The sequence below is a fragment of the Malaya genurostris genome, chromosome 1 (assembly GCF_030247185.1).
Source record: "Malaya genurostris strain Urasoe2022 chromosome 1, Malgen_1.1, whole genome shotgun sequence".
Lineage (NCBI taxonomy): Eukaryota > Metazoa > Arthropoda > Insecta > Diptera > Culicidae > Malaya > Malaya genurostris.
Window position 1 is genome coordinate 88,663,571 of NC_080570.1, and position 244,883 is coordinate 88,908,453.

At 37.1% G+C, this 244,883-nt stretch overlaps 2 protein-coding genes across 6 annotated transcripts in view; one reads left to right on the forward strand and one right to left on the reverse strand.

The window, feature by feature from the left end:
• LOC131440669 (syntaxin-binding protein 5) overlaps nt 1–45,803 on the forward strand; it is a 444,075-nt gene extending 398,272 nt beyond the window's left edge. For all 4 annotated transcript variants that reach the window (XM_058612147.1, XM_058612149.1, XM_058612148.1 and 1 more), the window contains 3 exons: nt 3,879–4,003; nt 20,384–20,697; nt 45,254–45,803. In XM_058612147.1, the coding sequence (XP_058468130.1) occupies nt 3,879–4,003; nt 20,384–20,646 (388 nt within the window). In that variant the 3' untranslated portion in view covers nt 20,647–20,697; nt 45,254–45,803. The remainder of the gene's footprint in view (nt 1–3,878; nt 4,004–20,383; nt 20,698–45,253) is intronic.
• A 4,709-nt stretch (nt 45,804–50,512) lies between these two features.
• On the reverse strand, nt 50,513–211,459 carry LOC131440673 (protein 60A-like). Of its 2 annotated transcripts, none has more exons than XM_058612157.1 (8): nt 210,999–211,459; nt 141,382–141,551; nt 111,412–111,598; nt 102,259–102,413; nt 68,519–68,613; nt 68,276–68,443; nt 50,791–50,925; nt 50,513–50,736 (listed from the first exon to the last, which is right to left on the reverse strand). In XM_058612157.1, the coding sequence occupies exons 1-8, from the start codon at nt 211,211–211,213 to the stop codon at nt 50,611–50,613; spliced, it is 1,251 nt and encodes a 416-aa protein (XP_058468140.1). In that variant the 5' UTR covers nt 211,214–211,459; the 3' UTR covers nt 50,513–50,610. The 2 variants fall into 2 exon arrangements, with proteins under 2 accessions (XP_058468140.1, XP_058468141.1); XM_058612158.1 differs by lacking the exon at nt 210,999–211,459 and adding an exon at nt 141,782–141,855.
• Between the last annotated feature and the right edge of the window lie 33,424 nt (nt 211,460–244,883).

Below are 244,883 nucleotides of genomic sequence, written 5' to 3' on the forward strand. Positions count from 1 at the left end.
ATCTACAAAAAGGACGATAAGCTGGATTGCTGCAATTACCGCGCGATAACTCTGCTGAACGCCGCCTACAAGGTACTCTCCCAAATCTTATGCCGACTTTCACCGATCGCAAACGAATTCGTGGGACAATATCAGGCAGGATTTATGGGCGAACGCGCTACCACGGACCAAGTGTTCGCCATCCGCCAGGTGTTGCAAAAGTGCCGCGAATACAATGTGCCCTCACATCACTTATTCATCGATTTCAAATCAGCCTACGACACAATCGATCGAGAACAGCTATGGAAAATCATGCACGACTACGGATTCCCGGACAAACTGATACGATTGGTCAAGGCTACGATGGATCGAGTTATGTGCGTTGTTCGAGTATCGGGGATAAACTCGAGTCCCTTCGAGACTCGCAGAGGGATACGGCAAGGTGATTTTCACGATGGCACGATTTTCAGAAAGTCCGTCCTGTTACTTGGTTTCGCTGATGATATTGATATTATAGCACGCAACTTTGAGAAGATGGAAGATACGTACATCGGACTAAAAGCTGAGGCCAAGCGGATCGAACTAGACATCAATGTGTCAAAGACAAAGTACATGAAAGGGAGGAGCTCGAGAGAAGATAACGTCAGCCACCCATTACGAGTTCTGATTGGTAGTGATGGGCTCACTGGTGACTGCCGATAATGACACCAGCAGAGAAATTCAGAGACGCATACTTTCAGGAAATCGTGCTTACTTCGGACTGCGCAAGACGCTTCGGTCGAGCAAAATTCGCCGTCGTACGAAGTTAACTATTTATAAAACGCTGATTAGACCGGTTATCCTCTACGGGCACGAGTCTTGGACAATGCTTGCGGAGGATCAACGCGCACTAGGTGGTTTTGAACGGAAGGTGTTGCTAACCATCTTCGGCGGAGTGCGGATGGAAGACGGCGTACCTGTTTTTTGTTTTAAATTCGAAGAAATAAATGCCTTAAAATTGTTTTTTTCTGACAGGAAATTTCAAATAATTGGATTAATGATTTCCATCGCAATTTGTACATGAAAATTTATCAGTGGTTTCATTCATTAGACAAATGTCTTTCGAATGCGATTTACCACAATTCAAACACCGTATATCCATATGACAATTTTTGATTCCATGGCAACGACATCTATAACAACAAGACAATCGGCCACGTTAAGCAAATGAGCGAAATATTTTTTTTTTAAACGTTCACTGCTCACATGCGACGAAACCCGATGCGGAGAAAGAATCATTTTTTACGCAGCAGGAACGAACCTACAACAACTGTCCACGGCGAAATGTGAAACTCGTCATCCGCTACATGAACGCTCAGATAGACTGGAAGGCAATGTACGGGCCTACAATCGGGCTAAAGCACCTGCATACGGCCTTCTTCCCCCCACAAAGCCACCTGAAGATCACCTGATCAGCATACGGAAAACCAAATTTATCACGTTATCATCGATGGCCGATTCTTCTCCAACGTTATAAATGTCTGCATCTACCGCAGTGCAAACATTCATTCGGTTTATTATCAACGGTGTGTATGAGCGATCGTTTTGCCGAAGAATACGCGCATAAGCTGGAATTAATGCTACCAGCGGAAGAGTTACTTGACGCGGCGACTCTTGAAGATGAGGAATAAAAAATCGAGGAAATGATTGGTTCGACGACGAACGCCACCAGTTGGTTGAGAGAAGGATGGAGAAAAGGCGAGGGTGGTACAACACCGCACGAGAGTGAACGAGGAGCGATACAGACAGAACACGGAAGATCTATGAGAAGCTGAATCGTAAAGGTCACATGTTACAAGTCGAAATGTGCACAGACACCAGTGGTGGAAGCAGCACTACGACGAGCATCTTATTGGCGACACACAAGATGCAGAAAAAGATACAGAAATCAATCTGGGTGCATGCCCAGCCGACGACAGATTCCCAATACCTTATCTGTCGGAGATAATCGAGGAGATTGGAAAGCTGAAGAACAGCAAAGCCGCAGACAATTATCAATTGTCAGACAAACTGCTCAAACGAGGAGGAGAGGCACTGGCTAGAGCGCTGCACTGAGGAGTAGATTCTACCGCAGTAATGGATGGAAATGGTACATAATCTACAAAAAGGGTAATAAGCTTGACTGTTGTAACTACCGAGCAATCACATTGTTGAACTCCGCCCACAACCCCTTTGCCGTCGTCTATCACCAGTAACTGAGGAATTCCCTCGGCTGTATCACGGGGAATGTAGTGTCGTCTGCGCCACTGCAGATCACAAATTCTGCTATAGCAGATTATGCACGAATATTTTCCAGATAAACTGATTCGATTTATCGGATAAACGATGGATAGAGTGATGTGTTACGCTCGAGTATCTAGGACGCTCTCGAGTCCCTTCGAGTCTCAAGAGGGCTACGGCAAGGTGATGAAATATAATGTCCCTTGTTTAATAATGCTCGTAAAGATGTAATTCGAAGAGGTTCGACACGAGTGGTGAAGTTCAGAAGTGCGTTTTTTGGCTTCGCTGACGACGTTGATATTGTGACACATAATCTTGAGAAGATGATGAAAACATACATCGGACTGAAAGCTTAAGCTAGGTGTACCGGACTGGTTAGAAATGCATCAGAAACAAAATATATGATAGGAAAATGCTCTAAAGAAGAAACACTACACCTCCCACCACGAATATTGATAGACGGTAAGGACATCGAGGTGACTGTTCGTGTAATTGGGCTCGCTGGTGACCACTTAGAGTCGTATTTTAGCAAGAAATCGTGCGTATTTTGGTTTCAGAGAAATCCTTCGATCGAGTAATGTACGCCAAGGCACGAAATTGACCATCTACAAAACGCACATTAGACCCGTTATTCTCTATGCCCAAGAGACCTGGACTATGTTAGCAGAGGACATACGCACCCTTAGTGTTTTCGAAAGAAAGGTGCTGCGGACCATCTATGGCGGAGTGGAAGACGGAGACGGCTCAAGAATCACGAATTTAAAAAGATGCTAGGAAAATCACCCATCATAAGGACAGCTATAATTGGACAACCACGATGGTCTGGGCATGTGTTCAGGATGCCGGACGGCAACCCAGTGGAAAAAAAATCTTGTGAAAATTTTTTTTTCACAACGGTAGGAATAACTTGAGTAAATTCTTAGTTGTAATGGATGTTTCTCTTCATTTTCAAAAATGACCGGTGTAGTACCGGTCTCCCCTGTATTATGGAAACTATTTTCTTCATATATTGAGGTCAATTATAGAATAGATGATTTCCAACAATCGATATTGCATCCAAAAATTTTTCAAATAATAACATACACATTTCAAGACATTATGTAAAATTTATAAACATGTTTTTAACCCCCGTTGAAAAATTTGTCTGGGTATGCACCTGTATCAGAGATTCGAATCAATGATGAGATAAGTTCGACACCTCTTAGAGAACGTAAAAATTTAGCATTCTGCATTATTAAATGATCCTTGTCACGCCTCACTTATCTGCACTTCATCTTCAATCATTGCTCTTCCTCTTATAATTTCTATTTAGTTTGATATCGTTAAAAACCCGAAATAAAAATATTGATTAATATGTGAACGTTAAAAATGATTATTTTCTCATTTAATTGGTCGTAACTTGTACTCACCCCTATAACGATCAAAAAGAATCTATGAAAAGTTTTAACTCAAATTTACTAATTTTTTTTACAAACACTGTATTCCGAAAGAAGAATACAAATTGTAAATTTAAAATTTCTGTGAATGTATTACAAATCAGTAGAAACGAATGAAAGCTCTGGAGCTAATATCTTCACTATATTGCGGCTAACCAAAATATTTCTTGAGTGATCTTCAATAACTGATTTATTTTTCTTTAGCAATCACTACAATGAAATGCTTGGAGAACTGTACATAGAGCAAGAAATGCCAGAGGCACCGAAAGAGAGTTTTTTCAAAGGACTTTTTGGAGGTGGCATGAGAAACCTGGACCGTGAAGAACTTTGTGAGTATAATTTAAATCGAATTGTTATTTTTTATCAGTCATGCCGACGCTGTAATTAGATAGTTGATATTAGATATTTTACTTATCCGTTGTTCCTGAAGACGTTCTACTCGTAAATACCCGTGAACCCGTAACACCTGATAAAAAACTACCAAACCTCTGACTCTCTGAAACATATTTCTTTCCTTGTTGATTTTTCTGTGATTTCGAGGCTAGGTTTTTACGGATCGTGGCAATTGAACCTGTAAGTTTAGAAGCCAATGTCGTGCATAATTAACTCAAATCAAAATATTAATATTTAAACACAAAATTAAAATTCATTCGTATCCGAGTGTTCGATTAGCACACACGCGTTTTATAATCGACATCGGCAAAGGTGCTTATATCAGCTAGGGCTGAAGTATAAGAACTCGAATATAACAACGAGGATTGTGGCTTTAACAAAGCAAGTTTTGTGCAGACACGTCGCGTCGGAAGCAGCCACTCAAAAAGGAACGAAGGATCAAACCATCCAACATTTCTTTTTACTATTTTCTATTCTGTCTTTTTTTTCACCGTTAAAAGTGTGGAAGATTCTACTGCTCCCACAGAAAAATTATGACTACCAATGCACTATGGTCCGAAACGGGAAGTTAGCGTGACAAAAATATTTTGACTGTTAAATATTAGTTTTTTGTTGTTGGTTGTTCGTCACAAAAGTTGTTTGTAATCAAATGGCGCTCCTTTTGATTAAAAAAGTTACTAGGGTGGTCCTCATTTAGACTGAAATCTGAAATCTAACTTTCTTAATTGAACTCAAAAATAATTTTGTTGTACAATAAAGTTGGAAATTTTATTTTGAGCAACTTTGTTGAAAAAAGCACCTCTCTATATCTTAATTTGATCGAGTTACATCAATTTTCCCGAGTAAAAGTAAGGTGGCTCCTGAAAAATCACTGTTGTTGTTCTAACTTTTTTGTGAAACGTTCTACGGGAAAGTTGTTCTCAGAAGAGTTGTTGAACTAATCATTGCGCACAATTTTGCCCAACAAAGCTTTTTCATATGAGCTACCAGTAAAAAGTTGTGATTGCTTTTTCATCGAAAACTAGTTGTTCGTAAACGAAGAAGAAACTAGCGCCTTCTAGATGTCATCGTTGCTTCGACTCGCGAATAAACGAGTCTTTCATCGATCCAGTTTCGTCGATACGCAATTTTGGATTGAATGTTGTTTCCGGGACTATTGTTGTTTCCTGATTATGACTTCTCTGCAGTACCATTGAACCGCTTACGCCAGTGGCAGCAGACACAAAAAATACTGCAAGATATCTGGAAACGATGGCACATTGAATATCTTTCAACCCTTCAAGCAAGAACCAAGTGGTGTAAACCACCAGTGCAGCTTTCGGAAAACCAGTTAGTGGTCATCAAAGAAGACAATTTAGCTCCCATGCGATGGCCTACTGCAAGGATAATTGAACTGCATCCTGGTCCTGATGGTATAACAAGAGTGGTCACTCTTCAAACGCCACAAGGAAAATTCACCCGGCCAGTAGCAAAACTTTGTTTACTCCCTGTCGTGTCATCGGATGACTTTACCGCAGCCGAGAACGTACCTGAAATTAACATACAACGCCCTGTTAAATAGGGACACGGTGAGCACCTGTCCAATACTTCTAAATTTCTTTGAACCCGCTACCGGGTCTTTTTTATTTGCCAGATATTGTCACGATTATCACCAGCAGCAACAATCGGATTCCCAGCAGCCATTGACAGTCTAATGTAAACATCACAACGTCAGATGATCATCGATATCAAACCGAGGGACAAACCAGCTGTTTAGTCGACTATCAGTACGATGAGGTTCGGAATGTTCAAAATGTGATTTCTGAAGGGGTCAGGATGTTCGTAAACGAAGAAGAAACTAACGCCTTCTAGATGTCATCGTTGCTTCGACTCGCGAATAAACGAGTCTTTTATCGATCCAGTTTCGTCGATACGCAATTTTGGATTGAATGTTGTTTCCGGGACTACTTGTTTCCAATTGAGCAACTATAAAAGGGACTGTGCAGCAAAAGAGACAGGTTTTTTCTTAGTCCGACTGTGTTGCTAGACGTCAGTGTCAGTTATATATTTTATTATGTAAATGTTTAGAAAGGTTAAGATTAAAGTAGAGTAAAAGTGTTGTGAATTGAAACCAGTACAAAATTTCACGGCGCCGAAATCCACCACGTACATCCCGTACGTCACGAAGTCCGCTCCAGCTGTTCCTGTTATCGCTGCTCTCACTGATCGTCGTCACTAGTCAAGTTTCAAATATCAATATTCATTAGATGCCAGATCGATAAAAATGTAGCCAATGCGGTTCCTGAAAGGTTATGATATAAGTAAAAATTTAAGAGAAAATTGGTGCTATTTTTTTTAACTTATTTAAGTTAGTTTTAGAAATACCTTCAAAAAACTCATAAACATTGCATAACTCATAAACGCCTCAACGTATCAACATACTTCCTTCGGTAAAATAATAGTATCAAATTAGTTCTACAAATGTTCCATACATTGTCCTTTCGAGAAATGAAACACACAAAAACTACAGCCGAAAATAGATTTTTTGTAAGTCAAAGCACTTCCTGAAACCCAAGAAAATCATTAGTTTGTTAAAATGAGTAGAATGTATTTATTCGAACCAAAACTCATTGTGCGTCGTTTTCAGGTTTTTATAGGCTATTCGGTACACAAGTGGATGAGATATAAGGGCCAGTGTCATAGGCGTCTTGGCACGATGTGGATAAAAATATTTGCATTTTACTAACTTGCACCAGCTTGTGAATGGTTGTCGAGATCATGGAAATTTCTGTTCATAGATTTATCATAGCCAACTAGTTCGAAATAACCATATTACACAGCATCTCTAATCCTCAGTTGCTCAAACTCAATTGAAGTAGTTATTTTGGTAATAAATTAATTAAAATTGTTCTACAATCTGTTTTCGGCTGTAATTTTTATGTGTCTCATTTCTCGAAAGGACAATGTATGGTACACCTGTAGAACGAGGCGTTTAAGAGTTAACAATATTTTTGAAGGTATTTTTAAGACTATTTTAAATAAGTTAAAAAAATAGCACCCTTCAAATTTTCTCTTAAATTTTTACTTATATTATGACCTTTCAGGAACCGCATAGGATACATTTTTATCGATCTGGCATCTAATGAATATTGATATTCGAAGCTTGACTAGTTTTTGATGAAAAAACAATCATAACTTTTTACTAGTATATCATATGAAAAAGCTTTGTTGAGCAAAATTATGCGCAATGATTAGTTCAAAAACTCTTTTAAAGACAACTTTTCCTTAGAAAGTTTCACAAAAAAGTTAGAACAAAAAAAGTTATTTTTCAGGAGTCACCCAACTTTTACTCGGGAAAATTGAGGTAACTCGATCAAATTAAAAGTTAGAGAGGTGCTTTTTTCAACAAAGTTGCTCAAAATAAAATTACCTACAACTTTATTGTACAACAAAATCAGTTTTGAGTTCAATTAAGAAAGTTAGATTTCAGATTTCAATCTAAATGAGGACCACCCTAGTAACTTTTTTCATCAAAAGGAGCGCCATTTTATTACAAAGAACTTTTGCGAAGGCACCAACTACAAAAAACTAATATTTAATAGTGAAAATATTTTTGTCACGTTAATTTCCCGTTTCGGACCACTGTGTAATGGCGATGGAGGTGACCCGAAAGAGGATTCCTCGTATGTGGGTGAAGAAGTAGAGCATTTAGATACGAACTCTGACTACGAGATTCCGCCATAGGATGATTCCGCTTCCTCCTCTGAAAAACCAACCCAAACCGATGGCTCGGGGGGTCCGTTGGTGGTATACTTCCGGCCCATATTAGAATCACTTCGAGTTAGGAATATTGCCCGGGATTTGACAAAGCATAACTCGGCAATAAAATCTATGGACAAAGTGCCGCCAAACAAGTTGCGCGTCGTCATGTCCGACCTGAAACGAGCAAATCAGATTGCTACTAGTTAGTTTTTTACGAGGGAGGACCGCGTGTACATCCCGTCTCGTGTTGTGGTGATCGATGATATGGTCCGTGACGAGAGCCCGAAAATCGAAGATCTGAAGGACGGTGTAGGTCGTTTCAAAAACTCCGACCTTCAGCCTGTGAAAATAGAATACAAGTGCAAGCAATTGCACTCCAAATCGATAAACGGTAAATTCTATTCACAAGACTCATTTCCCTTGACATTTGCCGGATCTGCGCTCCCGAATTATTTGGTAGTGTGAGGGGTTCGTCTACCTGTACGTATTGTCTTCGTCGCAGAATAATCAAAAAGAATCCAGCACTTCCACGGGCATCATAACACTCAAATAACCCCAAATCACAGCAAGAAAATCAGACAAAATCTGGATTGCTGAGATTTTCTGGTATCAGAACAAATTGGCTCAAATGGCACGTAAAGTTATTGCTTTTTGCAACACACTTGTAATAATCACCGAAGTGCTAAGTCTTTCCTGACGTGCCGAACAAAAACAAGTTTCGGCTAATACTGACCGATTCAGATGGTCATTTGGGAGTTAACCTTATTTTGTGCTGGGGCACACAACCAATTTTACTAAATAAAAGATAGTAAACTTATGAATGAAGATTTCTTCGCGGTAAAGTATGGACAACGTGAATCAACATCACAATCAGCAATAGTAGCAGCAGCAGTAAGAACCGGACATACGAAGCAGTGGTCGTCTAGATCAAATTTTGCTACAAAGACTAAAAATCGATATCTTCCATACTCTCAAACAAGATCAAGTAACAATCAGCGATTTGGCCAATCTACGGGATGGCGTGCGAATAGCGTTGAAACATACGAAAGAAAGTCAAAAGATTGGAGCGACCATCATAAATCCAGCAGATGTTGGAAATGCTTCAGCTTCTTTCATTTTCCTTCGGATTGTGGGGCAGCAAATCTCGTATGTCGAAAATGCGGTCGATTGGGCAACATTTAGAGAGCCTGTCAGGCTTCAATTCCAGGAAATTCAAAGCACGTGGCAGGCAAAGTAATTTCGGAAGTTGAACCGAAAATTTTCAAAAACGAGATGACCGAGGAAAAAGAAGAAATTTCAAGATCAGAGGATCTAGTGAGTGATCAATTTGAAAATTAATATTCTAATACAATATCTGAGTAGAGTAGATAATCTTTGAAAACTAGTAAAAATAATGTAGGCCTTATTTCAATGGGTGTTAGTAATGTAGAAGTACTTCAATAAAAACAAATAGTCATGATCAGCGTAAATTTATTTAATAGGTAAAGAAATCCTAATGGCATAAATACAATCAAGATCAATATATTATATCTACTGTCCAACCCAATGCGGAATGCACCATAATCGCTACTGTCATGCGAATTTCTTGTCGACTCCGGAGCACAGGTGAATACTCTAATTGAAAGTTTACTGGACACTGAAAAATTATAACAGGTACAGAAATAGTCTGTACAACATCAGAGAAGGCTCAGATGAACCCCTTAAAGCGTACGCTTCGAAGGACGAATTGAAAGTACTCGCAAGGTTTGAAGCACATCTGTATATCTCTTATGATCGTCCACAACATCTTGAAAAAATTTATGTTACCAAGAAGGCCAATCGTTCTTTATTAGGTAGATCCACAGCCGTAGGGTATGGCGTATTAATGGTAGGAGTCGCCGTCCCCATCCAATTGCGAACTTCTCATTCAAATACGAATAGTATTCAAAGTAAAACTATTTCGTCAATCGAAGTTAGAGAGCCATTCCCGAAGTTCAACATACCTCCAGTTAAAATCAGTTACGATACGTCCAAATTTCCATGCAGAAACATATTTTCAAACATTCCTGAAGCAGTCAAGCTCGAAGAGTTGGTCAAATCGTATATAATCGAACCCGTTCGTGATGGTATGAATCTATCATTTTGCTCATCTATGCTAGCGATTCCAAAAGGGAAACAAGACATTCGTCTCGTTATCGATCTTAGAGGTCCAAATCAATTTACATAGAATACATTTGCTATGCCAACACTAGAATCTATATTGGCAAAGTTAAACGGCACTACATGGTTTTCTACAATTGATTTTACCAACGAATTTTTCCACATTGTGCTAGATAAAGAATCACGGCACCTTACGAATTTTTATACAGAATTTGAAGTATTCAGATGCGTACGATTACCCTTTGGATTGTGTAATGTATCCGATTTCAAGAAGTGATGTAGCAAATTATATTAAGGAATTGTTCTGGAGTAGTCAACTATCTTGATGATATCCTCGTTTTTGGCGAAACCAAGGAAAAACATGATGAAAATCTAGCCGCTGTGTTAAGTTGTCTTAAACAACATAATGTAAAATTACGAATTACGAATTACGATAAATGCATCTTCGGTAGCCAAAAGGTTGAATTTGTCGGTTTCACATTGACCCCAAAGGATGGAGTGTAACTGATGAAATGAGGAGTGCCATAATAAGTTTTAGAACACCAACGTCATGCGCAGAAGTAAAAAGTTTTCTGGGTTTAGTTACCATTGCTGACAGATTCATCCAACACAGAACAGATTTGACAAAACAACTTCGAGCTCTCGGAAATTCCGATAAATTCTACTGGACGAACAAGGAAGAAAAGGGGTTCAACTTCTTACAAGATAACGCAATAAAAAACATACAAACTCTTGGATATTACAGTCCAACAGATGTCACTGAGTTATATGTTGATGCAAGTCCAATTGGATTGGGTGCTGTTCTTGTGCAGTATAATACTGACAATGTGCCACGTTTAATATCGTGTGCATCCAAAGCACTCACTCCCACGGAACAGAAATATCCCCAAACACAGAAATAAGCTCTAGCTGTCGTTTGGGGAGTAGAGCGTTTTACTTTCTATCTACTCGGTAGAACCTTCACTGTGCGAACAGACGCTGAAGCAAATCAATTTATTTTCGGTACAACCCACCGGATTAAATTACAGAAGGGAATTTATGATACTCACGGTAGTGGTCACTTGCCGATCATGGTTTATCCCCAGTGGTCTAAGACCATCGGAGACAATCAATGTGTCGTATGATCTCACACGAAGCATTGATTGCAAAAGCTACGTGAGCTTGATATCTGAGAAACTAGAAATATCAAAGGAGCTTCCTCCGGAGGAAGAATATACATTTTTGGCTGGTTTGATTCTCGACACCGCAATTCAAGCGCAGATCCGTGCTCCCAACCCGTGGTGGGACAAATAGAGCTCAGAGCTTAAAAGAGGAAAAATCATCAGCTTTCATCGCGTTTAGAAACAATGAAATATTTGCAAATTACCAGAAATACGCAGCGTTGGAACTCAAGTATGATTAATACCAAGAAACGCGATTATTGGCGACGGTTTGTTGACGGATTAACGAGAGAAACAGCAATGAGCACTCCTTGGTATACGGCCCAACGCATGCACAATCGTAATCACGCGGAAATGAGGAATATTCAAATCTCTGGAAATACGAATTCGCCAAGAAGGTGTGACCTGACTCTGTCCCGCAACAGAAGGTATACCAAGTCCCGACATCGAGCTCGAACGAAACACCGTTTTCAATTTGGAGTTTTCACTTGCGCTTTTATCATGTCACAATAAAGCTCTAGGGTTAGACAGAATTAAATTCAACTTGTTGAAAAATCTGCTTGATTATGTTGAAAGACGCTTATTGAATTTATTCAACATGTTTCTTGAGGATAACATTCTTTTCTCCACTCAACTTTTCGGTCATCAGTATACCGTTTTTCGTACCGATCGATCCTCGGCTAAGAGTCGTAAAACTCGCGGATGTAATATCTTAATAGCTGTGTCTAAAACATAAATTGTTTCATCGATCCCTCACGTATCTCCGACAACCGACTCCGACAAGCTTTGAATTATCCTTAAGCTGCCACATATTGCTGTTAGTTTTGGTGTGATTTACCTGCCATCAGATAGGAAAAAACATTATATGAGCATATGTGCACATTAGACTCACTGTGCTCGATTTCGTCACGTTTCGATCATCACACTGCTGCACTTCTTTTGGGCGACTACAACCAATCCGGTATTCAGTGGCATTTTTTCCACGAAAGGCTTACCGTACATTGATCTATTGCATTGCCTGCAGTGCTCTTTTTGACGGGTTTAATCTAAACGGTTTCTACCAAATCAATGATCTGCTGATCTTGTTGGATTTTGTTCTCGTCAACGCTACCGCCACAACAAACACCACCGTTTCTTCGCCGATCGGACCTCTTACGGACCTCGACGCTGATCATCCCGCCATCGAAGTTTCACTCAGAATACCCACACCTGTTGTCTACAAAGAGTCTGCTGTATTGCATTATCCTGATTTAGGTCGAGCAGATTACAATGCTTTGAACGATTTACTCTCCCGGAATATAAATTTTTCCAAATCGGTCGAGCCGTCTCCGAGAAAACCTATTGAGATTATTTGACACATACACACACACAGACATTGCTCAGCTCGATGAACTGAGAATGGTATATGACACTTGGCCCTCCGGGCCAATTTTCACTAGTTGGTTTTTCAAGTGATTGCATAACCTTTCTATATGTGGTAAAAGTTGGTCCCATATTCTATGATCGTTATCCACATATTGTCTAAGATATGGTTTCAATTCTTTATTGGATCTTTCGACGACGTTTGCCCGCGGATGATATGTACTAGAAGTACTTTTCTTAATTGTCAAAATTTTACAGATATTTTTCACTAATAAAATTGGATCTATTATCCGTTACTAATTCAGCGGATGTCCCAAATCTTTACATATATATATATATATATATATATATATATATATATATATATATATATATATATATATATATATATATATATATATATATATATATATATATATATATATATATATATATATATATATATATATACAATATCTAAAAAGTTTGAGCAACCGTGGAACTCTCTCGATTTTCCATCGGTGCTACAACTAAATATCTAGTCAGATCGTCCTGCATAACAAGGCCGTATTTGTTACCCCAGTCAGACTCTGAGAGTACTACTATATCCATGTACAGTTTCTCGAATAATTCCAAGGATGTCGTAGTAATTTTCATTGGAGTTTTGTTTGAACCGCCAATTATATTCTTCTGACAAGAATGACATTGTCTTACATAATTTTCGGTATCTTTGCGCATATTAGTCCATTGGAATAGTGGACTCATACGCTCTGCCATCCGTTTGTCACCAACATGTCCACCTAGAGGAGCATCGTGGAATTCATTCAATATAGTTTCGCGATCTTTTCCGGCACCCACATTTGATCCCTTTCAGGTGCATATAACGTGAAAATTTTATCAAATTTATCTGCAATAATTACGTTCTGGAATTGCAAATATTCTTCCATTCAAATAGTCTTTCAAACCGTGTGGTAGGTCTACTAGTTCGGTTAATTCTTTATACGCTGATCTACTGTTTACTATTACGAAAGTACCACCAAAATTGCTTTCGTTAGTTTTATGTTTTGAAAATTGCAGCAGATCAAATTTAATATCATTATTATCTATGCTTATTTCATATTCGTCCAAATAAGAAAGTGTTCCTAAATCTTCTTTTTCGTCCCATCCAAAATCTATGTTTTCTAATCCGTCCATGTGTGGATTTAACTCTGTCTTCTGTTTATTTTTGAATAACGTAAACCGGTCTGATTTATCTATAATTGGTTTCAAGGGAATTGTTTCATTTTCTGTGTCTTTCCGCTTTGCAAATTCATTGTTCTCCGCTTGCTGCTGTTGATGATTTTGTTGTCTAGTGACCACTACACTACCCATACTTGCATATCAGTCCCATATGGAAAATCGACAAGTCGAGAAAAAGACGATTAAAATATTATTTCCGAATTTTTTGATATATTGTGCTACCTAATGCTAAATCATGGTATTATTACATGAAATATCGGTAATACACCTTTACTATTCCAACATTTCAGCAAATAAAATTATTGAAATTTGCACTGAATGGGACTGATATGCGGGTATTTTGCATATGGGACAGACATGAGTTGATATTTTTGTCACATTTTGCCAAACAAACCCTCAACTTTTATTGCAATTTCTGAGAGTATATTGAGAACAGATTTCATTCCTCAAGCTAACTCAAAAATGTTCGAATGATGCTTTTTGTCATGCAAAACATTTGAATTTTTTGATAGTATCTGTCACAATTGACCTTGAAAACAGAATATTTTAGATTCCGCACGGTAATACCTATCCAACAAGCCATAGATTGTTGAAATCTGTCCATTTTTAACGGAGATATCGAAATTTGTGTGTAAGCGACTTTTTCCCCTATCCCATCAGTAGAAGTTTTGAGCGCTGTCTGGCACACAAATGCTTGGGAGCAACATAAAACACGATTTTTTATACTGTTTACATACATTTGTTTCTAAGTACCCAAAAGACTGTGTACAGCATGATATTTTACCACGGACCGATTTTAGTACGGTTCCTTTTTGGCAACATAATCGTTCGAATATAACATATGTAAACCAGATAATGGCAGAATTTCCGAGAAATTCCATAATTATATTGATTGAAACTACTTACAGCAATAAATGCAGGAAGAACATAACACGCATATACCATTCGAATCATTTCAATATTGACTTTGTCTTTATTTGCAGCACTCGTTCCTTAATTCTCAACTCTGTTTAAATTTTGTTCCGATATTGGAATATATTCTGTTTCAATGTACTCGTTTGGTACCCTTAGGCATAACAGTTCGGCTGAAAAGTTCGTATCGTTTAATAGAAACACACATTTTTTTGCCAAAATTCGTTTTTATTATTCAACATAATTGCCATCAGAGGCGATACAGCGATTATAGCGATCTTCCAACTTTTCGATACCATTTTTGTAGTACGATTTGTCCTTCGCCTCAAAATTGGCCTCAGTTTCAGCGATTACCTCTTCATTGCTTCTAAATTTTTTACCAGCGAGTATTCTCTTGAGGTCTGAGCACAGGAAAAGTCACTGTGGGCCAAATCTGGAGAATACGGTGGATGAGGGAGCAATTCGAAGCCCAATTCGTTCAATTTCAGCATGGTTTTCATCGACTTGTGACACGGTGCATTGTCTTGATGAAACAAAACTTTTTTCTTCTTCAAATGAGGCCGTTTTTTTAAATTTCGTCCTTCAAACGCTCTAATAACGCTATATAATAGTCACTGTTGATGGTTTTTCCCTTTTCAAGGTAGTCGATGAAAATTATACCATGCGAATCCCAAAATACAGACGCCATAACCTTACCGGCCGATTGTTGAGTCTTTCCACGCTTTGGGTTCGGTTCATCGCGTGCAGTCCACTCAGCTGACTGTCAATTGGACTCCGGAGTGAAGTGATGGAGCCATGTTTTGTCCATTGTTATATATCGACGAAAAAAAATCTTTTTTATTTCGATATAACTGCTCCAAACACTGCTCAAAATCATCAATTCGTTGTTGTTTTTGATCGATTGTGAGCTCACGCGGCACCCATTTTGCACAAAGCTTTCTCATATCCAAATATTCGTGAATAATATGTTCAACATATTCCTTTGATATCTTTAGGTTGTCAGCTATCTCGATCAACTTCACTTTACGGTCATTGAAAATCATTTTGTGGATTTTTTTCTCGTTTTCATCGGTAACAGCCTCTTTTGGACTTCCACTGCGTTCATCGTCTTCGGTGCTCATATGACCAGTACGAAATTTTTCAAACCACTTACAAATTGTTGCTTCGCCCGGTGCAGAGTCTGGATAACACTCATCAAGCCATTTTTTGGTATCGGCGGCACTTTTTTTCATCAAAAAGTAGTGTTTCATCAACACACGAAATTCCTTTTTTCCATTTTTTTCACAATAACAAAAGTAGCTTCACTCAAAATGCAATATCTCACAAACTAATAATCAGACAGCTGTCAAATTTATACACGTATCTTTTGAAGGTTGGTACTAACTGAAAATGGTATGGATTTAATTCTAGTAGCGCCCTCTCAAAGAAACGATATGAACTTTTCAGCCGATCTGTTATGTACTCGAAATTCGAGTGACATAAATTGCATATATCTTTAAAAACTCTTCTCCAATGATTCCAGGAACACATAAATCTTTTACTATGTAAAACCTAATATAACTCTGTACTGAGTTTTTCCAATAATCAACGTAATTTTCACTGACCCAATAGTCTGTGATTGAGTTCCATCGAAGCCGGCAATGTATAAATTATCTTTATCGTTTATTTCCTCTGCTCCTCTTTTCGCGACAGTATCCCATCTCATCATGCAATAAAATGCTCCAGTATCGAGAATATATTTAATTTTTTCATTCACTCTAATTGCTGAAGAAATTCTCACTAACAATTGATTGTTTTTAGTACAATTTCTTTTCAACAATTCATGTGATTGCAATTACCCCGTGTAATCTTTTGTCGTTACTGTACACTGTCTCCCTTGTGGACTAAGCTTTGTTTGATCTTCCACTAGATCTTGACATTATTACCTGCCTCGTATTTAGAGACTCTGTTCTCCTGTTTCTGATGAGTTTCATACGATTCCGTTTTTGGTTCGAATGTGAGAGGTATTTTCCGTAAGCATATCCACTCTCGGTCATTCTGCATACTAATTCATAACTCTCATTCCCAAAATGCCAGCTGGAGTCAAATTCTCACTACGTCGAGCTTCGTTCGGAAAATTCTTTCTGCGATGATGAAATTTAGTTCTACGGTACCTAAATTTTACTAACAGTACCTGTTATCCCAGAATATTATACGACTTAGTTTCCATTAATTGTGTATGCTCCCATGTACACTACGTTTCGTCTACTTATCATGTTGCCACTTGCTCCTGTGTATACTAGGAAACTCATTTCGTTATTTAGTCCGGTTACCGGTCTCAATAACATCATAAATTCATCATAAATTCGTAGTCTTTTGTCTTATGTAGTTTGACCCATATCCCTTCTGGACGTTTTTCCTTGAAATTATTTGCGTTCGAATATCTAGATGCTCCATATCTCCTTTGATCAGGCACATTTCTGGTCCTGGTATTATGATCGTATCTTCGCAATATGTTTCTATTACTGTATGTAATGCAGTTTAGCCACAATTGTTTTGCATTATTTTTGAAGTGTTTACTATCAAAATTGCTATCTTCGATTAAGCACCTGTCGTTACGTTAAAATTTGTTGTGTAAGTTTCGGTTGTATTTATAGGAATTTTCCATTTGTCCCTCTGGATAACATTTATATTTGTTGTTTGGAAAGAGTTTTGGTTTATCAATTGCACGGTAGAATAGCAGTCGATTTTCAATATTAGTTAATATATAGCTGATTTTCGCTTCCTCTTTTAGGAATATTATTATTTCTTGAAACTTAAGCTGCCTGTGAATTTTGCTATTTGTTTTAAGTTTTTATTCGACAATCCGGCTATAAAATGAATAGTTAATGCTCTTTCTGCAAAAGATTTATGTTCTTTCTCCGTGCCTTGATTCTCTTTCTGAGTGTCAATACATTCTATTATTCATCACGCTCTTTCAGCGTACTCTTCGAAAGATTCTCCATATTGTTGTTCGAGAGTTTCGATCCTGATAAGAATCTCTTCTGTGACATTTAATGCAAATTGATCTTTAAAATTTTGGAACACATCATTTATTGTGTTGGTTCTTATTCTATTCATGTAGGATGCGGCATTTCCTTTCAATTTCTCCAGTTCATTAACATTCCAGTTCATTAACTGAACCATGAAATTCTGGTATGCATTGTATTGCATCCAGCACCGGAAATCAGTAGGCACCACCGCATTCAATATTATTTTCGTTTGCCATTGTCAGTGTGATTTTAATTCGCTATGCCGATTTTTTTTAACTTTTAAATCTTCTTTTTTTTCAAAATAACGTTTATTTCATAGGCAATATACATAAGTTTTTCTTCGCCGTAGAATCCACAATACATAGTATTTTAAACCTTATACATTTCGAATATCACATTAGTATGTTGGTATTCATTAGTTATTCTAAACACTGTTTTTATCAAGCGAGTTGCTATTATAAATTACATTAAATAAAAAACATTTATTTCGTACATGATCTTTTAACTGTTTCAGGTTAGTTTGTATCAGTTCATCATTTTTATTCAATATCATATAGTTGGCTATTGGTTGAACTTTAATGAAGTTTCATGTATGGAAGGTCACGACAAGCAAGAATGTCACGAACTGGTACATTGGATAGTCTACCTTGGGTACGCAAGGAATTTATTAGTTGAGATCTGACATCACGATACTCCACGCATGTCCAAACGACATGATCAAAATCGCGATAACCCTCGCCACAAGCACAATGATTAGTTTCGGAAAGTCCAATTCGAAGGAGATGTGCATCTAACGTGTAGTGATTAGACATGAGTCTAGACATCACACGAATGAAGTCCAGTCCCCTGAACCATGCCTTCGTCGATATTTTAGGAATAATTGAGTGCATCCACCGACCCAGATCATCTTTATCCCAAGAAGCTAGTCAGCTGGAAAGTGTTCTTTGGCGAGACACGCTATAGAATTCGTTGAAAGCAATCGGTCTCTCATATATTTTACCCTCAATAGCAACACGTTTGGCTAAAATATCGGCATCTTTCATTGCCTGGAATGGAGCAATGAGCCGGGACCCAAACTATTGTGATTTGATAATAATTTTTCAATATGTCGTTCAGACACTGTTTTATTTAGCCCAAGGAAACCGGTTCATTTTTGCCAGCAGCGTTTCAGCGAATGGCTTCAATTGCACTCAGACTATCTGTTAAGAGAAAATAATGGTTTGGAGATAATGTGACGATTACACTCGAACTGTAATGAACTACTGCTAACTCTGCTATATAAACAAAAGCAGGTTCTTGAAGCCTAAATGAAGCCGAAACATTATTGTTGAATATACCAAACCCAGTAGCCTGTTCAATTCGTGATCCGTCCGTGTAAAATATTTTCTCAGGGTCAATATGCCTGAACTTATTTGAAAATATTTTCAGGATTTCCATCGAGCGTAGGCGTTCCGGGATTCGACGCACTCCGCGCTGCATGGATGTGTCGAAAAATAACGCTGAGTCAGGGACATTTAGGAGGCTGCCACGGATAGGAATATATCTTGAAGGGTCGATTTCCTGTGACAAAAAACATATATTGTCATGAATCTTGTTCGAGATTGAAGCTCAACTAGCTTTTCAAAGTTTTTAATAACCAGGGGATTCAGTACCTCAGTACCTTATTAGCAGTCGCGATAAAAGCTACCAAAAGCGATCTTTCAATGGAAGAACTCCCGCCAGAACTTCAAGACTCATTGTATGTGTCGAATGCATGCAGCCTAAGGCAATTCGCAAACAACGATACTAAATTTGCTCCAGTTTGATAATATGAGAGTTTGCAGCGGAACGGAAGGAAACACATCCATATTCAATTACTGAAAGTATCGTTGTCTGATACAATTTCATTTGATCTTCCGGGTGAGCACCCCACCAGGATCCTGTTATTGTTCGAAGAAAATTTACTCTTTGTTGGCATTTTGTTATCAGAACCTAATGTAGCCTCCCCACGTGCACCTGGAATCAAACCACACCCCGAGGTATTCAAAAGTCAAATCCTCCACGATCATTCTTCCCATCATATGAAGCTGAAGCAGCGCGGGATCATGCTTTCTTGAAAAGACGACTGAGAAAGGCAAAAAGGAAAGATTTTCATTTAATGTATGAAATTAATATCACTAAAGCTAATGTTGGAGAAAGGGGTGTTTTATTGATGTTCATTTCGATTCAGCAAACAAAAAAGCGCAATCACGAAAAGAATTTCATTATTTCGAACTCGAGAATCTTTTTAAGTGTATAAAAACAACAACAGTTTTTTGAGTAAGTAAATGAATCTTTAATGTGAAGAAATGGATGCTGATATTCTCAATTTATAGTTACATTTACCTAGTATATTATTTGGTTTGCCCAAACATTTAGCTTGAGATTAAGGCTATGTCAACGCTTCCGATGTGTTCGAGAATTGCTTAGATATCTTTTAATTAGAAATACTGAATAATACGTGCGCCTGGTTTTGATATGATTCTTAAGCACACGTTTTTTTATTCAACGATGTATTTGATAAGGGTCACTGTATGGTTGAGTTTCCAACAAGGTGTTATAAAACTCATTTTCAAATTATTAATATATTCTTCAGACTACTAATAGCATCGTTGATTTGTTCGTTTGTAGTTTTGTTCGTAATCCATATTCCGTTCCAATATATTATTCAATTCATAATAAAAAATGATTATTTTCTTTCAAGATTATACCTTGTAGTAGCTTATCTGTTATCAATCCTTCAATGACATTTCAGTTGGTGAATCGAGCGGAAAAGCGAATAAATCTATAGCCAGACATATTCCAGGCCCTAACGTTAATATACAGGAATTAAACATGAGGGCAACGTCTGCGTCATCAGAAGTTAGCAGAGCTCACCAACTAATGTTAGAACGAGGTGATAAGTTGAGCCAATTGGAGGAACGAACCGAAAGGATGGCTAGTGAAGCACAGCAGTTTTCAAATTCAGCTAACCTATTAGCGAATAAATACAAGGATAAAAAGTGGTATCAACTATAATACTTTAGTAGACAGAGTAACAAAAATCGGCAAGTTGACTCAATCCAAAAGGTACGTAATCTATATCTCATGAACTTATTATAATACTATTGAGAAATACATTCAGGTATCCTTCATCGCGCAATTGTTAGGTAGGCAACCTTCCACACCTTTGTGACGGTGAATGAGACTTTTCCGCAATTCCACGTTAGTCCCTCAGAAGAATTTCATTATTACATTTCATTTCGACACAATGTAGCTCAATTGTAAACGTCTTCTCGAGAATACTTTGTATGGAAACCAGCCATACATCGTAGCACATTCAGTCTTATGATTTGATGCATCGGCACTCTACAAATCATAAACTTTAAATATTATAATATTATGAGTTGGACTGATATGACCGAACTTGAATTGCTTACAGCGCACAAGCAAAGTAACGCATATAGAAATATAAACACTTTAAACCATGCGCGCCGCTGGCGTGGATTTTCCGCCTCGCGCGAAGGAAAATGAATAACTTCAATTGTTCTTGCCATTGCTGCGGGTCAAGCGATGTTTAATAAACATTAGCCTTCTCCAAAAAATTATTACCAAAACCTTTTCGATACATGTAATTATCAAGTTTCAAGACTTCTCGTTGAATTTACACGTACACAGATAAAAATTGTCGCAGAACGACTCCGTTTCATTTATACACGAAAGAACCTGCCACATGGCAGACCGTGACACTGTTCACCGCGCGATAAGCTAAGTCCCAGTTAAGAAGGGACTTAGCTCAAAATAATGAACACATAAAAACTGAAAGAATATCGAAATAAATGAAACCAAAACAGTGATTTGTCATCATATATGAAAATTATACACTTGAAAATGAACGTAAATAGATATTATCACCTTTTACCTCGTTCAAAGTGAAAGTGCAACGAGAAAATCGAAACGGAAGAACAACCAAGTGCAACAAATATGTGCGTTACTTTCCGAACTGAAAGAATATCGAAATAAATGAAAGCAAAACGAATCAAAACTAGAAAGTGCTAAACCAATTATAACAATACAATATTAGACACCAAAAAAACCAACATGGGATGGTTTTCATCTGAAGAGTCGACGGCGACGTATATCCTATACGTAGGAAACGACGAGCAAACTTGGGCGGCGGTGATTTTGGCAGCTATCGCAGAGGCCTATATCGTAGGCAAAGATCTCTATAAGCTCAACAGACTAGTCACCGAACGTGCAGCAGAGTGCGCGGCCAAAAGAGTAATAGCAACGGTTTAAAAGATAAGTAAAAAATTAATTTCTTAAAATTTAATTAATTTGACAAATATATCAATCCTCACTAAATGAAAAGAAAGGACATTTTTAGACGAGGTCCTAAATTTGCATAAAAAACTACAAGGATCAGCCCCTGGGGTTGTTCGAGCCATTGATGTGGAACAAGGCAACCAAAATTTCTAATGATCGATATTTTCAATTAATCGTCACACTTTTGAATCCTCAAATGCACGAGAGTCACTTCACTGTTTCAAATCAGAAACAAACAAACTAAATTAATGATTTCGAAAACGATATGAATATTTTTACAGATCATAGTGAGCTGGAGTGCTTCTAAATGAAACTGTATTATTCAGTGCAAAACATTTAACGCTTATGTTGATAATTTCTGAAATGTCATTCGACGCTTTGACATCTCGTCTCTCAGATTTCGTAACAGACGATCACACAAAAAAATTAAAACAGTGTTCTATTCGTGTTTCAAATATTCATTAATTTAAAACAATTTCGTCGAGCAGTTTTAAATCTGTTTTAAATTTGTACTCGAAAAATAGAACTAAATCTCAGCGTAGTGATTGACATGTTTCAGTTGTAGATCTAAAGTATATCAGTCCATATGAAATAAAACAGCGTTGCGAACAACCTAATAGTCGTGATTTGTATTTGTTTTGTAGCCGACGAAATTACATCAATAGCCCAAATGTATGCAATTATATGTTTGTACAAGCTTGCGATACGGATATCGATATTTAAGCTTCTCTTCGCCAAGCTTGTGTTCAAGTTTTATACGCAAGCAGTTATTTTTATAGCGTTTCTCTACCATTACTATCCTTCTTCTATTTTGGTTGAAGCGATAAACTGTATCTCATCATCAATCGAGTTCGTCTTATATAAATTAGAAATTAATCTTATGCACTCAAAATTTACCCTGGGGTAGTTGTCATTTTCTCAGGCGAAACGACATAACATGGAATTTCATCCGATCTTGCATGACACAAGATCAAAGCATACCAGTTAAAGCTTCAAATCGTTTTAAGGCACTTTTTGTCTTGCTGCCTAGCAACAACCTACCTCTAGCATACTACGCGTAGGACTGAAACGTTAGCTATAATTTTGCTTCTATTTATAGATTCGCGTGCTTCCAACAGCTTCGCTTTTAGATCGGTTGACCAATCAGAGCGATGCTTTCCCTTTGATATATCGCTTAGGGCATATTCAGGAGTGTTCTAGTTCTAGATGCATAATTTATGTCAGTTTTAAAATTTAAATCTAGAAATTATAACAAAATAAACTGGCAGCCCCAGCAGTGTTTTATCTGTGTTTCAAATATAGAAAAAATAGAACGGCAATGTATACCAGTTTTAAATTTGACAGTAGAACTGGTCGAATAAATAAAACTAAAACGGATTGCTGGGGATACGTTTGTTTCAGTTTCATTTACATTATAGACCACCCATATGAATCTTGCAGCTGCTGAATTTGCTCTTACTCCTTCAAAACCGTCGACTATGGCAGGGAAATCCGGTATGCCGGCGATTTTTGGCAGACAACATAGGACACTGCTAGCTATTAATCAACATTTCAATGATATACAATTAAAAATACATGGCTATGTACATTCAAATCAAAACGTAGAAATATTTCCAATCAAATGGTGACATAATATTAATAATTGATACAAAATTGACTGAGCTGTAATTGTTCAAAACCTGACCACATTTCTACGTGTTTTTTTCTTGAGTTTCTAGTTTGCACCCGTATATAGAAAACAAAAATGTGTTACACAATAAAAAATTATATATATATATTTTAAAGTACACAGTTAAAAATGGAGGATATCAATGATTTTTTTTTTAAATAGAGCAGCCGCCGATTATTTTAATAATATCGACCGGCAAGCGGTAAAAATTTTTAAAACTAAGGAAATCATACAAGCCTTTGCCGAAGCAGAAAACCACACCGTAATATTAGAAATTAAAATATTTCCTGAGCAGCTAGAGAAAACCGAAGTAATTAAAGTAGAAGTATCGCAAGCGACGTACTTTGACTAAAAAGAAGCAACTAGGAAAAACAAGGCATATTTCGCACGAAAAGGAATTTACCGTGATCCTGCACTATACAATCTCTAAAGTAAAAAAATTAAACCCATATTATATACCAATGATGTAAATTCTACGGTTTTGCTAACAACAACCTAACTGATGAATGTGAATGGACGACATTGAAGAAAGCCTGAATACATTAAAGGCAATTGAAAGTAATTTTAGAAAAGCTCCTAACAGAACTGTGGTGAATAGGACGTTACAAAAATGAATAAATAATAATTTAAAAAAAAAACTGAACAGTTGAAATATTAAAATATTTTATAAATGTTTTGCAACAACTAAAGTGACTGTTTATGTTGATGAAACTGGTAACACTGATAATCAAACGGAGCGTAACCGTGGAAACCCTCTCAGCAGGCCGTTCAATTTTGTTGATTTTTGAGCGCTTGTTGAACGATATATTGCACGAAATATTCGTTCAATTTGCTGGAACGGTTTGTTGTTGTTTTTTCTCTTGCAAAAATAGTGTGAAAATTAAGTGTTACCTTTCCATAGAAAGAAAATTTGTGGTTATTCTACGTGAAGTAGAAGTATTGTGCAGGTATGTATTGTTAGTTTAAACAAATACGTGGAAAAAACTTCAGAAATTCTGCAGTAAAACTAGTCCAACGGGGCTCCAACTCCTCATGTTAAAAATGGCTCAACAATGGACCTCTGTCTGCCGGGTTTGTTGAACGAAAAAAATGGCATTCGGTTCAACGGTCTGTTTCAAAATCGGCAAACGAAGGTCCCGTGTTGGCCTCCCGTTGAACGATTGATTGGACTTTCATTGGTCCAATGATCCAACGTATTGGACCAATGAAGGACCACCGTTGAACGTTTTTTTCTAAGTGGGAACTGATAAAGAATTGCGCTTCGTTGATATGGTTACTAACATGTTGAGGATTTGTTGATACGATGAAAATAATAATTCTATTCATTCTACGAACGAAGCTTACTTCGAACAGACGTGTCTTCTCTGGATATTTAGGTTGGGTTACGACAAGAACCTATTAGCCAAATTTCACAATTGAAAAGAAGCGTTTCGCTCAAAATATAATTAAAGAAAAACTTGCCGAGCTAGAAAATAATCTAGACTCAGACCTTTTCAATTTAATCAACCGAGAAGCAAAATTGCTCTCGGGAAAAATTTACAATATCATAGACACAACTAAACTCCCATACGCCAAACCGTCGCTATTGCCTAAATTTAAACGGGCAACAAAACAATTGATTAAACTAAATCGTGAAGCAAAAACCAAAATGAAAGAAATAAGCAATTAAACACATGGCCAAAGGCCTAAAAATGAAAAAAACCTCTATTATTATACGAGCAGGAACATACACGGACCTAGCTTCAGCAATAAATAAAGTGCTGGAAGTGAATCAGGCCTGCGAAGAAAAAGTATTGCTCGCAAGAATGCAAACAAACAAAACCAACACTCAGCAAAGAAATAACGGCGAGGGGCGGCAATTTAAACAACAAATGCCGTTTTTCAAACGTGAATCAGAATGTAGGTCACCTCGAGGCTCGGCCAATGTACCAAGCGAACCAGCAATGAAAATATTCAATTGCGATTTAAATTATACAAACTTCGTAATTCTAAAACTAGATGTTTGCGACAAACCAGTCACATTAATTGTAGACACAGGTGCAGACATTTCTATATTAAAAGAAATCGCATTAAAACCTAACATGCTTATTCACATGAATGAGAACTGTTAATGATAAGTTACCTATTTTTACAGACGGAATTCTAGGTAGAGATTTCCTAATAAACTACGAATGCAACATATGCCTAAAAACATGGCTAATTACTTTCGAAATAAATAATGAAATTTTCGAAATACCTATTAGAGATAAATTCAATGAAAAATTCATTATACCACCACGATGCCAAGTAATTAAGGAAATTAAATTAAGAAATATGAGTCGGTGTTGAACAGTCGTTCGCACCGCACGCGTATAGCTCTTGGCTCCTGGAATTTTTTTCTGGCTACCTAGAGTTTCATTGATTCAAGGCTTCAGTCTTTTTCAAGGCTACCTGAATCACTAACTTAGTGACTAAGTGATACAAAGAGTGATATTAGAGTGACTAAGTGATACAAAGAGTGATATTAGAGTGACTAAGAAATTAATCAGCCTTTTTTAAGGCTAGCTAGGAGTCTAATCGAAGACTAATTTAGCCTAGTTAATTTAATTTAAAATTTCATTAATTTCAAAAATGCCTGCGTCCAACCGGAAAGGCAACAAGCCTAAGGCTAAAAATAATTCAATACGGAATAAATCACAATCCGTTATTCAACATTTTTCTAATAACATTCACGATCTTATAGAATCTGAATGTAAAAATAAAAGACAACGGACGGATTTCCCTTCCGTTGATTCTATGCCGTCTAACAATATTTACGAGATTCTTCCTGAATCCGATTGTAGCGACATAGAAGAAAATTCTTCAAAAATTCCTAAAATGGACGCTTGTCGTTCTGGGAAGAAACATCAATCTATGCCACCAGTGACGGTGATGATTTCCGACTTCAAAGCATTCCGTACTGAGCTTTCTACTTTTCTCCCGGAAGTAAAAGTCTCATTTCAAATCGGACGAAGAGGAGAATGTCGAGTCTTGGTGGATGGATTGGAAGATTACGAACGTCTTATTCGATATTTGTCCGAGAAACTTCATAAATTTTATTCATATGATATAAAATCAGACAGACCCTTCAAGGCTGTCTTGAAAGGATTATCAAATGATCAAAGTATTGATGAAATTAAAAATGAACTAAAAGAATTGCTTGGTTTTGCCCCTTCCCAAGTAATACTTATGAAAAAAAGAGCGAATGGTACTTCTAAACCACGCTCTGGAATTTCCCATGAACTTTACCTAATACACTTCAATCGAAGTGATGTAAACAATTTGAAAACTTTAGAAAAGGTACGTTTCATTTCCCACATTAAAATTCATTGGGAACATTATAAACAGCATAATCGTATTGCAAACTTAACGCAATGTCGTCGTTGCCAAGGCTTCGGTCATGGAACCAAAAATTGTCATATGGATATACGGTGTTTGAATTGTGGTAAATCGCATTCGAAAGACGATTGTCCAACGAATGAAACCACTGATAAATTTTCATGTTCAAATTGCAATGGAAATCATAAATCCAATTATTTGAAATGTCCTGTCAGGGAAAAAATTTTAAACGCTCGTTCGCTTCGACAACAAGTCAAATCAACGACCTTAAATTTACAGAACATACCTGAAAATCAGAAAACCGTTACAAATGCCACGCCTAATTCGGCACTGATTTCTTCGAAACAAAAAACAGGTACGTCTGCCAATTCGTCTTCTAACGAAAACAATTTATTGACAGGTAGATCGACCTCGTCATCATCTTCTTCTAATGTCAGTTATGCTGGTATATTAGGTAGAAATCTATCACCTATTTCTTCTAATGTAAATAATCAAAACACAGGACCGCCTTGCAGTTCTTCTTCTAACGAAAACAATTTATTAATAGGTAGGCCGGCCAAATCATCTTCTAATGGCAGTCTACCTACAAATATTCCTTCAATGCCATTCGCCTATTTAAATGAAGTCGATTTAGGCGATATAACTGAAAATAAAATGATCTACCTACAAGATCAACTTTTTCAAATGATCATCCAAATGAATTCAACTTCATCACTTTTTGAAGCATTTCAAATCGGATGGAAATTTGCAAATAATATTATAATGAATTTAAAATTTAACAGTGATGTTAAATAATTATTTGAATATTTTAAATTGGAATGCTCGATCTTTGAAATCGAGTGAAGATGAATTTTATAATTTTCTCAAAGTTCACAAAATTCATATTGCCATTGTGACAGAAACTTTTCTTAAACCAAATGTAAAATTGAAAAGTAATCCACATTATGTGGTTCATCGATTTGACAGGTTTACTGGAATGGGTGGTGGAGTTGCCATTTTTGTCCAACGGCAAATTAAACATCGAATTTTACCTTCTTTCAATACTAAAGTTATTGAAAGCTTGGGAATCGAAGTTGAAACCATTCATGGAATTTATTTCATCGCTGGAGCATATTTGCCATTCCAATGCACCGGCGAACAATTAAATTTCTTTAAAGGCGATTTGCAAAAACTTACAAGATATCGATCGAAATTTTTCGTAATAGGGGACTTAAATGCTAAGCATGTCCAGTGGAATTGTAGGCAAAATAACAGTAATGGTAAAATACTTCATAATCAACTCTCAGCTGGTTACTTCACAGTTCTTCATCCCAGTAATCCTACTTGTTTCTCTTCCATGAAAAACCCGTCTACAATTGATCTGGTTCTAACAGATCAAAGTCACATTTGTAGTGAACCGATTACTCATGCTGACTTTGACTCAGATCATCTTCCAGTAACATTCAGACTTTCCAACGAAGCTATAATTAATCCAATTAGTTCTATTTTCAACTATCATAGAGCTAATTGGTTGGATTACAGATCTCACATTGAAAATCATGTGGATCATGAAACTATTTTAGAAAATTCTGCGGACATCGACACAGCAATTGACAATTTGAATCATTATATTATCGAAGCTAGAAATCTTTCAGTTCCCAAAGCTCAAACTAAATTAAATTCTCCTATCATCGATGACAATCTTCAACTGCTCATTCGGTTGAAGAATGTTCGTCGACGACAATATCAACGTTCTCGTGATCCTGCTATGAAAAACATAGTTAAGGATTTACAAAAAGAAATTAAACATAGATTTACTCTTTTGCGAAATGAAAATTTCGCTAAAGAAGTTGAACAAATTAAACCATATTCTAAACCTTTCTGGAAACTTTCTAAGGTTCTTAAGAAACCTCAGAAACCAATTCCTGCTCTCAAGGAAGGAAATCAAATACTTCTTACAAATGGTGAAAAAGCTCAAAAACTTGCTCAGCAGTTCGAGAGTGTTCACAATTTTAATTTAAACGTTGTGAGTCCTATTGAAAATGAAGTCTCACTGAAATATGATCATATTTCAACCCAAGTGTTATCACACGATGACATTATTGAGACGAATTTTGATGAAATTAAATCAATTATTAGGAAACTCAAAAACATGAAGGCTCCTGGTAATGATGGAATTTTTAATATTCTTATTAAAAATCTTCCCGATGTTGCCTTGAGACTCCTGGTTAAAATTTTCAACAAGTGTTTTTCATTAGCTTACTTCCCAAAAAGATGGAAAAACGCTAAAGTAATTCCTATCCTAAAACCTGATAAAAACCCAGCAGAAACATCAAGTTATCGCCCAATTAGCTTACTTTCTTCTATCAGTAAACTTTTTGAAAAAATTATCTTGTTGAGAATGATGACTCATATAAATGAGAATTCAATTTTTTTACCAGAGCAGTTTGGATTTCGTCATGAACATTCAACTACTCATCAGCTTGTCAGAGTAACGAACATGCTAAAATCAAATAAATCTTCTGGGTTATCCACTGGAGTTGCTCTTCTAGACATAGAAAAAGCATTCGACAGTGTTTGGCACAAAGGTTTAATAGCAAAAATGTCCAATTTCCAGTTTCCTATTTATTTGATCAAAATGATTCAAAATTATTTAACTGATCGTACTCTTCAGGTTAGCTATCAGAACTGTAAATCTGAATTGCTACCCGTACGAGCCGGTGTTCCGCAGGGTTCGAGCGTAGCTCCAATCTTGTATAATATTTTCACTTCTGATCTTCCAAATCTACCCGTTGGTTGTCAGAAATCGCTATTCTGTGACGACACAAGTCTGTTAGCCACAGGTAGAAATCTAAGAGTGATCTGCAGTCGCCTACAAAGAAGTTTAAATATTTTCAGTGATTATCTGTCAAAATGGAAAATTAAACCAAATGCAGCAAAAACGCAATTAATTATCTTTCCTCACAAGCCAAGAGCTTCTTTTCTTAAACCAAACAATAATCACATTCTTAAATTGAATGGCTTGGAATTGACATGGTCTGATCAAGCTAAATACTTAGGTTTAACGTATGACAAAAAACTCACTTTCAAGGATCACATTGAAGGAATCCAGGCAAAGTGTAATAAATATATTAAATGTTTATATCCTCTTATTAACAGAAATTCTAAGCTCTGTCTAAAAAACAAACTGTTAATTTATAAACAAATTTTCAGACCAGCCATGCTTTATGCGGTACCAATTTGGTCAAGTTGTTGTTCCACCAGGAAGAAAACGCTTCAAAGGATTCAGAATAAAATTCTGAAAATGATTTTGAAGCGTCCTCCCTGGTTTAGCACAAATGAGTTACACAGACTCACAAATATAGAACCATTAGATGTAATGTCACATAATATTATAAGCAAATTCCGACAAAAATCGATGCAATCTTCAATTGAATCGATTCGCTCTCTGTATTAGTTAGTAAGTTAGTATATAAGTTCCTTTTCCCCATTACACAATACAAGTAGGTTTAGAATTTTCCCTACACAATAATCTCAGAATTGCGGAAGCAAATAATGTCTTCATGGTAATAACCAAATCATATATATATAACAGGGCTGAAAAGTCACCACTTGTGGCTGAACACCCAATTTAAATCTTAATAATTTAATTTTAACTCATATTCCAATGAACAGTTATTTAAAAAAAAAAAAAAAAAAAAAAAAAAAATTAAGAAATATCACTGAGGATGGCGTTATCCTATCCGGTGAAATAAAGCCAGGAGTGAATTATTTAAACGCTCTAATCAGTCCTGGTGCCCAATATGTTAATATTATGAATACTAGTGATAGTTTTGCATAGATTTCTCTAAATGATTTACTAGAAAAAAATCGAAGTAATCCCAACTAGCAACTATGAAGCAGCAGGAAACGAAAATTAAAATTCTAAACAAAAAATTAAGCAACGAATGCAAAATTTGATATTAGATTAATATTAAAAATATTCGAATTAATGCCCAAGATAAAACCTATGCAAAAGATATAATGACATTTTCGCACTCATGGACGATCCAATAAGTGCAAACAAATTCTACAAACAGGAAATTAATTTAGAAAATAAATCACCAGTATACATAAAAAATTATCGAACACCTGAAGTTCACAAAAAAAGAAATAAATAACCAAATTGATAAAATGCTTGATGAAAGTATTATACAACCTTCCGTATCCCCGTACAACTCACCTCTTTTACTAGTACCGAAAAAATCAAACACTGAAGACAAAAAATGGCGATTAGTCATTGATTTTCGCCAATTAAACAAAAAATTATTGCAGATAAATTTCCCTGACCAAGAATCAATGAAATACTTGATAATCTAGGTCGAGCAAAGTATCGACCTGATGTCAGGCTTTCATCAGATTGAATTACAAGAAAACTCAAAAAATACACAGCATTTTCGAGTCCAACAGCAAAGCAAAGTCCTGGCATTACATTCCTTTTGTGGAATTTGGCCTTCTGTTTCAACAGACTTCGCAGCCGATTCTTAGTGTACAGAATCATTGCACGGCTAGTACTATGGATCCTACTGACACTAAGAATCCTTCCAGGTCGGGGTTCGAACATACGACAACTGGCTTGTAAGACCAGCGCCCTATGCATTGAACCACCAACCCAGGCCACTACGAATTTAACAGATTACCTTTCGGACTAAACATTTCATCCAATAGCTTCCAACGTATGATGACAATCGCTCTGAGTGGTTCACCACCAGAGTGTGTGTTCTTGTACATCGATGTCAGTATTGTGGTGCGCTGTTCGATCAATCATCATTTGAAAAATTTAGAAATTGTTTTTCAACAACTCAGAAAATATAACTTAAAACTAAACCCAACAAAATGTAATTTTTTCGGAAGTGATTAGTGACTTATTTTGTCATCACATATCGGAAAAAGGTATTTTACCAGATCCATCCAAATTCTCAGCAACAAAAAATTATCCTACCCCTACTAATGCAGGTGAAGTCAGAAGATTCGTAGCATTTTGTAACTACTATCGTCACTTCATGGAAAATTTTGCGAAAATAGCACACCCTCTACACAAACTACTCAGAAAAAAAATGATTTTTCGTCCGAATGCGAAAAATCCTTTCAAACACTTAAAAATAAACTTCTAATTCCCCGACTTTAACAAGCAATCACAGATGCTTCCAAAATGGCCAGCGGTGCATTTGCAGTTCTAAAGGAAGAAAGTTTCTTGTCAAAACAGATCACAGACCATTCTGGTTTATCTGTTTTCGATGAAAAATTCTTCTTCAAAATTAACAAGAATGCGTTTAGACCTCGAAGAATTCGACTTCGAAGTCAAATACGTACGTAAAACCAATTCCAGACAAACAAGCAGAAACAATAGCCAAAGCTTTTGTCGAACACTGCATTCTAATTTACGGAACCCCGTCTATTATACGAACAGACCAGTGCACCGAATATAAAAATGAAGTCTTCCACAAAATTAACGAATTTCTCAAATTTACTCAAAAATTTTCGACACCGTATCACCCACAAACTATCGGAAGTTTAGAGAGAAATCATCGATGTCTGAATGAGTACGTAAGACAGTTCGTCAACGAATCACATAGTGACTGGGATGACTGGCTGCCTTACTACGCGTTTTGCTACAACACAACTCCTCACACTGACTTCCCATACACACCTTTTGAACTGATTTTTGGGAAAACAGCATCAGTACCAAACGAATTGAAAAACCCAGAATTCGTAGAACCGATATATAATTATGATGAATACTATTCAGAATTAAAGTACAAATTAAAAACTGCAGCGTTGAAAGTAAGTAAACTAAACGAAACTCAGATCAAGAAAATAAATCAAAACCCTCTTCCATTCAAATAAATGATAAAGTAATGTTAGAAAATCACAATAGAACAAAATTAGACAAAATTTACAAAGGTCCTTATATAGTAAAAAGCATAGATCACCCAAATGCAACAATAGAAAACCTAGAAACAAAGCAAACTCATACAGTTCACAAAAATCAAATTGTTAAATTGTAATCAAATACAAAAATATTATCACATATCACACAAATTACACTATGAACCATTATACAATAATATGATAAAATCAAAATCCTGGAATTATATCACAGAAGAAAAATCAAAACATTGTAAAACACATTACACTTCACACAATCTATCTATCTATATATATATAAAAATGCAGAGATCATTCTTTGTAATCGCATCACGTAAGAACGGATGGACGGATTGAGATGCTTTTTTTTTCGTTTGATCAGTTTTTACCCCCACCGGGTTTGTACATCAAAAAAATTAGGAAAACTTACCGGAAAAGTGGGAAAAACCAATAAAGTTATTTAGTATGGACAATGGAATTTTCCACTGAAAAAGTCGCCAATGATTGCTAGATTGATTGATGTTTGGCGAGCAACAAAATGCTCAGTATTTCGCTGTTGAAGAAAAGAATACTAGATCATTGGGAAATCGTTTGGCGCGCAACGAGCATTTTTGGGTGGAGACTTGCATGTTTGATCCATGCGATCAATCATTTCGAGCCACTTGCTTAATTGGATACCAAAATTATTGCTTGCCAAATGACTTATATGACTGTTCTTGCTATACCGTAAGCAGGATAAAACATTCTGATATAGTTTACCAGTAGATTAATTGTGTAAACAGATGAATAATGTTGGCCATCGTGGGCTTGAGTGGAACAAATCAAATTATGGAACGATTTATTATACGAATCAAAGATAGGATTCTGCTGTTGAAATAATGAGGTAAAATATAGAGATTTTTTCATTTAGCATGCTACAGTTCATTCAGTCGCTTCGGGTACATTTTCAAGGATGGGTTACTTAAAAGCGGACTGCTTAGGATGCTATTCATTACATTTGTAAACTGCTTAAGCCAAATCATTCCATTTTCAAAACATTGCATTACTTGACCAATTACCAAATGTAAATGTGGAGTAGAAACGTTTTATTCATTGGCTTGAACGATAAGAAGAATACTGGTATAATCACTCCTCATGTTCACTCCGCTAGAACAGAAAAATTGCACATTTTTCATATAATTTTGTCTGATATGGTTCAACAGGACCGAACTCAACCATTCGTTAATTGTAGATCGAGTACTACGCAAAATGATGTGGTGACTCGACTAATGAGACAACTATTGATACAATCATTAAACGAATTCAGTGTTCATGTAAAAGTTAAAGGACACAAGAATGGAAAGAAGAATGTTTAATTTTATCGGTAAATTGTTAATTGAAGATTAATCCTGTAATTGTCATGCTACGAACATTCATCAAACACGACTATCATCAGACTAGCGGTGAAGCAGTTGGTGGAAAATCGCTCCAAACAATTTTATCCGATAATCCCAAGGATTTACTATTAAATTTTTAAACGTCTTCAGTCTACAATTAAGCCTTAACTTGCAATGACAAACAAGTCGCGAAGGCAGCTTTTGGAAATTTGCAGAATCATCAATTTAATGTATTTATCCTGATCAGTTCTGCTCCACGCTTCATGTCGAAACCATTAGTTTGAGAGAGATCTACCATCTCTGTTCAATGCACTGACTCAAAGGATGAGATGTCGATCGTTGCATTTGTTTCATTTTTGCGTAACAAAAGCTTTTAACATGTTCACAATAATTTTTGATGACCTTTGGGCCGAGGTTAATATGTTAAATATCAATTTGTCGTAATTCGTTTATTGTAGGCCAAGTAATCAGTGAAATAATAACGTTTGACAGTTCTGCTGTTTGAAAAGATAGATTCAAAAATATAATTTCAGACGAGACGAAGTTCGACGGGTCAGCTAGTATTGTAATAGATTTCTTGAGACCAGACCTCTTTATTAATCGAAAATGACTCCGTAAACTTCTTCATTTTTTTACGGGGAAAGTGTGGCGGAATTACAAAACCACCACGTTTTCCACGTTAATCCCTCAGAACAATTTCAATATTACAATTCAGTTCGACACAATGTAGCTCCATTGTAAACATCTTCTTGAGAATACTTTGTATGAAAACCAGGCATACATCGTAGCACATTCAGTCGTTTGATTTGATGCATCGGCACTTTACAAATCATTAACTTTAAATATTTTATGAGTTGGACCGATATGAGCGAAATTATGCTCGGTACTAAAAACGGTCCTCCTATCTTAAATACTTGAATTGCTTACAGCGCACAAGCAAAGTAACGCAATGAATACAACCACTTAAAACCATGGGGTGGATTATCCGCTTCGCGCTAAGGAAAATAAATAACTTCAATTGCTCTTACCATCGCTGCGGGTCGAGCGATGTTTATTAAACATTAGCCTCCTCCAAATAATTATTATTAAAACCTTTTCGATACATGTAATTGTCAAGTCTCAAGACTTTTCGTTGAATTTACACGTACACAGATAAAAATTGTATATTCAATAAAACTAAAATGCGGAAAAATAAATCGACATTCTGAAGTCAAAAGCGAACGCAGAACGACCCCTTTCCATTTATACACGAAAGAACCTGCCACATGAAACTGCTCACCGAAAACTGTTTTAATCCCTTCAAAGTTGGATGCAATTTTTCCTCGAGTACTCACACGAATACGCATGAACATTTACTGATATCGATAGCCTGAATCGAATGATATATTTCAAACGACACTCCTGGCCTGGGTTGATAAGTCGGTTTTCGCAGTATCTTCATAGCATTTGTATATAGAAAGGTAAAAAAACCGTTGATTAGGTCTTTTATTAAGATTCACACAGAACCACTCCTATTGCAATACAACTGAAATACCTTATGATAAAAAAAGAACCGGAATTTTATTATAAAACGCAAAATTTCAATTTTAATAAATGCATGCCAACGCTTGATCCAATTTTCCATACAAGGTTTATAGGCCGCCGAAGGTATGGCCTTTAGTTCACGCAGCGAATTCTCTTTTGTGGTCTCTATGGTTTCAAAACGCGTTCCCCGCAATGGCAATTTGAGTCTGGGGAAGAGGAAAAAGTCACACGGGGCCATATCTGGAGAGTACGGTGCTTGGTTGATGATATTGGTTGAGTTTTTGGCCAAAAACTGCGACACAACCAACGCTGTGTGAGCCGGCGCATTATCGTGAAATTTAGCTTTTTTGGCGCCAGCCGAGAAGCGACCCGTTTCACACCCATAACATCAGCTAAAATGTGTTCAGCTGATCCATAAGAGATGCCCAACAACACAGCAATCTCTCTAATCGGTACAGAACGATTTTGCAACATTTTGCTTCGCCGATTCAATGTTTTCTTCAGTAACAGATGTTGTTGGACGCCCAGGGATCCCATCATGATCCAAGTTTGTACGACCACCTTTGAAGTGTTTATACCACTCGTATGCCTGTGTTTTTCCTAGACACGATTCACCAAAGGCCTTTTCTAACATTTTCAACGTTTCGGAACACTTACAGGGTGGCAAGTGAATTGCCGAATTCAATTTCCCGGTTTTCCCGGTTTTTTGAAAAAAAATTCCTGGTTTTTGGAATAGGCTCAAATTGCCCCTGTTTAGGTTTTTTTTGTAAATATTTTCTAATTTAAACTTTAAACAGATATCCCATGTAAAAAAGGATCATTGTAATAGGCCCGCTAATTCAGGATTCAATTACTTTCCAAGCATTTCGATGTATAAATAAAAAATATTCATTATAACATGTGCATATAAAAAAAGCATAAAGCCTTTTTCAAGTCATTTAGGGGTTTTGGTTACACGTAACCGATTTTTCGAGTGCACATGACTGTTTTTATTATTTTTTTGGTATACATACGATTGAAAATAAATCAATAAAAAACAACAATCCCAAAAACGGGCGCTTACCACTCGGAAAAAACAACAACAATCTATGCTTGCAACTTCAAATCATTTCGGCAGGAAAATTATAAACGGCATGATAGCCAAGGATGGCTTTTATCGTATCAAAGAACGCTTTCTACTAACTCTTCACAATATTAAATCATTGCAACAAAACACTGTCATGGTTCATTTAACATAGAATGGACACCAGTGCGAGAGCGAATTTCTCTCGATGAGCTGTTTGAGCATCACGGGTTAGCACGCTGCTGTGGGAATTCTCTCTGAAGCAACAAACGGTCGCTTATTCTCGTTTTCGATCCGATTCTATACGGGCATCATCATTTTACTATTGCCGCTTATTCTAATTATGTGCATATAACCTTTGAATAAGTTGTATCTATGAAAATAGTTGTGAATGCTCCAGACCCGGGTTTTGAAATATTGTATATTTTAACCTAGTTTGAGAATCATCAAGTCGAATTATCTGCGATAATTATCAACTTGCGATTCTCTCTTGCTAAATTCCTCACAGCGCCGATCAATCACCAACACTGAGGATGACACAGCGAATCTAACATAATATCGTCATTGCCAGGGCTTCGGCCATGGTACAATAAATTGTAATATGGACATATACTGTTTAAATTATGTCGCTTATAAGCACATCTGTTCAATGAACGTTACCCTCAGATGAATTATCAGGCTGTGATTGTGATGAAAACCATAAAACCAATTATTAGCAAAGTCCTGTCAGACCAAAAATTTGAAATTTTTAAGTAATAGAACTGAATTTAAAATCATTAGATGTATGTATACCTAAGATTTCGGAAAACCGTTCGGCTGCCACGACTTGCTCTTTTAAAACATCATTTTTTCTAATGTATGTATGTACAATGTTTACGATTTCAATGTGTTGATGGCAAATAAATCAAATGATAACTGTTAAAATGCACAATATATCGATCTGTTTTTTTCTAATAGGATTCTAAATGCTCGTAGAGGAATCAGAAAAATAATCAGGAGGTACGATTTCTTCATGATGAACTATCCGCTGGTTTTAAACCAGTTTTATTTCCAATAGCTTAACTAATTTATCTTCTATGAAAAATCTTTCTACAATTGATCTGATTATAGCAGATGAATCAATAACATTCAGGGTTTCAAATTAAGCGATGATTAGTTCAATTAGTTATATATTCTACCAGCTTAGAACTAATCGACTAGAACACTATCGAATGTAAACCCTAAAATTGTTTTGGGAAATATATATATAGGCTTATATAATTTAAATCATTACTTTATTGAAGTTCCAAAAGCTCAAACTAAATTCAATTCAACTTCATCCGGCGAACGAGATTCTCCCAACACCGAGTTTTCTGTTACACCACACAGGACACCCGAAAGAATGCCGAGGTCGATCCGGCTATTCCGGTTGGAGCATGGCTTCCGGTTCGCTGGCGCCTCGACGACTCGACTTTAGCCCCCGACGAAGGATCTAGCCTACACCGGCGGAGAGTTCCCCGACGAAGGAGGCTCTCCCGAAACCGACGCTTTCGATACCCGTCAACGCCCGACCGAGAGGATGCCTGGGTCGATCCAGTGATTCCGGTTGGAGGATAGCTTTCGGTTCACTGGCGGCCCGACGATCCTAACAGTTTTACGTACTACTCGTCTAGTCCCCGACGAAGGATCTAGACTACTCCGACGAAGAGCTCCCCGGCGAAGGAGGTTCTACCGGACCGACGTTTATTCACTGATCCCTCTTGAGCCTACTACGGTTGCAAGCGACTAGCGGTCGCGGCTCCGCACTCCGTTTCCGCTGCAATATGCCCGTAATTTGGGATGCCGCGGTCGACAGTGCGTTCCAGTTCTCTACGCAGTGGCACATTCTCTGGTTCAGGTTCTCCGGTGTGGTGTTAATGCCACATGCCTCCAGTAGCTCACTCCTTTGAGCCGCGAAACGTGAACATGCGAAAAAGACGTGCTCTGCCGTCTCGATCTCGTCTGGGTAGCCAGGACATACAAGGGATGTCGCGTGGCCGAACGCGTTAGTTTTTGCGTTAAGCCGAAGTTCACTTCGCGTGAGGAATTGCGTTAGGCCGAAGTTTACTTCTCCGTGAGGTCTATCTAACCAACTCGAGACTTTAGGTATGAGCCGATGTGTCCACCTACCCTTGATTGAGCTGCCCCTTTCTTGTTGCCATCTGCGTATAGAAGCGGCTTTGGAGGCCCTACGGGCGTTCCTGTCCCCTCGCATGCTGTAGCACTGCACGTCTTCCTTCTCTGTATGACCTCCCTGAACATGTCCAGTTTTGTCATTATAGCCGCCTTTAGAACCACGTTCGGAATATCATCTAGCCCCGGGGCTTTCTTTGTATCGAGCGATCTCGCCGCAGTGAGCAACTCCTCGTTCGCACATTTTCAACTTCGTTCGCTGGTAGCGGGGCTGGCTGCCAGGGGGGCGTGTCGTGATGGGGAAAGAGAACCGTTATGATTCCCTTCAACCTCGTCGGATTACGTTCAGGGGGTGCCAGCGCCCCTCTCGTTTTGGCCATTACCATCCTGTAGGCATCGCCCCATGGGTTGGAGTTGGCTCCCTCACATAGCTGGTCGAAACAGGCTCTTTTGCTTGCCCTGATGGCCTTGTTTAGTGCTAGTGCCGTTTTGAACGCCGTTCTCCTCTCCATCCTCATCTTCGCTGATCGAGTTCTTTGCATCCTTCTTCTAGCCCTGAGGCAGGATGCGCGAAGGCGTGCAACTTGCTCGTTCCACCAGTAGACCGGTGGTCTGTTGGTCCTCGTTTGAGCCTTTCGTTTCGCGGGTGTAGCCATCATCAACTCTCCAATTAAGATCTCCGGCTAAGCCGGGACTACAGAAAGTCATGTCGGTAAACGACTCGACTTCGTTCTGCTGGAAGGTACTTTTCAGTCCATCATTCGCTAACACGATGTCTAACTTGGCGAGGGCCTCCAGTAACGTCTGTCCTTTCCTATTGGTAAAGCGGCTGCCCCAAGCCAGCTCTTCTCCATCTATGTTCGCTGTGTGGTTCTCCAATGCGAGAGCTGCACTAAACGTTTCACGGTCGAAGTCTACAACCTTCCACGCTCGGGTTCCGTGGCCATTTCTCCTACTTCTGTACCTCGCTAGGCTACCAATCGTGTAGCGTATGATTAGGTGGTCGCTATGGGTATAGCTATCTTCCACTCTCCAGTTTGTCTCCGGCCAGGCCGTGACTGCAAAAAGTCACGTCGGCTCCGTTCCGCTGGAAGGTACTTTTGGCACCGTCGTTCCCCAGTACCACGACTAGCTTGGCGAGTACCTCTAGCAGCGTCTGCCCTCTCTGGTTAGTGTGGCAACTACCCCACACCGTTACCCATGCTTTGATATATTAACTTATCAGGACTGTTTTTTTACCAACAAGGTCTAGGATCAGCCTGTCGACCAATTGGGTGAACTGGTCTATAGACCACCGCTGTGGGCGTAGCAGCTGCAATAGTATACGACATATATCTTCGCAATGTCTACTCCCTCGGCATGCGTTGTCACCACTTCCTGAATTGTATAATGACCCTTGGTCCTGATGGCCGCTGACCCGGATCCGTCCGCTACCCAGTTACAATTGTCGACGGGGATGCGATAGGGGTCTGAGAAGATAACGACGTCTGTGCTTCATTCTACAACCGACTGATGCAGTAATTGCTGCGGTGCTGCACAGCGGTTGAAATTTAGCAGCACTACGTTTGAGCCGTCTTATTTCCTTTACAAGCAGCTGCAACTATGTCTAAGGGCTTGACGACCCCTCCCCCGGTAACTGCGAGTTGAAGGGCTTGCCTAGGATGTGCCGGACAAAATTCCGAGAGTCGACGCTTCATTGTCAAACATATCTACTTCAAATTCTATAATACCGCTCGTTTCTGATACGAATAATAACAATCGTTCAACCAATCTCATAACCTTCTCCGCTGATGACAATGCCACTGTGATCACAACACCTATGCCACCAGTCGACAGCATCGCTATTCAACACGTCAATCTTCCGTCGCCGTGATTTCGAACTACAACTAACAACTACACCAATGACATCGATCCGCCTCCACTTCCAACTTCTACAGAGGTGCAATCAGCACCGTCAACCACCATTGCCGATACAACTCATTTCCCAAATACTCAAACTAACTATTCAACAACGACTTATATGAACTCTACCGCTGGCACTGTCAATATATATCCGTTGCTACCACGAACCAACACTGCTACTACCATTAGTACAAATTCGACAAGCATAACTCTGCAGTTACATCTGCCTTTTGTTTGCCCGCTGCTTCAGACAACACTGTAAGAGAATTTCACGGCTACGGACTTACCACACGACAGCGTTTTATTTCGTCGCAAGCAAACAACGCGAACATAAATGCTTCTTACACTACAGTACCATCAATCACCTCGGTTGTTTCCAGCTCCTACACGTCTCACTCGTCTAACCCCTCACTCCCGCACACCCTTGAGACACTGGTCTGAGCAACTATTATCAGAATATTGGAGGAATGAACCGTTCTCTCGCGGACTACTATTTGGCCTGTTCTGATGCTGCGTATGATATCTATGCTTTTACTGAAACCTGGTTAAATGATAACACGTTAACCAGGCAGATTTTCAGCAACTCCCACTCCGTATACCGACTTGATCGCAATGACGAAAACAGTTTGAAAAAGAGCGGTGGTGGTATTCTCATTACCCGTCGCTCCAAATTCAATTCTCGCTTGATGTCTCTCTCAAACTGTGAAAATGTTGAGCAAGTTTGGGTCGCTCTTTCGTTCACACACTTCACATTGTACATTTGCGTGATTTACTTTCCGCCTGATCGCGTGAATGATTTGAATCTAATCGAACAACACTTAAGTTCTCTTTCATTGATAAGCGATAAATTAAGTTTAAATGACAAAATTATGATCTTAGGTGATTTCAACCAACCTGGTATTAAATGGGCTCGGGGTTCTTGTAAATATCTTTATACGGATGCTTCATGTTCATCTAAAATGCATACTACATAACGACTCCTGGACGATTACAACATTGCATTTTTAGTTCAGCTAAATGATAACAATAACAGCAATAATCGCCTTTCGGATCTTTGCTTCGCCAGTTATGAATTGTCGAGTACTTGTTCCATATCCATTGATCCTTCGCCACTGGTTAAAATGTGTCGTCATCACCCTCCTCTCCAAATCACTATACCTGCATACACGCCAACCGTTTTTAATAACGTTTCTTAAGGCACATATTACGATTTCAAGAGAGGAAATTTCGAGGCAATGAATCAGTTTTTGCTGTCGCTAGACTGGAGAAGTCTGTTTACTAATAGCGATTGCAATCCCATTGCTACGTTGTGGTCCCATATAATTTCGTATGCTATCGATCAATTTGTACCCAAAAACATTCGACGTGAATCTGTTCAGCCCTCATGGTCCAATCTGACCCTAAAACGTTATAAGCGTGCTAATCGTTTTGCTCTAAGAAAACTATCGAAGCATCTTTCGCTCCATTTGAGATCTTATTATATGTTCCTCAACAATCGTTATAAGCGACTGAATAAAATGATATTTCATTCCCATCTCCTTCGTGTACAAAATAATTTAAAAATCAACCCTAAAAGCTTCTGGAACTACGTGAACGAACAGAGAAAGGGATCAGGACTACCCAACCAGATGTTTCTTGGTGACGTGGAATCATCCGTGTTGCCTAACATTTGTAACCTATTTAAATCACATTTCAGCAATGTATTTTCTGATGAAACCTTATCGAATGATCAGATCTCCGAAGTTATCATTACTGTTCCTCGTCGTTCCCCGATTGGCCTTCATCCAATCATAACGACAGCTAACAAAGCGTGTTCTAAAATGAAACTATCTTCTAACGCTGGTCCTGATGGTATTCCTTCTTTTGTATTGAAAAAGTGCTCGAACAGCCTTCTGATTCCACTGTTGATGCTGTTTAATATCTCATTCAATTCAGGAACTTTTCCGGATATTTGGAAAACATCATATATTTTTCCTGTGTTCAAGAAGGGAAATAAAGCTGATGTATCTAATTATCGTGGGATAGCCGCACTATGCGCTGTGTTTAAGTTACTTGAAAATATAGCTCTGGACTTCATCTCGGAAACACAACACGGTTTTATGCCAAAACGATCAACTACAACGAACTTATTGTCTTATACATCTTTTATAATTCGATCCATAGAAGCGCGCATTCAAGTTGACGCTATCTATACGGATTTCTCCGCAGCCACCAAATTGCGGTTGCTAAACTCGACAAACTTGGATGCAGTGGATCTTTACTCAACTGGCTTCAATCATATTGAAAATCGGTGAATGCATTACAACACCGCTTACTGTAGGTTCTTGAGTCCCTCAAGGCAGTCACTTGGGACCATTTTTATTCTTGCTCTACCTCAATGATCTCAACTGCCACAAACTATCTGTCGCATATGATTTTAAGCTATATCATCTAGTAAGATCGCTCGACGACACTATATTTTTACAGTCACAGCTTGAATCATGCGTGAACTGGTGTAACGACAATAGAATGGTTTTAAATGCCTCGAAATGTTCCGTTACGTCGTTTACTCGCAAACACTCGCTATTTAGCTACGACTATAACATTTCGCAGATTGTACTGCAACGAGAGTCTACCGTTAAATATTTAGGTATCGTTCTTGATACCAAGTTGAATTTCAAAAGTCATATCGATTATGTGATCTCTAAGGCCTCCAAGCTTTTAGGTTTCGTCTTTCGCATTACCAAGAGCTTTGTCAATGTACATTGTCTTAAAGCATTATATTGTGCTCTAGTCCGCTCGACGCTTGAATATTCAGCTGTTGTCTGGTCAACCCATTATCAAATCGACATTGATCGGATCGAAGCTATTCAACATTAATTTGTTAGATTTGCCCTGCGTAACCTACTATGGAGAGATCCCACTAATCTTCCTAGTTACATAGATCGCTGTAAGCTTATTGATCTTGAACGGTTATTCGTTCGTCGGAATGTCTCCATGGCAACTTTCGTTGCTAGGAGTACGGCGTGCTCCTACCGGCGTATGTGCAAAGGTTCAAACTGTGCGGAATTTTTGTCATGTATGACCTCTTTACACCGACAAAAGCTGAATTGCAGCTGAATGAAATAAAAGTAGTAAAGTAACGGTCAAAACTAGAGGACTCAAGGGGATTACATCATATCAACATGCTCGTGAAAACATGTGTCTAATTAAAACAAATTTTCAATTATGTACTATTAAAATACTTAAACGATGTTGCTACATATGTTCAAATTAGCCATTAACAAATAATTGATTTATAGACGCACAAAATTATAACAGTAAAAGAAAAACACATTTGTCATGAGTTTTACTCCTTGATGCTCGTTTATACCAAACATTTTAGAAAATTAGAATTCTGAATTACTTGTTATCTCATACCACTCATAATTTTATCATAAATTGTTGATCATACTTTTGTTGTTATAGAGATAAATTATGTAGCTGCGTTGAATACAAGAAGGGATATTGAATATTAAGTTCTACCCATTCTTGGCACTTTGGATAAACTTTGAAAAGGCGCCTTTAAGTAAAGTACCGTGTTATCGTAAAAATTAGACAAATTATGCGACTACATCCTGAGCTATGAAAACATATGAAAAAATATTTAATTTTGCGTTTCATCTTTGACTCATCAGTGCGTGGCAGTTTATGTTGAACAACTAGTGCGACCGGACATGCAAGTAATGAATAGTATAGCCATTGTATTTTTTTTTTGTCTGTAGTCTACATTTGTTTGATGAATAAATCAATTGCGTTATGAATTTTCTAACAATCAACGGAGAAGGTCAAATGAATTGGTATGATGTTTAACGCTACGATCCAACTGACACTAAACGTTCTCCAATATTCAGTCCGAACATTTATCAGCTGACATGTAAGACCGCACACCTTCGCGTTGATATAGTAACTGTATGTATAAGAAACACCTAGGTTCGATTAGCTGTATTTTATAAATTTTCGTTGGGTCGAGATGCATTTTATTTTAGCTAAAATTCTATTCCATTTAGAGTAGCTAAAATGCCACAATACTGAATAGCAATATTAATTGGCTTCGTTAGCTTTACTCATCTCAAATGCATCTTCTTGTTCACATTACTGTCGTTTTTCACTTCTGCTGTCTATCAGATAGACTTATGTCTATCATGAATTAGACGAGTAAGCGAACTGGAAAAGAATCATTTTCCTACATACGTAGTTTTCAGAATATTTTTGAAAACTATAAACCCTTTCCCCTTTTGCAATAATCTGTAAATTATAGCTTTAAGCGGTGAATACCATATTGTCAATATTGTTTCAATTTCATCTTTGGAATAAAATAGTTTGAAGTTATGTTATTCTAATGAAATATTGTTTCATGTGTGTTTTTTTCAGATCTGTGTGCGAATGATGATAGACAGGGCGTGTGCGTATCATCCACAAAGTCTACATGAATAGCGTCGAATTATTCGAAACATCAGGATGGAACGATTAATTCAATACGAATACAATAATACAATACAAAAAGTATACACATTTCCGGCGTATGTGGTACCAAATCCAAATTATAAATAAGTACATCATGGAACCAGAGTTTCTAAATCAAGTTATTTTTTGTCCAAGATAAATAAATCTGAAGCATTGAGTTTTTATAGGTATATGTATTGTTAAATCATTTTAAAAAACTAATAAAACTTTTCCCGTTATGTAATGTACAATGCTTCGATTGTAAATAAATCCAATTTCGTAAGTGTTTTTTTATGTCAGAGTCCATTAACATATTGCTTGACAATATAATATTCATGCTGCTGCTAAAAATCATTTAACCATTAAATCAGGATCTAAATAAGTATGCAATAATGCAAAATGATGTATATAAAAAATTTGCTTTGTCTAGATAAATTACATATTTTATATAATATAATAAACTCATAATTATTTCGAATTTCTCCAAGGTTTCATTCATTATATCACACTTGATATTTGCACGTAAGATGAAAATATATATGGAAGTCTATAACAAACCCCTCAGGTTGCACCCATCAATAAAATATCCTTACAGCGAAGTGAACGAGGAAACGTTAAAATTGGGGTAAAATGCACCCCTAAGAAAATGTAGCTATATCTTAACTATAGAGAATAAAACGGAAGATTTTCATGCATGACTATCTTCCGTAATAATTATTTGTCAAAATTACGTACAAATATTCGCTTAATACATTGAAAAATACATTATATATCTTATTTTCTGAACCCCTTAAAAATTGTCTATTGAAATATATGCAGGGCATGACGCCCGATCGTGGAAAACATGAAAAATATACATTCTAAATTACGCGAAGTGACGATTATCTGAACATAGAGGCAGGATGATCTTAAACAACGGGTAAACATCCATCAAAACAACGGATTAAAACTTATGACAACCAAAAAAAAAATGCAAAATGCACCCTCATAAAGCTTCTTCTTCTTCTTTAAGGAAAGCTTTAGACTTTTCGTTGACGAAATATTTGCCAGGGGGAAGATTGTTCACTATTATTCATTAAATTGATAACTGTTATGTTAAGCGAATTCTTGAGCATTTGGCCTCACACAATTCGGGACGTTTTGTCCCCAAAAATATGAGACGATAAATTTGACGATTTTTCTATAAAATTACAAATACATCGTCTGTATTAGAACTAATTTTAGAAACCCGAATGATTGGCAAAGAAGTTCACTGGTTACATAATTAAAATCTTCTTCCTCACCCAAACGAACGGAACGAACATCAAAAAACTACTTATAACAGAGACATAATTGGTTATTTAAAATTTCTCCAGATATGATTGAACCATTGCTACCAAAATTTCATAGTAATGCGTTGTTATGGCGGACTTTCAGTTTCAATAAAATTTCAGTGAAAATTGTTAACTTTTGAGTAAAGGAAAAGGTGCATTATGCCTCGGGGATGCGTTTTACCCCATCTTCCCCTATGTATCAATTTTAACGTTTCCTCGTTATCTATTAGAGAAAGGAAAGATAAAAAAAGGTTTTAATCCACCTAGTGGTGTAATGATGCCTTTCTCATAACAATCATACTATCATATGAACGGCTGAAAGCAAAAGTCGGATAAGTGCAACTTAGTTTGGAAAACCCGTTTAAGTATTTTTGAATGCAAAAACCGGATAAAAACATTGAGCGCAAAAGTCGGACACGGACTTTTAAATGCAAAAACCGTTTAAAAACATTTTTATTGCAAGAACCGGACAAATATACTTTGAATGCAAAAACCGGACAAAAACTTAACCGGTTCTTCCAAAACAAATATATTTATCCGGTTTTTGCATTCAAAGTTATTTTCGGCCAACTGTCGCTGCGGGATAAAGCATGGGTCGCTAGTTTACTACGGGTGGCGTGATACGTAAGCACATTTTCTTTGAGTCTCGTCTTGTTCCGCAGGGAAAAACGAATGTGATTCCATAATTATGTCAACTCTACTCTATAAATTTTAATGGAAACTCTTTGCAATAGAGAATAATCATAAATGTACAAAATTCTTGGTCGAAGATGAAACGTAAAATAAAGCTTGGTAAACATAGTTCGTATCTGTTTTCATACGACGCAACTATATTTTCCATAATGGATGGAACTGATATACTTTATTAATGGCTCGTAGCTATGATGCATAAATGTTCACTAAATTCATAATGTTTTCACCAATTAACAAGCAAACATGTATTAAGGATTACTGGAAAAAATGAAAACAGATATGTGTTTCTTTTGATACTTCTGTTAATCATCTGTGCAGTCAAGTATGCGTATTAGTGGTTTCAATTCGAGGAACATCATAGTTGTATCAGTTCAATTGTGAATATAACAACAGATTTGAAATTTTTATTCAAACGAAATTAGAGTGAAATGTTCAACATCTTCTATTCATTCAATTCATTCAAACCATAAGTTGGAGTAGGATTCACTATCTATGCACAAAAAAAAAAGAAACTTATAACCATGTAAGTCAATAGTAATATGAAATGGACATCAATTTGATTGACAAACATAATCGATATAAAACTAAATACGAATGCATTCATTTTAAATGAATGAAACTTTGTTTTTCAATCAACGCTCAGGTTTGCTTCTTAATTAAAAGAAAAATAAAGCACTGTAAAGTAATTTTGAATTTAATATCCTTTTGAATATGTGTGCATGAAAATAGGCATAATTGTACAAAACATGTTTATGTGTGCATGGCGTTAACTCAAAGGATCGAGTAAAAATCGGAAGGATTGATTCGAAAATTATCTTCACTAAAACACATGTATTTCAAATTTATTTTTTTATTTGTCTTAAATTTGGCATTAAGGCTTGATGATCGGGTATCCTTGCAAAATTTGCATTGTTAGCTCGTAATATTCAATAGTACATTGTAGCCATAAACTGTTAGTTAAAAACAGAGGGAGAGCTTGAGCTTCATTAGATTATCCTAACACAAAAAAACGGTTTCAATGGTCATTGGTTTCAACAGGACGGGGTAACATGCCATACAGTTTGACTAACAATCGATTTGTTATGAAAATTACGAGTCATAACGATGATTTTGATTGGCCCCTGAGATCACCCTATTTGACGCCACAAGACTTTTTTTGTGAGGCTATTTGAAATCCAAGGTATACGCTGAGAAGTCATGAATCATAGCAAAACTCAAAGTCGATTGTTGATAAGGGAAAATGAAACTAGACCAGATGACTTATAAGTTAGACTAATATACCGACAGTCATCTCATTTGTTCATTCGCTTTATTTTTTAGCTAATAACTCGACTTTCAATCAACAAATTGTGATAAAATCGAATTCAAAATCTTTGCTTCGGCTCTAAGAAACAGTATCTCAGAAAAAAGGCTTGAGAATTGAGCAATACTGCTGTTTTATCAACGCGAAAACTCGATGCGAATGATCCTATTTCCATCCATTCCCTTTGGGCCAGTGGCTCGAACAAAGACAGCAGTTCTTACTTTAAGCAATGATTATAGTATACGAGAAGCGAACTGGAGATGAGTTGAACGGGGGTACCGTTACCTTACTATTCGAAACAGTAAACTCAATCACTCGATTTACAATCAAAGGATTGCATGTTATGAGTACATTTAATGAATAGAAGTACCGACATGAATATAGCATAGTTATCAGATATCTATAAAAAGGTTTAAAATATGTTGAATATTTTACTCTAATTTCAAATCTGTTGTTATATTCACAATTGAACTGATACAACTATGATGTTCCTCGAATTGAATCCACTAATACGCATACTTGACTGCACAGATGATTAACAGAAGTATCAAAAGAAACACATATCTGTTTTCATTTTTTCCAGTAATCCTTAATACATGTTTGCTTGTTAATTGGTGAAAACATTATGAATTTAGTGAACATTTATGCATCATAGCTACGAGCTATTAATAAAGTATATCAGTTCCATCCATTATGGAAAATATAGTTGCGTGGTATGAAAACAGATACGAACTATGTTTACCAAGCTATATTTTACGTTTCATCTTCGTACCAAGAATTTTGTACATTTATGATTATTCTCTAATAACCTATTGCAAAGAGTTTCCATTAAAATTTATAGAGTAGAGTTGACATAATTATGGAATCACATTCGTTTTTCCCTGCGGAACAAGACGAGACTCAAAGAAAATGTGCTTACGTATCACGCCACCCGTAGTAAACTAGCGACCCATGCTTTATCCCGCAGCGACAGTTGGCCGAAAATAACTTTGAATGCAAAAACCGGATAAATACATTTGTTTTGGAAGAACCGGTTAAGTTTTTGTCCGGTTTTTGCATTCAAAGTATTTTTGTCCGGTTCTTGCAATAAAAATGTTATTAAACGGTTTTTGCATTTAAAAGTCCGTGTCCGACTTTTGCACTCAATGTTTTTATCCGGTTTTTGCATTCAAAAATACTTAAACGGGTTTTCCAAACTAAATTGCACTTATCCGACTTTTGCTTTCAGCCGTTCATATGATAACTCCGCCCCGTACCATACGCGTTACAGTCTCCTAAAACTAACCGCGGGTGGGAAGAAGCTCAATGATGTCTGCCAGTCGTCGATGCCCTGTCGAGACTCTGGGAGGTATATAGATAGAAGCTATACAAAGATCTTTGCCTCTGATTTTGGTTTGGGAAGCAACTACTTCAATACCCGGAATCGAGGGAAGGTTAATTCGATAAAATGAATAGCACTTTTTGATTCCTTAATGTACCCCTCCATAGGAGCCTCCTCGATCCAGACACATAATATTGAAATTGTGGAAGTCAAAGTTTATATTTGAAGTAAGCCATGTTTCACACAATGAAAATACATCGCACTTACGTGAATTTACCAAAAATTTGAAAGAATACAATTTTGGGTGATACTACTGCAATTCCACTGCAGTATAGTGATCATACTCTCGATTTCAGTAGGAATTTTAGTCTTGAAGTTAAGTACCTTGATGTGAGTCACTCATAAGCGTACGCGAAGGAGTGCGAGTAAGACAGAATACGTCTCGCCATCGCTCCATGCTGCGTGCACTGGGCTCTCGCTCTATTAGCAACACTGGTTTAAATGTCATATGCACATGTAGTTCACAAATTACATGTGTAAATAATGTTATTAAAATATTATTCGTAGCAAGAAATTTATTTCATTCGTTCGTATATAAGTTATTTTGTGGCACGGGTAATATCACATTCTAATAATAATCCCAGATTGATTTCGGTTAATGGCATCCACAACTTTTGACCACCATATTTTTATATTTTTTTAGATTTACGTTTGATTCGTCAATGTGATACAAGACAGATATCGGGCTCAGTTTAGTAGGAGCACAACACGGTTTTGGGACCTAAAATATAAAAGAGGTAGAGATTTAATTATCGTAATGTATGAAATAACTAACCTTGCTAGGATGCATGAGATGTACAAGAGTTTGTACAATTGCGTGATTTGTTGCATTCATATGAGCATTCAACGGGAAATTGCATTCGCCACTGCAATAAAATGCACCATATCCCTCTGGAGCAATTATCCAATCCTAAAAAAGAAAAAAAATACAAGTTACTTACATAGCACCTCAACAAAAGCTTCAATTTACAAAATTAATTCTACTTTTAATGTTCAAGTATATGAGTAGCATATGTGTGTACATTCCACCAATTGCAGAAACAGTTTAATACCCATACATCTTATTACTGCCCAACCTTATCCCCGTGAGATATGAGATTTTAACATTGACGATCCAGTCAGGATTTAATCATCTGATGCTAAGTAAACAAACATGGAGGAGAGGCACTGGCTAGAGCGCTGCGCTGGATGATTGCTAAGATTTGGGAGGAGGAGATTCTACCGCAAGAATGGATGGATGGAGTGGTATGTCCCGTCTACAAAAAGGGCGATAAGCTAGATTGTTGCAATTACCGCGCAATACATTGCTCAACGCCGCCTACAAGGTACTCTTCCAAATCCTTTGCCGTCGTCTATCTCCAATAACTAAGGAATTCGTAAGGTCGTACCAAGCGAGATTTACTGGAGCCCGCGCCACTACGGATCACATATTCGCGATAAGACAAGTACTCCAGAAGTGTCGTGAATACAACGTACCCACGCATCACCTATTCATTGACTTCAAAGCGGCATACGACACAATCAATTCAGAACAGCTATGGCAGATCATGCACGAATACGGTTTCCCGGATAAACTGACGCGATTGGTCAAAGCAACGATGAATAGAGTGATGTGCTACGTCCGAGTATCTGGGACGCTCTCGAGTCCCTTCGAATCTTGGAGAGGGCTACGACAAGGTGATGGACTCTCTTGTATCTTGTTCAATATTGCCTTGAAAGGTGTGATTCGAAGAGCTAGGATCGACACGAGTGGCACGATCTTCCGAAAGTACGTACAACTTTTTGGCTTCCCATACGATATTGATATTGTGACACGTAACCTTGAGAAGATGATGGAAACCTACATCGGACTGAAAGCTGAAGCTAGGCGTATCGGACTGGCCATAAATGCGTCGAAAACAAAATAAACAAAAGTTTGTGTATTTGGGCTCACTGGTGACCGCCGACAATGACACCAGCAGAGAAATACAGAGACGTATTTTGGCAGGGAGTTGTGCGTACTTTGGACTCAGAAAGACCCTTCGATCGAGAAAATTACGCCACCGCACGAAATTGACCATCTACAAAACGCTAATTAGACCGGTTGTTCTCTATGGCCACGAGACCTGGACTATGTTGGCAGAGGACCAACGCGCCCTCAGTGTTTTCGAAAGAAAGGTACTGAGGACCATCTATGGCAGAGTGCAGATGGTAGACGGAAAGTGGAGACGGCGTATGAATCACGAATTGCAACAGCTGCTAGGAGAACCACCCATCGCACGGACAACTCAAATCGGACGTCTACGATGGGCTGGGCATGTCATATGGAATGTCGGACGACAGTCCAGTAAAAATGGTTCTTGAATCTAATCCGACTGGTACAAGAAGAAGAGGAGCGCAGCGAGCAAGTTGGATCGATCAAGTGGAGGGTGATCTCAGAAGCGTCCGTGCCATGAGTGGCTGGCGACAAGCAGCCATGGACCGAGTTATGTGGAGACGTATTCTAGATACAGCAAAGGACACCCCAAGCCTATAACTGTTAGGTAAGGTAAGTAAGTAAACATTGAATTCAAAAATGAATTAACAGCTCAGTATTGAAATGTAAGTTTGTTTTTTTCGTGAAAGTGTGGCAACAATTATTTGGTGAAAGTGGAAACAACATACAAACCAAATTGTCGCGTATCAACATGTTGACATGGAGTGTCGGGTCAATCTCCTTAGAGAAAGTCAATGTTGGTAAAGTAAACCACATTGACAATGAAGAGTATGAGAGTTGGAACGATCGCTACATTTGAAAGATTGTATGTGTTTGACAGATTGTATGTGTTTGAAAACACAGATTCAACTATGCACGGAGAACCGTAAACCCGAATACCTATGTCAATACGGGACAGTTGACAGTTCGGCTGAAAAGTTCGTATCGTTTAATAGAAACACACATTTTGTCGTGAATACGACTTACTTTACTATGGGGTGCCTTTTCAAAATTTACCCTCTGAGAGAGTGATAAGTTTTTGATCGTAAATATCACTTGTTGTATCTAACGAATCAACATAATTTTTGCTACATGCTATCGGAAATATGATCACAATTTTATGATAAAATTTTCAGTTGTGTGACATAATCTCAAATAGTTCAAAATTAAACTTTTCTTAAATGTTTGGTATAAACGAGTATCAAAGAGGATAATTCATAAGGCGCGTTTGCCTTTCTCGTATTTTGAAAGCTCATAGCTCAGTGATCTGTGGAAGGATTTATATAATCTAACTACCAATAGAATCGAAATTTTTCAACTTAAACGTGTATAGCAAAAGCATTGAAGTATTTCAATAGTACACTATTGAAAAACCTATCTTATTTGACCCATGTCAACACCAGCCAATCAGAACGCGTTCTGAGGAAGAGAAGAAAATAGCTGCTGCTGTACAACAAATCGTTCAAGAAAAATGTTCCGAAAAGTGGTGAATATCGTAGTGAGTTCCTCAATTTGGTCCTTCTGAATGCTAGAAACGAATCCCTACAGCATATTGATAGTTTCTTTCAATAAATTATGCAAATCCGAAATGAAATAATCGACATTAAAATTCTATATGCGGCTATTTTTATAGCCGTTAGGACCGCCAATTAGTGAAAAAGCTACAAACGAAATCACATAAAAGGAAATCTCTTAACAAAAAATGAATCAGTTTGGATTCTATCGCCACTGCGAGCAGATGTGTTTTGTGTCGTCTGCACAGCTAGTTTCGCTTTCTACAAGAGCGATTACGTCACAGCTGCCAGTCATTAGCATTGGGAAAAAACAACGGTGGAGAGCATTACACAATATCAGCCGTTCTAATGGCTCTAAAATTTTTCTAAAGAACTATTAGGATTTGTTTTTCGCAAATCGCAGGTAATTATCCTCAGTTTAGTGCAAATCAAGAACAATTTGGTTAGATTTGTGCACTTTTCGCTGTGTGAAATTCACAGTAATCGAGATCAAGTGAAGCCTTTTTTGCGAAAAATGTTCCAGAGTTTAATATCGTAGATAATTACGCAATTTGACCCTTCTGAATGCTGGAAATGAATCCCTACAGCATATTGATAGTTTTTTTTTCAATAAATTATGCAAATCCGAAATGAAAATTTTCGACATAAAAATTCTGTATGCGGCTATTCATAGCCGTTAGGACCGCCCATTAGTGAAAAAGCTACAAACGAAATCACATAGAAGGAAATCTCTTAACAAAAATTGAATCAGATTAGATTCTATCGCCCCTGCGAGCAGATGTGTTTTGTGCGCCTGCACAGCTAGTTTCGCTTCCGACAAGAGCGATTACGTCACAGCTGCCAGTCATTTCGATGGATGAAAAAGCAACGTTGGAGAGCATTATAAAAAATCAGCCGTTCTAATGGCTCTAAAAGTTTTCTGAAGAACTATTAGGATGTGTTGTTTGCAAATCGAAAGAAAATATCCTCAGTTTAGTGCAAATGTAGAACAGTTTGGTTAGATTTTTGCACTTTTCGCTGTGTGAAATTCACAGTAATCGAGATCAAGTGAAGCCTTCTTTGTTTTTGCGAAAAATGTGGAAAAGGGGAATGCTTGCATAATTCATACAATTGATCAACTAATTGATATTCGGAAGTGTTAAGGAACATGTCATTTGTTTTCGTATTCACGACATCCAGTTATGTCTCTGACATTACCCACCCGCCTATTTTGCCAAAATTCGTTTTTATTATTCAACATAATTGCCATCAGAGGCGATACAGCGATTTTAGCGATCTTCCAACTTTTCGATACCATTTTTGTAGTACGATTTGTCCTTTGCCTCAAAATAGGCCTCAGTTTCAGCGATTACCTCTTCATTGCTTCTAAATTTTTTACCAGCGAGCATTCTCTTGAGGTCTGAGAACAGGAAAAAGTCACTGGGGGCCAAATCTGAAGAATACGGTGGATGAGGGAGCAATTCGAAGCCCAATTCGTTCAATTTCAGCATGGTTTTCATCGACTTGTGACATTGTGATTGTGAGCTCACGCGGCACCCATTTTGCACAAAGCTTTCTCATATCCAAATATTCGTGAATAATATGTCCAACACGTTCCTTTGATATCTTTAGGGTGTCAGCTATCTCGATCAACTTCACTTTTCGGTCATTGAAAATCATTTTGTGGATTTTTTTTCACGTTTTCATCGGTAACAGCCTCTTTTGGACGTCCACTGCGTTCGTCGTTTTCGGTGCTCATATGACCAGTACGAAATTTTGCAAACCACTTACGAATTGTTGCTTCGCTCGGTGCAGAGTCTGAATAACACTCAAGCCATTTTTTGGTATCGGCGGCACTTTTTTTCATCAAAAAGTAGTGTTTCATCAACACACGAAATTCCTTTTTTTCCATTTTTTTCACAATAACAAAAGTAGCTCAAAATGCAATATCTCACAAACTAATAATCAGACAGCTGTCAAATTTATACACGTATCTTTTGAAGTTTGGTACTAACTGAAAATGGTATGGATTTAATTTTAGTGGCGCCCTCTCATAGAAACGATACGAACTTTTCAGCCGATCTGTTACATATAAGATTATATGAAGTACCGTAGTTGCATTGACACAAATCACACGAATAATATTCAGCACGCTAAATAGTAGCCATGTGATAGTTGAGTTTGCAATGTCCAGTTAGGGCTCTGACCAGAACATTGTAATGATGCTTGGATAGATGCAGTAGACATTTTGACATCCTAAAATGCAAATATGATAAAAAATTCTGTTTGTGCGCAAATTTGTAAGCTTCGCCAGTAGTTGGTATGTTTGGGTGTAGCCGAAGAACGAATTTTGAGTTTTATCCAACCAGTTGACAGTGGTAAAGCTGATTCAGGACCAACGAATCATTCGTTGGACCAGCCCTAGCCAATTCATCAGCCCATTCATTTCAAGAATGACCGAGTACCCATTAAAAGTAAGCAGCATTTGAACTGCTGTGGTCTTCGATTTGAGTTCGACTTGCGATCACTAGATTCGAATCAGTGCAGAAATTGTATGTTATGTTATAGATATGCTTGGAATATCTATGTTACTGCTTAATCAATTCCCAGTAAAGATTTACATATGCGCTTACGCATTTATATTGGTTTCGCAACGGAAAATAAACCTCTTTTCAATTAGTAGCTTAAAGCATAGCTGTGATTAAAGATATGTTAGAATTAGCTAACGATAACTTACAAATGATAGCTAGTTCAATATTTATGTAAGAAGGAAACAATGCTGTCACTTTGTTTTAACCAGTGTAACATAAAAAACATGTTCGTGCTCTTCTTGCTACATAGTTGGGCTAAGTGGTATCAGAACTAGTTACGGGTTGTTACTTGATACGGCGCAACGATCCTACAGATTAAAAGTTGCCACGCTGCAAGTGAGTTAGACATTGCCAGCCATCAGCTGCGCATGTGCGAAGCGGCTTAGTGATCAGCTGGGCACGTGGAAGAAAAAAAGATAGTAGCGCAAGCACGTACTGGTCGATAGCGACGCACGCGCAAGAATACTTGAAACAACGAGCATGTGCGTGCAGCATTTTTTAGAAGGGTCTCTGCGAGAGTTTTCGGAAAGTCAAATCGAGTAGATGTTTGAGGCTCGAGATGTTTTGAAATTTCTCATCTCCTTGTCAAAAGTCTTTTCGCTAAGACAATCGATAATCTTCCGAATTAGAAGCATAGGTCTCCGTACAGAAGAGACAACTAGCATTTTTCCTAGATTTAAGGTAGTGCTTAGTGCTAAACAGCTGGTCAAAAACTATTCCACCACAGAAGCATAGGCTCTCATTACGCAAGAGCAACTAGCCTGCGGTCTTGAAGACATTATTTCCCAGCTGAGAGCTTGTACGCTCGGAAGAAATCAAGGTCCCTGAACACCAGTTCTGTTTCCTTCGTTTTTGTTTCCTTCGCACGAAAACATTGGTGGCTCCAGAGAGGAAATTGACCTCTCTTGGAATAAATATCGATGTTCTCGGCGCCTTTGAAATCGAGCGTAAAAATTTGGTGTGCTCGTACCATTAAGAAAGAGTTGGAAAAGTTTGGTGTGCTCGGCACCGTTAAGATCGAGTAAGTGAAGTTTGGTGCGCTCGGCACCATTTAGATCGAGTAAGCAAATAAAGTGATTCTGAAGAACGGTGCGGACGGCATCGAAGTTTAAGCTCCAAAGAGAGTTTCGATAAGTGAATTATGAACGATGCGGACGGCACCACGACATATAAGTAAAATGCCTCAATTTGTGAGAAATAAAAATGATCCTTGTCGTCTGTGCACAGAACCAGATAACAAGCAGGACATGGTCGCATGTGACGAATGTGACCGATGGTTCCACAACGGATGCGCTGGGTTGGGAAGATTACCAACCAAAGGAGAGCGCTGGATTTATATCAAATGTGCTGCCACAGAAGAACAAATCCATTAATTGGAGAAGGCCATGAAGGTCAAAAGAGACTCCAGTCAAAAGGAATCCAAAATGGAGGCAGTATTCGGCGAAATGCTAGAAGCACTAAGAAGCCTCAATGAAAATAACGCAGCGGGTACAAGTCGGCATGTTAATGATGATTGGACTGTATATTCAAAGCGTCAAGCTTTAATACAGCTTCTTAAATTTAATGGATCACCACGAGAACGGCCTACCTTTAGAAAGATATATGCAGATATCTCAAAGGAGGGCAGGTTTTCACCGTTGGAAAACTTGAATAGACTACAGGTAGTGTAAGGAGGATATGCTGCAAAATGTGTGCAGCCACTGATGATGGATCTCGAGAATGTTCCTAAAATCATAAAAAGATTGGAACAGAATTTCGGTAGACCTGAAACGGTCTACAAAGAATTGTTGCATGAGCTGACAAAAATAAGAAGAGAAAATCAAAACTCCGTAGCCGAAATTGCTGACACGTTAGAAAATTTTATCAGTAATATGATTGTTCTGAACAGAGAAGATTACCTGCAGAATAAGAGATTAGTGGAGGAAACGCCAAATAAATTACCCTTTAACCTGCAAATAAAATGAGCAGAGAAGCTACAACTAGATAATATAGCGCCCACACTGATAGAACTAAGTGAATGGTTGAAAACTCACGCACGCGCGGTGAATGACCTCAATGTCCCAAAATAAAGGTTAATGACCTCAATGTCCCAAAACAATGAAAAAAGGGACATAATAAACCTACACGACGAAAAACGACCGTCTTGAACCGATTCTTAGCGTACAGAGTCATTACATGGCTAGTACTACTATGCAGGTGCGCAACTATGGGGGGGGGGGGCATGCCCCCCCCCCCCCCCCCCCAATATTTTGGCAACTGGAATAATTATTAGAAAATTTGCTAGGAATATCTTATGATATAAAACTTTTTTGTTATCCCCGTAGTTCGTCTCCGAAATCCTTCACATTTCTTAACTAAGTTACTAAAAATTTTAAACGAATTTACTATAATGTGAAATGTGATATACTGTACCACTTTCGAATATTGGTGATTACTGGACAAGTAGGGAAAATGTTTGTGATTTTTACTTGGTTGCTTTTTATTTGCTTTAGCCTTTTTGATTCCCTTTTTTTTGCATAAATATCTGTTTATTAATCTTATTTTTGTGTATTACATCAACATTTTACAGTACAAGTGTTTTGACCCTTTGGCCTTTCATCTTTGTTGTTCATAAGATTCGTTATTAATAATAATCAAGATCTATCACATCATCCGCAACTTAGAAGACGCAGCCTTTCTCCAGCGGCAATTGTTAATCTTCGCAGATTGGTGTAAAGTTAACCGTATGATTGTAAATCCAGACAAGTGCTCGGCCATTACGTTCTCGAGGAGAAAAATGCCATTGCATGTCGAATACTTTCTGGATGGATCCTTAATTGGAAGATCGACTAGCGTTAAGGATCTTGGCGTCCATCTCGATGAACAACTTACATTCAAGCATCACATCAGTTACATTGTAGCTAAAGCTTCCCGTAGCTTAGGATTCTTAATGAGAATAATTAAGCACTTTACAGACATACACTGTCTAAAATCGCTTTACTGTTCGCTTGTTCGTTCAACTCTCGAATATTGCTCGGCAGTTTGGGACCCATGCTACCTGAACGGTGCTCATAGAATTGAGGGAATACAGCGCAGATTTGTTCGCTTCGCTCTTCGCCGATTGCCGTGGACCGATCCTCATCAACTACCTAATTATGAAAGTCGCGGGTTATTAATGGGTCTCGACACATTACAAGTGCGACGAGAATTATCACGCGCTTTGATAATAGCAGATATATTCAACGGTAGGATCGACTGTCCCGTTTTGCTCAACGAAATTAATATTAATGTGCGACCCAGAGCTCTCCGCAACAGTGCTTTTCTTCGACTTCCTATACGACGTACCAACTATGGCGCAAATGGTTCTATTATTGGTTTACAGAGATCGTTCAACCGCGTTTCATCTGGGTATGATTTTAATGTGTCACGAAGCAGAATACGTACAAATTTTCTGAATATTATTAGGAATTATCATTAGGACCAAATTGTGTCTGTTGATTGTAAATAAATAAATAAATAGGTGTTTTAGTTACTCTTGTTTTACATACTAATGTTTACTCATAATATTTATTTTATTTATTAAAATATCTACCTACTTATAACTATCCCTAACCTAATACGTACAAATTTTGAATTATTTGTATTTCAGAGATTGAGCACCTCTCTTCAAATTTCGTGCAGTATTGTTCGAATTTTTGTTCTAGTATATCCAGGGAGGCCATCTCATGTACTTCACTAGTCCTTGTCCAAGGGGGTAGATTTAGAATCATCTTTAAGATCTTACTTTGAATGCGCTGAAGCCTAAGTTTGTGTGTTCGTGCACAGCCCCGCCAAACAATGTATTCAATTGCGGGGTAGATGGTTTGTTTATATACAGCCATCTGGTTCTTCAGGCACAGTTTAGATGTTCTACAAATCAGCGGATACAGAGACCTAATGAGTATGCTGCATTTTTGAACTATTATGTCAACATGTGATCTGAATATCAGATGTCTGTCAAAGGTGAGTCCTAGATAGATAACTTCGTCGGATCATTGGATGACCTCATCACCGAATCGTATTCGGCATTCGTCTGATGGAACAAGTTTTGGAGATCTTGAATGTGGAAACAAGATGACCTGAGTTTTTGCTGCATTGATCACAATTTTCCAGCTTGTAAAATATTCAGTTAGAGCGTCCAGACCTGTCTGTAGTTTATTCTTCAGAGCATTAATGACACGACCTTTATAAAAAATGGCAGTATTATCAGCAAATTGTGACAGAACACCACCACCCGGAAGAGGTGGGATGTCTGATGTAAAAATGTTGTATAGAATGGGACCTAGGATACTTCCTTGGGGTACACCAGCAGGAATAGTAAATCTTTCTGAAAGTGCATTATTCAGAGAAACCTGGAAGGCTCTATCTGAAAGATAATTTTTGATAATTTTAATAAGATACATGGGAAAATTATACCGATGCAGTTTAAACACCAGGCCATCGTGCCACACATTATCGAATGCCTTTTCAATATCCAATATTGCCATGGCAGTCGTTTTGGACACTGATTTGTTTTGCTGGATGACGTTGTTAACCCTTGTGAGTTGGTGGATGGTGGATCTTCCTTTCCGGAACCCAAACTGTTCTTTCAGAAATATATCCTGTTCATCTGCGAAAGCAAGAATTCGCCTTTGTATTGACTTTTCAAACAGCTTGGATAGGGCAGAGAGTAAGCTGATAGGCCGATAGCTCTTGGAAAGGGAAGGATCTTTCCCCGGTTTCAAAACTGGGATAACTTTAGCTAACTTCCACTTTGAAGGGAAGTAACCAAGCTCCCAGCACCTGTTAAAAATTTTAGCTAAGAAGACAAATGAGCGAATACTACAATGTTTCAGCTCAATGTTGAATGTGTTGTCGAAACCGGGAGCCTTCATATTTTTGGATGTTTTCACAATAGCCATCAGCTCATTCGCAGTGACTCTACTTTCCTCAGGAACTAAGCTGTCTGATTGGTCAACCTCAGCTACTCTATCTGCAACGGCTCTTTCATGTGGACTAACAATGTTGAGTCCTAAATTGTGAGAACACACAAACTGCTGGCCTAGCGCATTTGCCTTCTCTACTGGTGTGATTAAAGATATTCCTTCGGTTTTTTCTTAAGCACCTTCGTTTAGGACCAGAAGGGCTTTGAATGTGGGAGAATTTCTAGAAGCTTTTGCTGGAAGTTCCTGTTGCGAAACTCAGATATCCTTTCCTGGATTATCCTAGTTAAGTTGTTATAAGAAGTCTTCCTATCTAGGATGCCAGTTCGTTGATACTGCCTCCGGTAGATATTTCGAAGTCGGATGAGTTTCTTGGTGACACTGTCGATTTGAAGAGAGGAACTCGATTCTGTCTTTTGTTTCCCCACAGCTCATGCCGTGCGTTCAGGTCCCCAGCAATGATGAATTTGTTCTGTCTTCGAGTGAGCATAGCTAGATCTCGCTTCAATGATGCACACGTACCATCTCGAAGATTGGTTTGTTTGGGGCAGTACGCTGCAATAATGATGATGGGTCCCATCGTCGTTGTAATCTCAATTCCGATAGCTTCTATTAGTTGCAATTTAAAGGCTGACAGAAGCCTGTGCTGAATGGATCGTTTAACGGCAATTGCAACTCCCCCTCCTCTGGTAGTTGTCCTGTCGAGACTGTGAATCCTGTAATTAGAAATAAAAATAGAAATTTCAGGTTTAAGATGAGTTTCAGTTAAAATAGCAATATCGGCATTCTTCTCTTGAAGAAAGTCGGACAATTCAGCAGTTTTGCTCCTGAGTGAGCAAGCATTCCAATTTACTATAACCAACTCATTATATTGCCTATTCGATGATGAATTTGCCTAAGGCGTTAATTTGATCTAAACGCGTTCTGCAGTTTCGTAGTTTTGTTGTCATTGTTTCAAAAATGACGATCAGTTGTTCAGCAGAGAATAAATCACCAGAGTCATCCTTTGCTTGTGGTTGATTATTGCCCCATCCAGGAAGGATTTTTGAGGAAGATTCTTTTCGTGATCCAGCGGCTGAATCTTTTGGATTGCTGCGAGGAAGTGGCGGCAAATTCGGAATATCCCTCTTCGGTGGGAGCCGTGGGAAAATAATTTCATCCTTCTGTGGAACATTCTTGCGCGTTGATTGTTTACGGGACGTCTGTTGTCGAATTTTTGTGAACTTAGCACGTTTGGGACACGATTTGCTAGTAGATGGATGGTCGCCATCACAGTTCACACATTTTACAGCGATGTCATCTAGTAGGCAATCGTTGGTATTGTGTGGTTCGGCACATTTCCCGCACCGACTTTTCATGTGGCAATTCCTCGCTCCATGGCCGTAGTTCAAACATTTCGTGCACTGTGTGACATCCCAATGTATCGGTTTATACTTTTGCCATTCGATGGTTATGTGAAATAACGATTTAATCGTTTTCAGTTGACTCATGGTGATGGAGCCCTTCTGCAGATGAATCAGATACAGTTGATCTCTAAACTTTTTGTCCGTATTATGTCGTTTCATTTTAAACACCATCATAGGCTTTAGTCCAGCCTCCGATAGTGCCTGCTTTAGTCTTCCATCATGTCGGGTAGTCCTCGAAGTACAACCTTCATAGGTTTGTTGGCGGCAATATCGTGTGTGAAGTATTCCGCTTTTGTCTGCTTCAGATAACATTCCACTCCTTTGTAGTGGTTCATAGCCGGAACAGTAATTTTGTAGCCATCAGTACATAAACGGATTGTTGCCTGTAGTCCTTTGCTGATCAGTGTGTTGAAATCCGAGCGTAGAGTTGGTGGGAAGCCCTTCAGGTAGAAAGGCGGCAATTTTTCCTTCTTCTGCAGTTCCTCTTCGACATCAACTGGCAGATCAGCATATTGGTTTTTACTCAGCAAACGATCGTTTACCTGTACATCACTTGGCTTCAGACGCTTAGCATCCTTCTCGGATCTATGGCGCGTTTTACCCATAGCTTGGGTAGGTAGACAACTGCGTATAAAAAATAGAACAAAATCGAAATTAGTCGTAGTAGGTTATTCGTCTATCCACATCGAGTGTTAGATGACGAATTTTTCCGATTCCTTTATAAAAATGCTTTATATATAGAAAAGTTTAATGATCTGTAGTAATAATTTTTTGTGCCCCCCAAATATTACATCGAACTTGCCGCCCCTGCTACTATCCTATTGACACTAAGAATCCTTCCAGGTCGGAACTCAAACATTCGACTACTGTAAGACCAGATCTAAGCATTGATCAAAACGTATCGTAAACTCGCTGCACTCAATCAATGAAAATATACCGTTGTTCTATGTGTTGGTTTAGCACGATACGCTACGTGCGGTGATTCGTTGCAATTCATGCGATTAAAATTTTGCGCACCTTAAATACAAGAGATATTTCCGATTAACTTCTATCCGTTCTGGTATAGAGCGAATTTCGAAAACGCGCTTCATAAGACGTCACGTCGAAATTGCTTTAAGACTCTTTGATTGTCATAATGGATTCACTCTTAGTCGAAAAAAACTACGGGTGTGTAATATCAGAGACATAACTGGATGTCGTGAATACGAATAGAACTGAAACTCTTTCTTTATACATCCGAATATCAATTAGTTGATCGATTGTGTGAATTTACTAGCTTTCCACTTTTACACTTCTAGAATTTGAAACGTTACACCTAAACTAAAGTACAGATTCGTTACATTGACAATCTGACATACAATTAACTATTATGAAATGAGCGGTATAGTTATTTATGATAAAATAATTGTGGTTCTAAATAAAACCTTTTATGAAGGCGTTCCTGATGGAGAGTTGAGTTCAAATCTATTCGAATTGGTGCTATTTTATATAGCAAATCATCAGAAAAATCAACTACATACTACAACTGGTTGAAAAATTTGTCGTATACTGCCGTTTCATTGCCGTCTGCTCTTTCTGATGACCGAAGACCAAATGAGAGCACGATTTTTTAGGTTTCATACCACGCAAAAGGTCTGCTCTCATTACTGACGACCACTGCTCCCGAGGAGCGAAGTCCAAATGAAAGCACAACCTGAGCGTTTCACTTGGTTTGTTCTTACTGATGTTGGTAAGAGAATCTCACCTCCGTCTGAAGCACTGGAAGAAATTAACGATTTTCAATCAAAGTTTACCTTTTATACTCGTCCAGTAGATAATCGGAAGTTGGTGCGAAAAAGGCACACTTCCATTTAATTTCATTATCTCTCAAAAGTGTTTACTATTTAGCCACTAATATAACGAGATAGTAGCAGACACAGATATCAGTATTTCGGTGTGGTATTTGCAACCATCTTCAGTATGTCAGTTCAGAAGGTTGCAAATAGCACACCGAAATACTGGTATTTGTGTATATTACTATATTGTGACATTACGCTTTCGGTACTCAAAGCACCCTTCCCGGACTTATGCATCGTCGTGGACGTCTGCGTCGTTCTCTCCTACTTTTGGGCCATTTATCTCTCGATTTTGAGCCATTTATCTCTTGATCATTTCGCTACAGGGGATCGACCAGAAGGATGTCGAGGTCGGTTCGGCGATTCCTATTGGAGCTTAGCTTCCGGTTCACTGGTGCCTCGACGACCCAGGGCTGGTCTACGTCACGAACAACTCAGCTAATCTCCGACGATGGATCTAGCCTACACCGGCGGAAAAGTTCAAACAGCAGGATGCCTGGGTCAGTCCAGTGATTCCGGTTAGAGGATGACTTCCGGTTCACTAGTGCCCCGACGATTCATACCGGAGTTACGTCGCCATCTACTCATCTACTCCCTGTCGAAGGATCTAGACTCCGCCAACGGAGAGCTCCCCGACGAAATAACAGTTCAGCTGAAAAGTTCGTATCGTTTAATAGAAACACACATTTTTTTGCCAAAATTCGTTTTTATTATTCAACATAATTGTCATCAGAGACGATACAGCGATTATAGCGATCTTCAAACTTTTCGATACAATTTTGTAGTACGATTTGTTCTTTGCCTCAAAATAGGCCTCAGTTTCAGCGATTACCTCTTCGTTGCTTCTAAATTTTTTACCAGCGAGCATTCTCTTGAGGTCTGAGAACAGGAAAAAGTCCAAATCTGGAGAATACGGTGGATGAGGGAGAAATTCGAAGCCCAATTCGTTCAATTTCAGCATGGTTTTCATCGACTTGTGACACGGTGCATTGTCTTGATGAAACAAAATTTTTTTCTTCTTCAAACGAGGCCGTTTTTTTTTAAATTTCGTCCTTCAAACGCTCTAATAACGCTATATAATAGTCACTGTTGATGGTTTTTCCCTTTTCAAGGTAGTCGATGAAAATTATACCATGCGAATCCCAAAATACAGACGCCATAACCTTACCGGCCGATTGTTGAGTCTTTCCACGCTTTGGATTCGGTTCATCGCGTACAGTCCACTCAGCTGACTGTCGATTGGACTCTGGAGTGAAGTGATGGAGCCATGTTTCGTCCATTGTTATATATCGACGAAAAAAATCGGTTTTATTTCGATATAACAGCTTCAAACACTGCTCAGAATTATCAATTCGTTGTTGTTTTTGATCGATTGTGAGCTCACGCGGCACCCATTTTGCACAAAGCTTACTCATATCCAAATATTCGTGAATAATATGTCCAACACGTTCCTTTGATATCTTTAGGGTGTCAGCTATCTCGATCAACTTCACTTTACGGTCATTGAAAATCATTTTGTGGATTGTTTTCACGTTTTCATCGGTAACAGCCTCTTTTGGACGTCCACTGCGTTCATCGTCTTCGGTGCTCATATGACCAGTACGAAATTTTGCAAACCACTTACGAATTGTTGCTTCGTCCGGTGCAGAGTCTGGATAACACTCATCAAGCCATTTTTTGGTAAGGGCGGCACTTTTTTTTATCAAAAAGTAGTGTTTCATCAACACACGAAATTCCTTTTTTTCCATTTTTTTCACAATAACAAAAGTAGCTTCACTCAAAATGCAATATCTCACAAACTAATAATCAGACAGCTGTCAAATTTATACACGTATCTTTTGAAGGTTGGTACTAACTGAAAATGGTATGGATTTAATTCTAGTGGCGCCCTCTCATAGAAACGATACGAACTTTTCAGCCGATCTGTTAGTTTTTCCCGACACCGAATCTCGTGTTTTGTTACACGAAACACTCGAATGAGTGGCGAGGTCGAATCTGTGATTCCGGTTGGTGCTTGGTTTCCGGTTCGCTGGCGCTTCGACGACTCAACTTGGATTCTGTGGCTTCTACTCGGCTAGTCCTCGACGAAGGATCTAGCCTACACCGGCGATGGAAGTTCTCCCGTAACCGTCGCTTCTGATACTCGTTAACGTATCGATCGGCAGGATGCCTGGGTCGCTCCAATGATTCTGTTGGAGGATTGCTTCCGGTTCACTGGCGCCCCGACGATCCATACCGGAGCTACGTCGCAATCTACTCATCTAATCCCCGGCGAAGGATTTAGACTACACCAACGGAGAGTTCCCCGACAGCGAAAAAACTCCCCAACCGACGCTTGTTCGCTGATCCCTCTTTAGCGGCCGGCGGTCGCGGCTGCCTGTTGTTCTGCGCACCAATTTCGCTGCAAGATGCCCGCGATCTGAGAGGTCGCGGTCGCTACTGCGTTCCAGTGCTCCTCACTGTGGCACATCCTCTGGACTGGGTTCTCTGGTGCAGTTTCTCTGCCACAAAGGGGGGACAGGCAAACAGGACGTGTTCTGCCGTCTCGGGTTCATCATGTCCCATTTGCTTTGCCACTCTCGTAGGGAGGCTGCGTTGGCAGTCTTACGGGCGTTCCTGTCCCTCCGCATATCGTAGCACGCCGCGTCCTCCTTGATGAGCAGTTCAATAGGCATCATGTACGCCACCACGCGGGCTGCGTCACCAGATACCGTACGGTACGAGTTGATCACACGAAGACACATCAGTCTGTGCGTGCTCTCCAGCATGTGTATGTGTAGGTGTGTGGTTGTGTATGTATATGTGCATGTATGTATGTATGTATGTATGTAACACATTTTTGCACTCACTTTTCTCGGAGATAAATTGAACCCATTTACATAAACTTTAGATTCAAATGAAAGGTGTGTAATGTAATGCAAAAAAAAGAAAATTAATGCACTAACTTTTCTCAGAGACGGCTAAAGCGATTCTCAGAGACGGCTAAACCGAAACCGAGACTTCGATTCAAATGAAGCGTATAATTATCCCCTACAAAGTTCCTGAATTTTATTTCGATCCGACCTCCAGTTTCGGAATAACAGGGTAATCGGTGTAAAAGTTCCTAACTCAAATTACTTCCTCATTTTTCTTAGAGCCGGCTTGATCGATTTTATCAAACTTCAGTTCAAAGAAAGGTCTCGTGGTCTCATACATAACTTCCAAATTTCATTCGGATCCGACTTCTGGTTCCGGAATTAGTTTTTAACCTTAAGTGTGTTAAAATTTGATAACGTCACTTGAAGCGGTGAAACAAAAAACGTAAAAAAAATCTTGACTGGCCATTTTCAGTAGACAACCGATGTCCGATTCAGGAAGCACCAGAAATAGTGGTCATATATTTTTTTAAATGGATCTCGCTCACTTTTCTCAGCGATGGCTTGACTGATTTTCATAAACTTAGGTCGTGTGGTACCATATTGAAATACTGGATTTCATCCGAATCTGACATCTGGTTCTGGAATTACAGGGTGAAGATTGTTTAAATAGCTATACCGTCACTAAAAGCGGCGAAGTAAAAAACGTATAGTTATTTCTAAACACGCCTCAAAACTGTTGCAATCGGTAGTCATTGTTAGTAGAGCAAACAAATTAATTTCGGCTTCCCTGATTCCCGGTTTTCGATTAACGACCTGAGATTGATCAAAAATCAATCCCAGTCAATTTTCTCGAACCGATTTCCCGGATTTCGGTTCGGATATACTCACCTGCGATAGTGGAACTCGCATCGTTTTCTCAGGGATGGCCTAACCGACCGAGTATTTTTTCACTAGTGCATGGACGAACCTTTTTGTTTATCAAGAATCAATGAAAATTATTTTGAAGAGTAATACACATTTTATATATGAGACTATGACAGATATGAAAAAGGTGGATTAAAACGGGTTTTTATTTTTTTGAATCACTAATCGCTCAAAAAAGTAACTTTTGAGTTAAAATTTAAAAAACACCGCGTGTGTAACGCGTTTGTGAGTTTTGCTTCTATCGAACCGATATACTCACCTGCCAATTCAAATCTTTGAAGCTCACATATAACGTTTTTATTTGACAACTTTTGTAATGGTCGGTAATTGGATCGGTTAGCGGATTTCGGGCCTCGGTCTTATTTTTTCGTTTCCGTTGAACATTTCGTTTACTTCTCGAGTGAATATGAAAAACGGGCTTTACAACCTAAGAAATAAATCGATAATATGAATAATTAAAATTTACTTTGTATCACTACGTGTAAATAATTTAATAACTTGCCTGAGATCCTTTGCAATATGTTACCAGAAAAGGTTGATATTTATCGTTCCCTTTTGAGCTAACTATACCAATGTCATCTAATTTTATCTCTTTGTCTGGAATAATTGAAAGGGATAGACTATTAAATTTACAAATCATTCGCTTTATGTCTATTATCTATAGGATGGTAATTTGCTTTTTGTCGTGAATACGACTTACTTTACTATGGGGTGCCTTTTCAAACTAGCCATATGGAAGAATGGGCAGAACTTAATCGTGAATATCTCGACTTGTATTAATGGTAGCAACATAATTCTTTCACCATTTCATCAAAAATATGATCAGGAATTTAGGATAATATTTTGAACAGTGTGAGATAACCACAAACAACTCAAAAATTAAGTTTTCTCAAAATTTCAAAATAATGTGGAAAACTCTTTACTTTCGCTTGGGTTTTTCGCGCAAGGACGACGATTTTGAGGTAGTCAGGCACATATCTTCAACTGAATGCGTATAAAAGGGGAACCGTGGTGAAAATCGATCATTTCTTTTCGTGCGTTCGATGGAAGCAGACGTCGTGGGAGTTAAACCTTCAGCCAGCAGCGACGGAGAGAGCGCCTTCTGCGTGGTTAAAACCTCAAACGCTCAGGTAGCAACTTTCATTCGCTTGCTGGCCTTCAAGGCGAGCAGACTGCCATCGCGAGAGTTAAACCATCAACCAGCAGCGACGGAGAGAGCGCCTTCTGCGTGGTTAAAACCTCAAACGCTCAGGTAGCAACTTTCATTCGCTTGCTGGTCTTCAAGGCGAGCAGACTGCCATCGCGAGAGTTAAACCATCAACCAGCAGCGACGGAGAGAGCGCCTTCTGCGTGGTTAAAACCTCAAACGCTCAGGTAGCAACTTTCATTCGCTTGCTGGTCTTCAAGGCGAGCAGACTGCCATCGCGAGAGTTAAACCATCAACCAGCAGCGACGGAGAGAGCGCCTTCTGCGTGGTTAAAACCTCAAACGCTCAGGTAGCAACTTTCATTCGCTTGCTGGCCTTCAAGGCGAGCAGACTGCCATCGCGAAAGATAAACCATCAACCAGCAGCGACGGAGAGAGCGCCTTCTGCGTGGTTAAAACCTCAAACGCTCAGGTAGCAACTTTCATTCGCTTGCTGGCCATCAAGGCGAGAAGATTGCTATCGCGGGAGTCAAACCAGCAGCGACGGAGAGAGCACCTGCCATCATTTGGTTTTCGGTAGTCGTAACGAGAAGTTCAATTTTCAGATTTTAGTTCCGCAATATAGGTTTAGAATTCAGAGCCTGCGTGCTGAAACTGGATTCAGGAACTGTATTCCGGAACTAATTTGAGTTTCGAAATTGCAATTCAAGAATTGAAACTGGATTCTGAGTCTGTTATTGGTTCTAAATTTAGTCCTTGAACTCAGGATCCAGTTCTTTATTTCAGACTTCTTCTATTCGGTTCTTTTTAGAACCATAATAATACTCCTAAAGAATTATGCGGAAATTTACTTTACTGTACTCTATAAAACCCATTCTGGTAGTCATCGTCTTCATGTTTTAGAGCTTAGTTCTGGATTATGGGTTTAGAATTTAGTCTGCGTGCTGAACTAACTCAAATCGTCACCATTTTTTTTTTATTATAAAGAACTATACTGCTTATTTCATAATATTTAATTGCGTTTCAGAATGTTGAATGTAATTAATCTGTAATTTAGTCTAGGCGCATCGTTTAAATTTCTAGTAATGAAAGAGGGGAAAGTTGCACAATTCAAACAATCGATTCGTATTCACGACATCCAGTTATGTCTCTGACATTACACACCCGTACTTTTTTTTCAGGATTTATGTTGCGTATTCAGTCCTAACCTTTTGTCAAACTCCCTACAACAAGAATTTCGTCGACAAAGAAACCTATCGAGCTAGAACGGTTTCTTTAGCGGCATATCCGCGGACTCCTCGACAGCCGAATTGTGGAGAAGAGTAAATGCCCTCGGGTGGAAACGTAGGTACAAGGGCTTCACCCTAAAAGTTCACGATAACTTCACATCTAACCCAGTCAATATAGCGGACCATATCGGCTAATACGTAGGAGCAGTGCAATCTAAACTAAAATTATGCAAACAAAATTCTGATATAATTTCTTTTACAAACGAAATCGCAACTCTCGCTACACAGCTAGAAGTCGTATATGTAGCTAAAAAAATTCTTGCTGAGGTAGTAAAAAAATGGCTACCCAGGAAGCAATTAAACACATGGCCAAAGGCCTAAAAAAGTCTATTAAACGAGCAGGAACAGTCATGGAAATAGCTTCAGCAATAAATAAAGTGCTGAAAGTAAATCCGGCCTGCGAAGAAAAAGTATTGCTCGCAAGAATGCAAACAAACAAAACCAACACTCAACAAAGAAATAACGGCGAGGGTCGGAAATTTAAACAACAACCGTTGCCGTTCGTTAATATGCATTTATAACCACGACTGAAGCGTAACTGAAATAATCAAAACAATCAACAAATGCTTGCACAGGCAAATCAAAGTCAAGGCCGTCAAATGCGACCAAATTTTAACCAGTGGCATAACCTGCCTCAACATATGTTTGGTTTTTGTTCCTAATCAGCCGTTTTATCCACAAAACCAAACTCAATACCAAAATAACTGCAGAAATAACTCCAATACTAATTTTAGCACCGCACATCCAAACAGAAATGTGATGTTTGCGGAAAACGGTTTAATGCCGACATCTGGTTCCCAAGATGTCGGCCACCAGCAAAGCGCAGATGGAACAAACAAAACAAATCAGAACACCAGAACAAATGTGAACCAGAATGTAGGTCACATTCAGGCTCGGTTAATGAACCAAGCAAACCAGCAATGAAAATATTCAATTGCGATATAAATTATACAAAATTTGTAATTTTACAATTAGATGTTTGTAACAAACTGGTCACACTAATTGTAGACACAGGTGCAGACATCTCTATATTAAAAGAAAGCGCACTAAAGCCAAACATACTTATTCACATAAATGAGAACTGTATTATAAATAGTGTTACCGAAGGTAAAATGGAAACCGAAGGTAGCACATATGCTAATATTAAACTAAATGATAATTTAATACCACATAAATTCCAAATAGTTTATGATACGTTACCTATTTTTACAGACGGAATTCTAGGTGAAGACTTCCACATAAACTACGAATGCAACATATGTCTAAAAACATGCCTAATTACTTTCGAAATAAATAATGAAATTTTCGAAATACCCATTAGAGATAAATTCAACGGAAAATTCATTATACCACCTAGATGCTAAGTAATTAAGGAAATTAAATTAAGAAATATCACTGAGGATAGCGTTATCCTATCCGGTGAAATAAAGCCAGGAGTGTATTACTCAAACGCTCTTATCAGTCCTGGTACCCAATTTGTAAATATTATGAATAATAGTGATAGCTTTGTACAAATATCTTTTAATGATTTACTAGATAAAATCGAAGTAATCCCAACTAGCAACTACGAAGCAGCCGGAAACGATAGTAAAAATTTTAAACATAAAATTAAACAACGAAAAAAAATTATTGAACATCTGAAGTTCACAAAAAAGGCGGGTGGGTAATGTCAGAGACATAACTGGATGTCGTGAATACGAAAACAACTGACATGTTCCTTAACACTTCCGAATATCAATTAGTTGATCAATTGTATGAATTATGCAAGCATTCCCCTTTGCACATTTTTCGCAAAAACAAAAAAGGCTTCACTTTTTGTTCAGAGGCTTGTTTCTACCTGATTTCGTTTGTAGCTTTTTCACTAATGGGCGGTCCTAACGGCTATAAAAATAGCCGCATGCAGAATTTTAATGTTGATTATTTCATTTCAGATTTGCATACTTTATTGAAACAAACTATCAATATGCTGAAGGGACTCGTTTCTAGCATTCAGAAAGGTCAAATTGCGTAATTATCTACGACATTAAACTCTGGAACATTTTTCGCAAAAACAAAGAAGGCTTCACTCAATCTCGTTTACTGTGAGTTTCACACAGCGAAATGTGCACAAATCTAACCAAACTGTTCTAGATTTGCAGTAAACTGAGGATATTTCCCTACGATTTGCGAACAACAAATCCTAATAGTTCTTTAGAAAACTTTTAGAGCCATTAGAACGGCTGATTTTATGCAATGCTCTCCACCGTTGTTTTTTCCCAATGCTAATGACTGGCAGCTGTGACGTAATCGCTCTTGTCGAAAGCGAAACTAGCTGTGCAGACGACACAAAACACATCTGCTCGCAGTGGCGATAGAATCCAAACTGATTGAATTTTTGTTAAGAGATTTCCTTTTATGTGATTTCGTTGGTAGCTTTTTCACTAATGGGTGGTCCTAACGGCTATAAAAATAGCCGCATACAGAATTTTAGTGTCGATTATTTCATTTCGGATTTGCATAATTCATTGAAAGAAACTATCAATATGTTGTAGGGATTCGTTTCTAGCATTCACAAGGACCAAATTGAGGAACTCACTGCGATATTCACCACTTTTCGGAACATTTTTCCCGGACGATTTGTTGTACAGCAGCAGATATTTTGTTCTCTTCCTTAGAACGCGTTCTGATTGGTTGGTGTTGACATGGATCAAATGAGACAGGTTTTTCAATAGTGTACTATTGAAATACTTCAATGCTTTTGCTATACACGTTTAAATTGAAAAATTTCGATTCTATTGGTAGTTAGATTATATAAATCCTTTCACAGATCACTGAGCTATGAGCTTTAAAAATACGAGAAAGGCAAACGCGCCTTATGAATTATCCTCTTTGATTCTCGTTTATACCAAACATTTCAGAAAAATTTTAATTTTGAATTATTTGAGACTATGTCACAAAACTGAAAATTTTATCATAAAATTGTGATCATATTTCCGATGGCATGTCGCAAGAATTATGTTGATTCATTAGATACAACAATAGATATTCACGATCAAAAACTTATCACTCTCTCAGAGGGTAAATTTTGAAAAGGCACCCCATAGTAAAGTAAGTCGTATTCACGACAAAAAAAAAACAACCAGATTGATGAAATGTTTGATGAAGGTATTATACAGCCTTCAATATCCCCGTACAACTCTCCCCTTTTACTAGTACCGAAAAAATCAACTGCCGAAGACAAAAAATGGCGACTAGCTATCGATTTTTGTCAATTGAACAAAAAAATTATTGCAGAAACTTCCATTACCAAGAATCAATGAGATACTAGATAATTTGGGCCTTGCAAAGTAGTTTACGACACTCGACCTGATGTCAGGTTTTCATCAGATTGAATTACAAGAAAACTAAAAAAAATCACAGCATTCTCGAGTTCAACAGGCCATTATGAATTCAATAGACTACCTTTTGGTTTAAATATTTCCAACGTATGATGACAATCGCCCTAAGTGGATTACCACCAGAGTGTGGGTTTTTATACATTGATGACTTTATTATGGTGGACTGTTCAATCAACCACCATTTGAGAAATTTAGAAATTGTTTTTCAACAACCCAGGAAATATAATTTAAAATAAAACCCAACAAAATGTATTTTTTTCGGGAGTGACTATTAGGATTTTTTGTTCGCAAATCGAAGGTAAATATCCTCAGTTTAGTGCAAATCTAGAACAGCTTGGTTAGATTTGTGCACTTTTCGCTGTGTGAAGTTCACAGTAATCGAGATCAAGTGAAGCCTTATTTGTTTTTGCGAAAAATGTTCCTGAGTTTAATGTCGTAGAGAATTACGCAATTTGGCCCTTCTGAATGCTAGAAACGAATCTCTTTAGCATATTGATAGTTTCGTTCAATAAATTAGGCCTATTGTATCATTGATCAACCCAGCGAATTAATGTTTTCTTCATTGGAAGATTATAATCGGTTGTGAACGCTACACCTACACCAACCTTATCAGTATCGCACCCACGTACAACAGTTCAGCCTGGAATTAGATGACGGAAGTCAGCGGCATCCATCGGAATGCGAATTCAACTCATCACTCTCCATCACAAAAAAAAAATATAAAATAAAAAAGGTTCTTTTCAGAGCCACCATTATTTTATTATAAAGAACTATACTGGTTATTTAATAATATTTTTGTTTCAGAATGTTAAATGTAACTTATCTGTACTTTAGTTTAGGTGCATCGTTTCAAATTCTACATACAATTGATCAACTAAGTGACATTCGGAAGTGTTAAGGAACATGTTAGTTGTTTTCGTATTCACGGCATCCAGTTATGTCTCTAACATTACCCACCCGCCTTTTTAACCTCCTAACTTCTTAACTACAAGCCACAGTTCTGCCAAAAAGCCGAGACCACTGCCACTATGCCAGTGGTAGCTATTAGTACCCGTGCAAATGGCTTTGTTTCTACAACACCGTCGCGGTTCTGCTGATGTGTTTCTGATGCTGATGTAAGGGTTAGCTTGAAAGATGGTGAGTTTCCTTGACGACTTTCTTCTTTTCTTCAATGCTGGCAAATTCAATGGTCTACAATATAGAACCATTTCTTAACTTACATCTATCTGCCAAAAAGGAATCATCTTCCGGGAATTTGATTTCCAACCGAGATCTACATTTCAATTTCAACATATATAATAATGAAGATTCTAATTCAGTAACAATAACAACCCCGTTTTCTGCTTCTATCTCACAAGACGACACTACCCGGCACTCTCTATTGGCTCATAATATTATCACTTCAAGCAACCCTAACAATCACTCGAACCGATAATTTACAGTATACCATCAGAACGTCCGCAGCCTATGCACTAAAACAATTGAACTTTTTCGACCCTCTCTGCTTCCGACTATGACGTGATAGTATTTACAGAAACATGACTTAATAAGAATATACTCGATACAGAACTAACCGACCAGTATACCATCTATCGAACCGATCGTAATAATCTCACTAGCCGTTGTGTTTGTGGTGGAGGTGTTCTGATAGGAATCAGAAAAGGCTTTCAGAGTAGTATTGTGACCGTTTCTGCAGCAGACTGTCTAAAGCAAACAGCTGTTCGTCTTCTCTCATCGTTTGTGCAATATATCTTCCACCAAACTCGGATATCTCTCTTTACGAGCAACATGCAGTTTTTGTGATGGAAATAATTACAAAATTTGCTAGTCTTGATAGGGTTATAGTTTTGGGTGACTATAATCTTTTGCTGCTACACTGGAGCTTCGACGATGAAGTCGATTTCCTATTACCTACAAATGCAGCTTCAGAACATGAAATTTTATTCGTTGAAATGATGATTGCTTCTGTTTGGCAACAGATAAATTATTTGACAAAACAGAATGGTAAACTGCTTGAACTAACATTTGTTAACTGTGCCAGTGATTGTGAAGTTTTTGTACTCTCTTCTTCTCTGTTGAGATTGGATCGCCATCATCCTCCCTTCGTATTTAAAATTGAAGTCTCACTTTTTTCGAACGTGGATGTCGAGGAAGACACGCTCTACGATTTCAATCGGTGTGACTACCATGAATTGAATGCTAAAATTTAACCTATAAATTGGGTTGATATACTGACGCAAGGAACATTAGATGAAGCAGAGCATCCTTCTCCGATTTGGATGAAACCTTGCACATGGCTTCAGTATGGCAAACCATAAGTTTTGAACCGATGGAGAGGTCAATCCGACTCACGACTGATTTTTAAAAAGGGCGTATGTATTTTCGCATATCACGAAAATTGCCTTTTTCAAATCGTTGTAACTGGAGTTGCTCAGCAGTTGAAAAGTTTTACCGTTAGCTAGACTCTATTTTTCAACATCTCGTTCCTCGGAAACGACATATAAGTCACTCAAATAACCAACGACCTTGGTGGAACAGTGAGCTTCGCAACCTTCGGAACCGCCTAAAGAAGGCTCGAAAACGGGGTTTTCGGACAAAATGTGAAAATGATAAATTGCTCGTGCGAGATTTGGAACGTCAGTTCGATTCACTCAATGCATCGTGTTTTCGGATTTATATATACCGACTGGAAAGAAATTAATTCAATTCTAATTCAAAAAAGTTTTGGTTTTATGTTCGGAATAAAGCGTCTTCTCGTGGAATTCCCGAAAATGTTTTCTACGGAAATCACTCGTCTAGAGCAGCTTTGGATTCAGCAAACCTATTTGCGTCATTCTTTCAAAGTGTGCTAAGTAATAACTCACCAGCTTTGTCAGAATCGTACCTGAATAGCCTACCGATGTATAATCTGAACTTACCAGCGATTGTGTTCACGGCAAGTGAAGTGTATACTAATCTGCAATATTTCAATGTGTATACTAATCTGCAATATGTCAATATGTCTTCTCGTGGAATTCCCGAAAATGTTTTCTACGGAAATCACTCGTCTAGAGCAGCTTTGGATTTAGCGAACCTATTTGCGTCATTCTTTCAAAGTGTGCTAAGTAATAACTCACCAGCTTTGTCAGAATCGTACCTGAATAGCCTACCGATGTATAATCTGAACTTACCAGCGATTGTGTTCACGGCAAGTGAAGTGTATACTAATCTGCAATATGTCAATGGATCGAAAGGACCAGGATGGATTTATAAAAGAATGCTCTTCTGCTTTAACTTTGCCGGCTTCACTGATTTTCAATCGTTCCTTAGCTGAGAGTTATTTTCCGGCGAAATGGAAAGAAGTTTCAATCATTCCGATTCATAAAACTGGTAACGTTCATGACGTCGATAACTACAGAGTTCCATTCTGAGTTGCTTACCAAAAGTTTTCGAATGTATGTTGTTAGACATACATTGGATTGAGATACCAATCCAGCAGTAAAGCACAATATCAACACTGAACAGCATGACTTTGTCAGAAAACGATCAACAACGACTAATATGATGAGCTACGTTTCTACACTGATTGACAAACTCTAAAAACGAGAAGAAGTTGATGCGTTGTACGTCGATTTTTCTAAAGCTTTCGATTGTGTACCCCATCTGCTCGCAAGAGAAAAATTGAGGCGTAGTGGTTTCCCCGACTCGCTGATTGATTGGATTTATTCGTATCTCAGAAATCGCATAGCCGCAGTTCGTGTAGGATCTATTCTTTCTGATCCTTTCAACATTATATCAGGTGTTCCCCAAGGAAGCCATCTAGGTCCACTACTGTTTGTACTGCTCGTGAATGACCTATGTGGAGAATTATCGTCGTCTAAAGTAATGTATGCAGACGATCTCAAAGTGTATCGCATCATTACCACCCTTGTGGGTTGATGTGCCTTACAAATGGACGTTGACAAAGTTATTGACTGGTGTGGCAGAAACGGTGTGAATATAAACATAAAAAATGCAGTGCAATTACTTTCTCACGATCGCAATCTCCGATCGTATTTGAATGCTCTATGATGGCTGTTCCAGTTCCACGCGTTTCTGCTGTTAAAGATTTGGGCATCGTCCTTGATCGTAAGCTTCGTTTCATCGAACAATGATCTCTAGTTACGGCAAAGGCTTACGCAGTTTTAGGACTTATCAAACGCAACACCAGAGACTTTGATGATGTGTATTGCCTAAAGACAGTTTACGTCGCTTTAGTACGCAGTATTTTGGAATACGGAGTAATAGTCTGGGCACCCTACCACAACGTCCACATCGATCGAATCGAACGAGATCAAAAATGTTCCATTCGATTTGCGCTACGACGACTTCCATGGCAAAACCGTCTTCAATTACCCAGCTACGAAAATCGCTGCGCTCAGATTAATCTTCCTACAAAAAAGACGATTTTTTCTTCAGCAACTGTTTGATTTCGACTTGCTCCCAAATAACTGGAAGCAGGTCGAAAACAAAGAGTCGCTGAAGAAAAATTCGTAATTCACCCACACACATCAGCTACGATGGAGTAACGATACTGCGGATGAGCAGAGCCAAGCCCAATTCCATCAACAACTGTCGATCCCAATTAGTTTTCCGAATCTATTCCTTAAATTATTAATAAAACCTTGCGATCAAGGTCAAGAGCGAACTTAACACACTTAAGGCTCTTAGGCCAGTCCTGTTCGCTTCCCAAATAGTCACTACCTGCTTCGCGCGCGAGGCTCAAACGTTTGTAGACTGCTCATTATTTTTAACTCTCAAACAAACTAAAAATCCATCATCATCATAACGAACACAGTAACTAAATACGTCTCACAATAATATATATAAACAAAAAACCTGTTTTAATCCACCTAGTGGTGTAATGATGCCTTTCTCATATCAATCAAACTATCATATATAATACTGTGATATTCTTCAAAATTATTTTTCCTCGATTCTTAAAAGAATAATCGAAATAGATTTGTTTAACCGTCTACTGATAAAAACTATCAATTGGAAAAGATTTGAGGTCGATTTAGAAAACTTTTTACGGTTTTTCGCTCTTTTCAGTGATGGTATAAAATTTTTAAAACTCAACTCAAATCGTCACCATTTTTTTTTTATTATAAAGAACTATACTGCTTATTTCATAATATTTAATTGCGTTTCAGAATGTTGAATGTAATTAATCTGTAATTTAGTCTAGGCGCATCGTTTAAATTTCTAGTAATGAAAGAGGGGAAAGTTGCACAATTCAAACAATCGATTCGTATTCACGACATCCAGTTATGTCTCTGACATTACACACCCGTACTTTTTTTTCAGGATTTATGTTGCGTATTCAGTCCTAACCTTTTGTCAAACTCCCTACAACAAGAATTTCGTCGACAAAGAAACCTATCGAGCTAGAACGGTTTCTTTAGCGGCATATCCGCGGACTCCTCGACAGCCGAATTGTGGAGAAGAGTAAATGCCCTCGGGTGGAAACGTAGGTACAAGGGCTTCACCCTAAAAGTTCACGATAACTTCACATCTAACCCAGTCAATATAGCGGACCATATCGGCTAATACGTAGGAGCAGTGCAATCTAAACTAAAATTATGCAAACAAAATTCTGATATAATTTCTTTTACAAACGAAATCGCAACTCTCGCTACACAGCTAGAAGTCGTATATGTAGCTAAAAAAATTCTTGCTGAGGTAGTAAAAAAATGGCTACCCAGGAAGCAATTAAACACATGGCCAAAGGCCTAAAAAAGTCTATTAAACGAGCAGGAACAGTCATGGAAATAGCTTCAGCAATAAATAAAGTGCTGAAAGTAAATCCGGCCTGCGAAGAAAAAGTATTGCTCGCAAGAATGCAAACAAACAAAACCAACACTCAACAAAGAAATAACGGCGAGGGTCGGAAATTTAAACAACAACCGTTGCCGTTCGTTAATATGCATTTATAACCACGACTGAAGCGTAACTGAAATAATCAAAACAATCAACAAATGCTTGCACAGGCAAATCAAAGTCAAGGCCGTCAAATGCGACCAAATTTTAACCAGTGGCATAACCTGCCTCAACATATGTTTGGTTTTTGTTCCTAATCAGCCGTTTTATCCACAAAACCAAACTCAATACCAAAATAACTGCAGAAATAACTCCAATACTAATTTTAGCACCGCACATCCAAACAGAAATGTGATGTTTGCGGAAAACGGTTTAATGCCGACATCTGGTTCCCAAGATGTCGGCCACCAGCAAAGCGCAGATGGAACAAACAAAACAAATCAGAACACCAGAACAAATGTGAACCAGAATGTAGGTCACATTCAGGCTCGGTTAATGAACCAAGCAAACCAGCAATGAAAATATTCAATTGCGATATAAATTATACAAAATTTGTAATTTTACAATTAGATGTTTGTAACAAACTGGTCACACTAATTGTAGACACAGGTGCAGACATCTCTATATTAAAAGAAAGCGCACTAAAGCCAAACATACTTATTCACATAAATGAGAACTGTATTATAAATAGTGTTACCGAAGGTAAAATGGAAACCGAAGGTAGCACATATGCTAATATTAAACTAAATGATAATTTAATACCACATAAATTCCAAATAGTTTATGATACGTTACCTATTTTTACAGACGGAATTCTAGGTGAAGACTTCCACATAAACTACGAATGCAACATATGTCTAAAAACATGCCTAATTACTTTCGAAATAAATAATGAAATTTTCGAAATACCCATTAGAGATAAATTCAACGGAAAATTCATTATACCACCTAGATGCTAAGTAATTAAGGAAATTAAATTAAGAAATATCACTGAGGATAGCGTTATCCTATCCGGTGAAATAAAGCCAGGAGTGTATTACTCAAACGCTCTTATCAGTCCTGGTACCCAATTTGTAAATATTATGAATAATAGTGATAGCTTTGTACAAATATCTTTTAATGATTTACTAGATAAAATCGAAGTAATCCCAACTAGCAACTACGAAGCAGCCGGAAACGATAGTAAAAATTTTAAACATAAAATTAAACAACGAAAAAAAATTATTGAACATCTGAAGTTCACAAAAAAGGCGGGTGGGTAATGTCAGAGACATAACTGGATGTCGTGAATACGAAAACAACTGACATGTTCCTTAACACTTCCGAATATCAATTAGTTGATCAATTGTATGAATTATGCAAGCATTCCCCTTTGCACATTTTTCGCAAAAACAAAAAAGGCTTCACTTTTTGTTCAGAGGCTTGTTTCTACCTGATTTCGTTTGTAGCTTTTTCACTAATGGGCGGTCCTAACGGCTATAAAAATAGCCGCATGCAGAATTTTAATGTTGATTATTTCATTTCAGATTTGCATACTTTATTGAAACAAACTATCAATATGCTGAAGGGACTCGTTTCTAGCATTCAGAAAGGTCAAATTGCGTAATTATCTACGACATTAAACTCTGGAACATTTTTCGCAAAAACAAAGAAGGCTTCACTCAATCTCGTTTACTGTGAGTTTCACACAGCGAAATGTGCACAAATCTAACCAAACTGTTCTAGATTTGCAGTAAACTGAGGATATTTCCCTACGATTTGCGAACAACAAATCCTAATAGTTCTTTAGAAAACTTTTAGAGCCATTAGAACGGCTGATTTTATGCAATGCTCTCCACCGTTGTTTTTTCCCAATGCTAATGACTGGCAGCTGTGACGTAATCGCTCTTGTCGAAAGCGAAACTAGCTGTGCAGACGACACAAAACACATCTGCTCGCAGTGGCGATAGAATCCAAACTGATTGAATTTTTGTTAAGAGATTTCCTTTTATGTGATTTCGTTGGTAGCTTTTTCACTAATGGGTGGTCCTAACGGCTATAAAAATAGCCGCATACAGAATTTTAGTGTCGATTATTTCATTTCGGATTTGCATAATTCATTGAAAGAAACTATCAATATGTTGTAGGGATTCGTTTCTAGCATTCACAAGGACCAAATTGAGGAACTCACTGCGATATTCACCACTTTTCGGAACATTTTTCCCGGACGATTTGTTGTACAGCAGCAGATATTTTGTTCTCTTCCTTAGAACGCGTTCTGATTGGTTGGTGTTGACATGGATCAAATGAGACAGGTTTTTCAATAGTGTACTATTGAAATACTTCAATGCTTTTGCTATACACGTTTAAATTGAAAAATTTCGATTCTATTGGTAGTTAGATTATATAAATCCTTTCACAGATCACTGAGCTATGAGCTTTAAAAATACGAGAAAGGCAAACGCGCCTTATGAATTATCCTCTTTGATTCTCGTTTATACCAAACATTTCAGAAAAATTTTAATTTTGAATTATTTGAGACTATGTCACAAAACTGAAAATTTTATCATAAAATTGTGATCATATTTCCGATGGCATGTCGCAAGAATTATGTTGATTCATTAGATACAACAATAGATATTCACGATCAAAAACTTATCACTCTCTCAGAGGGTAAATTTTGAAAAGGCACCCCATAGTAAAGTAAGTCGTATTCACGACAAAAAAAAAACAACCAGATTGATGAAATGTTTGATGAAGGTATTATACAGCCTTCAATATCCCCGTACAACTCTCCCCTTTTACTAGTACCGAAAAAATCAACTGCCGAAGACAAAAAATGGCGACTAGCTATCGATTTTTGTCAATTGAACAAAAAAATTATTGCAGAAACTTCCATTACCAAGAATCAATGAGATACTAGATAATTTGGGCCTTGCAAAGTAGTTTACGACACTCGACCTGATGTCAGGTTTTCATCAGATTGAATTACAAGAAAACTAAAAAAAATCACAGCATTCTCGAGTTCAACAGGCCATTATGAATTCAATAGACTACCTTTTGGTTTAAATATTTCCAACGTATGATGACAATCGCCCTAAGTGGATTACCACCAGAGTGTGGGTTTTTATACATTGATGACTTTATTATGGTGGACTGTTCAATCAACCACCATTTGAGAAATTTAGAAATTGTTTTTCAACAACCCAGGAAATATAATTTAAAATAAAACCCAACAAAATGTATTTTTTTCGGGAGTGACTATTAGGATTTTTTGTTCGCAAATCGAAGGTAAATATCCTCAGTTTAGTGCAAATCTAGAACAGCTTGGTTAGATTTGTGCACTTTTCGCTGTGTGAAGTTCACAGTAATCGAGATCAAGTGAAGCCTTATTTGTTTTTGCGAAAAATGTTCCTGAGTTTAATGTCGTAGAGAATTACGCAATTTGGCCCTTCTGAATGCTAGAAACGAATCTCTTTAGCATATTGATAGTTTCGTTCAATAAATTAGGCCTATTGTATCATTGATCAACCCAGCGAATTAATGTTTTCTTCATTGGAAGATTATAATCGGTTGTGAACGCTACACCTACACCAACCTTATCAGTATCGCACCCACGTACAACAGTTCAGCCTGGAATTAGATGACGGAAGTCAGCGGCATCCATCGGAATGCGAATTCAACTCATCACTCTCCATCACAAAAAAAAAATATAAAATAAAAAAGGTTCTTTTCAGAGCCACCATTATTTTATTATAAAGAACTATACTGGTTATTTAATAATATTTTTGTTTCAGAATGTTAAATGTAACTTATCTGTACTTTAGTTTAGGTGCATCGTTTCAAATTCTACATACAATTGATCAACTAAGTGACATTCGGAAGTGTTAAGGAACATGTTAGTTGTTTTCGTATTCACGGCATCCAGTTATGTCTCTAACATTACCCACCCGCCTTTTTAACCTCCTAACTTCTTAACTACAAGCCACAGTTCTGCCAAAAAGCCGAGACCACTGCCACTATGCCAGTGGTAGCTATTAGTACCCGTGCAAATGGCTTTGTTTCTACAACACCGTCGCGGTTCTGCTGATGTGTTTCTGATGCTGATGTAAGGGTTAGCTTGAAAGATGGTGAGTTTCCTTGACGACTTTCTTCTTTTCTTCAATGCTGGCAAATTCAATGGTCTACAATATAGAACCATTTCTTAACTTACATCTATCTGCCAAAAAGGAATCATCTTCCGGGAATTTGATTTCCAACCGAGATCTACATTTCAATTTCAACATATATAATAATGAAGATTCTAATTCAGTAACAATAACAACCCCGTTTTCTGCTTCTATCTCACAAGACGACACTACCCGGCACTCTCTATTGGCTCATAATATTATCACTTCAAGCAACCCTAACAATCACTCGAACCGATAATTTACAGTATACCATCAGAACGTCCGCAGCCTATGCACTAAAACAATTGAACTTTTTCGACCCTCTCTGCTTCCGACTATGACGTGATAGTATTTACAGAAACATGACTTAATAAGAATATACTCGATACAGAACTAACCGACCAGTATACCATCTATCGAACCGATCGTAATAATCTCACTAGCCGTTGTGTTTGTGGTGGAGGTGTTCTGATAGGAATCAGAAAAGGCTTTCAGAGTAGTATTGTGACCGTTTCTGCAGCAGACTGTCTAAAGCAAACAGCTGTTCGTCTTCTCTCATCGTTTGTGCAATATATCTTCCACCAAACTCGGATATCTCTCTTTACGAGCAACATGCAGTTTTTGTGATGGAAATAATTACAAAATTTGCTAGTCTTGATAGGGTTATAGTTTTGGGTGACTATAATCTTTTGCTGCTACACTGGAGCTTCGACGATGAAGTCGATTTCCTATTACCTACAAATGCAGCTTCAGAACATGAAATTTTATTCGTTGAAATGATGATTGCTTCTGTTTGGCAACAGATAAATTATTTGACAAAACAGAATGGTAAACTGCTTGAACTAACATTTGTTAACTGTGCCAGTGATTGTGAAGTTTTTGTACTCTCTTCTTCTCTGTTGAGATTGGATCGCCATCATCCTCCCTTCGTATTTAAAATTGAAGTCTCACTTTTTTCGAACGTGGATGTCGAGGAAGACACGCTCTACGATTTCAATCGGTGTGACTACCATGAATTGAATGCTAAAATTTAACCTATAAATTGGGTTGATATACTGACGCAAGGAACATTAGATGAAGCAGAGCATCCTTCTCCGATTTGGATGAAACCTTGCACATGGCTTCAGTATGGCAAACCATAAGTTTTGAACCGATGGAGAGGTCAATCCGACTCACGACTGATTTTTAAAAAGGGCGTATGTATTTTCGCATATCACGAAAATTGCCTTTTTCAAATCGTTGTAACTGGAGTTGCTCAGCAGTTGAAAAGTTTTACCGTTAGCTAGACTCTATTTTTCAACATCTCGTTCCTCGGAAACGACATATAAGTCACTCAAATAACCAACGACCTTGGTGGAACAGTGAGCTTCGCAACCTTCGGAACCGCCTAAAGAAGGCTCGAAAACGGGGTTTTCGGACAAAATGTGAAAATGATAAATTGCTCGTGCGAGATTTGGAACGTCAGTTCGATTCACTCAATGCATCGTGTTTTCGGATTTATATATACCGACTGGAAAGAAATTAATTCAATTCTAATTCAAAAAAGTTTTGGTTTTATGTTCGGAATAAAGCGTCTTCTCGTGGAATTCCCGAAAATGTTTTCTACGGAAATCACTCGTCTAGAGCAGCTTTGGATTCAGCAAACCTATTTGCGTCATTCTTTCAAAGTGTGCTAAGTAATAACTCACCAGCTTTGTCAGAATCGTACCTGAATAGCCTACCGATGTATAATCTGAACTTACCAGCGATTGTGTTCACGGCAAGTGAAGTGTATACTAATCTGCAATATTTCAATGTGTATACTAATCTGCAATATGTCAATATGTCTTCTCGTGGAATTCCCGAAAATGTTTTCTACGGAAATCACTCGTCTAGAGCAGCTTTGGATTTAGCGAACCTATTTGCGTCATTCTTTCAAAGTGTGCTAAGTAATAACTCACCAGCTTTGTCAGAATCGTACCTGAATAGCCTACCGATGTATAATCTGAACTTACCAGCGATTGTGTTCACGGCAAGTGAAGTGTATACTAATCTGCAATATGTCAATGGATCGAAAGGACCAGGATGGATTTATAAAAGAATGCTCTTCTGCTTTAACTTTGCCGGCTTCACTGATTTTCAATCGTTCCTTAGCTGAGAGTTATTTTCCGGCGAAATGGAAAGAAGTTTCAATCATTCCGATTCATAAAACTGGTAACGTTCATGACGTCGATAACTACAGAGTTCCATTCTGAGTTGCTTACCAAAAGTTTTCGAATGTATGTTGTTAGACATACATTGGATTGAGATACCAATCCAGCAGTAAAGCACAATATCAACACTGAACAGCATGACTTTGTCAGAAAACGATCAACAACGACTAATATGATGAGCTACGTTTCTACACTGATTGACAAACTCTAAAAACGAGAAGAAGTTGATGCGTTGTACGTCGATTTTTCTAAAGCTTTCGATTGTGTACCCCATCTGCTCGCAAGAGAAAAATTGAGGCGTAGTGGTTTCCCCGACTCGCTGATTGATTGGATTTATTCGTATCTCAGAAATCGCATAGCCGCAGTTCGTGTAGGATCTATTCTTTCTGATCCTTTCAACATTATATCAGGTGTTCCCCAAGGAAGCCATCTAGGTCCACTACTGTTTGTACTGCTCGTGAATGACCTATGTGGAGAATTATCGTCGTCTAAAGTAATGTATGCAGACGATCTCAAAGTGTATCGCATCATTACCACCCTTGTGGGTTGATGTGCCTTACAAATGGACGTTGACAAAGTTATTGACTGGTGTGGCAGAAACGGTGTGAATATAAACATAAAAAATGCAGTGCAATTACTTTCTCACGATCGCAATCTCCGATCGTATTTGAATGCTCTATGATGGCTGTTCCAGTTCCACGCGTTTCTGCTGTTAAAGATTTGGGCATCGTCCTTGATCGTAAGCTTCGTTTCATCGAACAATGATCTCTAGTTACGGCAAAGGCTTACGCAGTTTTAGGACTTATCAAACGCAACACCAGAGACTTTGATGATGTGTATTGCCTAAAGACAGTTTACGTCGCTTTAGTACGCAGTATTTTGGAATACGGAGTAATAGTCTGGGCACCCTACCACAACGTCCACATCGATCGAATCGAACGAGATCAAAAATGTTCCATTCGATTTGCGCTACGACGACTTCCATGGCAAAACCGTCTTCAATTACCCAGCTACGAAAATCGCTGCGCTCAGATTAATCTTCCTACAAAAAAGACGATTTTTTCTTCAGCAACTGTTTGATTTCGACTTGCTCCCAAATAACTGGAAGCAGGTCGAAAACAAAGAGTCGCTGAAGAAAAATTCGTAATTCACCCACACACATCAGCTACGATGGAGTAACGATACTGCGGATGAGCAGAGCCAAGCCCAATTCCATCAACAACTGTCGATCCCAATTAGTTTTCCGAATCTATTCCTTAAATTATTAATAAAACCTTGCGATCAAGGTCAAGAGCGAACTTAACACACTTAAGGCTCTTAGGCCAGTCCTGTTCGCTTCCCAAATAGTCACTACCTGCTTCGCGCGCGAGGCTCAAACGTTTGTAGACTGCTCATTATTTTTAACTCTCAAACAAACTAAAAATCCATCATCATCATAACGAACACAGTAACTAAATACGTCTCACAATAATATATATAAACAAAAAACCTGTTTTAATCCACCTAGTGGTGTAATGATGCCTTTCTCATATCAATCAAACTATCATATATAATACTGTGATATTCTTCAAAATTATTTTTCCTCGATTCTTAAAAGAATAATCGAAATAGATTTGTTTAACCGTCTACTGATAAAAACTATCAATTGGAAAAGATTTGAGGTCGATTTAGAAAACTTTTTACGGTTTTTCGCTCTTTTCAGTGATGGTATAAAATTTTTAAAACTCAACTCAAATCGTCACCATTTTTTTTTTATTATAAAGAACTATACTGCTTATTTCATAATATTTAATTGCGTTTCAGAATGTTGAATGTAATTAATCTGTAATTTAGTCTAGGCGCATCGTTTAAATTTCTAGTAATGAAAGAGGGGAAAGTTGCACAATTCAAACAATCGATTCGTATTCACGACATCCAGTTATGTCTCTGACATTACACACCCGTACTTTTTTTTCAGGATTTATGTTGCGTATTCAGTCCTAACCTTTTGTCAAACTCCCTACAACAAGAATTTCGTCGACAAAGAAACCTATCGAGCTAGAACGGTTTCTTTAGCGGCATATCCGCGGACTCCTCGACAGCCGAATTGTGGAGAAGAGTAAATGCCCTCGGGTGGAAACGTAGGTACAAGGGCTTCACCCTAAAAGTTCACGATAACTTCACATCTAACCCAGTCAATATAGCGGACCATATCGGCTAATACGTAGGAGCAGTGCAATCTAAACTAAAGTTATGCAAACAAAATTCTGATATAATTTCTTTTACAAACGAAATCGCAACTCTCGCTACACAGCTAGAAGTCGTATATGTAGCTAAAAAAATTCTTGCTGAGGTAGTAAAAAAATGGCTACCCAGGAAGCAATTAAACACATGGCCAAAGGCCTAAAAAAGTCTATTAAACGAGCAGGAACAGTCATGGAAATAGCTTCAGCAATAAATAAAGTGCTGAAAGTAAATCCGGCCTGCGAAGAAAAAGTATTGCTCGCAAGAATGCAAACAAACAAAACCAACACTCAACAAAGAAATAACGGCGAGGGTCGGAAATTTAAACAACAACCGTTGCCGTTCGTTAATATGCATTTATAACCACGACTGAAGCGTAACTGAAATAATCAAAACAATCAACAAATGCTTGCACAGGCAAATCAAAGTCAAGGCCGTCAAATGCGACCAAATTTTAACCAGTGGCATAACCTGCCTCAACATATGTTTGGTTTTTGTTCCTAATCAGCCGTTTTATCCACAAAACCAAACTCAATACCAAAATAACTGCAGAAATAACTCCAATACTAATTTTAGCACCGCACATCCAAACAGAAATGTGATGTTTGCGGAAAACGGTTTAATGCCGACATCTGGTTCCCAAGATGTCGGCCACCAGCAAAGCGCAGATGGAACAAACAAAACAAATCAGAACACCAGAACAAATGTGAACCAGAATGTAGGTCACATTCAGGCTCGGTTAATGAACCAAGCAAACCAGCAATGAAAATATTCAATTGCGATATAAATTATACAAAATTTGTAATTTTACAATTAGATGTTTGTAACAAACTGGTCACACTAATTGTAGACACAGGTGCAGACATCTCTATATTAAAAGAAAGCGCACTAAAGCCAAACATACTTATTCACATAAATGAGAACTGTATTATAAATAGTGTTACCGAAGGTAAAATGGAAACCGAAGGTAGCACATATGCTAATATTAAACTAAATGATAATTTAATACCACATAAATTCCAAATAGTTTATGATACGTTACCTATTTTTACAGACGGAATTCTAGGTGAAGACTTCCACATAAACTACGAATGCAACATATGTCTAAAAACATGCCTAATTACTTTCGAAATAAATAATGAAATTTTCGAAATACCCATTAGAGATAAATTCAACGGAAAATTCATTATACCACCTAGATGCTAAGTAATTAAGGAAATTAAATTAAGAAATATCACTGAGGATAGCGTTATCCTATCCGGTGAAATAAAGCCAGGAGTGTATTACTCAAACGCTCTTATCAGTCCTGGTACCCAATTTGTAAATATTATGAATAATAGTGATAGCTTTGTACAAATATCTTTTAATGATTTACTAGATAAAATCGAAGTAATCCCAACTAGCAACTACGAAGCAGCCGGAAACGATAGTAAAAATTTTAAACATAAAATTAAACAACGAAAAAAAATTATTGAACATCTGAAGTTCACAAAAAAGGCGGGTGGGTAATGTCAGAGACATAACTGGATGTCGTGAATACGAAAACAACTGACATGTTCCTTAACACTTCCGAATATCAATTAGTTGATCAATTGTATGAATTATGCAAGCATTCCCCTTTGCACATTTTTCGCAAAAACAAAAAAGGCTTCACTTTTTGTTCAGAGGCTTGTTTCTACCTGATTTCGTTTGTAGCTTTTTCACTAATGGGCGGTCCTAACGGCTATAAAAATAGCCGCATGCAGAATTTTAATGTTGATTATTTCATTTCAGATTTGCATACTTTATTGAAACAAACTATCAATATGCTGAAGGGACTCGTTTCTAGCATTCAGAAAGGTCAAATTGCGTAATTATCTACGACATTAAACTCTGGAACATTTTTCGCAAAAACAAAGAAGGCTTCACTCAATCTCGTTTACTGTGAGTTTCACACAGCGAAATGTGCACAAATCTAACCAAACTGTTCTAGATTTGCAGTAAACTGAGGATATTTCCCTACGATTTGCGAACAACAAATCCTAATAGTTCTTTAGAAAACTTTTAGAGCCATTAGAACGGCTGATTTTATGCAATGCTCTCCACCGTTGTTTTTTCCCAATGCTAATGACTGGCAGCTGTGACGTAATCGCTCTTGTCGAAAGCGAAACTAGCTGTGCAGACGACACAAAACACATCTGCTCGCAGTGGCGATAGAATCCAAACTGATTGAATTTTTGTTAAGAGATTTCCTTTTATGTGATTTCGTTGGTAGCTTTTTCACTAATGGGTGGTCCTAACGGCTATAAAAATAGCCGCATACAGAATTTTAGTGTCGATTATTTCATTTCGGATTTGCATAATTCATTGAAAGAAACTATCAATATGTTGTAGGGATTCGTTTCTAGCATTCACAAGGACCAAATTGAGGAACTCACTGCGATATTCACCACTTTTCGGAACATTTTTCCCGGACGATTTGTTGTACAGCAGCAGATATTTTGTTCTCTTCCTTAGAACGCGTTCTGATTGGTTGGTGTTGACATGGATCAAATGAGACAGGTTTTTCAATAGTGTACTATTGAAATACTTCAATGCTTTTGCTATACACGTTTAAATTGAAAAATTTCGATTCTATTGGTAGTTAGATTATATAAATCCTTTCACAGATCACTGAGCTATGAGCTTTAAAAATACGAGAAAGGCAAACGCGCCTTATGAATTATCCTCTTTGATTCTCGTTTATACCAAACATTTCAGAAAAATTTTAATTTTGAATTATTTGAGACTATGTCACAAAACTGAAAATTTTATCATAAAATTGTGATCATATTTCCGATGGCATGTCGCAAGAATTATGTTGATTCATTAGATACAACAATAGATATTCACGATCAAAAACTTATCACTCTCTCAGAGGGTAAATTTTGAAAAGGCACCCCATAGTAAAGTAAGTCGTATTCACGACAAAAAAAAAAACAACCAGATTGATGAAATGTTTGATGAAGGTATTATACAGCCTTCAATATCCCCGTACAACTCTCCCCTTTTACTAGTACCGAAAAAATCAACTGCCGAAGACAAAAAATGGCGACTAGCTATCGATTTTTGTCAATTGAACAAAAAAATTATTGCAGAAACTTCCATTACCAAGAATCAATGAGATACTAGATAATTTGGGCCTTGCAAAGTAGTTTACGACACTCGACCTGATGTCAGGTTTTCATCAGATTGAATTACAAGAAAACTAAAAAAAATCACAGCATTCTCGAGTTCAACAGGCCATTATGAATTCAATAGACTACCTTTTGGTTTAAATATTTCCAACGTATGATGACAATCGCCCTAAGTGGATTACCACCAGAGTGTGGGTTTTTATACATTGATGACTTTATTATGGTGGACTGTTCAATCAACCACCATTTGAGAAATTTAGAAATTGTTTTTCAACAACCCAGGAAATATAATTTAAAATAAAACCCAACAAAATGTATTTTTTTCGGGAGTGACTATTAGGATTTTTTGTTCGCAAATCGAAGGTAAATATCCTCAGTTTAGTGCAAATCTAGAACAGCTTGGTTAGATTTGTGCACTTTTCGCTGTGTGAAGTTCACAGTAATCGAGATCAAGTGAAGCCTTATTTGTTTTTGCGAAAAATGTTCCTGAGTTTAATGTCGTAGAGAATTACGCAATTTGGCCCTTCTGAATGCTAGAAACGAATCTCTTTAGCATATTGATAGTTTCGTTCAATAAATTAGGCCTATTGTATCATTGATCAACCCAGCGAATTAATGTTTTCTTCATTGGAAGATTATAATCGGTTGTGAACGCTACACCTACACCAACCTTATCAGTATCGCACCCACGTACAACAGTTCAGCCTGGAATTAGATGACGGAAGTCAGCGGCATCCATCGGAATGCGAATTCAACTCATCACTCTCCATCACAAAAAAAAAATATAAAATAAAAAAGGTTCTTTTCAGAGCCACCATTATTTTATTATAAAGAACTATACTGGTTATTTAATAATATTTTTGTTTCAGAATGTTAAATGTAACTTATCTGTACTTTAGTTTAGGTGCATCGTTTCAAATTCTACATACAATTGATCAACTAAGTGACATTCGGAAGTGTTAAGGAACATGTTAGTTGTTTTCGTATTCACGGCATCCAGTTATGTCTCTAACATTACCCACCCGCCTTTTTAACCTCCTAACTTCTTAACTACAAGCCACAGTTCTGCCAAAAAGCCGAGACCACTGCCACTATGCCAGTGGTAGCTATTAGTACCCGTGCAAATGGCTTTGTTTCTACAACACCGTCGCGGTTCTGCTGATGTGTTTCTGATGCTGATGTAAGGGTTAGCTTGAAAGATGGTGAGTTTCCTTGACGACTTTCTTCTTTTCTTCAATGCTGGCAAATTCAATGGTCTACAATATAGAACCATTTCTTAACTTACATCTATCTGCCAAAAAGGAATCATCTTCCGGGAATTTGATTTCCAACCGAGATCTACATTTCAATTTCAACATATATAATAATGAAGATTCTAATTCAGTAACAATAACAACCCCGTTTTCTGCTTCTATCTCACAAGACGACACTACCCGGCACTCTCTATTGGCTCATAATATTATCACTTCAAGCAACCCTAACAATCACTCGAACCGATAATTTACAGTATACCATCAGAACGTCCGCAGCCTATGCACTAAAACAATTGAACTTTTTCGACCCTCTCTGCTTCCGACTATGACGTGATAGTATTTACAGAAACATGACTTAATAAGAATATACTCGATACAGAACTAACCGACCAGTATACCATCTATCGAACCGATCGTAATAATCTCACTAGCCGTTGTGTTTGTGGTGGAGGTGTTCTGATAGGAATCAGAAAAGGCTTTCAGAGTAGTATTGTGACCGTTTCTGCAGCAGACTGTCTAAAGCAAACAGCTGTTCGTCTTCTCTCATCGTTTGTGCAATATATCTTCCACCAAACTCGGATATCTCTCTTTACGAGCAACATGCAGTTTTTGTGATGGAAATAATTACAAAATTTGCTAGTCTTGATAGGGTTATAGTTTTGGGTGACTATAATCTTTTGCTGCTACACTGGAGCTTCGACGATGAAGTCGATTTCCTATTACCTACAAATGCAGCTTCAGAACATGAAATTTTATTCGTTGAAATGATGATTGCTTCTGTTTGGCAACAGATAAATTATTTGACAAAACAGAATGGTAAACTGCTTGAACTAACATTTGTTAACTGTGCCAGTGATTGTGAAGTTTTTGTACTCTCTTCTTCTCTGTTGAGATTGGATCGCCATCATCCTCCCTTCGTATTTAAAATTGAAGTCTCACTTTTTTCGAACGTGGATGTCGAGGAAGACACGCTCTACGATTTCAATCGGTGTGACTACCATGAATTGAATGCTAAAATTTAACCTATAAATTGGGTTGATATACTGACGCAAGGAACATTAGATGAAGCAGAGCATCCTTCTCCGATTTGGATGAAACCTTGCACATGGCTTCAGTATGGCAAACCATAAGTTTTGAACCGATGGAGAGGTCAATCCGACTCACGACTGATTTTTAAAAAGGGCGTATGTATTTTCGCATATCACGAAAATTGCCTTTTTCAAATCGTTGTAACTGGAGTTGCTCAGCAGTTGAAAAGTTTTACCGTTAGCTAGACTCTATTTTTCAACATCTCGTTCCTCGGAAACGACATATAAGTCACTCAAATAACCAACGACCTTGGTGGAACAGTGAGCTTCGCAACCTTCGGAACCGCCTAAAGAAGGCTCGAAAACGGGGTTTTCGGACAAAATGTGAAAATGATAAATTGCTCGTGCGAGATTTGGAACGTCAGTTCGATTCACTCAATGCATCGTGTTTTCGGATTTATATATACCGACTGGAAAGAAATTAATTCAATTCTAATTCAAAAAAGTTTTGGTTTTATGTTCGGAATAAAGCGTCTTCTCGTGGAATTCCCGAAAATGTTTTCTACGGAAATCACTCGTCTAGAGCAGCTTTGGATTCAGCAAACCTATTTGCGTCATTCTTTCAAAGTGTGCTAAGTAATAACTCACCAGCTTTGTCAGAATCGTACCTGAATAGCCTACCGATGTATAATCTGAACTTACCAGCGATTGTGTTCACGGCAAGTGAAGTGTATACTAATCTGCAATATTTCAATGTGTATACTAATCTGCAATATGTCAATATGTCTTCTCGTGGAATTCCCGAAAATGTTTTCTACGGAAATCACTCGTCTAGAGCAGCTTTGGATTTAGCGAACCTATTTGCGTCATTCTTTCAAAGTGTGCTAAGTAATAACTCACCAGCTTTGTCAGAATCGTACCTGAATAGCCTACCGATGTATAATCTGAACTTACCAGCGATTGTGTTCACGGCAAGTGAAGTGTATACTAATCTGCAATATGTCAATGGATCGAAAGGACCAGGATGGATTTATAAAAGAATGCTCTTCTGCTTTAACTTTGCCGGCTTCACTGATTTTCAATCGTTCCTTAGCTGAGAGTTATTTTCCGGCGAAATGGAAAGAAGTTTCAATCATTCCGATTCATAAAACTGGTAACGTTCATGACGTCGATAACTACAGAGTTCCATTCTGAGTTGCTTACCAAAAGTTTTCGAATGTATGTTGTTAGACATACATTGGATTGAGATACCAATCCAGCAGTAAAGCACAATATCAACACTAAACAGCATGACTTTGTCAGAAAACGATCAACAACGACTAATATGATGAGCTACGTTTCTACACTGATTGACAAACTCTAAAAACGAGAAGAAGTTGATGCGTTGTACGTCGATTTTTCTAAAGCTTTCGATTGTGTACCCCATCTGCTCGCAAGAGAAAAATTGAGGCGTAGTGGTTTCCCCGACTCGCTGATTGATTGGATTTATTCGTATCTCAGAAATCGCATAGCCGCAGTTCGTGTAGGATCTATTCTTTCTGATCCTTTCAACATTATATCAGGTGTTCCCCAAGGAAGCCATCTAGGTCCACTACTGTTTGTACTGCTCGTGAATGACCTATGTGGAGAATTATCGTCGTCTAAAGTAATGTATGCAGACGATCTCAAAGTGTATCGCATCATTACCACCCTTGTGGGTTGATGTGCCTTACAAATGGACGTTGACAAAGTTATTGACTGGTGTGGCAGAAACGGTGTGAATATAAACATAAAAAATGCAGTGCAATTACTTTCTCACGATCGCAATCTCCGATCGTATTTGAATGCTCTATGATGGCTGTTCCAGTTCCACGCGTTTCTGCTGTTAAAGATTTGGGCATCGTCCTTGATCGTAAGCTTCGTTTCATCGAACAATGATCTCTAGTTACGGCAAAGGCTTACGCAGTTTTAGGACTTATCAAACGCAACACCAGAGACTTTGATGATGTGTATTGCCTAAAGACAGTTTACGTCGCTTTAGTACGCAGTATTTTGGAATACGGAGTAATAGTCTGGGCACCCTACCACAACGTCCACATCGATCGAATCGAACGAGATCAAAAATGTTCCATTCGATTTGCGCTACGACGACTTCCATGGCAAAACCGTCTTCAATTACCCAGCTACGAAAATCGCTGCGCTCAGATTAATCTTCCTACAAAAAAGACGATTTTTTCTTCAGCAACTGTTTGATTTCGACTTGCTCCCAAATAACTGGAAGCAGGTCGAAAACAAAGAGTCGCTGAAGAAAAATTCGTAATTCACCCACACACATCAGCTACGATGGAGTAACGATACTGCGGATGAGCAGAGCCAAGCCCAATTCCATCAACAACTGTCGATCCCAATTAGTTTTCCGAATCTATTCCTTAAATTATTAATAAAACCTTGCGATCAAGGTCAAGAGCGAACTTAACACACTTAAGGCTCTTAGGCCAGTCCTGTTCGCTTCCCAAATAGTCACTACCTGCTTCGCGCGCGAGGCTCAAACGTTTGTAGACTGCTCATTATTTTTAACTCTCAAACAAACTAAAAATCCATCATCATCATAACGAACACAGTAACTAAATACGTCTCACAATAATATATATAAACAAAAAACCTGTTTTAATCCACCTAGTGGTGTAATGATGCCTTTCTCATATCAATCAAACTATCATATATAATACTGTGATATTCTTCAAAATTATTTTTCCTCGATTCTTAAAAGAATAATCGAAATAGATTTGTTTAACCGTCTACTGATAAAAACTATCAATTGGAAAAGATTTGAGGTCGATTTAGAAAACTTTTTACGGTTTTTCGCTCTTTTCAGTGATGGTATAAAATTTTTAAAACACTTTACCCTACCCACTGATGAAATTCAGGAATTACGTATGGGATACCTATATTTCCGGATCCGGAAGTCGGATCCGCATGAAATTCAGGAATAACGCATGGGACCACAGGACCTTTCATTTGAACCTAAGTTTGTGAAAATCGGTCGCGCCATCTATGAGAAAAATTAAAACACATATTTTCTTTTTTGCACATTTTACCCCATAACTCCCGAACCGGAAGTCGGATCCAAATAATATTCAGGAATTTTGTATGGGACCTCAAGACCTTTCATTTGAATTTAAGTTTGTGAAAATCGATTCAACCATCTCTGAGAAAAGTTAGTGCACTTATTTTCACAATTTTTTGCACATTTTACCCCATAATTCCGGAACCGGAAGTCGGATCCAAATAATATTCAGGAATTTTGTATGGGACTATGAGACCTTTCATTTGAATCTAAGTTTGTGAAAATCGGTTCAGCCATCTCCGAGAAAAGTTAGTGCAAAAAAAACGTTACATACACACACACATACACACACAGACATTTTGCGTACTCGACGAACTGAGTCGAATGGTATATGACACTCGGCCTTCCGGGCCTCGGTTCAAAAGTCGGTTTTCACAGTGATTGCATAACCTTTCTATATGAGAAAGGCAAAAAATACAATCTTCGTAATACGTAAAAAATAAAAAATCTAAATAATTTGAACGAACTGTGACTATGTGTGAAATACATAACTATGTGTGAAATACATAACTTTTTAAACTGCACCAATGTTTTCTATTTTCTCCTTCCAAAACAAAGGCGCATTTAATATTAAAATATTTATGTTAGGTTGATGGGAGTAGTTGTATAGTAATAGTCTGTGCGATAGTTTTATTTTAATCGAAGACAAACTTAAACTTAAAGTAAATAATGGAAAATTTGGTGAGGGCACGGCATGCCCTCTTACTTACTGAGCTTGATGTTACCTGAAGGGTGAACATCAAGTTGAATGCGTCGGCTTATAATTATAAAGTTTGCAGCTGGGTCACAAATTTTCTGTGGTTATAATTACTGTTTCTAAACTTATTTACACATGGGATTGTTTTGTTTTCATTTTGCTATATGTGAATTAAATTTCCTAATCTTACGGTCGTCCTTACATGTGCTTTCTCCTTTCACGCCATCCTGTTCCATGGGTTGCTTTATCTATGGGGTGGTCGAACAGTTGTTAGTCTCGGTCTCTGGGTACCGTGTCGTTTTCATTTCTAATAGCTCGTTCTTCTGAATTGGCGCTGCTCATCAAGGCTTCACGTTGATTAGTCATCCGCTTCGTTGGGCATGGTTTAGAATTGATCGTTGTCTCATTTGAGATTTGGGCATCATCGTTCCACAAAATGTGTTTCTATTGTCTGTTAATGTATTTCATTTGATTTCGTAGTTGTTTTATCCGTAATGTCTTATTTTGTGACGGATCGACCAATAACTTCAATTTTCATACGTTTGTTTGCGGTACTGAGTCCACTGAGTACAATATAGGGTAGCAATTTGAAATGTTGTGGCATACCCACACAAGTCGGCTTTTATCGGTGTCGACTGCGTTTACCTCCTTCTTGTCTTATTATCAGTTGTACTTGACGATGTAGCAATTTGTACGTTGCCATTACTTCAATTCCTTCAAACAGTCTTCCATACTGAGTATTCGTAAGTTTTCTGCCTATGTTTTTTAGCTCCGCTGCTCATCCTTCCGACATCTTGATGGTTCCACGGTTCTCTGCGTCATCAACTTCGACCAAACTCTCTCGTTCTCTTAGGTAGCTTGGCTAAGCTACCGACATCTTTCCTTAGATCCGCGACGCTTGTTTTGAACACACACGCAGTTCAGGATTCCAAATTGTAGTAAAAAAAATCTTGTCATTTTGTATAGTTCTATTTTTTACTTTGAAAATGATGTAAATTGTGAACATTTGCGTTATTGTTTCTTAAGGATTTGAATAATATTAGTGAGGCCGGGGGCAAGTGTCCCCGCTGCCCCTCTGTAAATGCGACCCTGACTGCTTCAGATTTCGGTGAAAATCTTGAAGAGCAATACTACATAATTCGCTTCAATTCTATCGCAAGCGTTCAACATCGTTGTATAATACTCTTCCTGGTGAACTCAAACAAATCTCCAATTCGATCATATTCAAAATGAAATTAAAAGCAGAGATAGCTAACTATATTCTGTAATCGTATTAACCGTGTTTTGTGTTTGTTCCGTTCATTCCGCCTGTAAAAAGGCAGTTGCGAACAATCAAGGAAGCGGGATTTACTGGAGCCTGCGCCACTACGGATCACATATTCGCGATAAGACAAGTACTCCAGAAGTGTCGTGAATGCAACTTACCCATGCATCACCTATTAATTATTCATAGCGGCATACGACACAATCGATCGAGAACAACTATGGCAGATCATGCACGAGCACGATTTTCCGGATAAACTGACGCGATTGGTCGATGTAACGATAGATAGAGTGATGTGCTACGTCCGAGTATCTGGGACGCTCTCGAGTCCCTTCGAATCTCAAAAAGAGCTACGGATAGGTGATGGACTCTCTTGTATCTTGTTCAATATTGCAATATTGCTTTCGAAGAGCGAGAATCAACACGAGTGGCACGATCTTCCGAAAGTCCATACAGGTATTTGGCTTCGCATACGATATTGATATTGTGACACGTAACCTTGATAAGTTGATGGAAACATACATCGAACAAAAAGCTGAAGCTATGCGTATTGGACTGGCCATTAATGCATCAAAAACAAAATACATGAGAGGAAGAGGCTCTAGAGAAGAAACAGTACGCCTCCACCATATATTCGTGTATATGGGCTCACTGGTGACCACCGATAAGGATACCAGCAGAAAAATCCAGAGGCGTATTTTGGCAGAAAATTGTGCGTACTTTGGACTCAGAAAAACCCTACGATCGAGAAAAGTACGCCACCGCATGAAATTTACCATCTACAAAACGCTCATTACACCGGTTGTTCTCTATGGCCACGAGACCTGGACTATGTTGGCAGAGCACCACGCGCACTTAGTGTTTTCGAAATAAAGGTATTGAGGGCCATCTATGGCGGAGTGCAGATGGAAGACGGAACGTGGAGACGGCGTATGAATCACGAACTGCAACAGCTGCTAGGATAACCACTCATCGTACGGACAGCTAAAATCGGACGTCTACGATGGGCTAGGCATGTCACAAGGATATCGGACGACAGCCCTGTGAAAATGGTTCTTGAATCTAATCCGACTGGTACAAGAAGAAGGGGAGCGCAGCGATCAAGCGACGAGCAGCCATGGACCAAGTTATGTGGAGACGTATGCTTGATACAGCAAACGACACCCCAGGACTGACAGTTATACTGTTAGGTTCCGAAAGAAAACTCCAAAAGGGAACTCACCCAATTTTCTTAAACTTAGAATCAAATGAAAGGACTTGCGATTCTTTATAGAATTGCTGAATTTCATCTGATTCCGGAATCACAGAGTCATGTGTGTGTTTGAAATTTCAAGCCGTCGTATAATGTGACGACGCAAAAAAGGAAACAATCTTCTAACTTGAGCTTAAAACTTCCAAAATGTAGGTGTTATCACTTGCTTGCCATACGAATCGACTTCAGATATATCTGGTACCTTGCAATTATGGCCAAAAACTCCGAAACAAAACCCATTCACTTTATTCCGCAACGGCTCAACTGATTTTCACAAATAAAAAACCCAAACAAAAGGCAATCTGGATTTACAGGGAGAAGTGTGTTTAAAATTTCAAACCGAGACTGCAGAATCTGGAAAAAGTCTTCTAATTTTGGCACGAAAAGATTTCGATTTTTAGCAAAGCATAACTAACAAACTTTCCAAACAAACAACTGGTTTTTGTTTATTAGTTTGGATGCACTCCCACGGTTCTAGATCATTATATGCCCCCAGATTATTTACACTTTACACATTTTTTTATCACAAGACCCTTTTTTTATCACAAGACCCTTATGCGAACTTGGAAGAAAAATGATTTTTTGTCGTGAATACGACTTACTTTACTCTTGGGCACCTTTTCAAAATTTACCCTGTACAAGAATGGGCAGAATTTTATCACGAATATCTTTTGATGTTCATTTCTTCTAGTGCTTCAGACGGAGGTGAGATTCTCTTATCAACATCAGTAAGAACAAACCAAGTATAAAGCGTGAAACGTCCAGGTCGTGCTTTCATTTGGGCTTCGATCGTCGGGAGCAGCAGTCGTCAGCAGATCTTTTGCGTGGTACAAAACCTAAAAAATCGTGCTCTAATTTGGACTTCGTTCGTCAGGAAGAGCAGACGGCAATGAAAGTGCAGTATACGACAAATTTTTCAACCAGTTGTAGTATGTAGTAGAATTTTCTGCTGATTTGCTATATAAAATGCATAGCACCGACTCAGATTAGATTCGAACTCAACTCGTTACTCTCCATCACGAACGCCTTCGTAAAAAGTTTTTTTTAACCACCATTATTTTATCATAATATTTAATTGTATGTCAGAATGATCAATGTAACTAATCTGTACTTTGGGTGTATCGTTTCTAATTCTAGAAGCAAGAAAGTGGAAAGCTTGCAAAGTCACACAATCGATCAACTAATTGATATTCAGATGTACAAAGAAAAAGTATAAGTGCATACCATCCATCTTAGGAGAGAAAAATCAGGCTATTATACAAATAGTCATCTCATTAGTAGAGTCGCAGTATCATTTTTCCAAATACTTGTTTTTCAATCAACGAATAGTGATAAAATCGAATACTATATCTCTGCTTCGGCTCTAAGAAACTATAACCAAAAAAAAAATAGTTCGAGTCAATTCATCGAACAGAAACAGCAGATCTCGTTGTAACTAATGGGTTTCGTATATGAGATGACTACAGGAGCTTAGATGACAACTGAAACCGTTACCTTATATCTGAAATTTCGCATTTCAGTTTGGATCGCTGTATAGCAGAGCAATAAAATGAATAAAGAACCCTGAGCTCACGCTGTGCAGCAAACGAATTCAACTAGTATTTGGTATACAGCACGTCTCCATGAGCACCAATTTTCTTTCATCTACACAGTAAAAAATAATTGAATTTAAAGGTGACGTAAATTCGCATATGACTCAAATCATAAGAACGTAATTTGTAATTTGACTGAATTTTACAAGAATGATCTACATATGTGTCGAACATACACTACTTTTAATGTAGACGAAAGATTTACATGATTCAAGACTTAAAAAAATGTCAGAATGCATTAAATATTTGTAAGATTTACTGTAAAAATGTGTTATTTTTTACGCTCGTATATGTCGGTCTTAGAAGACGTAGATTTACACGATATTTTCCAGGTGTGTATTCAATGGAGGAATAACAGAACAAATGAAAAACGTCCACTCTGCTGCCTGGGTTGACATCAACTGACCAAAACATATGACAGAGCTACTCATTATAACTGTGATTGGCTCGTGAAACCATAGGTCAATTCAAACAGATTTTTCAATTGGGTACTGTTGATACAAAGCGATGTTCCTGTATGTTCATAGAATATCTTCACCAAATTTCCAAACATTTATCCCAGTTACCGGAATATCGGGGAGAAGGGAGGCGGAAAAAAAGTTCCTTGCTCGCCACTGTTGCCACCCCTGACTATGAGGGTTGAAACTGTTTTCTGTTCCATCATAGATAATAATATTGTTACCTGTCCGTAATTTGGAATATGCTTCGACGTATAATCCTCTATTTAATTGTTCGTTATTTGTCCAATCCAAAACTGCAGAAGTAACATTGAGCTCGATCCATCCATCAAATTCTGGTGATACATCTATTTCTGACAGCTTCAGTAGTATTTCTTGTCTGTAGACGAAAAATAAACGAAACTCAATTAACTATTTCCTATTCTAATAATTATGAATAATTTCCTAATTATAAAAAATGTAGCTTGATTGATATTTTTGTTTTCCTGGCGCCACCCTCAATAAAAATTTAGAGGAACAAACAAAATAGAATTGCCGTGAATACGAATAAAACGATCTTATGTTAATTAAACGATGATGTTTTGCAAAATAAAGGTAATATTTGTAGTGCATTGAAATTACAGACTTGTAAACTGAAACAAAGGTAAGATATTACCTTACAGTGATTGGCTATATCAACTTAAGTTTTTGTTCGTAAGACTTATACATATTTGTTTGTTATTAAAAATAAAAATAAAGATGACTTTCGATAAACATAGGCTAATTTGGAAGCTAACAGTGTCAATCAAATTTGAAAGGGTTATGGCGAACATTTTTGGTTCGAGAGATGTAATGTTATACGAGGTCTGTTCAAAAAGTTCCCGGATTTTTTTAATTGCGCGCGTCTGGAGAGTCCGGTGGTCAATTTTTTTTTATTGTGTTGGTACATATGTCCCTAATGTATGGTGAAATTTTCAGCTGTATTCATTGTTTACATTCTGTCTTGTAGCGGCTGGTGTAGACGTGTTTTTTAGCTCGGCGATTTTTGTTATTTTAAACAATGGAAGAATTGAAGAGTCAAAGAACTTGTATTAAATTTTGCGTGAAAAATGAAATAAAGTGTAACCAAGAGTGCGAAATGTTACAGAGAGCCTACGGTGAGTCTGCTATGAAAAAAACAAGTGTTTACGAGTGGTATAAGCGTTTCCAAGATGGCCGCGAAGACGTTGAAGACGACGAACGCTCCGGTCGACCCAGCACGTCAATAATCGATGAAAATGTGGGAAAAGTGCAAAAAAATGATTATGGATGATCGCCGAATCACTATTAGAGAAGTTGCTGATGAAGTTGGCATATCAGTTGGCCCGATTTATGGAAAAACAATACATGGGTTTTGCACCACGATAACGCACCTGCTCATTCATCGTTGCTTATTCGTAATTTTTTGGCTAAAAACAAGACTTTAATCATGCCCCAACCACCTTATTCACCAGATATCGCTCCATGTGATTTTTTCCTGTTCCCAAAGTTGAAGAGACCCATGAAAGGACAGCGTTTTTCATCGATTGAAGTGATAAAGGCAGAATCGCTGAGAGTGCTACAGAGCATTACAAAAAGTGACTATCAGGGGTGTTTCGAAGACTGGAAAAAACGCTGGCATAAGTGTATTATATCTAGGGGGATTACTTTGAAGGGGACCATATAGATGTAGACGAATAAATAAATATTTTTTTAGAAAAATGAGAATTCCGGGTACTTTTTGAACAGACCTCGTATGTGACGTAACCGGCGAATCCCAGTGTTTTTCAATACGCCAAAATTTCTCAGAGATGGATTTTGCGGAGGTAAAAAGATGGATCTACGATCTATCCGCTATCACCAATATTAGCTGACATCGTCATGGAAACCCTCATCGACACAGTGATTAAAAATGTACCGTTTAAAATACCGGTGCTCCGCAAATATGTTGACGATTTAACACTATCGTTACCTCACGATCAAGTTCAATACATATAAGACAAATTCAACAGCTATAACCAGAAGTCACAGCCATTTGATCTTGGTAGGTAGTGACACTGTACGTAATTCATGCTATGGACGAGATAGAAGTAGATAGCTAGCAAAGAAGTAGATATTATTTAACCTGATTGCAGTGTTTTCCAACGAAGAAACTGATCCGCTCGAAACCCGCAAATCTTGAAAACGGCGTTGAGAAATCCAGAAAAATCCATGTCTCAAGCCTCAGTTTGGCGGCAGAATTATGCAAAGTAGATAATTTTGGATGGGGCTTACTTGGCACTAAAAAAGTATGGAAATCGGACTGGAGTGACTATGATGCGCGAGAATCGAGAAGACTACATCAGCAGAAACAAGCAGAAATGTAAACAACATCAACAACAATTTAAGAAATCATAGTAATTACAATAAGGATTACCTTTTCCGTGGCTCTTGTTACCCTAGCAATGATCATATAATAAGAAGACAACACAACAGCATCCTACCACCAGACAGAGTGCTCCTCGCGGTTGCGAAAGACCGCTTTTCTAGGCCGTTAGCAAATTAAAGAACTCGAGCACGTATGGGTGAAAACTCGTCTGGCAGAGGAAACACATATTTTTCTGCTCAGAGTATTTTCCCCCAAACAACACCCGTAAAGAAGTATATGAAAAGTTTTTCCAGATTGCTGAAGAAATCATAACTAACCTTCCTTCCGAAGTGAAAGTACACATTTATGGTGACTTCAATCAACGTGACATTAACTTTTTCCCAGACTCTGAAAATGAGAGCATCCTACTACCAGTGGTAGGAGTGAATGAAACCCTCGAATATATCTTCGATCAAGTTGCATGCTTAGGACTCAACCAAATGAATTACGTTAAAAATTGTTACTTAGATTTTTTTACTGTCAAATTCGCAAGAAGAATCCCTAACCCCCTTATGGAAAAATGAAAGATTTCACACAGCAATTTAGTTGTCAAATATTTGTTTGAGTATAATAGACTCGATGAATATGAGTATGACGAGGTCTTTCAGATAACATAAAGCTAAAATTAAGTACCATTGATTGGTAAACCATTTTCAGAGAGTCTAATATTGAAACATCTGTGGAAATGTTTTATAATATTTTATTTGATACTATTAATGATCAGGAACTTTTTAAGAGGATCTAACTCTAAAAATCCAAATAGAAACTTACTTACAAACTTGTGATCAATTGAATCTGGCAATTGAAATTGCTTCTGAGGAGTACTATTCAAAAACGGAGAGTGAAATTAAATCTTGCCCGAAGAATTTCTTTAATTACGTAAAACATAAACTGAAATCTAATACTTTTCCTTCAAAAAAGATTTTCAAGGATAAGACTGCTGACAACTCGGAAGATTTTTTACAGTATTTGTAATTTACTTTCAAGAAACCTATACTACGTTTTCTGAAGAGGATCGAGACCGTGAATATTTTAGTTTCCTCCCCTGAACATGTTTGTGACATTAATATTCATCACATTAGTGTCCAAAATATTATGCAAGCGCTCCATAAATTAGATAACTCCAAAGCTCCCGGACTTGATGGAATTTTTGCCGTATTCATGCAAAATTTCCGTTGGTACTAGCCACTCCTTTGTTTTGGCTTTTCTATAAATCACTCATGACCGCTATTTTCCCTAAATTATGGAAGGACTCCTATTTGGTACCGATTTACAAAATTGGAAAAAATCTGATGTGGGTAATTATCGAGAAAATGCAATTGTCTCCTGCATTCCTAAACTTTTTGAAGAGATAATCAATGAAAAAATGTTTTATCAAGTTAAAAATAGAATCACTAATATGCAACATGGATTTTTTAAGTGTCGCACGACTTCAAACGACTTTTATTCAAAAAATAGGAACTGGTCCTGAACTAATCAAATGGCTTGAATCGTATCTGACTGATCGTCAGCAAATGATTCGGTTTAAAGGGAGGACATCCAACTAGGCCCTCTCTTATTAATTTTATTTGTAAACGATATATCTTTTATTTTGAAGCATAAAAGTTTTGATATATGCCGATGACATGAAGCTCTTCCTAGAAATAAAAACTGAGGTAGATAAGGTGGTATTTCAAGATGAACGTTAATAAATGTAAAGTAATCGCTTTCAGTAGGAAACAAAACACGGATCAGAGTCATTTCGTCGAGAACCATTTCGCCGAAAGGGTCATTTCGCCGAATGGGTCACTTCGTCGAATGTCATTTCGCCGGTTCCTGCAATTGTCTTAATAATATAATTGGAATTGATTTAAAATAAACACAAACGAATGATAATACGTTAACGCCAGTTTTGTCGACCTACAATTGTACTTCTTGAATAAAGATTGATTCTTGTACTCTGGAATAAAGATTGATTCATGAACCTCAGAACGGAGTTCCCAATGAAATTTGTTGACTATAAGCCACTAAGCATCAAAGCAATTGCATTGCATTGTATCTACCAAGCAAATATATGTGGTATTTTCCGTTTGCTAAGTGAACAAATATCTAATGCGGCTTCTCCACACCGATTTGATTCGTGTGCTGTTCGACTAAAGCAAAGAAACCTAGCCTTGAGTAGACCGGGCAAACGAGGCGGTTACAGGTTTGTATGCAAGTGGTCGCCGCTTCCGATTTTAGATAAAAAGTTGACTTTCATCGATCACTATAATACGATAATATGAAGAGCTAATAACGTGTTTTTTTTAAATAAAAAAGAGAAAAAAAGATCTCCATCAAAAGCGATGACGAAGTATTTGAAGGTGTTCAAACCTATTCTCTTTTTTTAATAACTATTTATTGGAATACGAGTTAAAATTAAATTATTAAGATTCAAATTGGGTGTTCAGCAATAAGTGATGACTTTTCAGCCCTATTATATACATGATTTGGTTATTACCATGAAGACATCATTTGCTTCCGCAATTCTGTGATTTTTGTGTACGGAAAATTGTAAACCTACTTGTATTGTGTAATGGGGAAAAGGAACTTATATACTAACTTACTAACTAATACAGAGCAAATCGATTCAATTGAAGATTGCATCTATTTTTGTCGGAATTTGCTTATAATATTATGTGACATTACATCTAATGGTTCTATATTTGTGAGACTATGTATCTTTATGTCTATGTAATTTGTACCAAACCAAGGAGGACGCTTCAAAATCATTTTCATAATTTTATTCTGAGTCCTTTGAAGCGTTTTCTTACTGGTGGATCCACAACTTGACCAAATTGGTGTTGCATAAAGGATGGCTGGTCTGAAAATTGGTTTATAAATTAATAATTTGTTTTTTAGACAACGCTTAGAATTTCGGTTTAAAAGATGATATAAAAATTAAATATATTTATTACACTTTGCCTGGAATTCTTCAATGTGATCCTTGAAAGTGAGTTTTTGTCATACGTTAAACCTAGTATTTTGCTTAATCAGACATTGTCAATTAAAAGCCATTCAATTTGAGAATGTGATTATTGTTTGGTTTAAGAAAAGAAGCTCTTGGCTTATGAGGAAAGATAATTATTTGCGGGTAGCAATTCAGATTTACAATTCTAATAGCTAACCTGAATAGTACGATCAGCTAAATAATTTTGAATCATTTTGATCAAATATATAAGAATCTGGATATCAGACATTTTTGCTATTAAACCTTTGTGCCAAACACTGTCGAATGCTTTTTCTAGAAGAGCAACTCCAGTGGATAACCCAGAAGATTTATTGGCTTTTATCATGTTCGTTACTCTTACAAGTTGATGAGTAGTTGAATGTTCTTTTTAACCAAGAGTCTCAATGCAACATCGGGAAGCTTTTTAATAAGAATATTAAAAATTCCACCATTACCCGGAGCCTTCATGTTTATATGCTTCCTAATGATTGACTTATTTTTACCAAAATTCGTCTCAATAATATCATTTGGTAATAATACTTGAGTTGAAATATGATCATATTTCAGTGAGACTTCATTTTCAATAGGACTCACAACGTTCAAATTAAAATTGTGGACACTCTCGAACTGCTGAGCAAGTTTTTGAGCTTTTTCGCCATTTGTAAGAAGTATTTGATTTCCTTCCTTGAGAGCAGGATTTAGTTTCTGAGGTTTCTTAAGAATCTTAGAAAGTTTCCAGAAAGCTTTAGAATATGGTTTAATTTGTTCAAAAAAAAAGTCTGAATGTTACAGAAAGATGATCTGAGTCAAAGTCAGCATGTGTAATCGGTTCACCACAACTGTGACTTTGATCTGTTAGAACCAGATCATTTGTAGAAGGATTTTTTACGGAAGAGAAGCAAGTCGGATTACTGGGATGAAGAACTGTGAAGTAACCAGCTGAAAATTGATTATGGAGTATTTTACCATTACTGTTATTTTGCCTACAATTCCGCTGGACATGCTTTGCATTTAAGTCCCCTATTACGAAAAATTTCGGTCGATATCTTGTGAGTTTTTGCAAATCGCCTTTAAAGAAATTTTATTGTTCGCCGGTGCATTGGAATGGCAGATATGCTCCAGCGATGAAATAAATTCCATGAACAGTTTCAACTTCGATTCCCAAGCTTTCAATAACTTTAGTATTGAAAGAAGGTAAAATTGGATGATTAATTTGCCGTTGGACAAAAATGGCAACTCCACCACCCATTCCAGTAAACCTGTCCAATCGATGAACCACATAATGTTGATTACTTTACAATTAGACATTTGGTTTAAGAAATGGCAATATGAATTTTGTGAACTTATAAAATAAAATTATAAAATTCATCTTCACTCGATTTTAAAGATCGAGCATTCCAATTTAAAATATTCAAATAATTATTTAACATCACTGCTAAATTTTAAATTCATTATAATATTATTTGCAAATTGCCATCCAATTTGAAATGCTTCAAAAAGTGAGGAAGTCGAATTCATTTGGATGATCATTTGAAAAAGTTGATCTTGTAGGTAGATAATTTTATTTTCCGTTATATCGCCTAAGTCGACTTCGGAATATTAGTAGGTAGATATCTACCTGTTACACTAGTGTAACTGTCATTAGAAGAAGATGACTTGGCCGATCTACCTATTAATAAATTGTTTTCGTTAGAAGATGAACTGGAAGGCGCTCCTGCGTTTTGATTATTTACATTAGAAGAATTAAGAGGTAGTTATCTACCTGTTACCAAAGCGTAACTGTCAATAGAAGAAGATGATGACGAGGATGATGATGATGATGATTGTTTTCGTTAGAAGACGAATTGGAAGGCGTTCCTGTTTTTTTGTTTTAAATTCGAAGACATAAGTGCCTTAGAAGAATTAGGCGTGGCATTTGAAACGTTTTTTCAGGTATGTTTTGCAAATTTAAGGTCGTTTATTATATTTAAAAGATATTTTTATTCAGGCCTATTTACGTACAAGCTTTACGTGGCCGATTGAGCGTTGATTTGACTTGTTGTCTAAGCGAACGAGCGTTTAAAATTTTTCCTGACAGGACATTTCAAATAATTGGATTTATGATTTCCATCACAATTTGAACATGCTATCAGTGGTTTCATTCATTGGACAAAGCAATTCTTTTAGTTCATTTTTAATTTCATCAGTACTTTAATCATTTGATAAGCCTTTCAAGACAGCCTTGAAGGGTCTGTCTGATTTTATATAAATTTATGAAGTTTCTCGGACAAATATCGGATAAGACGTTCGTAATCTTCCAATCCATCAACCAAAACTCGACATTCTCCTCTTTGTCCGGTTTGAAAGGAGACTTACCTACTTCCGGGATAAAAGTAGAAAGCTCAGTACGGAATGCTTTATAGTCGGAAATCATCACCGTCACTGGAGGCATAGATTGTTGTTTCTGCCCTGAACGACAAGCGTCCATTTTGGGAATTTTTGAAAAATTTTCTTCTATGTCGCTACAATCCGATTCGGGAAGAATATCAACAATATTGTTAGACGGCATAGGACCAACGGAAGGAAAGTCCGTCCGTTGTCTTTTATTTTTACATTTCGATTCTATAAGATCGTCTAAGTTATTAGAAAAAATTAGAATAACGGATTGAGATTTCTTCCGTGTTGAACGCAGGCATTTTTGAAAAATATAAATTAACTAGGCTAAATTAGTCTTCGATTAGACTCCCAGCTTAGATAAGTCTTGATAAAGACTGATTTTGTGTTAGTCCTAATAAAGACTGATTAGTTAACTGAATACATATATACATATATAAGTCGCGTAAATTGAGGTTTTAGTGTACGAGAAAGGTAAACACGCGTCATGAGTTTTCCTCTTTGATACCATACCATTTCAGAAAAGTTTAATTTTGAATTATTTGAGATTATGTCACACAACTGAAAATTTTATCATAAATTTGTGATCACTAGGATATATACCATTCGACCCATTTCGACGAGATCGAAAATGTCTGTATGTGTGTATGTACTTTTCCAAGATATTTATACGCGCTTAATTTTCTCAGAGATGACTGAACCGATTTTAACAAGTCTAGCCCGTTTGAAAGCTATTGTTAGGCCATTGATCAAGTTCGAAGATCAAATGGCTGTGACTTTTGATTCCGGAGATATGATGATATAAGTGACGTAACTGACAAAACGGGTTGAATTTTTACCGCGCAAGATTCTCGGAGATGGTTGAACCACTTTTTACAAACTTATGCTTGTTCGAATATCAAATGGCTGTGACTTATGGTTCCGGGGATATAATGGTACAAGTGACGTAATCGACAAAACACGTTGTTTTTTACCGCTCTAATGTATATAAAGGTGCAGATTTTTTGGGATCACCTCTAATTTCGTAAATCGCTATTGTTCAAAAGTTCAAGCTCCTCGAAAAAAGTCCTCATGCAAAATTTGAGCTAAATCGGACATGGGTAAGAGGTGCTTGCCCAGCGGTTAAAGGTTGAATATTTTCGATCTTTAAAAAGCACCACAGGGGTGAGAGTACATTAAATTTCCAAAATCGAAAATTTTTTTTGCCAAAAATCTTAAAATTGCATGAAACGTCGAGATTTAGTGTTATCAAAAAATCGATTTTGAAAAAAATCGACTTTCTTGCACTGATATTTTCGAGATGACACTAAATCTCGACGATTTATGCAATTCTAAGACTGTGTGACATAAACACTGAAGAATACTTTTGTGAACTACTCCAATCAATCTGAATCAATTGGTATGAAATATATTTTCATGAGACTGTTATGATAGAAGAGAAATTATCACACTAGGTGGATTATAAAGGTTTTTTTCTCATGGAATTGCTGTATTAGGTGCGTGTGAGTTATATTCTATTCTATTCTCTTTTACAGTCCTATTAGTTTCAGTTGAGTTAGTCAATTATTTTGAGTGAAATTCTTATCTTGAAAACAAAAAGAAACGAAGAAAACGAAACCAGTGAAACTATACCCATCAAGGTTAGTAATGGAGTAAACTGCAACAGTAAAGTTTTCTGTATTGTATGTGTGTTTCCTGGGTTCGATACATTTACGAAGCCGCAGCTCAGCAAATATTAACTCCACACCATCGTTTAAACTATTAGTTTCAAACCACAGTCGTCTTCCTTTTTCATGGCGTATCTCGGATACATGATGATCTGAAAAATTGATTAAATAATGTTTGTATTAGTATTGCAGTGATGTTTATATATATATATATATATATATATATATATATATATATATATATATATATATATATATATATATATATATATATATATATATATATATATATATATATATATATATATATATATATATATATATATATATATATATATATATATATATATATATATATATATATATATATATATATATATATATATATATATATATATATATATATATATATATGTATATGTTTAAATACATTTTATTTTCTCTACCGATAAGATTAAGAATGTAGACAATAAGATGGAAAACATGTTAGTTTTTATTGAATTCCAGAATAATGGGTCGTGGTAAGCATTGCACCAAGGAAAAACGGAACTGCATCAAATCCTTGATTGGTACAAAGAACTTACAAAGAAGTGCAGGAAATAATCGGGTGCTCCGCTAAAGTGATCAGTAATGCTTTAAAATGGAAAGACAAGACTGAACGTCGTGGCCGGAAACGATGTGCTTCTCAAAGAATCGGCAGAAAAATTGCTAAGTTGGCACACATAAATCCCAACACGACTTCCAACAAAATCCAAGATGAGCTGAACTTACCTGTGAGCACCGTTACAATCAGACGAAGATTAATGGAAGCTAAGTTGTATGCAAGAAGTCCTCGGAAGGTACTTTTGTTGACAAAACGACATGTGTCAAACCGTCTGAAGTTTTCCAAAATGCATATCAGTTGGCCGAAGGAGAAATGGCCCAATGTTTTGTGGATGATGAGTCCAAAATAGTCCTGTTTGGTTCGAAAGGTCGTCTGTAATACGTGCGACGTTCTTCTTGCACAGAATATCAATCAAAGTATACGGTTAAGACCGTGAAACACGGTGGAGCGAAAATGATGGTATGGGGATGGTTCTCGTAAAATGGTTTTGGACCAGTCTATCGCATACCAGACATCATGGACTAACATGGGTACATCGCTATACTCTATGAAGTAATTTTCTCTTATTCAGAGAAGGAAATGCCCCTGAAATGGTTGTTTCAGAAGGATAACGATCCAAAACATACCAGTAAGCGTGCCAAAGCATGGTTCCAAGATAAAAATTGAGGTTATGGAGTGGCCAGCGCAGTCTCCCGACCTCAACCCTATTGAGAATCTGTGGGGAGATGTCAAATACGCTGTTTCTGAAGCCGAAAAATGCTTATGAACTGTTGACTGTAGTACGCGATTGCTGGGCGGCAATACCTGTTTCCCGATGCCAAGCTCTTGTGGACTCAATGCCAAGACGGTGCGCAGCCGTAATCAAAAACAGAGGATACGTTACAAAATACTAAGGTGTGTGCACATTTCGCTGGAACAATAGTAACTGAATTTGTTTCACTTTGTTTTGTCGTGAATACGACTTACTTTACTATGGGGTGCCTTTTCAAAATTAGCCATATGGAAGAATGGGCAGAACTTAATCGTGAATATCTTGACTTGTATTAATGGTAGCAACATAATTCTTTCACCATTTCATCAAAAATATGATCAGGAATTTAGGATAATATTTTGAACAGTGTGAGATAACCACAAACAACTCAAAAATTAAGTTTTCTCAAAATTTCAAAATGATGCGGAAAACTCTTTACTTTTGCTTGGGTTTTTCGCGCAAGGACGACGATTTTGAGGTGTTCAACTGAATGCGTATAAAAGGGGAACCGTGGTGAAAATCGATCATTTCTTTTCGTGCGTTCGATGGTAGCAGACGTCGTGGGAGTTAAACCTTCAACCAGAAGCGACGGAAAGTGCACCTTCTGCGTGGTTAAAACCTCAAACGCTCAGGTAGCAACTATCATTCGCTTGCTGGCCTTCAAGGCGAGCAGACTGCCATTGCGAGAGTTAAACCATCAACCGGCTGCGACGGAGAGAGCACCTTCTGCGTGGTTAAAACCTCAAACGCTCATTATTTCGAGAGGCTCCAACGCAAAAACAACTTCCAGCGTTTTTTTCAACTACAAAATCATAAAATTCAGACTAAGAAAAGTTTTGGTTTCATTAGATTTGGGTTCTAAAGATTTTTTCATTCCGTTGTGCTTCGATTTCTTATCAATTCTATATACAGATCTTCAATACAGGTTTTTGAGCTCCCGATGCAGATTTACAGATTTTTCTTCTGAAAAATGCAGATTTAAATGTGGCAACCCTGCCATCAATGCGAGAAGACTGCCATCATTTGCTTCTCGGTAGTTGTAACGAGAAGTTCAAATTTTAGTTCCGCAAAATAGGTTTAGAATTCAGAGCCTGCGTACTGAAACTGGATTCTGGAACTGTATTCCGGAACTAATTTGAGTTTCGAAATTGGAATTCTAGAATTGAAACTGGATTCTGAGTCTGTTATTGGTTCTAAATTTAATTCTTGAACTCAGGATCCAGTTCTTTATTCCAGACTTCTTCTATTCGGTTCTTTTTAGAACCATAATAATACTCCTAAAGAATTATGCGGAAATTTACTTTATTGTACTCTATAAAACTCATTATGGTAATCATGGCGAAAAATCGTCTTCAAGTTTCAGAGCTTAGTTCTGGAATATGGGTTTAGAATTCAGAGTCTGCGTGCTGAACTAACTCAAATCGTCACTCTTCATCACGAACGCTTTCATAAAAAAATTTTTTTCAGAGCCAACATTTTTTTATTATAAAGAACTATATTGCTTATTTCATAATATTTAATTGCGTTTCAGAATGTTTAATGTAACTTATCTGTAATTTAGTCTAGGCGCATCGTTTAAATTTCTAGTAATGAATGAGGGGAAAGTTGCACAATTCAAACAATCGATTAACTACCAATTCGAATTCTAGAGCATAAATAAAGCGTGTTATATTCGTATTCACGACATCCAGTTATGTCTCTGACATTACACACCCGTACTTTTGTCGTGAATACGACTTACTTTACTATGGGGTGCCTTTTCAAAATTTACCCTCTGAGAGAGTGATAAGTTTTTGATCGTGAATATCTCTTGTTGTATCTAACGAATCAACATAATTTTTGCTACATGCCATCGGAAATATGATCACAATTTTATGATAAATTTTTCAGTTGTGTGACATAATCTCAAATAGTTCAAAATTAAACTTTTCTTAAATGTTTGGTATAAACGAGTATCAAAGAGGATAATTCATAAGGCGCGTTTGTCTTTCTCGTATTTTGAAAGCTCATAGCTCAGTGATCTGTGGAAGGATTTATATAATCTAACTACCAATAGAATCGAAATTTTTCAACTTAAACGTGTATAGCAAAATCATTAGTACACTATTGAAAAACCTGTCTCATTTGACCCATGTCAACACCAGCCAATCAGAACGCGTTCTGAGGAAGAGAACAAAATATCTGCTGCTGTACAACAAATCGTTCGAGAAAAATGTTCCGAAAAGTGGTGAATATCGTAGTGAGTTCCTCAATTTGGTCTTTCTGAATGCTAGAGACGAATCCCTACAGCATATTGATAGTTGCTTTCAATAAATTATGCAAATCCGAAATGAAATAATCGGCATTAAAATTCTGTATGCGGCTATTTTTATAGCCGTTAGGACCGCCCATTAGTGAAAAAGCTACAAACGAAATCACGTAAAAGAAAGCTCCTAAAAAAATTGAATCAGTTTGGATTCTATCGTCAATGCGAGCAGATGTATTTTGTGTCGTTTGCAAAGCTAGTTACGCTTCCGACAAGAGCGATTACGTCACAGCTGCCAGTCATTTGCATTGGTGAAAAAGCAACAGTGGAGAGCATTACACGAAATCAGCCGTTCTAATGGCTCTAAATGTTTTCTAAAGAACTATTAGGATTTCTCGCTCGCAAATTGAAGGAAAATATCCTCAGTTTAGTGCAAATCTAGAACTGTTTGATTTGATTTTTGCACTTTTCGCTGTGTGAAATTCACAGTAATCTAGATCAAGTGAAGCCTTCTTTGTTTTTGCGAAAAATGTGGAAAAGGGGAATGCTTGCATAATTCATACAATTGATCAACTAATTGATTCTCGGAAGTGTTAAGGAACATGTCAGTTGTTTTCGTATTCACGACATCCAGTTATGTTTCTAACATTACCCACCCGCCTTTTTTCCTTGAGATGAACTTTAATATTTCTATTTTTTTGAACAGTGACCTTTTGATACCTATGGAAATTTCATTGACAAATGAATGAATTTTCAAAAAAAAAACATACAAAACTTTGTTGAAAGATACCTGAAATAATCACTATCATATAGATTTGAATTAAATGTTAGGTTTTGAATCCTAACGAATAACCACTGCTATTATTTTGAACGCAACTGTATATTCAAGGTTTCCACGTGATGCGCCTGGCTTATATTGCATACACGGGATACCAGAATGCTGATGCTACTGTCCGGGTCCTGAAAAGAGTACTAGTGCGACCGAAGTTGTTGTTGTTGATGGTAGCAGCGGTGGGTGAAGACTTCGAACGTAACTCGTCCTTCCTAATAAGTTAAATAGTCCCCATTTGGATAGTTTGTTGCATGCTACATGACCTTTTAGGTTGAATAAGAATCGAAGCGATAGCTATTGCAACAACGATGCTTGTAGTAGATATAGTTATTGATACACCTGTATTTAGATTGCTGAGTAGTTGATCTCTTCGATTATTTTTCGGAAACGTTTAGCTGTCATCAGAGGTGTCATCAGATTCGTGTTTGTTTACATCGGACAGTGAATGTGGTGGAAGATATATTAGATTTAATAATTGTATGTTAAACTATTACTTCTCGCTAAAATTACTAATAGTACGATGATTAATTACTACTTATAGCAAAATTGGACACTGTACTTAAACCTACATTTGTATTACTTATTCTAATCTGAGCGAAAACTGATTTTGTAAGTACCAGAAGAGCATGCATTGATAACTGGCAGCGCTCACGCAGAAATCACCTCTGTCTAGTTGCGCGAGCTATCTCTCAGTTAAAAAAAAAAATGTCTAGTTACGGGAGCTATCTCTCAGTTTTGAAAAAATGATCGATGGAACGATAGGTGTGTGAACGATAGGTTAGAGAATCCAATATTAACCTGTTTCATCCAATCTTCATCTCTCCCGACACCTGATCGACGAATGCTTGTCGTCATTGACCGCAACTCCGTTTTCTCGTCTGCCACTATTTTGTTTGCAGCTTTCAAAAACGCTGTCTACAACACACACCTTTTACGCTCCAGCTCTAGTTTATGTTGCGCGCACATCTACTTATCTAATAAGGCACGATGCTCCTACAGGCAGCGAAAGTTGTCCCCAAATGCATTGGACAATTGTCGTGAACTCGAACTGCCTGGGCAGATTTCAACCGCTGCACGAGTCGCGGTAGCCGTGACAGGATATAGAGCCTAAAGCTAAAAGTTTTATTGGGGACCACGTTTGGCATAATGGTTATTTGGCATAATGGTCATTTGGCATAATGGTCATTTGGCATAACAGATGAACATGTTGCCTAATAGAAATTATTCTAATTTACTGCAATTTTGAAAGGTGTAACGCGGCTACGCCTCATCGTTTTTAATGACCTGCTGTCCGACCTCGCTGCCGCTCGTTCGGACTTAACTGAGAGATAGCTCCCGTAACTAAACAGAGGTGATTTCTGCGAGAGCGCTGGCAGTTATCAATGCATGCTCTTCCGGTACTTACAAAATCAGTTTTCGCTCAGATTAGAATAAGTAATACAAATGTAGGTTTAAGTACAGTGTCCAATTTTGCTATAAGTAGTAATTAATCATCGTACTAAAGGGTGATTTTTTAAGAGCTTGAGAACTTTTTTAAACAATAAAACGCATAAAATTTGCAAAATCTCATCGGTTCTTTATTTTAAACGTTAGATTGGTACATGACATTTACTTTTTGAAGATATTTTCATTTAAATGTTGACCGCGGCTGCGTCTTAGGTGGTCCATTCGGAAAGTCCAATTTTGGGCAACTTTTTCGAGCATTTCGGCCGGAATAGCCCGAATTTCTTCGGAAATGTTGTCTTCCAAAGCTGGAATAGTTACTGGCTTATTTCTGTAGACTTTAGACTTGACGTAGCCCCACAAAAAATAGTCTAAAGGCGTCAAATCGCATGATCTTGGTGGCCAACTTACCGGTCCATTTCTTGAGATGAATTGTTCTCCGAAGTTTTCCCTCAAAATGGCCATAGAATCGCGAGCTGTGTGGCATGTAGCGCCATCTTGTTGAAACCACATGTCAACCAAGTTCAGTTCTTCCATTTTTGGCAACAAAAAGTTTGTTAGCATCGAACGATAGCGATCGCCATTCACTGTAACGTTGCGTCCAACAGCATCTTTGAAAAAATACGGTCCAATGATTCCACCAGCGTACAAACCACACCAAACAGTGCATTTTTCGGGATGCATGGGCAGTTCTTGAACGGCTTCTGGTTGCTCTTCACTCCAAATGCGGCAATTTTGCTTATTTACGTAGCCATTCAACCAGAAATGAGCCTCATCGCTGAACAAAATTTGTCGATAAAAAAGCGGATTTTCCGAATGGACCACCTAAGACGCAGCCGCGGTCAACATTTAAATGAAATTATCTTCAAAAAGTAAATGTCATGTACCAATCTAACGTTTAAAATAAAGAACCGATGAGATTTTGCAAATTTTATGCGTTTTATTGTTTAAAAAAGTTCTCAAGCTCTTAAAAAATCACCCTTTATTAGTAATTTTAGCGAGAAGTAATAGTTTAAAATACAATTATTAAATCTAATATATCTTTCACCACATTCACTGTCCGATGTAAACAAACACGAATCTGATGGCATCTAAACGTTTCCGAAAAATAATCGAAGATATCAACTACTCAGCAATCTAAAAACATTGATACATCTGTTTTTAGATTGCTGAGTAGTTGATCTCTTCGATTATTTTTCGGAAACGTTTAGATGTCATCAGATACTATATCTACTACAAGCATCGTTGTTGCAATAGCTATCGCTTTGATTCTTATTCAACCTAAAAGGTCATGTAGCATGCAACAAACTATCCAAATCGGGACTATTTAACTTATTAGGAAGGACGAGTTATGTTCGAAGTCTTCACACACCGCTGCTACCATCAACAACAACAAAGCGTCTAACTTCGGTCGCACTAGTACTCTTTTCAGGGCCCGGATAGTAGCATCAGCATTCTGGTATCCCGTGTATGCAATATAAGCCAGCCGCGTCACGTGGAAACCTTGAATATACAGTTGTGTTCAAAATAATAGCAGTGGTTATTCGTTAGGATTCAAAACCTAACATTTATTTCGGATCTATATGATAGTGATTACTTCAGGTATCGTTCAACAAAGTTTTGTATGTGTTTTGTTCTTGAAAATTCATTCATTTGTCAATGAACTTTCCATAGGTATCTTTTGGTCACATATTATTTATTCATCTCAAGGAAAAAACAAAGTGAAACAAATTCAGTTACTATTGTTCCAGCGAAATGTGCACACACCCTAGTATTTTGTAACGTATCCTCTGTTTTTGATTACGGCTGCGCACCGTCTCGGCATTGAGTCCACAAGAGCTTGGCATCGGGAAACAGGTATTGCCGCCCAGCAATCGCGTACTACAGTCCACAGTTCATAAGCATTTTTCGGCTTCAGAAACAAGCGTATTTGACATCTCCCCACAGATTCTCAATAGGGTTGAGGTCGGGAGACTGCGCTGGCCACTCCATAACCTCAATTTTTATCTTGGAACCATGCTTTGGCACGCTTACTGGTATGTTTTGGATCGTTATCCTTCTGAAACAACCATTTCAGGGGCATTTCCTTCTCTGCATAAGAGAACATTACTTTATAGAGTATAGCGATGTACCCATGTTAGTCCATGATGCCTGGTATGCGATAGACTGGTTCAACACCATTGTACGAGAACCATCCCCATACCATCATTTTCGCTCCACCGTGTTTCACGGTCTTCACCGTATACTTTGATTGATATTCTGTGCAAGAAGAACGTCGCACGTATTGCAGACGACCTTTCGAACCAAACAGGACTATTTTGGACTCATCGTTCCACAAAACATTGGGCCATTTCTCCTTCGGCCAACTGATATGCATTTTGGAAAACTTCAGACGGTTTGACACATGTCGTTTTGTCAACAAAAGTACCTTCCGAGGACTTCTTGCATACAACTTTGCTTCCATTAATCTTCGTCTGATTGTAACGATGCTCATAAGTAAGTCCAGCTCATCTTGGATTTTGTTGGAAGTCGTTTTGGGATTTATGTGAGCCAACTTTGCAATTTTTCTGTCGATTCTTTGAGAAGTACATCGTTTCCGGCCACGACGTTCAGTCTTGTCTTTCCATTTTAAAGCATTACTGATCACTTTAGCGGAGCACCTGATTATTTCCTGCACTTCTTTGTAAGTTTTGCCTCCACCAATCAAGGATTTGATGCAGTTCCGTTTTGTCGTGAATACGACTTACTTTACTATGGGGTGCCTTTTCAAAATTTACCCTCTGAGAGAGAGATAAGTTTTTGATCGTGAATATCTCTTGTTGTATCTAACGAATCAACATAATTTTTGCTACACGCCATCGGAAATATGATCACAATTTTATGATAAAATTATCAGTTGTGTGACATAATCTCAAATAATTCAAAATTAAACTTTTCTGAAATGTTTAGTATAAACGAGGATCAAAGGGGATAATCCATAAGGCGCGTTTGTCTTTCTCGTATTTTTAAAGCTCATAGCTCAGTGATCTGTGAAAGGATTTATATAATCTAACTACCAATAGAATCAAAATTTTTCAACTTAAACGTGTATAGACAAAGCATTGAAGTATTTCAATAGTACACTATTGAAAAACCTGTCTCATTTGACCCATGTCAACACCAGCCAATCAGAACGCGTTCTGAGGAAGAGAACAAAATATCTGCTGCTGTACAACAAATCGTTCGAGAAAAATGTTCCGAAAAGGGTTGAATATCGTAGTGAATTCCTCAATTTGGTCCTTCTGGATACTAGAAACGAATCCCTACAGCATATTGATAGTTTCTTTCAATAAATTATGCAAATCCGAAATGAAATAATCGACATTAAAATTCTGTATGCGGCTATTTTTATAGCCGTTAGGACCGCCGATTAGTGAAAAATCTACAAACGAAATCACGTAAAAAGAAACCTCTCAACGAAAATTGGATCAGTTCGGATTCTGTCGCCACTGCGAGCAGATGTATTTTGTGTCGTTTGCAAAACTAGTTTCGCTTCCGACAAGAGCGATTACGTCACAGCTGCCAGCCATTTGCATTGATGAAAAAACAACGGTGGAGAGTATTACACAAAATCAGCCGTTCTAATGGCTCAAAAGTTTTCTAAAGAACTATTAGGATTTGTTTTTCGCAAATCGAAGGTAAATATCCCCAGTTTAGTGCAAATCTAGAACAGTTTGGTTAGATTTGTGCACTTTTCGCAGTGTGATATTCACAGTAATCGAGATCAAGTGAAGCCTTCTTTGTTTTTGCGAAAAATGTTCCTGAGTTTAATGTCGTAGAGAATTACGCAATTTGACCCTCCTGAATGCTAGAAACGAATTCCTATAGCAAATGGATAGTTTCGTTCAATAAATTAGACCTATTGTATTATTGATCAACCCAGCGAATTATTGTTTTCTTTATTGGAAGATTATAATCGGTTGTAAACGCTACACCTACACCAACCATATCATTATCGCACCCACGTACAACAGTTCAGTCTGGAATTAGATGACAGAAGTCAGCGGAATCCATCGGAATTCAAATTCAACTCATCACTCTTCATCACAAACGCTTTCATAGAAGGTTCTTTTCAGAGCCACCATTATTTTATTATAAAGAACTATACTGGTTATTTCACAATATTTGTGTTTCAGAATGTTAAATGTAACTAATCTGTACTTTAGTTTAGGTGCATCGTTTCAAATTCTACATACAATTTCATACAATTGATCAACTAATTGATATTCGGATGTGTTAAGAAGTGTTTGTCCCGGGTTGGCGGTTCAATGCATAGAACGCTGGTCTTACAAGTCAGTTGTCGTATGTTCGAGCCCCGACCTGGAAGGATTCTTAGTGTTAGTAGGATCCATAGTACTAGCCATGCAATGATTCTGTACACTAAGAATCGGCTGCGAAGTCTGTTGAAACAGAAAGGCCAAATTCCACCAAAGGAATGTAATGCCAAGGCTTTGCTTAAGTGTTAAGGAACATGTCAGTTGTTTTCGTATTCACGACATGTTATGTCTCTGACATTACCCACCCGCCTTTTTCCTTGGTGCAATGCTTACCACGACCCATTATTCTGGAATTCAATAAAAACTACAAGGATCAGCCCCATGGGGTTGTTCGAGCCGTTGATGTGGAACAAGGCAACCAAAATTTCCAATGATTGACATTTTCAATTAATCGTCACACTTTTGAATCCGCAAATGCACAAGAATCTGCTTAGATTGATCCTTATTAGGAATCAACACCGAACACGCGAACCCAGAATATAAACTCTATTTATCGTGATTTGTATTTGTTTAGTAGCCGACGAAATTACATCAATAGCCCAAATGTATACAATTAAATGTTTGTACATGCTTGCGATACGGATATCGATATTTAAGCTTCTTTTCACCAACGCTATAAAAATAACTGCTTGCATACAAAACTTGAACACAAGCTGTGTTCAAGTTTTGTATGCAAGCAGTTATTTTTATAGCGTTTCTCTAACATTACTAACATTTTGCGATTTTGGTTGAAGCGATAAAATATTTCTCATTATCAATCGAGTTCATCTTATATACATTAGAAATCAGTCTTATGCACTCAAAATTTACCCTGGGGTAGTTGTCAATTTCTCAGGCGAAACGACATAACATGGGATTTCATCCAATCTTGCATGACACAAGAGCATACCAATAAAAACTTCAAATCGTTTTATGGCACTCTTTGTCTTGCTGTGTAGCAACAACCTACCTCTAGCAAGCTACGCATAAGACTGAAGCGTTAGCTATAATTTCGCTTCTATTTGTAGATTCGCGTGCTTCCAACAGCTTTGCTTTTGCTTCGATTGACCAATCAGAGCGCTGCTTTCCCTTTGATATATCGCTTACTCTTTCAAAACCGTCGACTATGACAGGGAAATCCAGTAAATAGGACACTGTTAGCTATTAAGCAAAATTTCAATGATATACAATTAAAAATACATGGCTATGAGCATTCAAATCAATACGTAGAAATATTTCCAATCCAATGGTGACATAATATTAATAATTGATACAGAATTGACTGAGCTGTAATTGTTCAAAACCTGACCACATTTCTACGTGTATTTTTCTTGAGTTTCTAGTTTGCACCGCTATATAGAAAACAAAAATGTGTTCCACCATCACCATGTTTTCCATCTTATTGTCCACATTCTTTATCTTATCGGTAGAGAAAATAACGAAACAGTTTATAAAATTCCCACAAACCAGTAGTTTACAATAAAATTTTCGACACTGCCATTATTTTGAACAGGATATTAGGATAATATTTTGAACAGTGTGAGATAACCACAAACAACTCAAAAATGAAGTTTTCTCAAAAATTGAAAACAACGCAGAAAACTCTTTACTTTCGCTTGGGTTTTTCACGCAAGGACGACGATTTTGAGGTAGTCAGGCACATATCTTTATCTGAATGCGTGTAAAAGGGGAACCGTGGTCGAAAATCGATCATTTCTTCTTGTGTGTTGGATGGAAGAAGACGTCGTGAGAATGATTTATCATTTGCTTTACGGTCGTCGAGGCGAGAAATCCGGAATATGGGTTTAGAATTCAGAACCTGCGTGCTGAACTGAATTATGGAAAAAGTTTCCGGAACTGATTTCAGTTTCGAAATTGTAGTCTACTAAAATCCAACTGAATTTTGAGTTCTTGAGCTCAGGTCCAGTTCCTAATTCCAGAATTCTTCAAATCGGTTCTTTTGTTCTGAATACGACTTACTATACTATGGGGCGCCTTTTGCTTTTTTCGCATCCGGACGACGGTTTTGAGGTAGTCAGGCACATATCAGAATCTACTGAACAAATAGAAAAGGAGATCTTTGAATAAAAACTGTTCATTTCTTTTATTGCTAACAGTAAGAACAAACCAAGTATAATGCGTGAAACGCTCAGATCGTCTTCTCATTTGAGCTTCGGTCGTCAACGAAAGTGGTGTAAAGCCTCAAACGCTCAGGTCACAGAGCCAGTTTGTAGGATAATTTGATTAGCTTTGTGCAATTTTCGCAGTGCAAAATTAGCAAGTGTTTAAAATCCTAGAAAATTACACAATTTGGCCCTTCTGAATGCCAGAAATTTATCTCGTACGGCGTTTTGAAAACTTTTTTCACTGAAATATTCAAATCCGAAACAAAATAATTGACATCAGAGTTCTGTATATTTCTAACATATTTAGAGCAATAATTGTATACCTAAAGAATTATGCGAAATTTTCTTCACTATAGCTACTGTATACGGCCCATTTTTCAACCACTTGTAGTTTGTAGTAGGACTTTCTGCTGATTTTCTATATAAAATGCATAGCACCGACTTAGAAGCCATTAATGAAAGGTTCCTTTCAGAACAACCATTATTTTATCATAAAGGACTATACTGGTTATTTCGTAATATTTATTTGTGTGTCAAAATGTTTAATGTAACTAATTTGTACTTTAGTTTAGGAGCATCGTTTCAAATTCTAGTAGTGATAAAGAGGAAAGCTTGCACAATTCACACAATCGATCAACTAATTGATATTCGAAAGTATAAAGAAAGAGTGTCAGTTTTATTCGTATTCACGACATCCAGTTATGTCTCTGACATTACACACCCGTACTTTTTAAAAATTCAAATCCATAACTCCGGACCATTTTGAAGTGTGTGTGTTTGAAAAGGTCAATTGTATAACTTTTTAACAGTTTTCACGGTTTGCGACTAATAGACACTATGTCATTTTTTTCTGAAAACTGAAACAGTTTTACAAAACATATCAAAAATTAGCGATGCGTTATTTTTTTGGTTTTGCATAAAGCTATACAGCATAAAGGTATATTTAAAATAGCCTATTTTACAACCTAAAAGCGGTAAGAATGTGTTCATATTATAATCACCATAAATAAACAGAGGCGCATGACTGCAAACAACGAAGACTTGAAAATTTCAACTCAAAAACAAAAAATAATGCATCGCTAATTCTTGGATGTTATTTAAAAATGTCTATGCTTTCAAAAAGAAATATAAATTTACATAGTGCCCACTGGTCTACTTACCATGAAAACTGTTAGAAGGGTATACAAAAAATATAAATTTATCAACATCTCCTTTTAATAAAATAGAAAATAAACACGTAGTTTCCGTGAACTTAAAATTTACAACGTTTTCGCTAATCAGCCTAGGAGAAACGATATCATCCGGTCAGGTAATGCCAAAAAGGGTATATGTCCCACCGAAGCCTCTCTAGATACTGCAAACACTGAAAAAGATCTGCATTTGCAGTTTGCTTCCGAACGCAATTCTCTCGTTTTCGTCGATGGTGCAGACTCTCCATTGCTGCCAGCGCGTGATCCTGAATGCATCGACGTGACTACCACCGAAAGCTGCTCTGTTGTACTACCACCAAAAGAACATCCCGAACGCGAACTAAAATTCCACTACCAGAACGTGAGAGGGCTACGTACGAAGATTGACGAATTGTTTAGAGCTGCTGCAGAAATGGATTACGATGCTCTTATTTTAACTGAGACGTAGTTAAATAATAAAATCCACTCTGTTCAACTGTTTGGCTCGAGTTATACGGTCTACCGTAAGGATCGCGACCCCGCAAGTGCTAGAAAAAAACGTGGTGGTGGTGTTCTCATCGCTGTTTCCAATCAGCGGCTGTCATTCAAATGTTTATCTGACATCAATCACACCCTCGAACAACTCTGAGTAAATATCCGTTGCCCTAACACATATATAAGTGTAGGTGTAGTTTATATTCCCCCTGATTCCGCCGATAATGTAAACGTTATTCAAAATCACATTGATTCTGCACTTAACATCGTTAACAATACTGATAATCGAACCGCTATTTGGGGACTGTAACCAACCTGGGCTCGTTTGGAAGGATACGCATTCCGGATTTGCTATCCTAGACCTATCTGAATCAACTTTGACAAGGCCGAACGTCACTCTATGGCATGTCCCTATTGAATATGCTGCAATTGAGTACTGTGACTAACATGCGCAACCGCACATTAGATCTTCTTTTCGTAAATGAGGAAGCTGTGAAGAATTGTTTCGTTTCAGAAGCACTTGAGCCATTGGTTGCTGTTGACACAAATCATCCTCCGCTTTCTGCTACTTTGATTAGTCCTTAACTAGTTCGTTTTAATGACGGGCATGAAAATAGGTTGTTCAATTTTTCTATAACTGACTTTACCGGGCTTAGCAACGCACTACGTTTAATCGACTGGGACTCTATTCTTGATAATGCTATCAATGTGGATGCTGCAGTAGACAGTTTCTCCAATGTTTTAAGACAACTCTTCATGGTTCATGTCCCTGCGCCTCGTCCTCGTTTGAAACCACCTTGGAGCAATCGACACCTACGTGACCTCAAAAGATTAAGAGCGGCTGCACTTCGTCGTTACACAAGTCGACGGAACCCAATTACAAAAAGAGATTTTTCTCAAGTCAGTAACAACTATCAATCGTATAACCGCTTTCTCTACTCAAAACACGTGGAACGAACTCAGTAAAATTTGAAACGGAATCCAAATCAATTTTGGTCTTTTGTTAATGGTGAACGCAAAGAGAATGGACTTCCTTCCTGTATGTTCCTTGAAAACGAAACTTCAAACACCATAAGTGACACATGTAATCTATTTGCAAAACACTTCTCGAGTGTGTTCAACTCTGATTCGGATAACTCTACTCAGGTTGAATGTTGCCTACAAAACGTACCCCGAGGTGTTATACATGTCGACAATATTCGTTTTTCTGATGAGGATATTATGTTGGCAATTAACAAGTTGAAATCCTCTACATCGGCAGGACCAGATGGGATTCAATCTATAATCCTGAAAAGATGTTCAAGAACATTGTGTGCACCTCTGAGAATAATTTTCAACCTATCAATAATGCAGTCACAATTTCTTTTGAATTGGAAAAAATCATTTATGTTTCCTGTCTTCAAAAAAGGAGACAAACAAAATGTTATAAATTACCGAGGTATAACTTCACTCTGTGCCGGATCTAAGCTACTTGATATTTTAGTTGGAGACGTCTTATTTCGTGAAACAAAGTCGTATATTCAGAAGGATCAGCATGTTTTTTTTTCCAAACAGATCGATCATCACCAATCTGACACAATTCTGTTCTTATTGTATTAAAATATGGAAACTGGATAACAAGTAGACACAATATACACGGACCTTAAAGCTGCGTTTGATCGTGTAGATCATACACTATTGCTAGCAAAACTTGAGCGTTTAGGAGTATCATCAAACTTCTCTAAGCAAAGTCCTGGCATTACATTCCTTTCGTGAAATTTGGCCTTTCTGTTGCAACAGACTTCGCAGCCGATTCTTAGTGTACAGAATCATTGCATGGCTAGTGCTATGGATCCTACTGACACTAAGAATCCTTCCAGGTCGGGGCTCGAACATACGACAACTGGCTTGTAAGACCAACGTCCTATGCATTGAACCGCCAACCCGGGACTTCTCTGCGTGGCTTAAATCATACCTCTTAGGCCTAGTTCTGTCTGTAAATCTTGGAAACGGTGAGTCATACAACTTCATCAATATGTCGGGTGTTCCTCGAAGAAGCAACCTCGGTCCATTACTGTTTTTGCTGTTTTGTCGTGAATACGACTTACTTTACTATGGGACACCTTTTCAAAATAAGCCATATGGAAGAATGGGCAGAACTTTATCGTGAATATCTCGACTTGTATTAATGGCAGCAACATAATTCTTTCACTATTTCATCAAAAATATGATCAGGAATTTAGGATAATATTTTGAACAGTGTGAGATAACCACAAACAACTCAAAAATTAAGTTTTCTGAAAATTTTGAAACAACGCGAAAAACTCTACTTTTGCTTGGGTTTTTTGCGCAAGGACGACGATTTTGAGGTAGTCAGGCACATATCTTCAACTGAACGTCATAAAAGGGGAACCATGTTCGAAAATCTATCAAGCAAGAACGATTGCATCAGCTGGTGGTGGTTTGCATTGGAGAAAAAGAAAACAAGAAACGAAAAGTGGACAACATTATATAAAATCAGCCGTTTTAATGGCTCTAAATGTTATCTAAAGAACTATTAAGATTACTTCTTTGCAAATCGAAGGTCGAAATCATCAGTTTAGTGAAAATACAAAATAATTTGATTTGCTTCGAGCACTTTTCGCTGTGCAAAAATCGTTCAAGATAAATGTTCCGAACTGTGATAAATATCGTACACGGAAAGAAATCCGTTACTGCCGTTATGATTAGAAGATCATGAAACCAATTATGTTAACCTATCATGAAATCATGAGTAATAACTCTTCTCCCATGAAAATTAATCATGGTTCGAAAATGCGTTACTTGAAGAATGCATTCAAAGCTCGTAACTCTAATTTTCAACCCGGATATCACTTCGAACCCTCTGCCTCAAGTGATGTGATAGATTAATAGACTAATGGTAGAGCAAAAAGCAGACATTGAAAAGCAACCGTACTGAAAATGTTTACTTGATCCTGAAGCATGTTCGTTTAATAATCGTGTTGTTTTACCCACTGGCTAATAGAGAATTGACCATAACATAAAAATAAAGACAATGAACCGAAAATTGACTTCATAAGAGACTAAGCACGGCTACGCTATTCATTTGAAAAACATCAATGTTACATTTTGTTCGAATGTATTCTTACATATTTGATGTGATCGTTGTTGCTAGAATAATATTCCGAGAGCTAGCGTTTAATTGGATTGTGAATTTAGAACACCATCTAACGAAAACCAAAAAATATTTTGTTCAACCACTTTGATTAATTTGTTTTATAGATATAACAACACAAGCTGTATTGATGCGCCTAAATATTATGAATTAGACGATTTTTTGCAAGAATTCGACATAGAGTTTCTTTTTAAGAGGCTGGATTCACTCGTGTTTTTTCATGCAGTTCGTTTAAGTGTTTAAATTCTGAAACACAAAATAAAAACTGAAGTAATGAACGTAAGTAAACACGTTATCTCTTGCGTCGTTGTTTTTCAAAAAAAGAATATTTTCATTTTAAAAGAAGTTCGTCGTGCTTTTCACCGAATTTATATTGCAAAAATGACTATCGTTGCAAAAATCACACATAACGCCTGAATATATGTTTCAAAAATTACCATCGTAACAGAAACACGCCTGAAGTTATACCCAACAACTTCAAGTGCGTTACGTTTAAATTTCTCAATCAGTCCGAATGGATCATGATCCGAGAAATTTTAATCATGGTGTATTATCATAACATGAAAATATATTATTTTCCCCAAATCATGACTCGTTTTGCTCATTTCAATAATCGGAATTTTGCCCATGTAGAGAATTCCACAATTTAGTCCTTCTAAAAGGCAGAAATGAATCCTGTACTGCAACTTGATAGTTTCTTTCAATGAAATATGCAAATCCGAAATGAGATAATCGACGTCAATAATCGATTAAAATTTTAGTTTTTTAAAGGAGGAGAGTTTCGCTATTCACACAATCGATCAACTATCAATTCGAATTCGAAAGTGTAAAGAAATCGTGTCAGTCCCATACATTCGGAGCGCTAATGTTTGGTTCACAGAATGATCAATTTAGCCTAGCATGTTTTACTTTTTCGTCATGACAGCTTAGAAAAGTTGAAAAAGAAAATCTCTGGCAACACTACGACATCGAAGCATGCTAGTAATTATCAAGAAAACAATGCGTCGCTATCGAATAGCGGATGAAAACATTTATGAATGAAATGACTTATATTTCAAAACGAAAACTTCCGTGATTTGAGGTATTTTATTTATTCCATTACCAAGTTTCATATTGTTTTTTTTATGGAAGAACCATATTCATAACTGACGCCAGTGTGATATTCTTCTGGACCACAAGTGATCGACAAATATCCAACAAATTGTTGTAGCATATCTGCAAATGTGTATTTATTGACGTTTCAATATGTTAAATAATAAACTATTGAATCAGAGATCAGAGTGCGCTCGCATTCCTCGGTAATATCAATGTTGCTCTGTTGAACTGCCGTTGTTCCTGGTTTGTAGTCATATGCGAGGGAACGGGTACCTTTTTAGTAGCTTCCTCGAACGTCCTCAAATATTGTGCATCATTCTTTCGAATCACACCGGAAAACCGGATCCTAAATCGTTGAAATCTCCGGCAGTAATTGCCTCACGAAACAACTTTTTGCTCTCCTCTTCATATCTGGTTTCCAGCGAGACTCGAACACGAACATAGCTGCAAGTCTGCCCGATCCCATTGTAGCATAAGGCAGCTTATCTGTCGATCCGTGAGGATAAATACAATAAATATACGATCCCGTATGATCTACACCCCCTAAAACCAAAGCAGCACTGTACGGCCAGTAAGCCGAAACTTGTTTCGTTCGAGACGTCAGTTTATACGTAACACTTCCTGTGTAATAAAAAAGTGTCTTGCAAATAGCATTAACTTTACGTCTGCTCAGCGGATTATGTTGATCCGGGGGTTTGCGTCAGCATAATCTGCTGACGCACTGATGAGTCGAAGACGAAACGTAAACTTAATTTAAACTAATATGACCTTGATAGCGAAACAAAAACTGTTTCAACATCGTATTAGCAATAACTACCGGGACTGTTCATCCAGTATTTAACCGGTGTAATTCTAAATTTGACGATGTCATATGAGTGGTTATTTCCGTGTCAGCAGCTGTTCCGGCACCACAGTAGTTCATGTTTTTAGTCAAGTAGTGAATATTTTCGCAGTTTTTATCCTCCACGATTGGTCTCTCAGTAGCACGAGTTTTAATAGCTTTCGGCGGAACAAATCGTTGGTGCATTGTTGAGCATTTCTATAAAACATCAAGCTTAGAAATTCAAGTCTTGCGTTTCCTCTGAAGACACTAACCTGCGACAGTTTTCAAAACTGAATCCGGGTGTTTCCAGATGTCGATAGTCATATCGGTTCTGAGTCAAACAATGGAAATCACAAAAAGCAGCTTCAATTACATTCAAATTCTTTCGGATTTTCCACGATCTCGAAAAATTAAACATCTCTGTTTATGAGCATAATAAACAGTCACTATGGTGAATCATTTTCCAGTCATCAGAGTTGCTAGTTTTATATAAAATTCAATTAGGTATACCGTCACTCTGACAGTGTATCATGACTGTGTACCGCACGATGCAAAATGTGTCCTTGAAAATTTGTCGAAGTATTCCGTATTATAATTTGTATTTGCTACAGCATCGTTGGTGAAACACTTGAAAGAGTATCAGTCTTCAAAGATCTCGGTGTGCATCTTGATTCTCAACTTTCATTTAGATATCATTACGCTCATATAATAGCTCAGGCAAATAGAGAACTTGGTTTCATTGTAAGTGTCGCCAAAGAGTTTAACGATCCGTACTGCTTGCGAGCATTATATTATTCGCTAGTTCGGTCTGTCCTCGAAGCATCCGTCAAACTTTTTTGGAGCTATATATAGTACACATTTAGAGCCCATACGTGAGCGTATGGATCAATAGAATCGAAGCAGTACAAGCACGATTTCTCCGATTTGCTCTTAGATCTCTGCCTTGGCGTAATCCGTTAGAACCGCCACCATACACCGATCGCTGTTGTTTGCTCGGTATGGACACATTAGCCAAACGAAGGAACATATTCAGAGCGGTATTTAAAGCAAAATTACTAAGTGGACAAATCGATGATACGGAGGTTCTCTCTCAAATACATATTAATGTTTCTCCGAGAAGCCTTAGTACGTGGAATTTCTTGAGGCTCGATTTTCAACGTACAGAGTATGGTCAGAATGAACCGATCAGGGCAATGTGTTATGCATTTAACAGTGTGTATGACCATTTTGTCCGTGTCTAGTACCGTTTTAAAAATCGGCTTAAGAGGCTTCAATAGATAATAAGCTTTTTAGACCTAACGAATTTTAAAACACGTATATGTTATTTAATTAGTTTAAAATTGTAAAAATGTGTTCATGTAAGACTATGAAAATGTATTTATGTAAGCATGTATGTTTGTGAAAAAGTAGAAAAGATGATGCGTTTTTGCGCGCATTTAAAGATTGGTGATTTTCAAATGGGCTTTTCCCATCCATACACTATTTCATGAAGACCAATACAGGTCAGATGGAAAATAAATGAATAAATGAAGTTTGCCAACTTTCGGGAGTTTTCTGACGAGAAATACTGAAAAATTCATTGAAGCAGATTGGTCTTTCATAAATATCACCTTCTAATGCGCCCACCCTAGCCAACGCGTCTGTCTTTTCAATTCCCGGAATGAAACAATGCGAAGGGACCCAGACTAACGATATTGAATAAGACCGTTCAAATAAAGTTCGCAAGTGTTCCCGTATTTTCTCCAGGATGTTTTCCTGGCTTTATCGTCCGGAGAGCCTCTATTGCTCAGACTATCCGTGCCGATGAAGTAATGGTCTTTGGGCAAGGTTTCAATGATCTCGAGGGTGTACTGAATAGCAGCTAATTCTGCGACGTAAACTGAAGCCGGATCACTGAGTTTGTACGAAGCGGTTATGTTTTGATTGAAGATACCGAAGCCTGTGGACTTGTTGATGTTTTATCCGTCAGTATAAAATATCTTTTCACAGTTGACTGTTCTAAATTTGATATAAAAGATATTAGTGGCCACTTGAGGGTGTACGTGACCCGGAATTCCACGAATCTCTTCTCAAAATCAGAATCAAAAGTATCCAAGAATTGAGCACAGTTGGAAGCAAACGAAGAAGGATTAATATCCTGAGCCATGTAATCAAAATACAAGATATAAAACGGGATTGAGAATTGAGCTTAACTAACCTTTCGGAGTTTTTAATCACCAGAGGATCCAAAATGTCGCATCGAATGAGCAAACGATATGAGAGATCCCAGAACCGGTTTTTCAGTGGAAGAACGCCCGCCAGCACTTCGAGGCTCATCGTATGAGTCGATTGCAAGCAACCCACGGCAATACAAACAGCGTCTGTTCTGGTATCCAGAGGCTGAGTATGAAATACTGCATCCCGTCCAGCTTAATCCAAGGTGGCAACCCCACCAGCGGGATCGCCCTAGTGCTAGTTGGGACGTTAAACAGAGCAAGCACGATGATCCTTCGGCGAGACAGGGGGTTGGCGTAGGCCTAATAAGCCACCCATAAAACAGCACTAGCGCTGCAGGAGCTTTGTTGGATGGGGTAGAAGGTGTGGAAAAGCGGACATCGAGCGGCTACCTTCTACCAAAGCTGTGGCATAACGAACGAGCTGGGAACTGGTTTTATAGTGCTGGGCAAGATGCGTCAGCGAGTGATTGGGTGGAAGCCGATCAACGCTAGGATGTGTAAGTTGAGAATTAACTTAGGATGTGTAAGTTGAGAAGCAGCTGGAACAAGCCTATGACGGCTGCCCACGCAGAGACGTAAAAATTGTCATCGGTGACATGAATGCCCAAGTAGGAAGGGAGGTAATGTACCGACCGGTAATCGGGCCGAACAGCCTGCATGCCGCATCGGGTTACTGCTGCCAACGGTGTGTCAACTTTGCGGCCTCCCGAGGAATGGTAGTCAGGAGCACCTTCTTTCCCCGCAAGGATATCCACAAAGCTACCTGGAGATCACCTGACCAACAGACCGAAAACCAAATCGACTACGTTTTGATCGACCGCAGTGTGAATATAGATTCGGACCACTACTTGGTTGCTGTATGCATGCGCTCAAAACTTTCGACGGTGGCTACCAAACGTCGAAACCGAACGTCGCGGTTTAACATCGCGCGGCTCCGGGATGCTGGAGTAGCCCAAGAGTACGCGCAGCAGTTGGCAGTGGCACTACCCACGGCAGAGCAGCTTGGTGCAGCTACTCTTGAAGATGGCTGGAGAGACATCCGTTCTGCCATAGGTAGCACTGCATCAGCAACGCTAGGTACGGCGGCTCCGAATGTAAGGAATGACTGGCTCGACGACGAATGTGAACAGTTAGTGGCCGAGAAGAATGCAGCTTGGGCGAACAAGCTGCAACACCGGAAGTAAGCAAACGAGGAGCGATACAGACAGGCGTTGGTTCCTTTGTCCCTGCGGAAACCAAATTGTGTATCTGAAAGTAAGCCATTTGTCTCGACCCAATTGTCTAGACGAAACAGAATCATTTTTTCGAACAATTTCTGGATACAGCAAAGCATAGCAATAGGCCGATACGAATTGTGATCGGAGGCTGGTTTTCTTGGTTTTTGAATTTGAATTCACTTGTCTCCAGTCATGTGGAACAATTTTGTCCTCAAGGAACCTATTGAATAAACTCAACAAGCGCCTTTTGGTGGGATCAGGCAGATTTTTCAACAAGTTGAATTTTATTCCGCCTAATCCCGGGGCTCTATTGTTACATGACAAGAGTGCAAGTGAGAGCTCTACAATCGAAAACGGAGTTTCGTTTGTATTTGGTGTCGCGGCGCGGGTGATCTTCTGTTCCAGAACAGAGTCTGGGCATACTTTTTTAGCGAAATCGAATATCCAGCGGTTGGAATATTCCTCGCTTTCATTCGTGGTGTTATGATTGCGCATTCGTCGGGCTGTGTACCAAAGAGTGCTCACAAATGTTTCTTTCGTTAAGCCGCCTACGAACCGACGCCAGTAACTGCGTTTCTTGGCTTTAATCAAGTTCTTAATTTTAGCGTCTAACGCCGCGTAATTCCGGTAATTATCAGGTGATTCATTTTTTCTGAACATTTTATACGCGGAGGCTCTTTCCGCGTTCAACTCTGTGCACTCTTTGTCCCACCACGGCCCGGAAGGCCGAGTTTCATATACCATTCGACTCAGTTCGTTGAGTACGCAAAATGTCTGTGTGTGTATATGCGTTTTTTGCACTAACTTTTCTCGGAAACGGCTGAACCGAACAAACTTAGATTCAAATGAAAGGTCTCGTGGTCCCATACAAAATTCCAGAATGTTATTTGGATCCGACATCCGGTTCCGGAATTATGGGGTAAAATGTGCAAAAAATTGTGAAGTGAACTAACTTTTCTCGGAGATGGCTGAACCGATTTTTACAAACTTAGATTCAAATAAAAGGTCTTCTGGTCCCATGAAAAATTTCTGAATATTATTTGGATCCGACTTCCGGTTCCGGAGTTATGGGGTAAAATGTGCAAAACAATCAAAAGTAAAAAGTTTTCTAAATCGACCTCAAATCTTTTCCAATTGATAGTTTTTATCAGCAGACGGTCAAACTAACCGATTTCGGTTATTCTTTTAAGAATCGAAGAAAATTATTTTGAAGTATACCACAGTATTATATATGATAGAATGATTGATATGAGAAAGGCATCATTACACCACTAGATGGATTAATACAGGTTTTTTTTTATCAAAGTACGGCCCTTGCGATACTTCTGGTTGTCTTACATGAAATTTCCAAAATCGAACATTTTTCTTGATGCCGAAACTCTTAAAACTACATCGAAATTTAGTGTCATCTAAAAAATTTTTTTTGTTTTAAAAACCACTTTCTGGGACTGTGATTTTGAAATTGAAGTCCCAAAACGTCGATTTTTTCAAAAAAAAATTTTTCGAGATGGCACTAAATGTCGACGTTTCATGCAATTCTAAGCCTTTTGGCATCAAAATTATTTTTTCGATTTCGAATATTTGATGTACGCTCTACCACCCTCCCCCCCCCCCTATGGTGATTTTTCAAGATATACGAAAATTCCACTAAGTGGACTAAAAAGGGTTTTTGCTTTTCTCATATAGAAAGGTTATGCGATCACTTGAAAAACCGACTAGTGAAAATTGGCCCGGAGGGCCAAGTGTCATATACCATTCGACTCAGTTCATCGAGCTGAGCAATGTCTGTGTGTGTGTGTGTGTGTGTGTGTATATGTGTGTGAGTATGTGTCAAATAATCTCACTAGGTTTTCTCGGAGATGGCTGAACCGATTTTGACAAACTTAGATTCAAATGAAAGGTCCCGTGGTCCCATACGGAATTCCTGAATTTCATCCGGATCTGACTTCCGGTTCCGGAGTTATAGGGTAAAGTGTGTTCAATATTGTACACCGTCACTTAAACCGGCGAAACAAAAAACGTAAAAAAAAATCTAAACTGGTCTCAAAACTACACAAATCGATAGTCATTATCAGTAGGCAACTAAACAAACCGATTCCGGCTATCCTGGTTCCCGGTATCTGGTTCCGGAAGTACCAGAAATAGTGGTCATATATACTAAAATGGATCTCACTCACTTTTCTCAGCGATGGTTTGACCGATTTCCACAAACTTAGACTCAAATGAAAGGTCTTCTGGTCCCACACGGAATTCCTGAATTTTATCCGGATCCGACTTCCGGTTCCGGAGTTATAGGGTAAAGTGTTTTCAATATTGTACACCGTCACCTAAACTGGCGGAACTAAAACCGTACAAAATGTTATAAACTGGACTCTAAATTGTTATTCCTAATCTTAGGGTCAATTGAAAGGTCTTATGGTCCTACCAAAAATTACTGCATATTTTCGGATAGAACAAACATTTAAATCGTCATTTAGAGTGCGATGACAAAATTGTATAAAATCTTCAAAATTTGAATTAAAACTAGTAGAGTTTGTATGTCATGTTAGTTGATGGCCGTACGAACCGACTTTGATTATACCGGTTCTCGGGTTCCGGTGCCGGAAGTGCATATAATAGTGAACCCACTTCGTTTTCTTAAGGATGACCTACGCAATCAAAGCACTGTTTAATTCTGTATGTTATACTAACATGCACAAACAATCTCTTGGTTTCTTTCAAAAATCGAGCATTACACCACTAGGTGGATTAAAACAGGTTTTTTATTTTAAATTAGCATCACTCTTCTCATACAAATAGGTAACGCAAATGTCATGCACTAGTTTGGAAAAATGAAGCTGACTGTTTGACATAAACGCTGAAGCATGCTTTTGTGAACTACTCGAATCAATCTGAATCAATTGGTGTCAAAATTAGTATCCAAAATTATTTAATAAAAGTATGAAACATATTTTTATGAGACTGTTATGAAAGAAGAGAAAGGCATTATCACACCACTAGGTTGATTAAGAAGGGTTTTTTTTCTTCGTTCCGATAGCATTAAACACTTTCTTGAAACCATATCATGTTGTTTTTTTTAATTTCGTTCTTTAACACTGTCAATTTTTCACGACGTATCCAGTGTACATGATTCACTAGCGTGAGTTAGTTTGGGCACTGCTTGTGGAAAATACTGTTACACACTGCTGTCAAAGTTATATAAACTAAAAGTTTTTTTTCGTTCCGATAGCATTAAACACCTTCTTGGAATCTAAAGTTGTATTATTATTATTAGATATAGCACTTTCTAGCAAATCTTCCGTCTATACTCTTGGCTAGTAGTCACATGTAAGCTTTATTGTTCTGTATTTCACGCCACTTTTGCATTTGCTATGGAACGGAGCCTAATGCCCGGGGATCACCACCACTAGATGACTCACTTTCTTACTTTCTTCTGAGTCCCTTAACTGGGACTTTTTTTATTACTTTTCTCGTGTTCACTATTTTCGAGCTAAGTCCCTTCTCAATAGGGACTTAGGCTATCGCGCGGTGAGCTGTCACGGTCTGCCATGTGGCAGGTCCTTTTCGTTCTCATGATAAACGTAATAGTTTCGAGTTTGGGTACTGGATTCAGAATGATCGATTTATTTTCCGGATTTTTTTGTTTCGATTATAGACGTTTTAACCTTAAGGTCATTCGCCTCTTCGGGCCAGAAAAATTGTCTGACCCTATGTGCGGGGTTGGGAATCGAACCCAAGTGGGCTGTGTGAAAGGCATCGACTTACCCATCATGCTATACCCGTCCCCTGGTTTTCCGGATTTTAGTTTTGTTCAATTTACAATTTTTATTTGTGTGAGTGCAAGTTTTACCGAGAATTCTTGAGACTTGATAATTACATGTATCGAAGAAGTGTTGGAAATAATTATTTGGAGAAGGATAATGTTTAATAAACATCGCTCGACCCGCGGCGAAAGCGAGAACAATTGAAGTTGTTTATTATCCTTCGCGCGAAGCGGAAAATCCACGCTAGCGGAGCGCATGGTTTAATGTGTTCATATTCATTGCGTTACTTTGTTTGTGCGCTGTAAGCAATTTAAGTGATTAAGCGAGGAGGACCGTTTTTGGTACTGAGCATAGTTTCGGTCATAGTGGTCCAACTCATAAAATATTTAAAGTTTATGATTTGTAAAGTGCCGATGCATCAAATCATAAGACTGAATGTGCTACAATGTATGGTTGGTTTCCATACAAGGTGCTCTCAAGAAAACGTTTACAATGTAACTACATGGTGTCGAAATGAAATGTAATATTCAAATTGTTCTGAGTATACGGATTAGGATTAACGTGGAAATCGTGGTGGTTTTGTAATCCCGCCACAGGAGGACCACTTTCTCTTAACTGACCTTTGAGTAGTAACAAACGATGTACCTTCACTATTTTCATCAGAGTCAGATTCCTCCTGCTCTAGATTTGAAAAAGAGCTTTCTGTTTAGAGAGGGGGACATCAATGACAGTGTTCTGCACATGTGCGCTGTCGAGCTTTTAAAGAAAACGTCATTTCGTCTTTGCGCAACTTACACATACTGAAATACCATGAAGACTATGTCCACAATAAATACATGTTTCAATTTCTTTACTTCTTTATAACATTTGGTATGAAAAGCCGAATAGGAAGGCACACTCTATCGATGTGGTAACGCAGATACAGCGAATGTCACTCGAAACGAATCTGAAGGTCGACAGGCCTTCAAAAGATACTGAGTACAATTACTTGCACTCGTTCGTGCCCGAGTGTTCGATTTGTGCACACGCGCGTTATTGTTGTCGACATCGGCGACGGTGCTTATCTCAGCAAGGGCTGTAGTATAATCATTGTATTATAGCAACGAGATTAGTGGCTTTTATACAGTAAATTTTTGTGTTGACTTCGCGTTGGAAGCAGTAGTATATTCTTTTGTTTAACCAAGCAGTGTCGAACAATAACACATCTAATGTCTGCCGCCTACGAGTCTGCTGGTGAAAACAGATCGAGGTCACGCTGGGGAATCAGAAGGAACGAATGAATATATCACCTAACAGCTCATCGTGCCATACTAGCTAAGTACTTTTTCAAACCTTTTTTCCGATTCTCCATATTTTTCACTTCTGTCTATCTTTATTGGTAAAAGTGCGGGAAACTCTACTCCTGCACAAAAAATAAAGTATGTCCACTAGTGACGTCTCTATCGTCCCGGAGGAGAAACATATAGATGGCGAAGACGAAGAGCATCTAATGTCCGACTCTGAATACGATATACCCTATTGGACAGCCTCGATGCGTCTGTATCCAATAAAGCTATCGCTTCTTTGGCGGCCTTGCTGAGCCGATTTTATTTCTCTCTCATTTTTCGTTACGTTACCAGGAAACTGGAGCTTAAAAAATACTGCGTTCATAGAAATCGACTAAGCTTCACAAAAATAACATTCACTTCATTTTTATCGCAACAACACCTATGTTTTATGCACTAATCGCATCTAAATTAATATAACGTAAGTCGTATTCACGACAAAAACTATATTGATACCTTTGATACAACAAGAGATATTCACGATCAAAAACTTATTACTCTCTTAGAGGGTAAATTTTGCAAAGGCGCCCCAAGATAAACAGAGCTCACGACAAAATCATCACACTACGTCAAATAAAAACAAATAACATGAGTCTTACGAGTACAATATGCTAAACTAGACTTTTATATAGATGATTTTGAGCTATCTGAAAATATCAGAGTCACTATTCCTGAAAAAAATATCAGAGTTTCTATTCCTGATAAGTTCTATGATCGAACACTATGTTTAACATACATCAACATACTTCTCTTACTCTCTCAGTCGTAGACAACGCGGGTCTCTGCTTTATACAGGAGGCGTCTCCATTCAACTCGATTCATGGCTGTTCGCCGCCAGCCTCGGTAGCTGCGAAAGGTCCGCAGGTCGCCTCAACGTGATCGATCCATCATGCCGCTGCGCGCCTCTTCTTCTTATACCGGTCGAACTATCGTAACCGCCCGACTTAGACCGTTTGGATGAGGGTTGGTCTTCCCAGCAACTGGTGCAGTTCATGGTTCATTCGCCTTGTTAAAAACCGCTGTAACCAAACGGATAGTAACGGGAGCTCCGAATGCTCTCCGAACGATAACTGTCAAATGACGAACGGCAACGGTAGCGAAAGCAAGCACTCAACAAAAGAAGTGGAAGGAAAACTAGTCTGAGCCAGTGCATAAGTGTGCTCACATCTTTGCGAGTTGGCAGGCAGCTAATAGTTTAAGTCGTGTGGTTTGCAGTCGGAATCTACGGTGGTCAACTTTAGATGAGAAATCACGAAGTAAACCAACCATTGAATCATTCAGTGAACGAAAATCTGTTGTTTTTTGTTAATCAAGATCACCTGCTAATACAAATCAAACCATTTATGTTATGGTAGGATGTCACTGAGATAAAGAGTCAGAAATTTGCGGAGTGAGCTAGAGAAAATACTGAATGTAAGTTCCTGGTGAATTTTGTTAAATTACTCTAATAATGTTTAATAAATTCCAGTATAAAAGCTGTTTCCAATCAAAACTGCTAAATGATCATGTTTTTGCTCGAGAAAGTCCGCTTTCTGAACACACCGTCTATCATCCGCACTCCGCCAAAGATGGTTTGCAACACTTTCCGTTCAAAAACACCCAGTGCACCTTGATCCTCCACAAGCATTGTCCGGGACTCGTGCCCGTAGATGATAACCGGTATAGTCAACGTTTTGTAGATAGTTAACTTCGTCCGACTTTTGCAACATCTGGCGGATGGCAACGCGATACTTTTGCAACACCTGGCGGATGGCGAACACTTGGTCCGTGGTAGCACGTTTGCATAGATCCTGCCTGGTATTGTAGCCGGTTTCAGTAGAGTGATAGCGTGGTAATTGCAGCAATCCAGCTTGTGACCCTTCCATTCATTCCTCCGGTAAAATCTCATCCTCCCAGAACTGTACTTTCACTAGTGGATTACCACCGTGTTTTAGTGGCTCGCTTGGTAGATGATCAACGCCAGCGGCCTTATTATTTTTCAACCGGCTTACCTCCTCGACAACTTCATCAAGAGCAAATTCAGCAGCTGGAAGCTCTGCATGGGAGATCTATAATAAAACTGAAACTTGAAAAAACGTATCTCCAGCAAGCCGTTTTAGTTTTATTTATTCGAACAGTTTTACTGTCAAATTTAAAACTGGTATACGCTGCCGTTCTATTTTTTGTATTTTCGAAACACGACTAAAACGTTGCTGGGGCTGCCAGTTTTTCTTGTTATAATTTTCAGATTTAAATTTAAAACTGACATAAATTAACCATCTAGAACTGGAACAATCCTTACTATGTCCTAAGTGTTGACCCCCTCGGCGAAAGACCATGTGGTCAAAACCGAAATAAACTTATATACCAGACAATAAATAAATGTTGGAATAAATACTTACTTTTGTTCAAAAATGTCATTATAATATCGCTTTGGTCTATGGCTTCGTTGTCCATTTGTGTGAAAATATCGTGTTTAGTATCAGGGCTTCTTGTATAACGAGCATGATAACCGCTTGTTTGATGCGATAGTTTGTCGTAGATACTTAACAAAAACTGCGGTGCTGATTTGCTATTAAAAATTAAAAAAATGGTAAGTTGTGAGTAATGTTAAAATATATACATCAATTATTGGATTATGGTCTCAATCAGTGCGGTAAAATTTCATTTTCAATCGAATAATATATCATGAAAATGAAATTTATGGTCGCTGACCGTCAGCATATCCCTACTAATTCATTTGACTTTGCTGCCATTTTCAAGTGAAGCTCCCGGAATTTATAGTCAGTTAAATAATCGTACCTAGTCATTTGAAGTTTTGCTTGTTCAGTTTCAAGTGCCAAGTAGTCTAGCTGCTTCATTGCCTTCGCTCTTGGTAGCAAGCAAGTTCGAACGAATAGAATTATAAATGGAGTAAAGTATTAAAAATGAAAACTGAAGGAGGAAACAATTAATTTATGTGTATTCTATGATTGATATTTCAGCTATCTGGTTTGTCTTACATCTATTATCTTGAACCAATTCGAATGTTTACATGAACTTCATTTGAAGGCACACTATTGAAAGAGATATTTTGTTACTTCAAGAGATTAACTGACGGTGGTTAAACTGAGCCTCGATTGAAGAGAAACGAACATTGTGTGTGTCAGAGAGTGAAGTTTACTGCATTAGAGAGATCGATAATGTGTTCCACATTCAGTTTCAATTGAAATGAATGAAGTTTTACTGCACTGGTCTCAATTGTGTTATTTAGGGATGGTTTTCATGTTAAGCGTTGGTTTCCGTAATTTATACTTTGTTTTGTAATGCAACGTTTTGAACCCTTCATATTCAGAGCAATACGACAACCGATTATGCTAAACTTCTAGCTAATATTAGACACATATTATGTCAGCTATTGATTGTTCATTTTTTGTAAGTATCAATTTGAATGTACCAGTTGTCATATGTTCGAGCCCCGACCTGGAAGGATTCACAGTGTCAGTTGGATCGTAGTACTAGTCATGCAATGATTCTGTACGCTAAGAATCGGCTGCAAAGGAACAGAAAGACCAAATTCCACAAAAAGAATGTAACGCCAAGACTTTGCTTAAAGTCTCGTAATTTCAATTATTTATGATTGAAATTTTTATTAATAGCGAGCAGTCTCCTATTATTTCTGCTGAAATCTTGGACGCTATGCTGGCTTTCCCTAACAGAGACGACAGTTTTGAAGTAATAAGCGATATATCAGCTGGAAAGCATAGCTCTGATTGGTCATTGCAAAAGTATCGTGCACATGTTTATGTAAATAAAAGCGATTTTTTTTTTTATAATCAAGCACGTGTTTATGTAAATAAAAATGATTTTTTTATAAAGTTCAGAATCAGGTTAGAAGGATCAAACAGGTTTGCTTTGATCAATCAAAGGATCAAGCAGGTTTGCTTTTATCAAACAGATTTGCTTTGATCAAAGCTCGCACGTGCATGACTTAAGAGCCATAGGAGTTTGTATGAAATACTATGTTATGTCTTAGACCAGGGTAAATTTCGAGTGCTTAAGGAGCAAGACACTTTGCAAGCGGATGAATAATGTCAGCAATGTGTGCGTAAAAGCAAATTTCTGTGATTCTTCTCATGATTTCAATCAATACATTTTCTACAGGGTTGAACAATAAACAAATCAGTTCATTCTGTTTAGAAGTGCAATTAAAAAAAGCAACAATCTCAATCTTAAATTCTTCCGTTTTTTTCTGAAAACTGCTCGAGAAATATTATTTCAGTTTCAGCTTACTTCCACTAACACATTTGATTAGCAACGCACACATTCCTACATGGATTTTCCCTTACAGAAATTACTGCAAAATAAAGATTGTACCTCCTTTTAGTAATCCCGCAAAATAGGAACCTTAAATTTTACACGCGAAAGGCAATGGATATAGAAGGTTGTCATAAAACTATTTATTTTTTCTAGAAAACTGTTTTTTAACAGAAAATATTTAGTTTTGTTTATTTTGTGTAGCGCGATCTAATACAAATACATTAAAGCTGTGTAACCAACTTTTTTATTTATTTATTTATTTATTTATTTATTTATTTGGAGCAGGAAAAAGCCCAATGGAGCTGAAATAATAATCTCTCACTCCAGCAGACATAAAATCTCCTTATCGTTTATATCAACAGATTACAACAATCCAACAAATACATGTATGTACTTAATACTATCAATTAAAACTAACCCTAGCTAACTAACTCTATAGTAATTAGATGACACTAAACCCATCGGGTAAACGATGGTGATTTTGCATTAAAACTAGAGAAGAAAAGATATATGCTTTAAAATGGGAGGTAGAAGGAGGGAGTGGTGAATGAGAGTTTGCGAACGAAACGGGGTTAGGTTCGGCATGTAGATCTAATTAGTGGTCGAAAAAGATGGTGGAAGACGGATAAAAAAAGAGGGCGAGCAAACGTGGTTAGAACCGACATATAGATCTAATTAGTGTTCGAAAAGATAGGAGAAGAACGATGAAGAGCGGAGAAGAGGAGATACAACATGATTAGTTACAACGAGCGAATTTATTAGTTTTCAATGGAGATGGTGGAGAGAACGAAGGGATGGTCGAGCGAAAAGAATTAACATTAGTATTATAACTGCAAAAATAAAGAATTATGGAATAATCGTTGTATCGCATCACGAGAGAGATGAAAATCAAATTCCTGTGAGCAACTATTGAATAAACGGCACATACTGGAAAAGGGTTTGTTATATCCGTAATTGGTCCTAGCATGGGAAATTCGTATAAATGGATGAGAACGAAGACTTCGATGATGAATGTCAAAATTGATCAATTGTAGGAGATCAGGACTGTCAACACGTGATTGAATTAGATCAGTAATAAAGACAGCCTTGCAAACGATCCTACGTACAGACAGCGGATCTAGCTCAATAAGCCGATAGCGATCTTTGTAACTAGGAAGGTTGAATGGGTCCCTCCATGGTAGATTGCGGAGTGCAAATCTAACGAATTTGCGTTGAACACTTTCGACACGATCAATGTCGATTTGATAATGAGGCGACCAAACGATAGCTGCGTATTCTAATGTTGATCGAACTAGCGCACAAAAAAAGAGTCTTCGGGCAGTGTATATTGGTAAAGTTCTTAGTGATCCGAAATATGAAGCCTAAGAGTTTAGAAGCTTTCGAAATTACATAATCGACATGATTCTTGAAATCCAATTTCTGATCGAGAATAACACCTAAGTTCTTAACTGAGGATTCACGTTTGAGGACATTTTGCAAGAGATGATAGTCATATGTAATTATTGAGCGTTTTCGGGAAAAAGATATAATGGAACATTTGGAAGCGTTTAGTACCATCTTGTTATTGTGGCACCATTTGGCGAATGTGTCAAACTGAGCTAGCAGAAAACGTGCATCTTCTAGTTTCTTTTATAGGATGATATAGTTTGAAATCGTCAGCAAATGATAGTTTGAAACATTTCACGGAGAAGTTGAGATCATTGAGGTAAAGTAAAAATAGAAACGGTCCTAAGTGGCTTCCTTGAGGTACTCCAGAACTAACAGTAAAAGGAACTGTTGTGAAGTTTCCTATTTTCACCGACATCTCGCTACCAGTAAGATATGAACGCATCCAATCTAGTAAAGCGCCACTAAAGCCCAATCTGTCGAGTTTAGCAACTGTTATTTGATGATTTATTTTATCGAATGCCGCTGAAAAATCTGTGTAGATAGCATCAACCTGTAGATGCGATTGTAGAGATCGGATGATAAAAGATGTGTAAGCTACAAGGTTTGTAGATGTTGACCTCTTAGGCATGAAACCGTGTTGAGTTTCAGATATGTAGTCCTTGCATTTGTCAGTTATGAAATCGAGAATATTTATTTCAAATAGCTTGGACACAGCATATAGTGAAGCTATTCCACGGTAGTTAGTAATATAAGATTTGTTACCTTTCTTAAAAACCGGAAAAATATATGATTTCTTCCAGGGGTCTGGGAAAGTCCCCGCATTAAAAGAATCGTTGAACAATAACATATAGTCAGTGGTGTTAAGAGTGAATTCAAGCATTTTTTTAGGACTATCGAAGGAATGGCATCAGGTCCTGCGTTAGTAGAGCTTTTTAGTTTTGAGCACGCCGTAATTATCATGGTCGAGGTAATAGGAGGATGAGCTCCAACAGGAGAACGGAGAGGGACGTTTACGATTGCCTCTGATACTTCTTCGCTACTAAGAACTTCATTGGAGAAAACGCTACTGAAGTGCCTTCGAAATAGATAGCAGATTAGGGAATTATAGTCTACATTCATAAAATGTAAGAAATTTACCATCAAACATTAATGAACAATTAATCAAAATTGATATTTCATTAAAAAATCAGGCTTAACTCTAACATTCGTTAGAGAATTAATTATTATTAAAACCGATTGTTTTTCAATCGTTCAAGCTACTTTGATAAACTTTTTCCACTGCATATAGAAACACATAGACTTACGACATAAGTACCAAATAAAATGTACATAATACACAAATTATCAACACAAGTAAACTTGGTTTACATTTGATCCTTAATACTGTTACGTATTGTTGGTTTATCACTACTGGTGGCAACTTTATTTTCGCGAACCACCCGTTCAGAGTCGTTTACCTTTTTGGTCTCCGGGAAAGTAGAGATGGTCCCGATTAAAAATTACCCGTACCCGTACCCGACCCGAATGAGTAGTAAAAATTTTACAAAAATTCAGGATTGTAAAAATAAAGTTATTTAGATAGCGAGCCGTATCAGGCTCTAGTTGCTAAGTAAAATACATTAAAATGCTTGTTTACATTTGAACATATAAATACACTGTGAAGCATGAATAGATTTCCAATGTCTTTGGTACTTTATACTTATTTACAAATGTCAACAAAAGCGAGTAATATCTACTCAAATTTTTCGAGAAGCATATTTACCAAAAATGTTGTAATACCCGTTGTATTCAATTTTTGGTAGGTATGGTTTTTACGAAACAGTGCGACTTTTAATTCAATTCTTTAGACGCACAAGTAAGCGTGCTCATTATCTTAACACACAAATAAAAATTCACATTCGAATCATTTGAAAAATCACGTAAAAAGGTTCCTATTGTCATATTGAATATTATACGTGACGAAAATGAATGTTATGCGAACATCCCCTAAAATGAATAGAGTATCATCAGTTCGTTTACGTGAATTGACCAAAAATTCAATTTTGAAAATGGTGAACAGTGAGTCCTTCAAGTGTAAGTAGTTTGAACATTCGTGAGAAATTTTTTTTGGTTACAATTTTTTACTACAAAGCAAAATGAATTATGATTTTGATTTAAATTAATCTGTCAAATATGCCCGTTTTGTAAGCCTCACAAACCCACACCCACGATGTTAACGTTAGCTGGTGGTTTTTACAGCCATTGAACTTCTGTGCCAACTCCGGTGGAACCCTCAACGAGTAAACACGGTGAAAATTTGAGTATTTCACTAGAAAAGATTTTCACCCGTACTTTTGCGACTCCACATTGTCACGCATCGAGATTTTCACTTGCAGTCCAGTGAAAAGAAACGAAAATTAACTGGCAATATAACCCAACTTGCTGTGCCATCAATCGGCGTCATTTCAAGTGTGGTGACACCACCCAGAAGTGAAGAATAAGAAGAACTTCTATGGAGATTTTCTGAAATTAATGTTCATATTTTTATGGTTAGAATCCTAATGATTTATATGAAAATTTTGAAAATCTCCAACCACAATTTAAAATAACAGTATTCTGGTATCTGAATGTGATATGAGTACTACACTACATTTTATATATGAATCAAATAATTTTTACTGGATTGTGCATTAAACAGCTTTAAAATGGAAGTCCATTAAAACCTACTTGAAAAGTAGGGTCTGACAACATCTTAGAGCTAAGGCACACTGTGCTAAATTCTTATTTTCACATTATATGATATTCTTATGATTTTTCACTATTAGCATTTCCATTGATAGCTACAAAGTGTATTCAACATCATGTCAAATATATAAGATAATCTTATGAAATATTTTATATAACGAATGAAATTATTTTCATATAACGAATGAAATTTCCAGTCTGAGTCAAATTTATTGGCACGCCCTATAACCATTACTAGATATCCACACAACATACATTGACACAATTTATGAAGCGCATATTATATTCACTTCGAATTAATATAGATAGGTATCTATACCATATGACTAGTTTCATAACATTTATGTATAACTTTTGATGGAGGTCATCCCAGTTCTATATATCAGTTATATATAGATCAAATGATTGCTATTTTATTGAATAACAGATCGGCTGAAAAGTTCGTATCGTTTCTATGAGAGGGCGCCACTAGAATTAAATCCATACCATTTTCAGTTAGTCCTAACCTTCAAAAGATACGTGTATAAATTTGACAGCTGTCTGATTATTAGTTTGTGAGATATTGCATTTTGAGTGAAGCTACTTTTGTTATTGTGAAAAAAATGGAAAAAAGGAATTTCGTGTGTTGATGAAACACTACTTTTTGATGAAAAAAAGTGCCGTCGATACCAAAAAATAGCTTGATGAGTGTTATCCAGACTCTGCACCGGGCGAAGCAACAATTCGTAAGTGGTTTGCAAAATTTCGTACTGGTCATATGAGCACCGAAGACGATGAACGCAGTGGACGTCCAAAAGAGGCTGTTACCGATGAAAACGTGAAAAAAATCCACAAAATGATTTTCAATGACCGTAAAGTGAAGTTGATCGAGATAGCTGACACCCTAAAGATATCAAAGGAACGTGTTGGACATATTATTCACGAATATTTGGATATGAGAAAGCTTTGTGCAAAATGGGTGCCGCGTGAGCTCACAATCGAACAAAAACAACAACGAAAAACCATGCTGAAATTGAACGAATTGGGCTTCGAATTGGGCTTCGAATTGCTCCCTCATCCACCGTATTCTCCAGATTTGGCCCCCAGTGACTTTTTCCTGTTCTCAGACCTCAAGAGAATGTTCGCTGATAAAAAATTTAGAAGCAATGAAGAGGTAATCGCTGAAACTGAGGCCTATTTTGAGGCAAAGGACAAATCGTACTACAAAAATAGTATCGAAAAGTTGGAAGATCGCTATAATCGCTGTATCGCCTCTGATGGCAATTATGTTGAATAATAAAAACGAGTTTTGGCAAAAAAAATGTGTGTTTCTATTAAACGATACGAACTTTTCAGCCGAGCTGTTAAGTTATACATATAAGATTCAAATTAATTAAAATGCTGGGATAATGGTGCTTAAGGGAATCAAAAACATTAAAAATAATTGTCTTATCAAACACTTTTATATTTTTCGTATGTGAAGAGTTTCATAATGAAAATTTATTTTAATATTTCAACTACACTTGCTTCTTTGGAACTGGCTGATTTCATCGGATATTTACTGTTACCAGACGAATCAGACGCACAACGAATTGGAAACTACTACTTTTCTCGAGGATTTGAGCTATACAAGTCCTTAGTTTTGTAAGGGAGCACCTAATGATATTTGCGATAGAAGTAGGATCCCGAGACTATAAATAAAAAATTTAAATCCTCTTATTAGACAGACAGAATGATGAGACGTACCGGGAATTTATTTCATAATCCGTTAGGGCATATCCTTGAACGAAATTGAATGAAATTTTAAATATTAAATTATATTGGCTTAGGTTTTATCGACTTTCCGCATAACTTGTATATGGTATTTTTATCAATATCATAAAGATTAAATAAGTTACATTAAACAGGGTGGCAAGTGAATTGCCGATTTCAAATTCCCGGTTTTTTCCCGATTTTCCCGGTGCACGAGACAAAACATTCCCGGTTTTTTAGGCTCAAATCGCCTATGTTCAGTATTATTTGAATATTTCTAAGATAATCCCATATCCAAAAGAATTTCGAGAATTAAGTAAAGAAGTATTTTTTGGGTATCTCTATTTGGAAATAGAAAATACAGATAAGTTATGCAATCACTGTGAAAACCGATTTTGAAACCAAGGCCCGCAGGGCTGAGTGTTATATAACATTCGAATCAGTTCGCCAAGATCATTGTGTATGTACGCATGTAACGTTTTAGAGCGATCAAATTTCTCAGAGATGGCTGAACCGTTTTTCTTGTGGTCCCATACGAATTCCATCCGGATCCGATATCCGGTTGTGAGAAGGGTGAAAAGGTAAATATAAGCTCTAATCTTGATTAAAACCAGTTTCTTCGGTTCCACAGCCTTATTGATTACGCTCCCAGCAATCAATATAGCATTATCAAAAAGCTTTGCGCAGTGGCGATATCGTAACCAATGAGGTTCAATCAACTAATAGCATGATCAACGAAACGCTGAGCCACAAGACTTTCAAAACGTTTTTGTTCGAGCGTATGAGGATTTACTTAATAGAAGATTTAAGATTTAAATAATCCTTGGAACGACGTTTAAAAACTTCATCCACAATTTGTCCAAATATTCATCTGTGGAACCAACAGTACCACCCAGCTCAATGTATTCCATCTTTATTTTGTCTGTAACTTCGCTACTAATGTTATTCGTATGTACTAGCTCTTCAAGATAAAAACTCAATCTATTTTACTATTTCAAATTAATTCGAGGTAACAGTAGGATTAAAACAATGAACATAGCTGGATATGATAAAAGTGACAAATCTTGCATTTTACGAAGGAATACAGCATTAACATTCTTGCTATTTTGTTTAAAAATCAACACATTTTATTCAGATTCCAATAATGCGTGCAGCTTTTACCCCAAATTCGATTATTGTTAGTGTTTTCTAGGTAGCCAGTAGTACCATCAGTCATTTGGAAATCAAATAATTAAAATTTAAGTTTAAAGATTCAAATTAAAATTGAAATTGTCATTTTCCGAACTATTCAATTTTTTGTAAGAATACTACTAAATAAGTCTTATTTAGGCTATCTGGAAAATCAGTAGTTCTTAAGACTCTTAGGATTCAAACTAGGAGTGTATTCTAGAGATGGGCAAAACCGTTCTTTACAACGAATCGCTCATAACTTGACAGTTCTACCAAAAAAATTAGTTCTATTGAGCCGTTCTTTCGTTCTTATTTTTTCATATATCATTTATTTTATCCTGGTTTTAAGCTTTTTGGTTTCGTTCTTCTAAAACTTTGTTTGTTCCTTCGAAAATAATATGAGAGCTACAGATTACAGATTCAATAATAGTGAGTACTTTTTGCATGTATTCCTGCCAACAATCTTTCTCTTTTCCGTTATGAAAGGTCACGAATGTGTGCAACTTCTACCAGATTCCTCAAAAACGCAACTAACTTGTATACATTCTCAAAGAATTCGATTACTTTCATTTCTATATAGAGAACTATCATTTTTGAATAAAGAACTCCAATTCACTCACTCTCGTTGAACTGTTCGTTAACGGATTGCCCATCTCTAGTGTATTCCAATACTATATTAGCCTAGTATAGTCTAAAAAAGGTTAAAAATGAACAAGAAACAATTCCACTCCCGATTCCATTTAACAACATATAAGATATTCTTTTAAAATTTAATTTTGGTGAAACAGAAAAAATGCTTCTAAAATTCTTAAAATGGACTCTTGTCGTTCTGGAAAAACAACAATCTATTCCTCTAGTGACTGAGATGATCTAATTTTGATTCTTCGTCGAAATCAACACCCATCTTGTGATTCTACTATGAAATCCATTGGTAATATAAATTAAGCATTAAACATTCACTGAACAAATCAAATCATCTTCTAAACCTTTCTAAGGTTTTTCACAAACTCTCAGAAACCAATTTCAGCTCTCAAAGAAGGAAATCAAATACTCATTGCAAACGATGGACAAGGTCAAAGTCGACAGCTTTTTAAATTTTTTGAATTATATTGAAATTAATATCAAGATTTCAACATAAGTATTGTCTCAAGATGACATTACTGAAACAAATTATGATGAAATTAGGACAATCATTAACCCACTCAAAACATGCTCCTAAGAATTTTTCATAATTTCATTATGTTACCTGACATTTCTTTTGCAATCATATTATGCAAACTTATTCTGAAATTTAATAGAAATCCAGCAAAAGAATCCGTTCGATGTGCTGTTGTTGATAACAACTAAGAAAGCTGTGATGCTTTCTGATCCATTAAAAATTGCTGCCAAACTCTTACAAAAATTGTTGAACGACACATGGGATGTTGGCCCCATCTCCAATGGATTGTGTACCATAAAACCTGTGTGGGACAATACGATGTTTCAAAACTTTTACTGAACTTCTCACTCAAACACAAAATGGAGTATTGCATCCAACTTTTCATTTGTTTAATCAAGAAAATAATGATGCTGAAAATCTTTACTAAGATTAGGACTAATAAATTTTTCCCGGATTTGCACTAAAATTCCCGACTTTTTCCCGGTGAAACGAAATTCCCGACTTTTTCCCGGCTTTCCCGATTTTCCCGGTCACTTGCCACCCTGATTAAAGGTCATAAGATGTCATATGTCTTTTGTGAAATACCATCTGCGTACGATTCATGAGACATATCCAATGAATATAAATTATGTAACGAGTTAGGTTTCATCGGATTTTTATATACATTATATAGGATATTCATATAACTTTCATTATGGTAACGTCTGTTTAGGTTTAACGTACACTTTAAATAAAGATTATAAGTTTGCATATAACTTATATAAATTATATATATATATATTATGATTCATATGACAAATTTAATTATTATAAATAAGATTTTTATTTCTGTGCAGTGTGTCTTATTAAATATGTATTAAATATGATTGATAGTTTTTTTAAATGAAGAAAAGAAATGTTTTTTCTGGAAAAAAATGCCAGTTGTCAGGTCTTGTCCTAGGCGCGAATGTCAATCAAACTGTTTATTTTTCGGAAGAACTGTTTTGCAATAAAAAATTCTCGTCAACGTGTAAACATATTTATGTGAAGTGCAAATGGTCGGGTAATCGATCAGAAAAAAAAATTTACTCGTACCCGACCCGTACCCGAGTGAGCAGTAAATTTTTTACCCGAACCCGATCCGTACCCGAGTGAGCAGTAAAATTTTTTACCCGTACCCGACCCATACCCGACCTAAAATAAAAATTTTTACCCGTACCCGACCAAAAACCCGTCGGGTACGGGTACGGGTCGGGTTTCGGGTAAAATACCCGATACCCGACCATTTCTACGGAAAAGCTTCACATCACTACTTGTTTTTTTTTTGTTGGATGGACTTTCTTCCCAACTGGTCACTGAGCGAATCGAACTTCAACGGAAACAAATTATACAAAAATTAAAACAAAATGAACGACACAGCTTGTATATAACAGAAAGATGGTACAATAGAATCTCGGAATTCCAAAGAAAAGAACTTATCACTTATTTTTTACTTGCGTATTTTATTCTGCCGATGACTTATTTTGATGTTCCGTTGCGGCCGCGATGTACGTTGGTCGACTTTCCTCGGGAAACTGATTTTGATGACGATGGATAGCGATGCGATGTCCAGAAGATGCAGTCACTTGACCTATGTGTAGTGGAGGCCTGCGTTTCACTACTGAGGATGACCCGGGGAGCGGTACCGTGCACTTTCACTATTCGCGAGTGTCTAATTTTCAATCGAGTGGGACTTCTCACTTTTCTGGTCACTGGCAACTGTTTTCACCGGATTTTTTTTTCAAAACTGTTACGTCCTCAACGCACACATAACTTGGACTAAATTCGTTGTAGTTGACCAAAACTGCACTTACGTCACACTAGCGCTCGCTGCGATAAACTGGGAAATATAAATATGGGTTTTATCTGCTTTGTGGCGGAATTGTAAAAGCCACCACGCTTTCTACATTCTAATCTTCATAAACCATATCCCATTGCAACACAATGTCTATACATGATTTGGTGCATCAGTACTCTAGGAATCATATATTTAAATTTTATGAGCGGGACCGATACGACCGAGACTATGTTCGGTACCGAAATCTGTCAACCGCACTTCAAACATTTTTAATACTTAAACTGCTTAAAGCGTATAGCGAAGAAAAGAAAGGAAAATAAATATTTTAACTTGCGCGCTGCTCTTGTTGACTTTCCGCCGCGCGCAAGAGAAACAAATAATTTCGATTGTAGTTTCCGTCGCCTCAGCTTGGGCGATATTTAATAAATAATTAGCCCTCTCTAAACAGTTAGATATATTTAAAATTTTACCAAAGTCTCATGACCTCTCAACTCTTACACATACTATCACACTCGGTAGATGTAACAAAACCAAAATTTTATTAAATAGAATAACATTCTGAACCTAACCGGCAACGACGAGTGTATGCGTTATTTTCCGTCGTATGTCATTCACAGCATGCTGTCCGTTTTCCATCGCATACCCACCGCCACCTTCAAAGCATGCCACCCCGCATTTTATGCTGCAATGATGACGATGATGACGACGATGACAGTGTGTAGACAGATGACGGTTACAATGATTTATCGTTCGTTTTGTCTTGGTTTATATTCGTACTAAACTTGTTTCCTTTTTTTAATACATTATAGGATATGCGAATTAATTTGAACCATAGCAAAGATATACATAATTTGATGAATGTAAATAAATGAAGATTTTTGAATCAAAACAAAAAATATAATTTAATAATGAATTTTTAAATAAATATATGTAAGTAAATAAATGTGAATAAATATGTGAATAAATAAATAAATAAATTAAAACCTACTTTGACACCAATATTTGCTATTAAGCAGAACTTAAACGTGACTCAAACGTGACTCAAACGAATAAACAGGGAATAAAAATGCGATTAACGATTAAATTCTACTTAGACATTTACTGACAATGAAAATAAACAAACTCCGCTGCCAATGACGGATCTCTATATTAGCATGTCCGAAAAACGTGAAACTTTTGAGAACCTGAGGTACAGGTCCAAAGCCCTGGTAAAGGAGGATGGTTGTGATGGCTATGATCGTGGTCAACTTTGAATGAACCCGCACGTGTTGGGCTCTTAGCTCGTGAATTGCAGAATGTGGGCGTGAGTGTGGCAGCAATTCAAGAAATTCGCTGGCCCAGAACCGGAAAACGCGAATTTCGAGCGGTGGATCCCATTGCCTACAATTAATTCAAGTACCACATCCAATGTAGCGGCGGCGATAGAGCAGAACGTGGAGTTAGCTTTATAGTGAACGGGAAGCAGATGAATAGAGTCATTCGGTGGAACCAATAAACTGTGTGTTGAGAATCAAGGGCAAATTCTTCAAATACAGCCTGATCAGCATTTATGCGCTACCGAATGACAAACCCGATTACATGAAGGATGCGTTCTATGAGTGCCTGGACAAGGCCTACGGCGAGTGCCCAAAACAAGATGTAAAGGTAGTCATCAAAGATGCAAACGCGTAGATCGGGAAAGAAAACTTTTTTCGCCCCGTCATGGGTACGGAAAGGCTTCATTCCGTTACCAACAATAATGGTCTGCGGCTTGTGAACTTCGCTGCTGCTAGGGGGATGGCAATCAGCAGTACATACTTCGCACGCAAGAATATCCGCGAATACACCTGGCGACACCCGAGTGACACCTGCTCCCAGATAGACCACGTGGTGATCGACGGTCGATATTTCTCAGACGTTATAGTCTTTCAGAAGTCCGAACGTCGACACAGATCATTATCTTGTGGTTGCAAACGAAAATTCGGGCGCGATTATCCAGCATCACGAGTTCCAGAAACAATAGAACGATGCGTTTCAATATCCAACGCTTGTCAACTGATCACTAAATTCTCCTATGAATTAGGAAGGACGAAGAATTGCTCAATATACAAGAAAGGGCACAGACTAGAGTGCGCAATTACAGAGGGATTACTCTTCTGAATTCGGCGTTTCGGGAGTACAACTTGCAGACCCACCATCTGTTTATTAATTTCAAGGCAGCGTACGACTCAGTAACAAGAAATGATCTGTGGCAGAGAATGCTTGAACATGGTTTTCCGGCGAAACTAATTAGGCTGATACGTGCAACGCTGGACGACTCGAAATCAAGTGTTCGGATTGCAGGCGAAGTGTCAACCTCATTTGTGACCTTAGATGGCTTAAAGCAGGGTGATGCGCGATCAAATTTACTGTTCAACAACGCACTTGGAGGTGCGATTAGGAGCAGGGTTGCCACATATACAGATTAATCTGCATTTTACAGATTTTTCAGATAAATTTGTGACCAAGATTCTGTATATGCAGATAACAGATTTTTGGCAAAAAATACAGATTTGTACAGATTTTTGATAGCGTGGATTAAAAATTGTATAATGATCGAGTTAAAATGTATTAAATAATGGTATTGATTTTTTTTCAAAGTGAAAGCATTATCCTGATCGTGTGTATATTCTAAAAAGAGGATAAAACTCATATAAAAGAGTATGTTAAGGACAGTAAACACAGATGTTATATCTGCTAATAAAGATTTGTTTGTGCTTACTTTTAGTTGCAACTAGTGTAGCGTAATTGCGTATGCTTTCAAAAATTGCTTCTGATAAGATGGAAAGATGATGGCCTCGGCCATAACGTAAGGTAGTAAAGAAGAAAGATTGCCAATTGCATTATACCTAATGAACCAAAGTGAAAATAGTCAGACTAAGTTCTCACTTTCAGATTGGATTTTAAAAGTTTTTCGTCAAATCATAATTTCGAGAGGCTCAAACGCAAAAACAACTTCCAGCGTTTTCTCAAATACAACATCATAAAATTCAGACTAAGAAAAGTTTTGGTTTCTTTAAATTTGGGTTCTAAAGACTTTTCATTCCGTTGTGCTTCGATTTCTTATCACTTCTATATACAGATTTTCAATACAGGTTTTTGAGCTCCCGATACAGATTTACAGATTTTTCTTCTGAAAAATGCAGATTTAAATGTGGCAACCCTGATTAGGAGATCTGGCGTGCAGAGGAATGGCACTATTATCTCAAGTTCGCATATGTTTCTTGGCTTTGCGGACGATATTGATATCATCGGCATCGATCGTAGGGCAGGGGAGGCTTTGTGCCTCAGAAGAAGGAGACGGCGAGGATAGGCTTGACCATCGAATCTAAGAAGACGAAGTACACTAATTTTTTTAAGGTTTTGGGAGCTAGATAGATGGATAGACATCCTTCATTGGTTTTGCAGAAACACTTATAGTTGATTCTGACGCTTTCGATCACTTCAGTGTTCCGCGTTACACTGTTGCACACGGTTACATTTCAGGCACACGGGTGGAGTTGCAATTTACGCCAGAGAATCAATCAAACGAAACAGTTGTAAATAATTGGTTCTTGGGTACATCAGTTGAGAGAGGCATGCAGATGAGAAATTATGGAGTTGTTTACCACTCTCCAAGTTCAAGCGACCGCAAGTTTCTGGAAATTCTAAAAAAAACTTGTGGGAGGATTTTGTCGATTTTGCTAAACTAAATATTATTACTGCAGATTTAAACATTGATTGTCGATTGTGATCTCGAATCAATTGAAACAGTTAGCAGAATTCTACAATTTGAAGCAAACTGTGAATGAATTTACAAGAATTTGAGATATTGTAGAACATTGATATATCATGTGTATTCCAATTTCGACGTTGTTTATTCAAACGGGGAAACCGATTGCAAGATTTCAGATCATGAGACAATCGCAAATTATGTAACGAATAGCTCCAGAAATTAAGAAGATAAGGTGAAAATTAAGTGTTGTAGAAAATATATCTCGACTTGCATCAAGAAGCTTGGGTTGTACACAGTTGACTGGAAATTTGAATCGCAGAGCATCTATTCTGACCAACGTGTTGTCTATTCTGACCTCTTACGGTTAAAAGGGAGAGAGATAAACAGTACAAGAGATTCTTTAGAACTAACAATGATTGTTACTGGAGTAGATGTACACAAGCACGAAATATTTATTCACGGGCCCTGAAAAAGACTAGATATGAATACATACAGAGGAAGATCGATCAAAATCAACAAAACAGCAAAGAGTTATGGAAAATTCTCAAGCAGCTTATCAAGCCTACACATAGTGCATCGAAAACCATAACTTTTAACGGTATAGAAGAGCATACAGAACAAATATCAGAAAAGTTCAACAGTTATTTCATAAGTAGTGTTCAGCAGATCAATCAAAGTATTGAATTGGTAGGTGAACCTGTTTAAATAACACAGCCGATGAATAACTATTGTAAACTTGATGAAGTTCAACCACTCACTTTTGAACAATTGAAAAATATTTGTTTTAAGTTTGAAAATTGGAAAATTGACTAGTATTGACAATGTAAACTCAAAATTGATACAGGATTGCTTTCATGTTATCGAACACGATCTACTGGATTTGGTAAATGAATTGTTGTACATGGGGCACGTGCCAAAAGTTTGGAAAGAATCTGGTGGTTCCTGTCCCCAAGGTTAATGGAACAGATAAAGCCGAGGAATACCGTCCCATTAACATGTTTAACACACGCTGGAAAAAATTCTGCAACTTGTTACAGAACAACTGATTAACTATTCGAACTTTATGTATGTATGTATGTATGTGTGAAGCCACCATCAGTTCAAGGCATTACCAATGTATGCGGGTAGACTTACAGTAGATCCGAATTTGATTATCAGATAGCTTTCATATAATTGCTGTTAAGAAGGCCAAAATGGGTTTCGAGGACCAGGCGCCTTCCAGCAAGAACATCCGGCCATATAATAAAAAATTTCGCTGTACCAGCTTAAATCCGCCTGATGGTTTGTTTGTTAGAAGGGTGCGTCTTACTCATTTCAGACCTTCAGGGAGAAACACAAAGCTTCCCCCGCGTGACTCAGGTTGGCAATCCACTCCATCATCCAGTCATTCACTTGTAAGATACCCTGATGCACTCCCTGCCCCTCCCCGTTGTCGATATACTTGAGCATAATACAATATAATATAATATAATATAATATAATATAATATAATATAATATAATATAATATATTATATTATAATATAATATAATATATATAATATAATATAATATAATACAATATAATATAATATAAAAAATATAATATAATAAAATACAATATAATATATCACATCCAAGCTAGTACAAACTTTTTTAAAAAGCTGTGTAAAGCATACAAGTGAAAATCCATTAAAAATCACCGTTGCACACGACTTTGCACGTATGAATGTCTGTTGGATATCTGTTTTCTGTGATATAATAAAAATAATATGATATAATATAATATAAGATGATATAACACAGCATAATATAATATAATTTAGCACAATATAACATAACATAATACAATACAACACAGTACTTATACTTATAATATAATCTATATCTATATCTATCTATATATCTATATCTTCTATCTTCTATATATATAAAAATGCAGAGATCATTCTTTGTAATCGCATCACGTAAAAACGGATGGACGGATTGAGATGCTTTTTTTTTGTTTGATCAGTTTTTACCCCCACCGGGTTCGTACATCAAAAAAATTAGGAAAACTTACCGGAAAAGTGGGAAAAACCAATAAAGTTATTTTGTATGGACAATGGAATTTTCCACTGAAAAAGTCGCCAATGATTGCTAGATCATTGATAGGTGTTTGGCGCATAACGAGTTGCATAATTGTTTGGCCGTCGAAGAAAGGAATACTAGATCGTTGAAAGAATCTTTTGGCGCGCAACGAGTAGATTTGGGTGGAGATTTTACATGCATGATTGATTCGTCATTTGGAAACACGTGCTTATCGTGGGTATCAAAATCATTACTTGCCAAATGACTGTTTTAGCTATACCGTAAACAGAAGCACAAGTTCTAATGTCATTTACCAGTAGATGTAGTTAGATGAATTATGTTGGCCATCGTGGGCGTGAGTTGAACAAATAAAATTATGTAACGATTTTTTTACGTATCAATGATAGGATTCTGCTGTTGAAATAATGAGTTCAGATGAAAATATTTTCCTTGCATTTAGCATGCTGAAGTTTGTTCAGCCGATTCGGGTGAGTTTTCAAAAGTGGTTTACTTCAAAACGGATGGTATTCATGACATTTGTAAGCTGCTTAAGTTAAATCATTTTATTTTCCGAACTTTGGATTATTTGACGAATTACCATATGGGAATCGTGAATATCATATCTGAAGGAGAAATCGTGGCATGTAAGAACCATTAGTTGTGAGATCTGCTGTTTTATACATTGGCTTTAACGATAAGAAGAATACTGGTATATGTATAATCACTCCTCATGTTCACTCCGCTAGAACAGAATATTGATTCTCAGGACTGAATACTAAGAAAAACGATGTGGTGGCTCGAAGAATGAGAGACCTTTTGATACAATTCTTGAACGAATCCAGCGTTCATGTCAAAGTTAATGGACACAATATTTAATAAAAGGGTAATTTGAACTTTCGAATGTCCAAGTATTTTTCATTTTATCGCTAATTCGTTAATCGAAAATTGATCCTGTCATTATCTTGCTACGAACATTCATCAAACACGACTAAATAATATCACTAGCGGTGAAGCAAGTTATGGACAACCGTTCAAAATTAGTTTATTACTTTCGATAATCCCTAAGGATTTGCTATTAAATTTTTAAACGTCTTCAGTACAAATAAGTCTTACCATTCAATGACAAACAACCATCCCCGAGGGCTGCTTTTGGAAATTTGTGGGGTCAATTTAAAGTATTTATCTTGGTCATCTCTTTTTCATCCATCTGTTAATTTGTTTATTTGTTTATTTAGGAGCAAGGGAAAAGCCTGCTGGAGCTGAGATTTTGGTTCTCCTTCTCCAGCCGGCATAAAACCTTCTCATCTTTTGTATCAACAGATAACATTTGACCAAATGATACATAACGAAATCTTTAGTTACCGTTATTTAAACTACAAAGCTAACTAACAACTATTCATATCGTCTAATTATGTAAATAAAACTAGCGGGAAAATATTCGGAGATAACGGGTTTTAATGGTGTTATGAGATAAATTGAAATCAAATTCATCAGAGCAAGTATTGAATACGCGAAGCTTACACGAAAACGGTTAATTAAAACCATAGTTTCTAGCACGAGGAATTCTGAGAAAGGGATTAAACCGCAAATTACGCCGAAGAATGTCAAAACTTAGCTGTTGTAAGAGATCTGCACTATCAATTCGACATTGGATGTGGTCCGCGACGAAAACAGCTTTTTGTGTGGACACGGCGGACAGATAGCAAATCGAAGTGTATGAGCCTACAACGATTTTCGTAGCTTGGAAGATTAAATGGATCTCTCCAGGGCAGGCGACGCAAAGCAAAACGAATGAACTTGCGCTGACCAGTTTCAATGCGCAGCTTATCAGTTTGGTAATATGGTGCCCAAACAACAACAGCATACTCCAGTGTAGAACGAACTAGAGCGCAATATAACGATTTCAGGCAGTATATGTTATTGAAATTTTTTGAGATGCGAAAGATGAATTCTAGCATCTTTAATGCTTTAGAGATTCTATGTGATCTTTGAAACTAAGTTTTGAATCCAATAACACTCCTAGACCCTTATTTGATGTCTCCCGTTTTAGTACAGCTTGCGAAATAGTGTAATCATACATGATCGTGGTTCGTTTACGAGAGAAGGAGATAACGCAACATTTGAAGGCGTTTATAACCATTCTGTTGACGTTGCACCAGTTAAAAAATACATCCAACTGTGACTGCAAGAAGTTTGAGTCTTTCAGATATTTGATGAGATGAAACAGCTTGAAATCATAGGCGAATGATAGCTTCATGCATTGCATGCGAAATTTAGATCATTTAGATATAGCAGAAATATGAATAGTCCTAGATGGCTTCCCTGAGGAATGCCAGAGCTCACGATGAATGATGGAGTAACGCAGTCGCCAATTTTCACGGTCATACTACGACCAGTCAGATATGATTCAATCAAATCCATCATCCCACATGTCAAATCTTTAGTTTGAGAGAGATATACAATCTCTGTTCAATACACTGACTCGAATGATGAGATGGCAATTGGTGCATTTGTTTAGTTTTTGCGTAACAAAAGCATTGAACATATCCACAATAATTCATGATGTTGGATATGAATTTGTCGTAATTCGTTTATTGTAAGCCAAGTAATCAGTAAAATAATGGAAAGAAACATTAACGTTTGACAACTCTGCTGTCCGAAAACACAAATTTAAAAAAATAATTTCAGGCGAGACGAAGTTCGACGGGCCAGCTAGTATATATATAAAAATGCAGAGATCATTCTTTGTAATCGCATCACGTAAGAACGGATGGACGGATTGAGATGCTTTTTTTTTGTTTGATCTGTTTTTATCCCCACCGGGTTCGTACATCAAAAAAATTAGGAAAACTTACCGGAAAAGTGGGAAAAACCAATAAAGTTATTTTGTATGGACAATGGAATTTTCCACTGAAAAAGTCGCCAATGATTGCTAGATCATTGATAGGTGTTTGGCGCATAACGAGTTGCATAAGTGTTGGGCCGTCGAAGAAAAGAATACTAGATCGCAGAAAAAATCGTTTGGCGCGCTATGAGTTATTCTTCATTTCGAGTCACGTGCTCAATTGTGTATCAAAATTATTGCTTATCAAATGACTCAATACCGGATGCGTATGACTGTTCTAGAAAACTACTGTAGGCAGGAGAAAAACTTCTGATATCATTCACCAGTTGATGGATTGTGTTCAATGGAGTCGAATGAATAGTATTAGTCATCGCGGGCTCGAGTTCAAAAATTTAGAACATTTTTGAATGAATCAATGAAAAGATTATGCTGTAGAAGCACTAATGTAAAACTAAGAGATTTTCCTGCATTTTGCTTTCTAATGATTTAGATTAGACTAAGCGCACGCAATAAGTGGCAATTAGATATCAATGAATAGCTTTCTTCACGTTTCGCCTTCGGCTCATCAGTGCTTAAAGCAGTTTTAATTGAACTGCCATCTCCGCCTAACAGTTCAATTTGTACCGCTAAGCAAACGGTGAAATATCAAAAAATCGTTACCTAAATAGTGTAAACTTTGCGTCTGCTTAGCGGTTCAAATTGAACTGTTAGGCAGAGGTGGCAGTTCAATTTGAACTACTTAAAAGGCACTGATGCGCCGAAGACGAAACGTAAAAATAATAAAAACGGTTATGTGCCCTAGCTAAACCCTAAATGATGAAATATGTGGTTTTCTTCACAAACCCAAAAAACCGCTAAACATCAATGATTAGTTGATAATTGATTATAGTTCAAGAAGATTACTATAATGGATTGAGACTGTTATATTTATATTTCATATTATATGAAGAATGTTCGAATTGGTAAGATCAATATCAAGTTAAAATTCAAGCGTCGTTTCTCGAAGCAAAAACAAGTACAGTAGCAAAAAAAGTAACAGTACATGAAAAATATCCACTTTATTAAAGCTCTAAAGTACGCATGGCAAGTTTTAGCAACTTGAACATACAGAATAAGTTTTGAGAAAACTTTCTCGCTGCTTAAAAGTTGTACAAGGAACTGCTTCAAAGTTTGTTCTGTTGCTTCGGGTGAACATTCAAATGTGAGTAATTCCATAAAAACGGACTATTCAGAATGCTTTGTATGCTGCTTAAGACAAATCTTTTTACGAACTTTTGGTTACTTGGGCTAAATACAAATTGTAAGTATATCCTACTCTGCAGAATAAACAACTCTAGAAGAGAAACTCTTCAACATTGTGTTATGTTTATCAATACAACATTATGGTTAGTGAGCTTTTTTATCGATTACCTAAAGTAAGAGTCACATCTGGAACGGAAAACGTGGCATCTTATATCCATTATGTCAAAGCCATTAGAGAGGGATCTCGGATTCAAAGGATGAGAGTCGGTGAGTCTGTTCATTTGTTCTATTTTTACTTAACAGAAGTTTTTCACATTTTAACATTGATTTTTGTTGACGTTTCCTTATTTTTTGGGCTAAAGAGTATGTGTGTCGAAATCCATTGATTGAAGGTTAATTATTTAGAAAAATATTGGAGAGAAACGTTAACTACCACGTTTGACAGTTCGGCTCTACGGAAACATAAATTCGAACAAATATTTTTTGGGCGAGACGAAGTTCGACGGGTCAGCTAGTATAATATAATACAATATAATATGATATAATGCAATGCAGTATAATACCATACAACATAACAAAATATAATATAATAAGATAATATATGAAATAATAACTGATTAACTATTCGAACTTTAAGGAACAAAAACTAAATGTCGCGAAAACTAAATATATGGTTATTTCTTTTGTTAACGCCGGTCATGACGCCAATGTGGAAATTGATGGTGATATTTATCGCGTTAGAGAAATGAAGTATCTTGGAGTCATAATTGATGAAAAGATAACATTCCAATCTCATATTAATAACGTCATCAAGAAGATTGCAAAAAAGTATGGTGTATTATGTCGTTTGAAAAATGACCTAACGATCCATAGTAAGACTCTTTGCTATAAAACAGTCATTTTACCACACATTAACTTTTGCCCATCCATTCTGTTTCTTGCTAATAACACACAAATCTTGGGATTACAGCGACTGCAAAATAAAATCATGCGGTTAATTCTAAAATGTAGTAGATATATCTCAACAGATTTTCAACTGAACGCATTACAATGAAACAGAGAATTTACTACTTCACTATGTATTCATTTTCAACATCTTAAATGATATGCTGTCTCGATATTTGTGTGATAGAATTGAAAGAGGAACTGATATGCACTGGTACAATACTAGAAACGCTCTGATTCTAGAACACCAAGCTTTTTGTAAGCCAGATCGCAAAACTTATTATTGCACAAGAGAATAAGTTTTTTCAATGCGATGTACATCTAAATAGTGATCAAAAAGATGGTGGAAGACGGAGAAAATGAGAGGAAGGACGAGCGGGTTAGTTTCGGCGAATCTGATTAGGTTCCAATGAACATGGTGAACATTAATTTACTGGATAGTTAAGGATTGATTGAATAAGCGTTTTATCGCATTTCGCGAGATGAAAATCAAAGACCGGCGAGCGACTGTTAAATAAACGACACATACTGAGAAACTGTTCATTATATCCGTAGTTAGTTCTAGCACGAGGGATTCGTAAAAATGGATGTGAACGAAGATTGCGACGATGGATGTCAAAATTTACCAATCGTAGGAGATCAGGGCAATCAATATGTGATTGTATTAATTCAGCGACGAAAACAGCCTTGTATACGTTTATACGAATATACAGCGGATCCAGTTCGATAAGTCGGCAACGATCATTATAACATGGAAGGTTTAATGGGTCTCTCCACAGTAAATTTCGGAGCGCAAACCTAATGAATTTGCGTTAAACAGCTTTAATACGATCAGTATCAGTTTGATAATGAGGTGACCAAACGACAGCCGCATATTCAAGCGATGATCGGACTAGTGCACAATAAAGAATTTTCAAGCAGTGTATGTTAACGAAATTTTTGGTAATTCGAAATATGAAGCCTAAGAGTCTCGATGCCTTCGAAATCACGTAGTCGATGCGATTCCTAAAATCAAGTTTATCATTAAGAATAACTTCTAAGTCTTTCACGAAGGATTTTCGCTTAAGAACATTTTGCGAAAGATTGTAGTCATATATTATTACTGAATACCTGCGGGAAAATGATATGACGGAGCATTCAATTGAGCTTGCAAAAAGTGTGCATCTTCTTGTTCTTTGATCAGATGGTAGAGTTTGAAGCCACCCGCAAATGATAGTTTGAAACATTTCAGTAAGAAGTGCAGATCATTGAGGTAGAGTAAAAATATATACGGTCCTAAATGACTCTCTTGAAGTACTCCAGAACTCACTGCAAACGGAGATGTTGTAGAGTTTCCTATTTTTACCGACATCTCACGACCAGTAAGTTATGAATGCATCCAATCCAGTAGAGAATTACCAAAGTCAAGTCTGTCAAGTGTAGCAATTGTTTGATTGTTTATTTGATCAAATGCCGCTGAGAAATCAGTGTAGATAGCATCTACCTGTAGACGAGATTGCATGGATTGGATGTTAAAAGATGTGTAAAATACTACGTTAGTAGATGTTGACCGTTTAGGCATAAGTCCGTGTTGATTTTCAGATATATAGTCGTTGCACTTATGAGTTATGAAATCGAGAACAATGATTTCAAATAATTTGGAAACAGCACATAGGGATTCCATTCTACGGTAATTTGTAATATCTGATTTGTTACCCTTCTTTAAAACCGGGAAAATGTAATATTTTTCCAGAGGTCAGGAAATGTTCCCAATTGGTGGGGCATGTTGAACAGCATTGTCAGTGTCGAGGCGAGGCTATCCAAGCACTGTTTTTAGTACTATTGAAGGAATACCATCAGGTCCTGCGTTTGTAGAGCTTTTTAATTTAAGCCTTATTTACCATAGTCGGTGTAACAGTAGGGTGAGGCCAACAGGGGAACGAAGAGGAACGTTGTTTATCGTTTTAAATACTTCGGAGCTGCTGAGGATTTCAACGGAGAAAACGCTACTGAAGTGCCTTCGAAATAGATTGCAGTTATCAGGAAAGGTGGATGATTGAACCTCGCCGATCAACATATGAGTAGGCAATCCTGTTTCTTTACGTTATTCATTAACATGACACCAACACCTCATTAGGTTTTTCTTTAAATTACGTTGAACTCGAAGGAGGTGGGTGTTATATAATGATCTGTTCAGACGTTTATATTGATTATTAAGATACACATAATGAGACCTCAGATTTAGAGTTGGCCGCTTCGTGAGTTTTTTCAAGGCAGACTTCTTATTACGTGAGTTTTTTCAAGGCAGACGAATATTACTGTTGTAATTTCCGTTTAGTCGAACTAAGCCAGCGGTACTATAGCCGCCTAAGAGAAGCAAAGTTGTCAATATAAATATCTGGATGAGCAGCGAGTCCTCTTAATACCGGTAATATTGAAATCACCTAATATAATAATTTCATCATCCAGGTTCATTTGATTTACAATCATCGAAAGCGAAGCCAGATGCTGTTCGATCATTATCGTATCATTCACACGATCAGGCGAAAAGAATATAGAACACACATATAAAGGTTAAATCGTGCGAAAGAGAGAGCTATCCAAACTTGCTCTACACTGAATACGTTTGAAAGGGATACTAAGCGAGATTTAAATGATAATCTACATGCCATGAGAACAGACAGTGGCAGGTCTAGTGGTGTTGGTGCTGAGGTAGTGATTGATGGGGATGTGTTTGAAGTTGTCGAAGAATTTGTTTACCTTGGAACACTTGTGACATGTGACAATGATGTTTCCCGTGAAGTGAAAAGACGTATAGCAGCTGCGAATAGGGCCTTTTACGGATTATGTAACCAGCTGAGGTCCCGCAACCTGCAAACAGAAACGAAATTCGCTCTCTATAAGACACTCATCCTTGCGGTGGCACTGTACGGACACGAAGCGTAGACGTTACGAGATAGAGCGGAAAGCTTTCGGAGTTTTCGAGCGCAAAGTGCTGCGGATAATACTCGGTGGGAAACAAGAAAATAGTGTGTGGCGCAGACGCATGAATAACGAGTTGTATCAAGTGTATAGAGAGATGGATATTATTAAGCGTATAAAATACGGCAGACTTCAGTGGGCTGGTCACTTAGTGTGAATGTCGGAAGAAAGAATTGCGAAAATAGTATCCAGTAGAGAACCAGGTAGAGGTCGCCGACTTCGTGGAAGGTGGGATCCCTAAACGGGTGAACGAAGATGGAATTCTACAATACGCCCGGCACTGGCATGAAGTCACGCTGTAGCCATTCCAGGTAAGAAAATAAACAAAACTATACAATATTTTAAAAATATATACAAGCTGGACTCAGTGACCAAAGGAATTATATTGTGACCAAAGAATAAAAGGTCACAATTTTCCCTGACTCCGCTTTAAAAAAACCATTTTGTTTTTTTCGAACAAGTGCCGACTTCTAATGCGGCTACTTCAGTAGCAGTTTCAATTTCGAGGGATGATTTTTTCAAAGACCAGATAAGCTCTCTATCTCTCCCGGGATTTTATGATTCTAAAGAAGTGAGTCTGTCCATTTTCAGTCTCGTGCTCTTTCCGAAATATTTATCAAAATCAGGTGCGATATGTTCCATCCATTCGAAAGTGTAGCTGTCGAAACTGTTTAATATGCGTCCGAATTTGAGACGCTCTTTGCATTGGTAGAGCAGAAATATTGATCGGAAACACAATAAATAACAAAAACTATCCGGAGAAAAACAGATTGAATTTAACATTTTCTCCCCTTTTTTCATTGTCATGAGAACGATGCTTGGACATAATAACACTACTGTCACAAGAACGATGCTTGGACAAAACAAAATTACTGTCACAACCCTCTTAGAAAAAAACGTTCAACGTTCAATACGTTGGTATTTCGTTGGTCCGATACATTGCATCATTGGTCTAATAAACGTCCAATTAATCGTTCAACTGGAGACCTTCGTTTGCAGATTTTGAAACAGACCGTTGAACTGAGTGCCATTTTTTTCGTTCAACAAACCCGGCAGACAGAGGTCAATTGTTGAGCCATTTTTAATATTAGGAGTTGAAGCCCCGTTGGACTACTTTTACTGCATAATTTCCGAAGTTTTTTCCACTAATTTTTTTAAAACTAACACCTTATACCTGTACATTACTTCTACTTCAAGTAGAATGACAACAAATTTTTATTTCTATATTAAGGTACCACTTAATTTTCACACTATTTTTGTAGGAGTAAAAACAACAACAAACCGTGCCAGCAAACTGAACGATTGTTTCGTGCAATATGCCGTTCAACATACGCTCAAAAAAGCAAAGTCTTCGCAGCCGATTCTTAGTGGACAGAATCATCATGGCTAGTACTATGGATCCTACTGACACTAAGAATCCTTCCAGGTCGGGGCTCGAACATACGACAACTGGCTTGTAAGACCAGCGTCAACATACGCTCAACGACTAACAAAATATAATCAACGACCAACAAAATAGAGTCAACAGACCATCAAACGACCAACAAAATAGAGTCAACAGAACTATCAATGCGGCTATCCGGACATACGAGAGGGAGGACCAACGCGTTTGTGGCACCCGTGTATCCGAGATTGAGGATTACGTTGAATACCAGTGTTCACTCATCGACAGGTTTCACACTCTATTTTATAACACAATGGGCATGAACTCACAGAAATCGGCACCGATCATGTTCTTGTCCGCAACGATGAAACCATAACTGCTGCACAATTGGAAGAACTGAGAAAGGAAATGTTCAAATGTATCTACAAGCTGGTTCGCAATAATTTAATTAAAGCTCACGAATCGTCACAACACCATTATAATTTACGTCACCGTAAATTTTCTAACTCGTTTGTGGACTATCAATTGATGTATCGTAAAAATATGAAACAATCTAGTTCGGCGGAGCACTATAACGCAAGATACGCCATTATATCTACCATGCCTCATTAAATCAAAAATCGGTTCCTCATCGTACGAATTGGAGGACTTGAACGGTAAAAATATCAGTATATAGCCCGCTATTCACTTGAAACCCAGCTGATTACATGGGATTTCTTTTACAAAAACGTGCTTAATCCACCTAGCAGTGAGATGATACCTTTTTTTATCATCCGCAAGTGTTGATTTTGCTAGAATGATCTTCGGTGTTTTAGTTCTCATGACATTATTTTAATGACCGTCGTTTCAAGTGGCAATTTAAAGTTCTATTCACTTATTACTCTGTAATGTCGAAACTGCAAATCGGATTGAATTTGAATCTAAACGTGTAATAACATTCCATTGAGATGTCGAAATAAGTTAGACTTTAGAGTTTACGGTTACTTACGATACTACCAGAACCGGTATTCAGAAACCAGCATAACCGAAAACGATTCGTATGGCCAAAAATTAATATGACGAATAAATTGCAATAGTTTTGAGGCCAACTTTGTAGTGTTTTTGGCCTCGTCTTCTATATCGGTATGAATTTTGAAAACTCATCACCCTGTAATTACAGAATTGGACAAAATTTATTAATTTTGTATGGGGCCATAAATCCTTTAATTAGAATTTTTGTTTTTGAAATTCGATTTAGCCTTCTTTGAGAAAACAATTGAGCTTTGAGAAACGATTCGATACTGGAACCGGAATTCGAAAATCGGTGTAGCCGAGGTCAGTTAAATTCACCTGAGGAACTGAAAAGTTTACATTTCATTCAAACTGTTTAAAAATCAGTGTAGACATCTTTGAGAAATCGTAGTGCGAATTAAATTTTTGGGTATCTTCCGAATCGAAAACTGAATACCGCTAAAACTGAAATAAATTTATTTGGTAATCGACTATCCAAATCTACAAACCCGATAAACATGATTACTTTATGTGAAATAAACATGTTTATGCTAATCACCCTGTATCTCCTGAACCGGAAGTCGGATATGACTAAAACGCAAGATGTTTTATAGGATCTTAAAACCATTCATTTGAATCTTAGATCGGTTCAGCCATCAGCGAGAAAAATGAGTTACAATTTCGTTTCGCATATCATTCTGTAGTTCCGGAACCAGAAGTCGGGTCGAAATGTAATTTAGGAACCTTGTTTGAGAGAATACGACTACTCATATGAATCTGAGTTTGTAAAAACCGGTTGAACCATCTCCGAGAAAATTGAGTGAAATTATTTGTCACACACGCATTTGCTGATCTCGACGAACTGATTTGAATGATACATAGGTGCTATGTTCTTCCAGCATTTATTGCTGTAAGTAGTTTAAATCAATATAGAATATATTATAGAATTACTTTCAACTTGAAAATGCTGCCATCATCTGGTTTACATATGTCATATTCGAACGATTATGTTGCCAAAAACGAACCGTGCTAAATTCGGTACGAGGCAGAATCAGGGCTGGCAATAATCAACTCAGTACTTCATCATCACCGAGTTCAGCTCACCTGCAAATCGGTTTCAAAAGCATCACTGAACGAGTTGAGTAACTGGGTAACCATTCGTATAGAGAAAACATCGTCTCAACATCGTAGTGTCAAGCAATCAGCAGATGAGCGCTGAGTGCACATCAAATATTAGAACCCACTGAGAGACGATTTGTGAGTTGTGATTTGATGTGTTTGAACATCAACACATTGAATCAGATTCTTATGAAACTGTCTCGCTTGTATTCCCCACCCACCAGAGTTGCCATGGGCGGCCAATGTTCGAATCGATGACATTTCAATCCATTTCTCAAGACATGTTCTCGCATGCTGGAGAACGCATTCGTTTTAGTAGCCAGTTGTGTTTAGCTCGAGACATGAAAGTCAATCGTTTATGGTATACATCACACTACGGTTCGACATTTGTTTTCGTACATTAATGCTCGTGTTCGTTTTGAGTTCCAGCAAAAACAAAACCGAAAATCTGGGTTGTGTTGGCAGCTCTGTGGTTTAAGAATACACTCACCGGTGTAGCTCGGTAAAGTGATGCCAAACTCAGTACTCACTTTTTAAAACTATGAATGAGAGTTAAATGCTGTGAAATCAAAACTGAGAACCATCAATACCATCATAATTTGATGTCAGCGGTGCTCTGTATAGGTGAGTGTGTTTGTTTAAATCAGCGATGATTTTCATCTTTACCATCATTTTTCGGATTGCATCGTAAATCATGTGGTGAGCTGATGAATAGAAAAAATCAAATCTTATGAGCGAGTTTTTGCCACCCTTGGGCAGAATGACATGAAAAATAATGCTGTACACAATCTTTTTTGTACTTAGAAACAATTGTATGTAACGGTTTAAAAAATCGTGATTCCCGTTGCTCTCAAGCATTGCTTTGTCATACATGTATGTATGTATGCATGTATGTATGTGTGAAGCCAGCCAAGGCATTACCAGTGTATGCGGGTAGACTTACAGTAGATCCGAATTTAATTATCAGACAGCTTTCATATAACTACTGTTAAGAAGGCCAAAATGGGTTTTGAGGACCCGGCGCCATCCAGCAAGAACATCCAGCCATATAATAAGGAGCTTCGCTGTACCAGCTTAAACCCGCCTGATGGGTTTTTCGTTAGAAAGGTGCCTCTTACTCATTTCAGACCTTCAGGGAGAAACACAAAGCTTCCCCCACGTGACTCAGGTTGGCAATCTACTCCATCATCCAGTCATTCACTTGTAAGATATCTTGATGCACTCCCTGCCCCTCTCTGCTGTCGGTATAGTTGAACATAATACAATATAATATAATATAATAAAAAATAATATAATATAATATAATATAACATAATATAATATAAGACGATAATATATGAAGTAATATGCTATGATACAATATATAACAGTTGATGTCGCAGTGTGAGTTATGCTCTTCTTACGTCGCAGTACTGCAGGAAATATAAGATTTCTTTTTTAATAATTGTAATAATAATAATAATAATAATGATAATAATAATAATAATAATAATAATAATAATAATAATAATAATAATAATAATAATAATAATAATAATATTAATAATAACAATAATAATAACAACAATATATAATGCAATGTAATATAATTCATTGAGTTAACAGAACCACATGATTGCAATATACTATGATAAATATTGCACTTTAGGATGAGCTTCAACCTACAAGCCATTTCGCATCCTCTCATTCTGCTACTAGCGCAGAAGGCGATAGCACCCAGTCGATGCCGTCCTATTGACCAAATGTCATCATAGACGCTCGGGGAGGTATGAGATAAGAACTTGCGAGGACTTAGTTATCTCACCTTTTGACGACCAAAGCATTGCTTTGTCATACAATTCACAAAACTCCTACTGTTGGAATTGGGGGGAGAAGTCGCTTAAACAAAAATGTCGATATCTCCGTTAAAAATTAACGAACTTTACCAATCTATGGCTTGTTGGATGCTAATACCGTGCGGAATCTATATTTGGAAACATATTCTGTTTTCAAGGTCAAGTGTGACAGATACTGTCAAAAAACTGAACATTTTGACATAAAACATCATTCAACTCAAAATGTAAATATCCGATCTCAAAACCATTCAATAGCGTTCTGGGTAACAGGGAGACCTTTCATTTGCGACTAGTTTGATCAAATTCGGTCCAGCGAACTCTGAGATCTCGAACTTTTTGTTGGCAGCACACATACAGACCCACACACACATACACATACGGACATTTGCTCAGTTCGTCGAGCTGAATCGATTGGTATATGACATTAGGCCCTCCGGGCCTCGCAAAATTTTTCTAAAGTTTGAGCGAATTCGATACCTATTTTTAGTATATATAAAAATAAGATAAAAAAGGTTAAAAGCACCTAATTTATAAAAAAAAATGCGTATTTTTATTAACCCGAGAATTTTCTTCTTAAAATATCTCAAAAACAGTTACTCGCATTGTCTTGATGTCAAATAATAAGAGTTTAATACAAATAATTCCATCAAAATTTCATGAGTATTACAAAAATAATAAACTTGGCGATGGAGAAACCAGATTAATTTAAAAATAGGCGTATTCTCATGAAATATCCATTTTCTCTATTTAGATTCTCACATAATTCGACCTATGAGCTTTTTCATTAAACGTAGCTTGGGGAATAAAATTTCATTGCTCATATACATTTATTTCTATAAGAACATCGTTTTTCGAAAATTGTTAAAAAGTTTTTCCTCGGGAAACGTTTATTTATCATCTCTTCATTAGGTTTCTTATAACTGGACGTTTTTTGTGTTATAAAATTTATTAAAATTGTGCGGTATAATAACTGAGGATTTTGAAAAATAAATTTTATTTTCGATTTCACGAAAAATGGGAAGATTTTTTTTCAGTGTAAAAACTGTGTCTCTTTAGTTTCGCATGGGTTTTTCGCGCAAGGACGACGATTTTGAGGTAGTTAGGCACATATCTTCAACTGAACGATAAGAAAGATGTCGGGGCGAGAAGACGCATTCAAACAGCGGCATCAGAGAGCGCACCTTCTGTGTGGTTAAAAACCTCAAACGCTCAGGTCGTAGTTCTCATTTGCCTTCCGGTCGTCAAGGCGAGAAGACGCATTAAACCAGTTTCGCATCATTTGGCACGCTAGTTTCAACTCAAACAAGAGCGATGGCATCATGCACCAAAGCTTCTGGTCGTTTGCATTGCAGAGAAAGAAAAACGAAAAATGGACATTATATAAAACCAGCCGTTCTAATGGCTCTAAATGTTATCTAAAGAACTATTAAGATTACTTCTTTGCAAATCGAAGGTAAAAATCATCAGTTTAGTGAAAATACAAAATAATTTGACTTGCTTCGTGCATTTTTCGAAAAACAAAAAACACTTAAGTTTTCGAAATCAAATTTATCACAACTAAGTTTTCTTAGAATTTTGAAATTTTGCTTTGCCGAGCCGTAATTGGTTTTTAAAATGCATAAACCGTCACTGTTTCGTTCCACGGGGATGGTTTTAGAACTGAAAAGTAGTGTTTGTAGCAGAATTTCACAAAGAATCTGAAAATGCAACTTAAAATTATAAAATTTTAGCTAAAACAACCGAAAATTGAAAAAGTTTACATTAACTTTTCTGCATTTTTTATATTACTTGCGCGCGGCTGTTTCGTATTGAGGTGGTGTGAGAAATGCGCGGTGGGCACGGTGGCATTATATCGTGAGCAAAAATTACATATCAAATAATGACGCGAATTTATGCAGTATTGGGTTTTGTGTTGAAATAAAAACGAGTTGAATACGATAAAATAGGTATTGAGTTTTATAGTTTATTTTCTAAGTAGCTGTCATTTATAATGCTAATAATGTCCAACTCTGTTGAGTTCAATGCATTGATGTTGCTGGAACAATAATGCTTGGCTGTGTAATATCGTAAAACAGGTATTATTTCAGATTGTAGCAATTTTTATAGCAAAACTAAAACTTCAACATTGACAAGCTACTGAATGAAATGAATAAAAGCCAAGTATTATCGTTCATTAACCTGATATACAAACAAAGTGATAAACATTCGTCAGCTTCGAGCCAGTCAGCATGGAAAACTTATTGGAATTCATAGGTTTTTCTATTATTATGAATTCAATGAATCAACGCTTGATTTTGCTTTCAAAATCAATTGAATAATAAGGAACTACGAAATAACTTTATATTCAATTTCGTGCCCCAAATATGTGCTTGAGAAAAGATTCACTAAATAATTTCAACTGCATGGTACGATGAACTATTAGTTATAATTGGAATGTATTCCAATAATGTAATCTAAGAAATTATTAAACTATTGATGATTTCTGGCACCGGAGGCCAGAGGCTGTTTGGTCTTCGGTTCGTATCGTTGAAACAGACATATCTAGACTCATCATGCTATATAATTCCGAAAGTCGCTTCCGAAAATACTTAATGGGGAATACTTTTACGTAAATTCTATCTCATCGTCGGGAATGGCCTGGTGAACGGCTCGCAAAGATATCGAAAATACTTGAATGTTCTATTGTCTTCAATCGTTCTTTTGAAGGAGAATCCATGCTTGCTACTAAACTCAGGCATATACCTACATGGTTAGCAAGTTAGTCAATACATATACATATAACCTCATGTTAATCGTTCATAATTACTCATGATTTATAGCTCTAGTGTAAGAGTAATCACTAACAATAACGATTGAAATAGCATATATTCAAAGTGTTATTTACAGGCCAAAAAAATCTTGTTTCTATGTGTCCGTTTTTCTTGGTACGCTTTGTGCGACGGTTCGTTCAACTGAAGCGGATAAAATTTTGCGCGCATTTTATGACGCTACATTTCACCTTAATGTATGGAACCAGCTTGAAGATTTCCATTATAAGACAACGATGACGTCAAGAATGTCCTTGTTACGGCGTATTTGCAGTTTGAACACGGTGGAGGGAGGCGATATCGAAAAACCTGTTTTAATCCACCTAGTGGTGTAATGATGCCTTTCTCATATCAATCATACTATCCATATATAATACTGTGGTATTCTTCAAAATAATTTTCTTCGATTCTTGAAAGAATAACCGAAATCGGTTTGTTTGACCATCTACTGATAAAAACTATCAATTGGAGAAGATTTGAGGTCGATTTAGAAAACTTTTTACGGTTTTTCGCTCTTTTCAGTGATGGTATAAAATTTTTAACACACTTTACCCTATATTTCCGGATCCGGAAGTCGGATCCGGATGAAATTCAGGAATTACGTATAGGAATGTGTGCAGCCACTGATGATGGATCCCGAGAATGTTCCTAAAATCATAGAAAGATTGGAACAGAATTTCGGTAGACCTGAGACGGTCTACAAAGAATTGTTGCATGAGCTGACAAAAATAAGAAAAGAAAATAAAAACTCCGTAGCCGAAATTGCTGACGCGTTAGAAAATTTAATCAGTAGCATTCTTGTCCTGGACAGAGAAGATTACCTGCAGGATATGAGATTAGTGGAGGAAACAGTAAATAAATTACCCTTCAACCTGCAAATAAAATGGGCAGAGAAGCTACAACTAAATGATATAGCACCCACGCTGATAGAACTAAGTGAATGGTTGATTCCTCACGCACGCACTTGTAGGTTAATGACCTCAATGTCCCAAAATAAAGAAAAAAGGAACAGAATAAACCTACACGATGAAAAACGACCGTCTTGCCCAACCTGTAAGGAGTCACACAAGCTGGTACAGTGTAATAAATTTAGGGCAATGAACCTAGAAAGACGGTGGGAAGTTGCAACAAAAAATAAATTATGCATGAAATGTTTGGCAAGTAGCAAACATAGAGCCATAAATTGTTGGACCAAAAGTATGTGCAACGAAAATGGATGTAAAGAAAACCACAATAAATTGCTGCACAGAACCGCAGTACAGATAAAACCTAAAAAGATCGAGGACCCGGTATCTGGAGAAAACACGGTACTTGTTCATTATTACGAAGATGCGAAACCCGACTTCATACAAGAAAATCGATATTCAAATTGGGAAGCTCTTCTTTACCACACCTGCATACTTAATTTGCGGATTGGACAAGAGACAGAAAGGGACTTGTGAGAAATGTTTCCCTAAAAGATCGACAAGTGGCAGAAAGCGCCATCATACGAAAGGCGCAATGGGATGTATTTACCAGTGAAATGGAAGAGCTTTCAAGATACGAAGTTCTAAATAAGCCCAGCAAATTGACAAGTCTAAATCCCTATTTAGACGAATATGGAGTAATGAGAGCAAACGGACGACTTGACAAGGCAAACTTTCTCCCAATCTATACTAGTTGCCCGATAGTACTACCACCAAAGCATCATGTGACCCGGTTAATTATAAAAATGTACCACGTAATATCTGCATCAAGCAGATAATACAGTAGTAGCAGCCATTCACCAAAAATATTTTATACAGTTTGGAAGAGAATTAAAATCAACTACCAAAAATGTAAAAACATAAGGGCAAAACCGACACCACCTCAGATGGCCAACCTCCCAGAGGGGCGGTTAGACATCTATGCACATCTTTTCACACACACTGGAGTAGACTACTTCGGACCATTTGAAGTAGCAGTAAAACGTTCAATCGAAAAAAGGTGGGGAGTAATTTTCACATGTTTATCAACTCGAGCCTCTCATATTGGATAATGGAACAAATTTTGTCGGAGCAGAGAAGGAAATGCATTCTTTATTGAAGGAAATAAATATCACAATGGATAAAAAGGAAGCTGCAAAATTGGAAATTGGGTGGTCATTCAATCCTCCTTCAGCGCCACACTTTGGAGGTGTTTGGGAAAGATTAATACGAATAATTAAAAATTGCATCTACGAAGTTTTAAATACATGTGGCGAACGACGACCTCAAATGGAAACCTTACGCTCTGCCTTAATACAGGCTGAATTTATGCTTAATTCCAGACCTCTCACGGATATCGCCATCGAAGGAATAGATGATGAAGTATTGACACCTTTCCACTTCCTAATCGGTCGTGCAGGCGAATACGTTCCACCATTTGACCCAGCTCAACAAAGCAATGGAAAATGGTACAACACTACTCTCGACACTTTTGGATTAAGTGGAGAAAGGAGTACATCCCAACGTAGTTAAAAAGGAACAAATGGACAGGGAAAATAGTACCGATTAAGGTAAATGACATCGTAGTAATCGCCGATGGTAACATTCCCCATGGGAAATGGCTGAAGGGCAGAGTGATTGAAACTCATATAGCAGCAGACGGTCAAGTACGTTCAGTTATGATACAAACCGTAAAGGGTATATATAAAAGACCAGCAGTAAATGTAGCTATTTTAGATGTACGTAGAGACTAAGAAGAACAGAATAATGAAACCAGCACAGTTATTATGAATTATCACCGAGAAATACTGCCTGAAACCAACAAAAGAAAATTTGAAAAGATAAGACTATTTGATCCCCACGCCATGGAACCAATACAGGAGCCGGAAAAGATCTCGATAGATGAATCAGATCCGTCGATAATGAAAAAGGCTGCAATTAATTTCGCATCGTGGGGAAAACGCCAAAAAATTGATATAGATGCCGTCAAGGGTATGAGAGACAAAGCTATGAAACAAAAAAACGGCCATCTTAAGAAAAAGAGCCTGGTTAGACCACCTTTCTGGTGCGCAACCGTGGTAATGTTTTTATATTGATTGATAGCTTACGACTGTGCAAACCCGGAAGTCAATATGACAAGCTACTCATTAATGGACGTTTCATCATGTCTTCCGTCAATCAAAAATTTAACTATCTCTGAAGTACCGATTCAAGTACTTCAACGCAGTACCAAAGGATTTGTTATGGTTTATCAATGCAAGGTGAACCTAAAACGATCCATAAGACACTGTGGGATGCATTCTCACGCATCAGATTACGAACGAGGCTATTCGTACATCGTGAAGGAATTTACAGCAGAAGAATGTAGGAACTCACCTAATAGGGGCGGTAACATTAACCCACAGCACAACCAGAGGGGAAACATTGATAGTGGGCCATGTTTCCGGAAGTAATTGCAATGGAGGCGTTTTTAGAACTCTTGAATATACATGGACCAGCGCATTAGTATGAATACGAGATTTCATTATACAACTATCTCGCTGCAGATGACAATGAAAATGATCAAATCATATTACGACATGGAGTAATCTGTCCGTATTCACACGGAAAATGTTTGGATTCAGAGGATGGTTACACAACTTGGGATATTAGCCTCAATCAACGATGTGAAGATTCAGAGTTCGAAGTATTATACGAAGGATTTGTAAACAAAACCATGAACTTGGATGGCAGCCAAATCCAACAAATTCAGCAAGCAGTATACACATCTATATCAGATACACATCTATTTTCAATAAGAAACAAAGGCACTTCGAAAATCTGCGGTTATAATGGATACAGAACCGACCATCCAAGAATATTTATATTGGAAGCGTCAGAATTTAAACCACCATTTCATCGAAAGCCTGATAGTGCTAAGAACCACGACATATTCACGTATTTCAACTCAAAGATAACCATGGTTGAGAACTATATCGGCTAAAGACTGGACGAAGTTTAGAAAGCAGTAATGACAGAGATGTGTAAAATAGATAAAGCACTACTTGAGACAAAGTTGACACTTGCACGTTTAAACCCAACGGAATTCGTTACACGTGTAATGAAGAGATCAGAATTTTCTGCCGTCGTAACTGGAGAAGTTCTACACGTTTTGGAATATAAGGCTGTATACGTTAAGCCATTTGCAACAGAGCGGTGTTATCAAATATTACTTGTAAAATATGGCAATGAAACAATGTTTTTAACTCCTGTAACAAGAACATTGCAGCTGAGAGGAACTGAAATCGAATGCACTCCGCTTATGCCGGCTAAATTCCAATTTGGAGGCCGGTGGTACACAATAGATGGAAAAATGAAGGAAACTATTGCACCTCAAACGTTAACGACGGATATAGTAACAAAATGGAAATACACACCCTTACCAAATTTGATGGAAAGCGGAGTCTATGATACAGACAGTCTTCAGGAAATGCGAAATTTAATATATAATCAAGGTGATCGCCGTATAGCATCAAACGTTCTTCACGAAATTCTGTCAGGGCAAATACCTAACAGACAAGAATTTCATTTCGACGCTTTGATATCAGAGAAGATAATTGACAACGCGATTAATCGATACTGGAGCAAAATAAAATCATGGTCAAACTGGATAGGAAATTTTACGTCAACTATCATTGGATTGTATGCAATCGGACGAACCATCAAATTTATCGTAGACACGGTAATGCATGGAAGAATTTTGTATGACATTTATGGTCTTGGATGGCAATTACTAGCTGCCTTTTGGGACTCCCTGACATCATTCTTAACACATCGGAATACGATTACAAACCTACGAGCGGCAAAAACTACAGCAACAGCACCAAACGACAGGGAATCATCAGATGATAGATCACCGTCACCAGCACTTTATAGATGACAACTTTATCCTAATATTTCAACAGTGTAAAAATTGCAATAGTTTTTATTGATTAATATGAGTGAAGTTATGAATTATAAATTGAAAATTATGTGTGAATTATTATTATGTAACATTACCAGCAATAGGAAGATCGTTGCTTATTTTCAATATTTTGTAAATTATATCAATTTACGGAGGCCGGGATGTTACGGCGCAACGATCCTACAGATTAATAGCTGCCGCGCTGCAAGTGAGTTAGACATTGCCAGCCATCAGCTGGGCGTGGAAGAAAAGGAGATAGTAGCGCAAGCACGTGCTGGTCGATAGCGACGCACGCGCAAGAATACTTGAAATAACGAACATGCGCGTGCAGCATTTTTTAGAAGGATCTCTGCGAGAGGTCCAGATTTTCTAGACTAGAAATTAGTATATAAGACCCAAAATTTGTAAATAAAATCAGAAGTTTTCGAAAAGTCAAATCGAATAGATGTTTGAGGCCGAAATCTCTCATCTTCTTGTCAAAAGTCTTTTCGCTAACACAATCGGTAATCCTCCGATTTAGAAGCATAGGTCTCCGCACAGAAGAGACAACTAGCCTTTTTCCGAGATTTAAGGTTGTGCTTAGTGCTAAAGAGACTGCTTTCAGCTGGTCAAAAACTATTCCACCACAAAAGCATAGGCTCTCATTACGCAAGAGCAACTAGCCTGCGGTCTTAAAGACGTTATTTCCCAGCTGAGAGCTTGTACGCTCGAAAAAAATCAAGGTCCCTGAACACAAGTTCTGAATCTCGTTTTCGTTTCCTTCGCACGAAAACGTTCTCACTTAGGACCTCTCCTCTTCAGTTCACATATAAACGACATTTCCTTCATACTCAAAAATCTAAAAGTGCTTATATATGCAGACGATACGGACATTAAAAATATCAACGATACTGTAATACTCCAGAACGAAATCAATCTATTCCACATGTGGTGCTGCAAAAGTCTACTCTAACTCAACTCAATTAATCGAATAATGTGCCTCTACAATAAATATTGCGAACATCTTGACCTTGGTATGTCCAAAAATTAAATGAAATCCCAGCTTAGTCGTAGAACAAAAGCGTACACACTAAGATTTAATTCCTTTGTTCGGTAATAGTTTTGACGAGATCTTTCGGTAAACTATAGAAATAACCGATATTTCGGTACATGGGTTTTATTTTACATCAATTATGCAAATTTTCACCAAACGATCAGTTCAACGTAAATTTTCATTACAGAATTCTGTATTAGATATACAATTGATACGGTAAACCTGAATAGTCGCCGAATACGGTAAAAATCATACTGTCCGTTTGGTAAAGTTATCTTCCAATAACCGAACTTTTGTGAAAACTGATTGTCATGAAACTAACTGTTAAACAGTTATTAAAATATTCAGTGAGTGTCTTTTTATTAACCAAACGAAAAAAATGTTGAAGGGTTCATCGAATGGATTGAGGTACGGGTGATAAAAGTTTTTAAGACATTAGAGCCACTAACAGCTTTTTGTTTACTTATAGGCAGAAAATAATTTTGTATCACTTGTCCACTTGCTGCCAACACAAATCGTTCAAGGGTAATTTTTGTTGAACTCGACGGATTGTGCAGTGTTTTGGAAGGCGCTCATAATTCCGGTCAGTCGGAACATCTGACACTTTTTAAATTTGTCGTGGAATAAAACCATTTTCTCCATTCGTTTTTGTGAATATGTGTTGTTTTTTGAAATCCGAAAATCCAGAATTTTAACCAAAGGAAAACAAACAAACAAAAATTACCGAACAATCTGTTAGATCCATTTGGTTTACAGTTTACGGTAATTGTTTGACAGTTCAGCAATTACCGAACGATCGGTAATCAATTCAATTACCGAACTGATTACCGAACGTTCAGCTGTTGAAAATTCGGTAAAAAATTACCGAATACTGCGAAATTTTCTAAGTGTGTAGTATGTAAGAAAACATTGTAAACCATTTATATGTGGCCTACATTTGCTTGACGAAATAAATAAATAAATTGACGTAAAAAAACTTTCGCAGAATTCAGTAATTTTTTACCGAATTTTCAACAAATGAACGTTCGGTAATTGAATTGATTACCGATCGTTCGGTTATAGCTGAATTGTCAAACAACTACCGTAAACTGTAAAACAAATGGAACTAACGAATGGTTCGGTAATTGTTTACTTTTGGTTAAAATTCTGAATTCGAATGATTTTCGAATTTCAGAAAATAACAAACAAATAACAACACTTACGATTAGGTTTTTTGGATTTGGATATTTTTCATAGAAACGAGTGAAGAAAATTCGAACCGGTCATGACTACGATGCACTATATATATCCACGAAATATTACAAAACATGTCTAAAAAATATAACTTCATTTTCTGGTTGACCGGAATTATGTGCGCCTTTCGGAGCATTGCACAACCCGCCAAGTCTACTAGGAATCCTCTCGAACAAAATGTATTGGCAGCAAGTGGACATAGTGATATGAAATTATTTTCTGCCTATAAGTAAACAAAAAGCTTTGAATAGTTCTAAAAGCAAATTCAGCAGCTGCAAGATTCATATGGGTGGTCTATAATGTAAATGAAACTGAAACAAACGTATCCCCAGCAATCCGTTTTAGTTTTATTTATTCGACCAGTTCTACTGTCAAATTTAAAACTGGTATACATTGCCGTTCTATTTTTTCTATATTTGAAACACAGATAAAACGCTTCTGGGGCTGCCAGTTTATTTTGTTATAATTTCTAGATTTAGATTTTGTAACTGACATAAATTATGCATCTAGAACTAGAACACTCCTGAATATGCCCTAATGTTTTAAAAACTTGTGCACTTGTACCTCATTTCATTCGACGAACCCTTTAGGATTTTTTTTCGTTTGGTTAATACAAAGACACTTCTTGAAAGTTACTGTTTGACAGTTAGTTTTCACAGCAGTCAGAATTTACAGAAGTTCGGTTATTGGAAGATAATTTTACCGTACGGACGGTATGGTTTTTATAGTTCTCGGCGACTATTGCGTAAAACTGATCGTCCGGTAAAATATTACATAAGTGTTGTAAATTTAAATTCATGTACCGAAATATTGATTATTTCTATTGACTACCGGAAGTTTCCGTCAAATAAAGTTACCGAACAACGGAATCAAATCATAGTGTATAGGCCTATTGTATGATTGATCAACCCAGCGAATTAATATTTGCTTCATGGGAAATTTTTTAATGTGGAACACATTTTTTTTCTATATAGGGGTACAAACTAGAAACTCAAGAAAAATACACGTAGAAATGTGGTCAGGTGTGTCACCATTTGATTGGAAATATTTCTACGTATTGATTTGAATGTTCATAGCCATGTATTTTTAATTGCATATCATTGAAATGTTGATTAATAGCTAGCAGTGTCCTATTTTGGCTGCAAAAAATCTCCGGCATACCGGATTTCCCTGCCATAATCGACGGTTTTGAAGGAGTAAGCGATATATCAAAGGGAACCCAGCGTCTGATTGGCCGATCGATGCACGATGGTCAATGTTGGAAGCGCGAAGCTATAAATATAAGCAAAATTATAGCTAACGTTTCAGTCCTACACGTAGCTTGCTAGAGGTAGGTTGTTGCTATACAGCAAGACAAAAAGTACCATAAAACGATTTGAAGCTTTAATTGCTATGCTCTGATCATGTGTCATGAAAGATTGGATGAAATCCCATGTTGTGTCGTTTCGCCTGAGAAATTGACAACTACCCCAGGGTAATTTTGAGTGCATAAGATTAATTTCTTATTTATATGAGATGAACTCGATTGATAATGAGAAAAAGTTTATCGCTTCAACCGAAATCGCAGAATGGTAGTAATGGTAGAGAAACGCTATAAAAATAACTACTTGCATACAAAACTTGAACACAAGTTTGGCGAAAAGAAGCTTAAATATCGATATCTGTATCGCAAGCATGTACAAACATATAATTGCCTACATTTGGGCTATTGATGTAATTTCGTCGGCTAAAAAACGAATACAAATCATGACAAATATAGTCTATATTCTGGGTTCGCATGTTCGGTGTTGGTTCATAATAAAGACCAAGCAGACTCTCGTGCATTTGCGGATTCAATTGAAATTCGATTAATTGAAAATGTCGATCATTCGAAATTTTGTTTGCCTTGTTCCACATCAATGACTCGAACAACCCCATGGGGCTGATCCTTGTAGTCAGGCGCGTATACAGGGGGGGGTTTTAGGGGTTCAAACCCCCCCCGAAACAAAAAATTATAACCCATGGGAAACATTGTGATATAAATTGTACATGTGTTGATTTATCACCATGTTCTAAAACCCCCCCCCCCGAAAATTTTCTCTGGCTACGCGCCTGGTTTCAAACAATGTTTGGGTTCCTTCGGAGATCGAAAACCGAATGCCGTTGAACTGAAAATTAGTGTATTGGATCATCAGCTATCAAAATTTGCGAACCCGATAAACCCGATTAAGTTATGTGAAATTGACATTTTCACACTAATCACTAATCATGTTCTGAACCGGATCAGATCTGATTAAAAACAATAAGTATTTATGGGTTCTTAATACCGTTAATTTGAATCTTAGATGAAGGAAATCGGTTATGTCTTCTCCGAGTAAATCGAAAGAAATTAGTTGTCACACACATTTGGTGATCTCGACAAACTAATTCGAACGGTATATGGGTGAAGGAAGTTATGTTCTTCAAGCAATCAATGCTGTAAGCAGTTTAAAACAATATAAATAGATAGGGTAAGGGCTCCCTATTTCATCTCATTTGTAAGGACGTCGCCTTCAAACCCCGATTTAGCCACTAAAATCACTGTAACTATTTCATATTACTGCTTCATTCGCCTTGCTCCACGTTGAGAATTGATTCACATTTCTTGAAAATTCAACTAATATTTATAAAACAGCTAAACACGCTAATGATGTTTTCACTACTCTGCTCCTAATTTCATCTCAATGGATTTTTATCCATCCTATCGTTGACCTTTTATTCATCCTATAAATTAGCAATGGCGACAGCAATCAAAACAAAATATTCCACTATTACACTCGCACCCGCATACGCATGGCTGCCAGATGGCTGACTAAACGCTGCCAGCTGGAAAAATATGGCTTGGCAGACATTCTGGTGACCGACTGCCTCACCGCTGCTAGATATACAACTCAAACGATACAACCGTACCCACCAGGATTTTTCCACATTATTATTATTGGTGAAAAATTTACTCGTTGAATTATCTAATTGATGGGGCAATGACTTACGGAGATCTAAAGAACTATCTTTTAACATCATTTTATTAGTGAAAACAGATAGAACAGATATAGACTTTCTATGCAAAGTAATACATATTTTCTATGAAAATATCTGGCATCTCTGTGCACAGCCGATGAAACACACACACACTTCACAGCGTTATGTTGGCGTATAGCGGAATGAAACCAGTGCTACTAGATTTTCCACAATGGTTATTTCATTAGTATTTAACACGTTCTTTCTGGTAATATTCGAAGCTGAAACAGTTTTATTAAAATATTCATATCAATAATATAATTAAACTAATGTCACGGATACCAAAAACATACTTTTTGATGATAATTTGAAGAAGATAATCAATTTTTGTTTTGTAACATTATGAGATAACTTGGCAACTTTGCGAAACCAAATGAGATGAAAACAAAGCGCAATCAATTGAACGAAGTGAAAAACTTCCATCTCATATTTTTGAAGACTTTTATTGCTTGTCGGGTAATTCTTGAAGTTTTTAATTGTTAACTAAACAAGTGGCAAGTGAACATAACTAATTATGAAGTCATCCAGCATTCAATGGTAGTGTAATTGTGCGAAATAGTGATCATGTTTTGAGACGAGTCGATTAGTAGATATTCAGAAACATGACGAACTGTAAATCTTGAGACGAAAATGTGTCCTAAATTGAAAAGTGAGGTTAATTTATATGAAAAAAAAACCATCACCGAAGAATTTAAAACCATTTCTTTCAATAGGAAAATGTGACAATAGCTTTTCAAATCATTTTAAAACATTTCACAGTTTGCTTCTGGTAGGTTGTAAAATATTATTAATGTTCTAAGTTATGAGGTGAAGGGATGAGATGGAAATAGGAGCTCAGAAGAAATAGGGAGCCGTTGCCCTAATTGTTTTGAATTCGCGAAAATACTGCCATCTTTCTAATACATATGTCATATTTGAACGTTGCTATGTTGCCAAAAACCGTGCTACAATCGAAACGAGGCGAAATGTTACGAAAAAGAATGCTTAGAAACTTTGTGTTTTAACTCTTTACTCTAGAATCACAAGTCGAGTCCGGATAAAATTGAAAAGCAGGGTATGGGACTTTAATTTGAATCTAATCGATTAAGTGGTCTCTGAAAAAATTGAGAAGTTTGATGCAGGTGAAATTTAATAGCAGTCTATAGGACCAAGATATTATTCATTGAAATCGAGGTTTGTGAAAATTCGTCCAGACAATTTCGATAAAAGCGACTACATGTATTTATAACATACACACACCTACATACTGACATTTGCTAAGGGGCTGTCCATAAAAGACGTCACGCTTTTTTTTGACGATTTTTGACTCCCCATCCCCCCTTTGTCACAAATTGTCACAGAAGCACACAGAACCTATGTCACATGCCACGAATTCAAAATAAATAAAATTCATCTCAATGCATTCTCAATATGTATGAAAAACCATACAAGTATGAGGGAAAAATCGATTTATTACATGCTGTCATTAAATCAAAAAATATCCATAAAACTACAAAATCATCGGAATTATTTTATTAATATCAATTATATAAATTAACAAAAGTATGTGGTTGGAATTGATGAAACATTTAAATCATATGTTTTATTCCTCCTAGGGGTACACAGATATATTATTGTAAAGGTAAAGGTAAAGAATAATATTTCCTTAGTGTAGCATACTGGGCTGATAAAATAAGGACCAAAACCTCATCAAAACGAGATCACTGCCGCAGAATCTTTTCAAGGTCAGTTGATCAGTGAATTTTAAATCACATTGATCAATATCGGTACTGATCTTCCGTTGGGTAGTGATTTTGAGCTAAAATGATTCTTGATTTATGTAAGTTCAATCATTGGATGATTCGATAAGCTTTGATGTTGGTGGAGGAAAATCACATATGATCAAGATAAGACATGACATGATCTACGTCTGAAATCGTTGATCTCCCGCCCTTTTTCAAATGGAGTACAATTGAATAAACTGCATCAGAATCAGATAAGAGAATTTCTTGTGATACACTATTATCAATGCTAGAAAATCAATTTACTGAAAAAATTGTCAGTGCATAACTTAAGTTAAACCACAGACTAACAGACATGACAGTATGAGTAAATTCTTATAAAAAATGAATTTTCGTGATGCAGTAGCTCCACCTATATTGTACTGCGCGAACTATTTACTATCTGTACACCCCTTGTGTTATGTAAAAGTTTTTTTAATAGTTGGTTTCCCCTCGTTTGTCAACACCGATCTGCTGCTTGCAGGGATGCCTGATTTCATCAAAATATTTGAAAATGAATCGTCACAATAAATTATTGGATTACATTGATAATATATTTAACTTTTTCGCGATGTTGGAAGGTAACCATTTATTTGACTCAACGTTGTTCATCTAGACTATTTTTTATTGTGTCGGTAGTTTTCACCAGAAATTAAGTGGCGGCAGACCAGAAGCAAGTAAAGATTGTAACAAAACGGGTTCGATTTTGTCTTGCGTTGGAGGATGAGAAATAGGCACAATTATGTATATAGTTTTGGGCATATGTATTAAATCTGTATCCTGCATGAAATTCGCTTGGACGTATACAAATCAATAGATTACAGGTAATTCTGTATGAATGGCAACTCTGTTGGTAAATGAATAAAATAAACACAGTCTAGATGACAGACAGGATGTTTTTGATAGGGTAACGTGGCGCCATCATGACACATGTGAGTACTGTCCCAAATAAAGGAATATTCGAAAAGACCGTTAAAATGATTGAAGAATCTAATTTGAGTGTCCTGTCTGTTAGTCTGTGGTTAAACCGTTTGAAGGCATCCTTTTCTTATTTACTCATATTAGGCAAAATTTATTAATTTCGCTAATTTACTCGCTCCTCCGTGCACTTTTGCTGATCACAACAGAAATGATTTCCTGCATCACTCATTTTCGAATTTACAAGAAGAAGCTTTACATCAACAAATACACGTTTTCCTATAGAATGTAAACGTTTATTGTGGAGATTTTTTCAAGAAATAGGGCAAAGCAGTAATATAATTAGGTAATTCAAAAATGCGCTCATTGAAAATATTGGACGTCACATTCCAAAAACCTACCCCCCTCCCTCCTGCCACAAAAGGTCACGTTTTATGAAACACCCCCCTCCCCCTTGCGGCGTGACGTCTTTTATGGACAGCCCATAATCTCAAAGAACTGATTCGAATGGTATGTGACGATCGATTAGATAGTTGATTTTCGCAGTAATTGCATAACATTTACATTGCAGTAATTAAATCATATATCAAACCTGTTTTAATCCACCTAGAGGTGTAATGATTCCTTTCTCACATCATTCGTATTCGCATATATAATACTGTAGGATTCTACTCAAAATGTTTCTCTTCGATTTTTGAAAGAAACCAAATATATTATTTAACTAGTATGACCTACAGAATGAAATAGTTCTCTAATCGCTTGGGCCATCCACAAGAAAACGAAGTGAGTTCCACTATTGTAGATACTTCCACCAGAAACCGAGAACCGGTATAATCGGCCATCAACTAACATGATGTACACACTCCACTAGTTTTGAATTTCGAAGACTATATACGATTTTTATATCGCACTCTAAGCGACGGTGTAAATTGAATCGGAAAAATATGCTTAATTTTTGGTAGGAGCATGAGATCTTTCATTTGAACCTAAGATTGGGAATAAAGGTTCGGCAATCTCTGAGGAAAGTGAGTAAGATCCCTTTTTAAGTAGATGACTATTACGTTTCATCGTTAACCGGAAACCGGGAACCAGGATAGCCGGAATCGGTTTGTTTGACTGCCTACTGATAGCAGCTACCAATTGGTGTAGTTTTTAGGCCAGTTTAGAAATTTGTTGACGGTTTTTGTTTCGCCTAGTTAAAATATTTGACACGTACACACCTACACACTCCTGAACATCGCTTTATCATGAAGCGCTCAAAACTCATTATATTCGGATAGTCACTGAAAAGGCCACTTTCACAAAACTGTCAATATCTCCGTTAAAAAAGAACGGAATTCAACAAACTACGACTTGTTTGATAGGTAATACAAGGAGGTGTCTAAATTTTGGAATCCATTTTGTTTTTAAGGTCAATTGAGACTGATATTGTAACCTAATCTTGTTGAAATACAACAGTATATGCCTCCGTGTTTACCTTTTCATCTTCTGAAATGAATACTGCGTCCATCAAATCATAGTATTAGGTTTAGCTTACGTGCATCCAAAATAAACCAGATTATAGGCGCAGGTAAAACGGGAACATTATTCGTACGACTGTGCAAACATTATCACGCATACGGTAAATCAGTGTTTATAAAAGGCTCAACTATTACTAATGTTTTTTTATTCTTAGACTCTAGCGTTTAAAATTTTGACAGCAATATTTTTCTCGCAAACTAATATTAGTATAAAAGCAAAGGTTAAAATCTTTATAATCGAAACAAAATAAAGATTATATATTAGTTACAGTAAGTTTCTTAGTTGATCGTCAAACAAACTTATTTTGTATGAAAGGGTTCATGGCTCTTTTACTGCTATTAATCATTATCCGCATCCGACATCGGGTTCCGATTCCGGAATTTGATGGTATTAAAATTTTCAAACAGTCATGTAATTGTCGACGCAATATGTGGAACAAAATCTACACAGCAGGACTTGAAGCTTTCCAAATTTGTAAATGTTGGTGGTTATTGATCAAACATTAGGTACACTGATCCAAACTTTCCGCATACAGAAGGATAGGAAGTAGTGGTCCAAAACTTCAAAAAAAGTTGTATGGATTCCTCCATGATATAATCGATTTCCCGGATTTAGATCTAAATTAAAAATCATGTTAGGTCATACATAATTAAAATCTTTGGCGGATTCGATTCCCGATAGCGAAGTTTCGATTTAACGTATGGGAGTTTAAGTATAGTAAACATAATAAGCCCATAAGGATAACGTTCCATAAAAGCTTAAAAAGGGTGTGCTCCTTAGCAGAAGCAAACATTGTACGATACAATATCATTTCACTTTAAGTTTCGTCTTCGAGAACCCTACACCATTTGTAGTGTTTCGTGTTCAAAACAGCTTTGTTTATCTCAATATCATTGCTTCATCAAAGGATGATGAAGTACTGAAGATGTGATCAACAGATTAGCGACGCTACTTTGGTGTCTAATCAACTTTATGTACATTTATTAACCGCTAAAATATTGCTCGTTTAGTTTTTGCAATGAATTACGTACAAAACGCGCGAAACGAACGAAAAACGACTTGTTGACAAAGGTCGCTTATATTGCACCGACATGAGAAAATATAATAATTGGTTCTGTCCAACTGCAAGAAACAATCAGGAACAGTGTAGAAGACGAGCAAGACCAACAGCATATCGTGAGGACCACCAGGTTAGTTTATCGTCGGCCTCCTCATGTGTGGTAAACCTGCTTTACTTTACTGAGTAATTGAAGTTTATTTATACGGATAATTGGAAAAATATTACGTAGGTACCGTACAGCTCAGATATTTTGCAGATGAAAGAATGGTAGTCAACCTTTCTCTTTTCCGGTCCCACCTATCGACACGCTTGGATCTTACACTTTTCCTACGTGATGATTAACTAGGCACATGTGATCGAACCGAACACATGTTAGCGCATTTTAGTAGCAATGTGTCAAATAGTTACAACTGTATAAATTATATCCATTGCAGTCTTCATCGAAGAAGATTTACAAAGAAGATAATATTCTCTCGTTAAAGCTTACTACATCATTCTATTCATTCGTTAGATGTGGCATCCTATAATTCTGTAATAAATGGCCATACATAAATTATCGTCGCTTTTCTTCTTTCGTTGAAAATGCATCCAACTGATTTGTTTCTCCACATTTGCTAACACTTGCCGTCAGAAAGCTCGCACGCGAGTTTTCGTTAAGCAATAATATCATCTATCGTTTGGCCACTGATTTATTACCGCCTTTCAACCAAAATCCACTTCGAGATGTGTGATTTATATACTTTTCTCGTTATGTGCATATTAATGTCTTAACATTATACATATTAATTCAGCCTAAACTAACGATAAACATTTTCTGTGGCTGGTGTAATGTGGTGAAATGATTCTGTCATGATAAGCTCGATTCAAGACATTGGATGATTGATGATGACATTCAGAGCCAAAAAAAACCTTTCATCATCAATCGAAAAATGAACATCGGAACAAATCAGTACAAGTGTCACGATCTCCTGGGTTTAAGAAGATTTGGGCGTTTAACAGTGATCTTAAATGTGAAGCGCAGGTTTATAAAATTAATATTGAATGAATATTTGAAAGCGAAAATTATAGAAATTACAAAGCCATAGTACTCAAGGAAGAGCAAGTATGTAAGGATGAAAACCGGGAAAGTGAAACGTGACCGTGTTCATATGGGTAATTTGATGAGTTCTAATTAATAATCTTCTACCAGTGGAATCGAACTTTAGCATTATATCAATGCAAATCGTTCGAGTCTCAAACCGACAGCAGTAAGTTACGAGAAGTCTTATTCAATGTAGTGTTATTTTCTCTCTATATGTAGCAAGTTGTGTGATTGAATCTCCAGCTTATGGATATTCGACTCAGGGTGTAGGTGATACAGACAACACCTGACTCATCGATGGAAAACCATCAGGAGGACGGGTATAGTTAATGATATGACCTGGGTTCGACTCTCAACCCAGCCCATAGATTCAACAATTCACGAGAGTATTGACTGTCGTTCCATAAAATGATTAATCAGTCTTCAGATCTAGAATCCTTGTCGAAAATTACACGACAGCGTCTCCTTCGCTCAGTTAGTCAGTCAGTATGATGTCAGCATCGTCATTGATATCATTGATAATTTCGTAGCGTTGAAGAACTAGTCGAATTTACTAATCTCTTCAACTCTTCATCATATAGCTCTAATAGTATTATGATTTTGACACATAGTAATACCATCTCTAATTTGATCCATATTCATCTGTCCTCTGTGATTCTGTCGCTGCGTGCATAGATCTTCATCCAATACTCATGTCTTCCCACTCAGTTTAGTTGAGAATAACTGTTAAGATCGTTAGTGTAGCTTCGCTCCTTCGGAATTGAAAAGAACTTATTCTCAAGCTTTTTTTAAAGTGAAATTGTTCAAGGGTTCTAATTGTACGTATTATCGTTATTTTGAAAACTGAATGCATTATACAGAAGGCATGAGCCATTTTGATTATTTTGCTTATTGTACAACGCGTTTAATAAATGTTCTAATTTGTCATCCAATGTGTTTAATAAAGTATGACTGGACCCTTCTCGTAACCTCAGGCTGTGTTTTAGATTTTCGTTTTTATTGTGAAATAACAGTTACATTTTCACAGTTATGTTCACCTTGCATAAATTTGGGGGTTAAAAAAACTCTTTTTTCCCTTTCAAGTTATCAAAAGTTACATTTTATCCAAAACAAAACAAACAAATAATCAAATCTACGGTTTTTGGAACTATTACGACAAATTTTCCACGTGGATTTTTTGTTGCACGATTTCCTCAATTAACACGGTTTTCTTTTACACGGAATTTTTTTAACACGGTACGTAGCCCCTGTGTAAAAAAACCTTAGTGTATTCAATTTCTTCATCGTTTAAATAGATTATTATTAGTTTAATATCGATTAATAAAAAAACAGAAAAAGCGTTGGGTGACCAGTCGTCATTAAACCTGTTTTAAAACATCAAATGGTATAATTATACCTTTCTAACAGTTTGTTTCGAAATTTTTGATGTTGTGTTGTGAGAAAAAATTGTACATATTTTTGTACATAAATTTCGAAACTCGAAGTCATATGTAATCATATTTCAGGCTATAAGATTGCAAATCCTTTCAGTTGGAATTACGATTGTGGACATAGGTAAAGTGATCTCCGGAAAAAGTCAGAGCACATTTTTTCCATTTTTTTGAGCATATTATACTATAATTTCGGAACCGAAAGTCGGATCCGGATGAAATTGCATAGCAGCCTATGGTACCATAAGATCTTTCAGATAAAATTTCAGATAATCGGTTCAGCCATCTACGAAAAAATTGAATGCATATTTTGTTACATACACATACACACATACATTTTTCGATCGTGACAAATTAAGTTGAACGGTATTCGATACTCGGTCCTCCGAACCTTATTTAGAGAGTCGGTTTTAACAGTGATTCCAAAGTAGAGAAAGGCAAAAAGATAAAAAATTAAATTATTTTGTATCTTAGATTGTTTGCAAGATAAGAGCAATTTTTTGGCCTATTGTTAATCCATCTAGTGGGGTAATAATGTTTTTCTCTTGTCATTGGAATAGTCTCATTAAAACATTTTTTGCCTTGTATTATTAGGATAGTTCATTCAGAATGATTCGAGTATTTCACAAAATATTTCACATATTCGGCAACTCCTAAATAAATAAATAAACATTCTTCAAACCAAAAGTTTCAACAAAAACTCATTTGAACTTGAGCATTGGTCACTTTCTGAAATAATTGTGCGGATAAAAATAATTGATTACGTAATTTGTACGATTATTTCTCTGGAAGCAGAATCTGATCAAAATCAATTCATCCACATCTGGGAAAATTGAGCGATAATGAAGTTTGTCGTTTACGTCACTAATACCGTTATATCGCGAGAATCGTAAGTGACAGACATTTAATCTTCGAACATCATCCACGACTATGTAGTATCTCTAAAACGAGTATCAGTCGTTTTAGAGTAGGTGTAGTCGCTTCTAGTTTTCGCGTTACTATAATAGTAGTATGGCACAATTGTCGAACTATTTCTTTTGCTGTATTGTTTCTTAGAGCCGAATCGAAGACATTGTATTCAATTCTATCACAATTCGTTGCTTTAAAGTTTGAAAGTTTTTGTCGGAACTTGCTTATAATATTATGTGACATTTCATCTATTGGTTCTATATTTTTTGGTATGTGTAACTCATTTGTACTAAATCAGGGAGGACACTTCAAAATAATTTTCGGAATTTTAATCTGAATCATTTCAAAGGTTTTCTTCCTGGTTGAACAACAACAACAAATTGGTAATGCATAAAGAATGGCTGGTCTGCAAATTTGTTTATAAATTAACGACTTGTTAGCCAAAACATAGAATTTCTGTCTAAAAGAGGATTTAAATAAAGGGTGATTTTTTAAGAGCTTGAGAACTTTTTTAAACAATAAAACGCATAAAATTTGCAAAATCTCGTCGGTTCTTTATTTTAAACGTTAGATTGGTACATGACATTTACTTTTTGAAGATAATTTCATTTAAATGTTGACCGCGGCTGCGTCTTAGGTGGTCCATTCGGAAAGTCCAATTTTGGGCAACTTTTTCGAGCATTTCGGCCGGAATAGCCCGAATTTCTTCGGAAATGTTGTCTTCCAAAGCTGGAATAGTTACTGGCTTATTTCTGTAGACTTTAGACTTGACGTAGCCCCACAAAAAATAGTCTAAAGGCGTCAAATCGCATGATCTTGGTGGCCAACTTACCGGTCCATTTCTTGAGATGAATTGTTCTCCGAAGTTTTCCCTCAAAATGGCCATAGAATCGCGAGCTGTGTGGCATGTAGCGCCATCTTGTTGAAACCACATGTCAACCAAGTTCAGTTCTTCCATTTTTGGCAACAAAAAGTTTGTTAGCATCGAACGATAGCGATCGCCATTCACTGTAACGTTGCGTCCAACAGCATCTTTGAAAAAATACGGTCCAATGATTCCACCAGCGTACAAACCACACCAAACAGTGCATTTTTCGGGATGCATGGGCAGTTCTTGAACGGCTTCTGGTTGCTCTTCACTCCAAATGCGGCAATTTTGCTTATTTACGTAGCCATTCAACCAGAAATGAGCCTCATCGCTGAACAAAATTTGTCGATAAAAAGCGGATTTTCCGAATGGACCACCTAAGACGCAGCCGCGGTCAACATTTAAATGAAATTATCTTCAAAAAGTAAATGTCATGTACCAATCTAACGTTTAAAATAAAGAGCCGATGAGATTTTGCAAATTTTATGCGTTTTATTGTTTAAAAAAGTTCTCAAGCTCTTAAAAAATCACCCTGTATTTAATATATTTATTACACTTTGCCTGGATTACATCTATGTGATCCTTGAAAGTGAGTTTAGTGAGTATAAGTGACGTAACCTACAAAACGCGTTGTTTTTTATCGCTCAATACTCTCAGAGATGGCTGAATCAATTTTAACAAACTTAGGCTCGTTTGAAAGCTACTATTGAACTATTGATCAAATTCAAAGATTAAATGGATTTGACGTAACTGACAAAAGGCATTATTTTTTTACCACTAAATATTCTCTGAAATGATTTTAACCAACTCAAGCTTGTTTAAAAGCTTCTATTAGACCATTGATGAAGTTCGGAGCTCAAATGGCTTAAAAATCAATTTTAACAAGGAACGGCATCTCACCCAGATTTTATCTATGGCAGCGGTTCTGTTTTTATATCACGGATCCCTTTGGAATTATAATAGTTTCCGCGAAACCCCGAAAATTACATAGCAGCAACGGGTAAGGATACACAAGTTTGAGGCAACGACAATTTGACTATTATATTGGCAGAAACCACTATTATATTTAATTAAGGGCAAGATAACAACACGTACTGCTTGAAACAATTGCTGACATAAAATAGTTGTTCATGAAAATGATTCGGGCTCCCCCAAGAAATACTTCGCTGGAGGAAGAAGTCGCAAGGTGTTATATCACAAGTTCGCGGTTGTCAATTGTGATCACATATTCGAGAGATAACGCGTTTCGGAAACTTTTCCCGTGAAAGATAGATGGTTTTGCTGCTTGTATGGCACGTATCACCGTCTTGTTGAGAGTAAATGCTGTCCAGATCAATAGCATCCAATTCCGGCCATAACAAATCATTAATGATTTCTTGATAGCGCAATCTATTCACCGTAACTGTTGCTCCAGCCTCATTTTCGAAAAGGTATGGTCCTATGACCCCGCCACACTACAAACCGCACAAGTTACACTTTGAAGATGAAGAGGCTTCCCAACAATAAATCTTGGCTTTTTCGAGCCCTAGAAGCGACAATTTTTCTTGTTGGCGTAGCTACCGAGATGGTAATGGGCCTGATCCGTGCATATGGTATTTCGATGCAATTCCATATCCGTCTCTGTTAAATTTTTTACTATTTTTATAGTGAATTTTACTAATTTGAATGCGTTGTTGAAGCGTGTATCGATCCATTTTTATTAGAGTGCCTATAAGTGAGTGACGACAACTCACCCGTAATGTTGGCAACAATTCAAAACATTTAATCCAAAATTCTGGCAGTTTCGTCAGCTTCACACACGCTGACTTGTGACTACTCAGTGGCACAAAATGGTGTTTGACCAAAAATAAGTTAACGTGCATTGTGTTTGACAGGTCGTTTGCTCGTTTGGAACAATGCTGTCATGTTGAACGAACAGCTGTCGTCACTCTGAGGTACTCTAATTGCTATTATTGGTCCAATATCATTCTACTTGTCAAATGTAAAAAATATTACAGCTTCAAAACACATATGCCGAATATATATATATATATATATATATATATATATATATATATATATATATATATATATATATATATATATATATATATATATATATATATATATATATATATATATATATATATATATATATATATATATATATATATATATATATATGTATATATATATATATATATATATATATATATATAAATATATATATATATATATATATATATATATATATATATATATATATATATATATATATATATATATATATATATATTCATTTTAAAATTCCCGCGCTTGTCCAATCGGTAAACTTTTATTCTCTCAACGTTGGCAACACTTTTATACAAGTTTTGTCAAATTTTGACGCATATCGTACGATTGGTTTTTGTTTGGCGTCTATACAAAGAAGTTAAAATTTTTTTATAATGGATGAATATATATATATATATATATATATATATATATATATATATATATATATATATATATATATATATATATATATATATATAATAGATCGGCTGAAAAGTTCGTATCGTTTCTATGAGAGGGCGCCACTAGAATTAAATCCATACCATTTTCAGTTAGTACCAACCTTCAAAAGATACGTGTTTAAATTTGACAGCTGTCTGATTATTAGTTTGTGAGATATTGCATTTTGAGTGAAGCTACTTTTGTTATTGTGAAAAAAAATGGAAAAAAGGAATTTCGTGTGTTGATGAAACACTACTTTTTGATGAAAAAAAGTGCCGCCGATACCAAAAAATGGCTTGATGAGTGTTATCCAGACTCTGCATCGGGCGAAGCAACAATTCGTAAGTGGTTTGCAAAATTTCGTACTGGTCATATGAACACCGAAGACGATGAACGCAGTGGACGTCCAAAAGAGGCTGTTACCGATGAAAACGTGAAAAAAATCCACAAAATGTTTTTCAATGACCGTAAAATGAAGTTGATCGAGATAGCTGACACCCTAAAGATATCAAAGGAACGTGTTGGATATATTATTCACGAATATTTGGATATGAGAAAGCATTGTGCAAAATGGGTGCCGCGTGAGCTCACAATTGATCAAAAACAACAACGAATTGATGATTTTGAGCAGTGTTTGGAGCTGTTATATCGAAATAAAACCGATTTTTTTTCGTCGATATATAACAATGGACGAAACATGACTCCATCACTTCACTCCGGAGTCCGATCGACAGTCAGCTGAGTGGACTGCACGCGATGAACCGAACCCAAAGCGTGGAAAGACTCAACAATCGGCCGGTAAGATTATGGCGTCTGTATTTTGGGATTCGCATGGTATAATTTTCATCGACTACCTTGAAAAGGGAAAAACCATCAACAGTGACTATTATATAGCGTTACTAGAGCGTTTGAAGGACGAAATTTTAAAAAAAAACGGCCTCATTTGAAGAAGAAAAAAGTTTTGTTTCATCAAGACAATGCACCGTGTCACAAGTCGATGAAAACCATGCTGAAATTGAACGAATTGGGCTTCGAATTGCTCCTTCATCCACCGTATTCTCCAGATTTGGCCCCCAGTGACTTTTTCCTGTTCTCAGACCTCAAGAGAATGCTCGCTGGTAAAAAATTTAGAAGCAGTGAAGAGGTAATCGCTGAAACTGAGGCCTATTTTGAGGCAAAGGACAAATCGTACTACAAAAATGGTATCGAAAAGTTGGAAGATCGCTATAATCGCTGTATCGCCTCTGATGGCAATTATGTTGAATAATAAAAACGAATTTTGGCAAAAAAATGTGTGTTTCTATTAAACGGTACGAATATATATATATATATATATATATATATATATATATATATATATATATATATATATATATATATATATATATATATATATATATATATATATATATATATATATATATATATATATATATATATATATATATATATATATATATATATATATATATATATATATATATATATATATATATATATATATATATATATATATCAGGCGCGTAGCCAGAGAAAATTTTCGGGGGGGGTTTTAGAACATGGTGATAAATCAACACATGTACAATTTATATCACAATGTTTCCCATGGGTTATAATTTTTTGTTTCGGGGGGGGTTTGAACCCCTAAAACCCCCCCCTGTATACGCGCCTGATATATATATATATATATATATATATATATATATATATATATATATATATATATATATATATATATATATATATATATATATATATATATATATATATATATATATATATATATATATATATATATATATATATATATATATATATATATATATATATATATATATATATATATATATATATATATATATATATATATATATATATATATATATATATATATATATATATATATATATATATATATATAAGCCAATAATCAGTAAACCACTGTATTTTTGTTGTTTCTAAGTGCTAAGTTACTTATCGTTTCCTTTCAACTCCCATTAGCTTGACTAAAACTAGAATAACCTATTTCTGGAATTAAACTTTTTAAACTTATTTCCTTAGAATGGTTTTGTTTTCATCGTAGTGGTTTCTCTTTTCATGATAATATTTTAAGGTTCCCGAGAAGCGTCTTTTATTTATGGAATTACTAGCGCCGGAGCCGTGCATGCGATAACGGCAGCGTGTGCCAAAGGAAACATTACGATGTGCGTTTGCGACTCAAGGCAAAAGATGCAGTTTGCCTCCGAAAGTGATGTAGGTATCGATGCGGCCTCGCTAATTTAAAAAAAATGCAACTTCTCCGCCTCAGTATCTTGTTTTCACGCCCGTATGCATGATTTTTTGTTCCCTTTATTCACACAGAGCTGGAAATGGGGCGGATGCTCTGCCGATATCGGGTTTGGAATGCGCTTCACCATGAAGTTTCTGGACGCACGGGAAATCGAAAATGACGATCGAAGCTTGATGAATCTGCACAACAATCGAGTGGGAAGAAAGGTGAGTACAATTGTTCCGCTGTACGTGTCTTAATAATAAAGCTATCAGAAGATTTGACGAACATTTTTTTCATGCTGTGACGTTGGCAAATGTACAAAGTCTTTAAAATAAGATAACAGTGTTGATAATTGGGAAAATTCGTTTGCCTAGGGAAAGCATGTATTGAAAATTGGTGATTGTATAAGAATGGTTATGTTTTCGTTCGGCACGTCAGAAAAGACATTGCACTCAGTTGCACAACAAGAAGTGTTCTGTAAGTAGCAGAAACTCTACGTCTGCTTAGCGGTTCAAATTGAACTGCCGAGTTTATGAGTCAAAGACGAAACGTAAAAATTATATGTTATTTGGTTTTGAAATGTCTACTATATCGATTTTGATTGGTTCTTTTCGGCAAGCATTAACTACAAGAGGCGAAAAATATGAAATGAGAGACGAATAGTTATTCTAGATTGAATCAGTTATAAATTTAGAACGGCAAAGCTAGCCTAGGCAGGCTCATATAAGCATGATCAGAAGATAGAATTGAATTCTATGTTACCTTCTATTTGAGGGGGTCCAACACCTAAATTCGAATCCCTAAGCATGACCGTGTAACAAGTGTGTAATAACATAGTGTAATGAAAAACTACCTTGTTACATAATCATACTTAAGCAAAGTCTTGGCATTACATTCCTTCCGTGGAATTTGGCCTTTCTGTTTCAACAGACTTCGCAGCCGATTCTTAGCGTACAGAATCATTGCATGGCTAGTACTATGGATCCTACTGACACTAAGAATCCTTCCAGGTCGGGGCTCGAACATACGACAGCTGGCTTGTAAGACCAGCGTCCTATGCATTGAACCGCCAACCCGGGACATAATCATACTTGGGGACCTTAATTCACAATTACTTGATTAAATAATGTACAAATTTCACATTTACTGAATTTATAAATTACGAATCAGATCGATTTCTTATGTAACACAGAGCAGTAATTAAGACCAGGCGCGTATACAGGGGGGGGGAGGGTTTTAGGGGTTCAAACCCCCCCCCCGAAACAGAAAATTATAACCCATGGGAAACATTGTGATATAAATTGTACATGTGTTGATTTATCACCATGTTCTAAAACCCCCCCCGAAAATTTTCTCTGGCTACGCGCCTGCTTGTAGTTTTTATATTTTGTTATAAAGAACTATAAAAACTACTTTGTAATATTTAACTCTGTGTCAGTTAAGAATTCTAGTAGCGAATAATGGGAATGCTTGCACAATTCAATCGATCAACTAACTGCTATTCGGAAGTGTGAAGGAAGCGTTTCAGTTTTATTCGTATTCACGACATCCGGTTATACTTATATGAGACTCGATGCGGACACACCTGAGGGCGACATGCTCGCAAAAAAGGATGTTGCCAATGATTTGTTCGGGAAATGTGAGAGCTAGATATCTTGTTAATATGATGTCTTTGATTTAAAACTCCCAAAACAGGATGTTGCCAATGATTTGTCCGAGAAATGTTAGAGCTGGATATCTTGTTAATCTGATATCTTTGTTTAAAGTCAATGCAATACACACACTGAAAAAGTGCATTGTAAGCGGTACACGTAACCAAAAGAAACCCGTAATGCAGAGTTTATAACATTTAATATATCAAATATATCAGAAGTGATCCTCCCCTTGCTCGGTATTCTATTGCAAAGTTACTATGTGGTGTTTTCGGATATGTAGTTCGATTTAGAGGTGTGCGAAACAGCTCATATTGGTGAGCAGTTCCGAACCTATCAGCTCACCAAAAGAAATCGCTCATCAGCTTATTTAGATTGAACTAATGCTAATTTTGCGACTCGTTTTTCTTGCGCCGTGGGATGTAAGATTTCTTACTGATAATGTCTCATTCAATCTGTTAATAAAGGATAGATTTAGACATGTTAGAAATAACAAAACTTGGTGCAAACATTTTTTCTCGTTTAGAACTCGCTCTTCAAGAACCGAAGACTCGTTCAGCTCGTAGCTTATTTCCCTCTTCACAATGCGGCGAACTGGGTTACCCAGTCTGAGCTCAAGAGCGAATTGCCCATCTCTAGATCAATTGTACAAGCTAACATGTATTCCCGTCAGAGATGTCAGATATTTTCATAAAAAATCAGTATTGCTTTGCATAAAAAATTTGTATTTACTAAAAAATGAAATACAATAAAAATATGTTATTCCATTAAATTATGGTCATAGAAAAATATATTCAATGAGCATTCATTCTTCATATCTTCGTACAATGGCGCAACAAAAAAAAATTGCCGCCCCCTCGTTGGTTTAGTAAACAAAAAATACTGAATCCCGTCTCCGAAACGATGACTTGGATGAGCAAAAAAAATGTCCTAGGTGATTCGCCGCCCCGTCAAAATGACGTCTTTTCGCTCGCTTTATTATGATAGTGGAGTGTTTTGTTTGAAACATTTCGCTAATTTTTAAAATTTGACCTGGCATCCCTGGAGATGGCAATCAAAATTATCAGCAGAGTTGCCATGTTATTTTTTCAAAAATCTGTTGTCTGACTCGAAAATTTATCTGGATTTGTCTGTGTCTTTCGACTTCATTTTCAATGAGCAAAAAAAGGTCTCACCATCTATCGTCTCTAGAGGCCAAAAGCGTAAAGATCTGGTGAGATCGGACAAAATCTGGTGAAATTGGCAGAATCTGGAAAAAGATCTGGTTAGTTGGAGTGTCTGTGACCTTGTTCAGAGATGTCAGGTCTGCAGATTTGTCTGGAAATCTACGAATTTCTTATATAGTGCTGCAGACATTGTTTGTTACAGACATTGTTTGACTGAAAATCTAGTTTTTCGCAGACACAAGTCACAATTTACAGACTTTTGAAATTTTCGCGACTTTTCTTTTCTCGCCAGGTCAGTTTTGTGTATCATACTTTATAGAGAAATTGAAGCCAGCTGGCATTTTTTTAGATTTACAGACTTTTTCAACCCTGTCTGAAGATATTTAAAATTTTTATCTGGTATCTCTGACCTTGTTAAAATCTTTAAAATTCAATATTCCTTCAAGTGTTGAGTCATGATTTGTCTTTTATCTATTTTGCATCATCCCGTCAAAGTCGGAACACCCCGTGTATCATTAGCGAGTTCGCGACAAGACTGCATGCAATATTAACTGGCTATTTTTCCATAACTGAATGTGGTAGCCACATGTAATGCAAAATTAGGTATTCCCAACACTGTTTTATTTTATATGGACTGATCTACTTTAGATCTACAACTAAAACGTCAAGCGCAACGGTGGGGGTTAACACTATTTTTCAAGCACAAATTTGAAACATTAGCGGCCATTACACGAGTCATTAAAAATGTCATTACTAAAAAATAATATCATTTACATGAACGTGTAATGGTGCACTAATGACGAGATTTCTAACAAATTTGAAATACATCATTACTTAGTCATCATTTAAAATGACATTTTTAATGCTCGTGTAAGGGCCGCTATTTAAAACTGCTTCAGAGATGTCTATCTCCTCTGTGTGACGAAGAGCAAGCAAAATTTCTCCCCTCGCACTGACAACTTCAACGAGAGCTCTTCTCTTTCACATTTATACACCACTGTTGTATAGAGTGTGCACACATCAAGAGTGCGTTTGTTTATCTCCTTTTACCTCTTCCACTGAATCGCACCAAAGTGCTAGAGCATTAGCTAATAAATTCTCCGAGGTGGATGCAGATACTTTCACAGAGGTGTACACGCCGGTGAGCACTCTGCTGTATGGTTTTCGTAGATGAAGCGTGGACACGCAAAATCAGCAAAATAAAACAATTTATCGTAAAATTTTTGGTTTTCCTTGCAAATTTTTCATAGCAAGGGCAGATCTACTCTCTATTAATTGAAGTTCACAGAAGTGTTCGCTCACCGTCACGCGCCAGTGGTCACTTGGGTGTATTTAGACGAGAGCGCGTGTGAGCGATTCATGCGAAGAGAATGTGTTTCACTCGCGCCAGCTGCTTTAACCACAAGCACACACTCAAATGCTGTCTATTCGACACTGAGAAGAAGTGCGCTTTCCTCTTTGTGCGGTGCTTCGTTTTTTCATCCTCGGTGTGGCAAAAATCTGACTCTAGCGTTTATCACTCTGGTGAAATGCCATGCTTGACGAAATTATTTTAAAATGATGAATAGAACCCTTTTAATTTTTTTTTTGCGTGAGTGACTGTAACGAAATCTGATAGACGAGATGTCAAAGCGTCGAATGACATTTCAGAAATTATCAATATAACTCCTATACACATGGCTGCCAGATGGCTGACTGAACGCTGCCAGCTGGAAAAATATGGCTGGCAGACATTCTGGTGACCGACTGCCTCACCGCTGCCAGATATACAACTCAAACAATACAACCCTATCCACCAGGATTTTTCCACATTGAAATCTTTGACATTTTCAGCGAACACGCTTAGAAAAAGTTACTCAAAGTTTGAGTACTAGTTACTCATTTTCAAATGATACATGGAAACGTCAAACATTGAGTAGTTATCATCAATGATATTAAGTAACTCCTACTCTAAATTTGAGTTTAACGCAAGAACTCGTTTTTGCCTTTCTCTACAGAAAGGTATTAGAATTGCTGGAAAAACCGACTTTCGAACGGAGCCTCGGAGACCCATAGTGTTATATACCATTCGACTCAGTTCGACGAGATCGGAAAATGTCTGTGTGTATGTGTGTGTGTGTGTGTGTGTGTGTGTGTGTGTGTGTGTGTGTGTGTGTGTGTGTGTGTGTGTGTATGTGTGTGTGTGCACTTTTAGAAGATATTTGAACGCGCTCAATTTTCTCAGAGATGGCTGAACCGATTTTAACAAACTTGGGCTCGTTTGAAAGCTACTGTTGGGCCATTGATCAAGTTCGAAGATCAAATGGCTGTGACTTTTGGTTCCGGAGATATGATTGTATAAGTGACGTAACCGACAAAAAGCGTTGTATTTGAACGCGCTCAATTTTCTCAGAAATGGGTGAACCGATTTTAACAAACTTGGGCTCGTTTGAAAGCTACTGTCGGACCATTGATCAAGTTCGAAGATCAAATGGCTGAGACTTTTGGTTCCGGAGATATGATTGTATAAGTGACGTAACCGACAAAAAGCGTTGCATTTGAACGCGCTCAATTTTCCCAGAGATGGCTGAACCGATTTTAACAAACTTGGGCTCGTTTGAAAGGTACTGTCGGCGAACTGGGTTACCCAGTCTGAGCTCAAGAGCGAATTGCCCATCTCTAGATCAATTGTACAAGCTAACATGTATTCCCGTCAGAGATGTCAGATATTTTCATAAAAAATCAGTATTGCTTTGCATAAAAAATTTGTATTTACTAAAAAATGAAATACAATAAAAATATGTTATTCCATTAAATTATGGTCATAGAAAAATATATTCAATGAGCATTTATTCTTCATATCTTCGTACAATGGCGCAACAAAAAAAAATTGCCGCCCCCTCGTTGGTTTAGTAAACAAAAAATACTGAATCCCGTCTCCGAAACGATGACTTGGATGAGCAAAAAAAAATGTCCTAGGTGATTCGCCGCCCCGTCAAAATGACGTCTTTTCGCTCGCTTTATTATGATAGTGGAGTGTTTTGTTTGAAACATTTCGCTAATTTTTAAAATTTGACCTGGCATCCCTGGAGATGGCAATCAAAATTATCAGCAGAGTTGCCATGTTATTTTTTCAAAAATCTGTTGTCTGACTCGAAAATTTATCTGGATTTGTCTGTGTCTTTCGACTTCATTTTCAATGAGCAAAAAAAGGTCTCACCATCTATCGTCTCTAGAGGCCAAAAGCGTAAAGATCTGGTGAGATCGGACAAAATCTGGTGAAATTGGCAGAATCTGGAAAAAGATCTGGTTAGTTGGAGTGTCTGTGACCTTGTTCAGAGATGTCAGGTCTGCAGATTTGTCTGGAAATCTACGAATTTCTTATATAGTGCTGCAGACATTGTTTGTTACAGACATTGTTTGACTGAAAATCTAGTTTTTCGCAGACACAAGTCACAATTTACAGACTTTTGAAATTTTCGCGACTTTTCTTTTCTCGCCAGGTCAGTTTTGTGTATCATACTTTATAGAGAAATTGAAGCCAGCTGGCATTTTTTTAGATTTACAGACTTTTTCAACCCTGTCTGAAGATATTTAAAATTTTTATCTGGTATCTCTGACCTTGTTAAAATCTTTAAAATTCAATATTCCTTCAAGTGTTGAGTCATGATTTGTCGGAACACCCCGTGTATCATTAGCGAGTTCGCGACAAGACTGCATGCAATATTAACTGGCTATTTTTCCATAACTGAATGTGGTAGCCACATGTAATGCAAAATTAGGTATTCCCAACACTGTTTTATTTTATATGGACTGATCTACTTTAGATCTACAACTAAAACGTCAAGCGCAACGGTGGGGGTTAATACTATTTTTCAAGCACAAATTTGAAACATTAGCGGCCCTTACACGAGTCATTAAAAATGTCATTACTAAAAAATAATATCATTTACATGAACGTGTAATGGTGCACTAATGACGAGATTTCTAACAAATTTGAAATACATCATTACTTAGTCATCATTTAAAATGACATTTTTAATGCTCGTGTAAGGGCCGCTATTTAAAACTGCTTCAGAGATGTCTATCTCCTCTGTGTGACGAAGAGCAAGCAAAATTTCTCCCCTCGCACTGACAACTTCAACGAGAGCTCTTCTCTTTCACATTTATACACCACTGTTGTATAGAGTGTGCACACATCAAGAGTGCGTTTGTTTATCTCCTTTTACCTCTTCCACTGAATCGCACCAAAGTGCTAGAGCATTAGCTAATAAATTCTCCGAGGTGGATGCAGATACTTTCACAGAGGTGTACACGCCGGTGAGCACTCTGCTGTATGGTTTTCGTAGATGAAGCGTGGACACGCAAAATCAGCAAAATAAAACAATTTATCGTAAAATTTTTGGTTTTCCTTGCAAATTTTTCATAGCAAGGCCAGATCTACTCTCTATTAATTGAAGTTCACAGAAGTGTTCGCTCACCGTCACGCGCCAGTGGTCACTTGGGTGTATTTAGACGAGAGCGCGTGTGAGCGATTCATGCGAAGAGAATGTGTTTCACTCGCGCCAGCTGCTTTAACCACAAGCACACACTCAAATGCTGTCTATTCGACACTGAGAAGAAGTGCGCTTTCCTCTTTGTGCGGTGCTTCGTTTTTTCATCCTCGGTGTGGCAAAAATCTGACTCTAGCGTTTATCACTCTGGTGAAATGCCATGCTTGACGAAATTATTTTAAAATGATGAATAGAACCCTTTTAATTTTTTTTTGCGTGAGTGACTGTAACGAAATCTGATAGACGAGATGTCAAAGCGTCGAATGACATTTCAGAAATTATCAATATAACTCCTATACACATGGCTGCCAGATGGCTGACTGAACGCTGCCAGCTGGAAAAATATGGCTGGCAGACATTCTGGTGACCGACTGCCTCACCGCTGCCAGATATACAACTCAAACAATACAACCCTATCCACCAGGATTTTTCCACATTGAAATCTTTGACATTTTCAGCGAACACGCTTAGAAAAAGTTACTCAAAGTTTGAGTACTAGTTACTCATTTTCAAATGATACATGGAAACGTCAAACATTGAGTAGTTATCATCAATGATATTAAGTAACTCCTACTCTAAATTTGAGTTTAACGCAAGAACTCGTTTTTGCCTTTCTCTACAGAAAGGTATTAGAATTGCTGGAAAAACCGACTTTCGAACGGAGCCTCGGAGACCCATAGTGTTATATACCATTCGACTCAGTTCGACGAGATCGGAAAATGTCTGTGTGTATGTGTGTGTGTGTGCACTTTTAGAAGATATTTGGTTCCGGAGATATTATTGTATAAGTGACGTAACCGACAAAAAGCGTTGTATTTGAACGCGCTCAATTTTCTCAGAAATGGCTGAACCGATTTTAACAAACTTGGGCTCGTTTGAAAGCTACTGTCGGACCATTGATCAAGTTCGAAGATCAAATGGCTGAGACTTTTGGTTCCGGAGATATGATTGTATAAGTGACGTAACCGACAAAAAGCGTTGCATTTGAACGCGCTCAATTTTCTCAGAGATGGCTGAACCGATTTTAACAAACTTGGGCTCGTTTGAAAGGTACTGTCGGGCCATTGATCAAGTTCGAAGATCAAATGGCTGTGACTTTTGGTTCCGGAGATATGATTGTATAAGTGACGTAACCGACAAAAAGCGTTGTATTTGAACGCGCTCAATTTTCTCAGAGATGGCTGAACCGATTTTAACAAACTTGGGCTCGTTTGAAAGCTACTGTCGGTCCATTGATCGAGTTCGAAGACCAAATGGCTGTGACATTTGGTTCCGGAGATATGATTGTATAAGTGACGTAACCGACAAAACACGTTGATTTTTACCGCTCTTATATATAAGGGTGCCAAAATTTTGGGATCACCTCTATTTTCGTTAAGTTCTAGTGCTCAAAAGTTTAAGCACCTCGAAAAAAGCTTTCATGCAAAATTTGACCTAAATCGGACATGCTTAAGGGGTGCTGCCCGGTGGTAAAGGTTTGATAATTTTCGATCTTGAAAAAGCACCATAGGGGGGAGTACATGAAATTTCCAAAATCGAAATTTTTTTTTGATGCCAAAACTCTTAAAACTGCATAAAACATCGAAATTTAGTGTCATCTCAAAAAAAAAATTTTTTGAAAAAATCAACTTTCTGGGAATTTTTTCGAGATGACACTAAATCTCGACGTTTCATGCAATTCTAAGCCTTTTGGCATCAAAAATTTTTTTTCGATTTCGAAAATTTCATGTACTCCCCCCTATGGTGATTTTTCAAGATATATGAAAATTTCACTAAGTGGACTAAGAAGGCTTTTTTTAGATTAGCATCACTGTTCTCATACAAATAGGCAACGCAAATGTCAAGCACTGGCCCTTATTACCGTTCTCACTCCACTTTCACATTCACTTTACTTACATGTCACTTCACTTGATTTTACCTATTACCGGTATCACGCATAGTGAAGTGATCACTGTGGTGGAAAAAACTATTTTTTCAACAAAATGTTGGTGGCGTGATTTTCATAATGACATCAAGTTCATTCAAGTAATTACTTTTGTCTCAGAAGCGACTTCCGTAATAAGGACCTACATTCACTTCACTCGATTTTCACCGTGAAGTGGTACCCATAATAAGGGTCACAGTCACTTCACTTGGTTTTCACCATGTAGTGACACCGGTAATAAGGGCCACTAGTTTGGAAAAATGATGCTGACTGTGTGACATAAACACTGAAGCATGATTTTGTGAACTACTCGAATCAATCTGAATCAATTGGTGTTATAATTAGTATCTGAAATTATTTAATAAAAGTATGAAATATATTTTCATGAGACTGTTATGAAAGAAGAGAAAGGCATTATCACACCACTAGGTGGATTAAGAAGGGTTTTTTTGTTACTATTCGCAAGATCAGTCTAACAGTTGTATTAACCATTTGTAGCAACAGGTTGTATTTTGTGATAGTGAGATCGCGTTTTTCGAGGGTGAGTCGCTCAACACAAACGGTGTTGTGTCTGCAAAAACCGGAATGATAAACTCCATGCTGTGATTTAGACTGGAAACGAATATGCTCAAATGTCATTTATGAGAAATAAGTGTCTGATTGCTGCCTGAGCATAACTAACATGTATGTTAATTTGCGATTGAAACACTACTCCTAGCGACCACCACTTGATATAGTATTGAGTTCAATTACTTAATATTTTAATACAATACAATCAGAAAAGTAGTTTTTTTTTGCAAATTTGGTATATGTGAACTAAAATTTCACTCAAAATTTGAGTGATAGTTACTCTATTTTTTGGCACTTGTAAAAATAAAGTATTACTCAGTAAATGAGTAGATTTTACCCAAACATCGTTTCCAGTGGAAGAACTCAAATTTGAGTAACTTCGGAGTTACTCTAAATTAGAGTTGTCCCACTTTTTCTGTAGATGAGTGAGATCTCACTCATTTTTGAGTAACTATTTTTAAGCGTGAAGGTAAGATGAAAACGCTCAGATAACTTAGGGCATATTCAGGAGTGTTCTAGTTCTAGTTGCATAATTTATGTCAGTTTTAAAATTTAAATCTAGAAATTATAACAAAATAAACTGGCAGCCCCAGTAGCGTTTTATCTGTGTTTCAAATATAGAAAAAATAGAACGGCCATGTATACCAGTTTTAAATTTGACAGTAGAACTGGTCGAATAAATAAAACTAAAACGGATTGCTGGGGATACGTTTGTTTCAGTTTCATTTACATTATAGACCACCCATATGAATCTTGCAGCTGCTGAATTTGCTCTTAGATACAGGCGACTTTGTTTTGTCAAATTGGATTTGACAACCGTCACTGAATCAATTTTGGTAGCCGTCTGGTGGCCATGGCTGTCCAGGTAGTCAAAAGGCCGTGCGGGAAGCTTTAAATGTTTTTCACTTGAGGGCATATTCAGTAGTGTTCTAGTTCTAGATGCATAATTAATGTCAGTTACAAAATTCAATACTGAATTTTATAACTAGAAAACTGGCAGCCCCAGCAGTGTTTTACTCGTGTTTCAAATATACAAAAAATAGAACTGCATTGTAGACCAGTTTTAATTTTGACAGAACTAGTCGAATAAATAAAACTAGAACGGCTTGCTGGGTATACGTTTTTTCCAGTTTCTGCTCTATTATAGAACTTCTAGTTGCTGAATTTGCTCTAATAATACAGTGTCAATTAGAAGCACTTTAGCTCACAATGATCCAGAAATTCTAGAAGTTCCTGTAAAATATTCATGTCGTTTTCGAAATCATCAATTTAGTTTGTTGGTTTCTGATTTGAAACATCATAGTAAATAGACATAACACCATTATATTTACAAAAATATATAGAACAGATTTTAAATCTTCACGTTGAGATCAAGCTGGAGTTTTATTTTTGACAGTTTAAAATTATACGACAGTATGTCATTTTAGAACAGGTATCCATCACCGCGTTGCGAATGGCCTTAACCAAACTACAGTAAATGCAGATATGTTGTTACCTGATTGAAGAATGCAGATGAAGTTTATGTGGTCTGTCAGGAAGTCCTAGAAGCTCTAATATTTCGTGTTCAATTTCCTGCTGATCATCACTGGTCATTGATACATCCATTACAGTCTGTCCTACTCCATTATCAACATAAATTCCTGATAGTCCACCAAACACAAGTAAACTATTATTTAACACAAAAATAATAATGATATACACCGGGTTCATTGCAATGTTATTGTTTTGCTTCTTGATTCTAATAATCTTCACGAACAGTCAATGTTGAGCTCATTTCTCGGTTAATTTTTCAAAAGGGCGTATAGGCAAGTGACAGTTTCTCTTTGTTTTCTTTCTTTTAATTACCAAGCGGTTTCCACGTTTATCACTCAACTCTTTGCATGAAATGATACCCGAAACTTTCGACTTTCAAACAGAATAGTGATATCAAAGAAAATCTTTTTAATCACATCACAATAATCGAAAGAGAGAGTGATTAAAGAGAAACTGTCACCTAATGAAAAATCAACCGAGATTTATCATAGCGGTTGGTAAATCGGTACTAACATGTGATTGGGGCATATCGTGCGATATGCCCTTTTGAAAATTACGAAAAATAATGCTCATTACTCAAGTTTTAAACATGAAATTTTTGCATATTGCGCACAATTTTGTAGATTGGATTTCTATCTACGAGATTATATCGATTATTGTGTAAATGAAGGTTGTAGAGCCGAGCAATGAGCATTATATTTTGTAACATTCGCAAGGGCAAATCGTGCGATATGCCCTAATCACATGTTACTACCGATTATTGTGAAAAAGAACTCGATTTTTGTTTCGCTCGATTTTAATAACACACGCTCGTTCAATGTTACTCTAAAGTGCGTACAATTTCTTTCACTTTCGTTAAAAGTGGAACTACTCTATAGAGAGTAAAGCTTGTTTACTCACTTTTGAGTAAATATGGTATTTGTCAAATTCTAAGTAACATTTACTCAGTGCTACTAATGGGAAAATTAGCACGAGTGAGTAAATATTACTCAATATCATTCGAATTGAATAAGAAATTCGAATAAGGAATTCTTTGCTTTAAACAAATACTGACTTACTTTTATCCAACGAATGAAGTAAGCCGCTACCTGTTCATCGGTCATTGGAAAGGATCCGTCTGCCTTCCTACGTTGCCCACGTACTGGCATTGTGTACAGCATTCGTAGAAATGCTCTGATGTATTCTTATATAGAAAAATTAAATAAAATACTTGATATATGACTGAACAATTTCTTACCGTCTTGAACCTGCGCAAATTGCTTTGAGGTGTATAGTAAGCATTTCGATAATGTGCTCTTATAATATGGTTCCGCCTCAGACAAAAGGAAAAGTTCAGTGAAGGTAAATTTTCACACAACGTTTTCAATGTACTGTGAGTAAAACTTGTTGTCAATTTAAAAACTGAGTAGAATTTACTTAGTCTTCTAAATCAATATTACTCACTTTTTGACATTTGAAATAAATAAGCAAAAGTGAGTACAAATTACTCACCTGAATGTAACATTAAATGAGCGTGCAGATCTCAAAATATCTTACACAGATAATAAAATGTACCTATTATTTGACAGCATTTAATCTAATTCAAGCTGTTGCGAATCTTGCATTAATCACAGACTAATAATAGTATGTTCACATTAGCGCTGATATCAAGTGATATACGGATATACTTGATATCCGATGATATCATGTGCGATATCACTTGATATCCCATACAATTTTATGTCAAGGGGCTGTCCATAAAAGACGTCACACTTTTTTTGACGATTTTTTACTCCCCCTCCCCCCTTTGTCACAAATTGTCACAGAAGCATGGACCCCCCACTCCCCCTATGTCACATGTCACGAATTCAAAATAAATAAAATTCATCTCAATACATTCAATATGTATGACAAACCATACGAATATGAGGGAAAAATCGATTTATTACATGCTGTCATTAGATTAAAAATATCCCTAAAACTACAAAATCATCGGAATTATTTTATTAATATCAATTATATAAATTAACAAAAGTATTTGGTAGGAATTGATGAAACATTTAAATCATCTGTTTTATTCCTCCTAGGGGTACACCGATATATTATTGTTTTAGGTAAAGAATAATATTTCCTTAGTGTAGCATACAGGGTTGAGACAATAAAGACCAAAACCTCATCAAAACGAGATCACTGTCGGAGAATCTTTTCATTATCAGTTGATCAGTGAAATTTAAATCACATCGATCAATATCGGTACTGATCTTCCGTCACACAATGGGTAGTGATTTTGAGCTAAAATGATTTTTGATTTATGTAAGTTCAATCATTGGATGATTCGATAAGCTTTGATGTTGGTGGGGGAAAATCACATATGATCAAGATAAGACATGACATGATCTACGTTGATCTCCCGCCCTTTTTCAAATGGAGTACAATTGAATAAACTGCATCAGAATCAGATAAGAGAAATTCTTATGATATACTAATATCAATGCTAGAATATCAAATTACTGAAAAAATTGTCAGTGCATAACTTAAGTTAAACCGTTTGAAGGCATCTTTTTCTTTTTTACTCATATTTGGCCAAATTTATTAATTTCGCTAATTTACTCGCTCCTCCGTGCACTTTTGCTGATCACAACAGAAATGATTTCCTGCATCACTCATTTCCGAATTTACAAGAAGAAGCTTTTACATCAACAAATACACGTTTTCCTATAGAATGTAAACGTTTATTGTGGAGATTTTTTCAGGAAATAAGGTAAAGCAGGAATATAATTAGGTATTTCAAAATGGCTCATTGAAAATATTGGACGTCACATTCCAAAAACCTCCCCCCCTTCCCCCTGTCACAAAAGGTCACGTTTTATGAAACACCCCCCTCCCCCTTGCGGCGTGACGTCTTTTATGGACAGCCCCCAACGCGTATCGCCATTTTGGCATGATATTCGGGATATCATGTACGATATCATATCGAGTTGTCAAAAATCGCTAGCAACACGGATAATGGCATTGAAAGTACTCATTTATAAACGGCACTTTGAGAGTGACAATAAACAATCATTATAATTTTAAATTTTTCAACGAATACTGGGGTTCGGAAACCATTAATTGCAAGACTTCAATTATTGATTGAATTGTACCAGAGAAATGGGAACATTCGATATGACAACTTGATTGTCAAACGATATCATTTCGATCATATGTGAACACTTCGACATGATATGCATATCATCTCGGTATATCAAGTGATATCAGCGCTAATGTGAACATGGTTTAACAAACCTGAACCTATGAGTAAATTTAGTAAATTAAGTTGGTTTTGGTATATACATAGCCAAGGGGCAAATCACTCTAAACTCTAGACAATCTCATAATAACAAACTCATTTCATTCCAAAATAATCTTCTCTAATCTCATTTAATCCCAACTAGTCTAGATAAGTTTGGGTAATTTTAAACTAATTCAACCTAGTTTTGCCTAATCTTGTTTGAAGTGTATCTGTCATTCGAGCTAGCAAAAAAGGGTATGACAAGTAAACAAAGAGTTGACCTGCGTCAGACCCTGTTAGCTTGGAGCGAAATCAATCTTAAGTTCAGCTACGCCATCGCACGGCATCACATTCAACATATCATGTCAGTTGTATGGGTGCACAGTTCTGCTATTTTGGTACGAACGACTTTGACATTTCTCTTCCCTTTTTCTATGTACGAGAATAAATGCGGACTCGCCTGAGGTGGCCATGCTCGCAAAACAGAAAAGAAACAAATACTTCGTTGACAGCTTCTTATGTCAAAGTAATGCTTTTGCAGATCTCTCTAAACTTTTCTAATCCCATTCTAATCCAACGAGATCAGACAAAGTTTAGAGTGATTTGCCCCTTGAGTTCGGTAATATCCTTATGTCCTTTCTCCGAAGATTCAACAGTAATGGTAGGGATAAATAGGATGCTTAAAGTAGGAGTTATTGAGCGGGCTCATTCGGACTGGACGTCCAATGTCGTACCCATTATCAAACCAACCGAGAAGGTTCGGCTCTACTTGGACGCTCGTAAGATCAACGAACGTACGGTGCGAGACGCCTATCCCTTGCCTCACCCTGGACGTATATATATATAAGTCAAGTCCCCAAAGCAAGATACTTGAGTACCATAGATCTATCCGAGGCCTTTTTACAAATGCCTTTGGGAAAAAGTTCTAGGAAATACACCGCTTTCAGTGTGCAGGCATGTTCCAATTCACCAGGTTACCGTTCGGACTGGTCAATAATCCGGCGATACAGTCCCGTTTGATGGATCGTGTGCTGGTGCATGGTGACGATTCGTGCCAATCCCGACAAAGTATGAAAGACCAAATACCATTACCAAGCTACGACGGTTTCTATGAATGACCAACTACTATCGTCGTTTCATTGACGATTTCAGTGAAACTACTGTCCCCTTTTCTGATCCAATAAAAACAAAGTCCAAAACTTCGCCGTGGAATGAAAAAGTGGCAGACGCACTTTCCCAGATTTTACGGAAGAATTTATAATTCAAACCGATGCCAGCGACGTTCTGTTGCCAGTGTATTGACGCAAATTATAGAGGGGAGTGAAAAAGTGATTGCGTACTTCTCGCATAAGCTTACAACACCCCAACGTAATTACCACGTCTGTGAAAAAGAGGCATTGGCCGCTTTATTGTCTATCGAAGCCTTCCGAGGATATGTAGAAGGATCGCATTTCACTCTTATGACTGATTCTACAGCCTTGACCCACATTATGACCACTAAGTGGAAATGTGCCTCAAGATGCAACCGTTGGTGTTTGTCTCTTCAGCAACACCACATGACTATAGTGGTTTTTCCGAAATTCAATTCCAGAAATTGTCATCACGGACAATGCTACCTGCTTTCTGTCCAAAGAATTCAAAAATCTTCTGGAAAGGTTTGAAATTCGTCATTGGCTGAATTCTAAGTACCACTCACAGGCCAACCCTGTCGAGAGGGTAAACAGAACCGTCAATACCGCGATAAGGTCATATGTGAAGGGAGATCAGAAGCTTTGGAACACCCAGTTATCGGAAATCGGAACGATTTTGAATTCGTCAGTATACTCCGCAACTGCTCTCACGCCTTATTTGGTTACGCACGGTTATGAAATGTTCTGGAAGAGATCAAACCAAATACAAATTATCATCAGATCGGATGAAGAACTGTCATCTGATGATCGTGCCTCAAAACAAAGGGGCCTGTTTGGTAAAATATGCGATGTAGTACAAACGAAGCTAAAAACAGCACATCAAGAAGGTAAACAACGCTATAATCTTCGTCACAAACCTTATAGTAAAGCGTATCAGGTGGGACAACTTGTTTTTAGACGTAATTTGAAGTTATCAAGCGCCATAGACCATTACAACGCCAAGTATGGTCCACAATTCTTGCCAGCGCGAGTAGTAGCGGAAATAGGCTCCTCATCGTATGAGCTTCAGGACTTGGATGGTAAACACATGGGATGGTCAGCAGTTCATCTGAAGCCTGGCTAATACAAAATCAAAATTTGTGGTTCTATCCAGCCGTAACGGCACGGCGGAATTTCGGAGCACAAAGCACAAAGCACACTAATGGCCATATTTCGAGAATCACAGGTTTCAACCTCGCATATAGCTGACAAACCCTGAAAAAACAAGCAGATTAGGACTGTCCTATCATAAGTTTAATGTAAAAAGAATAATACTTATCTGTTTACCAAGTTGGCAATGTTGTTGTACGGAATTTGTTTCGAAAAGTTCATCGTTGGGTATCTGCTGTAACTAATTGCCTCCGCCTCTAATGCAATAATGTTATCAAACTTCTCCGCAGCTAGGCAATTTTTACCATATTTACCAAGAGGTCGAAAACTCTTCATTACATGGATTTGACGTTTTCCTTTCGCCTGATCCACGCTTAGAAAAAGTTACTCAGAGTTTGAATACTAGTTACTTATTTTCAAATGATACATGGAAACGTCAAAAATTGAGTAGTTATCATCAATAATATTGAGTAACTTCTACTCTAAATTTGAGTTTAACGCAAGAACTCGTTTTTTTGTCACTATTCGCAAGATCAGTCTAAAAGTTGTAATAACCATTTGTAGCAACAGGTTGTATTTTTTGTTAGTGAGATCGCGTGTTTCGAGGGTGAGTCGCTTAACACAAACGGTGTTGTGTCTGCAAAAACCGGAATGATAAACTCCGTGTTTTGCTTTAGAATGGAAACGAATATGCTCAAATGTCATTTATGAGGAATAAGTGTATGATTGGTGCCTGAGCATAACTGACATGTATGTTAATTTGCGATTGACACACAACTCCAAGTGACCACCACTTGATATAGTATTGAGTTCAATTACTTAATATTTTAATACAATACACTCAGAAAAGGAGCAATTTTTTTGCAAATTTGGTATATGTGAAATAGAATTTCACTCAAAATTTGAGTGATAGTTACACTATTTTTGGTACACGTACAAATTAAGTATTACTCAGTAAATGAGTAGATTTTACCCAAATATCGTTTCCAGTGGAAGAACTCAAATTTGAGTAACTTTGGAATTACTCTAAATTAGAGTTGTTCCACTTTTTCTGTAGATGAGTGAGGGGGGGGGGGGGGGGCAGCCATGGTCACCAGACGGCTACCAAAATTGATTCAGTGACAGTTGTCAAATCCAATTTGACAAAACAAAGTCGCCTGTATCTAAGTTAGCCGAGCGTTTTCATCCTCTCACCTTCGCTGAAAATGTCAAAGATTTCAATGTGGAAAAATCCTGGTGGATACGGTTGTATCGACGACAAGACCTGCCACTCGCTTTTAAAGCTGTATCGCAAATCGAGCTACCCCTCAGTAACTGGTAATGTCAAAATAATATCTAATGAAAAATGTTTAAAATTAGGAACGCGGTCAGAGAAATTGTTGTTTTCAAAATAACAGTTACAGTAACCCTAGTTACCATTGTTTATCTTTTCAAGGTAATCGTTCTCGATTTCATTATTGCATATGCCCAATCTAGAGCATCTCAGAAGTTCTCATCGTCGACTGCGGATCTAAATCGGAATTGAGAGTTTTTATGGCTTGCTAATTTTGTATTTAATTATATATTCTGTTCACTAATAATATGTATTCTTGTAGCCTCTCTTCAAAGTGCGTAAAGACCCGAAACTAACCCTTTTGCGTTTATCTACGGCGTGATGCTCAGAGAGTGAAGAAAATCTCACCGTGAGGCCAGAATGATCTTCAACCAATTGCATTGTAGTACTCAGATGAACAGTATGACCGCGAATGTTGGTGTTATGCTGCAATTTTGATGATGTTGCTACTTGTTAGATTCATTTCGATCGTGATTGCAATTATTTATATACTTTCAAATGTACTAATCAGCATTCACAAATTTTATATGACCTTTTCACCAATATTTCAATTATATAAAAATCCTACACAAAATAAATGTTTAGTTACCGGTGAAATATGCTGCGATTACAATTTCAATCAACTGTGATCTGCGCTTCGCTGATATGAATTGCATTTAATGATATATGTACGTAACTACTCAACCGTAGGTCGAGTGGCCTACGCTAAAATGCGGAAACGGAGTGTCCCTTTTTAATTCTTCCCTTATATCGAATTCATATAATGAGGCCCTTATTACCAGTATCACTACACGGTGAAAACCATTATTATAGGTATCACTTCACGGTGAAAATCAAGTGATCACGAAAGGTATTTATCACGAAAGTCGCTTCAGAGGAAAAAGTAATTACTTTTATGAGCTTGTGGTTATTACGAACATCACATATTTTTTTTGGAAAAATGATTTTTTTCACTACAGTGACTACTTCAGTGTGCGTAACAGTTCAGTAACAGGGAAAATCAAGTGACGTGATATAAGTGTGAAGTGAAAGTGGAAGTGAGAACGGTTATTAGGGCCTGAAACTCTTTTTAAACGCCAGTAGAAGACGAGACAATCAGTGGGAACGACTTGACAGGGTATTTTGATTATTAGAATGAAATGCAAAATCGCGGTTCTGCACGTTAAGGAAAAAACCAAAATCCCGAAACGACATTATCATTCCTGTTGTCATTCAAATATTTTTGATAGATACGTAGATAGCAAACGAAAAATTCAGTGGCAATATATATACGGATATGTTCCATTTTGCTAGATCACCATTACATCGCCATATTGTTAGCGCCATGAAAACTGGTTTATTCCTGCAATCAATATAATTAGCCTAACTTGAAATAAACTGTTTTACTTATAATACATCTTTTAAAGTATTACCTGTTTGTTTATTATGCTGTGCATAGTGACTATTTCGTAGCAACAACAGCAGTGATGCTTGTAAATATATTTTCATTATTACCTAGGGGTCTTTCAATACTTCGGTAACTGATAGTGTTCGCGCATGAACACTTTTTATTGCGATTTTTCTTCGAAGTGCCTGGTCGTGTCGTCGGTTGTATCGTTTGAGTTGTATATCTGGCAGCGGCTAGGCAGTCGGTCACCAGAATGTCTGCCAGCCTTATTTTTCCAGCTGGCAGCGTTTAGTTATTACCCTCTTAGAAAAAACGTTCAACGGTGGTCCTTCATTGTCCTTCATCCCCGTTGGACTTGTTTTACTGCAGAATTTCTGAAGTTTTTTCCACTTATTTGTTTAAACTAACACTACACACCTGCACAATACTTCTACTTCACGTAGAATAACAACAAATTTTCTTTCTATGTGAAGGTAAAACTTAATTTTCACACTATTTATGAAAGAGAAAAAACAACAAACCGTTTCAGCAAATTGAACGAATATTTCGTGCAATATGTCGTTCAACAAGCGCTCAAAGACCAACAAAATAGAACGGCCTGCTGAGAGGGTATTCTTTTCGCATCCCTCTCGCACCAGTTGTCAGTATCCACTTGTAGTCGGCGGGCAGACTTTCCCCCAGACGGCTGGCTATGTCTGAAAGCCATCTGCCAGAATTCCGGCAAAAGTCTAGCAACAATGCAACAACCGTTTCCGGCAGAAAATTTCGCCTAGGGGTTATTAACGGTTCTTTTCTGTCAGATTCTTGCCGTACAAGATTGGCAGAACCGTTTTGAATCGGTTCTACTTTTTTATCGTCTTGGTTTCATTTTTTCATCAAAAAGTACATATGAAAGGCAATAAATTATTGCCCTTCATACATACTAATTATGGAAAATGTTATTGCCAATAACAGTACTTTCACTACCAAAAATACACATATTTCAATCTCATTTAACTCGTCTCAAGATTCGTTTTTTCGTATGTACATGCGGGATTGATAAACATCAAATGAAGTCGAACAAAAAAAAGAAAAAAGAAGGAAGAGAGATAGAAACAAAACACATACGGCGAGATAATGACGCAATTTCTCCTGAACAATTTTGACAGCAGCCGGAATGCAGCCAGTCTTCTGACGGTTGCCAGAATTCCTCACAAGTGGGTAATTATGATTTCAACCTGATGGTACAGGATGGCTCAAAATAAACGTTTACATAAATTTTCGATAATGGAAAATCCATACAGTGAACGACATGTTTACCCGTCTATAACGGATAACTTGATTCTCCTACTTGGAAGGTTACTAAGTGGTTAAACCAGCTGGTAGATAAAATGAAAATAAATATATATGTATATATTTATCGATTGAGGCAGTGAGGATTAAGTTTAGAATAATTAAATGAATGAGTGAGAGTTGAGTGAATGAAATTTTAATGGTACCCGATTGTGTGAGGTAGTGAAAGGATAAGGGTGACTGAGTTTCGGATAGAAATTATCATAGGTTAGAAGATTAGAAAATATTCTTAATTTTAAAGTTTCCTTTTTTTGTTAAGAGAAAAAACCGTCATACAACGCGTAGAATACTGCTCTCAGGTGAAGGGATATGGTGAGCGTTCCGAATAAACGAAAAAAAAACGACTTAGATTCGAACTTTCACCTCATTGATCTTTATATTTTTCGATTCGAAGTTCATTTAAGGCTCAATATAAAATTTGTTAATAGGTTAAGTGATAAATTTTGTAAATATGCTAACCCTACTAACACCTAGTCTTTAAGCCCTAACTAACGATCAATCGGCGTGTTTTTTGCTAGTTGTCATCGAGCGAAAGATTGTGGCAACACATCACCACTGTTTCCGGAAGAGAGGAACAGAGAGAGTGAGAAAGAGAAAGGGGATAGAAGAGGTGAACAGTGAAGAGAAATATAGTAAGAGGATCAGAAAAGAGTCTTTGAGGTCGGACGTGGAAGTACGTGACTCCGACCAAGTAGAGAAAACCGTCTAAAAGCCATCTTACTCTGAGTGGAATTCCGCGACGTGGTGCTTTTCAAACGGAACTTGATCAAAGCTGTGCGGGTGTCGAAGTATACCTCGGTAGAAATCGAACCGGACAGACGACCGGAAAAGTCTCAGGACTTCTCATCGTGGGCTGTTTCAACGACATAAGTCTGAAAGGGGGTGATCTTACCCCGTTGTTTTGATCGGCTACGAGTGTACGGCAAAACTCACCAGATCCCGGAGTCGCCGCTGGAGATCTGACAAAGACACTCCAACCAGCAGTGAAAGCTTTCTTGTATAAAAGGTGCTGGTGACCGACGAGACTTTCGCCATTGTCGTGTCACACGCTAGCGACAAGTGAGGGAACGGACACTTTGGAGGCTCCCGCTCTCTAAATTCTGGACCGATGAGTTTTCCTTGTGCTTGCGAGCGCCGTAGGTAGAGCCACAGTTACGACCATACCCGGAAACAGCTGAAATCCTGGTAGAGCTCTATCTGCACTATGATGTTCCTGTACGATATCCTCTCTCTCACCGGAGTGTTCCTGAAACAAGGGCCCCAACAGTTCCTGACGGCCGCATCGGTATCGATTATGTAAGCGCAAAAGTCTTAAATATAAGTGGTAAAATGTATTGCATTTGTTTGTATAACTTTTTTTTAATGAGCCTTGTTTCTGTCTTGCATGGACGATTTTTTCTTTCGCGATATGATGTCAGGTAAGTCCAACGGTCGTGAGTCCGGTTGTGAGCAACAGGGAAAAGCCGACGCTGATTAAATAAGAACCCGATTGAGCTAGTCAAACGTTACAAAATCTAATCGTACCACAGTAAACGGAAGATAAAATAAACAAAAGCAAACTGGCACTTACTGATTCAGCTTTTAGATAAATTCACCAGAAACATATTCACTCTATTTTGTATGACACATAACATTTTTGTCGTGAATACGACTTTGCCTTTCCAAAATTTACCCTCTGAGAGAGTGATAAGTTTTTGATCGTGAATATCTCTTGTTGTATCTAACGAATCAAGGTACTTTTTGCTACATGCCATCGGAAATATGATCACAATTTTATGATAAAATTTTCAGTTGTGTGACATAATCTCAAATAATTCAAAATTAAACTTTTCTTAAATGTTTGGTATAAACGAGTATCAAAGATAATAATTCATAAGGCGCGTTTGCCTTTCTCGTATTATTAAAGCTCATTGCTCAGTGATCTGTGAAAGGATGTATATAATCTAACTACCAATAGAATCGAAATTTTTCAACTTGAACGTGTATAGCAAAAGCATTGAAGTATTTCAATAGTACACTATTGAAAAACCTGTCTCATTTGACCCATGTCAACACCAGCCAATCAGAACGCGTTCTGAGGTAGAGAACAAAATATCTGCTGCTGTACAACAAATCGTTCGAGAAAAATGTTCCGAAAAGTGGTGAATATCGTAGTGAATTTCTCAATTAGTTACTTCTGAATGCTAGAAACGAATCCCTACAGCATATTGATAGTTGATTTCAATAAATTATGCAAATCCGAAATGAAATAATCGACATCAAAATTCTGTATGCGGATATTTTTATAGCCGTTAGGACCGCCCATTAGTGAAAAAGCTACAAACGATATCAGGTAAAAACAAGCCTCTCAACAGAAATTGAATCAGTTTGGATTCTATCGCCACTACGAGCAGATGTGTTTTGTGTCGTCTGCACAACTAGTTTTGCTTTCGACAAGAACGAGTACGTCACAGCTGCCAGTCATTAGCATTGGTGAAAAAACAACGGTGGAGAGCATTACACAAAATCAGCCGTTCTAATGGCTCTAAAAGTTTTCTAAAGAACTAATAGGATTTCTATTTTTACCTGGAGCTGTTAGCGGAATATATTCAATAGTTGCACTATTTATGTACCATTTAATTCCACTATTTCACTGTCACGTTATTACACTTTCACAAAGTCACTATACTTTAATGAAGCATAACAAACGTTACTATACATATACGCGTATTTTGGAATCTTATTTACATCCTTCTTCAGTGTACACGATACACTGAAGAAGGATGTAAATAACATTTCGAAATACGCGAATCTGTATTGTAACGTTTGTTATGGTTCATTAAAGTATACTGACTGTGAAAGTGTAATAACGTGACAGTGAAGTAGTGTAATTAAATGGTACATAAATAGTGCAAATATTCGGATTTGTTGTTCGCAAATCGAAGGTAATTATCCTCAGTTTAGTGCAAATCAAGAACAGTTTGGTTAGATTTGTGCACTTTTCGCTGTGTGAAATTCACAGTAATCGAGATCAAGTGAAGCCTTCTTTTTATCGAAAAATGTGAAAAAGGGAAATGCTTGCATAAATCATACAATTGATCAACTAATTGATATTCGGAAGTGTTAAGGAACATGTCAGTTGTTTTCGTATTCACGACATCCAGTTATGTATCTGACATTACCCACCCGCCTTTTTTCAGATATGATCGATCGTTAAGTAAAATCGTTGATTCCATGCAGAGGGTTTGCATCAGTCAACAGTATAAACTGTATTTAGCAAATTATTTTGCAGAATAAACTGTATTTAGCAAATTATTTCGATCTTAGCATCTAAATGATGACATTTCAAGAACAAATTTTTATATAGTTAATATTAAAAAAAATCAACGTGAGTGTTACTGGCGAGAAAGACCAGTTTTTTCTTGGCTCCTCTCTGGAGCCACCAATGTTATTGGCGAGAATTTCTAGAGTCACCAATGTTATTGACCGCAGAGATTCGTTTCTGCAGCCACCAATATTAATAACGAAAGTCTTCGTTAGTGCTGATAACGTGAATTCGATCTTCGTGATGGTCGGCAAATGGTGAGACAACTAAGTCCTCACAAGTCCCTATCTCATGCCTCCCCGAGCGTCTATGATGACATTTGGTCAATAGAACGGCGTCGACTGGGTGCTATCGCTTTCTGCGTTAGTAGCAGAATGAGAGGGTGCGAAATGGCTTGTAGGTTGAAGCCCATCCTAAAGTTCAGTGTTTATCATAGTATATTACAACATATAATTCTGTTGTTTATTACATCATGTATTATTATTATTATTATTATTATTATTATTATTATTATTATTATTATTATTATTATTATTATTATTATTATTATTATAATTATTATTATTATTATTATTATTATTATTATTATTATTATTATTATTATTATTATTATTATTATAATTATTGTTATTATTATTATTATTATTATTAGAAGAGCATAACTTACACTGCGACATAAACTGTTATATTGTATCATAGCATATTATTTCACATATTATCGTCTTACACTATTTTATGTTATTATATACTATGTTGTATGGTATTATACTGCATTGCATTATATCATATTATATGGTATAATATTATATTATATTGTATTCTATTATATTGTGTTATATTGTATTGCATTATGTTGTATTATATTAGATTATATTATATTATATTATAGGGTTTATTATGAGTAGTACTACGTACCTCTGCGCAAAATATAAATTTGTTTTCCTTATAAGTTATCATTTTTAAAATAAATTTTAACTAAATATCAAGGTCATCACAAGGTGAGCTTGGTCCTCACTGGTTCCTGTCTCATGTGTGTCTGTGGTGACAATTGGTCGATGGAATGTGTTGATGGCAGAATGAGAGGATGAGAAATGACATATAAATTGAAGTAATATAATATCATAGCATATCGCAACATATCATTTTATTCATTCTATTATTAATTATATAATTCATTGTACTATATTATGTTGTTTTTTATTATTATTTTCATTATTATATTTATTGTTAGTATTATTAATTTGTCATCAATAATAATAACATATATTATTTTTATAGATGTGGATATTATTATTGTTATTAGAAGAGAAATATTCTACTTCCTGCAGTATTGCGAAGATAGAAGAGCATAACTGACACTCTACATTAACTGTTATTCTATATATTGATTTATAATATATTATATTGTATGACATTGTATTATATTATATTAAATTAAAATATATTATACTATATTATGTTATATTATATTATTTTGTAGTATTTCAGTATTATTATTATTATTATTAGTATTGTTACCATTATTATAATCTTTATCATTATCAGCTACATTTTCATTTCCATACTAAACATTTCACTTTACACATATATTATTAAATTGTATCATATGATATTACGTCATATTTTGTGGTATTATATTTTATTACATTGTACTATATTATACTATATTATGGTACAATGTTTGGTATTGTTTTATATAGTATTGTAATGCATTTTTTTTAATACACAATTATAAGTGTATTATATTGCATTGTGATGTATTACATTTTTATATTTTATGCATAATATTTTATTATATTAAGTGTCGTATAGTGACCAAACTATATTATAATATATTATGGTATATTTTACTATATTATGTCACATAACATTATGATACTATTATATTCATCATAAAATATTATAGTAGACTATAATACACTGTACCATACGATTTTGCACCGTTTTATACCATATTGTGTTTTATTGTATTATACTGCCGGAAATTATATTAAAGTGTATTATGTTACATTATATAATACTATGCTCGAGTACATTGTAAGGGAAGAGGGATGGGAGTGCATCAGGGTATCTTACAAGTGAATGACTGGATGAAGGAGTGAAATGTCAACCCGATTCACAGGGGAAAGCTGTGTGTTTTCCCCAGAAGGCCTGAAATGAGTAAGACGCACCCTTCTAACAAACAAACAATCAGGTAGGTTTAAGCTGGTACAGTGAATTCTTTTATTATATGGCCGGATGTTATTGCTGGAAGGCGCCGGGTCCTCAAAGCCCATTTTGGCCTTCTTAACAGCAGTAATATGAAAGTTATCTGATAATCAAATTCGGATCTACTGTAAGTCTACCTGCATCCAATGCCTTGAACTGATGGTGGCTTCACACATACATACATACATACATACATAACGTGAATTCGATCTTCGTGAGTTCTCGTCCTCGCTGGAGAACACCAATGTTATTGATTGGATCGGTTCCTGTTCTCGTCCTATCTGGAGGACACCAATATTACTGAGAGACCGTTTCCTCTTGGCTCCTCTTGGGGCCGCACCAATGTTACTGAGGGGTATCTATATGAAGCCTAGTGTAATTGTTTCGCAGCCGGATAGCTCTCGTAGCGGTCTATCCACCTTGAAATCAATTTCACTTGGGCTGGTTTTCGGATGAGTAACAATTTCCCCCTGACTGCAGTGAACTGCAAGTGATTTATTTTAACGAAACCTTAACTATATATACAAGTATTTTCCTTACAACAAATGTGAATGTTGCGCAACATTAACCGCAACATTCTCGGTTTTCCCTTTCCATCCCATTGCGGGATCCTAGCTCACACGGATACCTAGCTATATTAGCGCGCATCTAGTTTTACCTGCTTGTTTACAAAGGTATTATTTACTTCATACATCCTGGTGCGCGGCTCAGACCGATGCTGTGTGTTAACATATTTCGGTCCTTATCGAATGCTGAGCGGAAAGATTTTATTGCTCTAAATGTGGAAAGAAGAGCGGTTTATCTTGGCTTGCACACAAATCATAAATCTATACCTGCTTTATTCAGGCACTACAACCGCTTGAAGCGGTTTAGTATTGCTCATTATTTTGTAATATAACAAATTATCCCATCCTGATATGATCCATTCTAAATACAGTTTACATTCAATCCCAAATCAAATACGACATTTCCACGTATTTGGATATCCCGGTCATACACCTTACAGAAATGCGCGTTCGCATTTACCTCGACCTAAGTCCACCGCGCAGGCAGCTAGCAATATATTTCGTGATTGCTTGTCCTGCATAAAGCGGAGGTCGATAACCAAATCTATGACATCACAGCTGGGCCACAGCTGAGAACGTTTTTACCAGTCCTTCTCCATTAGCATGACATTCTCTCCCTCTCTATGGTTTTTTCCGATTTCTCCCGCTCCAGGTACGTCCGGTAGGAAACGATAAGTTACGGCAAGAATAATTGTACGGCTAGAGATAAGTAGAAATGAAAATACACAATTCATTATTGAAAAACCAGTCAACCACTCTGGTTATTAATCCGAAAACTTCTACAATTTTCTTAATACTTTACAATGTCTAGACCCACTCTTTGGGCCATCGGAATGAATCCCTGATTTGATTTATTTATAAACTGATATAATTGAATTAATAAACTGGTCTGTAACATTCCGGCCCTGATAAATTAATAAATTTATTATATATGAACGGACCATTTATATATGATTCACTTTCTTTACAGCTGTGACTCGACTTCTGAGTCAGTAGTTCTAGTTGGATGACCTCTACGACGAGCTATTGATGATCCCTCTGCGTTGGACCTGGTTTTGATGTTCGACGTCTTCTGGTTAGATTTGTGTTTCAGAATTTTGCACATCAGTAAAACACAAAGTGCCGTTATTATAATTCCGACCAGGAATAATAACGCGCCAATCCAAATACGATGATAAGTGTTTATCGGTTCCTCAGTTTCCACTACATCTAGAAAATTCCTGTAAGGATTCACCGACCATGGTGTTGTTGATCTTTCTGTCGTCGTGTTGTCAATATTCAATTCGATGTCAATCTGTGACCTTGGCTTAAAATAGGTAAACGTTGCCTTGTTACTAATTTCCATGGTTGCATAAATTGTTTCCTTTTTCGCTTGTATCTTGCATTCTGGTGTCATCTCGACAATTGCTGCTTCGTACGGCGGTGAAATTATTGTATTTTCACAATGAACTACGATCGTGCTGGGATTATTCGTATAATAAAGTACAGAGTTCCGCATAGGAAGATGTATTAGTCGTGTATAGTTACCAGGTAATCGATTAACTATACATCCGATTTTTGGTTCTATATGTAATATTGCAGCAGATATGCAGTCGGGTGCCTTTAATATTTTAGGTTGATTCATGATAAAATAACTACTGTTTAATGCTACCATTTCCTTCGTCGAGTAGAAGTATTCTCCTTTGACATTTATAGCAATATATGGGTTTTCTACAGATATTATTGTTTTATTCTCGTGATGTGGAATGGCCACTACATTGAAAATTTCATAATTTTCCTTATTTATAATTACCGTCGTCATGGTAATCATTATTGTGCCACTGACTATCTTTGAATCATATGAATTGCAGAAGGGTGATCTAAAAGCTTATACCCATTCAGCAATTGCTCAGTAATGTTATGCAATATTTGCTGAAGTTCTATTTTATCCAAAAGATAGGAACGAATCCTTCTATATTTTGCCAATATTTCGTCGATTATTTCCCGAGCAAGAAATACTATCTCTATGGTTTTTTTTTTTGAGTAATAGCTACACGGTCTTCTGTATAATGAACCTTAAGTTTATCCATTCCGTCATGAAGGATAGAAATCCTGCTTGCAAATGTGTCTCCCATCTGTGCTGCTTTTACATTCATTAGGTTCACAGAATGCGCTATTTTATCGAACCTTCAATCTTCGTGTATGCGCATAGCTTGAATTTCGTCATCGACATCGTTTCCAACAAATAATAAGTCCTTGAGAAATCCTAATATTCCTCTTCCTCTTTTTATTCTTGTAGAATACTGAATCTCCAATTTTGCATTACTTGCCTGACGTTGTAATGATGTTACTATTTGTTCCATATTGCGATCTCTTGTTAGTTTTTTCATCGTAGCCAATGCCGTAGATAACTTATGGTGAATTTCATCAATAGTATTCATGTCCTTTTCCGGGATCACTTGTGTATTTAGATTCGTCTTCTAAGAGGAACCTCTTTTGAGGATGCATGTTCCATAATGGTTGAAAATCAACCCGTCCTCTTCAATTGGTTTTATTTTCAAAGTACTTCCCAATGATAAAAGTGTAACAGACATAATTATTAATTTCGGTATTGTACCAGTGAAGAGTCGAATGCGCTTTTTCTTTTTCATTAAACCCTTTGATTCTTCCTTCAATTTCATACTATCAACTAGTGCTGTATCTTCTTTATTTTGTTGTTTTCATGTTCCAAGCAACTGCTGATGCACCAAAGTCGACTGAAGATGATTCGATGACTGTTTCGAGTTTTCTGGTTTCTTTCACTGGTTCTGACTTGGTTTGCACAGTGTCCGCAGAATTTTCCAACTTGGTAGCAATTTCGTTCGAATCATTATTAATTATCGTTTGTGATTCGGTTGATCGTAAAGCAATAGATGTAAAATCCTTCTCTACTATCATGACATCAGTCGATATAATATTAGAGACTGAAATGTTGCTTGCTGTTTTAACGACTTCTTTTTCTACAGCCTCATCAGTATTTTGTTTACAGCCATTTTCCTTGGTGCGATCATCTTCTCGATTAATGTCCATCATTTGCGCGTCGACATTTTCCTTCTCAATCGGTGTCGCAATTTTAACAGTCTTGTTATATACCATTACTTGTATGACGTTGGTTTAAGGTTCCCTTTGGTTGTCACAATCTCTCCACAAAATCCTTTGAGCATGTTGATCTTTTGACTTTTTTTTGACTTGATGAAATATCTCCTTGATGTCTCCACTGACCGCAATTGTTCCTTGCAGCAATTTTAGTAATACGCCGAATAGTGAAGTAGTGGCGTCCGGCCCTGATAGCAAGGCTGAGTTAATGTAAACTCCATGTACTTTAGCCGCTGCATCGAAGACCAATCTTGGTTTGCGCGGTAGCTTGTTATTCCAAACAATGGAATGTGGAAGATAGTCAACTCGTGGTTTTAATTGATTAAGCTCTGACTGTGTTAAGTTGCGTATATATCCTATCCTGTCGTACTCGGCAAATGTATTTTTCGTCCAGTGTTTCAACTCAGGATCTCGTAATAACGTTCTATCCGTTGACACCCATCTTCTCATTGCATTTTTATAACTTTCCGGAAATGTTATTTGATCATTTCGTCCCAATAAGCCAATTCCGTACCTGCCATCTTCATACTTTATTGTGGGTTTTATTATTGCATCTGCCTTTTCTTCCTCGAACGATTTAGGTAGTGTTGTGACTACTTTGACCTTTTCCATTTCTTCTGCTTGTTGTATTATCATAGAGTAATTGCCTTCGACTCTATGTCTTGTGTTTCCAAAAACGAACCATCCTAGTTTCGTTCGTAATGCTGTTGGTTCATTTGCTTTTCCAATCCGTTTTTCAAACGGAATTAAAAGATGATTATGACTCAGTCCAATAAGAATTGTCGGTTGTACATCCTTATAGGTTTTCAATGGAATATTCTTCAAATATGGATATTCAGTCTGCAGTTTTTTAACATCCATTGATTGCTTAGGCAGTTGAAGATTGCTGATCGTCCTTACACCCTTAATAGTGAATTCCTTGTTGGATTCGCCATGAATTTTAAGTTGAACTCTGCGGCTCTCCTCCTCATTTCTGGTGACACCTTCCTTGTAGCTCTAGTTCTCTAGCCGTATTTTCGTCGAGAAGCGTGAGTGACGAACCGGCATTCAAAAATGCATACGTATCAATTTTCTTATTCCCGCTGCGCAAAGTTACAGGTACTATTTGGTAGAAAACGTTTTGTTTGGTGTGTTCGTGGTGGTTATTTAATTCCACCTCTTGAATTTCTCCATCCTTTGATACCTCTTTTTTCGTGTGTTTGTTGTGTAGTAACGGGTGATGATTTTTGTTGCATCCATCTATTCCGCAGCATTTTGCTTTTCTGCAGTCTCGCATTTTATGATTCTTAAATACAAGACAGCTCAAACATAGTTCTCATTTGAAGGCCAGATTGTTTCTTTCTTCTGGTTTCAATACTTTGAATTTGGTGCATTCAGGTAGTTTATGACCATCACTACACATAACGCATTTATCTGCATCCTTGCTTTGATGCATGTTTACATGTATTTTTGATTTTCGCTCTGGTTCTTTATGTGATGCGATTATCAACCTGCTAGTTCTAGCATGAGGCTTTAGCTATTCATTTAGATCCGATAGTGTTTTTATCGGTGTATCATCTTAGTATTGGTCCTCGTGCCATTTGATTTGTAAGCCATATGGTTACTTTCGTACCGTGTCTTCCACAAGTCTGTGGTCTATTAGATACTCTTCTCTGTCTAAGAGTGATACGTTGCAGACGAGATTATCCAATGAATCGGATATCTCTGCTATCAGATTTCGATTATCCTTATTTATATTAATCAAATCTGCCAAAAATTCTTTATAGACTAGTTCAGGTCTCCCGAAAATTTCCTCTAGTCTCTTTATTATTTGATCCACGCTGTTTGGATCCATCATTAGTTGACGCACGCTTTTCTCTGCGTTGCCGTACAACAAAGTCTGGAGTCTAGTGAGATTCTCCAGATTGTTAAACAACCCCTCTTTGGTTGTTTCCAAGAATATTTTCTTGAATTTAGGCCATTTCTTGGCCATGCCTCCATATTTGGGCAAACCCATAAGCGCTTGTCGTTTCAAATAAACCGTCCAATCGGGCTCTTGTTTGGTGGGTTTTATTCCGGCTGCCGATGTACCTGGTACAGGCTCTTCAGTTTCTGATTTAATGGCCTGCATGGATTTTATTAATTGTTCCATCGCAATTATATTTTCCCAAAATATTTCCTGGATGACGTCTTTATTTAGCGATTGTTTTTGATGAGTTTTCAATTGGATAACTTCCCTTTCTGCGTCTAAACATTTAGGGCATATCCATCTTTCTTCCTCTGGTGGTGAAATTGAAAGTTTCACACACTTCATATGGAACCATCGATCGCATTCGTCGCATGCGATCATGGCGTCTTTTTTATCAGCTGCCGTACACAGACGGCAACTGCCATGGGGGTTCGGTCGATATGTCGTGAACATCGTGTTTCTAGCTGTGTTTAGTTCGCGAGCTATCCCTTTCGTTGATAACGAAAGCCTTCTATCGTGCTGATAACGTGAGTTCGATCTTCGTGAGTTCTCGTCCTCTCTGGAGGACACCAATGTTACTGGCGAGAAAGACCAGTTTTTTCTTGGCTCCTCTCTGGAGCCACCAATGTTATTGGCGAGACTCTTTTCTAGAGTCACAAATGTTATTGACCGCAGAGATTCCTTTCTGCAGCCACCAATATTAATAACGAAAGTCTTCGTTAGTGCTGATAACGTGAATTCGATCTTCGTGAGTTCTCGTCCTCGCTGGAGAACACCAATGTTATTGATTGGATCGGTTCCTGTTCTCGTCCTATCTGGAGGACACCAATATTACTGAGAGAACGTTTCCTCTTGGCTCCTCTTGGGGCCACCAATATTACTGAGGGGTATCTATATGAAGCCTAGTGTAATTGTTTCGCAGCCGGATAGTTCTCGTAGCGGTCTATCCACCTTGAAATCAATTTCACTTGGGCTGGTTTTCGGATGAGTAGCAATTTCCCCCTGACTGCAGTGAACTGCAATTGATTTATTTTAACGAAATCTTAACTATATATACAAGTATATTCCTTACAACAAATGTGAATGTTGCGCAACATTCTCGGTTTTCCCTTTCCATCCCATTGCGGGATCCTAGCTCACACGGATACCTAGCTATGTTAGTGCGCGCATCTAGTTTTACCTGCTTGTTTACAAAGGTATTATTTACTTCATACATCCTGGTGCGCGGCTCAGACCGATGCTGTGTGTTTACATATTTCGTTCCTTATCGAAAGCTGAGCGGAAAGATTTTATTGCTCTAAATGTGGAAATTCCTATATTTGGCCCTAGACCCGCTTGAAGAGCGGCTTATCTCGGCTTGCACACAAATCATAAATCTATACCTGCTTTATTCAGGTACTACAACCGCTTGAAGAGCGGTTTAGTATTGCTCATTATTTTCATAATACTTTACAATGTCTAGACCCACTCTTTGGGCCATCGGAATGAATCCCTGATTTGATTTAATTATAAGCTGATATAATTGAATTATTAAACTGGTCTGTAACAGTGAGAATTAAGTGTATGAACTGATGAAATTTTACTTTTTGATCGGTATTCATGTACTTATCTGACAATTCGACTGTAAGTATTTTGCCAATTATATTAAATTTAAGTGAATTATGTATAAATTTTAATGTGACACTTGAAATTGAAGTATCATTTCAAATGCGGGAAATCAAGTGTAAAACACTTTAGCACGACGTGTAGATTTTCATCAGTGCAGTATTCTGGAAGGTACTGACTGAAAATCTTTATTGCCTATTTTTTTAAGGAGAAATCACTCATTGTCGAGCTCTTCTATAAGCTACCCAAAATTAGGTCGATATCTACTCAAACTTTGACTTAATCGTAAAAAATGGGTAGCGTGCTTTGTTATGGCATAACACTTGTTCTAAACTTACATTTACCTAAATTTTGAGGTCATCACTCTCTACCCAAAATTGGGGAGATGCACTTTAGGTACTCGTACCAGCTCACTCGTACCAGCCGCTACCTAATTATGCGTCAAACCTACCCAAAATCAACTAAAGTGCATCTCCCCAATTTTGGGTAACGAGAGATGACCTTAAAATTTAGGTAACTGTAAGTTTAGTAGAAATGTTATGCCATAACAAAGCACGCTACCCATCAACTCAAAGTTTGAGTAGATAACGACCTAATATTGGGTAGCTTATAGAAGAGCTCGATAATGAGTGATTTCTCCTAAAAAAAAACCTGTTTTAATCCACCTAGTGGTGTAATGAAGCCTTTCTAATGTATAATATTGTGGTATTCTATTCAAAAATTTTTTCTTTGATTTTTTAATGAAACCAAAAGATTGTTTGTGCATTAACTAGTATAACATACAGAATAAAACAGCGCTTTGATTGCGTAGGTCATCCTTAAGAAAACGAAGTGGGTTCACTATTATATGTACTTCCAGCACCGGAACCCAACAACCGGTACAATCGAATTCGGCTCGTACGGTCACCAACTAACATAACGTTCAAACTTCACTAGTTTTTATACGATTTGCCATCGTACTCCAAACGACGGTTTAAATTTTTGTTGAACCCAAAAACATGCAATAATTTTTGGTAGGACCATAAGACCTTTCATTTGGCCCTAAGATTGGGAATAACGTTTTAGAGTCCAGTTTATAACAATTTTTACGGTTTTTGTTCCGCCGGTTTAAGTGACGGTGTACTCCGGTACTTCCGGAACCTGATACCGCGAACCAGTATAGCCGGAATCGGTTTGTTCAGTTGCCTTCTGATAATGACTATCGATTTGTGTAGTTTTGAGACCAGTTAAGAAATTTTTTTACGTATTTTGTTTCGCCGGTTCAAGTAACGGTGTACAATATTGAACACACTTTACCCTATAACTCCGGAACCGGACGTCGGATTCGGATGAAATTCAGGAATTCCGCATGGGACCGGAAGACCTTTCATTTGATTCCAAGTTTGTAGAAATCGGTCAAACCATCGCTGAGAAAAGTGAGTGAGATCCATTTTTGTATATATGACCACTATTTCCGGTACTTCCGGAACCGGATACCTGGAACCAGAATAGCCGGAATCGAATTGTTTAGTTGCCTATTGATAATGACTATCGATTTGTGTTGTTTTGAGACCAGTTTAGAAATTTTTTTACGTTTTTTGTTTCGCCGGTTTAAGTGACGGTGTACAATATTAAACACACTTTACCCTATAACTCCGGAACCGGAAGTCGAATTCGGATGAAATTCAGGAATTCCGCATGGGACCACGAGATCTTTCATTTAAATCTAAGTTTGTGAAAATCGGTCAAACCATCGCTGAGAAAAATGAGTGAGATCCATTTTTGTATAAATGACCACTATTTCCGGTACTTCCGTAACCGGATACCGGGAACCAGGATAGCCGGAATTGAATTGTTTAGGTGCCTATTGATAATGACTACCGATTTGTGTTGTTTTGAAACCTGTTTAGAAAATTTTTTACGTTTTTTGTTTCGCCGGTTTAAGTGACGGTGTACAATATTGAACACACTTTACCCTATAACTCCGGAACTGGAAGTCAGATCCGGATGAAATTCAGGAATTATGTATGGGACCATGAGATCTTTCATTTGAATCTAAGTTTGTGGAAATCGGTCAAACCATCGCTGAGAAAAGTGAGTGAGATCCATTTTTGTATATATGACCACTATTTCCGGTACTTCCGGAACCGTATACCGGGAAGCAGGATAGCGGGAATCGGTTTGTTTAGTTGCCTACTGATAATGACTATCAATTTGTGTTGTTTTGAGACCAGTTTAGAAATTTTTTTACGTTTTTTGTTTCGCCGGTTTAAGTGACGGTGTACAATATTGAACACACTTTACCCTATAACTCCGGAACCGGAAGTAAGATCCGGATGAAATTCAGCAATTCTATATGGGACCACGAGACCTTTCATTTGAATCTAAGTTTGTGAAAATCGGTCGAACCATCGCTGAGAAAAGTGAGTCAGATCCATTTTTGTATATATGACCACTATTTCCGGTACTTCCGGAACCGGATACCGGGAACCAGGATAATCGGAATTGGTTTGTTTAGTTGCCTACTGATAATGACTATCGATTTGTGTTGTTTTGAGACCAGTTTTGAAAATTTTTTACGTTTTTTATTTCGCCGGCTTAAGTGACGGTGTACAATATTGAACACACCCTATAACTCCAGAACCAGAAGTCGGATCCGGATGAAATTCGGGAATTCCGTATGGGACTACTAAACCTTTCATTTGAATCTAAGTTTGTCAAAATCGGTTCAGCCATTTCCGAGAAAACCTAGTGAGATTATTTGACACATACACACACACACACACACACAGACATTGCTCAGCTCGATGAACTGAGTCGAATGGTATATGACACTTGGCCCTCCTAGCCAATTTTCACTACTCGGTTTTTCAAGTGATTGCATAACCTTTCTATATGAGAAAGGCAAAAACTACTACTAGCATAATACTACTACATTGATACACTACATTTGAATTTAAGTTAGTGAAAATCTATTTAATCATATGTGGGTAAGTGAGGTGAGCTCAATTTAATAATATTCGATTATTATTGCCGGTATTTCCGGAACCGAAAGCTGGATATCGACATACTGACATTCGGTTCATTCAACCATACACTAACACGAACTACAAATTTATTTACGGCTCTCTGACGATTTGAATGTTGAAAAAAAAAATTCACCGGTAGTCGGACTTGGATAAAATTCAGCAAATCATTTATGGGACTATCAATTGTTTATTTGGGTCTCATGATCTGCAAACTAGAGAAAATCACTAGAGATTACTACGACTAGAAATACGTGACATTTTCATACTAAGCACCCTATCTCCGACGACACGACCTGCCACTCGTCTATCAAAACTGTATCGCAAATTTAACTACCCCTCAGTGACTGGTAATGTCAAAATGATATTGCTTGAAAAGATATTGAAACTGGCAACAAAGGACGAAAGCTGTTGATTTTAAATGAGAGTTATCCATGGCTACGTTTGTCGTTTAAGGTAGCGCTTCGCCGTGGTCACGGGAGTTCGCTGGCTATCCCGGGGTTTCACGCACTTTACCCAAAGTTGTGAGAAAACGGTAAAGAAAACAGAAATTCCAAGAACATACGATTCTAGATAATTAATTTTTCTATCGATTCGTATATAAACTGTGCCTGATAAACGTTTTTATCGAAAGATTTCGTGCGAGTTTTAAAAATAAATGAGTTTTTCCTTATTCTTTCGCACGCACACAATGTCAACGCATGCATTGGGGTGTGAAAAATGCCACATGCGGTAGACGCTAACAACATTTCTTTTGTTTTCGTTGTCCGTTCTCTCTGTGTAAACGTTGAATAAAGATGAGTAGAAAATGTAAGTAAGTGTTACTACTTTGTAAAATAATTTCTATTCATGTTTCAGTAGAACCAGAAATCAGTAATGATTTTCATCGCTACTAGCTTTGAAGCTTTGTTGAAAACGTAGCACATCCCTACATATGCGAGTTGTTTATAGCGAGAAATGGAAAAAAGAAAACAAAAGGTTTAACAAAACTCGCACGAAATCTCGCGAAAGAAAAGCTTTCTAACTAATATTTTTCGCCAAATGCATAGTAAAATCATTTACCTACAATCGTATGTTTTTGATTTTTCGTGAATCGGGTTAGTATTGGAGAAATTTGCAATTTAGAGTGAAATTTCGGAGACAAAGCAAGAGGAAGCAGTGAGTTGTCTCGCTTCGACTTGACCACGGCGAAGCGCTACCTTAATTACAACATATAACAGATCGGCTGAAAAGTTCGTATCGTTTCTATGAGAGGGCGCCACTAGAATTAAATCCATACCATTTTCAGTTAGTACCAACCTTCAAAAGATACGTGTATAAATTTGACAGCTGTCTGATTATTAGTTTGTGAGATATTGCATTTTGAGTGAAGCTACTTTTGTTATTGTGAAAAAAATGGAAAAAAAGGAATTTCGTGTGTTGATGATACACTGATTTTTGATAAAAAAAAAAGGCGGGTGGGTAATGTCAGAGACATAACTGGATGTCGTGAATACGAAAACAACTGACATGTTCCTTAACACTTCCGAATATCAATTAGTTGATCAATTGTATGAATTATGCAAGCATTCCCCTTTTCCACATTTTTCGCAAAAACAAAGAAGCCAAAGAAGTTAGAAAACTTTTAGAGCCATTAGAACGGCTGATTTTGTGTAATGCTCTCCACCGTTGCTTTTTCATCCATGCAAATGACTGGCAGCTGTGACATAATCGCTCTTGTCGGAAGCGAAACTAGCTTTGCAAACGGCACAAAATACATCTGCTCACATTGGCGATAGAATCCAAACTGATTCAATTTTTGTTAGCAGCTTTCTTTTGCGTGATTTCGTTTGTAGCTTTTTCACTAATGGGCGGTCCTAACGGCTATAAAAATAGCCGCATACAGAATTTTGATGTCGATTATTTCATTTCGGATTTGCATAATTTATTGAAAGAAACTATCAATATGCTGTAGGAATTTGTTTCTAGCATTCAGAAGGACCAAATTGAGGAACTCACAACGATTTTCACCACTTTTCGAAACATTTTTCTTGAACGATTTGTCGTACAGCAGATATTTTGTTCTCTTTCTCAGAACGCGTTCTGATTGGCTGGTGTTGACATGGGTCAAATGAGATAGGTTTTTCAATAGTGTACTATTGAAATACTTCAATGCATTTGCTATACACGTTTAAGTTGAAAAATTTCGATTCTATTGGTAGTTAGATTATATAAATCCTGCCACAGATCACTGAGCTATGAGCTTTCAAAATACGAGAAAGGCAAACGCGCCTTATGAATTATCCTCTTTTATACTCGTTTATACCAAACATTTCAGAAAAGTTAAATTTTGAACTATTGGAGATTATGTCACACAACTGAAAATTTTATCAAAAAATTGTGATCATATTTCCGATGGCATGTAGCGAAAATTATGTTGATTCGTTAGATACAACAAGAGATATTCACGATCAAAAACTTATCACTCTCTCAGAGGGTAAATTTTGGAAAGGCACCCCATAGTAAAGTAAGTCGTATTCACGACAAAAAAGTGCCATCGATAACAAAAAATGGCTTGATGAGTGTTATCCAGACTCTGCACCGGGCGAAGCAACAATTCGTAAGTGGTTTGCAGAATTTCGTACTGGTCATATGAGCACCGAAGACGATGAACGCAGTGGACGTCCAAAAGAGGCTGTTACCGATGAAAACGTGAAAAAAATCCACAAAATGATTTTCAATGACCGTAAAGTGAAGTTGATCGAGATAGCTGACACCCTAAAGATATCAAAGGAACGTGTTGGACATATTATTCACGAATATTTGGATATGAGAAAGCTTTGTGCAAAATGGGTGCCGCGAGAGCTCACAATCGATCAAAAACAACAACGAATTGATGATTATGAGCAGTGTTTGGAGCTGTTATATCGAAATAAAACCAATTTTTCGTCGATATATAAAAATGGACGAAACATGGCTCCATCACTTCACTCCGGAGTCCAATCGACAGTCAGCTGAGTGGACTGCACGCGATGAACCGAACCCAAAGCGTGGAAAGACTCAACAATCGGGCGGTAAGGTTATGGCGTCTGTATTTTGGGATTCGCATGGTATAATTTTCATCGACTACCTTGAAAAGGGAAAAACCATCAACAGTGACTATTATATAGCGTTATTAGAGCGTTTGAAGGACGAAATTTCAAAAAAACGGCCTCATTTGAAGAAGAAAAAAGTTTTGTTTCATCAAGACAATGCACCGTGCCACAAGTCGATGAAAACCGTGCTGAAATTGAACGAATTGGGCTTCGAATTGCTCCCTCATCCACCGTATTCTCCAGATTTGGCCCCCAGTGACTTTTTCCTGTTCTCAGACCTCAAGAGAATGCTCGCTGGTAAAAAATTAGAAGCAATGAAGAGGTAGTCGCTGAAACTGAGGCCTATTTTGAGGCAAAGGACCAATCGTACTACAAAAATGGTATCGAAAAGTTGGAAGATCGCTATAATCGCTGTATCGCCTCTGATGGCAATTATGTTGAATAATAAAAACGAATTTTGGCAAAAAAAATGTGTGTTTCTATTAAACGATACGAACTTTTCAGCCGAACTGTTAAATGACCTCACAGCTGCAACAAAATGTGATTACCGCGAACCGGAAGATAAACGCACGGTTCATTACTACCGAACTTGGACGTACTGCTCAAGGTGATCTTGTTTTTTGGAATAGCTTGACCCAGTGCACCCCAAAAAGGCAGAAGATGCACAACATAAACTTAACTCTTTTTTTACATCAATTGTAGATCATATACTTCGCTACGAATGGAAACATCTTATCTCGTTCTTTGTTGTTTGTTTATTCGAAATCAAAAGTTTCTTCATTATATATATATATATATATTGGCATTACATTCCTTTTGTGGACTTTGGCCTTTCTGTTTCAACAGACTTCGCAGCCGATTCATATAGCGTACAGAATCATTGCATGGCTAGTACTATGGATCCTACTGACGCTAAGAATCCTTCCAGGTCGGGGCTCGAACATACGACAACTGGCTTGTAAGACCAGCGTCCTATGCATTGAACCACCAACCCGGGGCATATAAATATATATATATATATATATATATATATATATATATATATATATATATATATATATATATATATATATATATATATATATATATATATATATATATATATATATATATATATATATTGTTAGATTTCATCAGAGCATAGTGAAACTAGTACAAAATGGACACTTATCAATTAATTTCTTCAATAGATCTTAAGATCAAGTCACTGTTGTTCCTCTGTTTCCCTTCACTTCCGATTTCGATGTTCCGGTGACGGTGACGGAAAAAGGTGGACCGTCTGAATCGTACATAAGTCTCTTGGCGATCATTTACGAACAGTGTGCCGTTCTACCGAACGAGAACGGGAGTGTCTACGCTTGAGTTTAGGGAGCGGGGTCGCTACAGATATCCGAGAATTCAATCCAGACCGTCGTAAACATCAGAAACCGCACCCAACCGGAAGGGCTATTCTCTTAGTTTATTTTTGAATCGTTTGGGAATTCGTGATATGACTACAGAGCACTACATATAGAGAAAGAAAGTTTTTTACTATTTCTAAACGTTTATAAATAATGTTAATCTTTGCCTACTTAACAAAATATGCCATTCCGTTGACCTAGAATCGAATTCTTAGCGATGCCAAACAAAAACGTTTATCTAATGGAATAATAGTTTGTTTTTATCTATTTGTGCTACAAAACAGGTTCCTTGGTAACGAGCTTGTAGCAATCAGAAAAGTGTTGCTGGAAATAGTATTTTCAATAATTAATAGTATTTTCAATAATTAACAAGTCTAATGTCTATATTTGTGGTAATTGGTGGTAAATCGCTCACGAACACTTATTATTTCGATTTTTCTTCTGAGTGTCTGGTCGTGTCGTCGCTATCTCCGGAGCCAGGGGTTTGATCCGAATGAATATTGGGATATTCTTAAAACATCTTAAGAACTTCTCAATCTCCGAGAACACTTGATATTATTTTTACATTTTTTGTGCATTCATTCATTTATTTTAAAATTCAGAAACTCTGTATGGGACCGTGCGACCTTTCATTTGAATTTAAGTTTGTGAAAATCGGTTATGCCATATCTGAGAAACGTGAATGACAATATTTTCACTTTTTTGGTGCATATCATCCTGTAATTCCGGAACCGGAAGTAGGATCCAAATGAAATTTAGGAAATTTGTATGGGACTATGAGGCCTTTCATTTGAATTTTTGTTTGTGGAAATCGGTTAGGCCATCTCCGAGAAAAGTGAGTGACAATATTTTCATTTATTCGATGCATATCACCCTGTAATTTCGGAACTGGAAGTCGAATCCAAATGAAATTCAGGAACTTTGTATGAAACCGTGAGACCTTTCATTTGAATCTAAGTTTGTGGAAATCGGTTATTCTATCTCCGAGAAAAGTTAGTGACATTATTTTCACATTTTTGGTACATATCACCCTGTAATTCCGGAACCGGAAGTCGGATCCAAATGGAATAAAGGAACTTTTTATGGGACCGTGAAACCTTTCATTTGAATCTACCTTTCATTTATTCTAAGTTTGTGAAACTCGGTTCAGCCATCTCTGAGAAAAGTGAGTCTATTATTTTCACATTTTTAATGCATTATTTCCACATTTTTGGTACATGTCACCCTGTAATTCCGAAACCGGAAGTCGAATCCAAAAGAAATAAAGAAACTTTTTATGGGACCGTGAGACCTTTCATTTGAATTTAAGTTTATGAATGTCAGTTCAGCCATCCCCGTGAAAAGTGAGAGACATTATTTTCACTTTTTTGGTACATATCACCCTGTAATTTTCGAACCGGAAGTCCGATCCAAATGAAATAAAGGAACTTTTTATGGGACCGTGAGACCTTTCATTTGAATTTAAGTTTGTGAAAGTCAGTTCAGCCATATCCGAGAAAAGTGAGTGACATTATTTTCAGTTTGTTGGTGCATATCACGCTGTAATTTCGGAACCGGAAGTCGGATCCAAATGAAATTCAGGAACTTTGTATGAAACCGTGAGACCTTTCATTTGAATCTAAGTTTGTGGAAATCGGTTATTCTATCTCCGAGAAAAGTTAGTGACATTATTTTCACATTTTTGGTACATATCACCCTGTAATTCCGGAACCGGAAGTCGGATCCAAATGGAATAAAGGAACTTTTTATGGGACCGTGAGACCTTTCATTTAATCTAAGTTTGTAAAAGTCGGTTTAGCTATCTCTGAGAAAAGTGAGTGACATTATTTTCACATTTTTTGTGCATTAGCCTGTAATTCCGGAAGCAGAAGTCGGATCCAAATGATATACAGGAACTTTGTATGGGAGTATGAGAACTTTCATTAGAATCTAAGCTTGTGAAAATCGGTTCAGCCATCTCCGGGAAAAGTGAGTGACAATATTTGTCACACACACATACACACGCGCACACATACACACACAGACATACACAGCTCGTCGAACTGAGTCGAATGGTATACGACATTCGGCCCTTCGGGCCTCGGTCAAAAGTTGGTTTTTGCAGTGATGATAGCTCGACTTGGCTCGAACCAACTTCAGCTTCACTGAACGTTCGTCAATAAATAAATTACTGAACTGATTGCGGAATGTTCAGCTGTACTGAAAATAATTTGCACGCTAGCATCATATGCAAAGCATTGGTAGAACATATGAAATTCATGAAAACATACACTTAACTCATAAAACGAGTGTAAAACCTGTTCATATTGAGAGGAAACCATGCTGCATCTAGGGATGTCGTAATATCGATCGATTAATCAAGTAATCGACCCTGATAATCGAGTAATATTTAATTGAATAGCTTAAAGCTAATATTCGATTCAGAGATGCCATTTATACAGATTTATCTGTATTATACAGATTTTTACATGCGCATACAGAATACAGATTTGATACAGATTTCCTAAATTTAATACGAATCTCCCAAGATGCAAAATATAAACTTTTTCGTATGAGCAATCTATTAGAATTTGATTGCAGTGACGAGAAGCAAAGTCTTGGTCTCATTGAATCTATCATTCTACGGCCATAATGTGTTGGAAAAACATCTTTTAACATCATTTTATTGTGTAAATTTTATTTCATTAGTGAATACAGATAAATACAGAATTTTTATAGAGAGTAATACAGATGGCATCTCTGGTTGTGGGTTCAATTTTACACTGAGGTAAAACATTTTTGACTCATAATCATACACTGCGAAAAATGCATATAGAATTTCGTAATCTATGAACTAATGAACCAAGTAGAAGACAGTTCCATTACGTGATATAGAGTTTCATGAACGATTTTATGTCTTTCTCAACTGTTCTCTTGGCATTGAAGTGTTTTTATTGCATATATGTCTTCAATAATTGACACGCGGCTCGACAAAATTCACTGGGTTATTCGACATACTCACACTAGCATTAACCTTTCAACTACTGAGAATAGCCACACCAACACATTCGCACGTGGATTGGACTATTAATTTCATATGAATGTCACATTGTTTTCCACATAGATTTCAATTGAAACACAGTAGTTCGAATTAAGTGTTTTGCAGATACATTTGTGCTGTACTCATTTCCACTAGAAAATTACTTAACATATATAGTTCGATTTAATAGCAAAACACATCACATCCGAAGGAAAAACACATCAAAGCTAAGTGAACAAAAATCTGATCTTGCATCTTAGTGAATTTACACATAAAATCTTAAACCTAATCGCGTTGGTTATGTATTGATATGAAGAAGCATATTAAATTGAAGTGTAATTTACATATGAGTCGATCGTACACATTTTTATCAGTGTGTAAAAGTCGGTAAAAATATTGCTGAGTACTTTAAAGAAAATTAAGTGTGTATATAGATAAAAGAGAAGAGCTTTCTTTGTAGTTGTCAGCAGTGTTGCCAGGTCATTTTTCCAAATATTTGTTTTCGGCGCAAAAATCTATTTGTACCATATCGGCACAGACTAACAGCAGACCTTGTCAGCTTGGAGCGAAGTCAATCTTCAGTTCAGCAACGCCATCGCACGGCATCACATTCAACATATCATGTCAATTGTATGGGTGCGCAGCCTTGCTATTTTGGCGCACACGAATTTGACATTTCTCTCCCCTACTTCTATGTATGAGATTCAATGCGGACTCGCCTGAGGGCGACATGCTCGCAAAAAAGAATGTTGCCAATGATTTGTTCGGGAAATGGGGGAGCTGGATATCTTGTTAATACGATGTCTTTGCTAACAGACAGGACACTCAAATTAGATTCTTCAATTATTTTAACGATCATTTCGAATATTCCTTTTTTCGGGACAGTACTCACATGTGTCATGATGGCGCCACGTTACCCTATCAAAAACATCCTGTCTGTCATCTAGACTGTGTTTATTTTTTTTTCATTTACCAACAAAGTTGCCATTCATACAGAATTACCTGTAGTGTATTGATTTCTAT

Excerpts from the sequence above, each read along its gene's own strand:
- LOC131440673 (XM_058612157.1), bottom strand. The coding sequence starts at position 211,213 with ATGAACCCGGTGTATATCATTATTATTTTTGTGTTAAATAATAGTTTA. Across the intron at positions 68,614-102,258 it reads ATATTCCAAATTACGGACAG|ACAAAGAGATAAAATTAGAT; the intron begins GTAACAATATTA and ends CAATTATTCCAG. Across the intron at positions 50,737-50,790 it reads ATCTCATGCATCCTAGCAAG|GTCCCAAAACCGTGTTGTGC; the intron begins GTTAGTTATTTC and ends TTTATATTTTAG.